Here is a 270,484-nt window from a genome sequence, read left to right as displayed (position 1 = left end):
TGGCTTCAGCTTTGAGCCGCTTACCGTCAACGGAAACATTCTTAGAGTTTGCTTTAAGTTCAAATAAGTAAGTATGTATACATATCTACAAACGTATATATATAAATTGAGGTATATATATATAGAACATACAAGTATTATATACATATATACTGGGGAATCACTTTGACCTACGGCTAACGAGTGCCAGACCAGAAAACAAACTTTAAAAAAAAAAAAGTCAGTCAACATGAAAAGATTTTTCAGTCGGCAGTCACAGAATCAGTGAGAGAGAAATGAACACAAACCCCAGAAACCAACACCACAAGGATAGTTAAATTATTTGACCATTTTTGTGTTTTTTGGGCAGAAGGAAGAGCAGAGAGAGAGAGTTTTCTTATTTGAAAAGTTTGAATATTGCACATCTTTTTTTTCGTTGTGTTCAATTTTTCATTTATTTCCTTCTGTCTTTGGCTTTTAATCTTATTGCATTTTTATCCATTCATTATTCATGCCATTTGCCATTTCGTCTTATGCTTTTTTCACTTTCGACTGATATCAATTTTTCACATAAACTGTTCAAATTGTCTAACGAGTAAATTTCATTATTATACCCTGTGTCCAACCGAAAGAGGAGCAAGGTCGACTTAATTGAAATAAAGTGAACATAAACTACGTCGATATTTATTTAGGTACTTTTGTTAGTGATTACATGCGCCCTTGGCCTTTAAGTGACGTCACTTAGTTTATAAATTTTATGATTTTAAGTGCTATTAAAATTCTAATTTGATTGGCTATTTATTTTAAGTGGAAAAAATAACTTTATTCAGAACTGAGGAAATAAGAATCGATATCGATTAGTCCATATTTTAGAAACAAAAAATTGGCCAAAGATAGTGCTTAGGGCTTTTCTTTCTTACGATAGAAAATTTAGACGGTTTTTATTTTAATACAATATTACAAGGCGTGTAAGTACAATTTGAATTTATCTGAGAATAACTGGTTATTTCTAGGGACTTAAATACTTCCAACTTGATATAGAGAAAGCCTAAGTCGTTGTCAAGCCTAGCATTTTCTGTCCATTTGTTTCTACTCTTTTTCAATGGATTCTTTGTCTTTCTTGCTTTTTGGTCTACTCGTTACAATCTTTTTTTGTGCCTTTCGAAAATGCTTGTCAGCGGAAAACGTAAACTAACGACATTTTCGTTTTCTTATTTACACAATCAATTTTCGGACGAAGTGGAAGACACATTCCCTGGCCAAAGTTTTCGCCCTCTCTCTCTCTCTTTACTTCTTTTCGTAGTTTCCATGGTTGCTGCTGTTGCTCCTGTTGTATCGTTAAGTTGCACTTGCATTCGGCGTGCGGTGTCTGTGCCGCGAGGGAAATTGTCGTCAAAGCGGAAAAAAAATGTCACATTGTTGTTTTAGCTGAAAGAAGCTGCAGGAGTTGAAAACGGAGTCGCAGATGAAATCGGAATTTAGAAGGAGGGAGGACATGTGTAAACGGGGGCATATATCCGTGTGCATGTTTAGCTGCTAGTAATAGTTCTAGTTTCCTTTATGTTGGTCTTCTTTTTTCCTTTTGCTACTTTTACGTTTTGATGCTGACCGCATTCGTTTCGTTGCTGTCGTTCTCTCCGAGTATTCTTCTCTTTTTTATGGTTTATTGTTTATGCAACTGTCAGCAGTTTTCCCCCATTGAAGATTTTCGCAACTTTACCTCTACCTCAACTCCCATTTCTATCACTCACCCTCCGTACATACATATATGTATCTACTCTCAGCTTGCTTCAAGTTCTGGATATCTGACAAATCTTTGTGTTACTTCATATTTGTTTGTCATTGCGAATTGTTTCAAACGACTTTTGACAGCTGAAAAGCTTTTGCTTACTGAGGGGTGCAGCACATGGCTATTGTCTAGCCAATGTTCCAATTAAAGGTCAGTTACGGTTGCTGCTTATGCCATCCATGGATTCTTTTCATTGTCTTGTCTTGATTTTAAATGAAAAATGTAAATTAGCTAAAAATGTAAACGAAAATACATATGTCCTTATTATGCAAAACAATTTATTGTGTTTCTTCTTTGTAGTCATTTAAATAAATGATGAGAACAATTAAAACAATAAATGCAATTCCAATTTCTAAATCTTCTAGTCGATTAACATGATCTTTAATTGTAAATCAAACCTTTTAATGAAATACCGCTTAGGCAAATTGTGTATTCGTGTCACTTTAATTGAACTTTGATTAAAAAAATAAATGACAACAAAAATTTCTCTCAAATTGTAAAATCAACAAAACAATCAATATTTTAATTGATAGTCTATGGACTTGATTGTGAACTAAAATTAAAATTAAACAACGTGACAAATGTCATGATATATGAAAAGGTTATCAGAAAATTTTTTTCCCCTTACCTCACCATTATAAATTTTGATTTTTGAGGAAGGTTTGTTAAACTTTCATGCTAACTAATTCCAAATACGATATATGCCTATATCTGTAGCTTTTAGTGCTGCCACTCGATAGTCATAAAGCGATTTCTATAAGCCACTCATAAACCAGCTTGAAACTTCAATATGCTGGCCAATCCAGGATATGGCGGCATGGCACGATACTGCAGGCGAAACGCCAAAATTGAATACGTGATATGAGAGTATCAAACAGGTTTTGCTTTCTACTCATCGCCTTAGCAACATCCATAGCAAAAATATGCGACATTTTGCTACAAAATTCCAATTAAAAAACATTTTTAAAGGCTTTTTTTCTTTTTGTTGGTTAGCTTCAAGTGCTCAGGCATCCAACCCGAAAGCGAAGAAAAACAATATTCCAAACGATTTGTGAGGGGATGAAGAAAAAATATGCCTTTACGTAAGTGTGTTCTATATATGTATATGTATGTGTGTGTAGAAGTGGGAGAGATAGTGGTTGTGAGGGTGTGTAGAGTTGTCGTTGGCCAGCAATTAGAGTTCTCTCAGTAGCTGAGAGACATAAAAAACACACAGAGACAATAGGAGAAAAAAAAATGTACAGCCAAATAGAAAATCGTACAATCAAAATGAAACTGCTGACCAGCATCGATCTATCTAGGAAAAGTCCGATTGGAAATGGCATTGAGAGTATGTGTGTGTGTGTGTGTGTGTGATTGTTCGAGCCATTAAAGTGTGGCTGTTGTCACATGCAAAGCCACAACCGACATGGTAAAAATTCATGTTTGCCAATGTGTCCTTCTCCCATTGCTGTGTCCTCTGTCTCATGTCCTGCCATCTCCCCTACTGTTTCGTCTCCTGTCTCCTTTCATGTGACCATGTGTGTGTGTGTGTGTGTGTGTCCTTCTAACTAGTTTCGTGTGTTGTCCTATTTATGTTGTCGTACTTCATGCATTTCAATCACCAAACACAAAACAATTTAAATATGCTGATTGGGTTTGAGCAAAACGACCAACAAATTTTTACCATAGCTGCAAGTCAAATATCATTTCTTTCAGTGTATTTAATTGGCCACTGGCAGTTGTCAAAAATTTATTTTTTATCACTTCAAATAGTATAATATATTACAACAATTTTCAAATTTAATACTCTTATTAGATTATAGATTATTTTGTACACCAAAACGCATAAATATAATCAAACATTGATATGAACTTAAATTATAAATTCATTTCTTTTGGCATGGTTAAAACATGTTTGTCATTTAATTCATCAAAAGGTGTTTCTTACTCTCACATTTTATTTTAAATAAGACATAACTGTGAAATAATCTTATCACAGTTCTTGAATCATAATGGCCAATTACATATAAATGAATATACAAATTTATACTTTATTGAACTTTGCTTGGGGCTGCTGCAGAGTTTATTAAATTCTGTGTTGGAAAAAGAAATTTAGATCTCTAGGTAGATCATGAGGACATAAGGTTTTAAAGCTGATATCTTTAAGATAGTGTCTAATGTCCCGTAGAACGAATGTTTTGCAAAATTCAAAAGAACTATTTTGAGCGTCACTTAATACCAACAACATGAAGTCATAAAGTGGAATTATTGGTTTTATTGTAGTCTTAAGACTCTGCTAGGAGCTATTTCTTCTTTTAGGTTTGTCAACTTTAGAAAACTACTTAAACTTAAATACTTTCATACATTTGTCAGAGTGATGATTTTTTGTCTTGTTTGTCTAACAAACAGTTGCCCAAACTAAAAATTTGTTTTCCAATTTTAAATATTAAAGACAGAAAACATAAAGTACTGATCATATTCAAAGTATTTAGCATGAAAATTGAACAGAGTAAACTCTTATCGACACTATTTGCATCGTGACTGTGGCGAGTGGCGAAGAGATGTTGCGGAGATTGCTGTCACACTTTTTGGCCACAGTGCAATTACCTATTTGTGTCACGTGCAACCCGACTGTAGGTGGGGCTGAAAAGGGGCTATGTGGTGAGGTCATGTGGCAGCAACAGCAGCAGCATCAGCAGCAGCGACATCGACAGCGGCAGCAAGGAGAAGTATTCACATAAACATTGAGTACATCAAAGTCATCGTGGCGTAACGTGGTTGCTGCTGTCGCTGCTGTTCCTGATTAGGGGTACTGAAGCAATTCACATCTCTCTGAGTTGCGTTCGAGTTGGCCTAGGACCATTGTCAAAATATATGCCACGCCCCCTTTGACGCCCATCTCAACGTGTGTGCGACGTGCCAATTGTGCGGGCACAGGCATCCAAATGTCTGTTTGTAGTTCTTGCTGCTACTTGCTTCTTCTCCTGCTTTCGTGCGCACTCTTCTGTCAGCTGCAGCAGCTGCAGAGGCTTCTATTTCCATAGCCCCTTGCGTTGTGCGTTCCATGTCTCTGGGTCCCCTCCATTATCATCATCTCCATCATCGTCATCATCGTCGTCATGATGATGCTTAAATCACGTTAAGATTTTCAACGCTACGACTTGGCATGTTTGCTCTCTCTCTATAGCTGTGAGTTTCTCATGCAACATGCAAACAAATCGCTTCACTCGGGAAATTCCAGCCCCCTGCCATGGTGTTCCCTTCCCTAGGTCACTACTTTCCGAATGGTGGCGCGCTTTTTGGTTGTGGCACTAAGCTCAGAGTGCAGAGCAACTGAAGGCGTGTCAGCAGACCCAGAATGTGACAATGATTTCTGGATGCTGTTCACCAAAGAGAAGAGGTGATGAAATGGGACGATGGTTTACTGAAATTGGCTACAATGGGGGCTAGTTAGAGTGATGAATTTCATTTGGATTAGATCCAAATATCCTCGAAACAAGAGAACAGCAAGCGAAGGATCTGCAACTGATAGTTCCGGCTGTTTACAACGTTAGCTGACACATATTAGGTGGCTCTAGCGTTTGCCTTTCACACTATTTATGCACACTCAGAGACTGAGTGCGAAGTCAACCAAATCAATTTAACAATTTCATGGCTGTTGCTGCTGTATCTTATCTCATATCTGAACACAATGGCATACGCGCACAGACACACTCACACACATATACAGACACCTGCCTATTTTCATTTCTGTACCAAAACTGTCGCTAGTTGCTGTTATCGGTTCAACACCTAACACCGCACCATTTGCCTGTAGTAACAAGGACAATACACAACTGCCCCTCTGTACCTTGTTCTGGGTCCCAACCAAACTTCATGCCCATGCGATTTGGATTTGTGTTAAACAATTTGTAGTTCATGTTTTGGTTGTAGCTGTAAGCGCATCGTGATTTAACTTATCGCGACGACCACGCGGCCAAGTCATGTGAAAACACAGCAACAGCAACAGCAACACGGCCAACAAGGATAACAAGGATACTGTAACACAGTTACAGTTTACACGATTTACAGAGTGAGTGGGAGAGTGTGTGTTTGTGTGTGCGACAGAGACAGGGCCAACAAAAGTCCTTCAACCGTTCACAAATATATATTTATGATAAATATTTGCTGTTTGAGCACAATATAAAATGAGTGAGCCATGGATTTTTGGTCGGTAAATTATTGAAATTGATAAAGATTCTTATTCCTTTTATTCATATTTCAAAAGCCGCTTATTTTCTTTTATGTTTGTTTATTTTTTACATTTTAAGTTTACTTTTAAATCATTTTCTCCATCCAGTCCATAGACAGAAAAATATATCAATGAAAGCTTGAAAATAGAACTTCTGAACCTTCCACTTGCGATTTCCATTCACGATATTATGCAAGCGCAATAACCATATTAATACATCTTCTTTTTATTTCCAAATTTCACTTGATCTTGACCTTCAAGCTTAAGCAACTTTTAGACAAAAAACCAAACCTTTTTACCTGACTTCTTACAGATTCCTTTTCTGGGTTAACATATTTGCGTCATTTTTTTTTCTTTCGTAATTTTTTTCTTTTCCATGACATTCATATATTAACATAAGACTTGGACATGAGTTGCCTGGTTTTTTTTACTGTTGTTGTGTCTGGTACACTATTAAGAGGAAAGCAAAAACGTAGAGCTAGTCCCTGGCCCATACCATGTCCAAAAGGAATTGTAGACACTTTTTGGCCATAAAACATAAATCTGCAAACAAAACGACAATAGCAACAACAACAACAACAACATGGGCAACAAAGTGCACTAAAAGTTCAAGAGCTCACAACTGGTCCGGATCTACAGCCATATATTTTTGTGTGTATCTCTGTATATGTCTACATCTGCCTCCCTTGACCTCTTCCTGTGTCTTCTAGCTTCTCTCACCCACAAACCCACTCCGCAAACGGATCCAAATGATGCCAAGTTATGTTGCCATGTGTTTTGTTTAGTTCTTTTTCTACACTCTGGCTGTTTTTTTAGGGTTTTTTTCTTTCATGTTTGCTAACTTGGTCGATAGTCATAAATTTTTTGGCACATATCTTACATAAAGTGAAAAGAAAATGTACACGAATTTTTTTCCTAGTTAGCTCTAAAAAAGGGAAGTATTAACTTACACAGGATGTTTTACCCTTTTCAGAAATAAAATGTACGTACACAATGACCTGTAATCCTTATAAAGTTTAAATTTCTATAAAACGGGGCACTTGAACTAAAACGAAAAACAGTTTCATAAAGTATTTGGTTACCATTCAAGTTTTCTTTACAGTTTTGGTAACAATTCAAGTTAAACTTTGTTGCTGTCTATATAAGCGGATTGTCTACCATTTGCCATTTATTCAATCGAATTCTTTCGAATTTTGTAAGACATTCGAACATTTGTAAGCGAATTTGAGCAAAGCAGATTAGTTTATATGTCAAATCAAACTTAGTCTAAAGCAATTATATGCGCAAGTTAACTTAAAGTTCAGTATTTAAAAAAGTTAAGAGTAATACAAGTGGGGCAAATCAAGTTTACTGGTTTTGATACACAAAATATTACAATATCCCCCATTAATTATTGTTAACTAAATCAATTTTCTAGCTGTAAGTATATACAAATCTTCGTTCTGATTTGGATTTTGGCATAAAAAGTTCATTTACCTCTGGAATCCATTGGTCTCCGGACCGGGCCATAAAACATGGAAACTCCAAAAATGGAAACGGAATGGCGGAAAAAAGAGAGATGAGAATTCTACTAATATTTTCTGGTCAAAAGCTGCCAAGACACGCCCACACAATTTTATCGCCTGCTTGAAAATAAACTAGAAATTGAAAAAGAATTGACCAAAGAAAAAAAAAGAGCACAGAGTAGGAAAGAGTCAATAAGCAGAATTCCTCCCAAAATATAACTAGAGCGTGACCACCGCTCGCCAAGAGATTTCCCAGGCCAGAATTGTAATGATAATTTTTTGATTTTCCTTTTTGTTTTTGTAGGTCGATGTTATTGGTAAAACAAGAAGACCGCAGACAAACTGAAGGCGTGGCAAAGAAGTTATCGTGCATCTTATTTTTCGTTTTTGCTTTATGAATTTTGTTTGGGTCTGCAACCGCTCAAATGGAAAATGTGCGAACCAGCACCAGAAACGAATGGTGAATGGTCTGTGGGGTCAACAGACTTGGCATATTTTACTTATTTTTTTTGCAGTCTTTTCACAAGTTTCTCCTATGGCCATTAAAAATCAACAACAATATTTTCTTCTTGTTGATTTAAGTTACTGTTGATTTTTGTGTCCCGACAATTTTTAATTGGCTTTGGGTTCATTTGCTTGTTTTATATATGAGTTTGTTTTATATTTATTGTTAACATTAATTAAATTAAATAATTCATTAAGAATGATGCACAGATGCTGTAAAATTGAATAAGTGCCCAGTATTAAATATGTTTAAAATTTGCTGCTAATTGTTTAAAGAGCTAAAGGCAATTGCCCAAAGAAGTATGCTACATTTATAATGGCCTTACTATTTACTAATTGTAAGCCTAAAGATAAATTTGATTAGTCAATTTACCATTTTGTAGAAATTTATAGTTATATTTTTGTGTGTTTAATTTGAACTCGATTGACATTGAAAACTATCCCCATAATCATAAGGACCTTAGACTTAATTTGAAGTCGGAATTGCTAAGTTAATCCAAATAGATGCATAATATAAATTCAAAAAGTAAAAGTAAATAGAAATTGTGAGAAATCTTTAGCCGAGTTGAAAGGGTTGAAAATGGCATCTTCTTTTTGGATTTTATTAAATTTGTCTTCTTATTTTATTTATTTGTTGTCAAATTTTTATGGAAATCTCTGCAAAACATTGAAAACAAAAAAAAAAACGGAAGATTTCATTCGCAAAGCAAGTGAAGTGAACTGCTTTCTCTGCTGGTGAAAAGAAATTCAACTCACGCGGCGCAATTATGGCGCTAATATGCACTTGACAATGTAATGACATTTATTGAGCTCCATTTTTCCCCATTGGCCGTGGTTATGGTGGCTATGGCTGTCATCAAGGACTTGGGACTTTGCTGCGGGAGTGCTTCCACTTCTTTCTTGCCGCTGATTGAAAGTGTCAGCGACAGCAGTAGTAGGAGACCTATGAGGGGGTTAAGTGTCAGCGTGAGGTAGAGAGGGAATGGGGAAAAAGAGTGGAAAACAGAATTTTCTTGGTTTCTGCAGGCCAGACAACATTTCAGTTCTCTTTTCTAGAGTATGTGAAGGAATTTTCATTCGTGGCGCCTCAGTCAAAGAGCTGAATAGGTTTAATTCCATGTTGCTGACACGGCAATTGACAAGTGTACTGAGGACTGTAACGAGGGCAAATAAGAAGTGTGTTGAACCTGTAATATTTGTTGAATGTGCCACAAAAGCGCGACATTTATTAATCAAGTCATGTGGAAGCCAATCAGTGTTGCAGAAAAGACTTTCCCTCTATCTTTCAATTTACGAGTCATCCGTATATTGCAGTTGTGTGTGCCCGAGATTTTCTCTTTCCATCCCCTGGCATTGAGAGCTACGCCCTTGGGGATTGAGTAAATATTTACAGATGTCTAATCAAATAATTTGCAGTTTCATGTTGCACATAAGAGTAACCTATCCATCCCCCTAATCACTGCCACACCCTCTTGGAAATGTCATCCACTGCCATGCAATTAAATTTGCGCTTTGAGAGAGTTTCTGACACAAAATTATTATTTATCAATATACTTGCATCAGACTGCATTACCCACACATAAACACACTCACACTTACACACACACACCCACTTACAAATATAAGTATATTCATGTTTATGTCTGCCTGTTAAAGTATGTGTATGGCAATTTCACTTGACGAAAATGGAAAAATAACATACTCACACACAACTCAGGAAATCCATGTGAATAGAGCAGGATGAGTTGAGCATGTGTTAAGAATAGTTACGAAACGAACTTCATCGACTAGATTATGCCAAAATCTTCGTTTCTACTGCAGCTTAAACATTATTTTATTCTAATTTTATTCTAATTTTTATTCTAATAAATTTTCTGGAATAAGTTTAGATTTATATCATAATACATATTTTGCTGAATATATTTAATAAATTTCACTAAGGCTTCTTCAAGAAGTCTTTTCTATATTTCTACGTAGACATTTTTAAATAAAGTAGACTAAGATCAAAATACCCTATATAAGGGTATAACTAAGAGTTTTAATTCCTCATTCTTTTTCTAATGGTTTTAGTTGTGGCTTAAATATGCTTAAGTATGTAACTATTTTTAAGCAGGAAACGTTTTAAGAGGTAAAAAAAAGAAACACTAAATTATCTTTAAGTCGTATCAAGTTTTAAGTGCTTCTGTAAAATTTATCGGGTATTTTATTTGTTTTTTGGTTTAACAAATGCTATAAACAATTGTCATATTTATCTTATACATCAATTACCATCTCATTGAAATAATGCCCTGTTGCTCCTTTTTTTCTGTACAAATCTTAAGCTTTGTTCTTTTCTTATTCTTCAAGCCATTTTACAACATACAACGCAAAGCCCTCAGCTTTGTATTTGACTTCAGTCAACCTTCTCTTTATATAAATTGTATGTATACATATACATTTTGTTTTTCAACGTTTTTTCCATTCATGTGTGTGGTTTTCTTCTGTTTGTTATTGACGTTGTTGTTGTTGTCACTTTCGTGCCTTGAAAAGCTACTTCCATTTAAATACGCATATCATTTGCTTCCCCATTACCAAATACGAACACCCAAAATGAAACCCGCAAAACCCATTCCAAGTTCCCTTTTCCCTTTGCTTTTGCCTTTTCCATTCCCATTGAGCTTAAGCTAACAAGGTTTGTGGATTTTTTAGCATTACAGCTTCTTCGTATGTAAACATAAATTGATGGGGATAAAAGGAGAAAGAGGTGAGTATTATATTCTAAGGCTACAGGGTAGCAGAATCGAAGCGATTAGCCCGTAAGAGAAGGAAAACTCATTTCCTGGGGTCAATAAAATGCAAAAAGTAGACATCAATTTTTTTCTATTCTTTCAGGTTAATTCTTCTTACCCTAAATTTTTTCGAAATTTCAGTAAGTGTCTACTATTAGCCAGTATCCCCATGAAAAGGGTAGAGTATTCCAAGGAAAGCTGGTTATCTGCCTGGATTTATGCCGAGACCTCCGCTTTTCACTTACTCTTTCTTTGATTTATATTCACTTCATGCATTCTTCTGCATCGTTTTCGATTATTTGTTTGACTTGAATGTGTTTATTGCTTTTTGCACATAATAAAATTTATTGCATTATAAAAAAATACAATAAACAACTCAAAATAAAAAAAAACCGGAGGAACCAAATACGCTATAATAATAATAATAATACATAATACAAATGCTCGTCGTAATCATTTTTCTAAGCCGTTTTTCAGTCATATCTTTAGTAGGGGTTTCCCTTTTCAATTTGCAAACAAGAAAAAAAATAAAATTAAAATAAAAATTTATAAAAGCAGTTACCTCATATATTCCCAGTTCCCCACTACCAATTCCTGTGCCCCTCACCCGCTCTTTCTCTCTCTCTCTCTCTCACTTTGGGTTTGATTTTATTGTTTATCGATATAAAGCTCATAAAATACCTGGGGAAAAGCAACTGTACAGACTATGCCAAAGACATGTGTACAAGTGTGAGTGTGCGTATATGTAAGTGTATGCTAAGGCATATAAAGGTTACCTTAGAGATGCGTCAATTCATTTATTGCAAAAGAAAATAAATAAACTGAATACTGTGACAGAGGGAAATTAAATGACATCAATTTTTTGGGCTTTTAAAAATATGCCTTAAATAATATTTAAAGTTTTATTTAACTGAAATAATTTGGAGAAATTTATTAAGAGAAGAAACTTTTGATAAAACTAACATTTGGGATAATTTTAATATAAGGGTAGCTTATTAAAATATTTTACAAATTTGGAAATTCGCTGTTGCTAGTATTTTTATTATGCTCTTAGAGGTTATAAATTCTTTGTAACACATTCATTAAAGGTGACAATTTACTCTGGACAAAGGCACATTTGCCTGCTAAATATATTCAAACAGATAAGAAACTGGGAAATAATCTCTGTGTGGGCTTAACTGCCAAAGAAAATTCAAATGCCAAATTGAGTAAATTGTCTTTACACTGGACGTTTCTTTTAATATATCACAAACTTAAACCATTTCATATTTCTACTTAAATTCCCGAAAAATTGAGTTAATGGATAAAACTATCGAAATGGTTTTGTGGCATACCAGCTTCACCCTTGTTAGATCGAAAATCAATATGATGATAAATAACTGATCACTTTAGTCACTAATGTTATGTCGTTATTTATTGAGATTGCATCTCTTATTCTTAGTCCGGACAGGTCTGCTTGCCGTAAAAGGCCTTCTGGTTGGTTGGCTTTTGCTTGTTTTGTGTTTGCATAATTGAAAAATTTCTAATGACTTTTCAAGGTTTATTGTGCAAACACGTCGACACGACACCCGACACAATCCACAATCCTCAACCCTCTATGCCAATGCTTGGCACTCGTTCCAGCAAACGAAGCGCACATATGTAAGTGTAATAAAACCAGCCACGCCTATTTAGCCTCTCCTCTCAACGCCCATGTCTAATGCTCATTTGGCATTGCCAGTGTGTCGTCTGGCTATGGTTTGGGTTATGGTTTTGGTTTGGGTTTTGGGTTGGGGTTGGGGTTTGGCTTGGCTTGCGGCTGACACATTTTGCTTTTAAAATATAGTTACACAAAATGTTGTTGCATACTTTTGCGGGCGCAAGGACGGATTCGAGAGCTGGAGTAAAAGAAGCTTATATGGGGGGCTGGTGGAGAAGAACCAATGGGTGTGTGTGTGTGTGTGTATGGGGGGCAGCCTGTGAGTGTGTGATATAATTCTAGTTTATGCCTGTGGGCGTCATTCACATAAAGTGCTTATGTGTCTATGTCGCTTTGTCATTTGTCTCCGCTCGTTCTACAATTCGCTCGTCTCTCTCTTTCACTCTGCTCTTCCTGCTCCTATTTCGCTTTCACTTGGTGTAAATAATATTAGCACTAAACAGACAGCAGCAACAGCAACAACAACAACAACAACAGCACCAAAAGCAACAAGATGAAATGTCCATGTTGCATATGCAGCAGCAACTCAGTCTCTACCAAGTATATGCCCAGGAGCAATAAACTTTTCATTAGCAAGTCAGTTTGTCCCTGTCCCACTCACTCTTTATCTTTCTCTGTGTGTATATATATATATATATGTCCTTAAGTGCAGGACTCTGCAAAAATTTGTCAAAGGTTTGCTCTTTATGTCGAGCAGCGGCGGGACTATAATTGTTTTATGCTTCTTCTTTTGTTGTTCCGTTTTTACTGTCGGTAAATAACTATTACCACAAAATGAAGTGTCCAAAGGGACAAAAGAGCAAAAGTATTAGGCGTGACTGTGGCCAAACAGCGAAAGTAAGACAAGGCACGGCGCATCACGAAGAGTTTTCATAATGTAGAGCAAACATTTGTCAAGAATAGCAAATGGTAAGAGGCAAACAAAATTCTTTAGGAAACCTTTAAAAATGTGACCAAGAATTTTAATATAATTTAACATTTCATTTTATTGCAATTTTAAAACAATTTTCAATTTAATGTTTGCCTATGTTTATGATCGTTTCCATTTTCCTTGTCAGTTGATTCTGAAATTAGAATTTTAGTTCTATTTCATTTGAGTTTAAATTCAAGTTCATTGTCAGTTTCATTTCACTTTAATTTCCTTTCAATATCATTTTAATTCCATTCAACATTAAATATTTTTTCCTAAATTTTATTAAACACGTTTTTTATAATAATTTCCTCGGTTCTTTTATGGTTAAAATAAAACCGCATGTTGTCTTCCCATCACTAATTACGTAAGGAGACCCTTTGAAGTGAAGAAACCATATATATTCTACCTCACTATCAGGGCAAAGCACTCTTCAGAACATTTGAATAAGCCCAGTCGGGGCAACCAAGTTGTGAACATTTGCAATGCTAACCCATCGAATACTCACATTCACAATAGACTCATACCTACATGCATACAAACCCACACACAGAAACCCACACAGATACTCATTCATTCTAAAGCCATGCAAATTCATATGCAAATAGAAGGCAAGGCGCACGCAGCTAGTTCCATTCAGTTCAATTTGATTTTTTGCCCTTTTTCCGCATTGTTCCACCAACAACATGTTTTTCATGTTGTTGCAACTTTTTGGGATGCCTTTTTCCCCCATCCCCCCCTCACAGAGTTCGATTAACTTTTCTTTCGTTTTGTGTGTGTGTTTTTTTTTCCTCCTCCAAGCTTCGGTTGTTTGCGCAAATATTATGGATTTTCACATGATGTTGTTCCATGTTATTATGTATGCTGGATGCTAGGATAAAAAAAGGGTTAGCTTAAGGATTCCAAGTAGCTTGCTGATGATGATTATAACAATGAGGATAATGATGCTGGTGAAAATGTCGATGATGATAGTTTAGTTGTTGTTTTCTGTTTCAGACTGCCTTTTTCAAGTTTTAGCTACTTTCGTTTCGATTAGCAGAAAATCCACTTGATTTACGCAATTCAAAATGTTCGACAGAAAAGTTTTTCAATTGGCATAATAAGCATTATGCATTTTTAGCTAATTAGCTTCAGTTTTCTTTACTGATTTTGGTATTTTTGTAAGGTAAATGGAAAGTTGAATTTTTGTATATTTATTTATGGCACAATCAAAGAATTCTTATGCTCTAGTCTTTTTTACTCATTTGTTATGCTGTAGCTGAACAATGTAATGATAGACTAACATTCATAGCCTAATAACTTTTTATTAAACTTTCTAAAGTGAATTGATTTTTCATTGAATTTCAAATAGTTTTCAATTGATTGTCAGGCCTGAAAGTATGCTCCTTTCTTGCACATTATTGGCAAATAGAGAACAGTTTTATGAGTTCAGATTGACTATGGCTGGCAGTGCAAAATGAATTCTGGACACCTGATGCCACTGTCAAGAGTCGACGACATTTATGGCATACCCACCTGTCCCACCTGTCCTACCTGTCGGTCCTCTCTTCCCCCCTGAAAGTGCCGTTCGCCAACCAGAAAGAGTAGACCTCGTTTCATTTTATGTCACACACACGCACACACACACATGGACGTTAATGCATATGCATATAAGGTGAGTGTGTGTGTGTGTGCGTCTGTGTGTGTATGGCATCTCATTGTTTTTGTTGTTGTTGCTGGTGCTTTGGTTGTGTTGTGCACTTGTCGCGTTGGCAAAAACAAAAAAATGGGTGAGTTTGCTTCTTCTATTTTTTTTTTTTTTTTTGGGACACATTCCAAAGCGGCAACGTCACGACTTCTACTTTTTCTTGTTCCTTCCAAGTGCCATTGCCATTTTATGAATAATTCATATCAACACATAGATGACGAGGCACACACACACACACACAGAGAGAGTGACGGCTGACGGAGAGAAGTGGGGAATGCCATGAGTAAGCCACATGCATACATTTTCATATTGACACTCGTCGTTTCGCAAAAGAAGGCAAGGAAAAAAAAAACAAAATTCACGAGCCTTTTGTCAAAAAATTCCTTTCGGTGGCAGCCTTTTGTCTACGCCTAGGACACGAGGCTTCTGCTTAAAGCCTTTGACGAAAAAACAAGCAGCATACTACAATGGCTTCATCATCATCTACTCTTCTCCTCCCTACCCATTGCCCTAACACACTTCATCGCATGGTAAAAATTTTTTCTCGCCATTTTTTGCCCGTTTCTCTCGTTGCACTTCCTTTCCTGTAAAATTGATGCTAATCGCCAATTGGCCACACCGACATTTTGTGGTTGTTCTTCTTGTCGCTGTTGCTGTTGCTGCTTTTGCTACTGTTGTTGGCCGTATCTTGTTGCCAAATACGCTGATTCACGTAATTTGCCGCGACAGGCTGCAGTGGCAACAACAGCAACAACCACATTGAACCATTAACTCGTTTTAGTCAGCCAAAAGCCAATGCCACGTTGTTGCCCTAGAACTGTGTTTACCCTAAATGATGGAAGTCTTCACATAGTCTAAAACTGTTTAGCTAAAATTTAAATCTTGAATTGTCAGATATAGTAATTTTGATCTTCAAAAAGGATTCCATATATTTTTAAGTCGAATGAATACTTTGCCTCATTTAAATCTTTTTTGGAATTAGCTCAACAAACTTCTAGTATAATTTCTAGAAACTAATAAGTATTATATCTTAAAATACTAACTTTAATGTTTTTATTATCTATTAATTTTTTTTGGGACCTTATGTTGCTAATAGTTTGAATTGGTGTTTAGTTAAAAATTGTGTCTTTGAAGAAATTTTTTAACTATATTTATAATTAAGTCAGATATTTATTCTGCCCAAGATTGATCTCGGCAAACTGTAATTTGCATTTTTTTTTTTTTGCATTCTCAACTTCTCAATTTTAGATAATTAAAATTCAATTAATATTCATTTTTTATTATTTCAAAATTAATAAAATTTTTGAGCCAAATTCTCTAAGTTTGGTATCATAATAAAGTGTACATTTAATTCGTTCATAAATAAGTTTCAACGATTCAAAACTGAAGTGAGGAAAGGCAAGGAGATTTATTAACTTTCGTTTTTTGCTAAAGATCCATTACTCAACATTTTTCATATAATGACAGTGCCAAAAATGTGAAATAGAAATTTGAAAGCAATCAAAGTCATAGACAAAGCCATTAATTTAAGATATTACTGATAATAGAATTTGTACAGGAAATTAGTAAATAGTATGGAAAATACATATATATATATTAGGAAATTGAATGATTTATTAGGGGCCTTTCCTTTGTTTTAGTTTGCTTTTAAGCCACATTACTGACCTATGCCTAAAAATTAACTTTAGTTTAAGTAAAGAGAAAGAAATGTTAAATACTCTTAACTGAACTTAACATTCCTCTGTTAACAAGCTAAAAGAGAACTTTACATACCTTCACTCTTAGTTGAATGGGAATTTGTCTCTTTGTGTGTTTACAGAGGACTGCTACGAGACTAACAGTTAAGAGCCATTATTTGGCCACGTTAATGGCCACAAAAACATAAATCACAAAACCAGTCGACGACAGCAACGGCAATGCAGTAGCGAAACGAAAACATTTTCCGCCCCCACCAAACACTCGCTGTGGCCCAAATGTGCATTCAAATTAGCATGGGAGTCACCAATGCCCTTCCGCTCTTCTTGGCCGCCGCCACCGCCGCCGCCCACTCACTTTGCCATGTCATTTCTATGCACAACGAACACATAAATCATTAACAAGCGCACATGGCCGCAAAAATAATAACAATAATGCTAAAAACTGCTACCAAATGTGTTGCCACAATGCCCAATGGGTCTACAGAAATCCGAATGCCCAACCAACTGCAGCAGCAACAGCAGCAGGAGTCCAGCCATCAGCCATTGGGGGCAACCAATTACAGACATTTCCGGCAATCAGTTTTTAACGCCGTAGTCCCAAGCAAAACGTTAGTTGTAATAATTTTACAACCACACCAACGGCTCTCCCACCTCAGGCAAAACAAGGCCCACAATTCAGGCTTTTGACAAAATTTCGTTTACAAATTCAATTCTCATTGAAATGTCGCCCGCAAAAGTATGCAGTAAAAATTTATGTTACCAGTCATAGATCATCCACACACACACACACCCACACACACACTCACACATAAATACAAATGAAGAATATTTCGAGTTTGGATTTGGATTTAGAATTAGATACGGATTTGTATGTCCCATGTGCTTGTGCTAGTGTGTATTTGTTGGCTATGTAAATTTCTCTGCAAATCAAATTTTCTGTGTAAATGTATTTGTGTGTACGTGTGTAGGGAGAAATCTCTTGGCTGTCCTTTCACTATAAATATTTTGTCATGTCAATTTATGTAGAGAACAGAAACGGATTCATTTTTAAAAATATTTTGCTGCTACTGCTTGAAAATGTTTTCTTTTTTTTGTTTTGAAAACTCATTCATAAAAAGCAAATTTAATTCATAGCAAATAGAATGGAAATTTTGAGCTTCGTTATCATTTTATACTTCCATTGACAATAAGGCTTATAGTTTAGGAATGCAAACTACCAAGTTTTTTAATTAGCAAGTTAAGCGAAAGTCTGCAGAATTCTACTTTTGTAAGTTTAAGCCTTTTTGGTCTTTTAGCCTTTCTATTGGAAGTGTATGTCTTTTTAGGTAGTATTTACTTCTTTGGTAATATACTTTTCTGAATTATTCAAGTTTAAATTAAGAGTTTGTATTTTATGAATATTATGTATATATTTTACGGGAACAAAACACTTTCCTAATGTGGAGTTAAAGGAATAAAAGTGAAGTGCGGGCATACCCACGCTTACGGGAAGGCATCAATCATTAAGTCAGCCAAAATTAGTTAATTCCCTCTCTTTCTGTTTATGTTTATATATCAGCCAAAGTATCTTAGTAATGGTCTCTCCTTCTTGAAACTAAAGCAAAAAAGTTCAATTGTCAGAGATCAGTGAGATCGTTAAGTTTAATGTGTTGCTTCAGTTGTTATCAAAGTTAAATCTATATATTTTTGTGCTACCTTTAAAATAATCTTTTTTTGTACATTGTAGTCGAACCGACTTAATTGTAGGGTTTGAGTTAAATTTTAACAAAGGTAGTTACCTAAACAGACAAATCTTTTTAATTTACTCACAGATATCTATAATTATTAAATTAAAATTTTATTAACTACGGTCAAACAAAATTAATATAATTTATGAACCTGCACAAATCATTTCTCCATGCGAATTTCCACGTCTATGTATCTAAATATTATATAAAGTTAGATTTTAAATGCACGTATGTAGCTCTAAAATTAAAACGCTGTTCAGTTAATTAGATAAATAGTCAGTTGTCAATATTCTTGTTTATTCATAATATTTGTAATAAATAAAAAAAAAACGAAAGACAAAAAAGATGTCTGAATTTGATTGCATTAAGAGCAAGCTTCAGTTTATAATAACCGTACCATATCCATGTCAATGTTATCCAAAATCCCATAATTGATAAATCACAAAAATTATGCATACAATGCAGAAATCATTGAAACATACCCAAACAGATATACAACACACATACACACACACACACACACACACTGATACACACGAAGAACGTATGCCAATTAGCCAGCATGATATTTTGAATATGATTTAAACTCTGTTTGAACTTTTTTTGTTGTCATATTTTTTGGTTTTTTGAACAGAAATCCAATTTAATATTTCATATTGTGCATATGCACATACATATACATATATATATATATATGTATATGGTTTAGTTATTGCAAAAGTCATTTAAAAATGCATTTATGTTTTGGTTCAATGATTCTGAAAGCAAAATTTAATTAAGTTGACAGAAAGGATTTCTATCAAAAAGAATTTAAATTGTTGCACAAGCAAGAAAAGGTTGCGTCAGACAAGAAAATGCCAAAGACCAATTTAATATGTACTAAACAAATGGAAAATGTTCACTTAATCAAATCAAATCAGTTAAAAATTGCCGCTCTTCCTAATTGAAAGCTGTTTCCAACTTCAACTCATCGTTTTCCTTGGAGTAATGCATTTTATATAAATTTCCCCCAGTAGCTATCACAAAGAAACAAAAGCAAAAAAAAAAAGGATCTTAGGACTTGGAAAAAGGTCAAATGGTTGTCGTCGAGTGAAGGCTTGACATCACTGACTGGCTCAAAATGTGCGTAAACAGCATTAAATTTGCTTCTTTTTCACTTCTTTAGTTCTTTGCGTTTTTTTTTCTTTCTTTTTAAATATTTGCTCTGGCAGCAAATGTAAATGACACAAAGTTTATTAAGAAAGCAAGACAAAAAATAGAAGAAAAAATACACAAAAATGTAAAGAAAACTGCAAAAGAAACAGAAGCAACAGCAAAAGGAGTAAATGGCAACTGGCCAAGTCTTTAAGATTTTTGCTTAAAGTAAAAGTTAAAGTAATTTTATCGGTTGCAGGAAATTGAATTTAAAAAGTTATTTCTTACTGGAGTAAAAGTTACAACAAAAATTTGGTCAGAGCTTTTGAGTCTATCTCCTTGGATTGACAATAATCTATTATTAATTTCCAGATTTATTATGGATGGTTTTTTATGGTTGCCTTAATTTCCTTCATGATGATGATTACAATTGAGCTTAATATGTTTTCCACTGCAGGCTTTATTGACAACTTTTTCTGTGCAACATCTGCCTTAGTGACTTTTGCTTTATCAGGCTGATGTCTGCAACCTCTAACCCTGCAATATTCACACAGTTTTATACATTTTCCGCAGAGGGTTTTTTTTTGTTATTTCATTTTTGCATTTTTTCTACGTTTTTTACTTTCAATAACTGTGAATAAAATGAATGAATGGCCCTGGGTAACCTTGCCGTTGGCTTTGGGGTTTGGATTTTGCTATTCTGCTTTATATGCGGTTTATTAAAATATATACATACATATATATAGACATATACATATTTACTTATGTATGTATTTTTTCATTTTTCTTGCCTTAGTTCATCTTCTTTCGTTTCAAATTTACTTTTTTTTGTTGGTTTTCTTTACTTTTTAGTCGGAATAAAAAAAGAAGAGCAGAGATGAATTTTCTGTTTAAACTAGCCTCGGGTCAAAATGTCAGCAGAAAGTGGACAATCTGCAATGTATATGTAAGGTATATACAAAATGTATTTAAATATTTTATTTGTCCATGATTTTGTTTTTTTTTTTTCGCCTTGGTCTCCCATTTTTATTCATTTCATTTTTGGTCTTTTGCATTTTTTATGCGCATTTGCATGTGTTTTACTTTTTTTTTGTCGAGATGGGGGAAGATTTATTTGTCAGATATGCTTTTCGCCATTTGATTTATGAAGCGAACTCTTGGGAATATGGCGCGACCTCGCGAACTCGTCCAGGAGCTTAGGGACCCAGACTAGGTCAGACCTCTGACCCGTAGCTAGTAAGGAAAAGACAGAGACTCAGTCACCAGAGCCAAGAGAATTGCTTTAAGCCTTAAGCTGCATCTGTGCCTACTAAGATCATAAATGATTACTAATTGTTATTAAAATTGTTTTAGGCACGTAATTAGAGCTGGCTTAAAAATTAACTTTAAACTGGTCAAACTCAATGTCCAATGATCCCTTTAAAATGAATTATCTTAAAGTTGTATGTTTAAGCATGAATTAAGATATTTAATCACTAAATATAAATATATTATAAAATGCCACTGAAATATAATGTAAATGTATAGAAATTTGTCATATGAGGTCAAATTTCAATGCCATATTCTTCATTGTATTTACCCGAAAAAATATGCTACCGAATTTTTAAAGCTGATATGTTTTGGTTGTTATATGTATATCAATTTAAAGATTCAAAATAGACTTTGCTAGCTTAATATTTCACTTTGTGGCATTGAATTTACTATATTTTCATGGTCCTAGGAAAATGGGAAAACTCTCCTGCAAATGATGTGTTTCCATTGGCAAAATACTTTGAATTTTGATTATGTTCAAATGGCCAACGACTTCCTCTGTTTTGTATATCAGGGCATCGGTAATGCAGCAAAAGGCAAAAGCAAAACTAAATTGAAAAGAGAAATGAAAATACCGGAAGCAAGTCCATTTCACACAGAGACAAGAACAGCAACAACAGCAACAACAAAAACAACTAACCGACCAACAGACCAACCGCCATTCTTCAGTGTCTGCCTTGAGCGTCTGCTCATTTTCACTTCTGACAGTTGAAGACAGATACAAAGAAGAGAGGGAGCACTATACAGAAAAGGCGTACTGCATGCGAGGATCTTTGCTCAAGTTGAGTGCTGCATTTCGGCTTCATTGCCTTTCACAAAATACACCAAAAGACAGAGATAAAGGCAGAGAATGAAAGGGAGGAGAAAGAGACAGAAACAGCATGCAAGAGGCCACAATAAATCCCTTTTTAAAGTAGTTGAATATATATTTTGCTAAAGTATTTCGTTTGCCTTTTGCCTGTCGCCGACATTGGCGTTGCCGTTGCCTTCATGACTTAAGTTTTCAACACGCACACACACACACATACAAGCAGACACATACAAACAGTCATTAAACTAAAATGTACACACACGCGCACGCATGCATGTGTGTGTATGCGTCTGCGAGAAGTCCTTTAAGGAAGCAAGAAGCTTGAAAGGCAGCATAAGTAGTAGAAAACGGCAGCATATTAATCTTACAAACAACAACAACAATAGGAACAACAACGACTATGTATAATAAGAACTGTTAAAAACAATGGAAGTCGTCTTTTCTGCAGCAGTCCTTGCACTCGTTTCTTTATGCTCCTATTTCCTTCCTTACATCCTTTACTCAACAAGAACAAAAACGAAAAAAAAAAAACACAAAAAAATGAACACAAAAAAGCATGCTGCAAACGGAACATGAAACTAAAGCGTTTTGTTTTTCACTTTTGTAGATATTTTTGCACAAAGTAAATGAAGTTCATTATAAATAAGAAATTCCTACTCCCTCTCTTTCTTCTTTTGGTTTGCGTTTTTTTGGCTCCTTTTATATTATGTCGAAGACAGAACAAGAAGGCCAAAGAGCATCCAAATATATCTTTAATACCGTAAATTTAACCTTTTTCAAGAAACTATGTCAGCTCCATTATATTATAATAATTAGCCATCTAATCACATTAAACTCTGTAACCTAACTCACTCATAAGCACAGAAATACACTCACTCTCTATATTCACACATGCCATTGCCATTAAGTCACTTATACAAATGGAAAATTGCTAATTAAAGATAAACAAAACACTTTAAGTTCATATGGAAAGAGGAAAAAGGGAAAATGATAAAGAAAATATTTGATTATAAAATAGAATAAATGCAAAGCTAGAGACATGAAGATGAAGAGACCTTTTAAAGACAAATATGTAAACCACCCTAATGCCATTATTTATACTTATTTATACTAAGACCTGGGCCGGAATCTCGTTGAGACTAAGTTATTAATAATTTGTTTGCAAAGACTCAGTTGGCCCAGTGAGGTTTATAGGTGCCATAAAATTAAAATGATCATATTCATTTCAGTTAATCTGCAAAAATTATCTTTAAGTCTCATTCTGAAACTTGGCAAAAACCTATAGAAATTTTAGGAAACAGAGAAAAGTTCTTAACGTTATTTAAATAGCTAAAAAAGTCTTTTAACGCAGTGAAAAATATTCAAATTTTAAGCAAAAAATAAAAAAATAAAATGCTTCTTAAAGTATGCAGTTTGCTGAAAAAGTGTTAATTATATGCAAACAATTTATAACTTTTAGTATGCCTTGTAATTTTAAAATTGTGTACAAACAATGTCTTTCATTGTCAGATTATTTCTAGACTTCTTTACCTGCATTAAAAAGCAAATTTCTTTAAGGTTTATTGCATACTTTTGGGAGCAAATCTCTCCCGCCTATATTCGCCTATGCCTGTCAAGTCAATTCATTAGATGGAATACTTATTATTTAATCACAATTGGGCTTTCCTAATGATTTCCTTTCACTTTCAAAGACATTCTTTAACCTCCTTTGCTTATTTTTAGTTAAGCCCTTCATCGACCTGTTAATCGTGTTTAGCATTAAATTTTAACAAACAATTTTTTTTCCTTTATTGATTTGTCTTGCTTAATTGACATTTTTGTGTAAGAAATTTGTATTGGGAATGTTTCCCATTTGAAAAAAATGAAATTTTCAACAAAGGCCTTGGGATTGTACGCCTGACGGACCAATTAGGCTAACGCTGTTGATTATGAATAAATTGCTGCAATAAAAAAGGGCCAAGAACCGCAAGAAGAATAAGAAAAGGAAAAGCTCTGAAAGAAAAGAAAGAAGAAGAAAAACAAACGCAAATCCGAGAAAGAGAGAGTCAGAAGAGAGCGAGAGCAAAGGGCGTCTAAACAATTTAAAACTCATCAATTTAACGCCAAAGCTGAGCTGTTGAAAACAATTGAGCAGTAAATGTTTGTTTGCTTAAGACAAAAACAAAAAACAGAAAGTAAAAGAAATAGAAGAAAAAGAAAAACAAAAACAATAGGCAAAATTCACAAAGAAATGTTGGAAGGCAGTTGAAAATGGCCAAAGAGAAACAAAGCCTCAAGTGAATTTCAAATTTGTGGCAACAAAAAAAATGAAGCAAAACCAAATCCATTTACGACCTTTCCTTTAAGAGCAACTTTTCATAATTGAAATAAATAGAGAAAATATCTGAGCTCACCAGGGAAATTCCGCACACAAAAAAAAAAAAACGAGAAAAAAATTCACAAAAAAGAAAAGTGAAATGAAAAAGTAAAGAAAATTCAATTCATGTTTGTGTATCAATGAAAACTCATTTAGACTTTTGCTGATATTTTATAAATAAGGCGGATTTCGTTTTAATGCCCGCCGGACTTGTGTGTGTGTGTGTGTTTGGACGGGAAATTTAATCAAGCTATCCCCGGACCAACTCCTGCCACTCCATCCTGGCTGGCAAATAATTTTGCACAAATTCATTTACGCATTTCTGTTTGCCCATCGTCTCTGCCCAGAGAGAAAGAGAAAAAGCGCCTAAAGGCATGCAAAACGTTTTTTAATCCCACCCCCTACCTTCTCATCCTCCTTCTTCCCGCCTCTGCCATCAACTGAGCCAATTTGTGGCAACAAAAAAGAAAAAAAAATCCAAGTAAAAGAAAAGCTGGGGAAAAAAAATTTGTGGTGAAGGTTGCCCCGGGGGCAGGCCGGCAGTCGGTCAGGCTAGGCCCGCCCCATTGACAAATGGAACGAGGCCACTGACCGGTTTACTTGTTCATCCATAAGTTTCTTTTTTTTTTTGCAGGCAGAGCAAAGTTTGCTCAATTTGAGGTGTCCTTGCCGAAAGGGATATCCTTCCTTTGAAATGATGAGTGTGACAATTTTTGAACAGCAAACCAAATCGTCTTTTTATGATTATTCATTCAGTTTAGAAAATGAATAGAAATTCCTCAATAAATGTTTTTAAACTTAACTTACGGAGTTATAATTTCATAATATGTCAGAAAGAAATCAGAAATGGGTTCAATATTTGTGTATTAAATCGGTTATTTCTATAGTTAACAAAATTCAACTGATAAAATAAAAATATAAATATTCCTCCAATAGTTTTTACAAGTTTGTTTTTCAAAACAAAAAGGTTTATTTCAAGTTCGCAATTAGTCTGAAGTATACTTAATTTGAACATCTGCTTCATTGTGAAACCATAAATGCATAGATTAAAAAGTCCGTTTAATGTCCCGTTAGACAAGTTTTTTAAATAATAGTTAACAGTTTGTAAGAAACCAAAAATAATACAATTGATTTAATAAAGTTTTTTAACGTAAAATTTTAATTGCAGCTTTCTTGGTGATGTCATCTTATCCACTGTCTAATTACAATTCTTTTGTATAATCATTGTCCATTGGCTTTTAGAACTCTCAAGGGCTAAGCCCAGAAATCGACAGGCTAATTAACATAGGTTGACAGGAGGGTCGACATACAGGGCGATGGCAGCGGTGGCGTCCTCAATGACAGTCTAGAATTGTGCATTAATAATGCAAAACCAAACAAGAGCTAGGCTCATTTGGTCACACATTCATGGGGCTTGGGAAGGAGAGCGTTGACAGAGGATGTGCCATTCGTACTCGCCGCTATTGTCAGCAACTGCAACTGCAAACAGAATGTTGCATACTTTTAGGTGCACAAATTATAATGCAATTGCCAAATGCACCCGGGGCCCCTCCCCGGGTCATTCTTTTTTCTCCTGTGTGTCTGTGAGTGTGTGTGTGTGTGTGTGTGTGCGTTTGGTTTGGGGACATCGAAAATTTATGTGCTGCATGTTTGGCTAGGCATTTCCTGCATTTCGCATTGACATTTACTTGGATTATTACCATTTGCAGCGGCCTCACAAATGGGCAAAACCTGCCGCTTCTGCTGCTGCTGCTGCCATTGCAACTGCAACTTGCAACTTGCAACTGCACCTCATTCTCATGGCCTCATGGTGGTGATGGTGGGTAGCTCGTTTTTGTGGTTTGGCATTTTTGCGCCAATTGTTTTCGGCAGGCTTTTCAACACTTTTGTTTGTTGAATTGTGCGGGTTGTTTTTGTTGCTGTTTTCCATGTTTTTGTTGTACTTTTTTTCTCCCCCTCTCGTTTCTGGTTTTTTGTTTTGCGGTCAACCGCGTTTCCGCTGGCCGTATTTCCCCGTATCCGCCAACAGCACCCCGTTCACTCGTACAGCTCAGCTCACTTTAATCTGCAAGTGTTTTCTTTGTTAGTTATTTATGCGGTTTTTTTCGTCCTTGCAAACAGTTCGTGAAAACTCTTTTCGGGTTATAGCCTTGGTTAAGTGCAGACAGTCAAGCAGTTGAACAAATGCTTGAATAATTTTGTTATGGAAATTTAAACTATAAGTTATGACAATTGCGAAACTAAGCTTATCTTATAACTACATGTCAACAATTATTTAATTTTACGTAATAATAAGTTTAAAATTGTGCCTTAAAGTTTCAAAGAGTTAAACTAAATTTTCATTTACTGCTCTTTATAAATTAATTTCCCCGTCTTTTCCTTTTTAGAATTTAAAGCATTTGCTATTAGTAAAAATCATCACTTTAATATGTAAAGTTTATTGACTTTATAATGGAATCTTGTATACAATGTGAATATTCCGAAATCTATCTAGAAACCAAACTTACTTGGCGCGTAATTTTCCAGGACTATTGATCATCTAAGAGCTCTCAGTCTAAATACTTACAAAATGTCGCTCGTACCTTGCATTTAAGTTTCACTTTTAGTAATAATGAAGTTGAATTATGAAGCAAGGTGTAAGATTTGGGTACATGTCATAACGCCCAGTGTCATAAGGCCCATGGGCTTTATGTCGCAAAAATGTGTGTCTTAGCGCCCATGGGCGCTAAGACACTTTTAAATGTGAACTAGCGCCCACTCCAAAAACGAAATAGCGCCCGAGGGCGCTACGACACAATTGAAGAATATTCAATAAAATATTTTAAAAATGTAATTGTTTGCCCTTTAATCGTGTCATAACGCCCATAAAAAAGTGAAATAAAGTCCGGCGTGCTTTATGTCACATTTAAAAGTGTCATTGCGCCCGTGGGCTTTATGTCGCAAAATGTGTGTCATAAGGCCCAAGGGCCTTATGACACTGGGCGTTATGACATGTACCCGTAAGATTTAATAATAAATAATGACTACGCACATTATGAAAGTATTTATATCGGTAGCTTTCATAATCATATCCTTAGAAAAAAATTAATCTAGAAAAAGATTTTGTATTTTTTTACTAGATAGAAGATTTTACGACTTTTTTGGGCAAAATCGTATAAATATTACATGATATGAACTTCACGAAAACAAATAGACAAGTTGACTTTACATATTACGAATATTGTTGCAATTGGATTATCTACATTATTTGTTCATAAACTTGAGAACATTTTCTTATGCATTTAAAGACGCAATACACACACACACACACCAAGATATACACACATGCACATCTATCTGCTCTAATATAAAACAAAGATTGCTCAAGTGCCTTTTGCAATTTTGGGAATTTACAGACCCAGACCAGCCGATGGCTTTTTCGAATAATTGTTGTTTGTTATACTTGACTATGTGTATGTGTGTGCATGTATGTGTGGTGTATAGATTTTAGTTAAAATCCAGCTTGAGAAATTGGAATATTCCCAAAAGCATTTAACAACTTGTTGCCTGTCTATCTTCAGTTAGTACGAGTATTTAGGGATACGAAAACTTTATCGTTTATATGAATTTCGATGAGTTTTCATTCAACATACTTACACATATACAGAGACACACGCACACATACACATTAACTAATACTATCACACTTAGCTGAACATAGAGCATAAAAGTCTATGTAACCGAACATAATTTCAATGCTTACACAAACTTTAATTAAAATGATTTTGCCTAAGCGATGTTAGACCGGGTGAAACACCATCAGATGGAGAGAGAGAGATAGAGTGATGGGAGAGGGTGATAGAAAGGGAAGCACTCAATGCCTGACGCTTGACATGATGCTCCTAATGAAGTGCATGAATACCACCTACCTCATAGTGTACTAGTATGTGTGTGTTTCTATGATATGTATGTATCTACGTGTGCGTGCTCATAATCATTTTGATGGGCACGTAAAATTCAAACTAAAATCACTCGAGCGTCTCGAAATACACAACACCACAGCTGGGACGGCTCCCTCTTCGCCTCTTCACGGCGAAGAGGCAAACCAAGGGCAGCTACAAAAATTTACTACCAAATAGCAGCAGCTGATGGGGGCAGGATGCTTAGGAAGAGCAAAAAGTAACTAATATACAGCATTTGCACGTGACTTTGATATTGAAAATGTGTCTGTGTGTTCTGTTTGGCGGAAGAAGTATCTACCCGTTGATAGACCAAACAAGAAGAAAAAAACAATAACAAACTCACATTTAAATATAACTGCTAGACTCTGTTTCATCTGCAACTCCTTCGCGATTTATGTAACTACCAATATGTAAAAACTTTTCGATTCCACACTTTATCATTTTTATATGCCAAAAGTTTGCCCAACTAATGTTCTAGGCAAATAAAATAAAATTCAAGCAATTTAATACAAGTAACGAACATTTTTTCAAGTTTTTCAAGATGAACAACAATTAATTGATAGTTTACGAAATCGAAAACTGCTAAGCCCTTCTAAGTTGGGGTCAAAAGTAAAAAATTTCTTTAATATTCTTTAATCAAAGTCGTAGCCAGGTATCGTATACCTCGTTTAGGAACTAAAAACTTAATTTAAGATCAAATTTTTGAAATTTTTGTTTTTAATAATTCATTTAAAGTTGAAGTTATGTTTTACATTTTCTAGAAAATGAAATCCAAAAGTAAGAAAAATATTAAAATAAGCTTAAAAATGGTTGCCTCCTCCCCAATTTGAATCCTGGCTAGACTTTTGTCTTAAATTTATAAATAATTTGAAGTCTTCAGAAAAACTTCTTGAACTAATGAGTATGTACACTGCGCGTCATCAGGTTAGCGCCCCTTTACACTCACCGTCAATGTTAAATAATTTCCAAACCGTTTGGAATAATTGACTGAAATTACACCATAATTCAGTGAATTCTCTTTAAAATAAGACAAATTTAAATATTGAAAGTTATGAGATTAATTTATTATAATTTTTCTTGAATGAAGTATGAAAAAAGGGTGTTGAAAATTTGTTCATCAGGTTAACGCTATCAGAGATACATAGGTCAAAAAATATAAATCTTAGTGAAATGTAGGACACTTTTTTTTAGTTTATAACTAAAATACTTGATATTTTAATCAAATTAATAATGGGTGGTGTATAAATTTAGTCCAATCGTTATTTGTTCCATATAATCTACCGATTTTTAATTCATCTAGCAAGTATGGCAGCTGTGAATTTATTAATTTACTTATAATTTTTCTGAAAACAAATATAAATATCACCTTTTGTAATTTATTAATGTAAAAATAGGTCAAGGCTTTTAAAATGCAAGCTCCAAATTATAAAATTGTGAAATTATGCAAGATTCTAGTGGGTATAGTTAGATTGTAATTAAAAGGCAACATCGAATTTGAAAAGTTTTCATGTTTTAGCATGCAAGTAGGAAAAGATAAAATTAAAACAACTATTGAAAATGCTTTTGTGGACAAAGGAAAGTCAATTAAGAGTCACCCCAAAATTATCTAATTGAAACCAAATATTTAAACCACATTTAGCTCTCGTCTTTTTGCTTAACATATAGGCAATCTCTTGTCATTTTATGGCTTTCATTAAAATGCATAAACAAAAACCTATTCATTTCTACACAAATTGATTGTGATTCTGTTTGCCATTTTAAAGAAAACTTTACTTAAACCTCAAGCGGCATGTTCGCATGTGTTTTTCACACAAGGAAGAAGGCAAACATGTATTTAGTGGATGTGTGTGTGTGAGTAATTGTGTTGTGTGTGACAAGCGGCGAGCATAAAAGTGCAATTTATATGCTTAAATGACTTTATGATGCTGCTGCGGCTGCTATTGCTCCTGTTCCTGCAACCAAGAAACAGACACAACAGACTGGGGAAGCCTTGGCAAAAAGTTGCCGCAACAAGAAAAAGTGAAAAAGATGGATAAAAACCAGTGGCAAAGTACGGAACAAAGAGAAGCTAAGTAGAAAACTACGGAAGAAGGGATGGATGAAAAAAGTTCACTCACAGCTTGCGAATTGTTTACACGTAATAGAGATTAATCCATCAAAGCTGTGAGAGGTTGCACAACATTTTCAACAGGATCAAAGAGAAAGCTTAATTAAAGCAAGAGTACAATCAACTACTCTTTATGGCATAGCTCTAACGTATTCACTTTTTATATTTACCAAATGTAAATATGAAGACCAACTATAAATATACATACTTAATCAAATTTAAATAATATGAAACAATTATAAAAAGTCAAAATTCAATAACAAATTTATAGACTGGATTCTTGTAAAATAATAGCAGAATAAACTAAGGAACAGAATTTGTTTGATATTTGAGATAATTATTTAAGTTAAAACAAAAAAACTATTTTTATGTACTCCAACAATTTATATGTTCTTCCGAAAAATTTTATATCGAAATGCATATGTCACTCTTTGTTTTTTAAAATAAATGATTAATGAATTTGAAGTTAAATATATGTTGAAAATTGTGTAATAATCAAATTCATACAAATTATTGTATAAAATAGTTCTTAATAATATTTAATATCTCAGCTGAAAAGACATAAATCTAAAAAAAATCTAAAATCATTTGGCAGTACTAGAATAAAATTTGTTTAAAAACTAATCACAAATGCAACCTAGGTTTCCCAGCATAATTTTTGCAATCAAAAATAAAATTATGCCTTAATAAGTATAATGTTTAGGAAATGAGATCAGCAAAAGTTTAAAAACCGTGCGGAATTTCCTCTGGATATTGTTTTGAAATCGACTTGGAAACGAGAACGGGCCTGTAAATTTGTTTAATTTAGGCTAAAACATTTTATTTTGTTCATTACAAAAGAACAAATTTAAACAAAAACTTAAAGAATTACATTATAAATTATTTTCATTATATTTAATTAGATGCTTTTCTTTTTCATAACCAAATTTAAGTTTGGTAACTATTTTATTTAAGTTTGCATACACTTATACGTTTCACTCATATATTATTGTTGTATGCCATGGATTTAGTTTTTAGTTTCTCTTGCATATTTACATATGTGAAAGATATGAGAGATGTTACAATTGTTGAGTTTTGTTCTGCAGCATTCTATGAATATGCAAGAGGGCCAAGATTTTTACTGAAATGTTAGAATTGTATGTCTAGGCACGGTCCAAACAATTTAACCACATAATTTACACTGACAAACGAGGTTAGACCCAAAAGCAAGCACAATTACACACACACACACACAAAACACAACCACAGAGAGGAAGAGATTACAACACAAAATTATCAGTCAGAGGTAGTTGGTAAAGGTGATTCACCTCAAGTTGGGGGGTCGGGCTCTTCTTCTGTTTGTAAGCAAATTAATCATTCAATTTATGTAATTTTTCTTACAATTTTGTGGCACTCATTTATTTTCAAACCGAGCCTTTGTCAGTGATTTGACCCCTTGATGACTATGTCTCTGTTTACTTATCACATCTGAGACGAATGAACCTCTTGTGCTTGTCCTCGTGCCCCATTGGCTTCATACTTGAGGTACCCTGCGACACAGACAAATGACAGCTGAGACTCAAGGCCTACACACTAGGCCCAACAATGAACCTGTGACTTTGGCCATAGTATTTTATGCAGGTGGTTTTTGGTAGGTCAAGCGTACATTTCCCCACCTCCAACGGTTCTATTGTTATGTGACCTGTAACCATAATCAACACACACACAGAATACCAACAGATGGGGATCCGTCACATATGTCCCATTATGTTGACAATCAATATGCGCAATTGAACGTCCATGATTCTTGTGATTTGACCGAGCTTCTGCCCATCTCATTCTCTATGGGCCCAAGACTAGACAGAATTTAATCAACTGTCACAGCAAGTGATTCTAAATATATTTAGATATACCTATTAATACAAAGAGATAGTAAAAATACAAATGAGAATATTTACCTTCATATATTGCTTTTTCGATTTCTGTCATGCAACATTTTATATGATTTTCATTTTCATATCTTTTTAAATATCCTTGCTTTGTTTTATAATTTAAATATTTGTTTTAAGTGGTAAATTATAATCAAAAATATTTAAATATTTAAATTTGTATTTCCACTTGAATTTAATTGTGTTTAATTTAATTTTATTTAAAGTCTTAACTCTTCAACGCATTGTCGCGGAAAACTCGTACATTGTGCGATATTAATCCATGAACTTGCCACCGGATTGTGTTTCGTGCACTCTGCCCTGGCACTCATATCGCATGCCCCGCAGTCTGTGCATCATCAGTGTCTCGAAAATGTTGCCAGCTTAATGATAAATGATCCCCAAGTAGCGTTTAATCTGCACGTCAACAAAACTTCTGACAAGTTACATATCACCAGGGCAACAGTTGGTTGAACTTGCCAGGAGATTGAAGACTTTTGTTTTAGCCGCATTACCCCATACACTGATGTTTGGCTTTAATATATAAGTGTTTTCTCAGCTTGATTTTAATTTAAAAAGCATTGAAATGGATTCTGTGTGTGTGTGTTTTGTTTTTCGGCCGGCTACTTGAACCACTTGACTGCTCTTAATACTAAAAGAAGCAGAAGGGTACGGCAAAAGCTAATTGAAGCACTATTTCAGGAGCCTTTTAACTTTCCAATGCATGAGCTTTTGCTTTTACTTTATACTTGGTTTTTTTTTTATTAAATTTACCGTAAGTCATTGTGGAAAATTTATAAAATTCTTTCATTTTTCTGAGGGTAAATATGCTTTTGTATTAACTAAGCCAAAAAAAAAAATATATATACATGCATGTTTGGCCTGGCTTGTAGAATGACTTGGCCGGAATGCATTGCAGTTCTGTCTATCGAATGCCAATCTACAGGACAGCCACAAACACACCCACATAAACACACACACACACACATTCTAGCATAACACACAGAGCACTAATGTTGCAAGTGGAGAAGAAGGCAAGTACATGGCACTTGGTAGCCTTCTATATGTGAGTTCCAAAACTCAAAAGCACTCTGGGCCAAACAGAAAGGACTGTGAAACAGTTTGGCAAATCAAAAATTGTTTTTTTTTAATCAACACTATTCTAGAGATAGTGTAGAACTGTAATCAACTTGATTAGTATTGCAACCAAAGGAAGGAAAAACTGAAAGAAAGGTAAGAGATGAAAAGACCTAACAGAGATGTACTCAGCCAACAGGATTGGATTAAACTCAAGCTATGCCCAAGCATGACCAGCTTATCTTGGTAATGGTGAAATTTAATTGTAAATAAAATACTTTTGAGTACATTTTATAAAACGATTTCTATAAGTATATGGTAAATTTGAAATGTATCCCATTGTTTGGGGCTTGCTAGTTCATTGCCTCACGCACACAATTCCTCTGTCAGCTAATACATTGTAGAAGTGAATTTTGTCTCAACACGTCCCTCATCCACTCATCCACTCACTCAGTCACCCGACGACTTGCAAAAATATTTTTCTATAATAGTTTTTCGAGTATCAAACTCCATCGAGTTAATGCGAAAAGTTTGCCCAACCAAGATTACAACAAAAGGCATCAAAGGCATGAATAGAATGTTGCAAGGCAACCCCTTGCCGAAGACCCGCTCTTTTGGCATCTCTTACACACTGCGTGCTCCATCTGGTCTCTGGTAAATCTAATGACAAGTTCTTTTACATATATTTCTTCTCCCTCCCTGTCTCTCTCTCTCTATATATATATATATATATATATATTCGTAGAACTTGTGTAAAGAGGCTGGGCAACTTTGTCTGTGGGTGAATGTGGGTATAGAAGTGGGTAAAACTGATTTGCATACCTTTAGGCGCTAAAAGCTTTTCCTTCAAGCCACAAACTCGAAGACATACAAACACCTGTTGGTATCACGGCCAACGCCACGGACCAGGAGTGGGACCAATTGCATTATTCAAATGCTCTGGCAAATGTCAAATAGGGAAAACTTTGCTGCCACTTTTAAAGTGCAACAAATTATTTTTTCCAAACGACTAGAAAAGAGGCGAAAGAGGATGAGAAACTTTAAACATTTATTCACTTAGTTAAGCGCATGCAATGCTGATATTGTTGTTGTTTTTTTGTCCCTCCGCATCGCCTTCTCGTAAATCAGTAAAATTTATTACAAAAGCTACTGCAAAAGGCGCGGCATGGCAGCATTGCACATGTTGTCCAATTTAATGTCTGGCAGCAAATTTTTGGCGGAAATTTCTACATATATCTACTATATATGTTTGTGTGTAGTAAAAACATATTTCAGTTTAGTTCTCGCTCACGTTTTTCTCTTCTTGTTGCAATTTATTTTGCAAATCTACCAAAAAGGGGCCCCAGCGTAGCGGGAAATTCTGTAAGTGAAACGTTTTTGGCATCAGATACGACGGAAGAGAAGAAGACATCGAGGAAACAACGAGGCAGAGGCAGAAGCACGGAGGATTGTTTGAAGTTAGAGTGAGAGATACACAACAAGTGAATTAGGAAATTGTTTTAAATTGAAATTAAATTGAGATGGTTGAGGGAAATTGAATTTTGAAGTGCTTGATAAGTGCTTGACCAATGAACAGACAAAACGATACATTTAACTTCATTTTGTTGAAGGTGTGAATCAATTAAAGCTGAAAAGGAAATGAAATTAAGTTTGAATGGTATTGAAATTAAATTTAAATAAGATGCAATGAAAAAAAAATCCTTAGTTTGGAATGTAAAACTACATATTATAAGGAATTGGATTATTTTCTTTAAAAATAAAAATTATTGCTCGAACTAGAAAATTTGCAAAAAAAAAAACTCGAGAGAATGTCTAACTAGTAAACAAAATTCGAAAAAATAATGTTAAATCAAAGTAATAAATATTGAATTATCTATTAACTGAAAATTCCAATTTGTTTAAATTCAAAATACAAATTTCATTTAAACTTTGCGCAAAGTCATGAAATTGTTTCTTCTATATATTTTGCTATTTTTAGCTTCAAAAATGTCTAAGCGCCAAAACCCAAAAACTTTGCTCAACTTTTCTTCCGCATCAAGTGCAGCCCTTTCAGTTTTGCCTTTTCCCCCAACAGCTCCGCCCCATTTGGTACACACACACACTCGCAGGCACATCTAAATTATAACACCATTTGGGTAATTACACTTTTTGAGTGTTTTGGCTTTAGCCGAAAAAGCGGTGAAAGCGGATATTACCAAGCCGAGGACAAAGTGTTTTCTCGGCGACAAAACAAATTAAAACTCCATAAAAGTGGATACATATTTTATGCCAATGTTGTTGCCATTGTTGCTCGTTATTTGAACAAATGTTTTTGCAATAAAATGCCAAAAACCAACAAACAAACAACCAAACGAAACAGTAACGAAAACAACGAACTTGCCTGCCTGCCAGCCATCTGAATGAGAGGCAAGTGTGTTATAATAATGCCTTGGCAAAAAGTTAATGCTCTTGCCCCAAAAACGACCAAATATCTAATAAAATTACTAACAACAGCAGCAACTAATAATGCTCCAGCAACAACAACAACAACAACAAGAGCAAGGAAACCAACATCAACACGAATTACAGAACAAGTGTTAAAATGTTTTAAATTAGTTTTGCTACCCCTGCAGCTTTACCTTACTCGCTGCCACAACAGGAATTAAAACCCAAAAATCCTGTTTAAATGTAAAAGTCTTGCCACAGTATGTTGTTGTGTCCTCCATAACTGTTTTGTCCCCCCCAAACTGCTGTGTGTTTGTGTGTGTGTGTGTGTGTGTGTGTGTAGCACAGTATGGAGTACACAAAACTAATTAAATTTATTATTAATTTATTGCCATATTTTGTCACATACATACATATATTGTTGCAACTGCTTGCGGCTCTGTTTGTTGTAGGTGGCGCAACAAAGAGGACAACTTTGCAACTGCAACTGATTTCATAAAATTGGTCATGCAAAATAATTAAGAACGGATTTTTTTTTTTTTTAATAACCAGAACTGCTTTAAAAAAGTTGAAAGAAATTTTAAATATTTTTCCCATTTTTCGAGCTCTTAACATCGAATTTTATTCACGGTTGTCATTAAAACTAACATGTAATTCTAGGTGTCGCTTAAGGTGCCGGATTGACATGCTGTGGTCCATCATGATTATGTCCCATGGGCATTTGTTAGCCTAGTGAGCTCATCAGCTACTCATAGAATACCTAGTGCGACGAGGATCTCTGTTTTCGATGTAAGGAGGTTACCATCGACACAATTCTCAGAGATTTCTTCTAAAAAAATTGGATCATAGTCCAACTAGATATCGAAGTAGTGCCTCAAATCCGTATTTCATAAGCCCTTATTGACTTGAAGAGTCTTTTATATAGTAGAACTTTTAAACCTAAGCCTAAGTGTGACTTGCCTCCCACGATCCAGAGCTATTTCATTTATCTTTTGCCTGTATTTCTATTTTCCATAATATGAGGTCCGCAGGTCACGACGTTCTTATGTTCTGACCCAGAGCTATGTTCACTACGTTAGCATGTAACGGTAATGTTTAAATTTAACATGAATAAACTTAGCTTGAAATTTGACAAAAATACATTTTATTATAGTGTGCGCTTAAAGGCTTTTTAGAATATTATTCATAAAAAGATATAAAAACTAAGCTTAGATAGAAACTTAATCAACCACAAATATTTTGTAATTTTCAGTTCAATGAAAAATAAATAGAAACTAGAATTTTTGAAGCCTTTTAAATAAAAAAAAATATGACATAACGAAAAGGTACATGAAATTATATTGTTATTGAAATGGATACCTATTCAATAAGATAATTCTTATTTACATTATTTTAGGCTAGTTACGAATATAAAGGGTTGAGAGGGGTTATCAAATTTCCGTTATATTTGTAAAGGTTCTTTTGCAATTTTTGGACATCCAAATTTTCAAAAGGTGGCTCCACCCACACAAAAGAGGAGGAAAATCTGGCCCGGTTGGACCTGTTCATTGTTGTCGACCTTTCACTAGCAGGAAACACGTGACATTTGTGCACAAAAGGAAATGCACAGAGTATTTTATTTATTTTTACTTTTTTTTGGGTGGCAATATAAAAATCACGTAAATTTCATTAACAATACTTTTGCACACAGAGAGAGAATAATGGAAGGGAAAAGATGAATAGAGAGTGGTAGTGAGAAAGAGAGAGATAACGACAGAGAGCGAGTCAGAGAGAGAAAGCAAAACACATAGGTAGAGAGATGGAGTCAAAACTGGAACTGCAACAGAAAATAATAATTGCAACGAGATTTAATTGCGCATGGCGAGGTTTTTTCTGTGCCAAAAAGATCCAGGAAGTCACATACACATACACATTCAGGCCCACACACAAACAGACACAGACAGTGTCACAAATGCTTTGGTAAAGGTGCATAAGGATATGCACCATGAAATCCATGTGCTTTTAATGTTGAAAAATGAGTTTGTGAGCACGTTGTAACTGACCCACGGCTACCCCTTAATTCTCCTACATCCCCTTCTCACATACCCTTTGGCGCCTTTAACTTCTGCCGCACCCTCCCCAACGATTCTCCACAATTTCGCCCCTTCGTGCCTTGCTTTGTGTGTGCAACGAAGCAATTTGGCGTATGAAACGGGTCAGGTCAGTAGAGGCATCGCCAAGCCCCTGTTCTCCTCATCAGCATCAGCATCCTGCTCCTCATCTCCATTCACATCCTTGGCGTAGTCGTAGTCGTCGTCGTCGTCGTTGACGTCGTACTCCACACACTCTGCAACATTCACAGCTGGAATTTATACTGCACTTTTTGAAAAAGTTGCTTTTTGGTTCGTTTCGTTGTTGTTGCGTTAGTTCAATATGTGCCAGCTCCTGCACTTTGCCAAGTCATTAAGTGTACGTGTGTGTGTATTGCCCACACACACACACACACACACAAGCTACATTTAATTGAAAGAAATTTCTTTTAAGTGACTTTAATGCCACATAAAATTAATGTACAAAGCACATCAAGCACTAGTATTTTAAATATTTTATCCAAGGCCAACCATTGATGACCTACAAAGAGGGAAACACTTTCCCTTCCATCAGCATTAAACACATTAAGAACGAGTTTAAAATTGAATTGAAATGAAATTGAAAGAAGCTTATAATGAAATTAAAGTAATGCAGAAATGGAATGACGTACAAAGCTAACTTGAATAAAATTAAACATACATCAAATGGGGACAAAATGTAACTAAAATTGAATCAAGTTGGAAATTGATTTCAAATGGAAATAAAACTAATGTAAAGATGTTAAAATGTTGCATATATTTGTAAAATACAATGTGGCATATGGCACGAACAAGTATGGAAGAATAATAAACTCTTAAACAAACTGTAAGCAATTACTCTCAACTACGGACAACGCCCTGCACAATTACATCCCTTTCTTCACCATTTAGGACAGGTGGTAAGCAAAAAGGACCTCTTTGGCGTCAAAGAGGCAAGCCGTAAGTCGAGAAAAACTTTTCTCCGAGTACTTTACCTGCTACTGCTGCTGCCGCTGCGGCTGCGTTTATTTCCGTTTCCGTAACTGCTGATGCTTCTTATTGATTTCTGGTGCTGGCGTTGCTGCTTCTGCTGTGGCTGTGGTTGGTTGCGGCTGCTGCTACTGGCACATGCTATGCGAATTGAAATAGTTATGACAAGGCACACACACACACAAATACAAATGTATACAGACATACACATATATATGTGTATATACATATAAACACACACACCCATACCCGTACACTACGGCGTATGCGTAACGAGTGGCAGTGTGCAAAAATTACCATATAAATGGATTACAGTCGCAAAAACAGGGTAAAGCAAACTGCGGGCTGGGGACTAGAAAATCGAAAAATCAGGCAACGGTAGCAAACCAGCAGCAGCCACAAACGTTTTTCCAATTTGCCAAACGGAAATCATTTTCTTATTAAAGTTGCAACGCAGCTTGCAATATGCTATAATAATCATCATTATCATCATCATTATCATCATCATTATCATCATTATCAATCCCCTCATTTCGGTCTCCGCATTCATCTTCAGTCACATCATTATTGAGTTTGGTTGCAATATCAAGGCACTTTTGCGGCTGATTAGCTTCTACTCGGCTTTGCCACATTAGCGGCACTTTCATGTGTCAACTGGAAAGAAATTATGGCTGTGTTCAGCAGAAGTTTGTCTTGGAAACTGGCGGAAATTGCTAGGAAAAGCTGACAAGCTATTTATTTATGTCATAAAGGGTTATGGAAAATGCTAAAGGATGGACAAAATAACAACATTTCAAAGAAAATTTAAGCAATGTTTAAGTTTAAAATTGATTATATGGTAAATTTAAACAATTTCAAGGACTTATTCAGAATCCCAATAGAATAAAGATAATGGAAATCAAATTTTGTAATTTTGCGCAATTTCTTAGTAATAGCTTACAGATTTTGAAACATAGTTTATTATACAGACTATTAATAATATAAAATTTGATTTTGGTCAATTAAGATTGTTTTTTCAATATTAAATCTTAGAGTTTTTTTTGGGTTGCGGTGCAGTTTGTCAATTTCACGAATTGGATAGTACTATCTCTACACTTTACTTGAGCCTTTGGATAGATGGATCGGCTACACCCAGTTCAGAATCTACCTATTAAATGTGATCTATAGTTTACCCTTTGCGCATTGCTCTGTAAAAATAATTCAATACTTGTTTACACTTAAAGCTTATCTCTTCCTATTTGTTTCTTCACTTCTCCTAGACCAAAAGTAATTATTATTTCTTTATGACCAAAGTGAGAAGAAGAAACAATGATTGCCCCTTTTAAATTATGACAATAAAAATGAAAATTAAACGAAGTAAAAATATAATGAAAAGGTTAATATGCGCATATAATTTCATACAGCAGCTATTAACTTTTGTTGGGCCAGCAATTCATTTACTGGGTCTGTCTACATAACCTTACACATAAACATACATACATATACATATGAGTATATATAGTTATACACAGATATACACCTATCCATATATAAGGATATTTATGTATATTTATACGTGTTCATACAGCTGCAGTTGAGGGCTGAAATTCTCTCTGGGTTTCGTGGGCTACTTTATGGAAATTAATCAGAGCAATTATGACTGGACGTAATGTAATTTACGAAATGAGAAATGGTATAAAACAGAAAGAATGTGAAAGCCAGGAAAAACAAAAATAGAGAGTAAGAGAAAGAGTGCAAAAGACAGTAGAACAAAAGTTGATTATCTCTGTAAAGTGATAAAAATTGATTTCTTATATCATTAATTTAAAATAATAATATTGACATAAACTATTGAAATATTTTATAAAATTTATCACAAATTCTTAAGAAAAAGAAAATTGAAAACGTTTGTCAATTTAATTCTATTTCTAAAACGACTATCAGAATATTTTTGAGATGTTTATAAATTTGTATATATATTTATGAACTGCATTCTGTATCTAAACCAAATGAACCACATTTTTAGAAAAAGGCATTTTGAAAGATTATTTGGGGAAAAACTTTTTCCACTTAATAAATTAAAAATGCAACAAAAGTAGATGTGATACAAACTTTCTCTCCTTGCTGGCATTCAAAAGTCTTAAAAAAACGATAGGAAATGAACAGTTTGAATATGTTTACCAAGTTTATGGAACTTCCCACAATTGGGCTTGAGATATTCTCTTGAAGCAATAGCGAAATGCTTTTGATTGTCTTGTTTATGTTGTCATTTTCCTCCACTGTTTCCTTGCCACTGGTAAGTTATCCTTTCTGCACCGCATCCATTTTAACATAAATATACAATGACAACTTTTGCACGCACACAAATGCATACATACAAAGAAAAAATGACAGAGAAAAGGCGAGACGGTACGAGAGGGGCATGGGAGTGGTAAGAGGATGGGGATAAAAGAAATGGAGTGAGACAGACAAACACTTGCAATTGGCTTCTCCTGTGGCTCCTCCTTCTTATTTGTGCTGCAAAATGAATTTTACACATTTTTTCATTTGACTGCAGTTGGTGGTCTTCTTCCTTTTCACATTCGAATCTCTCCCGCCCTCTTATTCCTGGTCATATGTCCAGGCATTTATTATGTCCTTTCAGCAGTTACGACCGTTCACATTCACATTCACATCAAAAGCAACGCCAAAGAGTTTATCAGTTTTGGGGCAATGTGAGCCATTTTCCCCAGAGCAACAGCTACAGCAACTGCAACTGCATCTGAAACTCTGGCCATGCTTAAGGCATATACCCAGGACACATGCAGAACTGCTTGCCACCTTTACTCGCTCTTTCATTAAAATTTGTTCGCCGTTGGCTTTTATTAAATGAATATCCATGTGCCGCACAGTCTCTTCCTTCCTTCCTACCGTGAAGAAAATCTCTGCCCCAAATGAAAAGCAATTGAGGAAATGTTACCGCATAATATAATATAAATTTAAATTGCTCAAAAGGAAAACTGCTTAAAATCGATGAAAAATTTAATGCAACAAGTTTTCCTATGCATCACTTGTCATTAATTTAATTAAATTTCTTGATAATGGTTGAGAATACCAAATGAATCCACTTTGTATTGGAATATTAACTGTCATTACCTTTAATGAAAATAGAACAAATCCAATTTTCTCCATTTGTACTCTTAATTGAACTGAATGCATTAACCATAATCTTTAATGGCATCGCCTAACACAAACTGAATATATACATATATAGCCAATCGAAGTGGAAAATGGCAATTGTTAGGCTGCACGTTGGCAATGAATACATTTAGCCTATTGGCTGAATTACGGCTTAAGTTAGTTAATCTGCTTGGCCGTAATGACCAAGCAATTCTGTTGATTTCTCTCCGGCCGAATTAAGTTCGAATTTAACAATCCCTACATGAAGTGTGAAAGAGTTTGAACATTAAAGAACCTTTTAAATAAATCTTGTACAAAGTACGACAGAGGTTTAATTTATGTTCTCTTTCATTTAAAATATTGATTGTAAAATAATAATTTCAAACTTATTTATTCGCGTTTAACTGATAAATAATGTAAAGAGATCTATAGTCAATTGATAAAACAACCATAATACCTAGATAAATTTTGATATTTCCCTGGCAAAAAATTTGTTATGGCATCTTAGTGGCTTTAAATTATGCCATATATTTGCTGTCTGGTAGACCTGTTGTGCACTTTAGTCGATATACTTAATTACAATTACAATGGAATTGAATATTTACAGTCAATTGATGGTTTAATTCCCATTGAAACTTAACCAACTATCTAACCAAATCAGCAAATTCAAATAAACGTTCAAGTGGCACACTTCATTCTTGACCAAAAAACAATGGCTTACATCAATTTAATTGAGTAAGGTCTCCAGGATACTAAACTCTTCATTCTCCTGCTGTGGCATACAGACAAAAGACACCAATTAATTTTACAAATCGCGGTTAACCACATGATATGCTTATATGTTGCATGCATAAATGAATCTCTGGGCTTAGATTAGAGAAGCTTTGCTTTCGTATGGTTCTCCGAGTGTCTCTTTCAGCTCAATTAAGTAGAGTTGGTTGGCAGGCGTGGGAAAGTAGTATTGGCATCAGGGTCAGCATAGAACGTGCTGTGAGCCAGAGTTTATGCAAATTCCTTTTACATATAACCAAAAAGTAATGAACATTTTTTGGCGCCCACTCAAGTGAAATTATTTGCATATGTCCTTTGTCTTTGTCCTTTTGTGTATTTGGCTGCCTCCCAGCATGGTCTTAGCCATTCAGCCTTTCATTAACCACAAAATTTAATATGTTTTGAACGAATCCCATTTGTCTAATGCTAAAAGATGTTAACCCTTTTTTATTCTTTGCTGGTCTTTACTTTTGCTGGTCGCTTAACCCTTGACCTCTGATTGACTGACAAGTTGACTTTAAACGAGGCAAAACAAAAAAAGAAAGGAAAAAAATTGGATAAAAATTGTTGGGACCGAAAGCAATCAAATCAAGTATGATTACGATTTAAATTGCTTAAATTTTTGCTACATTCGTGGGTTCGCTTTTAAGTATTTCCGTTTTCCCCTTCCTTCCTCTCATACAATTTGCTCGAAAATCTATCTATTTCAAGACATTTTTGCCTCAAGCTGACAGCCCACTGACTGTTACTCCGTCCTGGCTTTCGCTCAGCACATTTTCATGTGTTGATTTTTGCTCTTGGGGCACATAACATGTTACCCCCATTCTCTTGTTTTCGATTCCGTTTTTTGTTCTCCCTTTCATTTTTTCTGCTAGATTTTCCGGTGTTCTGAAGGATTTGCTATCTTTGCCTTTTCGCCTTCATTTTTTCCCCCCACTGTGATAGCGACAAATTGTGCGTGTTGACTAAAGGAAATGAATTGTGTTGTTGTTGTTGCCGTTGCCGTTGCCGTTGTCTGTGTGACATGTTGGCTAAATATTGAAACAAACTCAAGATAAATTCCATTTCATTTCCATTCTGCAATATTCCACACACATTCATAGCATACTTTTCCGGGTAAATTTGATTCAATTAAAATACATTAAATTTTTCTGGCCTTAAAGCCTACTTAAACGAAGAACAACTATTTGTATTTCGATTCACCTGAATTGTTAAGCAAAATCAATATGGATAAACTGCAGAATATTATGCAAATAAGAATGTCTCACATATTGTAATCTTTGATTATCTATAACCTAACAGAAAGGTCACTCTGAACTGTGTGATTCCTTTGTCTGTACATTTAATATTATCCAATGTCAATGTTGAAACAGACATAATAAACTATCCCCAGGGCAAACATATACCACACGCATCCACAGACAAACATAACCATACATATCCACACACGATAGAGTAGCTACATTATACATATATAAACGCTTATTTAGAATTTGGTTTTCCTTTTACTTTGTCCTTTTGCTTGAGTTGAGTAAGTAAATGCAAACACTTTTTGCCTCAAGAAATATACATTTATCAGATAGAATTTTTTTTTTCACTAAAGACCGTCTGATGACAAAACCAACTATTATAAAATAAGGTCCTTTTGGATATACACACATATGATTTCAACAAGCAATACAAAAAGAAAAAGATTCAAGTGTTCCAAAAATATTTTTTAAATCTTTTATAATATTTATATTGTCTTTAAAAGTTTCAAGTGAAATGGAAAACTTTTGAGGTAGCATTGTGTTTAGAACAATTTTCACAGTTTGCAAAACTTGGCATCAAATATACAATATTATGACTCCCTGTTGAACATTTGTCTAGATGCTGGTTGTTTTTTTTTTCTTGTTTGCTTTTCTTTGCACGTTTTAGCAATTGTTTAAGGACCAAGCCAACACGATACAACACAACAAATTGTGACTATTTTTAGCTTAAGAAAAAATCAACAAGAGTCAAGAAAAGCATACAACAAATTTGTTTGTTGGCGGTCTCCTTGCAGCTGTCGATTTATGGGTTAACTCTATCCCATTGCTCCTTTCCTATTCGATTTTGTTTGCCTTCGCTTGCTGGTCTTGGCTTCACTTTTTCTTCTCTTTTCTCTTTTAGCTCCATTGCCTGTTATTGATGTTTTCTTTGGTCGAGGAAATTTATGAATTTTCTCAGGCTCGTTTATCTTGGTCTAATAAGTTTCGCTTGTTGCTTTTGGTGGCCCACACTCGTCTCCACCGCCTACAGAGTCTACCACAGTTGCCCTCACTTTCCATTTCATTTGATTTTTGTGTTTCATTTGCAGTAAAAATTTCTAGTTATGACCGCTTTGTATTGATTTTGGATTTTTGCCCAGGCAGAAATTTTATATGCTTCGATCTTTTTTAGCTCCTCTTTTTCTCTTTTAGCCGCTATTTTTACAGCAGGTTGTTAAATGCAAACGTTTACACTTGCTTTTTCATTTATTTTGGTTCTTTCGGCGTTTTTTTCCGTTCTTTTTTTTGTGCAAACAAGGGAAATATGTATGGCATTTGGTTAGTTAAGTGCTGCCAGTTTATGAAATTGCCTTTTGGCTATTCATGACGGAATATTTTTCGTTTTCAGTGGAATTTAAAAATAGATTTTTAGCATGTTTTATTGAGGAATACTTACTTAAATCATGTTCGGTACACTAACTTTCATAAACTATTAATTAATAAAACACTAACTACCGCGCCTATATTGGCAAAGATAGCTGAAAGCATCCTTCGTTTTAAGCCAAATATCGCAAGAAAGGTCTAGCTTCATCTTTTTAAAGTCTATTCGATATTTTCAGGCTAAATTTGAAGTTATTAATTCGAGATTATTCCTCTGAAGAATGATATGTACTTCAGTAAATTTGGGGAAAATTCTTGTCTGTGTGTTAAATACGGTCTTTCGCGAATTAAAATCAATCTGACCTAAAATCAAAGACCTTTAAGCCTTTAAGCGAAAGATTAAACTCTTTCTTGTAGAAAATAAACATTTGAACCAAGTTTTGCAGATTTAGTTGCCTACTTTTGCGCGGCAGTTTGGTGACCAGCTCTGAATCCACTTTGAGTAATGCCAGTCATCTGATGAATAAAACAGCTATCACTTTACCCTTTGCAAGTGTCAGGCATTAGAAAATCAACGCACGATTTATGGTTATTGGTGTTAGACAGAAGCTGTTACTGAGGATATTCTAGATGTTTTAATTCGCTAATTATTGGAGAACTGTGTCTATACTTATCACTTATATTTATATACCTTCAGAAATGAAAAATATTTTTGTCTTGATTTGTTTTTCCATATAACGTTACAGATTCTTTATTTAGTTTTTTTCGTTTTTTTTTTTTGCTCACGTTTTCATTTTTTTATGTTTTCTTCTTTTGTTTTTTGGTTTTAATATAATTGCAGTTTGTTATGTTTCATGTGGTTGTATGTATGAGTGTGTGTAGGTGTATATGTGTGTTTTTGTGTGTTAATACATTGCCTTAACTAAGTATTCTTTCCATTTCCTTTTCCTTTCTTTTGAGTTTTTGTTTTGTGTGAGCCTAAAAACACTTTTTCAACTTTCGTTTCAACTCACCTCGGTCTATGAATTTTTTTGGGTTTTTTCTCTTTAATTTTTTGTAATTGGATTTTAGTATCGCACTCACACAATTTGTTGTATGTTTTTTTATGTTGTCTGTTCTTGTTGTTGTTGCTGCTGCTGTTGCATAATTTGTTAGTTTATTTTACTTGTAATTTATGCATAATTTCATCGTTTTTTGTTCTTTTTGTTGTTCTTGTTAATACTAGTTTCCGTTTAGATTTAAAGTGATTTTACATAATAATAATAATATATACTTATATTCAAATTTTTTCCTTTCAATTTTTCGTTTTTTTGTTGTATCTAAAAACTGCATTCAAATCGAGAGTTTTGGTTTAGTGTGATGTTAGTTTCGTTTTTTGTTTTTGTTTTTTTTTTTGCAGGGGCTTTGTTTTTGGTAAAAAAATGCCATACGTTATAAATACATAGTTATCAAATAGTACGATGTCTGTGTTCGTATGCGTGTGTATGTGTGTGTGTGTATGTTTTTGTGTCTATGTGTTAGTGTGTTGTGCATTTTATATATATATAAATGTATGCATGTATGTATAGTATAGTATATATGGATCTAACTTACAAATTACAAAATATATAACAAATATATCTGTGTGTGTGAGTGTGAGTGTGTATCTGTGATGTTAAATGAGTATATAATTTATTTATTGATTTATCCATTTCGGTTTCTACTAATTGTAAGATTTCGGTTTTCTATTTTGTTTGCGTTTGTCGTTTTGTCTTCGTATATAAATGCAAGAATTTGTTTGTAAAAGCCAAAAACAAAAAAAAAAAACAAAACAGTAAAAAGAAAGAAGCAAATTTTATATTTCGTTGAGTCAACTTTTCAAGTCTTTCGAAAAAAAGGTTTAATTAAGGTCTGACTACTCAGTGGACAGGGAAAAAAAGTTTAAAGTTTACACAAAAAATGCATCTCTATTTGTTTATAGCCTGGATTCGAGCCTAAATGGATTGGAATAAGATTGAAAAAATAAGATGTGAGATACATTGAACAAATATATATACAGTTCATTAGGAAAATATGGCCAGAAGGGATAAATCCGTTAAATTCAAATTTTCCAGTAAGTTGAAACCTTTTCGAAAAATCAAGTATCAAGACGAAGGCCAAATATGTTTCAAAGCAGTTTCTAAAGACTGACTACTGTGACATATAAGAAAAGTGAAAACCAATTTAAAGAGAAAATTAAAAAAAGATGCATATTTTCCAAATTCGATTTTTGGAAAAAAAGAATTCCAATTTGTAGGTTGTGTTCGCTGACATTAAGTAATCAGATCTTAATTGAACCTTTAGGGCAGTGTTTCAGTTTTATTTCACTCCATTCCTTTGCCTATATTTTTTTGTTTTCTGTGTGGGTCTTATGGTTATTTTTTTGTTTCGTTATTTGGAGGAAAAAGCCAAAAGCAAAAGAAACTATGGCAATCAATATATAGAAATAAAGTGTTCTATTTATATTGATGTAACAATTAATGCTTAGTGCTTTTTCATTAATATTATGATTTATTTTGTAATAAATTTCTAAGAATTTTTCCTCTCAAACAAGTACAGCGGAAAAATGTGTTATTGCATTTCTGTGAGTTATTCTTAAATTGTTTAAATATTTATTATCTTCGCTGTATGGCTTAACAATTTTTCTGTATGTGTTTTTTTTTTAAATCTTTATCGTTTTTTTTTTGTTGGATATTTTGTTTTATTTTTTGTTTAGTTTTTGCACTTTTCAATAGTCAACTTTTGTTGCAGTTTCTTTTTGTTTTGAAAATGAAAATATTTATCTTTCGTTTTGGTTTTGTTTTTTTTTTTTTGTATTTTAGTTAGGATTTTGTTCGGGCATTTCGTTTTTGTTATATGTATATCGTTTTGTGATGCCTGGAAAACTTCTATGATTTAGAGATATTTTATGCATTTATGTATATATATATATATATATAGACTATATATATACGTGTACTTACGATTTTCTATGAACTCATTGTGTGTGAATGTTTTGTGTTTGTGTTAGTGGCTGACTTTTTGTTGTTTGTGTATAAAAGAAGAAATCATAACGCAATAAATGTTTTCTGTTGATTTGTTGAAATGTTTTTCTTTATGTGTTTTTTATTTCTACCAATTGTTATGTTTTTTTTTTTTGTAGTTTTTAAATTTTTTAATTACCTGCTGGTGCTAAAACTAATAATATATACAAGGTAAAATATTTTCTGTGGTTTTTACTTTTTGTTTTTTTAATTATATCAATTGCGCTAAGTTCATCTAAAGGTAATTTTCTTTTTCTTTCTTACGATTTTCTGTTTTCATTACTTGGCTAGCTGCATTTTCATTTTCTTTTTGCTAGTATTTTCATTTGTTTCATGTAGATTTTCGTTTAGCTTAGATTCAGTTTTTCCTTTTTTTTTGTTTTTAGAATATCTTTAGGAGTATTTTGTTTTTTCTTCGTTTATTCTTATATTTTTTTCATTTGATGGCCTTCAATTTACCAATGTTTAAAATTGTTTATAATGATAATATATATATGTTTGTGTGTGTATGTGTATGTGTGTGTGGTGTTTGTAGTGTTTGTGATGTGTTTTTTTGTGTTGTATTTATATTTGTTTATGATGGAACGAAAACAGTCTTTGGGTATTCATTTTCTTTTTTTTGTGGCTTTTCTTCGTTTTTTTCTTTTTTGCTTTAGCTTAAAACAATAAATGAATTTAACAAATTAAAAAACTAAACTTTTACACTTAAAAAATAATTGAGTTTTGCCTTCTAAATGACTGGCTTAGAGTAAACTGAAAATTAATTACAAATTATTAAATGTAATTAAATTAATAAATTCATAAGCCTTTGCCTAAACTAAACTTTGGTATGCTTCTTCATCTCTTCTACTTTTACCTTTTCGTACCACTTTCTCTCTTTCTCTCTTTCACTAAATCCGTTTCTTAATCGTTCTTGAATATGCCTTAATAATTATTAAATATATATATTAAATTTAAATGCTGATGAAATATTTTTACAAATGTCATTTTCTCTCACGTGTCAATTAATATGTGTTTGATTTTTCCTTTTTCTCAATTTCTTGATGCTTGCATTTTCATCTTTGGTTGCTTCAATATTGGTTTCGTATTTGTATGTGGGTGTTTGTGTGTTCTTGTATATGTGTACTGTTTTGTTTTTCTCTTAATGTCTCTTCTGTTTTTTTTTTTTGTTTTAAATGCAACTCTCAGTTTTTAGTTTTCGCAACTTACAATTCTAGTTCGGTATTATGGGGATTGGGCGCTTCTGGCCCATACATATTGGCCAGCTTATCGAAACGTGGCCCCCAGGCCCCAAGATAGTCATATTCCTGTTGTTCATCATCGGTACCTAAAAAAACAAAACAAAAACAAATGCACAAAAGAAAGAGGAAAGTGTTAAATTTAGTTTTTGCTCTTCTTGCTCTTTTTTTTGCCTTTTTTACACCCAATATTCAGTTGTATTTGATATTTTTTGTTGGCCTGAAAATGTCACAAAAACAGAGTGTAAAAATCAAAAAATTGTTCTTGTTTTTTCATGTTTTGTACTATTTGCTCTACATTTCTGTGTAGCCTACTTTTTGGGGCAATCTGCAGTAGTTGTGGCATAATTTGTCTTTCATTTAGTTCTACATTCATTGAGTGCTCAATTATTCTGCATATTGGGTGCAAAATGGTCTATAAATGAGTTTCTATATATGTATGTTTCTGTATATGGAATGCTTACCCGATGCCAGAGAACTAAGCGAACCAGCTGTGCTACCGCCACCTTCATAGGCATAATTACGCAAATCATCGAATGGCGGTGCATTTGGATCGCCATCGGCCCGCTTTTTATGCTCTTCAATGAACATGCCCACATTGGGCTCTTGGCCAGGCATTAGTGTCATCACGGGGTCTATAAAGGAAAATGAAGAGTAAAAAATATAGATTGAAGAATGCTTTATAAAGGAAGTTAGCCAGGATAAGTCAATAAACAAGTTGTCGATACAGTGGAAATAGAATTTGACGTTTTAGACAAAAGTAATTATTAAAAATAGAAAATATATAAATTGTCTGTTTAGACTACGCTCTTTTTGAAATGTAAATCCAACATTGCGTTTAAGCTGGCTTGGTGTGAATTTTTAAAAGAAGAATGTTTCACAAAAAGGTGAAAATTGACTCTACGCAAGGTTTGGTTTATATATTTGTATCACTTATATTTCTGATTCTAATAATATGATAAAGAGATAGAGTGTTTATGATCTCCATAGATTTTTTCCGTTGATATTTCTAAACTAACTTGTATAAAAAAGATTTAATTCTACTTACACATAATTGGCATTTTCATTGGAGCCAATTCTGGTGGCATGGGACCACCGATGGGTATCTGCAGTGGTGTAATATCGAATGCGGTCATATCATCCTCACCGCCGCCCTCATCATCATAGTTGATAATGTTTTCGCGTACATCGTCATCGGGTCCAGGATACTTGATATGGGCTTCACGTCGCCGATTGTAGACGACAAATACAAGGACGAGTACTGAACAATGGGGAAAAATAACAAAAACCATAAATTAGACATATATTCTAGAGTATTCTATTTTTATACATATATATATATGCAACAACAATTCCAAGGACACTTAATAGGCAACAAAATTTACAACATATATTTATTATTTAACTATTTGTTTTAAAACAACAACAAAATATGCTTAATTAAATTCTTCAATAAAACAGATGGATGAAAAGAATTGGGAAATGAAAGAAAAAGAGAAAAGTAAACAAAAAGAGATGAGAGTAAACAAAATATTGCGCACATTGCCCCAGTTTCAGTAACGCAACACAAAATGGCTGCCAAATGGCAAATCAAGCTACAGACAGTACGAAAAAGCGACCGAAGGACACGGGACAGAGGTACTCTACGACAGGACAAAGTGTCCTTGCTGGTCTCCTGGTGATTTTTTTTTGTGCGCTTTTATCTTGCCAACTTGTTGTCTCGTTTCGTTTTCTAATTTTGTTTCGGAACGCACAGGAGAAAGATGCTGAAGCTAGATGTTGGGCGGTGGCAGGGAATAAGGGAATGAGTCCTGCCTGCATGGACAGCAGCATCTGTTGCACAAATAATAAAGCCTTAGAAATTGCCACCATACCACAAAACTGAAGTTGGAATTGGAGTTTCTGTTTTTTTGCTCATTCTTTTTTTTTGGGTATAATTTACTACGGGCGATTTCTTGCAAAAAGTTTGCTACACCCTACCAAAAAGCATTACGAACTTAGTTGGCATGTTTGTCTCTATAATGTTTATTAGAGCATTTAAAAATTCGGTGTGTAGCATTTTGGTTTTTTGGGTTTTCTTTGAGTCCATCTGAAGAATATTGAAGTAATTGGTAAATAAACATTCACCGCTTGTTGTTTAATTTCCATTTTACTTATGCAATCAATTCTCCTCCTTACTTATCTTTCTTTTATTTAATTCAATATACTTTAATTTATGTAATATGCACGGAAATGACATTTGATGTGTTTGGCTGCTGCTGCTGCTGCCGTTGCTGCTTTTCCGGTTGATGGAATTTTTCTGATTATATATATGCGATTTAATTAATTTTACAGCTCGACGTTTGCATAAATATTTAAATTGTCCATATGGACAAACTTTTGATTAAAGAAATCGAAACGAAATAAGAAATCAATGGGGAAAAATTAAATTGCCAACAATTAAAATATTCATGAGAATAAAGTTTTTCCTCTCTCTCTTCCGTTTTCCTTGCTTGTCCTTGAATATTGCAAATAGTTGTAAACAAGAAGTTATTTTATGCAAAAGTTCAACAAATTTCTATAATTTGTTGAAATAGTTTGCAGGTTATTAAGGTTGATATTAATTTTATAATTAATAAAGAGGAGATTGATTTAAATGAATTAAAGTTTGCAGCTAAAATCTCAAAGGGTAATTTTATAATAAATAATCTAATGAAAATAAAATTATCTTTGAATCAAACTAAAGTAAACTGGGTAAGATATTTATTACATACAAATTTAAATGCAACGCCAAATTAATAGTTAAATTTACTTTAAGAAAATAACTAACTTAAAACTTGACTTAAATAAGGTAGATAAATATATTTAATAATTTTGACAACAATTTGGCTTGTATGCCATAAGTCGTGAGTTTTATATAGCATAGTTAGATTTTGATTAAACAAATGAAAACTCATGCAGAATTATAGATTACTTACTTTCTTTGACCACATTCACTATCTATGTATGCACACATACATATGTACATGTATATTTATAAGCTACTTTCTGGCCAAGCCAACTTACGGTTTAATGCTATTTAACTAGTCCTTAACTTACTGTTATCTTTTCTCTTTTGCCAACTTTTTCTTGTTTTTTTTTCGTTTTGTGGCAGGTAAGAGACCCTTACCTTCACCTGATACATACTTGTAATGGATGGATGGTGGGATACTTACATATCAGTGTGCTCAAGCAAAGGGCCAGAGCAATAATAAAATCACGCGACGGCGTCAATACACCGGAGGCCAATAACTCCAGTTCACAATGCATGCCCGTGAAACCCATGGGACAATGGCATACGTATTTCTCGGGCGGATCATGATCACGACATCGACCGCCATTGCGGCAGGGAAATTGTAGACATTCGTTCTCGTTCACACAAGTGCTGCCAGAGCTTTTATAGCCCGCAGGACAACTGAAGGAGTCCGCGGTGAAAATAAAACCAATGCAAAAAACCAACGAAACGAAGAAAACGAAAAACCACACACACACATACAAAGTTCGAGTTGATGTGCATATGTAGTGTTTATGTGTGTGTATGTGTGTAGTTGGGTGGAGGAGGGGGAAAAAAAGAAAAGAAATTATTTAAAATTTGTTTTTCATCATGCATTTGAAAAACTTTTACAATTTTTTTTTTTTGATTTTTTTTTGCATCAAAAGTAGGTAACTTTTATTTTAGCTTATTCTTCCTCACTCGCAGTTATGAAAATTTCATTTTTTTGTTGTTTCTCTGTTACGTAGTGTTTCATGTATATATGCGTATGTGTGTGTATTTTGTAAATGTGTGCATGAAAGTGTGAAAAACTGTCAAAAAGTCTTATGAGAACGTTCGGTGGGGTAGACAAGTTTTAGTTTTTATTATTTCGTTATTTCCTTTATACCCTAATGGCAGAGCATTTCAATTCATGGCCTTGTTGTTTTTTAAAGAGGATTTAATAAAATTCTCATTTGGTATTGACTTTGTTTGCCTTCCTCTGATTCGATCATAAAATCACTATAAAATTATATACAACACAAACACTTGTTACGAAGGGTATAGAAGCTTCGTTAGAGTCCATGTTATCTACTGTATTATATATTCTTTTTATTTGCATAGATTGTTGTTATTATTTGACGCTTTTTCGGTGTAACAAACTTTTAGCATTTGCATTGGGCAAACATATTTTTTTCGTTTCTCCCGTTTTTCTATCTGTTTTTCCAACAACACGCATCTTAAATGCTCTTTGGTGCAATTTCTCTACCTTCTCTTTGCCATAGCTTTTCCTCGGTTTTTTTTTTATGATTATTATGCAGCTGTTTTTCTATGTTTCTTTCTCTTCATCTCTTGCATCGTTTTGCTGGGAATTGAATAAAGTTTTAGTTTCTGTCTTTTGGCCAAAAGTTGGGCTTTATACCCCAACTTGCTCCCTCTCTACCTCTATCGCTCACTAGTTGTGTGTTTTGCACTTAACTTTGTTTTGATTAGTTTTTTTTTTATTTTATTTTTTTTTTTTTTTTGTTTAGACCAACTTACACATTGACAGTGTGCAACCAGTGAAAGCAAAGGGAAAAGCTTTTCTGCCATGTCAGTTAAATTTCCAATGGAAATTGAGGTGTGAAATGAAACCTCCAAGGAAAAACCAAGAAAATTTGTAGAGATGGGTAGGAAAATGCGAAAAGATTTATTACACTTTTATGAAGAATATCTAAGGAAATTTTTCGCTTGATTGTTTTTTTCTTTTTTGATATTCAAACTCATGAATAGAATATACAGAAATCAAGAACTGGTTTTAATTGTTTGCTTTAATAAACTTTTAAGATATTTTCCTGGAAAAAATATTTCTTAAGTCCAATATTTTCCTTAATAGTTATATTAAATTTGGTATTGTGGTTTTTCCTGTCATTTTGTTTTCTTTTTTTTATTTTGATGCAAATGTGAAAATAATGACAAAATCAGTTTGCATGGCAGTTGGCGGTCTTTTCCATATTCTCCTTGCTCTACTTGTTCTCATTCCTCCTCTCTCCATCTTAAGCAGAGAAGAAAAGACAGCTTGAGCTTTAAGTTTTTGGCCAAAATCCATTCACTGACTATACTAAGTCAATTTTTTGCTGAACAATTTTTACCTTTTTCTTTTTGTTTGGGTTTTTTTTTTTTTTGATATATTGACAATGATTGGGTAAATGTTAAAAGCAATTCGCAAGCAAACATGCTTAAGATGGCCTAAAGAGAGAAGGAGAGAAACAGAAGTGTCTGCGGAGGATGGCCGAAAAGTAAATGCCTCAAAAGCAGCAGAGGGGCCACGAAAAAAAAACTTTCACACTAAATCAGAGCAAAATGAAAAGTTGAATAGTTTTCTTTTTTTTGTGTGCCTTCTTTCGATTGCTCCCAAGTGCGTAGTTTAAACCGATCAGAAAGTGAATGAGTGAGTGGAAGTACTTGATAATTTTTTTCACTTCTTTACTCGCTTTTGTCCATGGGTCCATGGGAGAGCAAACTTTGCCATATTTTACGTCATTAACTTTTAGTTTGAAGAAGTTGTTTTAACCTTATTTACACGAAATGTTCACATATAAATTTAACTCGAAAGCCTCGGCATCGGCAACGAAAAAGTGGAAAAAAAAAACCAAAAAGGAAAAACTTGCAAGTGACATTTGCCTTCGTTCAATGTGAGAGAAAAATCCTTGGCCAAAAAAAAAGGAACAAAAATTGAAGAAAAGGAATGAAAAACTGGCAGCTGTAGCTGCTTAGTGGCTGCTCCTCCTCTAGCAGATCCAGCTTCAGTTTCAGCTCCTTTGAGCTGTCCTGTCTCGAGCTGGTGAAGTGGATTTAGTGTGCATTGTGATTTCATTCTTTGGGTTTCGTTTTTTTTCTCTCTCTCGCTTTTTCTTAAGCTATTGCTTTAGTTGTTCTTTGTATCTTTGACTGCACATTTGTTAACTTACCTGAAAGGTATTTTCAGGTTTTTGTTTTATACTTAAACTTTGAAATGCGTCCAAAATGCTATGCATATATATAGATATATCTGTATAAGAACATGGGTTATGGGGGGAGGGCATTTATTCAAGAGTGTAGACTAAAGTGGCTCTAGAAATTTCTTTAAACATTGACCTTACCTTAGTAGACTTATAGTTATTTACACATAAAACGTTTACGTTGAACAAAACAAACAACATTGATAAGCAAAATATTTATATTGAATGAAAATGTGCAATAATTTGATGATCGGTGATTGGCTAAAGGTGCTAAGATGATGAATTTTTTTGTAATGGAAATTTTGATAGAGTTTGAATCATTTCTGATTTGGATGGATATGGACAGCTACTAAAGGCTAAGCAGGCAGGTTCTAATTGATATATATGTATGAATATAATATAGATCTGATATTTGTTGTTGCATATTTCTATATATGTATGTATGTATTTTTGATTTATCTATTGGTTTTTGCTCACTCAGTATGATCAATAGGCAAACCAATATGGCCGCCAAGGCTCCCATGCTCAGTTTAAGGGTCTGACCCTCTTGCACCAGTTCACAATTCTCGCCCCAAAAACCATCGGGACATATACAACGATAACGCAATCGCGGCTCAAGATTAATACAAGTGGCGCCATTCAAGCAGGGCAGATCTAGGCACTCATTACGATCCATGCAACCCTTCGAATCGGGTGACATGATCCTTCCTTCGCCACAACTGCCGAAGTTTTGGTTTATTTTTTATTTCGTTATATGAATATAATATGAGTGAGTGTGAGGAAATCGATAGTGTGTATATAGAAAGTTAACATTAATTAGTTCAATTGTATATTGAATAATTGAGGGCAACAGAAAAATGCAAAAGAAATTTTTATAATTAGATATGAGGCCAATGAAAATGTATGATTATATGTATTTTGGGTTTATTTATAGTCCAAGTTCATGGGAAACAGAAAAATATTCAGCGAATGATTAATAAGTTGATGAATATAGTTTGGCTTATGAATTTCATTATAAATATCGTTAAATGTCCTGTAGTTGTTTTTAGATTTATTGTGTAATGGAATAAAATAATTAAAACGAAATTAAAACTTTTCTAGAATTAACTCGCTAGATTTCCATTTGATTGGGGCTAACTTTGGCCGTGAAACTATATAAAATAATTTTTTGATTTTAAAAATATACTTTCTCAAAGCCAATGGGTCAGACAGTTGCTGTAAGCCATGGGCAACTTGTATTCAGCCAGAAAGTGTTCCTGTTTGTATTTTTCTTTCATTGATTTCTCAGACTCAGGCTTTAATTCAGGATTTATTTCCAGTAAGATCTTCAGGAGTTTTCTCAATCATTTTTTTTTTACTTTACAATGGCTATTTAGCAGCTTTCAGTTGATTCGAATTCATTTGCTTCTTGTTGGCTAAAGACTAGGTGAGGCTACTTGCTGCAAGACTATTTAAGGTAACACTCTTAAAGAACTATCTCAAACTCAATCTATTTACATATAATATATTACTTGCGCATTTTATTTATTGACTCTTGGGCAACATTGTAAATATTTCTGCCATGGCCCTCTCAACTCAAGGGTCTTTTACTTTTGTGACCTTTGTGAAATCTTCAAAACAAAAGAGCATAAATAAATAGAAGTCGTTTCCATACCATTTGAAACTCACTCAGCGATTTCGACTTGAAATCTAAATGATGAATAAGCCATTTCTATTGATTCTAAGAAATCACTTTTTCAATTGCCTTCGAGACTTCGAACTTAAAGTAACTGATAGCTCAAAGGAGGAAAAAAATACGTTAACCGAAATGGTAAAAAGGTAAAAGATGAAAAGTAAAACGTGTTTTGAGGGGTAAAACGCCACGTGTGGTTTTTCGGTGTATGCACAAAAAGAAGCTTGAGAGGGTGTGTTCATGTGTGTGTGCTACAGTGAGTTTTGGTACCTGTGCCAAGGTCTTTCACAAAAGCTTGTTAAACTCTCTGTAACTCTCAGTGTGTTTGTTTGTGTGTGTGTGTGTGTGATGAAACAAAGCGCTTGGTGAGTACTACATATGTACAGGCAGAATAGAACTGAGAAACAGAGAGTGAAAGAGAGGTGGAGAAGAACAGGGAGAAAGTCCAGTTTTAGGTAGCCGAAACAAATGGCCATCTTCTTCCCCCTTCTCTAATTCCTGAAAGCCTAAGCCGATTGATTTGTCACGCATCGTTTCATGGTAGAGAAAATGGTTGAGAAGGTACATGACTAACCGACTAACTGACTGGTTGACTCTGTTTCATTTGTATGGGTGCGTATCCTTTGATTGAACGAGTGTGTGTAGCTGTGTGTGTGTTTGACTCTATATCCCTTTCTTTTTGCCTTTAATTGATTAAGCCTATCAAATGTTGGTTTTTCTGCTGATTGTTTGATTTTCTCTCTCAATTTTCATTGTGTAAACTTCTGGTTACATTTTTGTATCGTCACACGTGGCGTGCAATTTTTCACATACGTTTTCTTATGTTGTTGGTGTCGTGTATATATAGGTGTAGGTCGTTCAGTTCGAGATAGTCAATTTTTCGTTTTTTGGTAAGGAAGCGATAATGCATGTCATGAAAATCAAAATGAAGGAAAAATGGAGGAAAAGAAACTTACGTGCACTCATAGACATTCCAAAGATCAACACACTCAAATGGATCTGGGCAAATGACATTCGAGCAGGGCTTATTCGATGGACAGCCCTTCTCCAGATTTCTAGCCATGGTAGCCTGACCCCATTGAGTGCCATTCATGGCTGGTGGTAGAGGTAAATGTTTGCCCTCGAGACTGAAATTATTTGACATCGAAATGAAGGTTGTGATGATGAAAATGCTTGGAGATATTTACTTACCGTATGTCATCAAGACAACTCTTCTGATAATCCGCATAGACCTCAAAAGTGCGCACTCCTGTATACTCTGCCTTGCCGCCAGCATAGACTCCTTCCTGCTTGTCGACCAACAGCCATTGATGACCCACAAACTCAAATGTTTCGTTGTAACGTCGTCCCTCACCGCCATCCAATTCCAGAGTGGCTGCAGAACCATAACGATTCACCCTAACAACATGCCATTGGCCATCGTTAACAGTGATAGCATTCAGCCAAAGGTCCTTCTCCTCAGTGCGCAATGAATTTAAATTGTAGCGGAAATGCAAATAACCATCCTTAATTTCCAATATTCCATATTCTCGATTATGCTGATCACTGACACGGAACAATTCACCGTATTCCTCACGGGTGCGGAAACGTAACTGCACTTGTGTACTAAAACGATCGGGTTCGAAACTCAAGGCATATTTCACATAACTCTGGGCCTTGAAGGTGGTTGGAATGGTGGGTATGTTGCAAGCGGGTCCAGTCCAACCTGGGCGGCAATGGCAACGGGCCTCGGACAAGGAGCCCACGCAATTTCCATGCTCCCAACAGCGGGCAGTGGTCTCTGTTTGAGCGCAAACTTCTTCGGTTTGAGGGCAGCCGGCCACACTGTTTCGCGATAGTCCAGGATGGGCCAGATCGTACAATTTGGAATTGTGGACCAAGTTCCTAATACAACCATCGAAACCCTTTGCCGTTGGCATGTAGTGCCAGAAGTACAGACTCTGATCAAACTGCTCACGATACAGACCACCAACTTGAAGCGGAGCATTCACATTCAAGTACTCATTGAAGGGTGGAATTTGTCCCCTAGCCTGGCAGGACATATCATCGAATTCTGGCGGAGTGCCATCTTCCATTTCACTAATCTCAGCTGATTTGCAGAAGTCAACCACCATTCGTATCGTCTCAGTATCCCAAAACAAATCGATGCGATGCCATTCGCCGTCATCCAAAGTCTTCTTGGTTTTTACGCGCAACTCCAAAGTCCCAGAGCCAAAATCAATCAATAATCTAGGATAACCACGTTCCAATTCCAGAGCAATAAAGTCCGATATCAACATCTCATCGCGTTCAGGTGGAACAATGGGTCCATTGTAGATAATCAGACCATCAGGTTTACGTGTAATGAACTCCAGACTTAAATGAGATTCATCGCACATTTCAAGCGGAGGATACCAAGCCCATCCATTGCCGCGGAAGCTGCGTGTTGTCTGTTGACATCTGGGTCCGGTATAACCCACCGGGCAAGAGCAATGCGGTCCAAAACGAGTGTCCATACAACGACCACCATTGTGACAAGGCGAAGAGCGACATGACTCGGGCTTGGTGAAGTTTCTGGCACCACAAGTACAATCCGCCAATGTGTCCACTCGGACACCAACCAAAGCCGTCTTATTGGCATTAACCATATAGGGTAAGCTGCTAATTTCCAAGGCATTGGTGCAGCTGCCCTCACACATTTGGTTTTCATAGAGACATTCATCAATGCCAACCATTGTGATATTGATGCCCACATCCTTCTCAATCTCCTCACGATGCATTAGCACAATGCCATTTAGACGCACGGGCTTATAATAAGGTGAACCATGAGCGGAAAACCTAACATCTGTGAGTGGGGGATGACGGCGTTTCAATTGGACGCTGAATATATCAACATTTTCACGTTCCGTATTTAAGAGATCGGCCAATTTGTCACGGAAACGATCCATTTTCGAGCGACTCATACTTTGAGTGCGGTAATTCCATACGCGTATGAAATCCTCATCTGAGATACCTGAGAGACGCACCGATCCCGAATTGATTACCGCCTCATGGGGAATTTCTCGTACTGTCACGGTAACATTAGCCGGAACATCGGTCTGAGTGTGCTTACGGTCATAGACCTTGAATCTCAAATGATAGCGACCCTCACGAGTGCCTGCTCGCATGGTAACCATGCCAGAGTCTTCATCCAAACGGAAACGAGGATGTTCAAGGGCTTCCCAATAGAATTTCTTATCAGGCAAATCCCAATCATCCAAATCATAGACATAGACCCGACCAATGGTTGTATCTGGCGACTGTCCTTGATAATTGTAGACAAATATTTCCTTGGAACCGGGCTGCATTTTATTATCATTCACATCACCAATGATCACAGTCAGAGTGCTGGTGCCTGTCATGGCTGGTGAGCCATGATCCTTGATAACAATTGGAATCATATACTCCTTTTGTTGCTCCCGATCAAAGGAACGCAGAGATGAAATGACGGCCATGCCATCGCCGTTCGCACCCTCTGTTAAATTAAAAGAAAGAATGGAGAAGTTTAGGGAATTACATGAGAAAGGATTAATTAAAATAGGTGGAAATTTTTCAGCCAGTTAGAGTTAATTGAAAAGACCTGTCCTTAATTCTGGTTCTGTAGTAACTTAATCAGCTTTCAACTTGTTACCCAATTATCAAAAGCCAAAAGACCAATTTTACAAATCCCCATAATGTGGCCAGTAGTTTTTCTAGTAGCTCTTAAAAGCATTTCCTAGTTACCTGTAAAGGAAAAACGCTCTAGTAGGTAATCTAAGCTCTTTTATTAGCCCTAAAACACACCAGGCATGCTGGCATACTGGCATACTCGGCAGACAAACATTTTCTGCCTGATTGCAGATGCAACTTTTGCAATGTTGGCCATTTGTTGTAATTACGCCTTTGAGCCAACAAGTGTTAAGTCTTGGCTAAAACATGCAGACAACGTATAGCACGAAGTCCTTACATACATAGAGACAGAAAGAAGAAGGCTTAATCCTCTAGCCAGTTAAGGGGTATGTATGATGGGTTAAGAAGAGAGTGAAGGGCAGACACACACACACACGCATACACACACACATAATACAAATGTATTTTTAAAGACACTCCATGGTGTGTTTTTAGGCAAATTGTATGCAAATACTGGCAGAGAGTCAAGCCACAGACAGAGACCGGAGACCAGAGGGCGGACTAGTTGGTGGTGTAGCATCGAAATTGGATTGCCACCCACGCAAATTGTGACTGGGACTCCAACTTCAATGCCAACTTGTTGTTGGACAATCCACATGGGGGTTTTCTTTTAGTTTTTCCTATTTTCTTTTTTTTTTTTTTTGAGGCATCATGTGCGTGTGAATGTGTGTGTGTCGAGTCGCTTTATTCCTTTACTCTTTTCTCACTAACAGACACAAATGTATGTAGTTTTTGGCTTTTGTGGCAGACGTTGGAGGTAATTTAATTGAAAACTTGTGCATTTGCCATTTTCCTTTTTTTCCGGAGGATACCGACACAAACCAAACGCAGTAGCATGGTCGTTTCGCAAGAGGGGAGCCAGGCAGGCGGACCTTGGAAAATTATAGGGGCATCAAGTGATTTTTATTGAAATTGTGGCTTAAGGACAACTATATAAATGAAGCTAACTAGGTCAGTAATTGAAAAGAAGCTACGCGAATATCCTTTACACGTGTTTAACGTAAAAGGTGGAAGTATCATAAACTAACACTCAACGAAGAGGAAGACTATCATTAACTATTTTCAAGATATGCAGCGCTTTGAATACTTCTCAAGAAGCTACGTTTTTCATAACTGTTGCTATAGGTTTATCTTATGATACTTTGAAGCTTATGTTTTTGTAAAAAAAAAACAACTTTTCAACTAACTTTTCAAATCTCTTCATAAAAGTATTTTATTAATGGGAATGACTACGTTTCCTAGTAGATAATTAAAGTGACGTATGTCAAAGTCTTTCCTAGAGAAATTTGGAATGTAAACAATTGCATTTTCGTATCCCTTTCGAAAGAGAAAATGCTGCCGCTACTTTGTCTCATCAGGCAGGTGGATATACCCATACATATATATGTATGTGTATAAGTATGCATGTAGATGTATGCATATGGCAAGAACTCAGTTTGCTTATATTATTTAAATTTTCATGTGGGTTGTGCGGTTTACTGTTTCCGTTTTATGACCAAAAAGCTGAATCGACTACCTTACCATGCCAGCCATTACCCTTCCATAGTTGCCTATTCATTTTTGGGGTTCAGTTTGTTGCTGTGTCTCGATTTTCCTGTTGTTTTTTCCCCAGTTTCATTTTTTTTTTTTGGATTTCGTTCTCCCCTGGCAGGGGTAATTGCATTTTTATGCTTTTGTTAGCATGCTGGCACATATTGTGACAATGGAATGTCCAAGCCAATAGTTGTCTAAGGATATATCCAATAGGAAAACTACAAACTGAAAATTGTTATGGTGGAAAGTTTTTGACCCAAATGTTTTTTGAGCACAAAAAAGTTTTTGCATTCCATTGGGAGGTCAAACCGATTCCCAAAGTCCAGCAATTGGCAAGTTGATAATTACAAGAATAATAAAAACGAAATGACAAAAAGTGCAGACAAACAGGAGTTTCTGTTCTATCAGCTTTAAAAGTTGCATTGCTGCATTTTGCAATAAACATAAAGTCAAATTGTGTCCCTCAAAGTTTGTTCAGCTATTTTTCAAAACTTGTGTGATCCAAATAATATAAAATGTATCGAGAAATATGATTACTTACTTTGATCTTGTTCGACTTTGAAGGAAGCTCGTATGATATCATCGGCACTGGGATCCAAACGGAATTGGAAGGGTGGTCCATTGCTCTTGGAACGATCATCATCATCGGTGGCCAGAATTTCAACAACTTTACGAGGTGGCACATGTTCGGGTAGAACAGGTCTATAGTCCTTAAGGAATTTGGGTGCATTATCATTGATATCCTGCACAATGACAGTCAAAGTAGCGGTGGCTGTTTTTGGTGGACTTCCATCGTCAATGGCCAAAATCTTCACTTGATGACGAGGGACTACCTCACGATCCAGAGAACGTTGTATAGTGACTGAACCATTCTGATTGATGGCAAATTGTCGCTGGCGATCCGATGAACGATCAATCGAATAGGAGACTTTACTCTTGCCACCCTGATCTGGATCGGTGGCCTTGAATTTCTCCAACTCAGTGCCCACTTTGGTGTCCTCAAATACTGAGACTTCCACATTGGCTCGTTCAAAGTGGGGCTTATTATCGTTGATGTCGCGTAGCTTGACCACCACCCATGAGTAGGCCACATGGTACTTATCGTTATCATTGTCCTCTCCCTTATCGTTCACTTGGATGCGGAAACGGAAGCCATTGCTTTGCAATTGATCCTCATAGTCCAGGGGTTGAACGATCTTCAGGGAACCTGTGCCATCATTATTCCTCACCATGGTAAATTTATCGGCGCCATAGCCACTGTTATCGATCACCTTATATTGGAACTTATTGGTCTCATCCTCATCATGCACTGTTACCGTTAATATAGGCATTTCGGGTAGAGCAGTGCCATCGGTTTCATCCACTTCGGTGAACCATTCATCTTTCGTGAACTGCGGCGGCATATCGTTGATATCCTTGACTCTAATAGAGGCCGTCCCCGTCCCTTTTAACCCTCCACCGTCCATTGCCACCACTTGAATCGAATAGTCCGGAGTCCTTTCACGGTCCAAGCAGCATACAGCGGTCTTAATTACTCCCGTATCTGGTTCAATTTCGAATATTGGTGAGCCAGTCTCCTCTTCAATCACATTCTTCTCAATCGAATAGACAAGCCGAGCATTCGAACCCTCATTGGGATCATCGTAGTCCACAGCTGTCATGGTCATTACCACCATACCGGCGGTGCCATTTTCGGTGACATTGCCAAAGTAAACGCCTTGCGGGAAAATGGGGGCATTGTCATTAATGTCCTTCAAATTGACCTGGACATCCGCATAGCCAACGAGACCCTCGCCACCCTCATCCTGGGCAAAGACGGTGAAACGCCACTGGGGACGTCCATTCGGTTGATCGCGATCCAGAGGCTACAAAAAAAATACAAAAAAAAAAGACAAGGTTAGTAAAAAGGGGGAACGATTTAATATGGCTTATGCTCAGGGTTTTGGTTATTGTATGTAATTTTAAGCTGTCATAACCGCAAAACCGATTAACATCATCAGGGGACACTCACCCTAAGCCCTAACCCCAATACCTATTCCAATCTCCATCCTCACCCACATCAAGTGAAACCCTGTGAAAATTATCCTTTCACAACAACAACAAAAAAAATATATGTAAAGAAAGAATCTTGTCGGTTGCCCCTTCTACGTTGATTTTGACTTTGATATGCATTCATTCTGGCAAAAGCCTGAGTGATGTGCAGGTGTTTTTCACAGCCCAAGTACCCGACCATCCCACACTTCCCCCTCATCATGGCATCTAAACTCACGAATAATAAAAAGCGCAAAAAAAGGGAGAACGATTTTAATCAGCACTTTGTATCTCTTGGCTCATGTCGTAACGCTTAAACCCTCATACTCGAGCCCTTATCCTCCCATACCTAACCATAACTCCCTCATATGACAACCGCAGCAGCAGCAGCAGCTTTTCATGGCGCTGACATTGGATTTGTCGTAAAAAATAAGCGACAACAATAATCGGAACTTTTCTCTTAGAAGGATACGACTAAGTTTCACCGTGGAAGTAAGTCTTAATTTAAGTTAAGAAAGATGATGACTCAGTACTTTGAGATTTCCAGAGATACTTAATTCTAGATATTCTTGCATATCTCTTATGTTTCCCTAGCGATATTATATTTGGAATATTGAAAGCTTTTCTAATAATTTTGCAATGGAAATAATATATACGTATCGATAGTACCAGGAAAAAATGGTTGCTTGAAATTTTTTTTTTTGGATTTGTATTAGATTTCTTCTTAAGTATACATATACCCGTTGTACACCCTTTAGCTACCGTTTATCAAAGGCGAAAAAATTCACTAGGGGCAAAAAATAGAGAAAGCATTTCTCTTGCATCGTCATCGCTTTAATTTGCATGACAAATTTGCCAGCCATTGTTATGACATATTCAATTTAAGGGAATTAGTTGTGTGAGTTGTTGTGGGTCACATGGATTGTGGTTTCTGTATTTCCAAGCTTTTCTTTGTTATCCCCCATGTGAGTGAATCCTTGTGACCAAAACAGAGAATTATTAAAGCAAACAGTTTTTTTTTTTCAATGGTAAATTTTTAACTAATAAATGAATAGTTGAAATTTTCAAGCTTTTTAATGCTTTGGGAATTCATTTTGGTTTGGATTGCCGACAATATTGGGTTAAAGAGAATGTTGAATATTTATATTAATAATGTGTTTCTCTCCTTTGACATTTTCAAGATAATACCACAATTTCTCTCATTAAAACTTAATGCAACATATTTAGAAAATTAGCTACTATTTGCCACTAATAGTCACCCTGTATTAAGTGCTTGCATTCTATTTGAATGGAATTTGCAAAGAAATTTGCAATTTTAGCTTCTTTAAATGCAATTAAATGGGGAACGAATTGAAATTGAATTTCAATGCAATAAAGACAGAAATACTCTATACAATAGTTTTTGCCAATTATATGCCCATATACCCCTCAGCAGCCCCGCCGTGATTTGTAGTTAATATTAAGCACACGTATTTGTATTGTAGAACGACTATTTTGTTGTTTGCCGGTCGGAGAGCCGACTATTGAAGTACGGGTACGGGCTTAAGTGCGTTGTGCATTGATGGGGCTTAATCAGCGAACACATTCCGCAATTCACAGTTGTGGCCTGAATGCGGAGCAATTTTATTTATTTATGCATTAAATATTTTTGCATTCAGTTGTTGTTTTTTTTTTTTTTTGTTTCTACCTCGCTCTCTTGTGGTTTGCGGCAATTTGTTAATGCTTAAATTGTATGAGTTTTCAGTTTTTTCCATTCACTTACCTTTAAAACGAAAATTTCACCAGTCGTGCGATTAATATCGAATTTACTATTAGCTGGATTATCAGGATCAATGCCTTGGCCAGTAAGGAAGTAGACAATATTCTGCGGACGATCCTTATCGCCATCGGTGGCGGTTACCTGTTACGAAAAATCAATTTTAATAATTTGATGGAAAATTTAAATATTTTTATATAGCTCTTCTTTACTACTTTTACTCGCATGCAAACGAAAAACTTTTATGTGATTTATTTATCAATATTTTTTTTTTTGTTGACCAAAAATAAATCTTTTGCCCGGTATTTAGTTTTCAAATATTTCACCAATATTTTGGTTCATGGCGAAAGTTGATTGAGGTTTGTTTTCTTTTGGTTTTTTTATGCTCTTACAAAAAGAAATTTAAGTTGGGGTAGTTAAATTTAAAAAAACACTTAAAATCTTTGACAGTGCAAGAATTTGTATCTTTTAAATCAGACTTAGAATCGAAAAGTACATTTATTACTATGAACTGAGCATTAATAAAATTTATATTTGTTTTATTGATATAATAGTCAACTCTAAGAAGATTGTAAGGGTATGAAATCTTCGGCATTGCCATAGTTATTCATCTCTGATTTCCATTCTATTTTTCGGCTTAGGGACTTATTGTGGCAAAAATATTTGATAAATCAACACAAAATAAAACGAATTAAAAAGCATGCAATTTTGTAAGCATATGTGCAAGTTCTCAGTTTAGGATTTTTTGAAAGTTTTTTTTGTTAGTGCTTTTAATACCAATTTAGTTTAGTTTTAAGCTGAAAATTAAATTAGTTAGCAGGCAGCTCGGAAACAAAAAACCACAATACAAAATCAAACTTGGACCATTAAACATTAAATATTTAATACCATCATTCGATTTAATTAGCAACAAATCGAAAAAGAGCAATTAAAAGTGATTAAAAATAAAAGGACTATACAATGTTAATGAAACATGCTGTATAAATCTAAGAACTCAAATTAATTTAAATTAAATAAATGTTAAAAAGATTGTTAACTTTTTTCTAGGTAAATTCGTCAAAATATTTGAATAATTGTTTTCTTGTTATAGAAAACTGTTAAATGACTTTTAAATCGTTTGTGATGTATACAAATATGAAACTGTTATACAAATCTGTTATACACAATCTGTTTCTATGGCAATTTAAGTTTGCATTTTGACGAATTTCCCAAAAGACTGTTTACCAATTATTATTACAATTTGACCCAATCACCAATTACCCATTGGTAATTCCCTTTTGGCAATTTACTCTATAATTATTCATTTTGGCTTTAAAACAATTCTTACACACATACACAAACCCCGTTATACACACACACACACACACACACACAATAGCGCACACCAAAGGGATTATTGTTTACTTATTGTTATTACTCAGTTTACAATGTAAAGTTCAAATGAGATATGAATACAATGAGAATTATTTTAATTGTTATATGAAAAGTGATGGTTTGTTTGTTTTTTTTCAGTTTTTCGTTTTAATTGTATTTCATATTCATATTGGATACGAGTATTACGAAAGAGTAAGTATCAATTGGTATTAATTAACGACCTGCATTATGGTAAAGGGTGTACGCATTTCCTCATCAAGTGAACGCTCATATGATGTCTGCGGGAATTTCGGAGGCAGATCGTTGACATCGCGTACATTAATCACGATTGTTGTTTGATTTTCATTTAAACTATCCGAGGCAACCAATTTCAGTTCGTACTATACATATATAAAAATAGGCATAAACAATCATAATTAAATTATACAAAAAATACAACAGAAAAAGGTAATAAATAAAAATATATGGTGCTTTTGGGAAGACAGAAAAAAGAAACACAAAAAGTCCATTGATTGGAATAATAAATTAAAGAAAAAATTATGAAAAATTGAATAATTTGTTTTTGTTGTAAATAATACAAATGATTTTCCTTGATTTGTCCATCAGAATGCTGGCACAATTTTAATCTTGTCAAAATATTTCTCTTAGTCAATTAGTCAATCAGTCATTTGGTCAATTTACATTTGCATTTTTCCGTACCATCTCTTCTTGTTTATTCATTAAAATGCAATAATTTAATCTACTTATTCAATTATGCATACAAAATGCAGTTTTGAGCACACGACTTAATCGACATATTTTGAAATTATCATAATCTCCTTTTTTTCTTTTACTCTCCATCGCATTTTTTTCAATCTGTTTGGCATTTTAATTGATGGTTAATCAATAATATGCCTAACCTTTCAGTAGGGTATTATGGCTGTTGTATTGTTACACTCGTAAAGTAAATTGTTACATTCTATGCCAAATGTAATTTTCAATAAGAAGTTCTTGGCGAAGATTTCAATTATTTAGTGGAAACTTGGAGTCAAAATTAAGGTTTCCAGTGACTACAAACTGAACGTCCTTTGAATGAATATCCTGTTCTCAATCAGTCAATAAAGCCATTTAACAAAAGGCACGAGACTTCTTAAAACGTTCCAAAGAAAGCAGAACGATAAGACTTAGAGCATTAAAAAAGTTTTGGGCAGACCACCACAAGATACACAGAATAAACAGGAAAAAGTATTTCCCTTCCTATAAATAAAAAAACAATTTTCCTATTCTTTAATCACTTTCAAACCAGTTAAAAAATATTTTAAAAGATTATATGGCATCAAGAGTATAACAAGCTCGGTGATAAAAATGTATTTTGCTAGCTTTTTTTCACCAATAAATTTGTAAAATGATTTTCCTTTGCCTTTATAAACACATTTGTGTTTTGTGGTTTAAATTTATATATAGTAAAAAAAAGGGAAACTGTAAAAACATTTCTTGTCATTATTTTTCGTTAAAAAATGTTTTTCCATAATGTTTTTGCAATTTAAGTCAAATTGTTTTCCAGTAATATAAACAACATGCAAATGGGTTGAAATATTTATGGTTTAAAATTGCGCTAAAAAAAAAATATATGAACAAAAAAATGGGAAAGAAAATATGCAATGTCTATTAATGTATTTTTATTGAGTGACAAATTGTAAAAAATCTATTAAAATGTGAGAAAAATATTTATTTTGTGTGAAATAATTTTCACCATATTTTTGTTTTTTCGTAATTATAAATATTTGCCTTAAATGTTATTTTGCAGCAAAGAAATTGATTTATTTTATAAACTCTTCACATAAGCGAAAACGCAACACATCAACAAATGAAATGAAACTCATGCAATTGATAAGCAACAAGAAAAAAAGCTCTACGAAATAAATAAAAAAGAAAATCGAATAAATTGCTAAGCTAAACCAAGCTAAGTGATCTTTAATCATTTGCTATAAAAATTTGATCTAATTTGTAGCTTTATTTTCGTGTTATTGACCTGCAACACTCGTTTGGGTAGATTTCGATCATCTTCTTCCGTAATCTGTGTACGATATGTTGGCCTCTCGAATACGGGCGGATTGTCATTAACATCTTTCACATGAATTATAACCGTAGTGTAGTTCTCCTTCAGATTATCGGAAGCAGCCAAACGCAATTCGTACTGCACACACGTAAGCATTGATTGATTATTTATTATGTATTGGAAAATAAATTATCATAAATAATTAATATTTTAATTTTGCATATTTATTTTGTTTTCATTTTTGGTTGAATTTCAAGAATTTGTCAAATATTTGCCAAAGACTTGAACAAGTCATACAATTTTTTGGCCAATTGTTTCAAATTGAAATTCAATTAATGTTTCGTCCTAGTTGTTCGTGTTGCTTTATTTGACTTTATTTGCTCTCTCTTTCTTTCTCACTGCATACGTGTGTATGTATTTTTTGACCGCAATTGTTGAACATGTACTAAAACGTAACTTGCTGAGGAAGTTTTCTTCAATATTTAACTAGCCTTGCGGTTGGCCAAACGCGAGTTGCAAATGAAAATCAAGTTGTGTTTCTTAATGAATTTTATAGTTAACTGGGGCAACAAAGGGCATAGGATTCTAGCTGAAAACTAAAGGGATTGTACTGAAGTCAAGTTAACCAACTAATTGAATATGAAAGTTTTCAAAGAATGGGGATCAATTGAAAGACTTTTGCATTGTCCCAGCCTGACAGTTTTAAAATCTTTAAAGAAATAATTGGCCAACTAATTGGCAAGGGAAAGTTTATAATTGACAAAATGGAAAAATTTTACTTCATTCGAATTAAATTTTTGATAAGTATTGCAACTATTTCCCAATTGACTGTAGGTTCTTTGGGTTGTCTTTAATTTATAGTTACATAAAAATATGTTTCAGCTTTAACTTGGAAACTCCTGTATATATTTTGTTCTTCATTTTCTCTTACTTTCCATTTTCATTTCCATTTATTTTGTTTTCCGAATGACATAAACAAATCTCACAGTTGACTAAACCCGCAACGCTTATGTCATAAATATAGTCTCCCCGACCCCTAAACAGCCACAGCAACAACAAAAACAACTGCTTGGAAAAAGAATGTTTGTCGATTACTGGTATACAAAATAAGAGCCAAGATAGACAGCTCCCTTGGTTGTTGGTTTGGTAGATATTCCTTAACTTACCCTGCGTCGTGTCTCATAATCCAATGCTCCGGCCACATAAATGGCCCCAGTCATATTTTTAACCGCAAAAGCGCCGCCAATGTTGCCGCTGGTAATTTCATAGCGTATACGTGAGGCTGTAATTGTGTATCAAATATTTGTATTACCCACATACACATAGATATACATATACACTCATATGCAAATATCTCCTTCTCTAAGGAAAAGTACTACTTACACTCATCGTGATCCTTAGCCGTTACAGTGAGCACTGTATGCTGAATATCCTCATTCTCATCCACTTCGGCTTCATACAGCGATTTGTCGAAATAGGGCGGATTATCGTTTTTATCGGCAATGCCAATGCGTATGAATTTGGTGACTATTTTAAAAGAGAGAGGAAGAGAAAGAAGGGAGAAAGAAGAGTTTCAGTTAAATGCCAGTTTAAAAGTTTCACCCAAAAGTCTCGCAATTATCACGTACTCTAGACAAATGAATGAAATTTCAGAGACAAAAAAGTTTGACGACGTCGACTCAACAATTTGACGCCTTTCTTATTGACATTTCCCTTTCCTCAATTCTTTTTACATTTTCTCTTTTGGCTTTTCTTTTAACACTGTGTGTGTGTATGTGTGTGTGTGGAAAATGATGTTGTTTTTGATGCTGCCTTCTGCATATTAAATAAGCCTTTGCAGGGAATGTATATATCTTCAATTTCCATTTTTCCAATCCATTTTGTGGAGATGATGTAATTTAGTTTCATATTTATAGATATTCAATTGCCCCAAATGCTAGATTTTTATGTTGTTAAAAAGATTTCAATGTAACAAAAAAAAAAAGATTTAGAGAATAATGTAAAGTAAAGGTGGGACTGTCTCTGAGTGTCTGTCTGTCTGTGAACCTCAACATCTATTTGTTATAGTTGAGAGAGTCTTAAGTTTTCTCACTGACAATTAGTCGAAAACTTTTAGGTCTAGAGTCTAGACTAACTAATGGTTATAAAATTAGCGACACTTTGTCAAAGAAAACAAAAGGTCCTTATAATGCGATAGTAATTATTTAATGTTTTCTTTTTTAACTGGACGTGTTTACTTTGTGCCTTTTCGGAACCGTACTCAAGTAAGCAGTCGTTGTGGAAAAGTTTACAGTTTGAGAGCATAGAGATTGCATAAATACTTGCTCAAATAACAGTCTTAAAAACAAGTTTTCGATAGGGCTTAGATATTAAATATCTATCTAAATATTCTTTGATAAAGCTGATTTTTGAAAAAATAAAGGAATTTTTTTATTTGGTAACAATAATCTTTGTGATAATTAAGTTGAAACTGATACAAAATTCCACAAGTCAATTCTTTATGCCAGCTTAATTTTCACCGCAAACTAAAATTTAATTACAGGCTGCTGATTTATTTTGAACGATATTGATAACAAAACAAAAACGATTTAATTTCAAAAGGAGTGAACAATTTAATACGTTGCTCGGTAATGCAACCCTCATTCTAATTAATTGATTTTGACTTACCTTAACAACAAATGAATATCACAATGACATGAGTCCTAGTATTCTATCTCCTAGTCGGAATTTCATTTCTATTTCCACTCCAACTGAGCTAACATACAAAATGTGAAGCATTGTGTTCTTGGAAAATTTCATAGGCAATTGCCAGCAAATAAACGAAAGGAAAATGACTAAGAACAACAATATAATTTTCACATTGGCAGGCAAGACAAGAGGAAAATGCAAATAGCTCAAACAGAGAAAAAGAGAGACAGAGAGAGACAGAGAGAGAAAGAGAGAGAGAGAGAGAGCAGTATAGAAAAGGAAGCTAACAATGGAACATATCATCAGTGGCTTTTGTTGTGTGGAAAGTAAATTACATATATCATTTATAATTGCAGCAAATATTGCACAACAACAATGGCTATAAACAAGGTTTAGCTTTAATTAAATATGTGCAAAATCGCAAAATCTTGGACGAAGCTAAAGATGTGACCAACAACAACAACAAATTTTCTAGCCACATGTCCAGGATGCAAGTGTTCTGTTTATCAATTTACTTATGTGTATCTCTGGCAAGAACTTTCACTTGGATTTACCATATACAACACACTGACACTCTGACTGTGTGTGTATGTTTATGTGTGTGTTGCAAAATTATGCACATTTAGTTCAGAAGCCTGACAACTACCAGAGTTCCGCATCTGTGTACCATTTGCATCTTCTCACCACTAAACACTTAAATTAGCAAACGTTTGAGACATTTTCTATGTGTGCGTCTGCCTTAAATTTATGGCAAAACATTGCTAATTGCCAACTCTTAGAAGGGGAACGAGAGAAAAAGATAGTTTCTAAAATGAGTTGCATTGGTCTCTGACAAAATCTTGCAAAATGTGACGACATTTTAATTAAAATTTGTGTATGAGAAAATGCAAATTATCTGAAAGTAAAGTTTCGCATTAAATTTATGCTCTATTTATTTACATACATTTAACTAGACGAAAATATCTTTGAAATTATCATGAAATTGTCAGTAATATTCATATAATATGAGTACAGGTTTTACAACTAATCGAATTAATTATTCTAAGATTAGGCAAAAGTAATGAATGAAGAATAACGGGAGTGAAAACTGCAGTATTCAGTACGTTTTCAATAGAAAAGATCCTTTACTTTAAAGAAAGTTTTCTAGAAACCTTGTGTAAAATAAAACTTGTTCATAATTTCTACATAATTTATTAATTAAAAATTTGTTTTCAAGCTTTTACCGACAGGTTGTTAAAACAAGACCATAGAACAAACCTTTAGCACTACGTCCATCATCTGTCAACTGAAATGGCGTACGGGGAAGGCATTCAATTAAAGTTTATTTAAAAATCAGAACAAATTGCTGTCATGAATCCATTTTACGCACTTTTTTCAAGAGAATTTTAATTATTTGTTTGTTGACTAACAAAAAAAAAAAGTTAAAATCAGGAATTCCATTAGCTAATTGCTTTAGTTTTATTTATCAGATTAATCTGGTGGTGCACAAGACTTAAGCTTTTAATGCATTTCCCTGTTATCTTTACGAAATGGGGGAAAAAAATTGTAAATTGATGGCCATGCGCTCTTTAATTAATCGCCTGCCTGTGTGTTTATATACATACATATATTATATAATGAATTAAAGGTCACGCCCATCGGTGAGAAAGCCAGCAGCATTTACATACATCTATTTATCTCTTTGTATGTATGTGTGTATATGAAGGTATTTCTCTGGGTAGATTTAAATTTTTTCGCCATTTTAATGCCATTTTTCTTCGCTGCATAATTTTCCGCATATTTTTCATTATAAAAAAATTTTTTCCTTGACTTTATTACATCAAAATGCAATATTTTCCCCTTGCCACATACCTACAATGTTTGTATGTTATGTATATATATATTATATATTTTTTTGCCCAATATTTATTGAAAGCTGACATTTAAGTTATGAAAATTTCTGCTTGCCTCATGCCTCACACGGATGATATTTGATGCGGATATTTATATTTTGCCACATGCCACAGCGAAACATGAAAGACTCACTGAAATGCTGTTATTGGAGGGTCGAATATTTTTTATTTATATATATGTATGTACATTATATTTGGTTAAACGTGGGGCAAAATATGCAAAATGAAAAAATTTATATATTTTGTAAATATGGGGGAAAAAAATCAAAGCTTAAGTCATTTCATTCTATTTGTTACATCCTTGATATTTTGTTTAATTTTAAATTGTTATATCAGTATCTTTGTATGAAAAGTGAAAATAATGTATACGCAGTGTGTAGCGCCTAGATTATGCGTTGATGAATAATATTTAGAACAAATATACATGATTATATACTGACATAATGACATAGCCTGTTTTAATGACCTTATTCATACATGTCTCAAAGCTAAAATTTCAAATTCTGAGATCGATAACTGATTTCGAAAAATATAAATATATTACACAATGACTGACTAGAGAGACTATTCTATACTAAGGAACTAAAGTGATGTACATATATTAGTTTTCTAAAAAATATTTAAAATAACATGGCACAATGTGGTCATTTGGTTGGCAAGGAAGAATATGGCAACTGAAAATCATACTCATACTCTTATTTAGAGCACTATCTGATTTATTTTAATAGTCTTTACCCTACTGTAAACAGTTTTTTAAACGTTTGCAAAGACTTTGCACACTAGAGTACACAAAAATTTGTCACACTCAAAATTTTTTGTGTGACCCTTTGGTACTTTTTTCTTTATTCTATTTTATCTATTTATCTAGCAGCAATTTTCATGGCTTTTATCTGGCAGCAAATCAAATATTGAGCTATTGAGCTTCTAAGCTTTGCCTCTTGCCTCTTCTTTGTCCTCAATTTTCTTTCGTACATTCTACATACATTTCTTTTTTCTTCATTTTTTTGACACTCCAAACACATTTGTTAAACGAATTTGAACCCTTGACAATGGCAAACCGAGCACTCCGGCCATATAAATTGACATTGGAGCAATTTTTTGGCTTAAAGATTGCTTTATCACTTTATTTGCAGCTAAAGTTTTGCCGATGATTTGAGACGAAGAATAAATAGTTATCCATATTTTGTCTTTGAGTTTTTCTTTCGTCTTTATTTCTTTGGCTTTTGTCGCCATCTTTAGTTGCCACGCTTTGTTGCACAAATTTCTAAGTTGAACTGAAGTGTCATAAATTTATATCTTATATACATATACATATATGTTTGTATATGTATAAGTAAGCTGAGAGATATTGTATATATGTATACACGCTGCGCCACACGCTGTCAAAATCAAAGAAGCCATATTTTCCCACCATTTCTTTTTCCCATCGTGCTCTCTCGTTTGGTGTGTGTTTTTTTTTTTGCTTTTGGCAAAAAGTTTATCGCCAAGTTTTGCACTTGAATGAATTTTAATGATATATAATAGGCGGGTCGCGACTCATAAATAAATACGTATATATTTATATATTAAAGTTGATTTTCTGGTTTTTTTTTTTCTTATCAATTTGTTCTATTTCATTTTCTCATTAATCATTTACCTGACTTTCAATTAATTTGTTGAGGGCAAATTTTCTGATAATAAATTTTGAGTGAAAAACGTGACTAAAATTTTCAAAGAGTTTTTCTTTTTTAGTTTACAGAGATGTAAAGAGACATTAGTTAAGAGTTTTCTCGTCGATTAAAGTAATTATAAAATATTCTGTAGATTTAAAACCAACTTTAATTTGAGTCTCGATAAGGTTTAGGGTAAAGTTTGTTTTCAATTCAATTGCGGTAAATATGGATGATATAAATGAATTTGTGATTAAATCTTGCAGAAAATAATCAGAGTCTAGCAAGCTCTATGTGCTTGTCTTCACTTAAAAATTGATTTTAATTAAGGTCAAGAAAATTCTACGTTTCATTCGAAAGTTTGCTTTAATTTCTATGTCAGTGACTTGAAATTCTTTGGAATCTAAATGTAAATGGATGAGGCCAACCGCAAACAAGAGAGACAAGAAAAAATACCAGCAAAGTAAAAGGAAACTATGACAAAGCAAAAAGAACCGCAACAACATTGTTGCACCTCATCGTACATATGTGGCATACATTTTGTGTTGTGTTGGTTAACAATTCCGAAGGACAACAGCTGCCATTCAGAGATACATGCATGCCATATAGAGACATAGCCTCCGCCCACAATCTGCACGGCAGAATCATAAAAAAAAAATCAAGCAAACCAGCCAAGTGACAAAATGCATTTCAACAATTTTTTACGACATTGCCCACAAACCAGCATCAAAAGGATCCTGCATCCGGGACAAGCAGTTTAAGAAATGCAATAAAATATTTTGCAACAATTTAGATGGTGGTTTCCTTTATCAAGCTATCGTTTCCACGTTCTGTTGGTCTTTCTCTCTCTGTCTTTGTCTGTTGTTGTCTTGACATTAGCCAGTTAGTTGGCTTGTCTTTATGACCAGCATTATATGAAGGCTCTATTAATGGCCAACACATTTCCTCCTCCCACTTGGCTTAACAACAATTTCGTGTGTTCTGATTTCTCGTTGCTTTTCGTTTTCCCTTACAGAACAAAAAGGAAATGAACACGAGTGGAGTAAAATCAATGGCCATTGGTTTTCCTCTGGATAATCACTCTCTTCTTTTTCTTTTTCTTTCCTCTTTTGCCAAAATGCAAACTGCAGTCTGCGGTTTTTGTGGTGAACATGTGCAAAATTTTGTTGCATCCAGGCCTCATTATTTCTGGCTTGCAGCAGCTGCATTAATGACTATTGACAATTTTCCTTATTTCTTGAGTTTAGACTTAAATTTAGTTAAGACTTGGCTTTTGTGAAACTTTGCCAAAGCCAATAGTCAAAATGTGCTATATCATTTTAGCTAACTGAAAACTTGGTCATACCAAGAGCGTAACACCTGCTGCCCTATGTCATAGTTTAAATTATGTGTGCAGAAAACTTTCTTTTGGCGTAAAACTTTTAATAGCATCTAACCTACCCTATACATCCTCGATCTCATGGCACGGTAAACATGTCCAGGAAGCCAGGCATATGTTCATTGATTGCTTACACTATCCATTAGAAAAAGGTAACCGGGTAACTGGAATTGCCAACAACAAGCAACAAGAAGTTTGTTGCGTGTCTTGCATTGAAGATTTAAGTTAGCATTCAAAGCGAACCAAATGGCCAAATGAGTTTTAGCCCTCTCAATTCCCCCCAGAATGGCACTCAACCATTAAATTGTATCTTTCAACGCAACCAACGGGGGAACGAAAACTTTCCACAAACAAGGACAAAACTTAACATGGCTATATTTCGACAGGTGAACAGCAAGAGCGTAACTCTTCAACCTGCAAGGGGAAAAATGGCAAACGCTCACAAAATTGTTGAAAATTTAACAAAGTCCTCACACGAAGAGAAAGGAAAGTTAATAAGGTAATGAAGGGGCGTGTCTTACCACGGTGCACTTTGTCAAAAGATGGTTACCGTGGCTTAGAAAGGGCATCATCTTTGACATCACAAAATGGTCACCGACATGACTTATCTATTGAGTTAAAGAGGCTAAGAAGCATGAAGAACTAGGTCTTTAATAAATAAGCTATTGAAAATAATCTGATAGAATGTCTTTTCGTCTAAATTGAGTGATTTATGGTTAATTACTTTTCGCAGTTTTACTATTCTCGATTCCTTTAGTATTCCTTAAATACAATTCTCTGACTGGACCTAAGGCAATAAACGATTTTTCCCCTTCTTATTGCCGTTTTCTTTGATAATGAAGAAAAACTGGCTTACAAATTAGAATGCTATTAATAAAAATTACTTGTTTCTCTTTTACACATTTTCTTGGTATCTCTTTTTTTTTTTTGCGTTGTATACTGTTGATGTTTGGTCTGGTTTTTGCTTCTTCACTCGACCTTGACTTGAATACAGAGTCGGAAGGATGAGATGTGTGTGAATAAATTTCTATAATTATTGTGCCATTTGGGCAATTTGGAGTATCACATTAATTATATTGATTTATGCACTCACGCGTGCTCGCAGCATCGTCACGCGTGATGAGAGAGATAGAAGCAGAACGGGAAACAGAGCACAGACCACAAGAAGAAGACGAAGACATCAATCAATAATTTGTGGCAATTTATCAAACTATTACGTAGACGATATCATTAAAATGGCTAGGCCTAGTTTGCGGCGGCACGCCCTTAGCAAAACAAAAAAAAAAAAAGAATTTCCCATTGCTTTTATTTGTTAAGTTTTGCGATTTCCTTCTTTACTTTTTGTTTTGATTTGTTTGTATTTTTTTTCTTTTTGTGCGACAAAATCACTTCAAGCATGTCAGTCGCATGTTTTGTCAATAATATTTTCCATTTGATTGATGTTGTTAGTGGCGCTACTGCTGCCTGGCCATAAAAACCATTGAAATGTGCTTCAAATAACATAGAGAAAGATAGATATATAAAAAGCCCAGATAGATAGAGGCACAGATAGAGGGAGAGAGAGGTCGAGAGGGAGTTTGCGAAACCGCAACATGTATCTATCGTAGCCGCAGGTTAATAAAAGTCTTTGGGCCATGTGGTTTCGTCCTTCTTGGCGCAACCGCCAGCTGGTGTTTGGCGGCTCATACAATGTTTTTTTTTCCCTGCCATTTATTGCCGCAAATTCATCGCTGTTATTGTCACAATACTATGTTGAGGGTATATGCAATACTTATAGAGAGTATATGTAGTAATATAAAACCAACTATAAAATAGTGTGGTGACTGTTAAATGATTTAATTCCAATAGTATAAAAACTGCAAATGTAATGTAATGAGCTTATGTCTTCCAAATAAACGTGTTTATATTATTAATTTCATTAAAATTTAGAATTTTAACTATATAAATCGACTTTTAATCCTTTAACAGAGGAAACATATTAGCTTAAGGATACTCAAAATTACTTAAGCAGTGAAATTCACGTTCCATAGCCATGAGTTTAAGAACAATGCCATCAATGAGATTAAATTTGCGTCTGTATATTCAATTTGTATAGCTCGTATCATAAATTCTAGCTGACTTCAATGAGTATGGCTATTATTACCTTTGGCCAAGTTTATGCATTTAGTTTCCGTCTATAAAATAATATTGGTCATCAGCATTAAAATGGCAAAAATTTTCATTTCTAAATGGATATGCAATATTGAAAATGGTTTGTATAGCAATATGAATATTGCAATAGCATTCAAACGGAACGGGTTTATCAATTGAATATTTGTGTGAATAGAGTGCAACTATTATTGTAGAAGTGGACAAACCAGAAGAAGAGAGAAGGAGCCGGAGGTGTGGTTTGTGGGAATTTGTATGAAATGTTAGATATGATTTTCCGTTTTGGCCTCGGACCTTGTGGGTAAGTGTATGTGTGTGTGTGCGTGTGTGTTATACGAGTGCAGAGAAAACTATAAAGTGCCTGACTAAAAATTTTTTGTTTTCCCCTTGTTTGTTATCACTTGCCATCTGAGATTCGGTCTCCTCTCTAACATTTGTTTCCTTTTTGGTTTCACGTTTTCCTCTTTACAACTTTTTTTTTTGTAAGCGGCTTAAAGTTTCTTTTTTTTTCTGCACTCTTTTACAGAGACCCAGTTAGACTTAACTGCATTGAACTTTAGCGTCAAAGTAATTAAAGTTTCCATTTTTTGTGTTGGGTTGTCTACTATTTTGTTTAGAGTTAAACCAAAAGCTGGAAAATTTCTAAAAAGTCAACAAACCTGACCCCAGACCACATTACTTTTCAGGAGGATTGTATACAGGGTTTTTTTTTCCAGCAAAGAGCAACAAAATATTTAATTTACCTGTAACGAAATAAAAAGAGAAAATTCAAATGAAGGCGTTTAATTCGAGTCTTTGATTATTTAATTTAAGTTGTAATTTAGGTGTATATATCAATTTATTTGCTTGAAAATAAATGGTGCCTTGGGCATGTTGATTTGATGAATTCAGATTAATTTGACTTTCACCTCCTTCAATTAAGTTCTGGCTTTGAAATGTTGTAATTATAGACATATTTAAAATACTGCTCAAGGCATATCCAAATCAAAGAGCGTTACATGATGATGTCTCATTAAAATGTTTACCTATTTAGTAATTTGTTAGACTTTCTTTAGAAAGTATAGTGATAAGGCTACATGATACTAAAGTAGGAAAGTTTTCTAGCTAAAAGACCTTAAAAACGTGTATATATTTAATGCTGCAGTTGACTTCCGCAATATTTTAATTTCATTTTCTTTATAGCATTGTGTTATTGTAAATCTTTCTAGAATGTGACACATTTAATTTCTTTCTTGTTTAGCATAATTATTCAGAAAAGGAAACAAAATGAGTTGTGTACAAGTGTAACTGAAGTTGACATAAACCAAAACGTAGAGAGAAAAATACAAGAAAAGGTGACAAATACAAATAAGTGACAAAGGAATGAAATCTAAGTTAACAAAGAAAAGAAACAAAACGAAAATCGTAAGGGAAAAAATGCTTTGTAATCAGCTTACGGGAAAAGCAAAAGAAAAAAACAAATCGTTTTTGGCTGACCAATTTCATCAGTTATATAAATAGCTTTGTTAAACGTAATCTTTGACCATTCAATTGACATTTGTTGTTGGGTGGCGTTGGGGTGGGTGGGTAGGTGTAAGGGGATAACATGTTTTTACGTCAAAATAGATACTGTGTATTTTTACTTTTTTTTGCTGGTTTTTATGTTTATTTTTTCTGTGTTTAATTAACTTTAATTAGTTTTAATTAAAAAGGAAAAACTGGGAGAAAAAAAACATTGCTCTAATGTTTCTAGTGCTCATTTACTTTAACTAAATTGCCCGGGCAACGCGAAATGTCCTCGCATACACACACACACACACACACACACACACACACACACACCAGTGTGTACCGACAAAATGGAAAAGCTGGTAGGAGTGAAAACGAGATAGACTAAGCTTTTGGCTTGATCCTAAGCAAAACAACAAAAAACAACGAAAAAAGACAGCAAACCCGAGTGCAAAATAACATAAAATATTGTAAAACAGCTTTGGCTCTTTCTCTCACTGTTGCATTTTAATTACATTTGCATAAGATGCAGCTTATCTGCTCTATGCCATGCCTCTGAGTTGCACCATCGTAACGAAAAAAGAGAAGCAGGAATAAAACCTTTCAATATTTTACATATTTAAATTTGCTGTTATTTTTCAAAAGTTCACAAAGTTTAAAGATTATAACAGCTACAAAACAAATAGAGACTTTGTTATGCTGGTTATTGCATGTTGTACACGTTTCTGGGATTAACACGATAACATTTTAGCTCTTTAAATCGTGTAAGAGAGCATAAATGAAACTCATCATGCAAGTTAAAAAATGTTTTAATAAACATCTCTTTATATGTTTTTTTTTTGCGTAAAGTCCAATAACTATCTTTACAAAAACTTCAATACAAAAAAAGGGAACTGTGATTTCAAATCAAAAGTCATGTCTTCAACTAATAAGATTAAATTCTTGACACTAAATAAAAAAATGTTTAAAGTTTTTGAATTACATAGTTAATCACCTAGAACTAAATAATATACATTAATAACTGCAAAAGAAATAGATATGATTTTTTCTAAGAAAAACATCAGATTTATGGTCTGTCTGTTTTTTTTAAATTGAATTGATTGGCATCTGTCACCATTTGACAAAAGAAAAACTTGTAACCTTGTGCAAATTATGTCACACAATAAAAACTTTCAATTTCATAATGCGAACTTCACAAGAAGTGGCTTTTAAATGGTATTTTTAACAATATATATGTATAGATAAATATATTGTGTAAATATTTTTTGTTCGTTCTTCACTTAATTACTTTGCACAAAAGTGTCACCAAGTGTTGCCTGACATTTTCCACACTCTCTACCCCCATCTTCATCATCATCATCATCGACGTCACTTAGTGACACTTTTTTCTTGTTTGAACAAATTGCACAAAAAGAAAAAACATGAACAAATTGTGAAACTGACTATTTAACAAACGGCCAAGCAATGCAAAAAGTAAAAAAAAAAGTTCTTGTGGGGTATAAGCTTGGTCATACCGAAGTTTAGATACACTAGTTACATTTGAAAACTGGTTATTCTTTTGGTGACATCAGTCTGACAACTTTTTAGCTCCAAAAAACTTCAAAAAAGTTTTTGATCTAAATGACTAGTTTATGCAGTTTCAATTGCATCAATTAAGTCAGTTGCCTTTTCGTTTTACGTGACATATGGCACATAAATATTAGAATACCAGGGAATACAAATAGTTAAGGTAGATAAAAAGCAAAAAAAATAAAAATAAAAATAACGCAAAAAAATCGCCAAGCACTTGAACAATCTGGCAACACGTTGCAAGTGGCTCGGCATTGTTATCTCTTTTGCTATTTTGTTGCTGTATTGTGGCTGTTGGCCATAATTTCTGGTGCGTGCTTGTGTAACTATCCTGAAATAAAGGGCGTGGCACGTGCCGCTGATTAATTGCAAGTAGTTTTTGGTGGACCACATAAAAAAAAACACATCCAAAAAAAAAATAGAATAAAAAAGCAAACACAACCAAAGTTGTAAAATGTTTTAAAGTGTTCACAAAGTCAGTTTGTAATGGGCCTGCTTTGTGTTTTGAAAGCTGAGAGAAGGAGATTTGGTTGTTCGGTATTAACTTGGCTTATAGCATTGCTTTCATCTATTTATTTACCTGACGTGTTCAGTTTTAGTTCATTCTGTTTGTTTAGCTTTCATTTCGAACAGTTGTTGTTGTTGTTCTTGCCGTTTTGTGTGGCTTATTTCATTATACGAAAAACTGGGCACTTTTCTGCTGATGGAGCAGAGTCGAATGTGGCGATAAGGGAAATTGAGGAAGGGGAAAAGCGAAAGAGAGGGCAAACCGAATCTTAGGTTGGCTTTAGGTCTTGACTTGGCATTTGATTGCGTGTATTTGCTCACTGGACTGACCTGGTTTTATTTTATCCGCCTTTCCTCATCCCTTCATTCGTTTCTATTCTCTTGCTTGGTGGTTTTTTTTTAGTTTCTTTTCCATTTTCTTGTAGCAATCAGTGAAGAATATTTAGTATATGGGTGAAGCCAGTTCAATAAAATATACACGTAAATGTTTGCCTCATTTTCTGCCTTTCACAAATTCATTTAGCCTGTTTGTAATCTAGCAGAACACCTTGCAATCTGATCAGGACCATCTGTTCCCTGACAAGCCCCAGAAAGTATGCTATATTTTAATTATTTGAATTGTTCTGGATTAAACTATACAAGGTTTAGATCCGAATTGATGAATGAATTTCATTCCTTAGAGTCATAATTCTGAAATTAAGATGAACCCTCCAACAAGGTTCTTATTTATTTTAGCTGTCCTTTGGCGTCTAAGCTTCTTCTAACTTTGTTCGGGTGTTTCGTTAATTAATCAAGTTTCGAGGACTTCATTTCCAGCATCTTCTTTCTCTTCCACTTGCAGTTCAATTTTTGATTGCACAAAACTAAATTAGTTGCTGCTTTCCTTTTTTTTCTTTTTTTTGATTAGAAACTTTTGTGAATTATGCCACACACCAAAACCTAAAAAAAAAGTCACAAAACCGACAGGAAAAAAAACTAATAATATTGTCCACTTGAGGACAAAAGCTGGGCCAAGACCAGCTAAGAAGTCAACCAAAAGCTAAACTCAAGTCGAGAGATAAAATGTTGGAACAATTGCACTTTTCATTCTTTCTTTTCTCTTCCTGCTGCTTGCCTTGCCTTTCTCCGCCTTATGGTACGAGTTGGCTTACTTATATTGTGGTTGGTCCAGAACAATAAGCATTTTGGTCTATCATAATAAGAATAATAGGAATAGAAGAAAAGTAAGCAAAAATGAAGCTTTACCGAGGGAATAAAGAAAGTTTACAGCAATTTTCTTTGTGTGTGCGAAAAATGTTATTAAAGTTGACTTGAAAATTGCTAAAGATGATTTTGTGGACAAAACTTTTGACTTATAGACTTAGCTTAGTTTTATCATTAAGTCAAGATTATTAAATAAAGTAGCATAGTAGTAAAGTGAGGCTCAAAATGGTTAGAAACTTATGGAAAATTAAATGTCAAGGGCGACAAAAAGCATAAAAAACTGTTGAATTTAGAAACATATTTAAAAAATTGTATTTATTAATAGCTTTCAAATAATACAAACTTGAAAAATATGAATGAAGCTTTATGTAAATTCAGTCTTCAGCTTTTACAATTTCAAAATGTTATGTGAGTTATACATATATTTTCAATTAAGTTGTTGAAAAGAAAACTTTTTAATATTTATTTTTATGTGTTTTATGTCTGCTGACTGAGAAGAAACAGCAGGAGCACAAGAATTGTCCCAAACATTTCTACCCTCCTTTTGCCAGTGAACAACACTTGAGCTCAATTGTCCAAGCGTTGACAATGCGAATTATTGTTAAAGTCAGAAGAGCGGAGGAAACGAAGAGAGGGTGGTGAAGGTGGCGGTAAACAAACAATAAAAGTAGCCACAGAAACAACACCAGCAATTCCCTTTTCCTGCTTAGAACTTTAAGGTGAAACACAATTGCCAAACAATTAAAACATCAAGAATGAAGGCCAGAAAAAAGTTTTATCAATAAAATAAGCAGAGGAATACGAGAAAGTTCGATAAGATTCAAGTCCACAAACATAAAATGCCAAAAACTAAACCAAAACAAATAGACAAACAAACTAGTTTCTTTAGCCAAAAATAAAAGTTGCCCATTTTATGGCACAATTTTTGTTGCTTCTTTATTTTTCGTTTACTGTGGTACACGGATTGGTTTATTTACTAAGTTATTTTATCGTTTTATTATTGATTTTTTTTTTGGTTGTTGTTTAGCTTTTACTAAATTAAGCTCGAGACCCAGGATAAGCAAATAATTGCCTTTCTCTTTTTGAGTTTGGTTAAGGTGAAATTGTCTTGACAAAATTTGTTTAAACAATTTTAATTAGTTTTCTTTTTTTGTGAAAACGAACAACTATTTCACTTCCGACTCAAACACACACCCACACACACAATTGCATAAGGACTTAATTAAAGTTTGTCTTTTTAAAATGATGATGATAATTAATGCAAAATCTTTAACACGCCCAAACAATTCCAACAAGTTTGACGGCGCAGAAAATCATCATCATCGCCATCTCCAACTGTAAAAACTTAGCGGAAACTGAAGTTGTGCAAAAAGTTTTCTCTCGGAAAAACCTAGGAAAATAATCATAATGCATGGCAAAATGCATGTTAATGAGAGCTTGCGTTGAGGTAGTTCAGCCATCATTGGGCAAACGAGATGTGCTCATTAAATAACGATATATGAGTGGGGTTAATTCGTTGAAAGTGGTTAAACCGCTTGATTTTCTCCCGTATTAAAGGGTGATCCACATGAAGCTTGCTTAAACTGTAGTGAAATATTATTAATTTAAAAAGGAGATTATAAATAAAGGAGATTTTATAAAGCGCCTTTTGGACCATTATTTGAAAATAAGTAACTAGAATTTTCTAAAGGGATATATTAATAGCTTTGTCATTGTGTAAAAAAACAAAATAGTTGGCAAAAACAAAGTGAATTGTAAAATATTTTTTCTTTTCTTATTTTAAGCAAATGCTTGAGGAAGAAGTGAGAGCTAATACTACATAAACAAATTTCGTATCCTAGTAGCCACATTTTGCACCATTTGGAGTTTGAGTTTTCTTTGGAAAAAATTTGTCCATTTTCTTGTAAGCGGCTTTAAGTTGGCGTGAAAATTGCTTAGGCAACATTCATGCTTTGATCAATTGAAGACAAAAATAAGAAAAATACGAAAGTAAGAGAAAGGTTAGTAGCTACTGACATGATAATGAAATTCTACCGAAATTGTGATAAAGGTTAGCAGCATCTGGACTCAAGTCAATAAAGTTTCGCAACAGATTGCGATAACAGTTGGAGGGTGGGTTGACTTGTTTTTCCTTCTTTTTTTTCTGGGACACTTCTTTTCACATGTTATCAAAACATTTTATATAATCATCTTGAGTTACCTATATAAAATGACCCTTGTCTGGGTCAGACATTTGCTTTTGTTAAGCGAACTTTTCAGCATGTGATAATTGTCAAATTATTGAACAAACAGCAGACAGAATCTCTTGCCATGGACAGTAAAAGAGATAGAGAGAGACAGAGAGTAGCCAAGAGGGGCAAAAATAAATGAAGGACTTTTGCCCAGTGGCGTCAACTAATTGTAATGAATTTTTCAATTTAGCCGCACAGCTGGATAGATTGGCATGAGAAGGATGAGGAAGATGGCGGGAAATGGGCTATGGTTGGTCTGATGAATGATGCACACACACACACTCGTACACTCGCATCACGCACACTCGCGTATTCGCTGGCTGTCATTCATCACAGCTGACTCGGCATCCGTCCATGGACAGGGATGGCATGGTAACGCGTTTTCTGCGGTCAAAGTTAGACACTGAATTTGGGGGTAAAAGAGAATGAAAACGAGATGGATATAGTCAGAGAGTGCGTGTATGTATATGCCATGGCATGAAAAATTGTTTGGGAAAGAGAAAGATGATGGCCAAATGGCAAATAGTAATGGAAATTTAGCCACTGGCTTAACACACATTCTCTTTAGACAAACACGATATTTGATATTGGTAAAGTGCACTGTAATGATATGCTCTCTCATATTAGCACATAGTTCTACAAACCAAATCAAACAAGAAATCAATCACATTACCACAAGTTACACATTGATCAGAAAACTAATCTTAGTTTTGCATTTAGTTTCTCTGTTAACACGATCAACATGAGTATTAGTAGTTTAAAAAACAAAACAATTTTATAGTATAGATGATGTGATTAAAAATACATTAATTTTTTTAACAAATGTGATAGTCTTAGTGCTTTAACGCTTGAATGATTTGCTATAAATAAAAGTGATCAAATATTTCGTTTAAACTGACCATTTATATAAAGCCGAAGCGTTTAGAACATTTAGAAGCGAAAATGTCTTTGAAATATTCGTTTCTAGTTGGAGGTATACTCGCAGCATTTCATGTGGTTCATGTAGGTAATAAGCTGACTTCATACATTTGGATCATGAAATAATAATCCTTTAACCTGTTTGAAGATCTCTTCACGAGTTGAACTTACAAATGTCAAGTGCATTGCAGTCGATGAAAGTTTTGTCGGTTTCGAATTTTGTCGGATAAAAGCAGTTAATCGAACTTACAAGTATTTAAATGTGAAAGCAAATCTTTTTAAAGTTCCCGTCACAAATGGTGCGGTATGTTCTATTTATTTAGATAAATGCAAACAAATCTTTCAAATTATTTTTTAGGTTAATGTAGCAGTTCTCAAACGATTCAATGGGTATAAGCCATTCTTATATAATACCACCATTGATGGTTGCAAATGCCTGGCATCGCAGAAGAAAAACATTTTACATAATTTCTTTTACAGTTTTATTAGTCAAGTTTCCAATTTGAATCATTCTTGTCCATATGACGTAAGTATTTGCAGTAGTAAACTATAAAATTGCTAATCTTTCACAAATTTTTTTACAGCATGATATTATTCTGGATAAGTTGACCATTGAGTTTCTAAATTATCAGCTTGTAGACGTTTTGCCAGCTCCTGAAGGAGATTATGCAGTCTTCACTAATTGGTATTCCAGCGGCAATAGCCGGGCCGAAATTCAAGTCTATGGTACACTCTCATAGGTAACTACAATATGTAAAACTTAAAGGGTCATCAATTAAATATCCAGTAATTTATTGGCAAGGGCTTAAGCCGGAATGACTTTGAAACTATTTGACAAGGGTATTTGATTTTGGGTCAAGTTTTGTCTTTTAAAAGTTTTTGCTTACACAGCAACGTGTATTGTCCTGTTATTTGATCAACTGTCGTTTTTGGTATTGGTATTGGCCTTGTTGTATAGTTAATTTCAATCACATTTGAGCCACTCGTTCATTGTATTTCGCTTGGCCATCTAATTAGAAACTGATTTGCTCCAATTACACATGGACATGCACATTGGCCTCTAAAAACAAATTGAAAATTGGTTTTGTTTCTCCAAGCTAATCGATGATAAAGAGCAATAGGAGAATAATAGAATGTGAGGGGCCACAGAGAGAAAGAGAGAACGAGAACAGAAAACAATCATGAATTTTCATTGGGTTAGTTGATGAACAAAAACTGAAACCCATTCGTGTGGAACTATATAAAACGGTTCGCTCATTAAAGTAGTCAAGCAGAAATGCTTCCATTAAATATTAAATTTTCATATAAATGTAAAATACATATTTTTAACACCCACCACAAACCCGAAAAGGAAAATGCAATTATTAATTACATTTTCTATACATTTTCTGCGATTTATTGAGGGAAATTCCGTTTGATTTATGTGTAAGAGACCCCCGCAACCAATTTTCTAAATGAATAACTCAGTATTGTTTGCAATTCTCTCAACTCCTTTATCCTTCTCTATACATATCTCATTCTTATTCTGGTTCTGCTTCTTCTTCTACTTATTATTATGATTATTATTATGAACTTTATTTTTTTGTTTCTTGTATTTGTGTTGTTGTGTTTCTTGCCATTTCCCAAAAACTATAAATCATTTGTTTGTTCCATTTCGTCTTTTGTCTCTGTGGCAATGTCCCAATGGACATTATTGTTCAAAAAACGAAGAAGAATGAGATGAAAATATTATTGTGACATATTCTTAAAATACGAGAAATGAAGATGAGAGAAAGGGTTATGTAAGAAAAAGAGAGAGAGAGAGAGAGAGCCAGAGAGGATAGATGGTTAGACAGGAAGCCAAAAGAGATTGGATGAACATCGGAAGTGAGGTAACAGACACTGACAATGATCCCTCCACACTTGAGAGCTGAGAAAAGTTACTTGAAAGATTACAAAAAGAAATAAAAACATTTGAAAAATCAATAAATACATCTACGTTGAGATACTTGGTTGCTTAATATTAAATGGAGAACTGGCTGAATCTATAAATCTTACTTTTCAGTTAGTCCCAACATACCCCTCCATACAAAATAAATACAGAGTACGACCACTAAACTTAGCACTAAAGTTTGTTAACTAGAAATATCAGCAAAGCAAAAATCACATTTTAGTTTTCTCGTAATTACATTTCTTTCACAGACACGTTCGCCGCCTCAAGTGAAAGAGGAAAAACAAAGTTGCTTTTACCTTTGCAGACAATACAACTTTTTGTGTCCAAGTGTTACAAAAATAATTTCTTAATTTTCATTTAAAAACAAAAAAAAAAGAGGTAAACAAAAAAGAATAAGAAGGCAAAGGGAAAAATGTGTGTCTGAACACGATTTTCACTTACAGCTTACATTTGTCTACGTAATTAATTTATAGCGGATGGCAGGCGGGAATAGCAGAAGGAGTAAATGGAAAAGAAGGCGGACAGCAAATCAGCAAAACATGGACAAGATGGAAAATTTTTACTTTGCGTTTTTTTCCAGCTGAATACGCATAAATTCACATCCGGCGACAAGATGGCGTCGCGCTTTTCGTTTCGTCTTTTTTTTTATAAATTTTTTTGTTTTTTTTTTTGTCTGTTGGATTGCAATACCTCGGCATAAAAATTGTCAACGTTGCAAGTTTCTCTAGATTTCTGGCTTACTTCGTCTTTGCCTCAGTGTTTCTCTGTTTGGCAACATGGCGTATGCGGCACTTCCGCTAAAAAACGAAAGACAGAAAGAATCAGCAAGCGAGTGAGAGGGCGAGGAAAATGCGGGAATGTGCAAATGAGAGACGCCGTGAATATCTTAAGTCCGACCCCTTTCGATTTCCCCCCACACCTCCAACCAGTGACTGCATCATTGCAATTATTTGCTGTTGCTGTCGCTGTAAGATGACAAGGCAGCGCGAAAAAGGTTTCATTTTCCATCAGTAGCAGCAGCCATTTTCCTCATTTTTCTGTAGCTTTTCCTCTTTTGTTTTTGTTATTTCGCTTAATTGGAAAACTATACAGTAAGAGGCGAAAAATGCTGAGCACGGCCAATATGCATCTGGTTTGGCGATTGCCTGATGGTATGAGAGAAGAGCTGGTTCGAGGCGGGTTAGCCAAATGAATTGCTTCGTCTCTTTCCCTTTTTATCCCCATCTTTCTCTCTCACTTACCCTCTCTCGCTCTTTTTCTCTCTCTCTGGTTAAATGATTGGCATTGCAAATTAGAACTGCAAGTGTTGTTGCTTTTTCATTTTGTTTGGTAGCGGTTGGCCAGGCCAACTGTTTGATGGCCAGCAAAGTGAAATTTTCGAAAATTGAATTCAAATGAAAGATAAGCTTAACATGCGAATGGAATTAGAGAAAGCAAAAGTTCTAGAAATTAAAAATTATATAACTTTCCCTTTCTGTAACTAATTGGAAAAGCGAATTAGCCAGGATTTCGCTGAATGGAATAATTACTCAATCAAACTTCTGACCTGCAATTATAGAAACAGTAGAAAAGTAATGCAGTTTAATGAAGCAAATCCTTTATAATTTAATAAATGGAAAAATTGAATTGAAATGTTTTACTTCATAATTGAGTTTTCATGTATTCTTTTGTGAAATAAAAATGAATGAATATGGCAACACCAACACCTTTCACAAACACCTGCATGAACATATTGCTCGTGGATATTTTCGTGTATTTTTGGCAAACTAATAAATCGTTGGAAATTCGCTGATTTGTTACCTGCCTTTGAGTTTGCCTGACTGCCTGCCCGCCTGCTAGTTCGTCATCTATTCAATGAAATCAAAACTCAATTGACTGCATTATATATTCACACACACACACATACAGCCTTATCGTGTGTGTGTGTTTTGGGGGAAACATGGCAAACAAATCCAAAATACTTTTTCACATTGTGCAGGTGTTTTTTCCTCCCTTCTCTTTCCTTCCATTGTGATTTGATTCTGATTTGGCGATTTTCGTGGATCTTTTACGTATTTCTCGTATTTTTCAGATTTCCAGCATACGGATTCGAAATATAGGGATTCTGATTGCAAATGCAAAAGCAAATAAATATACGTGTGCAGCTCAAAGGCTCAACAAATGCCAATTGAACATTGACTGACAAATGTGTTTGTTCATTTGACAACAGAAACAACAACGACTGGTGTAGATAGAGAGTAAAATGTTAAAGTGTATTGGCTTCTTTGATCCAACTCACACACTTATTCACTCATTAAAACTCTTAACTATAGTTGAACAATTTGTTTGTTTGGTTTTGCTCTTAATGACTTTTTAAACTGTTCATAATTTTACTCTAACGAGTTTCCACTTTGCTGCGACCTTCAACCTCCATTACAGACAGTCGACGGAATTAAGCTACAGCCAGGATTTTAGAATTACAGGGACAAAGGAAACAAAGAAAAACAGCAGTAAATACAATTCTTTTAGGTTTAGAGCATAAGTATAACTAAGAATCAGTCTGCGAGAAAAGAGAAACATTTAAGCAAAATCAAAAATCAAATCAAAGTAAGAGAGTAAAAAGAAGAAACAGAAAAGGAATTCCGGTCAACTGTTGTACTCAGACGTTTGCCATAACTTCAGCTATAATTTGTTAAACAAAAATATTAGGTGCGTTTGCAGTTGGGAATTTTAAGAATTTCTTTTGCTTTTGAAACTTATTTTTCGACTTTCGAAATTTCTAGCTACGTGTCAAATAACAAAAATGTTCTTTTTTATAGCAAAAATACGTTTTTATATTTTGCCAAGCTTTTCGATGTTAAATTTTAGCTTTTGTAATCGGTTCCTTATTCGAATTGGCAGCTTAGCTCATTTATATTTCATAGTAAAATATTTTCCTTTTCGCACTAACATGGACTTACACTTTATTAACAAAATATAAGTACGTTTTTTGCTATAGTAGTAGAGTAAGTACCATAAGTATTTTATGGTATATATTTAATCCGCTATAGTTATCAATACATTCTGGCATCTGTTTCTATCTTTATTCACTTTTGGGAGTCACAAAAAAGTATATTATTCGTCCGTTTCGAATGGGGTTTGCTCTAGTTAAAGCTTTTGAACTTTCAGTGATTACTTTCACATATTTGTATAAGACTTTTACTTCCACTATTTTACTTTCTAATCTTCCGACATGCGTATCTTCGAAAAAATCTCATATATTCTATACCGAATAGCGTCAACGTCTTATACAAGTTTCTTATATGCAAAATAGAAGAGAAACTGTATAAATTTCGACCTTATATTCAGTCGGTGTGCTTTATTCAATTTTATCCTTGTACTGTATAAGCCAAATATTCCATGTCATCTTATATAGCAAAAAAAGCTTTGAACTTTAGGAGTATAAGTTAACACAACGAATCCGCTTTTATAGCAAAGTTTTCTTTTTGGAGAATTTTACAGATATAGACATATATTATATGGAAAGAAGTTTATATAAATTAAAAATTATTGTTGAAGTTTAAATGATTTTTAAATATTACAGAATGCTAATTAAAAATATGAGCTTCTAATGTCAAAAATAGTTGCTTGATTAAGTGAATTGGGCAAACATCCAAGTTTGTTTGTACTTCTCTTATACTGCGAATGTTTTTGCTGCTTTGTACAAATATTTTGACAATTTGTATGCTAATTAGATAATAAATATTTTATATGTTTTCATTTATTTAACTTATTCACTACTCGAAGACAACATTGCTATATCTAGCCATAACTAAGATAATCTCAAGTTATGGCACTAAAATTTTTTGATAACAAAAACTTCATCTAATCTGCATATGCACTATAAAGAAGGAGAAGAAAAAATGGCAGAAAACCAGAACTTTATTAGCAACAAACTTGGTGAGAAGAAATATTTCTGTGCTCATTAAGTTAGCTGGCAAAACCTGGCAACCGAAACGATTTCCTCTATTATATGTCTTCAGCTGCTGTTGCTGGTGGTGTGTAAAATGTTCCTCAATGTTCTTTACATTGTTAGATGCAAAAATCTGTTTTCAGTTTTTTATGACACTTAAATGCAGAGTTTTTTAGATGCTGCTGCTGCTACTTATTGATGATGAAATTGTCAAGTTTCTTTTTTTTCTCGTCTCCCTTTAGAACATCTAAACACTCGAGCTGTGAAATGTTTATAAGCATGATAGAATCATAAAAAAAAGAAAAGCATCGATATATTTCAGAGGGAAAAGTGAAGTGAGGTTGGCTTATTAAATAGCCAAATGAAATGGTAAGCAAAACCTTTGCAAAAATTTTGTGGAAACATAGGACTATGAAAGACAAGCAGGCTAAAAATAAAATAGGTCGAAGTTTTTATAACCAGTTGGATCATTGAGAGGATATAGTCCATCTTTTTCAATTGAGTTGTTTAGTACATAATCTTTTTTTACTCTTAGTATATCGATTTTGGCTTCGATATAAGAAGATTTACTCAGTAAGAAATGAATATGATAAGAAATGTGTTAAAATAGCTTGTTAAATCAATTCCGATTCTGGTCATTTCAGTTAAATTAAGTTATTTTTCATTGAGCAATATAAAAGTGAAGTTAAAATAACTCATCGACCAAAGAGCCTACAAAAAAGCCGACAATACCAAAGATACAAAAAAGACAAAAATATAACTAAGATGCAGACAAAATATATATATTTGGACCAAGCCAAGTATAGTTAACTTTTCTAATGATCCTTGAAACAAAATCCCTCGCATAAATTTATACGAAATATTTGTTATCTTTTGCAAATTTTAAGTCCCTTTGAAAGGGGTAAACAAATGCTTTAAAAACTTTCCTTTTTAAGCGCTTTAAATTTTCTTTTGTATTGCATGCATGTGTAATACACATGTGTGTGCTTGTGTGGCAATAAACAATCCGAATTACATGCACCTGCCAAAAGCAACAAATATTTAAATAAATTCTCTTTGTCAAAAAAACATAATTTCAAGTAGATTTTAAATCAATCGCCAAACTGCCAAACCAGACACGCCCCTCAGCGTTCTCTATCTGTCTCAGTCAGCGCTGTTGACGTTGAAGAGGGTGGGTAGAGGGGGTAGGGGACTTGGGGTTTTGGGGAATCGACAACGACGGCAACCACTTGCTTGTTCAATATTTATGACAAATATGAGCCATGGTCAGGGGTTTGTAGAAGAGTGTTGGGTTTGGGGACTGCCGAGGGCTGCCACGAGTGTTCAAGATTAATGGCGCGTCTCGAAATGCTTCTTCACGTGCGAAAAAAAATCTATAAAACTGACGCCAACAAACCCACACCCACACAGAGAAGGCGTGGCTCATTCTTCTGCTTTGTATGTGTATGATGGGTGAGTGTTTGTGTATGTGTATATGTGTGTGTGTGTGTGTGTATGCGCGTGTTTTTGACACTTTAACTGCGCTTTCACTTTGGAGAGCATAAACTTGCGTCACAATTGTTGTTGTTATTGCAGCTTGTTGGCTGTCATTTTGCGTTTATTTTAGCCAGGTTGTAAATGGCTGTGCTTGCCATTGTTTCAGGTAAGAGCTACACCCCTCGTTTCACTCTATTCCCTTTCGTCCAACATCATGCTAAGTGCCCAACAACAACAGCAACAACACCAACGTCTTGTTATATGCATTCAATTTTAGCTTGCCAGGGCTTATCCTTAACAATATACACATATATATTTACAGTTATATATAGCACAAATATAATAATCCTATATATGCATATATGTACGCTTTCATGATGGGTATATTCAATTCCTTAGAAACTGTCTTAGAAAGGTCTTCTAGTAGTCCCGACTAACAGAATTGCATCCAATAAGTTATGTTCATAAATCATAGCATACTTTTTAGGGTCTAGTTTTTTGAAAAGCCAAATGGCTACAATTCATTTTTATTTAAAGGGGAAAACCATTTAAATTAATAAAATTCAATACGGTGCAGCTATGAAATGATATGTGAAAACAATTTTCTGTTTTCCACATGCCTTTTTATATGCTGACAGTTAATTGTGTATCAAATGGCACGCAAAATGAATAACAGAAAATTTAAAGTCTTTTCGTAATACAAAACAATTTCACGAAATATTTTTTCCAAAAGGCTGAGCTGAGTTTATTAAGCTGTAAATTATGCCGAACTTGGAACACATTTGAGCAATTAAAAAATCTTTAGTAATTTGAAGTTTATTTTGGGTTTTTATTTTGCTTCTACTTTGATTGTCTAATGCTTCTGTTACTGAAATAGTTTAATACGAATGTTTCGTAAAAATATTAGAATTGACCAAACTAATTTTGTAGGGTATTATAAGCGTCTATATGTTACAGAAATCTCTTGACTTGCTTTTATTTATTCATTTTGATTTTATAACCAAATAATTTTTGTAATTGGATACATAAATTGGTAGTGATTGGGCGAGATTAAATTTTGTTTCCTCATTGTCATGAGTTTTTTTGTTTTTTGGTTTGTTTATTTTGAATCTGCTAATAAATGAAATGCTTGAAGCTGAACGATATTAATTTTCCCTGGAAAATCGATTTTTTCCAAAATATGTAGGAAATATTTTTAATTTAACTCACTGCAATAAGTAACTTTAAACTGTCTACTTACAATCAATTCAGTGACATTGTAAAATCAGATCAAAATGTTTACATACCTGTAAATATATAGAAAAGAAATGTTTGATTAATTTCCAATTTGCCGATTCAATTTTCACTTTTTGTTTAGCTCGGAGGTAAATAGTTCTTTAGTTAACAAGCTTGACATAAAAGCCTTGCTCTCTAGTAACTTTCTCTTCGTTGCTTCGTGTCCTTCTTACAGTTCACTAAGTCCCAGTATAGCCTGAGGACATTTATTGAGTCAATGGCAGAAAACCTGGCAGCACCATTTTGAGCTAAGCCAATAAGCGTTTGAGAAAAAAGCCAGCATACAGCGAGCATTCGAGTGCAAAGAATATTACAGAGTACCTAGCCCAATGAAAGAGGAAGAAGTAAAAGATGGAGGAGATGGAAAATGCCAAGCCTTGCATTACCTACATCCTTTGCGCTTACACACGGACGTACCTACATATAGCTTGTTGCACTTTCTCCAAGCTCTTTTGCGAATTTATTCGAAGTCGGCGAAGGCGGCCTTCATCTGTCGTCACGTTTTAGCGCTTTAGTAGCTGCAATTTGTCGGTGCACAAAGTGCACACATGCATAAGCAAATAACTTGTTACGGTTAAGGCAAATGAATGCCAATTTACGAGACATTCACTGAAAATGTGAACAGGCGCAAATGCAGCTGGCAAATAATGCTGAATGAAACAAGTTTGGGTTAACTTTTTTCGACACCCCGCCCGAAATTGCATTAGTCAGAGCCAATTTCATCACTGATGAGGTGTGAACATTCAATAGAATACTTTCACCCCAATGGAATGCCTAAAGCAGTCGGAGTTGAAACGATGTTGAAATCGAGTCATTAAAATGTAATTGATACGTAAATGGATTAGCATTCAACAATTACTTTGGAAATCAAAAATAATTGAAATAAATAAAGTTGTGTGCTGTTGTAATAAAATTTAAAACAAATCAGCCTTGAATTCAATAGAATTCATCAACAATTTGGATGAATCCTTGAGCTAAAACAAATCTTGCAGATCGATGGTTATTAAAAAAAAGGAATTTTTTACATTTTTTAATTTTTTAAAAACCCAATAGTCAAGAGTCTTATTTTTAACTATTTAAGTAGTAAAGTGTTGAGGAATGCCGCAATTAAATGAATATTGATGAGAAAAAAGTTCATGCCGAAAACAATTTAATTTTAAAAATATGCAACAGCTTTTAGTTTGCCTTCCGTCCCGACTAGAAGTATGAGAGTTGGGGAATGAGAAACAAAAAGAACAATGGAAAAGCCAATAACAAATGCCTTTTAGTTTTTTCCCCCAAAATTGCTACAGTACAGCGAAGCAGCAGGTGCAATAGTGGAAACAGGAAAGTTTTTCATAACACCATTTTTCTCGCTGTTGTCTGGACCCTGTGAAACGAAAGCAACAATTAGCACAGCTTCAATTTGAAAGCTTTTCCAAGAGGGCCAAAGAACTACACACACAAAAAAAAAAACCCCAAAAAAAAACAATTGTGGAAAATATTTCGAACCTTTTGTCATGTGACTTTTGACCGGGCCAATATATTGAGCTTAGGCAAAATGAACAATAAACATTTTTAGGGCTTTTGTTTGCTTTTGAGTGGGAGAAGGCTAGCAATTCCAAAGAAATAGTAGAGACAGAAAGACCTAAATGGAACGAACGTGTGAGAGGGTCGGCGCATTATAAAACAATTTGTTTTGCTGACACCCCGAGCAACAGAAAATTCAACGACTGACCACAGTAAGAACAGCAGTGGCATCAGCAGAACCCACACTGACCCCAAATGCTGACCCCCACCTGAACCCTTTTGGCCTGACCATTTGGCCATTGTTTGCTCATTGTGTGAGGACAGAGGCAGGATTTCATTTTACTTCCGTTTTGTGTTCGCTCTGCTATTTGTTTTAGGGCTTTACTTTGACGAACCAAATGAACAAAGCACTTAAATTTCCTACTGTCAGAATTATGGTAGAACATTTGAAAAATGCGAATGAAACGAAGTAAAATTTTACTCTTCTTTCAGTCCCAAGATTATATATTTGCCACCTGTCACATTTGTCATTATTATTGTTTCTGATAGGTAACAAACAATCGAGATATAGACTGATGAGACTTTAGAGGAAGGCAATTCGAAAAACTCTTATAAAGAAGTATATTTTGGACAATTTTGGTTTTAATAAATATGTATGGACAAAATATTTTTCTATCACTTGTATGTAAAAAAGTTGCTGATGTTCAAATGAATCAACAACGAAAACTTATGGAAATCGAATTGCAGAACCTTATAGCAAGAGTAATATAGGTTAATATAAAGTAAGAATAATTTTCTAGTTTTAAGAGAGAAAATCATTAAGAATAGGGTGGATCATAAAGTAAACAAACTATACCTAAAGACAATGTTTTAGTTCATGTGTTTTATTCGGCCTTTGCAGCAGTTAAACACTCAGATAATTTTCTTCGTAAGGGTAAACTTGAATCATCTAAGACGCAATGTTAGAAAAGTGAGATGTGCACTTCAATAATATTAAACACATCAAAAAGTGTCAGATTAAGTGAAATATCAAGTTAAGTGTCCACATTGTGTTATCTTATAACTCAAATAATGTGTGATTTCTTAATTGGGAACATCAGTGTGCACTTTTGACAGCTTAGCGTACTGCACTAGTAAACAGGAGTGATCTGGTTGTGTTTATTCCATTAGTGAATGACAAGTTAATGCAGCAAGCCTCTCTTAGGTTGAAACTATTCCATTTTAGGAACTTAATTAAAGCTTTAATTGAGGTCACACTTAACAATTAGTTTGACCAATTTCAGTTAACTGATTGATTGCTTAATGTCTGACCCTTGCATGTGGTGAAGTTAAAAGGATTTTGGAGCACTTGCAACTCGTTTGCATTCATTTCGTTTTTCCTATATCAATCTAGAAAAACTTAAAATGTATGCAATAAATTAGAAAGTTTTGGCCGAGATTATTTTGTTTACTTTGTTGCTATTAGATAAAGTAAACTTTTTCTGACATTTTCCGGCATTTTGCCTGCATTGCATATGTAAATGAAGTTGGGTAAAATGTTAAGCTGAAAATGATTTTCATTAAAAGTTCTTAATCTGAAAGTTAGTCTCAAGTATTTTCATATGCACATGCCACGCCTCTTACTGTTGCAATACAACGCTCAACGCCCACATAACATGCAAACATTGTTATTATTAAGTAATTTTTTTCACATTTTTAAGAGTGCACTCTTACCCCACTCTTGCCCCAACCGTTGCCTTGGCTCTCTCTCCACTTGCACTTGAAATGTTGCTGCGGTTTTAGACGACAACATGTCGCACAATTTCAGGTTGCATGCAACAGAAGGCATGCAGGAGGAAATGAGAGAGTAGCGTCATTCTTTTGCCTTCTTCCTTTTGCTGTCTAGCTGTCTCATTTTGTCCTTTCAACAGCTCAACACTTTTGACTTTTAATATGCAAAACCTCCCACGAAATTATTTTGTTGAGTGTTGCTTTGTTTGACGAGCCACGCCTTGAAACGCCCCCACCATTTGCTTTCACTATAAATTTGCCTTCTTTCTCTCTCAACGAGAGGGAACATTTTATTAAAGTTCCTTTTTTTTTGTTTTATTTTGTTTTTGTTCTTTACATATATGATTTTCTCCCCTGTTGTCTGTTGCTACTACTTCAGCTCCATTTTGGCTACCCACTTCTATGTGGGGGCTTCTGCTCTGGCAATTTTTCATATGCAACAAAATTTGCATAAAAAATAAAACATCAGCAGCCATGCCGAAAAATTGTTGCGTTGCTGTTTTTCTTTTTTCCATCACCCTCCGCCCTCGCCTTCCTTATCTAGTGTATGATGGTTGGGTCAGGATTCTGGTTCTGCTGGTTGCCTGGGTTAACCCTTTCTTGTTGTGTTGCCCCTTTTCGCTCCTTCTTGGTAGAGATATGTATGCAAATTTTGTTCTAGTTTCTTTTCGAGTGTTTTTTTTTTTTTTTTTTTTTGTATGAGTAGCCTTAATCATCTGCCACTCAATCTATGTATGCATACTCATAGATGCGGCTAATTTTCATTTAGATTTTAATACGAATATGCGAAATAAACACGAGTATGATAGGCGAAAAGAATCTAGAATTGTTGCTATTTTTAGAAATATTTCCAGAGCATTTAATCAATACATTGAATCTTTCTTAAAAATGAACAATAAATAGACAGATAAGCTCAGATTAGCTCCCATCTATTGATAACTACATTCTTTCCTTAAAATATTTTTAGCTAACGATCAGGTCGTTAGTAAGGCGTATTTTCGTATTTGTTTTTGTGTTTTTTTTTACATTGCTCGTTGATAACTATTTTTTGGTAAAAAATATTTTCCACTTTCTCTTTTTGCATCTAAAATATCACTGGCCCACGGCATGGCTTCAGGTTGAAGCTTTTGAAAGATTTTCGAGAAAATTGCCAAACACAAAAACCAAAAGCAAAAATCCTTCATGATGACGCCTCGCCCTGGGTCTGAGCTGCCTCTCCCTGGAGCGATAAATGTGCGAAATATGTGCACAGTTTGGCAATATTTTTGCGTTTACCGCGACAAAGGTGAAACACACACACTGAAAAACATCCCACCGAATGGGAGTTAGGTGAAAGGCAAAAGAACAGGTCCAAAAGTTAGCTGTGGTCTCATGATAAAGTTGACACTTTATGCGTTTTGGCATTGCCCAAAACGTAGAGTCCAGTTGCCCCATGGGTAACAAAAACACAGCTAAAGACTGTGAGCAGGAATGCCAGTTGGCGAGAATATTAAACTCATATGTGAAGTTTATGACATTGACACTATGCTTTGAATCTTTACACTTTTGAACTTTTCAAATGAAATAGTGGAAATTCAATATTTAATCAATTTTTTGTTTAAGCTAACATAAGAGCTTAGGGTAAAACAAGAGCAAAGCGAAAAATATCTTAATTGCGAACAAATATCCTGAAGTTTTACAGAAAAAAACTTAATGATACAAGGATGTGCATAAAAGAGGCTAAAAGGCAAGTGGAAGGGAATTCTAAGAAAAGGTTTTAGCAATGAAGACTTATAGCAAGCAACCATACTAAGCAATATAAAGCTACAGAGTCACTCACTTGGCTTAAGAAACACAACTTGTAGTCAAAAATATTTCTTACGAATTTCATTTTTTTCGCTTATTTTATTGTAAGCATAAAAATTTACTCCCGCTCCTTGCCTACATTATGAAAATGTGTAACTTTTGCTTGTTTCTTTTAAAGAACAACAACAAACCAACTGGTTGAGTTATTCTTCTCATTTTATTTTGTTTTTTTCCCGCACCGCTAATTAGTAATGAAATTGTGGATTTAATTACATGCCATAATTAACTCTAATGAATTCGGAATTGTTTCCATTGTGCATTGTTGTTCCTGCGGCTGGTTTTGTTTTCCTCTCCTTTTTTACATAATTTTAATTGAATCAAAGACCATGTGACAACTGATGCGGGTGAAAATGTACAATTATGAAACGATTATTAAATAATTTTTCCTTTCGAAATCAAAGTGAAAATATAATATTTAAATGAACAGGAAAAAAAAAATTTGTGTTCCAAAGGTCATAAAATTGACTTTGTTGTACTTCGTTATTTTGGCATACGAATTCAGGTCACAGGCTAAATAAAACTGTCTACATAATTCATAAGTTTTCCACCTCTCTTTTTCCCTATTGCCTTCTTTCAATTTAACTCGAAATTCAAGTTTTGCCCTAGAACTCAGACAAGAGCCAAGACAAAATAGGAGAGGAATGAGAGAAAAACAAGTACTCAAGGCAATTACCAATTAGAAGTTTCAAGTATTTTTATGCGTCTTTGTTTTTTTTTTCCCTCTCTTTTGCCATTGTTGGAATCTCTGATTTATATGAATGGAAAATTTACAAAATTTGTATCGGTGAAAATAAATCAAAAGCATTTCCTTTGTTTTATTTGGCCCATTCGCACACACACACACACACACACACACACACAAAATGTAAATTTCATTTGCATCAAAGTTTAAGTTCTCAGTTTATACAAAGTTCCCTTTTTTATCATATTAGTGGACGTTTTTTTTTACAATTTTGAAGGAAAAAAATTGATGATATCAGATTTTTAAAATTGTTTAATTTGTTAATTGATTTAACAAATTTCGTAGCATATTTCGCAATAATTCCTATAACCAAAAGCCATTTTTAATCGAATGCATCATCATGAACCTTCAATATGTTTCAATAACTTTTTTCCATCAAATTCTTCTTAATGTACAAAACAAAAAACGTCGTTCGTTAAAAAAAAACTATACTCAACTTACAGCAAATTCATTTCATTTTTGTGTTTTTTTGTTCGTTTCTTCATTTTTCTCGAATGTTGAACAAAGGCCACGAAATTGCAGACCAAAAAATGCAATTCTCCACGTTTTATTTTTTTCTTTTGCATAAAAATTGAACATGTTTGCAAAAGGCTTGTTTGATTTTTTTTTCCTTTGGTTTTTGGCCTATCCTTTGGCTTATCCCGCGTGTGCACTCCGCGTCAGTGAGCTTTAGTTGAAAACCCCATTTGAATAGGGTTCATGTTTCGCTCCCCTTAGCTCAGCTCTGGTCCTATGTAGGTTATATTTATTTAAAGTTTTGTCCTGCATTTCTTACGAAAAAGTTTTGCTCCCTTCTTAGGGAAAAACTTGCACTTTTGACTAATTGAAAATGTATGTGTAAGTGTGTGCTAAATGAGAGAAAATAATTTCCATAATTTGCTTGAACTTTCTGTAAAAGTTCAGTAATGGAAAACAGAAGAAAAAAAATAAATATCAAAGGGATCTGAAGAGGTAAAGAATTTCTTTACAATAAACTTCAAATACTCTAAAATAAAATTATTTAAGATCATTAGAGCAAATTCGTGAATTTCCAGGAACATCTCAGAGATTTTCTGCTTCATTTCTTTGATTTGAATGCAATAATTATATGTACATTACATCAATACGATTAAAACTACATGTTTACAAATTGACATTAAAGTAAAAAGCAAGTTTTATGAAGGTGGTCTGACACAATTAGATAAAATCAGCTTTACAACCGGAAGTTCTATCTTAACAAAATGTCTAGATTCCCCCCCAAAAAAAACAGAGTATTAAAATGGAAACGAAAAATTAATTAAAAAAGGGCTAATCATGATTTGGATTGTTGTTGCTGTTGTTGGGGCTCTCCCTCTAATTGAGTTTATCAACAAAAATTGTATTTTTATTTCCACCGTCACTAACATGACTGTGTGTGTGTGTGTGTATGAAATTGTGTGAGTGGGCGTATGTGTATTTAATATGCTTAGGTACCCGCCCAGTTTTATGCGGCTTAAAAATAACTTAAATTTTCCCATTGTCGTTGTTGTAATCCATTGCGCTTAGTCGCGTTGGGACACGCAGGACACATACACACACATACATACATACATATACAAAACCAAAAACACCTACATACAAAATCCCTTAAAAGTATGCCATACAATTATGTGGCTAAAGCTTAAAGTAAGCAACAAAAATTTACCAAAACACAAAGAAGCAAACAATAAAAATGAGGACGAAAGGCAAGCAAGGACTCAGCTTAAGCTTATAAATTTCGTGGAAAAGATTAAACATTCAAAAACATTGAAACAAAAAACAAAAACAAAAAAAATTGAATAATTTAAATAACTAAAGATGAAATGGATTTAGGCTGTTAAGTTCAGAAAAGAATCATAATTTAAAAGTATTTTTAGTAAAATCATGTCAAATCATTTTGCATCCTTGTGTCCGTAACAACCAATAACCGGAAGAACCAATACGGAATATTCAATGCATTCTAATAGTTGCCACTTTACATGCAGTTGCCATGAAGTATTTGTTCAAATAAAACAACTATGTCTGCCATTCAACCAACATTCTATCCATTCTGTCAATTTGCATTGCCCCCGACACAATTTTCACATTTCAACTGAACTGACTAAAAAAAAAAAACATAAAACAAATTTTTACAAGAAAATTCACATATTTTTGTTACATAGACAAAAAAAATCTAACAATTTAATTAAAAACTTTATGCCAACATGTCGTTTCGTTTCGTTCTTTCGTTGGTTGGAAAGAAAATACATTTTGGCCACATTTCGACGAGGATGAAGAAAGGCAAAAAAAAAAAAAATGAAGCAAAATAACACAAGAAAATACTTCAAAACTTCTGTGGCTGACAATTGTGGCTAAAGCACAAGAAATAGGAAAAATCGGAGGAAAGAGATGGCAAGTGGGAAAAAATTGGCAAGACAAACAAGTTGAAAATATTCTCATGTAACCAATAAAAGCATAAAGTAGACAAAGTTGTTTGATGGAGCTGCTAGCTTTTGTCTACCCTGTAAATATATGTCAAAGAAGGGTATATTAAGCCCCTCCTCGTGAAAGAAGCTGACCGTTTTGCATTGCATACAAATAGAGTATAGACTACAAAAGTATGCAGATGACAAATTTTTGTGGCTTATTAAAGTTTAGGTAAAGGATAACTTCCAGTCTACTCTTGATTTCCACCACAGAATACTTTTTGTTTCTTTTTGGGTTTTTTATGCAATGATATATTGTCATAAACGTTGACGAAAGGCAAACATACAAAAGAATCACAAGCTGGAAAATTATGAAAAACAAAAAGCTAGACTGAGAGAGAAAGAGAGTGTGAGAGATAGAGAAAACGAGCCTGCCAATGACAGAGGGAAAATCACATGAAAACAACATGTCGCTGACATATTTTTCCCGCTAGAAAAGAGATAGAGAGTGTTTTTTATTTTTTTGGAGAGAGTGTGTCTGCCTATATCCACTTTAGAGAAGCTTGTAAAAAGTTTACTACACAAACTTTTCTTATATTCATTCTACTTACTTACAATTAATAATACAATTGTTTGGCAGTAGACCAAAAGTGAAGTTACGAGACAATTGTGCGTAGTATGGGGGAGCAAATAATTTATGATTTTTCACAGCGGCAACATGGCATAAATTATGAAAATCCACTTAAACTTCTTCAAACCAACAACAGGCAGTAGATGAAAATGGAAGAGAAGGAAAAAAAAGAGAAAAAACTGCTGACAGGAAGTTAAAGCAAGAAACGGCGCAGACTTGACTAACGAAGTAGCAAAAAAAAAAGGAGGAGAAACAAAAGTCGCTAACATGGTTAGTCTAATTGTTGTTTACTGTACTGATTTTTATTATTATTTTTTTTCGCTGAGTTGCCATCATAATGATGGCATATACGATTAAAGACCCAACAAAATACGTAATGTTCTTTCAATTTTTTCGAATGCCTTTATTTAAATAAAAAGAAAAATAAAAAACGCAACCCTAAAGCTGACGAGTAAATTCAATTGAAATTGAATTGAATTAAAGTGCATGATTGAATGCTTGAATGGCGGTCTGTCTGTCTGTCTGACTATCTGTCTGCTGACTGACTGCCTTGATTGAGTTGCGTGTAACACACACATACACTCAAAATGAAGGGCGTGGCCCTACAGCATTTTTTGACCCATTTTCCCGTTTTTTTTTTGCCTGCACTTTTTTCTAGCAACAATCGCAACGCCTTTCAATCAAACGCTGACTCCACACACACACACACATTCTCCACTATGTCTGCTCATCCTCCAGCAACCGCTGAGTGTCACTGCACGTGACAAATGCCGACAAACGACGAATTCTACACACACACACACATTCCTATCTATTCTACTTACAGAGGCGGCGAGTGAATAAGTTCCATTTGGAGGAGGATCTCTAGTTGACTTTATTTGATATTGATAAGTTTGAATATTTTTGAAACAGTTTTAATTTTTAATTAATGACAAATTGTTGGAATAATTTTTCTCTTATTAAACTTTTGTTAATATTTAATTCGTTTCACAAGTCTTAACCAAGTTTAGTTCTTGATCCTTGAAAAAAGTTATATTTTTATTAAATTTTAAAGCTTTATCAATCTTTATCATTAGAAACAAATGTAATACAAAAAGGGAAATTATTATGCCGTTTAAGCTAGGAGACATTTGTATATTTTGCTGCCCCTTCAATGATTATCTTTTCTAGACCATGATTTTGGTTTCATCGCTTTTCGTTGTGTTTCCATTCAATATTGCAGCCCAAGGGCAGGGCAAATCCACCTGAATTTTTGGTTTTAGCTTTGGCTTTGTGATAGCACAGGAACTTCCTATACGTTCCACCGACGACGCATAACCTCCCTCCACCACCTTCCTGTATTTCGTGGCACACTAATTTGCCTGTTTCACTTGCATTTACTTCCGCCTAGTAGTTTTTTTTTTCAGTTGTAACAAAGGCCAAAACTATCATTAGATATGCAGACGAAATTTTTGCCTTTGTGGATTTATGATGAGTCAGGCTGGCAGTCAGTCACTCAGTTGAACCTTCACGCTGATTAATTTATGTAAATGCTCACCTTACCTCCAGCCCACCCAACCCGAGACCAGCTCGGCCCCCTTCCCCCACGCTCACGCATACATACAAAGAGAAATGGCAGCTCAAGTGGCCAAACAACAACGCAATCATCTCCATTGTAATCATTGCTTATCATCGTCCTTGTTGGGGCGCCAACAAGTAGATTTCCATCAAAGAAGGAAAAGCAAGAAAAAGTTTTTCTTTTTTTTTTCTTGGGTGTATGTGTTTCTGTTTCTTAGCCCCAAAATCGCTGTCATTAATCATTTGGGTACGGACCAGGAACGAAAAAAGGTGTCAAGCACATCTCGTGGGCGACGTTAATCTTAGGTCAAGGCATAAAATAAGCGAAAAAGCAAAAATTACCGTGGAAATTTCACAGATATTTCAAAATGCTCTTTCAAAGCAACACAAGGTGAGAATGAAGTTAAGATATAGAATAAAATAGACGAGAAAAAGTGAATGAATTTTGGCTAAGTAAGAGTAAACTCTGAAGAGATTGTACTAAAGTCATAGGATAAGTAAGATAAGTGACTAAGGGGGATATCTTACTTACTCTATGATTTCAGTGACTAAGGGTGATATAGAACAGAAAATAAATAAATCTCAGATCGTCAAATATAGAAACAAAATGAAAGACTATCGCACTTTTTCATTATAAATGTAAGTGAAATTAAGTGGTCTTAGAATAGATCACAAAGCTTCATATACAGAGGTAAGTTAAGTGTTGCTTTCTGTTTATAGAAGGCAGTTAAGGAAAATAAAGTCATTTCTTCATAGTAATTCAAATATACCCCTATTCCCGATAGAGTATGCAAATTAGATTCTGTTTTTTTTACAAGACCGTCCAGGTAAACAATTAAAGGTGTCTACGTGGGCGTCGACTAACTTTTGACATAACGTCACGAGTGTCAAACTGTATTAGAGTGACTGATGCAGAGGTACCCATAGCATTCATAGTTGCGGTCAAATTAAGATGATACAGAATAACACTGTGAAATACCTTTGCATTGTAGCCTAAGGCAGTCAATTAAAATTGTTTTCCTAGGAGAATTTAATAAGCAATTGAAATAATTGTTTGCAATTCGATTTGCATTTAGGTTAATCAAAAATCGCTTAGGCCATACCGTTTTCAAACCAAATGAGGCCAAGTTTTGTAGTTGTTCTTCGAGGAACTGGAACGTAAATCTGTTTGTCTGGGTGTGTGTGTGTGTTGGGGCGGTAATTTATGTGCCTTTTGAAAGCAAAAAGATGCATCAAAAGAGGAATGGATGCGGTGCTACTGAATGGACGAGGATAACAGACTAGAGTGTGGACCAGCAAAAACTTATAAATCACTACGAATGGTGAGAGAAGAAAAGATATTGCCGGTGGCCGCGGCAACCACAGAGTAAGCAGTTTATTGAAAAGTGGTCAATGTGTTGGGGGAACCATAAACCATGGCCACAGAAGGTCGAGACCAACTAAGCAGTTTCTTTAGTGGCGAAAGTTTAAAGTTGTTTCTACATTCTCTCTTCTTCTCTCTCTCTCTCTGTCTCTCTATCTCTTTTGCTTTCAAGGTCAGCTTGTGGTGATTATTGGACTATCCATTATAATTTTTGATTATATTACTTAACTTTCCTTTCATTTCCAACATTCACACACGAAATTCGTTTTCCTTTTATTACTTGTTTTTATTCCTTTTTTTATTTGTATTTTGTTGTCGTTGTTGTTGTTGTTTTCATTGCATTTCGTTGCATTTCGCCTCGATGGACTCTCAACAATTTTCAACAAGCTTGGCACTTGAAAAACGCCATGAACACGACGCACACACACACACACACATGCCCATCGAGTGGGTGGATAAAGAAATGGATAGGGGCGGAGAGTATGCATCCAAGCGGTGTACAAGAGGGCTCCTCTATTCACACAAACACACACGCATCCTGCATACAAACACTCACACACACACATACACTTTGACAAGTTCAAAGACCTGTCGAAAGCCGGCTTTTTATTGGCACTGTTAACTAGTTAGCCAACGAAATGTAAGTAACATAGTATCCACAACACTTTAAACTCTGTTAGGTTCGATGCAGGATACTCGTGCATGTTAGGGACATTCGAAATGCAGCCACAGAATGTTAAATACGATTCTCCTTAGTCATTTAATTGACCTAAGACTCTAGAAATTATTTGGTTATTATTTACAAGTATACATATAATTCCACATTTTTTATAGAATTATAACTTTTAAATATCTTACTATACGATTAAGCATTTTGGTAACAAAAGAATGTTTTTCCTGCAGAAAATATCTTTTAAAAAATTAGGTAATTATAATAACATTTATTGAATGATTTTTCATATTTTTGTGTTTTCGTAATTCTTTTGTTTTCTTAGCTGTTTGTTTAATACTCCACCAAAATATCTAACGTATTTAGATGGAAACGCAGCTCTGTTAAGCACTTTCCCCTCTTTTGATTTTACTATGGTAGACCAGAGTCAAAGGAGACGTTCGAAAATTTAACAGTCGAAGTTTCCCCCACTTTAAGATCTGTTAAGTTAATAGGAAGCTCGAAAAGATACGACTGATTGAAGGAGACAGTTGCTGTTCTGCCACAGAAGGGAGCTTCTGCAGTTCTGCTGAACATCCTTTTTCCCGTTATGAGCCTAACAGTTGTTCGAATTTGAACACATTCCACAACTATTTGGCCACTCTCTTGAATGCTCTCTCACTGTGTCAGAGACGAACTGTTGTGCAAGTTCGGACGAGTAATTAACGAAGTGTTTTTGTTCAAAAACTCGTGTGGATTTTAACCTCGTTTCGACGAAGTGGTAAAACTAAATTTAACCATTGTCTCCGAGAGTTGCTTCACTTCTTGTTACTGCGACGAGACTCCCGACTGTGACACCGACTCTCACACTGGCTGTGGGTCTGCCTCCGAATCTGATTCTGTATACAATTTCATTTTGTTTGACAACTTTTTGTTTGCTTATTTTGTTCTATTTTGGCTATCTTGGCTCTCTCTCTTTTGGTGTTGGCCAAAATAAAACCTAAGAAGGAAAAAAGTTGTTGACAGGCAACTCAAGGCAACAGAGCTCAGCTTGAAAATAGTTTGCCATGAAATTCAAATAATCTCAAAGATTTATAGCTACTTAGTACATCAGCTAACAGAGAGTGAGAGAGACGGATGCAAGGACTCCACACATACACATACTTATATACATTTTTGGGCCAGTGAAAAACCTCTTTAAATAAGTTAAGGAAATTTTATGGGATTCCTCATGTTTAAATTGTGTAACACAAATTGCCTCAAGGACCCCTGAAGAGCTTTGTTTAATGGTCGAAAAGTCTATATTTGCCTTTACTTAAAGGAGGTCCCACACCCCCCTGCTCCCTTCACTGCCATTCCTACGAGGCTGAAAGCCTCTGCTTTTGCCTCTGCAATGGCAACATTTCTCAAGTCTCAACGAAGACTTGTAAATGCAGCTGCCACTTTAGTCAACTTGTTGACTTGTAGCCAAGCTCAAGCAAAATAGAAAAACGAAGAGGAAATGAAGTTGGCAATGCGGAAATGCCATTTTTCATGATTTGGGGACCAAGACCATGGAAGAAGTGCGCAAAGAACATTGTTTTTTCCTTTATATCTCTCTATCTCTCTAGGTTCGAGTTACTGCTTCCTTCTTAAGGTTTGTGTTTGACAAATTGTTTTTTCGTAAAATATTTAAGTATGGACTCACTCAATCACACTTGCCGAGAAGCTGAACAATTTTTATTTTCTATCGCTTTTTTACATACCTGGAAAAAAGAAAAGAAAGACAATGGGTTAGTTTAAAGTTTTTTTTTTAAACCAAATCAAAGTTAAGATTCAATCAATCATAAGTCGAGCCATCAAGATAAATGACCCACACAAAGCGGATGAAATTTGCTTTCAATTTATGGGCTTTTCCTTTTCCATCGCTCTCTCTCTCGTTCTTTCTTATTCTTTCTCTCTACTCAACTCAAAGGAAAACTATTTACAAATAGTTTTTCCGACCGAAAAAAAAGCGGCAAAGGAAAACATTATCGAAAAATATTTTATGAATCGTTCGATGCTGATATTGTTATTGTTTCTCTGCTTATTTCTTTCTCGATGGTTTTTTATGCTCAACATTTTTTACGACCCAGCACTTATTTCCGCCCCAGGAATTAGAAAGGATACGCCTCCGCAAAACGCCCACTTCTCGCACACAATATCCTAATAACTTTCTGGCAAAAGAGTTAAACCGAGAAGAGAGCCTTGGGGGTGATTTTCCGCTTCTTCTAGGAATTTATGATGTGTGTAACAATTGGGCTTTATTTTTGGCCTCTTGTATTTTTTGGGCATGGCACATGCAAATGTTGCTTATTTCATTTAATGCTCCGTTTTATGAGAGGCAATTTCGATGGTGGGCTAAAGCTATCATTTACCTTTTAGCAGTGGCTAATAAAGCGTTTTGTCAAGGTGGGAATATCGCTGGAGATAATGAAGTGAAACAATCTTAACAAGGTCGGCCACAGTTTCTTAAAGAATTTGCTTTATCTTTTCACATTCGAAATATATAAAAATCCATGTACACATATTTAAGATATGTGTGATTTTGCGAAATTTACTTGAAACTTTTTCAAAAATTCTGTAAAACGTTATTTACTTTTAGTTCTGCCATCTATTTAAAATTTACTAGGATATATAGGCATATGGAACAATATATCGTATGTATATGCCAACAATATATATATTTTTTTTATCCCATATCCTTAGTCGTGTTTGCTTTTTGTTGAGTTCGTTTTGCCCGTTGGCGCAATTTATGCGAAAACAGAGAGCGACAGAGAAAGAGTTTGTGTGTGGTGGGGAAACCAAAACCTTGACTATACGTGCAGGACGAAAGTCTAAACCTAAAAGTATGCATAACTAAAAAGAGCACGTTCTGTAGATAACAAAACAAAAACAGCGAAAAAACCCAACAAAAAAAAATGAGACCAAAAGGCATGTACAACTTGCCTATTGATAGCCCGTATGATTTTTGGGTTGATCTTTGGCCTAAACAAAATGCAATGAAGCGAAAATCGCTTCAACAAAAAGGATGGCAGGATTAGATGTCCAGCCGAATGCAGCTGTGACCAGGAGATATAATAAGAAGAAACATTTTCTTTTTTAGGTCACAAGTCTCATAAATTAAAAGCGTTTCTTACGCAAATTTAAATAAAATTGAGAGTGGAATTCTGTTTTCCTTTTATAATATTTTTTTCTCTCATTGCACAAAGAGAAAACGAAATGAATTGAGGAAACCACAGAAGAGAGCACATACAATGCCAACTCAAGGATACACTAGGTGAAAGCTAAAAAGTGAAGGAAAATTGCAAACGTAAATGCAGACAGTCACTCAGTCAGTCAGTCAAAAGTCCGTTGTGAAAATATACAATATCTCAAGGTAAGTACAAGTAAGAAAATAGAAAAAAATAAAAGGTAAAAAAAAAATAAAAAGGAAGTCGAGCAGACAAACAGCAAAAGCTCTAAGAGAATGCCAATACCATCATGCTAGAGAGATAACAATTTTCCCTAGTTGGGAAAAAAGGCAGAAAATATGAATCAACAGGAGCAAAAACAACAACAACAAAAATAAGAAAAAGCCACAGGAAAATGTGAATATAAATTAAATAAACATTTGGTTAAACAATAAAGCAAACAACAATGCCAACCGAGGTAATGTCTAAAACAAAGCCAGAAGGATAAAAAGGAATTGCCAAGAAAATTGTTAAGCAGAAATTGTGTTTTCAAATGCATGAATAGGTATTTCTTACACCTTCTCAAAAGGACTATAAAAGATTTTTGTCATTCATTTAGTATTCCTAACGAAGGATTTTCTCCTGCAAGACATGTAATACTTAATTACAAGAGAAAGTCTTTAAAAACTCAAACCTAATTGGAAGAGAAATGAATTTTTTAAAGAAAATAGAGAAACATAAAATTGAAAAGTCCAAAATATTTGTTAAATAAAACTTTTTGCAACCTTTGCTAAATTAAACTTCTTTAATTTTATTGGCAAACAATATGATACCTCACAAATATTTTGAATTTCATTTTGTAGGCGTTAGAAAACAATGAAATGAATATTACAAATTTCGCAACACAACCAAAATAATCAATTGGCAAAGAAATAAATTGAAAAATTCTGGCTTACTGTTTGTGTTTTGCCCATATCTATATCCATAACGAAGCGAATGGCCTACATTTTGGCCACAATCTACACAACTAGTTTATAGCCAGTTTTTGTTTTTGTTTTTTTCTAAACAACAAAAGTAACCAAGTGAAAATACGTGCTTCTCTAGTTGAGTTTTTGTTGATTTTGCTTCAAAATGGGAAAAATAGAAAAAGTGAAAAGCCAAAATCAACGAACCAAGTTTGCATCGTCTAGAATGAATATCAATATTTGTAAGCCATCCCCGTTTAGGCCAACAACTGTTGTAATTTACATGTTTCGCCCCGCCCCAACAACATGGAAACTTTTTAATTTTCGTTCTCCATTTTCATGGCCAGGCGGCAAAGCCTCTCGCACATCATTTTCAATTTTTGTTTGTTTGTTTTTTTGTTCTCACCATTCTCCCCATTTGCCATTCATGGTAGCTTATATGCGGCTCAGCAATGTATTAAACAATTGAAAAGCATTTCGAGTGGAATCAGACAGCAGTAGAAAATAGCGAAAAATATATACCACGAGTATAAGCGAGGGTGGTCTGACTACTAAAGGGTTCATTTATTCATTCTTAGATTGTGAATAATATTCAGAATACTTAGCTGCAGTTTTCAGTATAGAACATTGTCTAAAAACAAACTGTATTTAAGTTGACACTTAGAATGATATAATAGTTTAAGAAAATAATTGACAGAAGGTCAGGAAGGCTGACATTTGTGACCTTACGTAGGGTAATCATTGTATGCTTACTTATTGTGTGACCCTCGCATGAAAGCAGAAAAATCACTGTTCACCACTTAAACAAAAAATGAAAACAGCAAAACAAAAAAAAAAAGAAACAACAAGAGCGAAAGCAACAAATTCCAACCAAATTGATTGCCATTTCAGGGGCAACATTTTTAATGAACAGCAAATAACACAATGAGAGAGCGACACATGACCATGCTCATGCCACAGCTTACTTATTGAAAAGAACCAAAAAACATTGTCAAGTTTATATACCAGGAAAATGTATAGATATATGTATATATGTATGTACATTTTGTCTGACATGAATTTAATTATTTAGTTTTTGTTGACAAATCGCTGAGAGCGGTTTCTACTGACAAAAAAAAATTGTATTTGTATTTCTGGTTTTATTGTGGCAAGTTAGAAATTTTACTCGTTTTTGTGGCCATTTATTTAATTTAATAAGAAATTGTCGCCCATTGCGAAATGTCAATTTAAAATGATACAAAATGTTAGCTTTAGAATTTAATATTTAATTTGATAAAGTCAAAAAAACATTAAAAGAATTTCTACAAGCGTAAATATGGGTTTGGCTTCATTTATTAGTGTAAAAAGTCATTAATTAATTTTTCTAAACCGTTGAGTTAAGTTTGCAAGAATTCATAATATTGTGAATTTATAGCTCATGAATCGTTGAGTTTTTAGTTTTGGTTTCTAAATTTTTAAAGAGAATCCCTTTAAGAAAAGTAGCAATACTTTGAACTTCAAATTACATTCAAGTACTTTTAATGAAACTGCGAAGAGTACCTCAAATTTTAAAGTAATAACAAGGCAGCCATTACTTGCATGTATCTGGTTGCATTTTTCACCTTAAGTAAATTTAATTCATTTTGAATTAAAAAATATTGAAATCCTTTTATTCCTTACGTACAGATTTTTAAATTAATTCGCTTTTGTTTCAGATTGGGTTGTCCATAAAATAAATAAAGCTTCCTGTCATTTTCAAATAAAGTGAAGCGAATAAGGCAAGTTAAAAACCTCTTTTCACTATTGTGCTTAACAGCAAATACATTTCAGATCGGGAAACCCATTTCTCTGACCCATTAAATGGTAGCAGCTTTGATTTGTTTCGACATCGCTCTGACTACTTAACATCAGTTTCACTCTGCTCTCTCCTTCTATTTTTTGTGGCATTTCATGTGGCATAGGAAATGAGAGTAGAACAATCGCCTGCTGGTTGAACAAATATTTTGCTCGACTCTAATACACACACACACACAAATTGAACGCGATGAAGAGGCTTTGCCATGGGGCATAAAAATGCGTGTTGAATGTGTTTTGTGTGTTCGATGTACGCACATTTATTTTGCCGCAGCCAGATGAATGTGGCAAATGCGTGGCCAACATGCCGCATAAATAAAAGCCGAAAATGCACTTGCCTAAGCACACAAGAGGAGTGTGGAAGTGGGGCAACCGCCGCATGCAAAAGGGGAAAGTCGCCACTCTATGTGGCTTATTGGGTCGCTTTTCCATGTGGTCAAATATTTATTCATCGCTCTCTACATTGAATTTGTATTTGCAGTTAACAAACTCTATTGGCGACAAAAGTTTTTTTTGCACTTTTCCACTTTTCACTTACCTGAATTGGGTCCATTGCTATTCGGACGAGCCGAGGGTGCACCATCTCGAGCTTCCACTTCCAAGGCATAGGCGCCCTTTTTCTCACGATCGAAAACGGTCTTGGTGAAAATTTCACCGCTTTGTAAATTAATTTCGAAAAACTCTTTGCCCTCATTACGTGGCGAGTCGACAATGTAGTAATAGACCTAGAAAACATAAGAGAAGCATAAAAAGGATGAGTAAATGGAATTTAGATATTAAAGCAAATACGATAATGCTAATCAAAACCCATCTCCCACCCAATCACAAGAACCATTTTCAAATTACTAATTAGCTGGGACATGCAAATTAACTTGGCTAGAGGACGGCATTCTAACCAAAAAAAAAAGGGAAAAAAAAAACAAAATGAAAACCTGGCATGAGACTATGCAGACCATATTATTATAATCGCCACACTGTGGCTTAAGGCTTCTTGTCACTCAGCCAAGCCCCATCCAAACCCAAGTCCATATTCTGCTCACTCTCGCCCTTTTTTTTCATACAAAAGAGTTACGTTGCGTCGCTTGAGGACTTTTCAGCATATTTTCTCGCATTAGTTTCTACTACTCGTCCTTGGGGCCGTTAGCTCTTTGACATTTATTAGCCAGTTGGCCAGATGATGAGAAAAAAAAAACAAATGAAGGCAAGAAGCAGAAAAAACAATTATAAAGGCGTGAAAAAAGGGTTAAAGGGAAGCATAGTTAAAGGGAAAAACTGCGTTACAGAGCAGAGCCAGAGAAATGAGACTGATTAAGTCAGCAGAAGGGTCACGAGACAAAGGAAAATTGCCAATTTGGACGACTTTTATATACCCATTGAACTTTTACACTGGAAAATGTAGATATATGTTAGTTGGTTGTGGTTTAATGTGGTCAAGTTTTCAATGGGTCTGATATTGTTATATTGTATGTATATAAAATGATGGGTTGACTTTTTGTTTCCATAAATTCTAGGCAGTTTGAAGTCCTAAGATTTTTGAAAGAAGCTTGACTGATTTTTCTTTTTTTAAAGTCTGAATTGGTTCTGTATTTTGTTCCACATTCCATATTGAATTAAAATTATAAGTACACATAAGAAAATCTATTTACTCAAAAGGCATTTTACTGATTTTAATTTCCTCTTGAACTCTCTTGAAATTCAATTAATCCGCTTTGCAATGTGTTTATCCACTCAAATTATGCTTTAAATTGATTTCGCATTGCGCTGTCAATCCCTTGTTACCCTTTCGTTTACTACTCATTCTCATTTTTCTCATAGGTATTTTCGTCCCGAATCGTTTTTGTGACTTAATTTTTGCCTGTCACAGTCATTAATTTGCTGAAAAAGGAGGCATGCATATAGAAAGAAAGAGTGCGAGCGAGCTACAACAGCAATGGCTATCGTCTGGCATTTCCGTTCACTCAATTTCGTTCAATTCCAGCCATCAGTTTTGTTCACTTATTGCTCACCTGATTATTCGGGAATGTGCCATCCTTGTCAATGGCATTCACTTGTGTCACTTTGGTACCAATTGGTTCGCCCTCGAGCACCGTTTCCTGTTCCCGTTCGGTGAATAAAGGTATTTCGTCATTAACATCCTCGAGCATTATATAAACGGTAGCTTCCGATGCCAATTGTTGGGCTCCATTATTCTGTAAAACGATATAAAAAAAAGAACGGGTGTAAAAATTGATTTCTTAATTTACTTGAAAATATATAGGCAGAGCAGAGACAGAGATGGAGTGAGTAAGGTTTCTTCTAATTTTGCCTCTGTCATATTGCTGATTGATTAATACGAAATATTCGACCATCAATCAAATAAAACGCAATGCATGTTGATTACCTATAACTCCCTATATATCTATCTCATTCTCAATTCAAATCTCTTTCTCACTCACTCACTCACTCACTCATGCTCTTTACATCTTTCTGACTGCTAATAATCCTTCCGAATGTATGTTTGCTCAATTTTCGTAATATTAATCAATCTGTGTGTCTGTGTATTTGTGTCTAACACATGTTTACACTATAACTATGACATGAATTGGTTTGAAGACACACGCATACATACACAAATTATATGTTTATATGGATACATATATAGCTTGTTAAACTTATCTAGAGCTGGGGCCAAAATGAGATATTGAAATGAATTATTTATTTTGTGGTTATGCCATATTCATGTTCAAATATCAACGCAAACAGAAATGGGAGACAATTTGGCTAGTTTCGTAATTGGAGAAAATGTTTGGTTACATTTACTCTTAACTTGGCTCAAACTTTTACTGTTTGTCCATGAAAATTATATGAACGACAAATAGTATTTAACTGAACTCGATAAAATGCATAAACAGAAATTTCACTAATACGACATGTTGATGCTCTTATTCATCGAAACTTAAACATTACTGGTTGCTTTTTGGTAGAACTTGGACTAACAACCTTACTTATTTACCTATGTGAGTCCCAGACTTTGCAAACTGATAAAAACATGAGACATGTGAACACTGAATTAACCTAATATTGACTATAGTCCATGGATATTTTAGTACGTTAGTGTATTTTAACGTATTTGAGTTTACAGCCATTATGCAAATTTTCTAATAAATAAATTTTAAATATTTTCACTAACCAAAAACCGCAACAATTAAAAAAAATAAACAAAATAAATACTAATAATAATAAAAGGGAGTAAAATACATTTTCCTCTATATATGTTTGTACCTATGTAAAATCCATTAGCATCGAAAAGAGTGATTTGCATGATATAGTCTCATGATATTTAATTACCTGCATTTACTGTGCAAGTGAAAATGCATGGCCCCAAAAGTAATTTAATTTTCATTAACATTTTCTATGCGGTCTCATTAATATTTCATTCGCATTTTGTTTTCAATCGCTCTGCTAATGAGGGCAAAACACAAAACGCACACAAAAAGATATAGAAAAACAGAAGCCGTAGACTAAGCCGAAGGCGAGGCAGACGCCAAGGCAGACTTGACATTGATTGGAAAGCAATTGAAGCTGTCAGTCAGTCAATCAGATGGAAACCCTTTCAGCCACTGCCAGTGGCCGTGGAGAGAAGTGGCAAAACTTTTGCCGGCAAAGTAATTAAAACTTTTCAAATCAAATACTTGCTAAGATTTGTTTGAAATTGAAAATTTAGCATGTAGTTTTTTTTGGTTACACTTACCTCGACACGTATGGTTAGATTATATTCCTTGATACTTTCATAGTCCAGCGGATGATTGACTTTTATGTCGGCCCAGGTGTCACCATTATCCGGTCTTTGTTGTAAATAGAATGTATGAAATTTGTTCGTTTGCGCCGTTGACCCAGGCATTAACCTATAGAATACTGTCGGATTGCCTTCAATGCCCGAGCTAAAGGCAGACGATGTTGACAAATGGCCAATGAACAGGAGGAAAAGCAATATATTAGTGAAATTTATAAAACATATGGAAAAACGATTAGATCAAAAAACAAGTTAATTAACTACATGAAATAATGGTTATATATATAACAAAAAAATCACACACACAAAAAAATCTTAACAGATTTTTAAAACACAAAAATCAAACTTAAATTAAGCTGAAGAAGTCTCTCAAAATTGTTGAACTTTTCAACTTTTTTTTAAATTGTTGATTGAATTTCACATTCATTCACTCATTCGAAGCATGCCTTAAAACGAAAGTATTTTCAAAAATGCCAAAATACAAAAATTGACTTTAACTGGCAGTTGCCAATTGGGAAAAAAACAAACAACACAAAGCGAAAATGTTCACTCTAATTGCCATTTGAGTGTAGGAAAAGGGAAACGAAAAAGTTTGCCTAATGAAAAAGAAATTAAAATGCAAACCATAGACAACATTTGCAGCTGACAGATGCAAAAAAAAAAAAGAAAAGTAGAAACCAAATCTTAAGATCGAAGTCTTAAGCAAAAAATTTTAAAACCGGCCTAGCCGACGTTTTTATACTCTCACACATTTCTGAACTTGTTTTTTTTTTATTTTATTTATTTAACTAAATTTTTTTCAATTATTTTCTAAATATTTTTTCGCATTCTTTTCTTTTAATTTTTTACTATGCTTCTTTTTCTTGTTTTGAACTTTAAATTTTTGACAGAGCTCTAAATCCATTTTTGAGAAGGAGTTCATCTAATAAAAATGTTTGATTTGATATCAGCATAAATGGTATAAAAGATATTGAAATGAAATATATAAACTAGGGTTTACACAATGAAGTAACCTAAAGTTAAATAAAATTTGTAGAGGAAAAAGAAGAGCAGACAGACATAAATATAGATAACTCTGACTATATTAAATATATTAAATATTTCTTCTTTTGAATGAAAAAAGCCCTTTTTTGTAGGAGTATTAAAATTACAAAAAAAAAAAATTATACATTTTTGCAATAAAATCTGTCAGTATATGAAAAAATCAAATTGTTGCTTGTGGAAAACATTATTGTGGATAAAAATGATTAACAATATCCAATATTGGAGACATGTGTCTGGGGCAGGGTGGGTTTTTGTGTGTTCGTAAAGGTGGGTGTGGATGAAAATTCATTGGGTTTTCTTTTGTGGGAGAGAGGAGAAATGTGTTGATTTATTGGTTGATGGATGGTATGAAGTTTTTGGTGGATATATTCCTATTTTGGTGTTGTGGATGTTGGTTGTAAATGTAATTTTGAAATTAAAAAAGGAAAGAAAAATTTCGACTTATCAATGTTGTTATAAAATGTACAGGGTGATGATGTTGTTAATCTTGTTGCAGTTGAGGCCGAGAAAGTTGCTCTAATATATGTACTCGAAAAATCGTGTTCAGTGTCCTAAAGCTTTGCCTAGTTCTTTTTTTTTTACTTTTTTCTTTGTAAGAATCTAATTGTAAGTATTTACACGCATATATCAGGTTTTCTATAGTTTGTATATATGTATATAATATATATATTTATATAATTTTTTGTGCTGGGACAAGAAAAAACATTAAATGAGAAAACGCAAAAACAAGGAATAGTGAAAATGAAATCAAGAAAGATAAACACAAAACACAAATGGTTTTCCAAGTAATTCGCCTTCGTAATTTTTTCTTCAGGTCGAGTGGTTAGAAATGTACTTAAGGTTAGACATTAGACTAACTTTTAGTTAAATAGACTAGGAGAAAAGCAGGTGCAATATGTGCTTAACCTTGGTTTTAGTTTCAGGTTTTTCTATTTTTCCGTTAAGTGCATTTGCTTTTAGTGCCGTGGAACAAAACGAAAAAAAAACGAAAGGAAGGTAAAGAGCAAGAACGTGGCAAGGGGCAGGAGTTAGGGGGCGGTTAGAACTAACTCGAACTGACGCATAATTAAAATGTCAGAGCCATGTGGCTGGGATCTCTTCTTCTGTTTTTGCCATATCCCGCAAAGATATAGGGAAAAAAATGCCAAAAGTCATTTAAAAACTTTGCTTCAAGTTTCGCGTTCTGTGCTTGTCTTTTTTTTTGTATTTTAATTTATTTTTTAATGCAAAAACAAAAGCAAAACAAAAAACGTAGATAGTAAAAATCCTTCGCCTAGTTTTCCATAGTTGGAGGAATTATGCGGAAAATATTTCACAAAATAGCCACAGGGTGGACACTAAAGTGGCTCTGGCAGATGGCAGCAGGTGGTAATTGAAACTGACTAACCAGCCAGCCAACCAAACACCAGAAAGGTCATTCAAAACTTGCTTCTCATATAACTTTATTCGACTCTATATACATTTATATATATATATATATATATAAGTATAGGTATATACATATATATAGTTTATAAACTTTTAAGTTAGCATATGTCAGTCTAGATAAAAAAAGGGAACAACTAAATGAAAAACGTAACTGAAAAAAAATATAGATATAGTTGTGCAGTTTTCTTCTTTTTTTTTTAGTGTGCTTTGTGCTGGACTTTTTAAGTAGCTTTATTAAGTGTGTGCTGGGATGAGACGGTAAGAGGTGAGTGCTGTTTGGTGAAGGGGGACAAAGTGATTGTATATAATCTAGGGAACTGTGAGGAATATGGTTAAGGGAGCCACAGGCAATATAATGACTGAAATGAAAATGAAAAGTGTCATTATGAAAGTTCAAATGGGAGTGGATAATAAAGATTATCATACATATATATATCTGTATATATTTTAGACTTTAAGATGACTTCTATTTAACCACTAGTTTTTCTTTTCTACTTACTTCCTTTTCTTATTACTCGGCATCTCTCTCAAACTAATTACTATTTTTTGCCTGACACAAGCTTTTAATAAATGCTTTCTGATCTTTTTCAAAGGGTTTTTTTTATGAAAATTGAAGAAAATTAACTATGTGATATGATTACCATATTTAGGAAAAACTAGAAATGAATCTCACAATTTTTTTTTTTTTTGGCTACAAAGTTACATAAAAACTCATTTCCACACCTTTTTTGAATGCAAACAGATCGAAAATATTTATACTTAATCACTAACATTGATTAAAAACTACCCAAAAATCACTCAAAACTTTATAATGTTGAAGGATATATGATCATATGATAAATTTGGTTTAAGAGTTTTCAAATAGACTAAATACAAAGCAAGTCCTTAAGGTTTCCTAAATAATGCCATTCTTTTTTCTAACCTTCATAATGACACTTTTCTTATGATATAGATATATACTATATATTATATAAGTATATTTGATTATATAGACGAGGCTACTAATCTACACATCAATAGGTGCAATTGAATATCACTAATTAACAAGCATTCCAACAAACACACTTAAAGAATATATAAAAAGAAAAATATTTGGAAAACCGAATGAAACCCAAAATGTAATAGAAGAGATCCATAAAAATGAAGAGGAAAAATAAACTCACACCAATAAAGAAAATCTCTATATAATATATGGCGAAAATATATCTAAACAAAATATAGATATTTTTCGATATTTTTTTTTTTTTTTGTGAGATCTTTTCCAGTAAAATCAAATCAACAACAGACCTGGCTTTGATCGAGACGACTTTGCCGCCCACGGCCATATTTTCCTTGACATAGATGGGCCCGTATACGGTATGATCCCAAACGGGCGGATTATTTGCCCGATCGACCACGTCGATTTGTACCTCGACAGTACGAGATAATGGCGGATAGCCTTTGTCTTGGGCCATTGCCTCTAATTTGTATGTCTCGCGCTGTATATATCATTTGCGGTTTATTATATACATTTTTTTTTGTTTTCAAAAATTCAGTTTTTCAAAATCGAGCAAGGCATTTGTTTTTTTTTTTTTTTTGGTTTTCGTACGTTTGGTTTTTTTTTGTATTGTTTTGGTTGAGAAAAAAGGCAAAAAACAAAAATTATATATGGTATAAATTTATTTATTGTATTAGGCGGTGAAAGATTTATTTCAGTTTTTCAAAAATGAAGTGGAAAAAAACCAACACCTTAGGGGGAATACAAAAGATTGAACAAAAAGGAATAAAAAAAGTGGTAAGTAAGTTTTTTATTTTAGCAAAAAAAATTATTTTCTCCTTCAAATTTTTTGAATGCAGTGCAAATTATTTTTACTTTTGTATTTTTTGTCTCGACCTTAGCCTTCAAAATAGTTCTCGAGGAATATATAAAATATATATAGGTATTATTTTAAATGAAAAAGTAAGTTTCTTGAAATTAAGTTTAAATAAACCAAAAATCAGATATTACTAAGGGTTTTGTGCATATTTTTTGTCGTATAAATACATTTTTTTCATAGCATACTTTTTTGGGAGTCTGCTAAATGATTCGTTTTTCATTTTGAACGGTTGTTTTTTCTCTATTGCTTTTTAACATTTTTGAACAATTGTGTATGTGTGTTTGTGTGTGAATGTGTTGAAAGAGTATACTTTTTTCCTGCACGAGGTGTGGTTAATCAGTTATAAGACTGATGATTTCAAATGTTTTGGGTACCAATTTCAAAAAGCTTTAGCATTATTTTCAGAATAAAGCAAACCGTCTTTTTTTAGCCCACACCTCGCATGAGAATTCTTAAGATCTAAACTGCAACCTGTTATCAATAAAAAACAACCAACACCAAAAAAAAATTCATCACAGAGAGTCTTATTGTCTTTCGAAAGGGGTAAAAGGGGATTGAGGAAGCAAATCCAATGGTTTCAGAGTGTGTTTTTCTTTTATCTTAGACTTAGGATTAATGCTTCAAAATTCAAAAAGGTTCATTGGGTTTTTTTCGGAAGCATTTGAAACCCTTAACCGTTAGCTTCATTTGATTAGAGAAATGAAGTGCGATAACGAGCTTTCAAAAATGAAATAACCAACAAGCTTTACACCAATCTTTCAAATTTCCCGTGAATTTTGTAAATCCTTTACTGTTGGTTAATTTGCAAATATGTTCATTGGCTGCCACAAAAAAGTTGCCTTAAAGCTTTTACGATATATGTATCATACAAAAACGAAAAAGCTCATCCATATCGTAATGCTTAACATTATGTTAGAAATATTTAAGAAGAAAGTTAGACAGAGACAGATGCGACAGTACAGTACAATTTCTCTGGTTAGGCTTAAGGCTAAAATGTTAGCGACAAAAAATTCAAATTGCTGTTAATTTTGTTCATTATTTATAGTTTTTATGTAGATATATATATATGCAAAAATCTAAATTCTCAGCTGTTAGAGTAGTAGTTAAGTTTACTTGAAGGTTAATCTGGGTAGTTGGTGTTGTTGTTGTTGTTGTGATTATTACAAACCTTGCCTTAACCGATGTTACAACCGTACCCACAGTGACATTCTCACGTACATAAATAGGCCCGTATACACTCTTATCCCAAATGGGTGGCTTATTATTTCGATCGACGACATCTAATTCAACATCAACGTCCGCATATGAAGGCGGTTCGCCCTTATCCGAGGCGCGTACACGCAGACGATAGCGATCGCGCTGTTTTAAATAGGTTTTTCATTCAATTGTAATTGGTTTGCCATTTAAAATAATCTTACAGCGAAATGTTAGCACTTAACATACGGGCAAATGGCATTAGGGTTGTTGTCTTTGCTTAGGTTAGCTGTGTTAGCAGATGACCAAACCGCAAATTTTCTGATTTCTGTTATACATTTGGTTGGGTTTGTGTATGAACTAAAGAGTCTAGTGGCTGGCAAAAGTACTCGGAATCGAATTTAATTTTTAATATTGGAAAAAACGTTCCTTCTATTTTGAAATCTCAAATATTATGTTTGTGCTTTTGCTCACATTCTATTCATTTATGTTCTTTGAAATTTTTTTTCGTTAGGTCGAATAAAATTTGTGGAAATTAAGGAATTCAAATGTATTCAAACGATTTCGATGAATTGTCTAATTTCATTTATGACAGCTTGCTTCTATCCATAAACTTATGCCAGCCAGTTTACATACTTAGTGGGTTATTACGCAAACGATTACGAATTTAGTAGCATCGTTGTACGTTGTATTCAATTTATGTATTAAATATGAAACATAAAGCAAAATGATGTATATATACAAATCAAATGACGTAGAAAGTAAGGGTTATAAAAGGATTATTAGTAGGCAGATGTGGGTAGTGGATTTAAGAAAGATCATCAATATTTTTTGGGGAAATAGGAGAAGTCACATAAATGGAGTGAATTTTTCTTCTTGATTTTTGACGAGACTATACCCTAGAAATCAATTTGATTGAAGTGCAGAGTCTGTAAGGCTCAATTTGAATTTTTTTTCAACATTTTTTGATGATTACAATTTGATTAATTTGAGTTAGAGATTAGCTTACAAAACTGTGAAAATAGTATCTTGCTTTTGGGTTAGCACAGGAATTAGAGAGCAAACGAATAATGAGACACTTCAGTTTCTTACTTACAGGATAACAACCCTAATCGTGTTTCAGATCGATTTATCGTTTTTTTTTTTAATATTTTTTCCAAAATATATATTTATGAAAATAAGAAAACAAAAATCAATCATATTAAAGTTTGCCTCCTCTAATAGAAAGTAATTTAACATAAAAACGAAAATCATTAGTTAAAAGGTGCATTGGAAATAAAAATTAAAATAAATGAAATTTATAATCGAGCCTTGATATCATTTTGAGCATTTCAAAAATATACTTTAGGAAAAATTTTCATATATTTTTATGTAGAGTATATAGTGGATGGTATTTCTCAGTTCAAAAGAGACCTTCAAAAAATGCATAGTCTCGGCAAAAAGTTCTCATATGTGGATAATTATATTGGGTTAAAATAAAAAGTATTTGTCTAAAAGGTTTCAAAATAAAATTGGAACTACAGAGTAAAATCAAATTTTAGAAATTTTTATCGATTGGCATTCAAAAATATATTTTTTTTTAGATGGAATATATACAACGATGCTCAAAAATATGCGTGATCGTTTTGGAATATATTTTGTAGCTTTTGTATTTTTCTGGGGGGTTTTACCTTTTTACAATGACTTAAGACTACCCAACCCGGAGTTTTTTTCTTTTGTAAGTATTGACTTGTTTCAAAAAATGTTAAAAATCAATTTCGATTTTCATTTCTTAGATTTATGTATATGGTTTTTTTTTTGTTGTCTTTTTGTTTCTTTTTTTGATTTTAGCCAATTTTTACGCACTATAAACTAAACAAAAAACGAAAAACTTGAACTTAAATTGTAACTAAATGGAAAATGAATAATTTGTTATATGGATTTTCTGGTTTGATGTGGCAAAAAAACTTGCACTGCGTTTTACATCAATTTCTAAAATACCTAAAATCTGGGCTTGTTCAAAATTATTATTATTTTTTTTTTTTTAAATTGAAAACGAATCAAAATGAAATTCAAGACGAAAAAGGTGCAGTTGGTAAAGAAAACTTGAAAACTGAAAGCGAAATTTTTTAAATACAAGCCTTTTAGTCTTTTAGATCTGTTCTTTCTTCTAGCATTGATTCGTTAGTAGAAATCATAAATTTTTAAAATTAAAATTTAAGAAATTTGGTTAGTTTAAAAAGAGGGTTTTTTTCTTTTTTTAGAATGGTAGGTAGAGAAAAGAAGGGGACTTAAGGGTGGTAGTTAATTGCGGTAATGAAAAGCAAACACTTACGTCAAGGGGCTTCTTCAGTACAATCCATCCTGATTCCGCTTGTATATCGAAATATTCCAAATCATTGGGATTAAATGGAGCACTTAGACTATAGACAATGGCACCATTATTATCGGCATCCTCGTCGGAAGCGGAGACACGTAAGATATTTGTACCAATGCTGGCATCTTGTTTCACATTTTCTACATATTTCTACAAATTATTGTTCAAGAAATTAAATTATTATTCTGAAGGCATTCAAAACGAAATGCAAAACTTACCTGACGATCGAATAGTGGTGGATTATCATTCACATCCGTTATCTCTACAGTGAATGAGCAAACTCCTTCCAGGCTAGGATCACCCTGATCAGTTGCTTTCACTGTCACGGATACAAATTTTCCATCATCACCTTCACGATCGAATACTTTGTTGGTAGACACTTCGCCTGTCTCCTCATCGACAGTGAATTTGGTGCCCTTTTGATTCGGTTGCTGAACTATGGAGTATTTCACCTGCAACCAGAGAGAGACAGAGAGAGAGAAAAATTCAATTAAAAGTGATTGACACAAATTGTTAAAAGGCGTCGCCCATCACCCAGCACACAACATGCAATCCTTTCAAGTGCATTGAACTTGTGGGGGGGGAGCTAAAAAGGGCAAACAAGGAATGGCAAATCTTGTCATGAAATCTCTTGACACAACACGCGGCTAATGCCAATTAGGCTGTAATCGTGTTATGAGTGGCCTAAAAAAACATGCATCAAATAAACCATAATTAATTGCAAAATCTAATGCATTTTAAATTACAACAAAAGAAAATTGTATAGCATAGTTTAAGGGGGAACCAAGAGACTTTAGACTATCTAAAGAGCTTTACAGGTGATATTAAAACACTGAGTTTAAAATTCCCAATTAGTTGGATTCTTGCTTACCTGTCCATTAACACCTTTATCATCATCGGTGGCCACAACTTTAATCACCGGACTGCCATTAGGAGCTCCCTCCTCAACTTTGGGATAGTAAGTGCCGCAATCCTTAAATACTGGCTTATTGTCGTTGACATCGGTAATGAAAACCACAACGACAGCTGTGGAGGTGTGTATAGTTTGATCGCCATTCACACAACACGAGCCATCATCCATGGCAGTGACATTCAGTTCATATTTATCGCGATCCAAAGATATAGCCTTATTATGCAGACGTATGACACCCGTAATATCCTCGATGACGAATTGTCCCGAGGAAGTGCCGCCGCCAACGAAACCAAAGCGTACATTGTCACCATCTTTATCGGAGGCCACAACAGTGGTCACCAAAGTATTCGGTCCAGCATTCTCATCTACATTTGGGGTGTAGACTTGTTGCGAGAATTTCGGTTCCTCATCGTTTTTGTTTTTAGTATAGACACGAACTGTGGCTGTGCCCGATTTGGCTGGTTCTCCTTTATCCTTTGCCGTCACAATGAACTCGTAGTAGGCATTATTGTTATCGGCATCGAGTTGTTTGTTATTCACGATTATGCCATTGGAATCCACAGCAAAATGATCATCCGAGACAAGGTATTCAATTTCAGCATTGGCCCCTGAATCGGCATCCGTTGCTTTGACTCGTAAAATACTTGTTCCCAATGGAATATCCTCATCGACATTATGGGCCTGATAGTCGGGCAATTCAAATTTCGGTGCATTATCATTGACATCCGTGACACGAATTGTGAGCTGTTGAGAAGATGGTAAATGGTTAAAGATAAGTTTTAAAAAATCTAAGAACTTCGTGTTTGCTATTTCTACTTACCTCAACAGATGTCGAAAAACCACCAGAATCCTCTGTGGCTGTCACAATCAATGAGTAGACATGTGGCTGACGTAAATCCTCGAAATCCAATTCCTTGGCCAGTTTGACAATACCCGACGTGGGTCCAATATTAAATGTGCCCTGTCCCTGACCCTGAGCCTTTAATGTGTAGCGTATCTCGCGGTCAGCAAACGATTTGGCTTTAACCGAAATAATGCTGAAAAACAAAAGCAACAGAAAAGAAAAATTGCCATAAAGAGAAATGTGAAAATTTGCATATAACTTTCCATCTGCTTGACTGCCTTTTGACAGTTGTTTTTCCAACAAGAGCTTTTCTTTTTGCATTTTGCTCTCCTTTTTTTTGGGTTTGTTTTCTTTTGGTTTAGAATTTCAATGAGCAGCTAGACTAATTCTCATCCACATACTTATACCACATTTGTATTTGTATGCAAAAGTTTTATTGGTAAATTTGCATTTGTTCACTTACTCGGAGTCCTTTTTCTGATTCTCTGGTATTTCAGCTTCGTAGCTGGGCATATAGAACTGTGGAGCCCGCTTGCCACCGACTATCGATAGCCGCTCCTCGGGAGTGCTCTGAAAGCGACGATCATCGACTTTGCCATTCTGATCCTCTGCCTTGACATATAGCACATATTCCATATCCAATTGAAATAGATCGGTGCCACGAGTACGCACCACACCTGACCGTTCATCGACCTCAAAACGTCCACCGGTTCGATCACGTACAATGAAATAGTGTATATTATGATCAGTGTCAGGATCACGTGCCTGTAGTGTAAAGACTGGCGTATTTGGTGGGGCATTCAATTGCACCACAGCCTGCATGGGCAAAGGTCTATTAATGAAATATGGTGGCTCATCGTTAACATCCTTGACGAGAATTATGACACGCTGATTATCCGTATACTTGATGCCAGCTGCAAGAGAAAGAGACGGAAATTCAAATGATTAGATATTTTGTCTGTTTATTTTTGCAAGGGTTGTTAAATAATATCGTGTAATTTAAAGCTCTCAAATTTCAGTTAAACCCTTCAAATGCATTCACCCGGAAAAGCAATACCACTAGGGGCCAAAGTTAAACATTGTTAGTAACTGAAACTAATTAAATAGCTTTCAAGTAAATTCATTTTCAACGAAAATCACCAAAAAGAAAAATCAAGGCCATTGGTTTCCAAACATTCTTCGAAAAATGCTATAAAAATTAAACCTTTACTTAAGTAAAATAAAAAAAAAAATCAATAAAAAAGCCGCCGCCTGCCAAGGGTCAGAGAAAAGAAGGGGCTGAAGGAACGTAAAATGCAAGGGTCGCTAAAGCCACCTTACTTCTTTTTTTTATACACATACACACACATATATAATCTTTTTGTTGTAGCTTAACAAAATGTCTGCACCGGAATATACCAATCATGTTGTTGTTGCTACTGCTGCTGGAGTAGGATATATATACAGGCCTCTTGCTTATTAGGAAAACCTGTGTGGGTGCAGGGTGTCGAGGGCTAGCTGAAGTAGTCAACAAATAAGACAGACGATTTACTTGCCCTTAGCTGGCTTTTTTTTGCGTTCTTTATTTTACCCCAAAATGGGGGAAGTTGCTACACAAAGGCATACAGAAATTCGAGCGTGATAAAAAAGAAACAGGGGGACTGCATTTCGAATTCAGCAAAGACGAAGTTTTCTTACCCTAAGATCTTATATAATCATTGAGGCACTTAAAAGTAGTTTTCAATATTTAAGCACTATCTGTTAAATTAAATTAGCTTAGCGTTTTATGCGTTTTTCACTTCGATTTCAAATATCAAAAAAAAAAAAAATAGAGCATTAGCAGGTTCCTAACTACAAATAACCAAACGAAATCTTATCCACAGTATACATTTTTGGAACAGAAAATACAAGAATTTGTAATATATACTGAACATTTGGGGAGCTCCTTTTAAAGAACTTATTTTTGTCATCTAAATGTTATTTTTTCTTCACAAGAATCGGAAATGGTTTCGAAGATACTTAATTTGCTTATTGCACAAAGTCCACAAAAAACAAAAGCTTTTGCCTTACAGAAGAAACTATCAAACGTTGAATACGGTTTTGCTCGATTACTTCGTACTCCTTTGTAATTCTATGCACATATTTTAAAATGAACAAAAATTAAGTTTTATAAATGCTTTTAATAATAACTTTTGCATTGTTTATAGCATCAAAGTCAGAAACTCTGAAAAAATATACCTTTCAGTCATCTTTTTCAAAGTGTATGGCATGAAAAAACAGTGACTGAGTGGATAGACCAGAAGGACTACATGTGTAATTTCTGAAGAGTGCAGCAAAGGGAATTGTAAATACAGAAAATAAAGGAAAACAGAATTTGGCTACATTTTTGTTCAACAGATTGCAATTGCAACAAAGATGCAACAAAGTTTTTTAGCCAAAAACATAAACCATATAAAAATAGGGACTAAGAGAGAGAGAGTGGAGAGAGAAAAAGTAGAGAACGCTGATTCCTTTGCCAACTTTTGTAACGATTTTGTATGGCTTATTGTACCAAGTGCCAAAACAGGTAAAATAAATGCAAGAAATGGCAAAAAAAAAATGAAATATACAAATGAAAGAGAGAGAGAAAGAGTGAGACAAAGAGAGAGAGTGGGAGAAATGGATAACATAGAGAAAAAGCGAGAAAGAGAAAGAAGGAAATAATGTGCATAGAAAATCAGCAGCCAACATGGCGGATATCCGTGGCGACAATGCACACGTTGGGGTTGTGGGATGTGGATGAATACGGAGTGAGTCCATCTATGACTGGCAGTGCCTTTTGTTGTCGCAGAAAATATAAAAAAAAATACAGAAAATATAAAAGATTTTCATTCCGCAGTCATGAATTTGTAGAGAGAAAAATAACAAGTGCTACTTCTTGCTAGATGAAACTATTTAAAGTAGGTACTTTAAGAATGTTAAAGTCAAAAGTTTGCAAACACTAGAAAGCCAACTGAATCAAAAACTAAACACATGAAATGAGACTTAAATCAAGTTCAAGTTTGTCAGCACCGCGAAAATCAGTAACTTGAAAAATAAATGTAGATGTATCTAGACATAAAAGGTAAATAAAACAAATACTCAATAATTACATCTAGCCCAAAATAGAAAATAAGCGTACTTATTATCTTTAAAAACTATTTATCATACCTAAGTCTTTTAATTTAAAAAGAAATAATTCATTTACTCTATGTGGCTTAAGATTATTTTCTTCCAAATTAAAAACATTTTCTTCACGCTTTTGTTTAATAGTTAAGCTCTCAGTTGGCGGTTCACCCTCAAGTTATTTCCCTTATGGGTATAATACCCTGCGGCCATCTGCTTAGTGGCTTTATTAGTTGCGGCAACTGCACTGCATACGAACATTGCATTCCAAGTAGTAGGTATCATTTTTTAGTTATTGAGATAAATGAGTTTATAATTAAAGTAATAAAACTAATAAAACTATTGACAAAAAACTCTTAGGCAACATTTTGAAATCTTGTCTTTGAATAACCCAAATCTATTGGGCAGATGTTTTATATTAGATCTGCCAACATTTTTTTAAGTAAGCTTATGTTGTTATAACTATTTTCTGTCTTTGATTGGATGATAGCCTAATAGGTATAGCGTAAACCCACTATATGATTTACTTTTTGTCCTCTAAGCACTCTCTCTCTCTCTAGCTCTCTCGTTGCCTTTGATTTCCTGAAGCGGAAAAAATTTACCACCACAAGATTTAAGTGACAGTTACTGCTCGTAGTCCTAGAGATTGCACAGGACTCTTAAGGAGTCAAAACCATGCAGCTAGTAGCATAGAAATACTTGGTAATCACTGCCAAGGGAAGTGTTCGTTCCCTTTGAAAATGCCATTGTCATCATATGCTTGGGGTTTTCGTTTACCCATTTCATCCTTCTGCTTCTTTTTCTTTTTTTTTTTTTGAGTGCTGGGGTTAGCACTAAATGCAGTATCAAACAAAGAGCAAGAACACATTCAGAAAGATGATGACGTTTGGTGGCATTCGAGGAGAGTCCAAAATAGAGAGAGAGAGAGTGAGAAGAAGAAAGTCGCCAAGGGATTTGCTGCACCTAGTGCAGCTTTTGCAATGTTTTTTCGTTGCTTTTTGTGATGAAAAGTGCGCGGAGGACTTTTGTCATGTTGTTGTCGTCGTCAGCGTCATGCGATGGGTGGTAGACAAACAAAGCAGCTTATTGTTTCAATGGATTAAGTGGAAAACCAATGGGGAGTGTAAAGACAAAACAAGACTGAGAGGCAAAAAGAGAGAGAGAGAGAGAGAGAGAGACTCTCCAGACGAACGTACGTGTCTTCGTCAAGTGGGTGCCAGCTTGAAGTTCTCCTTTTTTTTTGCCCCTTTCCTTTTTACTTTGTGCTACGAGGAAGTGTCACTACTGTATCCCCGAGTGTAATGCATGAGTGTGGCATAGAGAAGAAATTGAATTTGTTATAAGAAAATTGACAAGAGAAACTTGTGTTGAACATAATTTATTTATTCTGCACGTTTTGTAAATTTATGTTGAAATGATTTGTCTCATTTAAGGGTAAACAAAGTTAATAGAACTTTGTTAGCACATGGAAAGTTCACTTCGAAATGAAGTTAGCTTTTAAGACTTTTAAATTCATTATATAAATGACCCGTAATTGAGGGATAAAATGGAATGTAATAGAATTTGTGTTTTTGCTTTCATGGTAATGTCAAAACTGCATCTGTTACTAACTTTAAAAAGACCAAAAGAATCGTTTTAAGAGTTTAAAAATATAATGCCAAACTTTACTTTAAATTCTCAATGAAAATGCTCCCATAAAATATCAAGACTTTGGACTTTGATTTGAAAATGGTTGGTAAATACTTGAGTGAATCCAATCAACTTTAAGTGAATTCCAGAAGGAACTATTTTTATATATATTTTCATTATAATTTATCAAGTTTTATTTGCGCAAAAAATTATTATAACATTGCCAACGAAATTGCACTCCACAAAAATCTTTTCATTCAAGAAGTTTTTTCGCAAATTTTTCTGTGCAAATTTAACGGCAACTTAACTTTTTCCCTCTTCTCCAGCAATTGACACCCCCCAAAACATAATCAAGGTGCATTAGATGAAGGTATATTGGTCTTGGTTTGGTTTGGTTCGGTTCGCTTCTTTCCTTCTTGATTAAAATGCAGTCAAGTCGAAAGTTTTCTTGGCTTTTTGGCATTCAGCAGGTACTGGGAGCAGAAACTTGCCTCGCCAAATGAATTTCCACCATTTGCTGCAGCGGTATAAATACGTGCCAGAAATATAAGTACAAAGCTGAGAAGTTTTCCCTCAATAGCTTTGCTACCCCGGGCCAGAGAAGGAAAAACAACCATTTTATGACTCGAGTAATATTTTCCCCTACCTATGTAGGATAAAGATATGTGGGGGATGGGGGTGAGTGGGCATAGTAAAGCCGAAAAGATGATTCTTTTCCTTTATTTTTTTTGATGGGCTATTTGCGCCATGGATTTAATGAAGCTGTTAACAATGGCACAAAAGAATGTGGCAAAGGCTGAAACCAAATATTGAAAAAACATATTGATGAAATGGAAAGGATACATATACACAAACACACACAAACAAACAAAGAAAGCAAGCAAAGAAATGTATCAAGGGGATGGCTGGGTGGAAAGTCATGAAAAACTAACAAAAGGACATGCCAACGACAAAAGTGAAAAGAGCATAAGAAAACATTCCACACGGAAATGTATGGCAAGCACAAATATTGAAGTTACCATCTGCATTACCTTTTAGTAATTACCATTTAGAAAATAAAAGCTTTGCGACTATTACTTGAGGTATATAACCAGTATTTTAGCAGTTCATAAGAAAGGCTGTACCTAGTCTTGTTAACAATTTCCTGTTTGCGTAAATATTTTCAAGCTTTTATTAAACTAGTAGCAAACAACTTAAGTAATAAATGTCAAAATAAGTGCAAATATAATCAATGCTGTAATCATAATCGCTATCTACTTTTTTCTTAGTTTTTTATTCGTTGAAATGTAAAATTAAATTAAGTTCTGTTTGTGGAAAAAGCGGAAAGTAAAAAGTGAAAGAATATTTGATTGAACAATTTAAGATAAACGCATAAGGTTTATAAATATGTAAACGATTTAATTCTGCATACAACAAAATGTTCTAAGAAATTTCATAAAGAAGCCAAAAAGAAGAGAAGAAGAAATTTCAACTGGTTGTCTCTGTGAACAGCAGCTGGTTGCAACTTAATGAAAACATTTGATGGCATTAAAAATTTGTCATTGCAAATCAGAGACAGAAGTTGCCAACGAGACTAGCTAAATGTCATTCATATGGAAAGATGCAGGCAGATGTCAGCCAGTGAGTCGACGCTTTCACAGCGTGAAGTCCTCAGTTTGAGTTGCCGTTTATTGAGTCACTTAACTGCCAGGCAAATGAGTTAACACCTAGTAGACGATGCAGTCGAAACTCGTTTATGCTACTGCTGCCCCTGTGCCACTAGCCACTTGTCTCGAATGAAAGAAAAACGAAACGAAGGAACCAACGAACACACCAAGGAGAAGTCAACATTTCGCCTGCTTTTGAATGCAAAGTTATGCGACAAAAACAGAAGAAGATGAAGAGATGAACAGAAACACTGAGCCTCCGCCTTCGACTCCTTGTCTTATCTGCCATGCCTTGGTATGTTGGTTGCCATGGCAGGGCAACAAATTGGCAGTTGCAGATAAATATAAAGATAAGCAATCGACGGCCCATAAAGTCGTTCATTTTAGTAGGTGTCACATTTCTCACGGACTTCTTACGACAATAAATACGCATACTGTAAACGGCGTGAAAAGCATTTCAGGCATTCGACGATAAAACAAATGGCCATCGTTTTAAACTCAAATCAGTAAAAAACACACACAAACAGTTTAATTTGATCTTGATAATTGTTAACTGCATACAACTAATTAAAATTAACCACGATTTATGCAGAAACATCAACACAATGACAGCAAGTGGGAAATAGACTACAATAGGATTCAACCAAGGCGAAAACTTAATTACAATCAAGCGATTTTAACAGGATTCAGGTTTAATTTTCAAACCAAACCTTGTTAGATTGAAATTAATTCAATAAGGTGTAAAGACAATTGATGATAGCTGAAAACAGTTGAATTTTGTTAGTTTTAGATAGAATTTTTATAGAGTCTTTTGAAAAAACTCAACAGATGTAAATAAAATGATATATTCAGCAAAACAGACAAATTGGATAATATCAGATATAAAAATTTGATATTTAAATTCGGAATTTAATGTAAAAACTACCTAGCAATGATTTTTGCTTTGTTTTCTTTCCTACTTTCGATTCATTTAAAAATTAATCCTCAATTCGAATGGATTTATCCTTATCATAAGTCTAAAATTGCTTTCGTTTAGTTTCTTTCTCTGGTTTTGTTCTATTTAAGTTAGATTTTCTTTACAAAAAGAGAATAGAACCTCCAATCAGAATTATTACCAGCTCCTTTAAACAAATTTTGAAATGATTGTTACGATAATTCAAGAGGACTATTCTATGTTTGAATCACTTTCACTCTTTACTTTACTATCATGCCCTTCGTCTCAAATTTTGGCAGAGCCAAGACATTTTTGACCTCAGTTGCAGTGTATACTCGTAAATTGCATAGAACATCATGCAATTTTATCACAATCCGTTTGCACTTCAGTGCATTCTCATGGGCAAACAGGTCAAATGGGCTAACTAACGAGTAAAGTAAAATTTATGCACTGCATTTCGGGTAGTTAAACCAATTTCAAATGGGAGGGAAAAAAGAAACAAACTTTAAGCTTTATGTGCCCTCAACTACCACCTAATAGTTGCTCATCAATCAAAAGCCTAAGCTCACTTCAAGAAAGTAGAAAAAAAAGAAATGTCTCCTCTGGCAGTGCCAGAGGGTAACTTTGCTTGGCACCTGCTGCTCATGATTGGTATGCAGGTGGCAGACGTAACTGCCACTGGGAGCTGGCAGTTGTGGGCCAGGTAGGAAGCAGGCAGGCAGGATGCCTCTGGCCATCTCATCTTCTGGCTGTAGAGGCAGAGAAATTGCAATCAAGTCAGCGCGCACAATCGCCATCAAACTCAATCAAGCTACACGACACTATGGATAACAGAGTGAAGAAAATTGAGGAAAAAGAATTGGGCAGAGCGTTGGTTCGGGTTGACGGGCTCATAACTGCTGCTACTAGGTGTAAAAATGAAAGCGAAGAAGAAAAAAATTACATTAATTTTCGCTTAATGTCTGCCATGTGTACAAAGTTCATTTCATGTCTGCGAAATTTGATTGTTGAAATGAAAGAAAACTCCTCAAAATGGCAGACTCTGATGAAAAGAACGTTAATGAGTCTATGTAGAAGAATTCTCTATAACCTCTCCAAATTCAGGAATAAAATTTACTCAGATTATTCACATAAATTATAGAAAATTTTTTGAACTATCAAACCTAGAAAATGATAAAGCTATTCCCTGATTTTTTTTTCGAATTAATTTGTTTGTCCCCAAATTTTTTATTTCCTAAATCAATCCACATGAGATGTAAGCAAAGATTGGTTACAAAAAATCAAAGCTCAGCACAAACAAAAAATAAATTTGTACATGTTGTCAAAAATTTTATATTCCCCCCGAAATTAATTTTGTTTTTCTCTGCTTTTTCATTTCTTTGCTCTTTCAGTTTTCTGTTAACTTAAGCATTTTTCTTGGCTAGTTATTATGCCATTTGTCGATTTTAGTTTTCCCTCTTTTTAGAGTTTTATATAAAAGTCGCCTTCCTGTTTTGACTGCAAACAACGGCAGTGCGGCAAAAAAAAAAGGAAAAGAAATAACAAAAAACTGGAAGAAAGAATGAGAACTGACGGGATAGGAAAGAGAAGTTGCTGGACTAACTTCATCTGTCTGCTGCCATGGCAACATTGTGTGTTGGGGCAATAGACGCCATTTTGTTGCCACATCTTTTTAGTGGAAATAACTGTAACTGTATGTGTAAGGCATGTGTATAAGTGTATGTGTGTGTGTGTATGTATTGCCCTTAGGCGGTTTGGCTTGGCTGACTCTGTCGCTGTCTCTGACTGCGGCCATTTAATTCATTCTTGCCTCTTGCCCTCTCGCCTCATCTTGTGTCTACTCCGATTATTTTCTGGTTATGGCCAAAAAAACTTCTCCCCATCTCTCTGGCAATGACAGCTCTACTCTCTTTGCGTTTTTTCCCTTTCTCTCTTTCTATTTTACTTCGATATTGTATATATATATATATGTGTATATATGGTTTATTGAACTTTTTGTTGATATCAATTTGACTCATTTGTGTTGGCTTTTCTCTTTCTCATGGTGACATAATGTGCAGGTAGGTTGCCTAATTGATTGATTGAATAATAATTTAAATATTTAAATTGAATTAAAGTCTCTCCGACTATAATTGAATGACAACATAAAACAATTTTAACCGGCAAAAATGGCTCAAAGAGTTAAATGGCTAAAGTGCACATAAAGTTTTACGATAAATGGAGTAAAAGTTGGCTAAACCGAAAAGGACATTTAGAAATGCATTACAAAATCAACTTTTGGTAGTCTTCTTCAACTTTCGATAGTCCTTTTTACTTATTTGTAATACAAGTGTATTGAAAATTATGAATGATTTATTACAAATTCTTTTCGGCAATTCAAATTGCATAACACGCCACAATCGCATTAGTCTTCCGATGTTGGGTCTTTAATTAGCGAGGCATATCATCGGATTAAAAACATATTTATTGTTGTGTTTAGGTGTTTATACATAAGTACTTTAAAATCAGAATAAATGCTGACCCGACTTAAACAATGGTTTAAATTTAAAACAGGAATGTACCAAGCGAACTTCTATCTAAACAATCTAACAAACTCAACTTACAACAATTTTAGCATACTTTTATGTATATTTCAACTAATATATGGATTTTCAATTGTATTTTTAAAACTTTTACACGAAAAAAATACACACAAGCATCATACACAACATCATATAATAAATATACATTTTCCAACTAACAAACAATGTTTGCTTTAAACCTTCACCCATGCAACTGTTGTATCGCCTCTTCATTTAAAATCTATAATTTTTATTTTCCCGTACAACATTTATTATGGATTTATTTATTTACGAGAAATTTTGACGCCCCAGCATCGTAGTAAAACACAAGAGAGCAGCAGCCTCAACTATCTACCTATGTGTATAGTACCCCCACTTACTCATGCCGCCCCCTATTTGGAAGTTTATATGTAGCATTTCGCATCAGTTCTATTTACCGAGCCTCTTCCCTGCCCACCTTCCATCTTACCGACTACAGAAATTTCTAAGCAAAAGTGTTTTGGCCTAAATTTGAAGAGGCAAGTTGGAGAAAAAATTCGCGCAGCAGCCGCAGCAACACAAGTTTTTGCAACATAAATTCTCTACGATGCAGGAAAGGGAGGAGATTCTGTGACAGTTGAGTTAAGTTTTGTTGTTTAGTTTAGTTTTACGCTACATAAAATGTTTTACCATATACATAAAAACACATACATATGTATGTATGTACCTATGCAAATGCAAAGAGAAAGGACAACTTATGGGTACTCTCATGTCTACCTAGAATAACAAACTGTTTTAAATCTATTTCAAGATTTCATTAAAAACGCAAATCTTATCTGATTGTTGAAATTGGCATTTCAATTTCTGCGGTCTAGCCTTGAAATTGTCAAAATCAATATGTATCTATAGTAAATCAGATAAAAAGGTCAATTATTTCTCTAAATGCATCATTGACAGTTAAATGTTAACAAAAGTGCTTGAATATCTAAACAAGAAAAATTACTCATGTATGCAAAAAGAAAACTCTGTTTGTTGCTTGCTCTCACTCACTTCTTTCTGTCTCTCTCTCCCTCTATTTCCATTCAATATATCTTTTTCTATTGATTTGTATTTGAAACATGTCTACACTTGGGAAATACGAAATGTTCGCACTTAATGATGTTGTACACTCCATGCGGATAGATAGGAAGAAAATAAAATGAAATAAAAAAACAAGCTGGCAAAAAAGAAAATATTCTTTGTTGGCTGACAGTAAAATGTATGCAGAAGGAAAAATACATGTATTTTCATATCCACTCGGATGACACAATTCTAGTTTCATTTTCAAATTCAATGACAGTCTCTTATGAAATGATCGATTGCATAGCTTATGCAGTTGAAAGCTATCAAATGGAAAGTCAGAAAAGTTTATGAATTTCCAGACGACTTTCTAAAGTCCAAATAGAGAGAAAATTTGATAATTATCAAATAATAATAGACTTAAAGTTTATTCAACATCTTGAGATATAATCCTAATCTAGTCTCAAAATATGAATTAATTCAAACCGTATTTTTTTTTGCAAGCATTGTTATGGATTGTTATATAGCCAATTTATGGCTAAAAAATACTTCAATTCATATTATAAAAGAAGCATTTACTGTTTATTCAGTGCTTGACCTTTTCATAGAAGGCCTACAAGATGTTGTTATTAGCAGCCAGAAACCTACACAAAGTGCGAAACTGTTTCTGCCTATGCCCAAATACGTTTTAATTTATATCTCAAGGCTATACATTTTCAACAAAAAATAACCTTTATATAATTTCACTTAAAACTCGTATAATTTTGTCATAATTAGTTTAATTTAGTTTGCTGGCAAAGCTTTTCTTTGATTATTTCTCATTATTAATGCGTCATTGATTTTCGTCTCTCTGCCATTTTTTTTTTTTGACTCTCTGGCAAGTTTGTGTATATACTTATGTATATATAAAATAAGTATGTATAAAAACGCAATTTATGCCAATCAGTAAAGCTCCCCCAAGTAGCTATAGTAACTTTGTTGCCTTCTTACTTACTAACCTAACCACCATTCATTCATTCGCTTACTCAAGGGGCATATAAATCAACTTCTTCACTTCATTAAGGGCTACTTACTTTAGCCCTTGGCAAAGAAATAACGAAAGGAGGGCCACAAAAATATTATAGTTTGGCCAACCTACTGACTCCTTTCCCCTATCCGTCTCGCCATACTCCCATATACCAACCATTAGCCACAATATTTAATATGCATTTTTTATGTTCTTCTCATGCACGCAAGCACACATAAGTATGCTATAAAAATCGTTTGTATTGGTTTTATTCAAAGGAGGAAAATCATGATAAATCGGCTGGTCGGTGGTCGATGGTTGGTCAACTCAACTCGAATTCAAATTGTTCAAATTAAAAATAATTTCGGTAAATGTTTCATTTAACCATTAAGCCATGTAAATTTGTTGTTATTGTCACTTTACGCACTTTCCATTCAATGAAACACGCAGAAACAATCGCGCACACACACAGTGAACTTTTCCTGCCTATCAGGACAGACCAACTCAGTTGGCATGTTGTCATTAAGAGTTCAGATTCAGACCAGAAGTGACCCACGTGACATGGTCCAAGTGGACGTTTTGTGTTACTCTTTTTTGTTGTATTTGAGGGGTATATTCGTTCTACAATTGAGCTTTTATCTACTTAAAACAGCTTAGAATTTAAATTGTTTAAGTCTTTAGAGAGGACTTTTGCCCCTTTTACACAGTATCAGCACTTCTACTGGGACCTTTTTTTTGAACCATTTCGCAGAATTGCACTATTATGCCAGCCATGTTTTGGCATGAAACCAAAATGCACAGCAGCAGAAGCAGAAACTGAACAGAGGCTCCACAAGCGCGAGCATTTTGCATTTTAATGAGTCAACACTGTGTGAAAGAGTGTGCGCTACAGCGAAAGTGCTGTAGTTAGGGATAAAAGGGGAGCTCTGAGCTGGACGCCCCATGGCGTTAAAGAGGCGTGCTAACAGGGGGGGCTGCCTGCCAGATAGAGGGTGTGAATACCGCAACGCTGCATGTGCAAAAAGTGATTGGCCAACAAGAACACTGGCAACGGAGCCAACATGGCCAACAGTGGTGACCAGTTCCAAAAAAGAAAAAAATAATGAACGATGAGAAATAAAAAAAGTATAAAGAAAAGCAGAAAACCAAACAAATTTTCCAGCCATAGTTTTACTTTTTCTCTTTTGTTCTCTCTCCTTCTCTGTAGGGTTGGATAGCGAACAATTTGTATTTGCAATGTGAAAACAAAATGGTTATAGGTAACACACCCGAACATTCCCCTCACTCCCTCTCATACCATCTTGTCAAACCATTGGCACACTCAGCCTGATGGCACACCTGCTGTTTGATTTGTGGGTGCAAAAGTATAGCAAAAACAAAGGCAACCAAATTGGCAACTGAAATATATTGGCCAAATGGACAAAAGCCGTTAAATAAAAATGTATGCTAAATGTTGTTTGGTCTACAAATACATTTGTAATATATTTGCTGTATGGCCAAATAAATTTATCCCCAAAAAACAATTTCTCATAAGAAAGTTGACAGGCAAAAACAATAAAAATTCATAATGATGGAAAAAGTTTGCCTTTAAGAGCCACTCCATTTTTTTTTTTTTTGGCATACGGCAAAAACAGAATTTATTTGCATTCAAATAAGAAGGAAATAAGTAGTAAGTCTTCCCAATTCTTAAAACAAAAACAAAGTCCTTCAATATATTGAGTCCTTTAAGGGTTGCCGCTCTTAAGAGCCACTCAACAAGCCAACTCTTTAATTAAACTATGGATAGGTTGAAAAGTGTTTTAATTAGACATTTATTTTAGTTATTAATTAATATATATGAAAAATGACCTTACATTGCAGATATATATATATATATAAATTTCTGATTGATTTCATTGTGTTTTTTTCAAAGTGATTGATTTATCTACGATTTTTGCATCTAATTTTATTTGAAGCAATAAATTTGAAAATCAAAACCCATTGACATGTGAAATTTTATGCATCAATTCACTGTAAGAGATAGACATAGACTAGAGAAAGAGATAGATGTAGATTCGGTCGATAGATAGTCACGCACATGCATCAAATGTATCAAATCGAGTGTAAAAATTTTGTGCGTTAACTTTTCAACCTAACTGTGTGTGTGTGTTGTATCTGTGTGCCAACAACTTCATTTCTCTGCTAATTAGACCATGACGTGTTTACGATGCCGATGCGAATGCCACCTACCCCACACCTACGCCCCTGGCACTGCCACTGACATTGCCTGACGCCTATCCCTCCTCCCCCTCATCGCACAAATCACCAACGCATTCAGCATTGTTGTCGAGAGTCAGAGAAAACTGTGATAAATAACTACCGCAAGGAAAACAGTCAAGCTAAAATTGCCAAAGGGTAAAACGCACTGCCATGCCATGCCATGGCATGCCACGCCTCGTTCAATCCTTTTTTGCAATGCAAATCATGTTGGGATTGTCCGATGGTCATGCCGCTCTAGTGGTAACCCTGAGTTCTGGTTACTCGGTTCCTCGGTTCTTGTGTTCCCTTCGCTATATTGTTGTAATAAACGCAATTTGTATCATGAGTTATTACTGCAGATGTGTGCGAGGATAGCAGTAAAATCAGAGCGAAAAAAAGCACAGGAAGGCAAACTGGAAAGTGTAACAGGATTTTTAAACAAATCCCGGAATTCACGCAGAATAAAAAGCAAATAATAGCAAAAGAGCGTGTGGAAATTGCCATTTAATTTACTGTTCTTCCTATGTTTTCATTTTGTTTATTTTTCCTGCTTCTCTCTTCTTTTTTTTTAAATTTACATCGCAAAATTTTCTATTTTGTTTCTCTTACAGTTTTTATTATTCAGCACAAAAATATGCTATACTTTTTCATTGTTGTATCTGTATCTTTTGGAGCAAAGTTAATCAAATTTTGTTTTGCTACAGAGCCTTGGCTTTCAATTTAAATATTTTGCAACAAAAAAAAATTCAAAATAGTTGGCCCAAGAATCGATTGGATAAAATTGAAGCAGAACTAACAAAACAATGAAAAATAAAAAATACAATTATAACCTAAAAAAAGAAAGCAATAAATATTATTTATGCTTGGATTCTTATTGGATTTTCTGGGCTTAATAATTATTTAGAAATTTATCTTGTATCAATTTTTAGAGATTAATTTGCAAAAGTTGTATATCCCAAAATGCAATTGGAAAGCATATAAAATTGAAATACTATTAGAAGCTTTAATTTCGATAAAATTAAATTAAATTGTAAGAATAAACAATATAATTTAAATTTTTAGAACCGTTTTTTTTTTCTCCAGATAATTTTTCACTAAAAGTAGCATAAACTTTGTTGAATTTATTTTGATCCAAAAAAGTTTATGCAAACTAATTTTTGTTACATTGTATTTTTTTCAGGTGAAATATTTTTCATGCGGTTGATAAAATAAGAGTAAAGTTTTTTATAACTTTTCTAAAAATTTGTTTTATCATTTGCGATCCTAAAAAATAAAATGTAGGGGGGAAAAAAATTCATTTGAAACTATTTGCAGTCATCAGTAAATAATTAAAGTCTGTTTTGTTAATATTATTAAATTGGTTGAAAATTGAATCTAATTTAATCTATTTGAAACATGTGGTTAAAGCTTTTGTTAAGCATTAAAAGTGAGTAAAATGGTAAAGTCCTAAATACGCAGCAAATTTTCTTCGAAATTGCAGCTACAACTCGGTCTGAGACTGCATTTTAACGAATTTAAGCAAGTTTGTTGTAATGTGTTCTTAAAAGACTTTCACTTGCTTCATGCTAATCAAATTTTAACACATTAACTCTTTGGTTTCAGCTGCTTTGAGAACTTATGGCAAATGAAATCGGAATTTTAATAATTTGCATAAGTTAAAACATAGTTTGTCTGTCCCGAAGAACACACACACAAACGCACACGTGCACACACATAGGGCGGATGGGCTGACATGCATATAAAACATGAAATTAATGCTTAATTAAGCAAGTTTCGCTACAAACTCCAAAGCCAAGAAGGATATTCTACCTTGACTCGAATGTTGAAAGGTTGGTGAAGGGCGTTAGAGTAGGAAAATGGGAATGGAAACTTAAATTCACATTTTCATAATTTATGCTTACATTTTACAGAGGGCCCGAAGCCCTTCTAGAAGTTATGCAACATAAGACGAAAAATTGTGTGCAATAAAAATTTTTGCATTCTTCAGAATGGGAGGACAAATAAAAGGGAAAGAAAACGGAAACTAAGAAGCTGCTGCATTTTATGTTACTGAAACTTTTATGTCCTGATATTAGCTTCGACATTTCTAGATTTTTGCACTGAGCCAAGCCAACAAAGTTTATTTTTTATCGCAAACTCAGTTTCCTGAACAAATAAATTTTACATAGTACCAGGCAGCAAGAAAGTGTGACAGTGGATACAAAAGAAGTGGTGAGGTAAATGAGGAGAAAGGAAGAAAACGAGTCATATGTCATGTTGCATATCTGGTTTTCCCTTTTCACCTGGGAATGTTGCAACCAGTATAACTTTTCCTTTATGTCTTTTTATGCCCTCTAACAACTTAGCAAAGGGCTACATTAAGAGCCACAAAATGTCCAAAAGGGGACAGTAAAATGAGCTGATTACATATTTAAAAAAATATATATATCTGAGCTAATGTTTTTGCAACTAGTAAGCTGCAAAGAGTAAAGCTTTAACCAAGAGGATTGAGCCTTAGACCAACACTATCCAGCAGTAGTTTACATATATGTATGTAGGGGAAATGAGTTTAGTCTAATTATGAATTTTATTTTAGTTTCTACTAAGCAAAGCTTTTAATTGAAGTATTTGAAGTTACTGGCATTCACATCTTTAAAGTTAAAACACTTAAGTCTTACAAAATCCATTGCAAAATGTGGAAACGGGAGTTATTTCTAAAACAAACATCGAAATCGTTAAGTAAAGCTCTAACTCAGGTATGCCCAAAAGACACCCTTTGTACCCCTCTATTACCCTGTTTCACTTTCTCTCAATCTATGCAAATTTTTTAAGCAAATGGTATGTATTTTATGCTCATGTCGTTTGAGTCTTTTTTTTTCTAATTTTTACGAGCATTTTCCTGTGGCTCAAACACAACCCCTATCTATGGCACTTTTCTTTCAATCTCCGCTCTCTCTCTCTCGCTTTCTGTCTCTTTTTCTCTGTGCGCAGTCTCATTGATTTTATTTCATTTTCCAGCATTCCTTTTACTCTTTTCGCCTGTTTTCTTGTGTTGCTCTCCTTCTCATTCTCCCTGCATTTTAAATGAATGAAAAATATTGTCGTAAATTTTCTTGTTCATTTTCTTTGCCCTCTTCTACTGAGTTTTTAGCTACTTCTTCCTTTGCGTCTGCCTCATGCATCTGCATCAAGTGCATTGCTTTGTTAAGTGTTTTACATAGTTTGCTTATTATTAAGGAATTTTCTTCTAGGTTCCACTAAATGTTTGTGCTTATCTCACTTGTGTATGTGACTATGTGTGTGTGTGTGTATGTGTCTATAAGTGTGTGTACTGAGTCCTGTTCTGTAAGTAGAGTAAATAGATAATAAATTATCTTAAAGGAAGCGTAAAGACCATTTGAAATTCTAGTATTTCAATTGATTTTTAGATTATGAAAAAGAAGAAATGTCATCAAGTGGTTTCTTTTCTTTAAACGAGCCCTGAAAACTGCAAGAATAACTGCTGTTTCAAGATAACTGAAGTGCAATGCATTTAAAATTTTAAGCTTACACAGAAAAATACCTAGCTACCTATTGGATAGATTTTGAAGTAGGTACAATGAAATAGCAGCAACCCGTCAAGCTGACTTCAAATTACAATTAACATTGTAATTAAATTAACAAATATTTTAAACTCCGTTTGATAAACTTCACAAGCGGTTTCCATCATAAAATATTTTGTAAATTTCATCAGTTTTATGTAGAACCAATAACATTCAAGTAGTCATAGTCAAATTAATGTAGTATTTTAATACAACACACTCAGTAATTTTTCACCATTTTAACAATTCGTTTTTTTTATTATTTTTTTTGCAATAACAATATTTACCATTAATTAATTGAAATAACAATGTAGTCAGACACTCAAAAGGGATGAGAGAGGCGATGAGATAAAATCATTATATCAAAAGACTGTTAAATATGTGTAAACATTTTCCAATATGTTTTATGTAAATACCCTGTAGTTACTGCGACGAAAGGGTACATTTTGTGTTATGGAAAGTAGCTTTACATTTTTAAGCTTCAGTTAAAAAATATTTATTCAGCACAACAACAAATAAAAAACTATGAGCGAATCCCTAATACGAGGTATTGAAATTTCATTTTCAGCAAAAAAAAACATTTTTATCTCTAACCTATACAGGGTATCTTTAAGTCACTGTTTTGATATAAGCAAATATAAGCTGTTTTTTCTCTATCGCATATAATTGAAAGTCGGTTTTACCCTACTGAACATATCATACCATATTGTTGCCTAAGTAGGAATGGAAATTGTGTGATTATATTTGTCTGGTTAATTGTTATTGGTTTTGTGAGCGTCTGTCTGGCTTAATCATTATCCTCCCCATGCTCATTATTATCATCAATGACGGCAGAATATGGCGAATACATCATAAATGAGCCATTTGATATGGTCTGCAACTTGGCTTCATTATGGAAATGGGAAACTGTTTTGGGTTAATTTACTCTTGCCAAAGGGATAAAGACAATTCCAAAAGGACTAATTGATCTGAGGAGCAAGTAATAGAATGTGTTTTCGATTTATGTATGTATGTACATATGTATGTTTGAAATGGCCAATAAATTGATAGACGAGTACCCCTAATGCACATTGAAGCATTGCTTTCCTTGACAATTAAATTGCAAATAAAAAGTTGCATTCTACAGAAACAATACAGAAAAAAATTCCTATTCAAATATTTGTCTATTGTCCATTGGGTTGGGAAAATGTAATTAAAGCTTGTCCTTTGCTTCTCCACTGTCAACAATTTTCATTTTCCGTTTTGTTTTCTTTGTTATTTCAAGCGTAGCTCAATAAGCAAATATTGAAGAGAAAACCAAACCAAACCAAACCAAAGCTGAGTAAAATGAATGGCAAAGGATAGTTCATGAAATTTCCATCTTAAATATTTCGTTTTAAATTAAATTGCATTTTTCCTTCACATGATAAATGCTGAGGTCATTGGTTGGAATTGGCTCTCCGTCGTCGACCAATTTTGTGGACTGGACAACTTGGACTCGAACTGGATGCAAACTGCATGCGAACAGATCTCGAACATTGTTCATCTGTCAGTCAATTAAAAAGTTTCCATAAATGCATTCATGTTGCGAATGTCGCAACTGTCGCATTGTTGCCTTTTTCACTCATCCTTTCCACCCACACTTCCTCTCCCCTTTTTGCTGGATCTAGCGATTTTCATTAAATTTTTTATCGTTTTCTTTTCCTCAACCCATCTGCCGTACATCGTTCGTTTTCTGAATTCCCCTTTGATTGGTAGTGACACTTCCAGGAAAACTTATTAAACATGTATGCCTTAAGTGCTGCCATGTGAAAATTGCGTTTGCCTGAGATTAAACAATTGCCAAAGGATTTACTACGAAAGAGTAAACTATGCCTGAAACTCTCTATATTAAAGTTTACGATAATGAAAAAAGCATGACAGTTTATGATGAAAATAAGAAAAAATAGTTTAGAAACTGTAGGATTAAGAACTAAATATAGAGAAGCTTCTCTTGATGAAGGCATTTCGTAAATCCTAATCGAATATCTTTGAAAAGGCGATATCAAGTATGTTTCTTATGAGACTAGAATATACATAAAACAGTTTTTAAAATTTAAGAATAAATTTTCGATCTTGTCACTTACCATTGTGTCCCATGTTGGTGATGATAACCCAAAAATCGATAGTTTTCTCTGGACCCAATTCCTCATAGTCCCACTTCTTTTTCACGCGAACAGCGCCATTTGTTTCCACTGTAACCCAAGGATTGTCATCGCGAATTTTAAATGTTTCTTTATCCGTTTCCTTCTCCAACTGGAAAACACTCTTGCCCTCGGTATCGCCATCGGCTTCAGTGAATTCAATGCGTTTGGTGGGTCTTACTGCTCTAGTCACTCGTCGTTTCTCACGATGATGGGAGTGCTCATTCACCTCATCATGCTCCAAGTGCTGCATTATGAAGGACACTGGTTCGGGTGCCAGGAACTCCAATAGAACTTTAGCCGGTTGAGCACTTAGTAGGCTAGGATATCTTAGATCATGGGCCAGGACCTCTAAAAGCATTTCATTTGAGGTTGGCTCGCCGGCCAACATAATTTCACCAGTCTGAGGTACCATAATAACAACATTGTTGGGTGTCTTGAGGCGATAGGCAATTTTATCCCCATCTAAATCGGTGGCCTCTACACGACCCATAATGGCAAAGCGTTGATAGGTCACGGCATTGGAAGTATTTGAATCAATGTTTGTTGCTTTCTGGCCAGCCAAAGCAAATTTATAGTCCAGAGACTTAAAGATGGGACGATTATCATTCTCATCCAGAATAGTTATGGCAATTTTGGAAACTGTCTTGTCCAAACCATCCAAATCAGATGCCTCCACTGAGAGATCATAGTGTGAGCGTTCCTCTCTATCCAACGGACGATTTGTGACAAGCCAAACACCGGACTCCTCTTCATTGTCTGGACTGTTTGAGTTGCCATCAATGACCAAAGTTTTGGCATCCTGCTGATTTGAGTTACGCTCCTGCAGGGCAAATGCCTCATTGACATTGCCATCGATTATTGTGTACTTGATTTTCTTGGGTTTGGCGGACTCCTCTTCCGAAACGGAGCCGCTGAATGCCTGCATTAGAGGTACTCCACGCACACGAGTGCCAGATGGTTGATTCTCACGCACTTCACCACTGGCATCGAGTAGAGAACCCGAAAATCTCAACATGTCATTTCGATGCATGACAAACAATTGCAAATTATGTGTATTCGTTGCATTGGGAGTCTCTTCGACCACGACCAATTGGACAGGACGATTTACCAATGGTGAAATATCTGAGGTGGTCATTACAACACCATCTTCCAATACAGTAAAATATTTGGAATAATCCGAATCCAGCATATGATATGCAGCCGATGATGATGCATTCATCTTAACTGGATGAGTTTTAAACTTCTTAATACTGAAGCCAGGATAAGTGTCATGCGGCAGCACCAATGACATCTCACTATGATGCTGATGATGCGAGGGCGAGAAGGACGACGATGTGGCTGATGACAGGGATTCACTTGGACTTCCGGCCAACATTCGCGCAGCATTTTCTGCTGTGAGACCTGTGAAACCTGTCGACGAGTGAAGGTCCTCCGCTTGACTCAGTCGGAGGGTCAGGCATATGAAGAGTAGGCAGGCAGCAACTTGAATTCCTTTGAGTCTTTGAGGACTGAACCTCAAGCCACGTCGTGCCGCCTCCATGTTGTCGGGGCACGCGTTGGCTTTTGATTTTATTTTTGGTTTTATTTTAATCTGATTTGTTCTCTTTGTCTTTAAGGTTTTCCCTTCTTTCCTCCGTTTCCTCAGTAAACTTCTTCAATTCTAGGTTTAACTCTTAGCACTTTTAGAGGGCATCAGGGAAACTTTTAATCCGAACTTTTCAATTTCATTTTAGATTCGATTCGTTGTTTTTGCTGCAATGGTAAAAGAAAAATACAATAATTTGTGGTTAGTTTGGGCTGTGCAGATTGTCATGAAAATATCATAAACTTTGGTTTTTTTTTTGTTTCTTTGCTGTATTTATGGCTTTTGGGTCAATCCATGTGAATTATTCATAGTTCATAAAAGAAATGAGTTTCCATTGGCTTTACCCATAAATAAATTATAGTTTCGCTGGGAATTTCAAACAGCTAAAATATGTATGTAATAGTTATGTAATCGAAACCCTTAAACTTTATGGCAAAAAACCTGTCCATTTTTATGAGTTCACTTCAAAATGGAAAACTCTGCAATAAATTCTGACCAAGAAGGAACTATGTCAGGCTGTGTCAGGCTATGTCAGGAACTTTGGCTGACTTTTCAAAATCACGGTGGAGACCTACTCAATCTATTCAACTGTCGTTCTCAATCTTGAACCTCGACATAGGTCGAGTTTCCTCCCCGATGTAGCAATACTGAAAGGTTGTTCCATCGGTGATAATGGAAAGGATCGCGGATTAACCGAAAGATACCTTTTTCCAAATAAAATACACTGTCTTTGAAAACAAAATTCCAATTTTGTGTGAATTCAAATCGGAAAATATTATTTAATAAACAAATGTGTCAATTCAGTAAGTGAAACATCAAAAAAAAAAATTAACAAAATATTCTAAGTTTCTGCAGCTTATCAATATTTTGGTGTTGTTTTACTTTGTTATATCTCATCTGTTAAATTGGTAACGGAATTAAAAAATACTCGAATGGAAACTGTCTTTTTAGAATATCCAAAGGGTTGCAGAAAGTTTCTGTCAGAGCTGGTCCCAGGATCTTGTGAGGCTATGAACCTAGGGACACTTTCAGGGATTACCTAGCTATATCAGTTAGTTGAACAACTAAAAGCCTTTAAATTACAACATCAAAGTCTAGTGGTGCATTGTTTGTATCTCCACATGAATTGAAATTGGAGAGTGTTCCATAAACTCGAAATGGCCAATAAAAGTGCTTTCCTTCTACACTTTGTATGAGTCATGATCAATCATTTTGTTAGACACCAGCATAAATACATATTAAAATGGAATTTAAACTGGTTTTAACTATTCATTTATGCACAAAAATGTTGTGCTGTATGCATATACACTATCATAAAAATAAAAGAGTAGACTTTGCTTTATCTCTAGCTTTAATTAAAAGCTACTAAAAAGAGACACAAAAAAGTGGCTTTTGCTATTGATTAATCGCAAAAGTCAGGCATTTTTACACTCGGCAGCAGCTGCGGCAACACGAGAAGAAGAAAAAAAACGCCAATCAAATTAGTGAAAACAAAGAAATAATTTAGTGGAAAACCTATGGAATAATGTAGCTTCCGATGATTTATAAGCACCAAAGAAATCTTCAAGCTTGTTAGCCTCCTCCAACTCGTAAGCAGGTTATGCAAATTTAAACATTTCGATAATTTGTATTTGGATTTTTGTTTCTGTTTTTTGTGACTGTGTAGTAACTGATTAGCAGATGGCATAGATATAGGCTTGAAGTTAACCGTTTTATGGCGCAAACGGCAGGAGAGAGAGACATTTTCATAGCTAATTGCAATTAAGATGTTCAGCTTCGAGATAAGCAAATAAGGTGACAAATAAATATATGAGCAAAGACCAAGACTATCAAGACCCAAGACGATGACAGTGACGGGCTATGAGGGCGAGAGTGAGGGTGCAAAAGAAGTCATTAAACAGTCAAATTGTCACATAGAGCGAGGAACACACATTTTTTGAATGGGTTTCCAATTAGTTACTGGAGTCGAATTGGATAACTGTCTCCAATTCGGTTGCAGAAAGTAGTTAAATATATCACGGGAATCGTAAATGGACAAATATTCACGATTGAAATCTATTCCAGCTGCTAGTTTCGGACTTTCCCTTTTTAATAGAGGAAATTAAGGTTTAAAAAAGTAATGGCAATACTTGTGGACAAGTATCAGAAAGTGATACCAAATTAAATGTATTCTAAAATCGTTCAAATATAAATTTGGTTTCACTTTTAGATTAATTCAAACTGATTATAGTATAGATTCTTATATTAGTATCAGGAAATGTTTCTTGTGTGTTTTAATTTTGGCAGCTGCCAAGTTTCAGTTCTTTTATATTACTTTTAGTTGGTGTTGTTTATTTCGATGTCATTTCCAGTTTAAGCTTAAATTTTTTTTTAATGGTTTACAAATTAATTTAAAATTATTTTTCACTCAACTTTAAACAAAAGTTATTTAAACTCATTTCAGCATATTTTAAATTTCCTTTTTTTTTACTTTTTTTATGTACTAATTAAACTTTTTCTCATACACAACCACAGAGTGAGAGAAAATTATTTGGTTCAAAAAATTGTCAACTCAAAGAACAACAAAAAAAAAAGTCAACCGAACTTTTTAATGATATCAGCAAAATAAAAAATTTGAATTTACGAATTTGCAAATTCAAAGAGAAGAGCATAAAGTGGTGTGTATGTGTATGTGTGTGTGTGTCAAGGACTTCTGACACAGGATATGTGGGTTATTCTGCCGACGTGCTCTACATAAGCAACGCGGCTTAAATAGGCTTAGGTTGTTTTGTTTTTTTTTTTTTTTGTGTCTTTCTACCCTCTATGCTACCTAGGCAAAATGTGTGCCACACATGGCTGGCCGCCCTTGAAAATTTCATTGTGAAAAATTATTTTTAATTACCCTATGGCTAATGTGGACAAGGCACAGAAGTAGAAGCAGAGGAGGGGCAGTGTTGGTGGCATGTCGACGAGGCACGAACCCTCTGAGGCATACAAGGGGACAACAGGAAAAAAACAAAGTGAAGGTTTATACCCAACAACAGCTGCGCAGGCGCCGTTGACTTTCTCCCTTCACAGTTCCTCGTTTCACTGGCGACTTTTTATGACCTAACATACAAAGTGTTGACAATAATTTTATTTGGTTTTCACTATATGTGTGTGCATAGGATTTCTGGTCGAACACTTGGGTAATTGGAGGAGAGCAGGGGAAATGTGATCAAGCCAATTTTCTATCATTATTAATGATCCGCCAACGAGAGAGACCTGAAGCTGATTATAGGCTTTGGCCGTTGGCAAAAGGCACAAAAGACACGTGTTCCGGATAGCTAATTTGATGAGAAGACAATTGAGTGAGCGGAAAATGTGGAAATATGAGGAAGTACAGTAATGAAAGTAGTTGAGTGTTTTTCTATGTACAGGAGAAGTTGGGTTACACGTTCACAGTTAACTTAAATGAATATGCATTTAAACGGTAATAAAAACACTAGACAAAATATTTTTATATTAATATGGTAATCCAGCCGTATCGTGTATAATATAAACACTAATATGAAATTCGTTGAAAATTAAAATAGCTGAAGCCTTTTTTCTTCGATTCTAGAATTCATTTTAGTTGCCTATGGGAGAGAAAATATTTTCACTTTATTTTCAGTCATTTAAAATCGATTAAAAATCAACGCCTAAGACCACCTGCTGTGAGTTAAACCAAACCTCTGGCTAGATTTGGGTTTTATCTGTTTTTATATTTCAAGGCGTTGGCCAACAGTTCGAATTGTTTACGAGTGTTTTAATGTTAAACAACATTTGAACCAGTTTCGGTAGCCGGAGCAAAACGCGTGCCATAAATATTCGTTTATTGAATGAATATTTCAGTGCCAGAAAACAAAAACAAATATAGAACCAAATGAATCGCAACTATTTTTTCTAAACGAAACTTTAATTACATTCATATTGATTTCTTTTTTTTTTTTTTGAATAATATCAACAAAATTCCAAGCCCGCAGAGCAAAAACAAATCAAACTCAATTTGCTACATTCCCAAAGGGCGTAGATGGACTTGACTAGAGCAATAAATTAAATAAGCTTACAAAATGCAGCTTTCCTTCTGGAAACTCATAGAATTTGTTTTTCAATTACAAGTGTTTAATGAAATTTTATTGCATTTTTTAGTACTGTGCGTAAGCTAACGTAATAACATTTTAAGGATATGAAACTTAAAGGTCACACATTTTCCCTGCCAAATGGAAAAACTTTCTAGTCACATTTGTATTCATCTCCCTTGCGCTACGTCCATGAAATCAATCAACAGTCAATATGTGTGACGATTTCTTTGATGCTTTTTATGGCCACATATTGAATGCTGAATATGAACTTTATTATTTTGTCATTTTGTCATTTTATGTTTTTGTTTTTCATGAGTTTCGTTTTCTTGGTTAATTAAGCATCAAATGAAAAAGTTTACTGCGAACGCAATAAATATTTTTAGATAAAATGTTTGACTTGTAAATTAAATTCCTGGAATTCTGCTAGTTTACCCCTACGTAAAAGGTCAAACAACTATTTCAATTAAGAGAAAATGTAGGAAAAACAAGAACTGATTATTAATATGTTGATACCAAGAACTGCGGGCAACCCCTAAAAATTAAAAATTATATGCAAATTAAAACTATTTAAGGGAGTTTAACCCAAAAAAAAAAAAACACAAAAACCCGAGAGACAGGCACTCCATCAAAGGCGTTTCCTCTAGCGCGTGGCACTCCAGACAACAATGGGAATCCCCATAGTAAATAATCAAAAAAGGTAACACACGCTAAATCTCCACACATTTCATTTCGAATGATGCAGGTAAAAATTTATAGAAATCGAAATAGACCAACAAACAAACACACACACACATTGAACTCATATTCACAGAAGGAGGCAGGCTATTTCCTGGGGAGTGACAATGACAGGCAGCACAGCCTCATCAAAAATGAAATAGAGGATAGGATCCAGCGACCCTAACAAAAATCATTGAGACAGAGACAGAGAGGTGGAGAGGTAAAAAACTGTCATCCAGCACAATGAAAAATTAACTAGGACAATGATTAATTGAGTTTGCATTTTGCATGAGGAATCTCAACCAAAAAAAATTGTAAAAATATAATCAAAAACAACAAAAAATGGAAAGAAAATTCCAACGAAATATCATTAATGCTATATGCTTATTTATGACCTGTCAACACGTATTCAAAAACCGGGCAAAGAGAAAAGCAAATACGCAAAGGACCCAAACGTAAAATGACTTTACCATGCAAATCCAAAAGCGGCTTGAGGCCATTGTCTGCCACTTGTTTGGCTCTCGAGTTGGTTAGCGGCACGATGGATGGGAGGGAAAGCCATAAATAAAGTCATTACACAGACGCCAAAAGGATTGAAAATTTGCAAGACAATATTTGCATATGAAGAAAGGCAAAAAAAAAAAACTAAAAAAGCGACGCGAACGAAGCCTTTGAATGGGTAAACACAGTAGTCAAAGGCGGCAAGGTAAACCAATATCTTGACTCTGCTGCTTCGTCTTCTTCCACTCCTTTCAGGTAGCTACAAATTATGTGTTAACATGGGTAACAATTTTGATGACACGCCCCCAGGCAAATGCGGGCCCAAGAAAAACAAAAAAAGTGACTGGATATGGCATGTGTTCAGCAGACTGCAGACGATACATTAATGAATAACCCAGAACCCAAAAGCCAGATACAGTTTACCAGATGATCAGTACATTGGGAAAATGAAGGCGTATATAGCCAATATATAGACAGGGTTACAAAAAAGTGAGACAAGCATTTATCAAAAAAATGGTTAAGAAAAGAAGAAAATTTCAATCGTTTAAAAAAGGATTTTGAGTGGTTTTTAGTATATAGGTATATAGTATAGTATATAGTATACTTGAAAACTTATTTCTTAGGCTTGGCATTAAAAAAAATATTTAATCAATCTTTAGTTGTATGTTGTCTCTGGCTTTCTAATCCATGATTTAAGTTGAAATTTGGTCAACTTGTTTTGTTGTACAAATAATGTGATTAAAGTTGTTCATGATTTATCTCACAATTTCCGAGAATTTGCTATATAATTGGCCGTCTATTTGTCCATGTTTCCCTTTCCCTGGTCGCATTGAACATTAAACAATTGGCCATTATAATGTCATTAAGGTGGAAAAGGCAGTGAAAAAGAGAAGTGTCGGTTGACCTACCAGTCTGCCCGATCCATTCTAGGAGGAGGGCAACAACAAAATTCTCTTTTATATATACATACCATGTAATAACAATTTCATTGAACAAAAGTGGCCCGGCTCAGTCGGGCTCGTCTCATATAGCTCTAAAGCTTTTAAGCAATTAAATGTAGGACCTGCAGACAGCAGACCCTTCCTCCAACTTGCCCTTTCTGTGTATCAGTTCTTTGTTATGTGCCGGCTTTGGTAAACTTGTTTCCAGGAAAACGTTTTGTAGAAATTAACTTTTTTTTTCGTACTTTTGCCATAGTCTTTGCTCTCCCTCTCTTATTGCCCCCTTTCTGCTGCTGCTGCTCAGGTTTCTTTTCATCGCACGCCCTTAGGGAGAAGGTGTTGAATAGAGGCAACACCTTAATTAAATTTGCAACACACACACACATACACACACAATAAAGACGAAGAAGCAACTGAAAGAAGTGCCAGAATAAATATTTTGCGTGCATTCGATTGGTATTATTAATGACTGGCAAAATAATCATGTAACTTAGGGCCGAATTGTTGATTACTTTTGGGCGATTAAGCAATTCTTCTTTTTCTGGCTTTAATGCTTTTCATGCTGGATTATTGCTGATGTATTTATTTTATTTTCCAGTGGCATGCAACATATATGAAACCTGTGTGTGCAGCACATGAAGCTAAGAATAAAATGTTTTCATTTCCAGTGTTAAAAGTAGACAATATTCATGTTAAAGCATCGAAAAATCTTAAGATAAACGGATAAGTTTTTGAATGAAAATAATTGAAAAAATTTTTACATTTTCTTTAGCTCTGTATTTTGAATTTAATGTTTAGGTCATTGTAAAATTTTATTATTTTTTTTACACAATGAGTATGTGAGGCTTGAAATCAATAGAAATACTTTTTGATGACGATTATATACCAAAACTTTGAATTATTTGCCACCCAAAAGATATCACGAATCGCCTAAGAACAAGCTTAATATCATGTATAAAAGAATTTAAAAAAAAAAACATTTCGATATGGCAACCAAAAAAAGGCAATATTGAAACAATGGGCGCTGTCACTGAGAGACTTCTTGCTCACCAAAAGAGGACTACCTCACCAAAAAAAAAAAAAGTCATGCAACAATTGCAGCGAAATTCTGCTGTTGGCAGAGAGCCCAAAAAAACAAAAAGAAAAAACAACGAGGAACGAATAAGCAAAGCAAATAAATACAGCAACATGGAGAGAAGCTATGACTATGACTACTGTCGGCAACTGTCTGGGCGAGAAGGGTAAGCCCTGGGTGCAACCTTTTGCGTTCCCTTCACCCCCCACACACACACACACATCTTCCGTTGCACTTCCGGCGTCAACGTCATCGCCAGCGCAAAAAGTGCAATACACTAAAATTGAATTTAAACAAAAAGCAAAAGAAAGAAAAAACTAGAACATAGCATTCTATGGCAATGCAATCGATGAATGGAAAGGTGGAAAAAAGAAGAGAAAGAGGAGGGTCGAAAGGTAGGGTGAGTATCAGAATCAATGCACCCCCCGATAAGTGTGAGTGTATGTGCTGTGCTGACCGTCATAAGTAAAAGGCCATTCAACCCTCGATTTGTGGCATGCCGAGATGAAGGTGCAGAAGGGGAAGCACATGCAGGGATGGCAACGCGTTGCATTCTTTTTCCTTTTATAGGCGCACACATATGTATATGAAAAGTAGCATCAAGGTTAAATATTTTCATTTTATTTTTTTCGTGTCGTTTGCCACACAACATTTAATAGTTATTTGCATTTGTTGCATGTTGCATGTGCTTTTGTCTCTGTTTCTCGCTATTTGCACTCATGTTTAAATGGCAAATGGTGTTTATTTTATTTTATCGCATCGCATTACATCGATCGCCCGAGTTCCCTATTGAATGTAATTCCCAAAAACAAAAGGCGTCTGTTTGACTAATTAAATTGCCCCGATACAAGAGCAATTGTAACCGACAGGAAAAACTGGGGTGGCGAATAAATTGGAAAAACCTTTTTTGAAAATTGAGAAATTAAATAAATAGAAAATGTTATAAGGGAAAAATGTTGTAACAAAAGAATTTGTTAGTTTTAGCATTGAATGAGTAAAAGCTAAATCAATAAAAGTTAAACTAATAGCTTAAAAGGTTGATGAATGGAAAGTTGGTTGGGCGATGGTTAATATGATAAAGACTTTTAAGGCACGCTTTAAGCAATATGAATTACTTTTAAAAACAATTTCTAACTCATTACTAGCACAAATCATTTGTTTTTCATTACTCGAACTAATAAGATATGTAAAATAATATTAATTGTATTATAATGAAACCACTAGTTATGTCGACTTGTCGTTGTTAGTAACTGTCACTTAGGGTAATATTTCGGCTATTTTTGACAAATGAAGCAACTAGAACAAAACAATTAGTTCAACATATTCCTCTTTAATAAAAAACATGATTATTTAACAATGCTAACTGACTGTTATATGCCTAATATCTAATGGTTTGTTACGAAGCTTAAATAAGATACATATATGTATATAGAAACAACAGGGAGTATCCATTTTAGGAAAATCGTACTGTATAATAAAATACAAACAAAAATTCGTAATTTACAAAATTGTATCAAAACAAAGGGGGTTCTAGAAAATAGTCAAATCAATATACGATTCTGTAATATGTAATATTTCGATTCCATTGATATCAACTATTGTATCTGTGGAGTAGTTTTAAGTACCTTTTTTGGCTATATCAGGCAATTCATGGATTGTCTGGCATTGTAGTCTTTACACCAGCCATCTCTCTTTCGGGACAGGTCTAGCCACCTTACTCTACGTTTCTCCCCTTCTATATAGACACACACACACACAGATTTCCTTTGTCCTTTGACGTTATTTTTTTATGCGCAGTCACGTTGCGGCTGTCGCGTTTTTTTGTTATATTTGCTGCCTGCCTGCTGAATGAATTTTACATTTTTATAGCGCCTGTTTCTCAGTTTTACCCGCCCCTCTCCATGTGCATACCCTCCACCCTGCACACTATATATATATATATATATATATATATATATACATATATGGTTCATACAGATTTGTCACAAGTATTTGTCGTCACCCACCCCAATGAGATGTTGTTGCCTCCTTCAACTGCCGCCTGCCTTTCCTGCTTTTGGTTCCTGCCTTTTGTGTCTGTGTAAGCAATAAAAAGGATGCGATGCGCGAGCGCACATAAATATCATCATATAGTGCATGTGTATGTGTGTGTGTGGCAAATTCTCGTTGTCAAGGAAGCTGGTGTGTGTTAGAGGCAGGCATAGAACCGGCAAAGAGGGCAATCAACCCGACGACACTCACTCACTCACTCGCTAACTCACTCATTCACATCACACATGGACCCAAGCATTGCCTGCGATTTTTCTTTCTTTCTTTTTTTTCTTTCCTTAGGGTTGCAATTTTCCCATTGATTTTCCATTGTTTTTCATGTGTGTTGCACTGCGACATTTCTGTCTGTTTTTTCTCCGCAAATTGGCAAAAATCAACTTGATTGAAGTTTGGTGTGTGCCCGCATTATCAGAGACGAGACGAGACGAGAAGAGAAGAGTGCACAGTGCATTCACATTGTGCGTGCCTCCATTTGACACAGTATGCAGATTAGCTGGATTGCGGTTTGGATTGGCTTCGCATGGCTTGCCCTGACTTGGCCTCCCACAGCTTCTTGCCACTTAAGTTTGATTGATTGTCAAGTGGTTGGCTAAGGGTCTAAGCAGATGCAAATGCAATTTGTAATATGAATTTATGTTTGTGTTTGCTAATTATTGTGGACGAAATGTAGTTACAATAATTCTTCCTACATAAACGAAATGCACTGAGAGAAATAAAGGCTTTAGAAGTCTAGAATTTATATAAAGATTTTAAAGAACTTGACTTTATTGAATAATATTATCCAATAATTTAATCTAAAAAACTATTTTCTACTTGTATATCATATTTATCCAATTATTCTAAGATAATTTTTTATAAATTTAGAAAATGGTTTTAATATTCTTTGTTACGATAAGATAATGTTAGGCCGAATTCAGTTCAAAGTGATGAATTTTAGCTGGTAAAAGCTAATCAAAATTCAGTTCAGAGACTCATATTTTAAAGCATAAACTTTATAATCTTTCAATACTCAATATATTTATGTAAGGAGCCCCATTATTTTTGTTTACTCATTTTCAAGAATACTAATACTATCTATTTAACTAAAGTTTGTATTAGTAATTCTCTTAAAATTGCGTAACAAATTTAAGATTAGTTTAGAAATATCTGTTAAGACTACTGAAAAGATAATGCTCTTACAAACAATTCAATAAAAAATATATAAGTCATTAGTAGGAAGAAAAAGTAGGCATCAAGCAGGATTAAATTTGTACTATAGAAAATGCATTTTTCAATATATTGCAATTATTTTCAACATAAAATATGAGTTTTTGCATTTGCTTGTTTCTAGTTATTGAAAACTTATGAATTTCGAAAAAAGGACACAATACAAAGAGCGGCTTGTCATATCTTAATCAAAAATTTTTAACAAATCGTTGCAGGTTACATGGTTTTCAAAAAAAAGGTTGTGAAGGCGAAAAGTTTTTTAAATTTCTTCTGCTTATCTTTTTAACATTCTGATGTAATTTTTGACAACTTTTAATCATTTGTCGCCGCATATTGCATTGGTCACACCAAATGCAATTCACTTTTATGCTCTTTAAAAAAACTAAAATCTCTCACTCTTTGGTTCTTGGGGTATTTTAATTGCTGTTGCCAGCTAATAAATTTTAATTGTGATCAATTAGCAACGGAATGCTGTACAAGAAGGAGACGAAACAGAAGGAGGCAGAGAAGAAGGAGGGAGGAGGATATAACGACCATTCAAATTAGGGTTGAGGCCTTCGGTCGCATTTAAAAAGCAAATGTGCTGCCCAAAGCGGAAGTTGACTGCAAAATTTTATACATGCACTGTGAAATTCCATTAGAAATTGTCATAGCACTTCGAACATATGCTGCTCATATGTGCCACAGCATTGCCTTCAAACAACATACTCCGGGGCAGAGTTGTTTGTTCTTTGTGTCTGCTTCTGGCATAACATGAGATTTCAAGAATTTTTATTTAAATGAATAAAAAATTAAAGTTATTCAAAAAATTTAAATAAAATTTGCCACACACGAAATACAGCAATTCGCTTTGCAAAAACGAACAGAAACATGGAAAATTAAAATAATTGCTCATATCGAATTTGTAGAAGGCAAAAAGACGTGCGTGGAGGAGCAGTAGAATCTGTTGTAGGATGCAACATGGTTTTGGTCTTGGGTTAAGGTTCAAATAAATTGCTTTTCGGAATTGTCGCTTGAGTGGAAAATTGTTGAAAATTTTCATATTGAAAGTTTTTTTCTCGTTTTTGTTTTTTGCTGTGTAGGTAGTCGAAAAGGAAGTTGGCAATTTGGTTTTTATTTATATTACTCTTATTTTGCATATTTCTCCCTCTTCAATTGCACCGCAAAGAAGGACAAGAAAAAACCAATCAATAGTTAACTATTTGGTCTGGGCCACCAATATTTCACGTGTTTGGATCAATGAAACAAATTTCCCCCAATCCCCTTCTCCTTCTTAACCGCAATAAGTCAAACACAAGGCCAGCGAGCTTTATTATAAACTAAACCGCAAGAAGACTCAAATCTGAGCAGAGGTTGTGGCAAGAGAGGAAAACCTCTTCAGACCAATAAGTCAATTATATTGACTTGGCCCATAGCCGTGCAAGATGAAGCCAAAACTGAAGAAGATGGAGTGCAAGTGGAAGTGGTGTGAGGGAAAAAAATACAGACACTAGCTGTAGCTTCTTTTGAGGTGATGCCTCTCCGAAGTTCCCACAGTTGAGTTAGCTGTGTGAGTCAACCAAAAAGGCGATAACATCAATGCGGCGGCGGCGACTGTCAATGGCAAAAAAAAAAAGAAACAAAAAATTACGAGTACTACACGAGAATCCACAGTGAAGCTAATGCACTCGAAAAATTCAAGAAATCTTTAAGATAATTAAAGCTTAAAAACTTATTATTGAATTAAACGATAAAATTTAGCAATTTTATATCTCTCAGTTTAATTTGACAAGGGCAGTTCAGAGCTTTGGCAGGCTTTCCTTTTGAGATCGGTATTTTATTGATTATTTCAAAGTAATAATTGTTATCGAAACTGGAGTTCGATTATTAAAAATATTTGTTAGAAATCACGTTGATTTAAAGCATGATTTAGAAAATATGAAACCAAAATTAAGGGACATTTTTTTAAGAACTTTTAATTATGTAGCTTCCTATATTTCAGAAATAATAAATCCTTCTAAAAAGGAATGGAATCAAATAAACATTTTTTATTTATTTTATTTTTATTTATAGAAAACTTTATACTATTTCATCATACCTTTAGTCCCTAAAGGAATTGTGTCGAAAAGGTTTTTCTAGAGGTTCCATTCTTAGATCAAAGCGTAAAACGGATTGTATTAAAAAGGATAACATGTTTTGTTTCAGTTTTATTCCTTCAACTTCCTTTTAGAAGATTCGAAAATATAACTGTTGTTTGACCACTGTCGCTGTGTAGATTGGTCCAAACAACTTTGCCACACTTTGCTCGCAACGTTCAAAATGCTGGCCAACTTCGCAGACAGACAGCCAGACAGAGAGACCAGAGAGGACAGCTGGCCAGCTGGACAGCGGGTTTATTATTATTTCCCTGACTGGCACGTAGATTTATGCTTATATTTAGTTTTTGTTGTGTTTTTTTGAAGCATCTCCGAAACGCTTTTAGCTGGGGGTCTTCTCTGTGAATGTCTTTGGTTTGCTTGTTGGTGTTGGTTTTTTTTTGGATGTAATTTACTGATTATATTATGGGCTTGAAAATTGCTAGATATTGTATTTTGCTGTTATTATGAACTGACAAATTATAGGTATTAGTTCTGTGAATAAATCGAGTGAAACCAGAGACAATTTGCAGCTTAAAAAATGGAGTGAAGAATGTAGGTAAAGTTTCCTAATAACGAATAAAACTTTTGCTCTTCCTCTCTCTTCCAATTGTCCCTATGCCCATATAATTGGTCTACAGACATGAAAGGAAACAAGAAAGCAAACAACAGAAAACCGGCAAGCAGAAATGTCAAGTCAAAGCAAAAATGCTAAAAGAAACAAGTGCAGAAGTTGTGCACATGTCCTGTTGATGGCTCTCTCACTCTCTGACACACACACACACTCTTTCTCTCTGCACTTTTCTCCACCAGTTATTCACTCTCTCTAAAGTCGGTCTCTCTTTCTGTTTCTGTATCTGCAAAAGTTCTGCAAGCCACCCCCCACGTACACACACACACACACACACACACATTTTGGCAAAAAAAAAAACCTGGCAAAGTCGCATAGTACTACGCGTAGAGTATTTTTGCGCTGATAAGCACAAACAGCCGCTAGAGACTGAGAAAGATGAGGAATGAATGAGTGAGAGAGAGAGAGAACAAGTGAGAGAGAGAAAATGAGAGAAAGCGAGGGGGTGCTAGGCGGCTGGTACATAATTGTAGAGCCAGACCAGACCAAACGGCGGCCTCAAAGACAGGCTGGGGGCAGGGGAAACAAAATTCGATCGATTTTTCAAAAAGAAGAAAAAATTTCATTGCATACGCATAGGAGCAAAAGCCAAAAGGAGGCGGCTTTCTCGTTGGACTGGTGGGGCCCAGCAAAAGAGCGAGAAAGAGAGAGAGAAAGAGCTCCACTCTGTGTTTGTGTGTATATGTCTAAGGTGTGTTAACCTCATCTAAAAGCTTAAAACTCGTACAAAAGGCAAACTTCTCTAAAAGAATTTGTTCATATTTTGACACAAAATTTAAATAACAATAATTTTCATAAATTTTCCCTAAACATTTTCTTTGCGAATTCTATTTCCTTGCATTTAGTGATTTGAAAAACTTTATAGAAATTTTCATTTTGCTTACTTTGTTTGGTTGTTTCTTTTGTCCTTTTTTGTTAAAAGATTTTCCGCTCTGGTTGTCCGTATTTGTTTAATCCAATTTATTGATTTTCATACAGGTTTTCTTTTGATGTTTTCCATTTAATTTTTCACTTAACACTCGCACAAAATTTTTCCTCCTCCTACTTATTTTTCTTTTATATATTGGTATCGGGGTATGGGGGGAGGGTAAGAGGTTTGCACTTTTCTTATTCCTTTTGCTAAAATTTTGCAAATTTTGTAAATTTTCTGGCTAAACAAGGGATACGACGAGGGGCTAGCCAGTTTAGAGAGGGGGCTGCAAAGGGCGGTATCCTTTGGCGCGGACCAAACCGGGACCGTAACGTGGTGCTGTGTTGCACGGTTATCCTGACTAGAAACAAACTTAAACAATTTTGCTGGATTTGTTCACTCGCACACACAGACACAGAGACACACACATACAGACAATGGAGTAAAGCACGCACAGACACACAAACACACTACAACGCGCGCGTGTAGTTTGTCGTCGTTCCGTGTTGGTCCTAACACGAGCAACTCAATCGACACAATGAGCACATAGCACATTTACATTGGAAAAGTCCTCCTAGGGCCAAACACAAATTTCCCACCACCAAAAATTTTCATCTAAATGTGCAGCGAGAGAAACCCACAGACTGAGAGGCACATAAAGGGAGAAAGAGAGAGAGAGAGTGAGCATCTGTTAGATTGAGTGGGCGCAGAGAGCATTTCTCCTTAATCATATGGTCTGCTTTTTGGTATTTCCTCTGTTCCTTTTTTTTTTGTAATTCTCCTGTTGGCTTTGGGTTTGATCTCATCTCAACCGCAGATGAATTTACCTCACTTCCTACGTTTCATTTATAGTTGGACCATTTCCCTGTGGGTTCGCCCCTCCCAACATCCCTGCCATCCACACTACTTGTTTGAGGTGTCCTTATCTTTGGACTCATATTTGTATGTAATATCCTGGTGCAGTTTCCATGTGTTTCCGTTGCTCACATGTGCCAAAGTGAAGAGTTTGCTGGTTAGCCATAAGATGAACAATATTTTTCCTCACATTTTGTGAGTATTCTAGCAAAAGTTTTGGAGTACCAAAATATTTGTAGATATTATTTCAAGTTAACCATGGCTAATTAAGTAATTTGAATACATTAAGCTAATGAAATGTTTTTCGAATTAAAAATTTTTATTGCTTTTAAAATTTTTAAATGAAACGTTTAGTTAGTTAGCCCATCGGCCAATTATCTAAGTAACGCTTGCCCTTTTAACTATGAGTCTAAACTCTAGACTTTAGAAGTTTTTCTTTCCACATCTAGGCATCGAATCAAAACTAGGGATTCAAGGATTCAAGTAGGCATTACATCATTTTTGGAATATAGAGTTGTATCACAAGTAACTATACGAGACTTTGTTTTCTTATCCTTTGAATTTACCTAAAATAAAATCTTGTAGAGGAAGAAAGTTTTGTTCAAAGAGGCATCAGATAGGCCAAGGAAATGGCAAAAAGAATTAAGTTATAATTGATGACAAATTAGTTTTTGAATTGGGTATATGAGCTATAGACTAAACTTATTGAAGTTTAAGATATTTTTATATAAAATTAAATTCCTGGTGCTTATACTATCGTTGATTTATTCGGTAGTTTGTGTTTTATAGAGTTTTTCATATTTAATTACATTCGCTCTTTTTCTATACCAGTTGCCAGTCAGAAGTCGAAAGAATTGCCCAAACTCATAAATACTCATTTCGCATGAATGAGAGCACATAAAATGAAATTTGCATTCGACTGAACATGCGGCGACTTCAACGATGTCGATGCCCCTTCCCAACTCGATGCCCCTTATCCGCTCTCTAGCTAAAACCGATGCCATGGCCCCAACATCGCTGCAGACGATGGCGATGAAATTATTTGCCACAATATACAGTTATTTAAGGTTGCAGTTATGCACACAATCAACACAAAGACCAAGACGACAACGAAAACGGCGACGACGGCGTAGTTGCCACACATAAAGTTGGCAAATTTTAGCATACAACAAGAAAAAAAATAAAAATCTAGCAACACGGACACCGGAAGTTAGGGGAAGGAAGCACGCAAAATGCGCGCCATATGATCAAGTAAACAAAAAAATAAAAGAACTAAAAAACAAGAAGTTATTTTTTTTTTTTTTGTATTTTGAAGGCAGCGAAATGGGAGCACAACGAGTGGTAAAGGCAAGAAAAAGAAAACTCACTCTCACACACACACACAAACACACACACACACGGAGCAGGGAGGGTGTGGAGGAGTCTGCGTTGTTGTTTACACAGTTGAAAATAAAGCGCAACGGTTTTTTTTTTATTCTTTACATAGGTTTTCCAATAGGACACGCGAAATACTACGCAAAGCCGTTGAAGGAGCACCGCACGCGACGCCAGCGAACGGTATTCTGAGTGAAAAGGTGAGCAAACCGAAAGGAGCGGTCGTTGGTGAAACGAAATGGCAATGAAACGAAAAATTCCACTCAAAGAGCCACCGCCGCCGCACTGAAACCATTTTGGTGAAATGCAATTACTTCATGATGGCAGAGGGAGGGGTGGGTAGTGCGTAGGGGTAACTGGGAAAGGTAGTTTTAATTTCAAATTCTAAAGAAAGCCCAATTAATTTAACCAAAAGAGTTGGATTTCAAATGAGCGTTGGAGGTGTTGGAAATGGCGACGTTCCTCATGATGATGATGATGATGATGATGGCAATGACGATGACGAGAAGTAGATGCCGTTGACAGCTTCTGGTGGAAGGTGTGAAGAAAAGTTATCCCGCTTACATAGAAATGCGCTTTAAAACTTTTCTTTTGAAAAGTGGTTTGCGCTAGAAAAAGTTACGGAAATTGAAAATAGGCAATGGATTGGAAATTTATGCTTAATGAACATTAATTGCATAAATAATATAAAACCTTGACACATAACTGAGTACTGAACTCATTTATGGACTCTAATTCAGAAGGGATATCGATATAACATAGCGTAACTAAACATACCAAGTTCCATGTACCTTTAGAATTTATTCGTTGTACTATTAGCGCTTTTGTTTTAGAAACTTTACTTAAGAAAGGATGCTTGAATCATTTAGCGCCTCAGGCGGCTACAATTTTTATGGCTCAATTCTGAAAACCTTTTCAAATCAGTCTATTTATCGAGAACTCCTAGATACAGGTTATATTATCCTCAAATATGCTGCTGCTTTGATTGCTTTCGTTTCTTTAAAATATTTTGAATATCAAAATTATATCCTGTAAACAAAAGCAGCTAAAATTATCAGTGATGTTTTTGTTATTTATAAAAGCCAAACAAAATCGATAAAATAAACTAAGTTCCGAAAGTATTCATAAGGTTTTAATATTTGAATTTAAAAGTGGATATAGAAAACTTTTCTATTTTGATTTCAACATTTGGTTCTCAATTTACTCGAGTCTGTCAGGCATTAGCTTGACTACTCAATTTATTTTAGTTTTCAGACTCATTTAAACGATCCTTATGAGACTGAATGTCTCAAATGTCGATTTGAATACATTCATGCAGATCTTTAATATAACATAAATAGGGTTCTGTATATATCTTTTATTTTCTGAACTTTTTGTAGTTATTTTATATCTTTTTCTTAGTATTTAACACAATCAAAGATTAAGGGTGATTTTCTAATTTGAATTTTGTTTTTGAAGTTCTATGTAGTTCTGATCAGAACTACCATTCCCATAAGATTTGCGCCTTCATTTCCATCAATCACTCTGGAAATATTAGAAGAGTTTCTATTGAAAAACATGACTTTGAACTTTATAAATATAGAAACCCCATGAAAACGTTTAGTTAAAGGCAAAAACGAACTATCTTTAGTTTAATAGTCATTGGTTTATTGATGATTCACGTGTGGAATAAGCACCCTTATTTTTGTTTCAATTTCAATTTGTTTTAAATTTATCCCACGCTTTGTGTAATAGTTTACCCTTAGGTAACATAAGGTGTCGATACTCCAACTTATTTATATGTATATTGTTGGCACATAAATTAGTGTTAAATTCGATAGATATGAGTAGAGTTTTTAGGATCATATCATATAACACACCCTCAAGCATTAGCACAAGGCGAATGAGTCCTTCAGATGACTAATGAAGCGCTGACAAATGAAATTGTCACAATATAGCGACAAATGAAGGGCACTAAATGAAACCGTTGACATTAAAATGCACTAAAAAAACATACACAAAGACAAAGGAAACGAGAACAGACAAAAAAGACAGAGAAAAAGAGACAGAGAGTGAAAAAGAAAAAATTAAACGCATGCAACATTGAAGCAGCAGCTGTTGATGTCTTCCCTATCTTAAAATGTCTGAGTTTTGACTTTCGATTGTGCCCCCTGTAATTATTATGATGATGATGATGATTCGGATGAGGCTGATCAAGGGTCGGTTGATGTGCGGCTTTGGCCACAAGCCACAAATGATGCTGGTCCACATAAAGTCAAGAGTGTCATCCCACATAAACAGAAGATATCCAAGCGACCCAAAACCAAGTCGCTGGCATTAAGCGATGGGATAAGCACATGCGTGATAAAGTCAAAATAATAAAAAATAATGTGAACCTCCGCCATGCACATCGGTCAGAGGGCATGCTATTTTATTGAACAATTTTTAAATGACGAAAATTTGAACCTTTCATAAGGGCGAACCCATAGCAAATGCGAGCACTGAACAGGCATTTGCATTTGGCTTCCCTTTTTGTTTTAAAATCCAAATGAAATTCATAAACAAAACATGTGCTGGCAATATGTGCGCAAATGTTCGAAGAATTGGAGAGAGTGAGAGTTAATGAGGGGGTGAAATGAGAGAGAGTGAACGAGTGAAACAGGAAAGAGAGTCTAAACCTGAATCAGATAATAAGAAGCAATATTTTTGCCATGCCTACAAAAAACGTTTATGAATACGCCAATCTCAAGTGGCAACAATATCTACTATGGAATATATATTCCAGATCAGTTTAATAGTTCAAATATTTAAAAACATTTACTTACACAAAGTAAAGCTTTACTTTTGCTCGGATGAAATACTTTTAACGAAGGTCGTAATATCGATTGAAGAGGGTCTAAAGTTTAATAATACCGAAGAAAATGCTACTAAAATATTATTTCACTAAGAAAACAAAGGCTTTTAAAGCGCCCGCGTTAAAACTTTAAGTGATTTTCATTATGAAGAAATCCTTTTAGCTTAATTTTCTTAAATTTATATCGACTTGTATTCAAATATCAAGAATAAATATATTTATGTAATTAATTCCTTTAAGTGGATGACAATATAGGGCCAAAATAATGTGGATTACGAATTCGGGAATTTACAATTAGAGAAAGACATTGTAAGGCTTAAATTTAGTAACTATAATATTTCCAATTTAATTTACATTTTCATATGCATAATGGAGAAGTATAAAGTAGAGAATATAAAATTATATTGAATGCATCGAATTTGAATCGGTCTAATTATAAATTTTTTTTCGCTCTAATCACTAACTTAAAGTCATTTTTATCAACAAACCAACAACAAAAAAAACTGGTAAGGGTATAGAAAAATCGTTTTTGATAAAGTCGAACGACTTTTTAATTAATCTTCTACTTGAGTTTTGAGGTGTTGAACTTATCGACATTTTTGATAAAAAAAAAAAAAGAAACCAAAATGTAATTATATTTCTTATGGAATTTTAATGAGGCAACAAAATTTGGGGCAAAAGGCAAAAGAAAACGAGACAAAAAATAAAAAAAAGCTCTGTTTAATGTAAACATTTTTGTATTTTGTTTTTTGATTTTTTGGGCTTTTCTTATTGTTTGTTTTTGGTTTTTCTGCTGCTTGTAATAAAAGGAGGAAAACGCTCTATGAATACGAAATTTCGTGTTCAAACGTACAATATGAACGCCTGAAGGGAACGCAATGATTCATAAATATGAAAATTGGTTAAGGGAGAACCTCAAAGCGAAATAGAAAGGCAGAGGGAGACTAAAGAGAAACATTCCAACAGTTTGATAGATTTATAAAGGATGTGTAAGGATTTAAAAGCGTATAAAAAGTGTCTAGACGAGGATTAGTTTAAAAATCTATTTAAAAATTTACCACCATACAAAAAGGTGGCATTCAACATCAAATATTATATTCCATTTAACTTTTTTTTTTTTTTTGAAAAAAGAATTTTGAAATCCGACAACTTGTACAAATTGCATTTATTTTTATTTTATTCGTCTTAGGAACATTCGTTTGGGTTATTATATACATATGTACATATGCTTAGTTCGTTACGGTTAAGGTAATTTGTGATGTTTTTTTTACTATCTAAATAAATATACATAATACATTTGGTGATCCCAGTTTGTCTAGTTGATTGTCAGAGCTTCTGAATTCATTTACATTGCACTTTTTCTGCATCCTAATGTCATTTGAACTTTTCTCACTAGTTCGTAATCTTTTTATGTGATTCTAAAATATAAATGTATATAAAAGTAGCCAACTTCTTTTATCTCCACATGTCACTCTGCTTTGCAGAGTTCCATTTTGGCACATGCTACACAATCAACTCGCTGCAACAGAGAGGAGAAAATTTCCAACTTTGCATTAAAACATTTATCTTCATTTTTCACAAAAACACACACACACACAAACAGTGAGACAAAACACACAGTCACAATTTTTCCTATGGTCATGTTAGAATGGATGGGCCGGTCCTTACCCATCCAGCTCGCCCGCTCAGTTAGACCGAGAGCCGAGAATGACAGACAGAATGAAGGCGTTGTATATGCTCAATGCTAAAGAGCTAGAGAACAGTAGTAGAAAGAGGCGCGCTCTTTAAACACCACAGGCATCAGCGGCAGCATCATCATCAGCTGTAACAGACACACACAACTCGGAGTGGGAGTGGAGAAAAAAAAAACCAATGCGTGTCCTGTGTCTTGACATCCTGGGCTTGCCTGTGTACTCCTGTGGTTTTACACTTGAATCGAGTCACGTACATGTCGGACTATCTACCTACCCGCCCTCATGTGAGAGTATATGGTAGGTACTTCTACATTTGCCATTCGATGGCACAATTTCGTTACTTATTTATTTATTTTTCTATACGTTGAAGTGTTCGGTTTTAAGAGTTTTCTCTAAATCGAAATGCTCATTAGCTGTCCATAAAAATCCATAAGGGAAAAATGTGACATGCTACAAGTAACACACATTAAAAAGAATCATCAATAGACGAAGCATTGATGCTCTCTACTTCTTTATTCAAAAAAGTGAAGCAAATCTAGTATCAATCAATTCAAAAATATCATAATTTAATTCAATATTCTTTAATAAATTCAATAATGTGAATGTTTAGAAAATAATATGGCAGGTTTTAGGTAGGACACGAACTTTATTTGCATAAAATAAAACCTTGGACGGTTGACACCAAAGAGAAGAATTTCAAAAATAAGTTAATATTAGTTTCCATTAGATAATCACTGTCCAAAAGGAAATCAAGACTAGCGCTTGATGTACCGAAGCCGAAATAAATGTTGGAAAGCAAAATTCTTTTACGACATTTTTTTAGATAATCAATATTTTTTTTTGGTCTTTGTCTGATAAGTAGTTACTTTCTATATATTGTATAAAAATCTTCAGACAAATATTTTCAAACGAACCCATTTTCTAAATAAAAAAAGCTCATATCTTCTTGGTTTAAAAATATAAACATTCTCTATAAATTATCAAAATTTATGACTTAGTTTTGTGACTCCGACATGAATAAAGGGTGAATTTTAAAATGGAAAAATAAGACGAAAATGATATCATAAAAAATATATTTATCGAAATTTTTCTCTCTCATTTCCAGCTGTCTCGTTTCTCAGCTTGTCTGTTAAATTTTTCGCAAATGCCAAAGTTTACACGCATCAGCAAAAAGAAGCATCCTTAAGCATGGATGAGGAAGGAAAGAAGAAGAAAAAATATAAAAAAAAAACTTTAAAATAAAACCAAATAAAAGCAATGCAATAATAAAAGTTTTCCTATCACTTTTTTCTTGCTTTGCTTTTCTTTTGCAGGGTTCAAGTTCAGACTTTTAGGAGCCATTTGAAAAAGTGTTTGGTTTAGTATGCCATTAAAACTGACACTAACAAATAATGACAATTGATATGTCTTTGGCATTGATGTACGAATGGGAATTATATATAAACTACACACACACACACACACATTCACAAGTATTTGAACTTACCCCTAAAGCTCAAGTAACTGCTGAAGCTGCAATGAAAGAGAATTATTTGTTTAGAAATTAATTTTGAATATTTTCACAATTGAGATAACTTTGTTAATTAAAATTTTCAAAGCTTTAGAAACAGAGAGAACAGAAACCATTTATTGTTCAAGAGGTGTGTGTTCTTATACCCTTCTAAAGGATAAGCTTAATTTAAAGTTAAAAGTAGCAACGCATAGTCATCATAATGGGAACCGACAAATTATTTGAGAGATTGGCATTAAGATCTCTTTTGCCGGGGGCCAAGGAAAATGATTAGCCATGTTAATTATAAGTCTATGTAAAAATTTAAAATATATTTGATTACAAAATGCTTCTAACACAATATGAAATTTATTCTAATGGTATTTGTTATTTTCAATTTTTTTATAATTTTGTTTTTATTAGTTAATTTTCAAATAATTAATTGCCATTTGTAGGGTATTAAGATTTTGATGCAAATTCTATTTGTGAGTATGTGTTTTTTGCAATTCTAAATCCAAAAAAAACCAAAACGACATCTCATAAAGTCGAAACTCAAGTGCAAGTTTTCTACTTTTCTTCTTTGTAGGAATCACCAACTGCTGTTGCTTGCATTGTGGCAGAAAACTTTCTTAATAGATTTTTGCGATAAACTTTTTCTTTACCACTTTTCTTTCCCATTCCACTATCATTCTATTACAAACCAACAAGCCACCAAAATCTCATCCCTTACACACAGACAAAGACACACAGACACAATCAAAGAATCTAGTCAGAAATCGTATTGTGGCCATCATTCAGTTTTAGTTATAGAAATTGATTTTCATTTGTTTTGGCATCTTGAGTTTTAGTTTTGCTTTTTTGGGCGGAAGGAAAGTTTTTGTTTTCATACTTAATGCTTGGCTAACACTCTCGAATCCCCTCACCAGAGTCGCTTGATAAATAAGATTACATTATGGTTACGGTTATGTACATATACATAGATACGTACACACTACACAATAGATGACACTCATTTTATTGGTTGGTTGAAAGAAAAGTGTCCATCGGAAGCCGTATGGCCATCGTCCTAGACGATCCATCTGCGGGTCACGGTTGGGATTAAAGGTGGATATGTTGCGACTCTTACTGACACCATCCAACATCTCTTAACAGCTGATTTTACAGATGTACATGTTGCAAAATTTATTAAAAATTTTTTCTTTCTTCTTCTGTTTGCCAGTTTAATTTTTAGTGTTGCATTTAGAAAATATCGATAACAAGGTCAATCGAACCACCAGGGATAGGAACGTTGTTTTTTAGTGTTGAGAAAAACAAATCATCGACGGATTGGCAGATGTTCGAGTTGGCATCCAATGTGCCATGGTCGCCACTTTCGCTCAATGTTTGGCAAAGATGGGTTTTTTTGGTTGTTACTTTGGTTATATACTTTAATAGGTTTTTTTTTAAATTTGGATAATTAATTAAAAAATTTATTTAACTTATTTTTAACACTAAAAGCTTAAATTTTGGATTTTTGATTAGTATCAAAACAGGGATAGCTCTGACGGGTTTGGCCTTTTTAACTATTCACATTTCAAAGTCTTTGTGTTTCTTAAAAAATTTAATGATACAACGTAGAATTTTTGTCATATTCAATGATCTGATCCTAAACACAATCGGCTTTGTCTTTGACGTATAGTTTTTGTATTTTTCTCTCGACCATGTTAAACACCTCAGGTTCCTAAATATGATTCATTTTCCTTAGCACCATGAAAGCAATGTGGTTAAATTGGTTAGGTAGTTCCATTAGTTTTTGATAATTCTTAAGGTATTTGTCCAGAAGTAAGTTCAATTTTGGAATAAGCTGGTTTCTGAATATGATTGCTGTTTCGTTAGCGCCTTGAGGTTATCGATTTGGGGCAAAATTTAATATTTCGTTGAAATTGTCTACATTGAAAAGAATGAAGTTTAAGTAATCTTCCACATTCATTTTCGCTGCCTAGTTACTCCTTCATCTGTGTGCTAGTGACGGTAAGGTGCCATTGAAGCTTCGTTAAGCTCTCCTTGTCTTTGCACATACACACACTAGTAACAGTTAATCTTCATTTTGCTGTACGTGAACGGCCTTCTTCTATTAAAATGCCATGTATCAAACCGAAATGACAAGTCTGAATGGATAACTGAGTGACTGGTTGGAAATCCGAAGCTACTGACTACAGTTTTTCATAACCCCTTCAACTGACAGCCTTCTCGGCTGTCACAGAGAGGCAAACTCAATTAGAATGAATGACCTGCACCCACATGCAGATGAAGTTGGCGTTGAACTCTGTTCCCCTTGCAGTCCTGACGACTCATAATTATGGGATAGGGAGATTACAAAAAAGAAAAAGGCAAATGGAAACGGAAACCGGGCTGTGGTTTCTCTGTATTTCCCATTTGCATACCCTTGCAAAAAAGAGTTATTCCTTTAGTCTGGATCTTAAAACACTTTGCTTAAAAGATCATTTAATCCTTACATGTATTGGAAATCTATTCTTTAAAAACTCTTAAGTGATTGTTAGTTTTATGGCACTATAAAGCATTAAACGGGACATATAGCATCGTGAATCTAAAGAGTATTTAATCTTCGTTAGATCCTTAACTTTGTCTGGTCTGCTCTTTGCATTTAGGGTTGAGTTGCTGCAGTTTTTGATTAGGCAGGAAAATAAGTTGTTATCGTATGTTTATTTTTATTTTCCGCAATTTGTTTAATAAATTTAAGTCCTGTGGGAAAAACCAACAGCTCGACTTCAGAGAATAGCCAATTTGGTATGCGACGGAAATGAGTTCTTGATGACCTCTCGAGGACCACCCAGTTATAACCATCAACCAGCACCAGAATACAAAACTTTCAAGTGTCGACTCTGCTAATTAAGCTTTGTTTCCCGTTTCAGTTCCACTTTCTGTGTGCTGCATGCAAAAACCTCATTCGAGCCAAAATAAATTAGAGTTGTGCCCCTCTTTGGGGGAGGGATCCTCCCTCTCCCTCTCGTTTTGCACAACTTTTTTGCTGTTTTCAATGTCAGACAATGCCCAGTATACAGTTTGCCTGTTGAAAATTTATGTGTCTGCCACACAAATTTTTTATTCTTCCATCTTTCTCTTTCTCCAAATGGTTTTGTTTTGTTTTTGCAGCAAAAAAATAATAATATATGCAATATTGTCCAATAAATTTGTTGCACTCAATTCACAGCAGCAAATTGTTTATAAAAACCATACTCTCTGCTACATATGCAGACGATTAAGCCGAAACGAGAACATTTTAATTAACTTTGTTATATTATTCTGAGCAAAAAATATTTTAATAAATTACAGATTTTAAAAAAGAAACAAGAAAACATCTGGATCAATTAACAGTTTATTTTGTGAAAGAAATATATTTCGCTATAGAAATTGGGTTGAAAGTTATTTACCACAAGTTTAAGTTTTATGGTTAAAAGTTTATAAAGTCCTTCTTGCCACAAAAAGAACGCTTTGCTATTGTATATTTTGTATTCCGGAAATACGGTTTTGCTGTGCAGAAGTTTCACCATCCAATATTTTCCGAATGCAGCATAGAAAATTTGTCATTCACTGAAAAAAATGTACTTAGCAAAGCGAAAATGTAATCAATAAATGGCAAAAAAAAAAAACAAACAGAAAGAAACAAAATGGTAAGGCAAAATCCCAGTGGGAATCGTTAATCCCAACCGTTCCCCGCAGTTTGATTTTGTGGGAATCGGCTGGACTATTTGAGCGTATTAATTATTTGTGGTCTACGAAGAACTAGAAGAAATATTTATTCATATATTCATGGTGGCAAAGTTCCACAAGGTAGGGTATTGTGATATAAAAAAGGTCTTATCGAATACTTTGAGTATGTTAAACATCCCAATAAGTCTACATTTTTGTTTAACCATGACAATGTTGTGAAATTGGAACAATTTTATGTAAAGTGGGAACGTTGGAACATTGCCTTTAAAAGCGGGAATTTCGGAACCGATGGTCACCCTAATGGAAACATATATGTAAGTCTAACCTAGAGCTGAGAAATCCATCGAGGGGGGAGACTATCGATGGACTCCCAGCTCTAGTCCAACCAAGTTATTTGATTTGCCTAGGTTCAAGTGCCAAAACAATGATCTATCATTTTCAAATTAATGCAAACTAAACTTCAGCTAATTACGACACCGTTAAATGTACAATGAAATTATTATCCTTGGGAAAAACATTTTGGATATAATAAATAACCTTATATTGAAGTCCGTTAAAGCTCTTTTTATAATTGAAAACTTATTAGTTTTGCAATAAGTAGCCGAAAGTATAACCAATACTTTTATAGAATCCATCTGATATTGGGGAATTATTTCCCCAAGTCGTTATCATAAACTTAAATTCAGTTATTATATGTATTTCCTTATACGGCATGAGAACTCATCATATTTCAGCTATTTGTATTAACAAATAACTTCATAGAAGGGAGAAATGGTTTCATTTTTTTCCAACTACTTGTGGGTAAGTATAGTAATAATAATAATATTTGTCTGATATGTTCACCGCCCCGCTTCCAGAGTAATGATTATGGTCTGGGCCAATTTTCTCATAAAAAATTCAAGCGGCAGCTCCAACACCATGAAGCTGGAGATGCTGATAATAATGGAGATGATGATGATGATGCTGATGGAGCTTGATGATGTCAAAACAAGCAACAAATTAGAGCTAGCAAACACTTGTTTCTCTTTGCTCTCTTCTCTCATTCCCGTATGAAGCATGAATTGAATCATTGATAAACAAGAACAAGAGGAACACAATTCAACCCGTCGGGTCTTCTGAATATTTGCTTTGATTACCGACCAGGCCACATCATAATCATTAGATTTTATTATATAAACATAAGACAACCCCGCACACACACTCACACGCACACACACCACAGGCACTTCGCATACACACACTCATACAAGTAACTAAACATTCTGAACTTTTTGGCAACTTTTCGACGTTTTGTTTTTATCAAACCTCCAGCTTCAATAACAAAAGCCGTAACGGAGAACCCCAAAAAAGCAAAATATACATTAAAGAAGGCAATTGAAGTATTTTTTAATACCCTTTAGAAAATGGGTGTTTTTTGATATTCGTACAAATAGCCTAACTGTGGTTCTTAAACCGTTTTTAATAATTGAACAATTCCGCTAAAAATTAAGTGTTATTTAAGATACTTTATTTTTATTTTATTTGCTCGTTTAAGATAAAGCTTTAAAACTTGAACTAAAATATCAAAAAAAAAAAACTGTTTTTGAGTGTACTAATTAAATTTTCAAGATAAGGATTAATTAAAGACCTGCAACTAAAAAAATTAAGAATAAACTTTATTTCGAAAATATTAGAATAACAGACGAACTCAAAAATGTATTTAAAGAGTACGTCAACATAATAAAATATATAATGATATCAATTCTTAGTTTTACTTTGATTTTGGTATGTTTATTCAGCTACTTATCTTGGGCGGCATAACTAAGAATAGAGAAGGAGGCCACTTTCTATTGGAAAATATTCTACATTTAAACTGAAAAATATTAACAAGCCATAAAATATAAAAAATATATAGAAAATTTGAGTATAACTCTAAAAAAGTCACTGCGAAATAACTTTAAAACTAACATTATTTCTTAATAAAAATCTACAGGGTGAAAAGGATTCGATGACAAGCAATTGGCATCTGATTTCAGTTTGTATTTTGCTGTTTGTTTTCCTGGCATTTAAGCCAATCCAAGTCAAAGTGAGCTTAACTTTCATCTCTTTCGAAATGCGATGCCTTTACTTAAGTTCTCCTCATTCCACCTTCCCTTATTGCTTTGTTAATTAAATGAGGGACAATCATTTATTTTATTAAATTAATTAAAGCTCAGCAGCAGAGAAATGTATATGTACATACATACTTCCAACATTAATCCTGAACCCTTTCCCAATAAGTAAAGAACAAAAGCACACAAATCAAAGTTGAGAATAAATAAATAAAGAGCATATTAAATATCTCACAAATATCATGAATAACACTCTATAGATCTCGATCAGGGACGGTGATCTGAGCTTAGAGCCTACATTCAAATTCAAATCAATGCCACAGAGACTTGTGAATATTAGGGAGCACATGACTCGTTCCTTGGGGCATACACAAGTCTCGCCCTTCTTTAGCCAGTTCAGTTGCTCAGTCAGACTTATGTTCAGATTATAACTCGCATGTGGATAATAGTAGCAGACAACTGCTAAGCCATTGAACATGATTGCTGCACCACAACCCAGAAATTCCAATTCCGGCCACATCAACTGAGTAAAATTGAATATCTGACCCTCCAACAGTTGCTTTTGAAAATACTCCATTTGTACCTTGTAATTTTTAATAAGACCTGACCCGATTTCCAAATACCATTTTCGTACAGCGCGTCCTTCCCAAAATTCCAGACCTTTGGCTGTATGATTTAAGGCCATAAATAACATATTTTGACCCACACGAACTCCATTATAGCCGATAGTGAGACAAGTGTCTGGTATATAGGGACGACACAGACGTAAATATGACTCGGCCATAAACTGCAAATACACATTCCAATAGGCCAAATTCATTTTCGCTAATCTCATGTCGTAGGACAGCTTATTACGCAAACCATTATGAGTGTGCAACAAATTGCGGCGTACATCTCGCGTCATCAGTAGCGGTTTGAATCGTTTGCAATTCGATGACAATTTGAATAGATCCTCATTGCAAAGGAAATTGAATGAACCATCCAGACAGGTGCCATTTTGGGGACAAATCGTTTCCGAGCTGCCGAAATCATTATAAAATGGATTATCGTGCTCACTGAATTGACTATGTCTCATCCAGATTTGCCTGATGTCAAGAATGGACAGAAAAATTAGCAAATTAAATTTGCTATAAGTAGACAACATTTCCATTTATATATCTAACTAAATTTCAAATGGAAACGTTTTTCATTGCCAACTAAATATTTAAAAAAACTATTTTTCCTAAATATATTTCCCTGGAAACCCTGTTTTTTCTTCAAATTTTTTTTAAAGAAGGAGGTAATATAGTTGCAATTTAAAAATTGGTTATTCCAAACAAATATCATTTGTGTTGAAATGACCAAACATAAAGAGTACAAGAAATAAAATTGAATTCAATTTGTGTTAAACAAGGCAATATATATCCCAGAATTTATATACACTTAGTTGTGTGTGTGTGTGTGTGTTCAGTAGTTTATTGATTTTTCAGCATTCAAGGAACTAACAAACAGCCAAAATACACAGCAAACAAACAAACCGACAAACAAAGAAACAAACATTGGCAACACATTTGGCAAATGGGCAGCGAAAGATGGAGGAGGAAAGCATAACAGAGACTGGACTTGTGCTTAAGACTTCTGTCAAATGGCTTGAAGATCAAATATCCTGCGGTTAAAATGCGATTCAGTGATAAATGTGTCACGCATACACATACACAGAGGGAGAGAAAGACTCACCCCAAGCAGAGGGTCGTTACGCCATTGAATGCATAGCAAAAGTCATCAATATATACATAAGGCTGGGAATATTCTAACCCCCCCAAAGAAAAGCTCCAGCACGTCTTCCCATTAGTTTTCTCCGAGTTCTAAGTTTCTGCATGGGGGTACACTTACGAGGGGTGTGTGGCGTGTGTGTTTGTGGTTTTTTGAAATTAAATTGCAATTTCAAAACTTCCTTTTTCGAAGCATTTTTATTTTTATGGGATTTACGTTGCATCTCTTCCTCCCTTATACTCTCTTTCTCTTTTTCTTTCTATTACTTTTTCAACTGCAGCTACGTGCAAATGTGCAACCTGGAATATGAACTAAAACAAAAAACTAAAACCATACAAAAATAAAGGCAAAAGGGAAGTCAAAAGAAAAGCTAGGATAATTGTTAAATAAAAAGGTAGATATTTGAGTAAGTATTCTCAGTTACCGTTGCGCTTAATGCATTTGATTTTGCACTCAGTCAAAAAGAGTTCGTTCACGTCCTCAAATCTCACCCTCGCCCCGCATACGAATTTACAGATCAACTGAAAAGTCCATTGTCATCAACAGAGAAAGCAATGTTGGATGAAAATCATAGGGTATTAGGGTGAACGATGGGTATATGCAACAGGACAAGGACTAAAGTTAAACTGCTTTTGGGATAGATAACTAACGATGTTTATTGCTCATATCAAGAAATTTAATGTAAATAATATTTTTGTTTAGTTGTAAAAACCTTTATATAGTTATCAGTTTTTTCTTTGAATTCCTTTCTTTTATCTTATTTTAATTTTGCTTTTAGAGCATTTGATATTCGTTATGCTAGGAATACAAAAAATGTTGCCGTTTTTTGCAATTTTGTAACTTAACTAAGGTTCATTCATTTAGCAATGTCAACAGTTGGCTGACCAGAGAGGAGGCTCCTTTTGTTCGCACTGAATGACCAAACGAATGAATGAATGAATGGAGGGCGGCTTCCGTCTGACTTGTCTCCCGTTTGGCTTGTCTCCCTGACTTCTTCCTTCCTCTTTTTGGTTTCGTGTTTTGTGTCTTGTGTCTTTCACGTTGTCGCCGCAAGATGTTGTTTCTTTATTTTTCATGCTGCTTTTTTTTTTTTGTTTTTGTGGGTCGTGTCAAGTGTCGCGAAGAAATCCAAAACCAAACACTGAATGACAGAAAACTCTATCTGTCTGTTCGACTAACTGACTAAACTGAAACTGTAATGCTTATGGAAAGGGGCGTGTGAAATCTGTGCCGTCTGTTGACCACTAAACCCTAACCCAAAGCAAAGTGCTGCAAGAAAAATGATATGCCCAGGCAGTTAGTCAGATAGTCGGCCAGTCAGACAATCAGCCAGTTAGACGGTGCTGCAAATTGATAAATGAAGCAAAAGTTTTACTTGGCCAAGTTTTATCAATTGAGTTGGTATGATCAAGTCCACATAAATAATTATTAAAACAACTTCTGGAATTCAAGAATAATTCATGAACTTTGACTCGGGCCCAACATTCAACAACCAACAATCAACATTCAACATCCAATGTCTGCAATTAATTTCACTTTCAATTTAGTTTTCCCTCCCAGTGCTTTTTCATCTGAATCTATCTCTCTCCCTCCCTTGGGGCTGCTGCATTTAACGGCAAATTTGCTGCCATTGATGTAAAAAAAGGGTAAAAAAAGGGGCGAGGCAATGTAAATTAATTTTAATTGCCACAATTTAGATAATCAAATGACTTTCGATGCGAATTAAATGAGGCAAGTGAAACAAAGACCCAAACCAACGATGTGAAAGAGTTTAATAAAAAGACAAAGAACTTGAAATCAAATATAATATTTAGATATTCTTAAAAGAGGATATTATTATTTTATTTTAAAGTTTTTTTTATCCATATTTAATTCTTTATCATTAATTCCTAAGTGTAATTTGTGGTAATTTTCCATTTTTTCACCATTTATCCCACTTTGGAACAAGTACATCTATATTTTCAATTGAGTACTTAAAGCTTAATCATTAATACCCATAAAAGTACCATTTATTTTGTCATAAGACTCGAGCCTTGTCTATACATAACAATGATCAAGAAATTATTGCTACCATTTACTAACTGACAGAGTCGTTAGTGTTATTTTTATTGAGTCGTTTGCCATTATGCAAAACTAATTGCAATTAAAATTCCATAAAAGTTTTAAATCAGTTTCAGCATTTAATTTCGATTTATTTATCATATAATGAGATGAATTTGCTTTTGGTTTTCAATTCAAATGGAATTTAGAACTTTTGCAACTTCTAAGGCGCAGACACGAGAAAACTTACTTAAATAAATCCCCTGAAAAGGCAAAGCCTAGCTCGCTGTCGTTACCAGTATGGTTAGCCAGGGACGGATTTTTGTGACTTGCGGGCCAAAAGAAGCGATTGTATCAACTCTTTCCTCACTAAGTGCCAAAGGTTATATCTAGGTTTTGAATAGCCTTTTCTTAACTATCTATATATCAGTTCAATGTTGCCTTGGACTAAACCTATTTTTGCTTGCTTAAGATTCCGGCACTGAAAATTGTCGTTTTTTTAAGCAAGGGATATTGTTAAGCTTTGCCAAAAACTTTTTGCGCTAACTTTTTGTTTCGGCCCGCCAAGTTAAATTCACATTTGTTTTATTTGAGGCGTATATATTGACTGGCTGGATGATCTGGCCGTCTGCCAACTTATTAATAAATTATCTCTATTTTTCCAGTAAAATAAAACAAATGCAAAAAAAAAAAGAAAAGAAAAGTTATACTGGGAGTTTTTGTCTTTAAATTCAAGCGTCCACATACATAGTTGTGTGCCAACGACCTTGGTCTTAGCCCTGACTTCTTCCTTGTTATTCTATCGCATGTCCATGGCTATCCTGGTTAATTCCGATTATTGTCATTTTGTTGCTGTTGCTATTCTGCCAATTTTAATCTTCTGCCCAGTTGACTTCTTTGAACTTTGATATTCTTGTACTCAGTGTAAGCTATACATCAAGGGATATACTCGAATCAGTCAAACTGTATATTTAAATAGTTTAAAATTCAAATATGAAATTGTTACCGAGAGATTTAACAAAATTGCATAATTTAGGTAATCTTTCATTATATTACTAGGATATTAATCAGTCGGTAGTAATATATATTAACGAAGTAATAACTAATCGACCTTTGATCCCCTTAGGGACAGTTTAATTTGTTGAATTTGATGAGCTTTGAATAACATCGATATATGGTATAAGATTTATATATTTCCAAAATTCATTCTTATTCTTAGAAATTGGTTTGATGCAAAATTTAGAAGAATTTTTTTAATGTTAGGTCCAATTTACATTTACTTTCAATAGTTCAATTTAGTTCAATAGCTTCTCACAGTTGAGACAATTATCCTTAATATGAAATTTCGGAGGACAATAAATCAAATTATTTAAAGGTAAGCCCAAATTTTTTCATAGGGTATCTAATTGTTTATTATCAAACGCATTGTATCGATTGGTTTTACTATTTTTTGACTTTTGGCCTTTTCGATTGCACTTAACCACCTTCTTTCTCTTTCTTTCTCTCTCTCTCTCTGACTTTTTGTCTAGGGTCATGATAGTCCTTGACATTTGAAATGTTTTTAATGAAATTTTCTACAAAACAATTGTGAATTGGTTCAATTTATTAAGTTAATTATTTAACGACTGCCAAATAATTTTCAGATACAATGATAATTCAAAAAAAAAGAGAGAAGGAAAACAGCAGTTTAAATAACAAAATGATTCTTTTTTTTTTGGCTTAAGTAGTTGAAAGTCAAAACATTTTATTCCTTGTCTTGTCAGAAGCTGTGATAAATGATATGCCAATGATGGTCGAATGGAGAATCTTTTTTACTTCAAACGGAAGTCGATGGAGCAAACATATACCCATACGTTAAAAAAAAGTGCCGACATCATCGCACATCATTTACCCATAAACGGCGGCAGCAGCAGCAGCACAACAAGGAGAAGGAGTTCTTTTTGTTCTTTCTAAATGGTTTTTGGCACACAGAGAATGAATAAAATGAAAAAGCAAAAGATTATAATTTATGATTATTTATTTTTTTTCTTTTGACTCTAAAACGCAGCTGGATGGATAATTTCTTCGAGTTCTCTAATCATTAAGAGTTTGACTCTTCTTGCCCCATTCCTTTTCTTAATTCTTGTTATTTATTTTTACAACAAAATTCGTTGTTTATTATTTTTATTCTTTGTGCTGCTGTTGCTGCTCTTCTACTTACACTTAAGTGGATGGAAATTGGGACAAGGCACCAGTTGGCTAGGGGGTATTCTCTCATTCTTATATGATAAATGATGATATACGCAAATTTGTTTCGTTTAATGGCAAACGGAGGCGATGCGGGGTCAGAATGGAAAAAAAATGAAACTTAGAGCTTTATGATATTCATGTAATTTGTTTTCTTTTTAAACAGCTGTGAACATTTAACAGAATATATTCACTTGAGAATGAATTACTCTTGAGTATTGAAATTAAACCATCACAAATAAACATAAGCTAAACAGCTTACTCCAAAGAGTAAGCATTATGACACATGTTAATCGACTATTTTTAAAAAAAACCATCTTAAAAGCAAAGGAAATTTTTGTAAAGTTTTAAAATAGTTGTTATATTAAAATAAGAATTGTTCTTTAAATATACATTTTCTTTTCCACTGAATTTCCATTAAAGTTTTCCAACTAAATTTTAGTTAAAGTTTAACCTGTAAACTCGGCAAAGTCGTTAAAAAATTGGCATTTTTATGGCGCTTAATAAAATCAACGCTAATGACCCAGTTTTGGTTAGGCAAATTAAGCCGCAGGATTTATGTCGATTTACACAAACACACAAACACACAACCATAAAAAACAAGCGGGTAAAACTAGGCTCATAAAAATCTGTCCCCAATCAACCCACTGCCACGCCCCCAAGGGACAACATGTACATACATATGTACATACATATGTACATACATATATGTATAAACAATCTAAATAAATTCAAGAAGCAGAAATAAATCAATATTGAAATTTGATTAGCCAACGGGGCGATTGTTGTAATGAATTGTTAATGACCAACATAAATATATGTTGCGCGCGAAAGAGAGAGAGTGAGGGGGGGATAGAGAGAAAAGACATATAATTTGCTGGACAAATATTATCATTTAGTTTTCCACACATCACCGCCAAAAGGTAAATTTAATTGTAAGCATAATTAAAACCAAAACTTAGCCACATTAATCATTCGACAAATGTATTCAAGGGCTTGGTATACTCTCAAAAATTCTATCGCTTAACATATTAATTAATAAAGTCCAATGGCGATTTGTAATTTAACCCACCCAACGCAAAGCAAAGATATAAAACGACCTCACCCAGAAATCGCTGAAAGAAGTAGAAAATTTTTATTGCCTGGGCGCGAAAGTTTGTTAACCCTTTTATATTTCCTATATTTTTTTTTGCGCGCTTCACTTTCAACCGGAAGTCGTGTTCGTTTTGAGCATTCGGGGCTTGGCCAAGAAAACCATTTTAATTTAATTCATTTTTTAGTTGTCTACACGAAATCCAAACCCATTTTTCATACACTTGCAAAAGGGCATATTGATTTCGTTTCAAAGTTCGCAAGAATCCTCACTGACTCAATGGGGTAAAAGGGTATAGTAAAGTCGCCAATTATATAGTAAACTTCTGGGTTTATTTTCGCTGTGATTCTTCTTCTCTTAAACCAAAAACGGTGTTAAGACTTTCATTGCTTGTTGCGATTCGGGTTACATATGTAGATTAGTCAGATTAAACAGATTTATGCTGATTTCATTTGACTTCTTGTTGTGGCATTTACTACATCTTCATGCATATTTTGTGCTATCAGTTTCAATTTCTAGAGCATCTTCTCGGATGGAATTTTTTTTGGTTGTTTTAACTATAATTAAATACAAATGATGCCATAATTTTCATCTTAAAATACTGTTTAATCCCTCTTCTGAAATCCACTTCAATTTCTAGCTAATTTGTTCATCACTTGACCAAAAACACTTCATTTCCATACAAACGCATGAAAGAAGAATGAAAACTAACCAAATAAATAATAATTTGATAGTTTTTGGTTGATATGGGTTCAGATCGCGTGTGCACTCGATGAAGGTCCCCACAACAACAACAAAAAAAAGCCCTAAAGCAACGACAACACGCAAATACAAAGACAAAGAAGTGGACTTAATGCGTTAAGTAACGACAATGTGATACCCTTTAAAAACTAATAATATGTGTACCATATTTTCAAACACTTTAGTTTTAAAGCTTTTAAAACATTAATTTCTCTAATACAAAGGATTACTGATATTTCAAATGGTTCTATAAATCCACATAGACTTTATTAGACTTCTGTTAGTATAAAACTTTAAGAAAATGATTATGATTATTCATTTTATAAATTAAATTATGATTAATCAATTACTAAAGTTTCCCAAAAGTTTTTTTCAGAAATTTAAAAATACATTGATAGTTAATAGTTGATAGTTTAAGCTTTACATGTGTATAATCTTTTTCAAAGTATTTTTAATTTACAAAGTTTGCCAATAAATTACCTAATAAATATAAGAAGTCATATTTTTCCAAATATATAAATATATGTATGTATATTATACATTGCAAATGAAAATATAATTAAAATTATAAGGTTAGCAATATTAAAGCCAATTCACTAAATATTATAGAAATATACACTTTAAGAGTTCACCAATTTGGCATGTCATTGATATAAAACGAAATTGTTATTGGTAGGAGTTAGTTACAGTATTGTCGCTATATACAAACCCAAACAGATTACTCTAGCTAAATAAATTTCGCCAATATTTCTTCCATTGCGTTGCAAACATCCCAATCGAACTGAAAAGACCTCCCCATCAAGGGTAATAAAACAAAAAACCACAACAAAAATTTGAAAGAAAATTTGGCGCCGCTGCGTGCGGACACGAAACATATTTAGAAAATTTATACAAAACGCATTTTGGGTTTTTGTATTTTTTTCTTTTGGTCTAAAATCGAACAAAACGCAGACAACAAATAAAGGCAAAAAAGAAAAAAAAACTATAATGATACGATACGAAATTTATGAAAGACAACAATGGAACGGCAGCCGTGAAAATGTTTTGCGGCCTATTGCCAAACAGCCATATGGAAAGGCAGATACAGATACCACAGATATTTGTATATAAAGGTAGAGTGGCCAAGAGTGAGAGCATTGTATCTATGTTAATTAATTAACAATTAATTAAGCCAAACACAACAACAACAGGCACAGCAGCAGCAGCAACAAAAGTGGCAGTGGCAACATTAGATATAGGAAAATGTGATATTGGTTGGACATCGGTTGGCTGGTGAACCCTTCATCGATGACGTTGCTAATGGTTAATGATGACTTTTTTGGGTTTGGCTCTGGCCCCATTTTCCTTACGGTTAGCGTGTCTAAACCAAATGTTTGTTCCAACAGAAGAAGCCGCTCATTCTCTCTCACTCCCTTTTTTCCATTTCAGATATAGTGCGGGTGACCAGTTTTCAGTTTTCTTTCTTTTTTTATCGGCCACGGCAATCCATTCCCCACAACACTATCTGTCTCACTCTCTCGGGATTTTCTGTTCTGAAGCATATAAAATTGATTAATACAGCATGATAAATATTTTCCAATGTGTATTTTCTATTAATTTCTGAAAAAAAAAAAAACGAATAAAAAAATCGTATTTGTCTTTTATCCATATCTTTTTGAGCTCTTGTTGACCATTAAGCTTTTGATCTATGGTTTTTCGATAAAACTTATATAGAAAAAGGCGGGCAAAGAAACCATAGCAAAAACAATTTTTGATAGCAGAAGAAAGTTTCTTGTAATCGAAAAAAAAATGAATTTTATCTATGTAGAAAATTGATTACAAAATTTAAGAAAACATTTCTTTACTTTATCTTAAACTTAGATTAATTAAATAAAAGGGCAACTCCGAGAAAATAGAAAGCTTACCACCAAGAATTCCCAATTGGAAACTAACACCAACAGAAAATTGTTACAAATACCACAAAAAGGAGAACTCAAAAATTAAGAGAAAGGGTCAACAAATTAAACTTACTTAGATCTTAAACAACACAAATGTGCGATTATTTGTTTAACAATTTTCTAAGACAAATTGTTTACTTTAAGTAGCAAACGCTTGACTTTTAAGATATTATATAGCATGATAAAGCAAATTGCAATGGACTCTAGTGTGTCTTACAGATGTCTTCAAAAGAGCGTTTTGCACGAATAAGTACTTAAAAAAAAGTAGAAAATGGTTTTATCCAATTCTCAAGTTCTATTTTAATAAACATGGCAGATGCATCATCTAAAGTTTGAATGGAGCACGATAAATAATATTATTATCTCAGAGCTATAGGCATTTATGTGCCAAAACAAACGACGGCAAGAGTCATATAGAGATTTCTAATTATTCAAAAAAAAAAACCGAATTCACATTGAATACCATCATCAGACTCTAATATTATATACCGACTAATTGCACAATTTCCCAACACCTGGCCAATATGAAAGAGACAACATCCAAAATGAGGCCGACTCATGACCAATCTCTCGTAGAGTTTTTCCAACCATTTACTACACGCAAAATTCAAATCAAGTCACAGTCAACCACAAATGAAAATCGAAAACAACAAAAACAACACAAAAAAAAGAAGAAACCAGTTACCATATAACTGAACTATAACTTGACTGGGCTAGCGACACAAAGCGCCATCATCATCATCATCGTCATCATCGCCACTATCCGCTGTGATGACGATGATGATACTCGCAACCAAAGAGCCATCGTCTGGCCACAATCTATCTAGTTATTATTGAAATTAAATTACCCCTAATTGAATCCGAAATGGTCAATAAAATTGCATGCCGACACAAAACTATTTGAATTTTTCTGGCCTGCCGCTTGCCGCCCTCTGTGACTCTCTTTCACAGTTTGTTTGGCTTTTCAATTTGCATACGGATAGCAAAAAGCAAAAGGGGGAAAAAAATAACAAAAATAAACCAAAGCAAACTAAATAAACAAATTTTCTTCGGTGGCTTGTTTGTTTAAACAAAATGCAAATTGTTTAAATTGTTGTTATTTCTCTTCTTTTTTTTGTTGTTGTTTTTGTTTCTTTCCACTTTTTGAGATCGTTTATCGTTGCCTAATGTAGCCAATTTGTCTTGGTCTCTAGATAGAAATCAGTTTGTTTTCCTCAAAAATTGCGATAAAGCTTTATTCAAAAACTTGTTTTCAAATAAAAAATTGATTTCCGATAAGGGTCTCATTTGTTATCATTTTGAATTAACGAAATGATGACTAGGGCTTTGCTTGAAAGTTGCGTATGCGATTCACGTCGGGGTCACCATATTTATAAAGCTTTCGCTTCTAGTCAAAAAATATAAACTTACCGATTTTGAAATGTAACAATTCTTGTAAGAGGATTTCTCTTAGCCAACATAGCTTTTAACAACTGTTTCCCATTCTAAGAAACTTTTACATATATTCCCAAGAAAACTCATAGTTTATGCCAGATTGGTTTATTCAGAAATCGAAGCTAAGCAAAGTAATTCACTTGCGTTTTTTCCATTCACTCGAGTAGAGACTACTACTTTGTTCTCCATTTCATTTTGATAAATTCATCATCACCTTGGGCATTCTCCCACAATGGATATGAATGCGAGTATCATTTGCATGGCATGCCTCTTCATTGCGATGCATTCTCACCCAAGATAAACACATTTCGGCTACCACTTAATTTACCATTTTGCCTACTCCGCACTGCCCACCTTGAGGCTGTGCACGTTCTTTTAGCCTAGAAATCAAAAAGCCAGAGAGCCAAGAAAACAGAGTGAAAAAAGAAGCAATAACTTAAGCTCAGTCGCTTGAGATGTTTTGTCAACCAATTTGGGCGAGGAAAAAAAAACCGCTAAGAGAGGTTAAAACTCGTGAGAACAAAAAACCAAAAGAGATAGAGAGAGACAAAAAAAAAAACAAAGTCACGCTCACAATCATGGCCCGAAGAGTTAAAGAGTGGAAAGAAGACCTGGCTTGGAAGTCATGGGTGAGGGCGGTGGTGCAAATAAATCTTGAAACGGGCCAAGGCTAGAAGATGCATCGATGGAAGAGACACAAAGAGCAAGTGTTGCTGCCAAATGACCTTTTATGGGGAAAGACAAAGAGGGGCGATGACTGGGAATGCAGACTATGAGAAATTTATGGTCATACAGAAACAGACGGACAACTCTGCAAGTCAAAGTCGTTCATATAGGTCTTTCCATGGAACTGCTGAAACTATGTTCAACTGTCATCAACTTGTTTTGACTTTTGCGTTGTATATGTTAGTATACGACCATTGCAGTAGATCACACAGATCACTACTGATTACCGATCGCTGATCAGTGCTCACAAATCGTTAGCGTCAAAGATCCAAGTTTTCGTTGTCTTGGCATGTTTTATGCACAGGTTCGCATGTAATCTATTTTTCCATTGATGATCGTTGAACGTTGTTGAACGGTTTGATCGTTGATCTCTCTTCTGTCCATTTTCTTGTTCTCAATTTGGTTTGGATTTCTGTGCAATTTCTAGTTAATTAGCTTTTGACTTGTCGCTGATTTGATTTTAGCTTTGATTTAATGATGATCTTCTTCTTCTTTTTCTACTTGGCATCTGTGAATGTCGATCACTTTTGTGGCACGTCAATTGTTCATGAGAAAAACGTGAAGCGATCTGTAAGTGCTTAAATGGAAATTGAAGTGGAGAATTAGTTGGTTAACAAGCTGGCAATTATAGAAAAAAAAAGAATTACACAAATGCAATAATATAAGGAAAGCAAGAAAAACAAGATCAATTAGATGGACCGAAGATCGATGGTAAGACATAAGGTGAAGGTTGAAGAATTTCATAGTTCTTGGAAAAGATACCAGCAAGGCACATTTTGCTCTCCCCCTCATAAAAGCATTTCAACTTTTGGGCGGCAACTTCAACATGCCTAATGAACTCGAAAAACAAACACAAACATCCTCTTTTCAAGAGTCCAAGTCGGGGACATGATTCTTTTAAATTCTGCCAACCCCTTATCCGATGCAAAAATTATGAAGACCGTTGATTTATACCTAAAGTATGTATGTTAGGGATATAAACTGAAGAGAAGTGGACCGACCAGGCGGCTTCACAACTGACAATCGGCGACAATTTCTCATTTTAAGCAAGAATTGAGAGAAGTGCAGTGATGAGACTCAACGTGATGAGCAATTGTGCAGAAAAAAAGGGGGAAAACGAAACAGACATTGACTTCACTTGCCGGCTAATCGACAGTGCAAAAAATAAAAAACGAAACCTACATACGGGTATTGAAGTGTCCCAAGAGGGGCGAGAGAGATAGAGAGATCTCGTGAGGTCTACAAGGCAACCCATTTGTTGTTTTCACTTGGTGTGCACCCATTTCATAGACGGACAGCCAGACATACAGACGAACAGGCACTTCACTTATGGGGAGTTGGGGACTATAAGATTTTGAATACATTTTTCTTATTTAGAAGAAGCTTAAGCCAGAATTTATCATCCAATACGAGTCTTTTATACACTTTCCAATGATATCAACAAACATCACAAGTAATAAAAAAATTAGTAAATTGAATAAAAAAAAAATTAAAATAGATGTCTTGTTTATAATCTAATGATAATTTTTTTCCTCTGAGTTGTAAAATATAATCATTGCTTTAGAAATACTTAATATCAAACTCATGAATTTTATTTATGCGAATGTGTACCATAAATTTCAAATAAATCCACCATATTTATAAAGGACCTAGGATAATGTCTTTAGGAAAAAACTCTGATATTTTTTTTATATTTTTATGTTCTACTATAAAAAAATGTCAACTTAATAAACTATGCAAATTAATATTTTCCTTTTTCATTCGTAAAGCCGATATTAGTTTTTTTATATGAAACATAAAAAAATTTGTTTCTAGAGTTGAGAGTAAAATACCTAAAACCCAATCTACCTTACTTTTAAATAAATTTGTTTTCAAATGTACACTTCGAAAAAGATTCGATGAAGTGTTGGAAAACAACCTAAAAGTCAAATTGGATAACGTTTTACGCAGTGTTAAATAGTAATAAAAAAGTGAACTACTACGTTAATAGCAACTTTCTAAATAATTTAAAAAAGCAGACACAAATCATAAACTTAACTTGACTATTCTTATTCTCAGTCAATAACTTGACAAAGACAACTTCTTAACAACCTGAAAAATAACTTTACTTAAGATGGTTTTCCATATTTTTTTGTCTAACAATAAGTGTGGGTGACTAACCTAGTTTGAGTGTGCTTTTTGCTGTTTAAAGTTGTTGGTGACTTTTTTACACACCCTTCCGGAACTAAGCCAACGAATTGCGAGTTTGTCTTTAAACAAATTTTGTTTCATTTTTGATATGTCTAGTTGAATTGAGAGTATCATAAACTTCGTTTAGTTGTAGTTAATTCCTTTAGATTTGCTATTTCAGTGTCTCTTGTCTCTGTTCAACATGTTTACCGCCTTCAAATAGAACATTAAACGTGCATGTAAGGCAATAACTACTATTAGACCAGGCTACCTACAACTAACACTGGAAAGAGAAAAGAGAGAGCGATAGGGAGAGATAGATAGAGTGAGAGAGAGATGGATAGAAAGGAGAAGTTGTTCAACTTTTTGCGGCAGCTTCCTGCAACTTGCTGCTGCTAACGATGTATTTATGCCAAGCGACAAACTGTGGGAACAAATAAAAATTTAGCGAAATGTTCAAGAGTGGGTGAGGGAGAAAAAGAAAGAAAGACAGAGAGAGAGAGAGAAAGAGAGATGGAACTCGATTGTAGGTCGTTGTAGTTGAACTGGAAAAACTTTTGAAAAGAATTTTCCTTCCTTCGACTTTTTGTGTAGCACTTTTCTCCACTATCATTAATGTCAAAAATATCAAACTGACAATATTGCAAAGCTATCGATAATACATACAACAAGCGCAACAAACTAAAATGAGAACAAAACTCCAAGCAGCAAGTTGGAAATTTTTAAGTTGTCAGACAGGCTAAAACATTGACATTTTGGATTGCAACAAGCGAACGAGGGTGGAAGTGAAACTTGAGATACAAATTTCTCACTGTCATTCTCTTGTAAGTTTTGTGGCACATCGAGCGAGGGGAATCGCGCACTGAGTCGAGGAGGACTGGGAATGTTGTTGTGGGTTTTAGGTACGTCACGATTTTCGCGCGCATCTTTATCTCAGACGACGAGGCAGTTGTCTCCCGTTTTTTGGCTATAGCTTTAACTGGGAGTAAATTTGGGTCCCATTCGCCACATTCACCGTTTTGTGCTTTGTTATTTTTTTTTTGTATTTTTTTCATTGTTTTTTTTCTCTTCTTTCTGTCCCGTCAATTTTACGTTCAAGTCGAAGGGGCATTTAAATCAAGTTTTGTTTATTCGATATGGGAATGCCCTTGTAAACTTTATAATAAGTAGAAAACAGTTGAAGTTTCCTTGGAAATGGTAAATGGTTGCTCAAACCTGTGCAAATCTAGTTTTCTTATCCAATGGCAAATCAATTTTTCCTATGACTTTCCATTATGAAAATCCCATTGTAGATATTTATATAATTTCATACTTGATATGATTTATCATTTAAATTCTTAGAAGATATAGGAGAGTACCGCATTTTGTTTAATTAAAAAATGTTTAATATGGATTAAATTTTAAATATTAAGTTTCCCTTTTTTTAATTTGACTCATAAAAGCTTATGAATCGTTCCACATTTATATGTAGCTATACTCTCACTACCAATACCACATTTGAATAAGTGTGTCACTAAATGAAATAGGTGAGACTAATATAATAGTCCTAATTTTTAATATTTTTGGATTCAGCCATAGGTCTTAGAGTGAGTCCTAGCCCTACTTTTTAATCGCTTTAGATTAGTATTTAGATTAATATCACAAAAAGATAGAGTCACGAAACTGTAACATTTTAGAATGTTCATAAAGGATCTTCAAAAAGGAATACTTCATATAGCCTCCAAAATTATAGTCCTATATATCCGATCCAATCCGTGGTGATTAAACCAGTTGAGTAGTTTAATTTGGGTTTTAGATTATTCGTCTTTAAAGTCTGCAATCTGACTAATTCGCTGCTTGAGCTCTGATTGGGCACACTGAACTTCTTATGGCGAAAAGCTAATAATAACGAGCACTTCTGGTCACTATCACTGGTTGATGACTGATTTTTAGATAAATTAACTAAATAAGTTTTAACGATTTTATAAATTTGGAAGGCAACATGTTAAATTTTCCTTGCATTTGTAAAAATTTCAAAAGTTTTTTTGAACTAATTTCCACTTTAAACTCACCATAGAAAGACTATACCGAACCGAACCATATTTAAGTAGAGTGAAAAGGGTTTTCCCATTAAATATTACACTTTCTCGTAGCAAATTTCATGGTGCAGGCAATATATTTTGAGCCCTTAAACTTTCGATATGGTATTCAAAACTATAACTATAACGAAAATTTGTTAAACAATTTTAAAAGTAATGTACATTTTTATGTTCAAGTTGCAAAGGTAAAACTTTTTAAAGCACATTTTATAACTTGGCACTGATGCTGTGCATAACTAAGTGCCCACTAAAATTCTTTGCTCTGTCACTTGGTATGCAGAGTAAGTTAAGTGAGTTTAAGCAAACACACGATTTCTTCTTTCGGCCAATACGAAAAGGTTAGACATTCTTTGCTTTAAACTCTTTGGTAAATAAGCCAAATCGCTTTTCATTTTATGAGTTGCTCTCCTCCTCCGTTGCAGCCTTCTCCTAAAGATTTGCACATAAAAACAAATTGCAGCAATTGGCATTCATCATTAGAGGTTGTTTTTTTGGCTGCGGCAAGGTGCACTCTGGAACGAAGCAACTCTTAACCCATACTCATCTCCACTCGCTAAACATATAAATGAGGTTTTTATGGAACCAGTTCACATACTTGCGAATTTACGGTCTTTGTTTTGGCTTTTTGAGTTTGTGATTTGTTGCAGTTATCAGCATTTTTCATTTTCTTTTGCCTTTTGGCATTTTCTTGACTCTTGTGTGCGAATGAGAAAGAGCCTGCTTGAGAGACACACACACACATCATCAACAACAAGAGGGGAATCACCTACCTATTTCCATTGCACTAGCCCCTCCTCTATGTCGGGTTTTGAGTGGGTGTGTGTCATAAGTCAGATTTATGTGTGCAAAATAGTTATCCGAGTGCCATATGTATATGGTAAGAAGCTTTTCAACACAAAGGAGGGCGTGGCAGACAGACTTGATTTTATTATTTTCTTGTTGGATAATTTGATTTGTTGGCTTATGTTTAGACAAAAATGTCTGCAAATATCATACGGTAAATCTTAGTTAGGTGTCAACAAACAGATTATCAATTCTAACGGAAATGAAAATGATAATGATATATCTTGCTATTCTATTATATATATATCAAAATGATATTTCTGGTTTGTTTTTCAGGTTTTTGCCGGGGATTAACAAAAAAAAGGGACATGCGAAAAGCCTTTTGTACTTTCATTAATCTGTTCAATTTTAGTAAGACTCTTTAATACTGTTTTGACAAGCAGAAAGCCTATTAAAGAACCCGTTGAGAATTGTAACCAAAAAATATCGGCTTAAATAACACAATACAGAAAATTTTCCCCGTAACATTCATATAAAATATTTGACTAACAAGCAACTTCCACTTTGAAGGGAACTGCTAACTAAATATTCGAAGCAATGTCACATCAATTAATCTATTTCTAATGATACAAGTTATAGATGTTTACAAACTTCCCAACTATTAATGACGTTATTATAAATTCATTTTTAAGCAGGACATTCTATAGCAATGTGGCTTATGCAAAGGATTGGCAAACCCCGCAAAACGAATCAAACATTTCGATTTTTGAACTGACAACCTGCTGAGTTGTGATTGTTGAAGAAAACATAGATGCAATAGTAATAAAACTTTGCAATGGTGATTCATAAAGATATATGTAACTCCTAAGTCCAAATTGAAGTTTAAGCCGCAAAAGAACACCAAATTATTTGGAAGAAAATACAGAGCTTAGTTTTATCAATGATTAAATAGAAAACTACATACTTAGGTAAAAGATATACATAAGCCTTCAAAGATATAATCTAATCAGCTGCTGGAATGTTAATGTGTAACCTCTGGCTAGACTTTTAGTCGAGATTTAAAAATTTAAACCATTTGGAAAAAAAATAGTTTGCTGATCGTTTCAACTGCTGAGAATTATTTTCTATATAAAAATGACCTGTTAATTTAGGCACATAAAACATTTAGAGAAAATTACTTAAATTATCTAAAAGGCATCGCGTCTTCAACTTCAACGGTTCATCCTCAACTCTGGACTTAATCTCTTTTTCGCAATCTCACAAATTATAGTTTGTATAGCCATTAAATTGATCATTTTTCATCACAACCAAAAAAAAAACCAAGGCATTTCTGCCTTATACAGATTGAGAGAGAGAAAATCATTTTACAATAAGAACATAAATCACAATTTGTCGGCTATCAGATAAATATAAATTTTCGTTTCTTTTCTTTCGGCTTACCCAAGCGGTTAGCTTCAGCTAAATCCAAATGTTTTTGATTGCGATTGAGAAATAATTTTTGTATATTCACATAAATTAAAAACACTCGACTTTTACTTTTACATCAATAACGATTTTCCTTTTTTTTCGAAACACTTCACTCTCATTCTCTGGCACTCTTTTTCGAGATGCGGCTTCCTCTTGCTTTATTTCTCAATCTCGCAATTGGTATATTCCTCGGTTGCTTAAAATAAACACTTCATTATTAGAAACACATGCTTCTTCTTGCTTGGATTATGCATTTTCTTCTTCTTCTTTCTCGTGCACTATGGCAGGGGAGGCCCAAATGGCCATCATGTTGTTGAAAGGGTTAAAAATAACTTTAAAAATTTCCATATATTCGTTTACTTTTCAACTTCTTGCTCAAATTCACTTTTCACTTTCGATTTTGGACTTTATTTTGCACTCCGTGGCAACGGAAATGTAAAATGCAAATGTACCGTAAAGAAACTCCAGAAATAACTTCAATCCACAACGATTTTGCAGTAGGGGGCGGCAATGGCAAAAAAAATAGAAGCAAAATTTCGTAATTTATTCCCGATTTTTCTCTATCCCCATTAATGCATGCTGATGCGTCAATTCTATTGGCACACAACACACACAATTTCCTTTATAAGTAAACACTTTTTCACGCTCAACTAGAAAGAACGTATTTTACGATCGATGGTCGATATCTTTTTGCCGTTTCGTTCACATGCAATTCGCTGTATGTCCGCGTCCTACCGAAGTTCAAATTGAACTGATGATGCTGAATCTTGTTGTTGCTGCGTCTTCCTCGATCCAATCCAAACACACAGAGAGAAAAACAGAGAGACAAACAGGCAGAGAACTTGTTCTCTCTCTCTCGCACGTCGATGACCCCTTCAACACAAAATGCTGAGAGCTCTACCCTATGCTAGAGGTATATTAGTTTATGGGCTATCGAGTGGTCTTAAACGTTAAAAATGTTCAAAAATTGAGTGCAGATAAAGTGTTTTAAAAACATAAAAACATATCGGACTATCCCTATTGTGATATTTATATAAATCTAAATTTTTTAAATTTAATATATGACAGAATGAACAAGTTATTAAAAAATTTCAGCTTAGGAATAAAAGACATTTTTACGAACTTTTTAAAATTTAAATTTAAAACAAGAATTAGGAGATAAGTAATTCGTAAAACGCAAATTTCCAAACGTTGAATTCAAAACTTGCTACATATTTTTTGTATAATTTACATGTATTTTCCTTATTAAAGAAATCCTAATTCCAAAAGGTTTTACTGATAGGTATATGATAATAAAAACGTAAATTCCAATCTCCAAGAGTTCCTCAGAGCTCGTCAAAATTAATATTTAAACATGGAAAACATTTCGAAATTCAAAAAAAAAGTAAGAAAAATACAACCCAATTTTGTACATCTTCTCTTTTAATCGAAAAAACCTAAGTTTTTAGAATATTTAGCATCAACTAAAGGATATCTTCTTGTCGATATTGTGGTTCAAGTATGGCTTTCTCCACGTGCTGTTGATCGTGAGAGAGCTGCAGCAGCGTTCATTCCAAACAAAAAGCCGGTAAAATGAGAGCGGATTGTTTATGTTTTGAATGAACTCTGGGTTTTGCACTTGGTCGTAGTATTAAATTGATAACTTGTGTTAAGTTAAAACAGCAATTAATGTTTGACTTCGTTGTGCCTTACTTTGAATTGAATAAATCTTTTCCTAAGCCAAATATCCTTTTTGAGTGGGTATACAATTGTTGGACAAATATTTGTACATAATCCGTCAACAAGCAAAGTGGAAAATCAAGTAAACTGCAACTGTGATTAAGGCCAGCAAAAAAAGTGTCGAGAAATACCATTGAATAGAGTGAGAGGAAATTGAAATCCAATGAAAAACCGAAAAGAAAAAAAATTATTCAATAGGCAATTGCCTTAAGCGCGTGTCTCGAGTGGCCATTGGAATCGGATTGGATTGGATTCGATTGGATTTGATTTGGATTTGGATTGCTTTGCTTTTTGGTTTGGAAATGCATTTTAGCTGTTTGCCCACGAAAATGTTGACTTGGCGTCGTCGTCGTCGTCGTCGAAGTAGACTTAGCCACTCTCAAGATTTACATAAATAAAGTGCGCACCACCACCAAAAATGGGCGGAAAAATCAATGTGAAGACGGTCTGTTGGTCGACATCATCCATGGATTTTTTATGCATATAAAATCTATTTGATTTGACCAATTTAATGGAGGAATTTTGAAGTTGACCGCAACGAATTGTCTTCGGTTTTATCGGAGATTTAATTAAAAGCTGCCACAGCAGATGAGCTTTAATAAACTGGTTTTCGGTTTCATCTTGTGGGAGGGGAATATCATATCTATGAAATTTATGACTACATAAATATGTCTAATTATTTAGATTGAAGCGGTCTTTCTTTCTTTTTTTTTCGAAATTATTCGACATTTTTGGTGATACATATTCTCTTCTGTCTCGTTTAAGTTCACTTAACATCCGGTAGCTCATTGGGCCTGTATGTTTTGACCATTTACCTCTCTCAACGACTTCCGTTACGCTTGAGCGAAGAAGATGTACTCTGTATTGTGTTTCGCATTCTTTTTTTTGTGTTTTTGTCAGACAATATTTCTAAGAGATGATTATCTAAGCGAACCTCAAGCTTCTGTCTGTTTTCATAGCTATTGTTCATAACCTGACGACCATCAATATCGACTCAGTCGATCGTATTCATAATTGTCACACATCTTTTGTGATAGCTTTGCAATGAAACTGGTTCCTCCTTAGCTTTGTGTGTGTGTGTGTATATAGTTTTCTCTGGGTCAAGTCTCTGTCTTGTTGTCATTAAACGCATATTTAGTTCACTTGCATTGCCGCCAAATGAGAACGCATTTCTTGGTCATCGTTTCTCGGCAAATTTTCGCTTTATCATGCCACTAATGACCAAATCTGTCAACACAAAATAGTATCAAGGTTGTATATGTACATATATACCGTTAAAGAACCAAGTCCAAGAGGCTATCGTGGGAACTGAACTTTAGCAATGCTATCAAAACTGCTCATAGGAATCAAAATTGTTGTCTGAAAATTGCCAAACTTATCAATTACAGCCGTACAATACATTTGTGTGTGAGAGATAACAAAATGTCGTTGCTCTGAAATTGAATTTTTAATTTTTCGCAATGTGTATTTATATAAATTTTTAATTTGATATTGTTGGGTGCACCAACGATTATTTTTCCTCCAACAAAGCGAAGTCAAAACAAGTCCAAGTGTTTCGATTCGATTCAGGGAACTTACTAGAATCATAGCATCGTTTATATCAATTAGGATATTGACTAGAGAAACAGCGAAAAATTGCTTGGAATATACTAAAAAAAAACTTATGAGAACTTCTTCAAGGTTCATTGAAAAAAAAAAAAAATTAGAGTCGCAATTGTACTTCTTACCAACAAAATGCTTTGCAAATTATGAATAAATCTAGGTTTCTTATTTAAGACTAACTTAAATAAATTCCAAATGCCACGGCATTAAAATTAAATTTATTTCTGACCCAATTTACTAAGCAAAGTTCTCCAAATTAAGACAAGGAAACCTTAGTTATTGCTAAGTTATTGCAACTGACACTTTTTTCATGGCAAAAATGCAGGATGAAAAATAAGAAAAGCAAAATATACAATACACAAAGTTTTAGGTTTTGAAAGCGGACGCCCATCATATTTAATGACTGACGGATGAAGAGGAACTGACAAACGCACATCGAATTCCAAAGCCATAGTCAGACCCCAGACCCAAACCCAAAACCCAATGTCAGACGCAGGCAAAGTTCTCCAAAACACACCTTACGCACGTCTTTCTAACTAATTTCTGCGCTTCTCAACTTTCCCGAAAAAGCTAAGCTGAAACGCCAAGCAGACAAAGAAGAAGTTTCTGGCGCTGGCAGAAGTTTATTAACTCTAACCATACCGTGCCTTTGCATCACTGCGACACCGTGCCATAACCCAAAGACCACAAGCGATTCTAAACGGCACTCATTCACAATTTCGGTGGGGAAGCAGAAGAAGGAACTACATCCCAAAGACCAGAGTGTGGGGGCCAACTTGGGAGCATTTTGAGAAGCGTAGCAATGTGGCAGATTGCTGCGGTTGTCTTGGCCACGAGAGCCGCTGGGTATGTATGGTACCTACACACATACATACCAACAACTAGGAATCGACGGGACGGGGGGAAACTCTTGCGTCTGGCGGGTTTGGCTTTGGTTTTTCTCTTGCTTACTCGCCGGGGTTTCGGGTATGCGTTAATTCATCATTCGCTTAAATGGGTGTTACCTGTTAAGTGCGTTTATCACGTGCTGGCTTCGGCGTTTTTATGAGTTTTTTCCCCATGTTGCTTTCAGTTTTGTTTCGTTTCTGTGGTCTCTGGCCTGCATTTTGGCGCTACTTAAATTCTGTTTTTAAGTGGCAAACAATCTCGTTTTAAAGTCAATATATTTTTGATTATTTCAATAAAAATAAATAACGTGCATGGGTTTTAATTAAAGCTGTCTTCTTTTTTTTTTTTGGGTTTTTTTGTAGGCTTAATACGTGAGCCATTAAAAAAAATATAGCAATTTTTTTTTTAATTTTAAATATTAATTTTTTTTAAAGTTTCGAATAGAGGATTTTTAAATATCTTACAAAGATTATTTAAGTGTGTTCTTTTCCGGAACACGACCCAAGGGATTACTAGGGAGTGCTTCTTTCCAGAACTCAAACCAACAACCCTTCGGTTATCTCAAATTTTAAAGTGTCAAAGTATAAAGAACTTCTATGGACTTCATTAGACTTTATTAGCACTAACTGGAAACCGCATAGTCAGAGCCCTACATCGGGGTAAGAGGCTTACAAAAAATATCCAAAAAATACGCTGCTTTATTATGAAGAGAGTTATTAAATTTGTACTTTATCATTAGTGGTCATTTTAATAAATGCCTATAATTAATCTTTGTTTAATTAGCATGGTCGAAGCTGTCACTACTCTCTTCGGTAGTCGTTTTACCATCAAACTTCTTTGTTTAGCTGGATTATCTTTCTATGTGTAGGTCCTAGGCTCTAGGATCAAACCATCAATAACTCTGAAAAGTTTTCCAGATTGTTCAGGTCACTGATAAAATAAGAGGATACAATTCAGATATACAACTACTTCTTATAAATGTTTGATAAAGAATTTATAGTAAACACATGCTCAATGTGTTGTTCGTACCTTTATATTTCATAACTATTAAACGCCTTATATATTTTACTCAAATTATATGTGCCTTAATCCGTTAAGTAGACAATTTCAATGCCTCTTCTTGCTTTGTATTTTCCAATCATATCAGTTGAATTAAATTCCAACTAATTTACATGACCATTGACATTTCATCGGGTAGCTAATCAGCGCTTTTCATTTTTCGACTAAAAAAAATAAAACACATTTAGCTTTAGAGAAATTTCTCACGCCCAAAACGCACCGCTAACAACACGTGGAACAATGGGAAAAAGCTTCCCAGTAAGTAGTTTTACGCCCCACCGAGAGCCCCAATGTGCTGCTAATGTGAATAATCTGAGAGGGGGTCTGGCGAATGGCACAGAGCGGGGGTTAATGCGGGATGCCGGACCACACGTTGTGTTAAACAATCAATCAAACAATTATTAATTTGGCATTTCGTTTTCTTTAATTTTTCCCCTTTTTTAAGGTAGTTAACTAAACAGAAATTTCAAGTTATCAAATTGAAATTTCATTTCAATTAATAGAACATTAAATTTGATTAGTGTGGCTAAATGAGTTTCTAGTTAACTGAATCTCGCACACTGATGACAGAAATAAAAACTAAATTATATATATAAAACAAAACAAAATTAAGATACTACTCAATCCAAATTTCAAACCGATATGAATATACCCTCAAAATTATTTGGCTAGCAGTTAAATGAGGAGTTTTAATTACCAGAAATGTTGAAACTAATGTGTAGAACATCCTATGAGAAGATCAAAAATATATCTTAGTCTTAGACCTACAAGAACCAGAACCACAAATAACTCTGACAAAGATTTCAAAAAATCTTTATTTATATTTTTTACTATTTATTTTTACAAAGCAAACGTTTAATTTCCTAATACACCATTGGCAAGAGTATATAACTAGAAAAAGTTTTAAACAACTTGCAAACAAACAAATTCTCACAGACTGTTGAGTGTTAAAAAATTCATTTTTAATGACAAATGAAAGCGTCGTTAATATGTCAAAGGGTCTGCGAAATATGCCAGAAAGAGAGCGAAAAAGCAACAAATGTCGGCAGATATTTAATTAATCATGTGTTTTTGTTGTTGTTTTTCTACCTATCATTTGTTGTTGATTTAATAATTTACACACAATTTGTTATATATCAAAAACAAAAATATTGACAGCCAAATTGTAGTTAATCTACAAATTATTAAACAACATGTTTTCTTTTGCATATTAAAATATTGTTACTTCAGATACCTTGCAAATTTGAGGTATATTGGGATTGTAATCGTTTGGGATACTATACATTACATTTCAAGTTTTATCTAACACAAAAAAGTCTAACAAATAAAGGATATTCGAAATAAACGAAGGAAAAGAGAAATCAACTTGAAATTTAATGTGAAATTACATTTGGATAATGTACAGGATTAAATTAAATAAAATGAAGGGTAACTTTAAGTCAATGACTTGGTCTATGGAATTTCTGTTAATGCTTTAGTAAGCCGCCTTTGACCTTTTTGCCTTTGAAAAACTTGTTGTTAAGTGGATAAGAAATTTTTTTTTTCTGTCGCTTTTGTTTTCTATTCAAGCCTGGAAGCCAACAAATTTCTGGCTAATGATTTTTACTTAAAGCTTTCAGTGAGTTTAATTAGTAACAACAATTAATGTTTAAATTTGGGGTTAGAGATAATTGCAAATTCTATTAATTGATTCAGAAATTTAATTAACTTTATCTGTGTAGTAGAAACCAGATAAAAGATAAAAACCAGAGGGCCGGGGCTAACTTCGACCGCGTCAAAGTTTGTATACCCTTGCAACATTTTTGGTAACTCTTTCCTTACCTATAGCCATCAAAAGTGGAAAAACGTTTAAGCTAAAAAGGCTAATGTTTGCGAAAGAACGGCCTACATAGGAAATAACGGAGTTATTGATCAAAGTCACTGTTTTCCACCGATCGTTCCTATGGGAGCTATATGATATAGTTTCCCGATCCTTATCAAATTTGGCACAATCATTAATAGATATATTAAACTAACAAATGTTTAATTTGAAAGCAATCGCGTCAAAAGTAACGAAGTTATTCACCAAAGTCACTGTTTTCGAAAGATCGTTCCTATGGGAGCTATATGATATAGTCACCCGATCTTGATCAAATTTGGCATAGTCGTTTATATGTGTAATTAACTCACCAATATTAAAATTCACGACAATCGCTCAGAAAATAACGAAGTTATTAAGAAAAGCCACTGTTCGTGACTTTGCCATTTGTATGGGAGCTATATGATATAGTGATCCGATCCGGCTGAATCCGAGATATACAACGCCTGCAGTATATACAAGCCTACATGCAAAATTTCAGCTCTTTAGCTCTTACGGTCTAGGAGGAGTTTGCGTTGATCCAGACGGACGGACGGACGGACGGACGGACGGACGGACATGGCTATTTGAACTCGTCTCGTCGTGCTGATCAAGAATATATATACTTCATATGGTCGGAATGCTTCCTTCTATGCGTTGCACACTTTTGACCAAAATTAATATACCCTTTTTGCAAGGGTATAAAGATAAAATAATTGCATTAAAATAACAGCATGCAGTCCAAAATTACGTCTTAATACCCTTTAAACATAATGTGAATTAATTTTTAATATTTTTACTAGATGCTGAGCAAAAAACTTGTAGAATATTCACAAAAAACTTACAAAAGAAGGAAAACTAAAATAATAGCTAATTGATATAATTTCTCTTGTTCATCAGAATCATTATCTTGATTATCTTTCTTTATGAGAGGCTTATCTGGTATGCCACCGGAAAATGCCGTAGAGCAACTTACGCAAAAAAGGTAAAGTTACTGAACTGCACCAGATCTAAAAATGAATGTTATCTTACGCTCCAGAAATGTTGCAACACCTCCTATGCGAATGTCCAGCCTTGGTAGGCATAGAAACCTGGGAGTCTAACCATAGAAATCCGTCCAGGACTAAAACTAATTCTGTTTGGGGTCCAACTTTCAGTTACATGTTCCTATAAGAAGGAAGTGGACTTAATCTTCGTGGTAATAAAAAAAAATTGTAAATGCCAAGCAAAAAGAAGGAAAGAGATCGTTTTTTTTTTTTATTTACAGTACTATGCTTAAGTGCATTCATTTAATTTTCATTTGTAAGTATTCAGATAAGTGAGCTTAACGCTAAAACTAATTGCGAATCACAAAAAAAAAATGGAAAGACAGACATCGTTTTATAGATCAAGCGATCTAATACCCATTTTAGATTTAAGTGATTTTGTATTGGGATTCTTGAGTGGTTAAAATTTGGTGTGTTTCATAACCTTGCCCAATCCAAAGTTTTATTCAAAGAAATTATATTCCAAAGCCTTTAATTGAGTCAAATATTTAGGTAAAGTAGTTTTACTTTCATTTGCCTTTTTAATTAATAAGAGTCTATATGCATAAGCCTCATATCATTTTTAATAACATTGCGGGAAAATTGTATTTTATTCATTTAAGTCATTCATGTAATGGCAAAAATAAAAAATGGCCAAATTATGATTTTCGCCGTTTCCGGTTATTCGCCGTTCTTGTTCTGTTCTTCGCTGTCTGTTAACTAACATTCTGTTAAGTAACATTGGGACAGCTACTCAAATTGAGCTAACATGTAAGCGCGAAATTTAAATTTGTCCCACGTTAAAAAGCTTGCCAAAGCTTTTGGTTACGTCTTAACAAAAATAAAATTTAAATTGTACTTGGAAATTAAACCAAATGGTTTTTCAGATCTAAGTTTTTAATTTATAATTTATTTTATAATTTTTCTAATCTCCAGTAAGCAAGTTTAAACATAACAAACTGAACTGAAAATATATTTTAACTTGCCATATTAATTAATTGAAAATTTTTGTTGCACTTTTTAGAAAAGTATTTAGCAATCTACTTTAGGATATAAAATATTATTTTTGCGTAAAATTCGGTTACCCCGATTTTAATGCTGCAACTAATATTGACCTGGTTTGAATTGCCCATCGTAAGCGATTTCTACAGTTAATCCTAATATCCATTTTCCATTTTCAGTTTTCATATTTCCAATTTCCCATAGCCATGTCTAATTAAGTTTAATGCTAATGCAAAAATTTATTGAAAAATGTTGATCAATTTTTGTTGGTCATTTTCAGTAGTTTAGTTTTAATGCCTCTGGCATTTTCAATCGAATGGCCAGCATTTTCTTTTTATGCATTTTCATTCCGCCTCCCCTGAAAATCAATTAGAAATAATAACAATCAGTGTTTAGAAAAGGACAGAGAGAGAAGGAAAAAGAGAGAGAGAGGGGCGTCCAAGTAATATTCGTTGGGCAAAACGGCAACTGGCAAATAGCACAAATTGTAGGCCATATAAAACACTTACTAATTAAATAAATTGCATGATTTTTAATAATTTATCTATGTAGTTGAGAAAAAGGGCCAAAGGGGAGCTATACAAACAAAATATGCAGCAAATCAGGCGAAAATCTGTGGTAAGGTAATTAGCATAAATTTTTGTTTGCGCTAGTAAATGATTTCCCAAAATATTCAAAATGAAATTGAGACAAATGTGGCAACTAAATAGATATTGCAGCCCATTAATAAAATAGGACACGCTAGTAAGGATGATAGGCTTCAACGTCGGCTTAGTTACTTAAAAGGTAAAACTTTCAAACTATATTCTAGGCGTAAAGGATTATTAACTAGGAGGCAGAACTAACATACAGCTCAGCCTGAAAGTGAAGTTAAATCATTACTTATCAAATATTGTAGCTTGACAATGTCTTACAAAATATATTAAATATATTAAAGTTTAAAAGACCTGCAAATTTTTTTGTGAAAGAGCCTGCTTAGTTGTAACTTTATCTCCTGTTTAACGTATACTTCAAGTCAAAACAAAAGAACTCTGTGCATTATAGTTGACGACTTCGACAATACCCAATTATCTTTTAAGTACAGTGTGTGATTAAAAAAAAAACTATAGACTTAACGAACTACCAACAAATCAGCGCTAATTAGTGGACCTAATGTCAACTCTGTCTAAATGTCATGTCAGGCTTTAATAAGGTAAATGAACATGCGGTTCGAGCTCCATCGAGTTCATAGTTATTAATTATTTGCCCTTTATATGTAGTCAACTTTAAATCATAGCCAATAGGAACGAAAGCGCTAGGAACTGCGAGAAAGTCGATAATTGGCTGCCACGTGGAAATTGTTCATTTTCAATTATTTTCTATTTTGCCTTGGGGGTGTCGACTCGATTCCTCTGTAGTCCAGAAAGAGAAAAAGACAGAGTTAAAAAAAGGAAAAGAAAACTCAAAAGCTACAAATGCAGAAATAGAAAAGTGTATTAAACAAAATTAGAAATTGTAGCAGAAAAAATAACCGGCCAATAAAGTTGAACTAACGGCAACAATGTCGGAATTGTCAAGCATTTTATAATAGTACAGTACTATATAGTTTTGGTATACCTGTGAAAAGATCTCTGTTTCTATACTACTTATGTTATCTCCTTTAAAAACATCGACATACAATGCTTTAGACAAGGAACAAAGTGTTTTAAAATAGTATTAGTTTTTTAGTACCTTATTTGAAAAGGTAACTAAAAGGTTTCACGTGGTACTCCTCCTGCAAGATAAAAATATTTGTTGGGATTAACTATTCAAAAGTTTGAAATTCTTTTTAGATATGTAAAGGGTAAGAAATATAGCTAGGTAGCTATTAAAACTGGATAGAGTATCGAACATTAAGATTAACAAAAACACATGTGTCTGTGTCTGGCAACATGTTCCACGTCCTCTAATGCTCCACCTTTACTCCCTGCGAATTCTGATCATTTTTCAAATCGCTAACAGACGCATGTTCAACCATATTTTATATTGATAGCTGTGAAAGCACTTGGCTCCTCATTTATAACATCCATTTTGAAAAATGTTGGTAAACGCAAATCACATTTGGCCAGGTCTCTGGCAAAAATTCCGCGACAAGATTGAAGATGACAAATTGAAAAAAAAGTAAAAATAAAATTTAAGGTCAGTAGACATTTTTTCCCAAGTATTTTATTAGCAATGGTTATATCCATTTTGGTATTCATTTCATTGGTAATAAAACTTTTAAAATTATTAACATTTTTGATTATTATTTGTTACCTTCTTTTAATTATTGAAAATTTTTGGTAACTCTTATTTTACTCATCAAAGTAGGAGTTTTATATTGGGAAAAGTGTTTAAGGATTAATAATCCTTAAATCCTAACAAGGAACTAAGGGCGGTTTTTGAACAAATAGGGTTAACCATATTCAACTCCGATATTTCAATCATTTTTAATTTATAGGACTCAGTTTTGATATACAATGTTTTATGTAGATAACTCTGTCTGAAATACCACTAAATTGAATCCGGACTGATCTCTTGAATGAAAGTTTCAAAAAATTTTAATCTCGTCAAATGTGTTGAAGAAAATTAACTTTTAAGCAATTAAAGTTAAAGCATTTTGAAAGCGGTCGTTGGTTATAACTTTTAAATTTTCAAAAAAATCAATACTTCAAAAAACGAAATTAAAATAGAGCTTATTTTATCAGAACTTAAAAATTAAATTTTTTTACTGAAATGAATTGGAATACAAACTCAGAATTAACGTTTCAGTAGAAATTTAATGATTTACTTTACGAAGTTTAAAAGAATAACAAATACCTTTAATTTTAAAAATCTGAAATTGCTCTAAGTTTCATCAGAGACTTTTATTCATTTAAAATTTTTTTCTTTTCCAGGGTATGAAGAGTGCATTCAGCTTAAATTCTAGGTAATTTTTTTTGCGATATTTGGATGGCTCTTTGGGTGAGGAGGAAAAAAGGCAATGCATGTTGAACTGTCAAATGCTTCGTTGAGTTTTGGGAAAGTTGGCGGATCTCGGTTTTTTTTTCACAGTTTTCGCTTTTCTTTTTATTTTCCTTTCTGACACCTTCTCATTTTTTGTTTTTAAACTCACTTTTTTTGTGTGACCTTCCTAGGGTGAAATTTAAGTCCTTAAAGTTGGTGGTGCCTGAAAGTCTGGCCAGGAAAATCCTGCTATAACATGGTTCATTAAGCAGAGCCGGGGAATAGATTGAAGGGGGAAAGGCAGCGGCTGTTATAGTTTTTCATAACTGTTATTTATTGTTTTTTGATTTTTAAAAAATTATGCTTAAATTCTAACTACTAACAAATTGTCCATTAACTAACGTAAATGTAATTAACTCTTTTTCATTGTTTCTTCATTATCATTAGTTTAATATTATTATTATTGTAATTAAATTTGTGTATTGGTATTATTTCTGTGTATTTTCCTAGTAAATGCAGAAATATGAAGTTTGATTTTTCTTTTGTTTATTTTTTATATGTGGATCAACTTTTTTTTGTTTTTAGTACGTTTTTGCTTTTTTATGCTCTGTAATTAATTATAATTGTAGTCAATTAGTACTAGTAGTTGTTTTTCCATTACTTTGTTTGTTGGTTTTTGTTATAATTTAATTGCATTTAATGTAATATTAATATTACAAGATTTTAAATTCCTATATATGTACGTTAAATTTATATATGTAAGTATATACAAAATTATGTTACAGTAGTTCGAGTGGAGTTTTAAATTTCACCGGAAAGTTGTAAACTTTTTTTGTGTGGTAGGTAGATCCACGTGAAGAGGAGTGAAGGGGCTTAATGGATGGGGTGGGGACTTGCAGAGTAAGAAGAAAGGTATGTATGCATTTTCAGGTGGCAATCGGACACGTCTCTTTCTGTTGGTGGCAACATTAAACATTTTTGCTCCATTTTTTGTCTGCTCTTAATTTTTTTGGCTTCTCTTTTTTTGTTTTTTTTTGCTTGTTTCAGTTAGTTAGTTTAGCGGGGAAGGAAGGGGAATAGGATGGGTACATTTTTTAGTTTAGTTTAACTTACGTGCTAAAGTTAATGTCATATTTATACAGGGTGGCTCTTGTTTTTTCTTTTTTTTGTTTAAGTGTAGCAAGTTTTATAAACTCTTTTTTTTCTTCAATTTTTTTTTACTTTAGTAACTTAAATTTTATATATCGCATATACACATATATATATTCGTTTGTATGTATATAGTTTTATACGATTTATGTTAATTCTTTTTATTTGATTTTTATAGTTGGTTCAGTTTGACAAATTTTTTAGTTTGTTTCAGGGAAAAGTTTGTTTGAAAAGTCTGTTAAACAAAATTAAGTAGAAAATAAGAAAAACTCTTTTGAGCAATTATTAGAGATGACAAAATTCACTACTGAATAAATAAATGGAACTTCCTTTGCTCATGGAATAAGAATAAGAAAACACATTGAGAACTGAGAAACTGAGCATCTGTTTGAAAATTTGATAAAAATTTCTTTTTTTATTAAAAAATTTTTTTTGTAATTATTTTAATGAAATATTTAAATTAAATTAAGGTAATGAAATTATAGTGAAGTGAAATCGCTAAAACAAATTAATTTTAAATTAAAAAAATTAATGAAACAAACAAAAATAAATTAAAAGAAAGGAAATTTTGACTAAATATATGTAATATTTTCTCAATTCAAATTTATATTATAGATATAGCAAATATATTTTCACAAAAACAAAATATAAGAAAATGATTTTTTTTTCAAATTTCAGAATTTTGTTTACCGTGGTAAAAAATATATTCAAAAATTTCTAAACCCTCTTCAGTTAAGCGACTTGGTGCCTTGCATGAGGTGTTTCAAAATCATTTCAATAGACAAAAGCAACTTAACACAGGGTCTAAGTTCCTAAGAAACACCGTGTCAATGGAATCCTCGATAAACGAGACAGCGTTACATACCAAATAAGGGGTTACGTCCATAGACTTCTGGAGATGCTAAGGAAAACATATTATTGGTAGAATAAGATGAATTAGGCAATTATAAGTTCTGTGTGAATTTATCACTCTATTGCCAAAAACTCGGGCATAGCTCTTTCTTCCTTGTATTCGTTTGCCTGATATTCGAACCCTTCAACAGTAACTAAATGAACGGATGGTCGTATATCATAGTGTTCCCGGAGTGCCAATTGCCTTTTAAGGAGCAAGGATAACCAAAATGGGTTGAAAATTGAATTCAACCAAAACCGATATATTCAATCGTGCAGATTGAGAATATGGGACTGTTAAAAGAAAATCGTGTTTGGCGATGTTCATTAATACTCTATTTCGGAGATGCATATAAGAACAGATATCATTACGTTCGAATCTAAATCACAATTAACGCATAGTAAAACAAAATGTAGAATGTTTAGACCAAATCATAAATATTAAAAACGTAAGTTTTCTCAAACAACAAAATTGATAGTTATAATTAAATTGTAAAAAAAATTTTAAATATGCCACTTATTTTTACCATTTCCATTTTCAGAGTAGAGAAATATCTTGCGAACAAGATGAAGCTCAAGAAGTATTTGAGGAAATGTAAAATGATAACTCTATATTATAGAGTTATTATTCAAAAAGTATGTAATACTATAGCTGAAAGTTACGGGAAGAGGAACTTAGTAAAATGGTTTAGATATATTTTATAGAATACTTTTGATGTTGCATCAGGGGAAAAGATTCGCTAGTTCTTACAACGATAACTTAATACTAAATTGGCTCTATTTAAGTCATTGTTTAAACACTAAAAACTCACACACAGACATACATTATTACGATATAATATACTTACATACATTGGGTTGGAGAAATGCACATTTAAATTACATACACATTATAATTTTTTTTTTTTTAAACTACAACTTAGGTCAACTATTTTTTTTTTTTTGAGTTTCTTATGTTTCTTATAATACAAGTTTAGTTTCATCTAGTTTTTCAGATGTTCTGACACCACCTCCACCACCACCGGGCCCAGCACCACTGCCCATCGCCACCACAGAAAGGACATTGTCTGAGGATGTTGAAGCTGCCCCTATTGCTGCTGCTCCGGATCCTGCTGCGGCTGCATCCTGCTGCTGCTGTTTGACTTTCGTCTTATCCTGCACGTACATCGCGGCCAAAGCATTGAAACGTGGACCCCAATTTTGTAAATAGTTAAAGTCTTGATTCTCATCATCGGTGCCTGTTGCAATTGAGAACTTTGTATTAGTAAAAGGGGCTAATCTAAAGGAAACGAAAACGATATTCGTTCATTAACCCACCTGATGCCAATGAGCTGAGCGATTCGGCTATGCTGCCGCTGCCCTCAAAGGTGAAGTTTCTTAGGTCATCGAAGGGCGGAGCATTCACATCTTTATCCATGCGCACTTTACGCTCCTCCATCAGATAGGCCACATTCAACTCTTGACCCGGTGGCAGCAATGTCATCACAGGGTCTACAATTAAAGTTGGAATTAACATAATTTTCAATTTCATCGATAGACTTGACTCACAAATAATGGGCATCTTGCAAGTGGCTATATCGGGTGGCATGGATCCACCACCTTGTGCACTGATTGGTATTTGTAATGGGGTTATGTCGAATGCAGTCATATCATCTTCACCGCCACCCTCATCCTCATAGCTGATGACAGTTTCACGTACATCCTTCTCGGGACCGGAGCGTTTCTTCTTTTTGGTCGTTTTGCGTTTGCGATTGTACAGAACAAAAATCAGGGCAAGGACTGCAACAAAAAATATAAACAAATGCAATTTAGTGTTAGTGTGACCTTTTAGACTTGGTGTGATAAATTGATAACTAGGTTAATTTTAAAGCTATACATTTTCGAAGAAAAACTCAAAACATATAATCTACAAATTTAGGTACTTCTGGTATTGCAGATCATCACAGTAGTTTATCATATTCTACAGCTCGGATATATTCTACAGGACTTTAATGATTGCTAAGTGCTATAAGGGCAAATTTTTCAATTGACTCATAACCCATTCTTGACACTTTCTATCCCTTCTTGTAGTCATAGTACTCACAAAGCAATTTCTTTTGAAGGAAATAACTTTTGTTATTTTCAATTTCATTGCCTGGAATATCATTTAGCTAGTCATTCTCGAATTTCCATTTGGATAATTTCATCTAATTTGCCTTGAACCATTGTTACAATAGATATGGCCAACCACTCCACTCCAGCTTCAACCACTTAAACGCTAATGGAAGCCAACACGAGCCTATTAAACTGAACCTGTGCACTGCGCTCCTTAAAAACAAAACAAAACAAAAAAGAACAACGTACAAAAAAAATTGCGTAAATAAATATCTATGGATAGGGGGAGGAGAAGAAGCCGAAAGAGCCACTGTACCAAGTGCGGAGCCCTGAAGTCTGTTAACTGTCAGAGAAGGAGCTCTGTAACAACAGCAGTTGAAACAAAAACAGAAACAACTCCATTTACATTTAATGAAGGTAATTAAATAAAAAGAAAAATGTTTTTAGGCCAAGAAAACTGAGAAGAATAAGAAGAAAGAGAAAAGAGGAGCAAGAGAACAGCGATCAAGTTACCTAAAACAAAATATTTAAGTTAATAATAGACAAGGAAACTTCACTTGCATTTTATTAATGAACTTAACTAGACCAAAAGGCAATGTTGAGTGAAAGCTAGCCCCCCTTCCCCCATGACTCCTTCAGGCAGGCAGCTGGCATTTATAGAAACTAATGAATCCGCTTAAGCCAAAAAACCAAACCAACATAAAAAAAAAACAGAAAAAAAGACTCGCAGAGAGAACTTAAAAGCCAAAGTCATTTGCAGCAACTGTGAGACAGAAGAGTTTTAATTATTTTTACTTAGCAATGTTTGCTAGGGCCAAAGTTAATATTCCTGTCAACTGAAGCGCAAATGATAAAATGCAAGTCTACTTCCTGTTTTTTTTCTCATCTTTTTCTTTGGCTCAACTTGTTTACACGAAAAACAGAAGGAGAAAGAGAGAGAGAGAGACTGACTAAAAGTAAAAGAGGGAGAGACCAAGTGAAAGCCCCCAGAATATGTTGGAAAAGCATAAAACTTATTAATAACTTTATGCTACTTAAGTAAACTAAAGTCCTCGGCAAAAAGGGCTACAAAAAGAAAAGAAATAGAGAGAGAGAGAGAGAGTCAAAGAAAGAGAACAAAATTCTCAAGTCGAAGTCGAACAAGCAACTGAAACTTGACAACTTTTACGACTAGACAACACTTGAAATGCACATTTCGAATAGGGCAGAGAACCAGACTAGAAACGGCTATGTGAATGTGGCCTGGTCTCTGTTTTTGGTCTCGGGTAATCCGCTTACTTCCTCATCGTCTCCCTTTTTGTGACTCACACTGAATGTTTTTCTTATGTAAGTATCTATGTATGTGTCTCCATGGCCACTTCAACTTCTCCTACACTGTGCGTCTCAATTCTTGTTGGGAAACTTTAATGCAACAATTACAAAACTACAAAAACACAGAAAAAAAAAAACTATAACTACTACTAACTACACCGAGACGTGGTTGTAACAAAGTAAAGTTCTATCTATTTGCCTTCAGCCGTCCGCCAACGGGTAATAGAAACAAAACCAAACCCAAAAATACTTCATTATCAGTTCTTTTTGCCCGCATCCCGCCCTTTGAGACACAACGAGGTTAACCCCGGACACATTGTAAAGTGCATTAAATTTGTCTCTTGCAGGCCAAACGAAAAGTTTTTAAATTATCCTTGGCCACAAGGTTTCTTTTTGTTGTTTTGTTTGGTTGCTCGTTTTATTAATGGGCCAAAAGTATTTCGTTTGTTCTGGCCCAACAAGTGCAAATTAAAAGTACAAAATTACAACAATTTCAAACAAATATTTAGAAACCTGATGTTAACGATAATAAAAATGATGAGAACTTATCCAAAGAGACCAAATGTACAGAAAATAGTAGTAAATTATTTCATCTAGGTATTAAAAACTTTTCTACGCAATTTTTACCTTCTTTTTATAAGTCTTATTCAGTTTCTCTTATGCTCTTTTATATAAAAGTTAACAAGTTTTATGGAATTTAAAAATACATTTTTTTTCTTTAAATTAAACTAGGATTTTTCTTGCCATGGCCATTTTTGCTATTCATCCATCAATCTTTAATCAACATGGCCCTAAGTGAGTATGTACAAAAAACTCATACCCCCAGCCCCCCGTCCCCATTATTCTTCACCCTCCTCGGCTGCTGGATATTTGCAGGAGGGGGCCAGCATGATGCTTTCTTTCTCGTTTTTTTTTTGTTTTTATTTTCTTAACTAACCTACATATTACCAAACAACTACAAAAATTTTCTGGTAGCAAGAACAAAAGCCATGGTCCTTTTAGTTAGCTTTTGTTTACACTTAACTATAAACTTGACTATTTTTTTTCTTGCTTTTTTTGAGACTCGTGTTGTTTTTTGTTCTTTGCTGCTTACTGAACTTGATGACCGAAGAGGTCAGGTCAGTAGATGAGGAGAAGCAGGGGAAGAAAAAAAGAAGTTTTCAGTGCTATTTTTGTTTGTATGTATATATATGTACATATTTTTGTGTTTTTTGTTGTTGATGTACCACTTGAAATTTTATGCTAAAATACAGTTCAGCGATTCTAAGATTACAAAGGCAACGAAATGAGCGGGAGAGATAGAGAGAGAGTGGGAGGCAAAAGCGTTGACTGTAAATAATGTTAGATAATTATTTAGTTTCATTTTTTTGTTAGCTGCTGCTGCTTTTGTTGTTGTTGCCTCTTTAAGGCCACAACAGTTCCTGTCAGATTTTATGTTTTGTCTGCTGTGCAAACAGAACAAAAAAGATAACTGTGAGATTTTGATAGAACGACGCTTAGATATCCTTGCAATTGTGCCTATTGCATACTATATTTATCTTCCTTTAAAACTAATTATGGCATTTTGACAAACCTCTTAGAGCAAGTTTTAATCTAGTTAAGTCAAGAATCTCAATTTTAGTGGAAAAGCGTTTCGTTTTTAATCTTTTAGTCTCGAAAAGAGAAAATGATTTGATAATCCTGCTAACAGTTTTCTTATGATTTTGAATTTAAACAAATTATTGTAATATTAATATATGATAGAAATTTGACCAATTTCTGTGGAAGATATTGTTTATCAGTCAAATAAATTGAAGTGCACCTTGGCTAGTCATGGTATTATAGCCTAAACATTGCTGTTAAATTTAAATTCTAAGCAGTTTTTGGTTCCTTCTAATGCTTCATATGCGTCGTGGTAATTTTTAGGAGATTTTTTGCCCTTTCACTTGTTGACACTTGGTGATTGCCTTCTCTCTGCGGTATAAATAAGGGGAATACCTTTTAAAAATTAAAACATGCGACTTCGATTACTACGCCACTTTTACTTGGTTATTGCTCATATTCCTGTTTGTATATCAAAATGATTAACATCTGAGTTTTTATTAGTTATATTGGTAGTCCTTATAAAAACATTAAAGAAGAAGGTGTTCCTATTACATTTAGCAGTCCTTTTCAAAGCTTACAGTTAAAGAGCTTTTTAAGTGAAATAGAATATAACAAGAAAGTATTGTAAGAATTAGAAAAAAAAGATGATTACAAACATCTTCTCCTAATTGGACAACTCTGCAAATAATCTACCCTTAATCCAGGGTATAGATATGGTTCTTTCACTTCATAAAATGGAAAAGAAGAATTGTCTGTGGTTTTATTTATTGCGCCTATTTTGCGGTTTAGCAATTTTATGTGCATTTTCTGCTGCCTTTGTTTTCCTTCTTTCCTCTTATTGCCACATCTCATTCCACATCTGTGCCGTTTGCCAGAGGCAACTGTGTGTAATTAGCTAGCTTAACAGCGACTAATTAGCTTAAGGTTTACTTTTTACTTAGGCAACTTTAAGCCAACATTCGCGTTTTTCGACACATTTTTTTCTTTTTTATAGATAAATCAACGTCCAAAAATAAATTGCCTAAAAATGAAAGTGACAAAAGGAAAAAAAAATTTCAAAATGGTTTGCGCTAATTGAAAATCCTTTCAAAATCCTCTAGACTAAAGTGCGTGTGGTACATACAACACGAGATAAGAGAGAGAGAGAGTAAGAGAATCGAAACTAGGGAGCGAGAGAAAGAGAGCAAAACGCATTTGCATTGAACAACAAAAAGAAATATGTATCTATCCAAATGGCCAAAGCCACTTAACAACTCGTTTGGGTAAAATCCATTAAGTGGCCCCTCTGAAAATTTCTGTCCAACGCGAAATAGTTGAAAATGCATGAAAAGTCTTCGTTGAGTTTTCTTTTTTTTTTTGCCAATTTTTTCCTCTCCGCATTTCTATTTGCCTTCTTGTCAAATGGTGGACAGTTTTGTTTAGATTTAGCCATATTAAATGGGCATGACATAAATCTTTTAGAGAATTTCGGCTTTATTTAAAGAAGCGGTTTCATGGTTAAGTGGTTTTGAGCCATTTTTCTCTAGAAATAATGGAAAATATTCAATTGGAATCTTAGAATTGAAACAACCAAGTAATCTATGTAATTTCGGTGTAATTTTTAAATAACCGACGAATATTGTGATGTACTTAAGTACTATCTTTTCTTACTACACTAGCATTTGATAAACATTTAGAGTTTTAGCACTAACCATAGAACACATAGATGGGACAAACTCATGATTTTTTGATTGCAAACGCTAGCCTAGTCATGGAACCCCAGAGAACTTCGGGAAAACCCGAACGCTCTCACTCTCAATGAGAGCGTAAAATGGGGAGAGGGCAAAGCAGCTACGAAAAAATTTCAGTCTAGCACAGACTACCGAACGACGAAGGCAGGCCTACGTCGCTTGTGATTTCGTTCTGTCTATGTATGTGTACACTCGTCGGTACATGCTCAGGCTTCGTAGTGTGTGTGTGACGTGAAGTTGTACAACATCGCATTTCAATAGCTCGCTCGACCAAAATTTTTCATTTTCGACAAAACAGCGGCAATGCGAATAGGATATGCCCCTGTCGAAAGAATATCAAGAAATATTGGCATCAGCTACGTATGTATCCCGGTGGCTGTGCCGATAGAGTGTATTCTTTCGACAGGGGCATATCCTATTCGCATTGCCGCTGTTTTGTCGAAAATGAAAAATTTTGGTCGAGCGAGCTATTGAAATGCGATGTTGTACAACTTCACGTCACACACACACTACGAAGCCTGAGCATGTACCGACGAGTGTACACATACATAGACAGAACGAAATCACAAGCGACGTAGGCCTGCCTTCGTCGTTCGGTAGTCTGTGCTAGACTGAAATTTTTTCGTAGCTGCTTTGCCCTCTCCCCATTTTACGCTCTCATTGAGAGTGAGAGCGTTCGGGTTTTCCCGAAGTTCTCTGGGGTTCCATGACTAGGCTAGCGTTTGCAATCAAAAAATCATGAGTTTGTCCCATCTATGTGTTCTATGGTTAGTGGTTTTAGATAGAAAAATGTATTTATAATGTTTTAAATAAATAATGAAGAGGGAGAATTTGTAAATAAATACTTGTGCACTGTGAAAGCCATTACCAGTATGTTGGAGGAAGAGTAGAGGGAATGCCTTCGAAGCCTCAGATTATAATAATAAATAAATACTTTTTCCTGCTCTAGTATCAGCAGTAGTTCATCCTATTCCATATAAGAAATATTTCTTTCTTATTTCTGTACCTATAAATTTTTCTTTAAACATATGCAAAAATGAATTGTGATAAATTGTTTAATTCTCGGGCACTTATTTTTTTTTGTTGTTGTTGCATGTTTTACCATTTGCGCCATTTTCAACAAATTGGCCTTGTCTGGGTGTGAAAAACAAGAAGCAAGCAAAACAAACAAAGAAGAATTGTATCCACTTTATGTTGTTCAAAATTCATGTGAGAGCCCGGAACACCGAATGGCATAGTGGACCGCGGAACGAGCCACCACTAACTCTTACATAGTTATATATGCATGTGTGTGTATGTTGTGTCTGGGCGGTGGGGGTGGTACCTACTGTAAATTGCATTTACATGTAAAAACAGTTGGCGAAAACATGGTGAAAACGTGGTGAAAGAAAAGAATTTGTGCGCTTTGAGCTTAAGCCGCTTAATGGACACATACACACACACATAGACAATAGATGTAGCTATCTATGTTGTACTCACTCAATATGATAATCAGGCAAACGAATATTGCTCCAAGTGCACCCATGCTTAGCTTCAAACGTTGGCCCTCCTGGACTAGCTCACAGTTTTCGCCCCAGTAGCCCTCGGGGCAAATGCAACGATAACGTAACCGCGGCTCCAGATTGATGCATGTGGCCCCATTCAGGCATGGCATATCCAGACATTCATTCCGATCGACACATCCCTTGGAATCTGTTGACATAATACGTCCTTCGCTGCAACTGTAATGAGGTGGATGAACGAGAGAAAACTTGTTAGTTGTCATTTTCATCACATTTGCTAGCATTTGCCGTTTAATTTTTTTCAACTCAAAATGAATGAAGTTAAACGGTAAAAGGAAAACCCTAGAATGATGTTCAGAAATAAAGTAAAGTTATTAAGATTTAGTAATGTCACGTCGATACGACTTCAAAGTATTATAAGTGCTTCACCCCCGAAAACGGAATCCATTATTTTGTTAAAATCATTATTGGTCTGTTATCTCTCTTATATATCTATAATGGTAGCTATAAAAGATTTAAGAGTCTTAAAATTTGGTAAACTCCAATGTCGGCTAATGGTAGATTGAAATTTGTGGAGTTTTCTATAAAGATAAATGTTTTATCATAAAAAGTAACAATACTTTTTAATTTGCATCGGTAATCTTAGTTGATCTCAACGACGCGATTACTCAAATATTTTGCAAAAGAATGAATGAAAAAATATAAAACTATTTAGATTATTGAGTAAGCAGCAAAATATCATATTTATTAATCATTATAGTTGCGGACACTTTCATGTAAATAGATTCCATCATCAGCTTTGATTATTCAATCTCGTTTAATCGTTTAATCTCGTTGACCTCGACATGGTAACATTTCTGCCTTTAGTCGATTGATTTATCAGTTCGATTCATTATTTTCTAATTTTCCGGTTCCTGTTACGTCTTTAATGCGTTTAAAATAAAGGGAAAAAGGTAAATGTGCAAACATACTTTTCCTATTCACCTTCATTCATATTTGGGTCAATATTCGTATTCGAATTGAGTCGACGCCAAGTGACACAAATTCCAGAAGCCCGTCAGCAGCTTCTTCATCTTCTACTTATAATAAAATTCAAATTGAGGCTAAAGTAAGCATAATTTATGACACGTCGACACCTGAAGGAGGGTTTGGGTAGACCGGGAGCAGGACAGAGGAGAAGAAGGAGCAGCAGAATATCTGTGTCACTATTTAAATTTATAAAAAATAAAATGGAAAAAAAAATAATACGAACGAAAAGAAAACCAACGACTCTCGAACACGTGTTACCAGGAGGTAAAAGAGAAATGACAGAACCAAGCTAACCTGCCCACTCGTTCCACCCATTTTGCTTTATAATGGCTCTAGCAAATGGAGCGAGAAGCACCTCACAGTGTGGGGGCTTCTGGTACCTAGATGACATGATGCAGAGATTGGGTGTCCTGCTGCTCCTGATGCTGCTTCTGCTCCTGTCGTCTGTGGCTCAAATGGAGTCACTTGGCAAAACTAATGATGTGGAAAATGTGTCTGAGTGTGAGTAAGTGTAGATATGTGGAGGTATGTAGTGCAAATGGCACCAGCAGAAACTGTGTCTAGGATCAAGAGTCATGGATGACAATTGATATTATTTGTTTTGCATTTCCCTCATTTTCCTCCCTACTCTATCGGTACTCGCCATCTTTGCATAGTCAATTTGTTGATGTCCACGAAGTCACTTTACCATCGTTGTGTATGGCATTATTTTGTTTTGAAAAAAAAAATATATATACATGTTGTGCTTTCCACTTACGTGCACTCATATTCATTCCATAAATCAACACAATCGAACGGATCCGGACAGATGACATTGGAGCATGGCCTATTCGATGGACAATTACGCTCCAAATTTCTAGCCATTGTGGCCTGACCCCATTGGGTGCCATTCATGGCCGGCGGTAAAGGCAAATGTTTGCCATCCAATCTGAAAATGTTCAATAGAAAAGTGATTACATTTAAAGCGAGCATTTAAAGGATAAAAGCAAAATTATGGAGAATAGCAAAGAAGATAATTATTACCCGAAAAAACCACTTTGTGACATAAAGGAAAAAAAAGTTTTTTTCAACTATTGTTAAATAGCTTAAACATCTATGACTCAAGAAATATTAAATGCAACTACTAAGAGATCCATTATAAATTTAATAAAACCTCGGTTGCTTTCTCATTGCTTACCTGATATCGTCGAGACAGCTTTTTTGGAAATCCGATTGCACCTCAAACGTTTTGACGCCCGTATATTCTGCCTTGCCTCCAGCATAGACGCCCTCCTGCTTATCAATGCTCAACCATTGATGGCCTACGTAGTGAAAGGATTCATTGTAACGACGTGACTCGCCTCCATCGAGCTCCATAAGAGCAGCTGAACCATAGCGACTAATGCGTATCACGTGCCATTGCCCATCATTGACAGAAATGGATGTCAAGCCCAGAAGTTGCTCTTCATTTCTCAACGAATTTAGATTATAACGAAACTGCAGATGGCCGCGTCTAAGCTCCAATATGGCATATTCCCGTTGATGTTGATCGCTGACGCGAAATAGTTCACCACTCTGTTCGCGGGTACGAAAACGTAGCTGAAGCTGAGTACTAAATCGATCCGGTTCGAAGCTTAGAGCAAATTTCACATAGCTCTGTGGCTTGAAAGTGGTTGGAATGGTGGGAACGTTGCAACCTGGACCCATCCAGCCGGGTTGACAATGACATTTGGCTTGCACCATACTTGCCACACAATTGCCGTGCTCCCAACAGCGTGCCGTGTGTTCGGTTTTCAGGCAGACCTCGTCCGTTTGCGGACACGAGGGATAGCTGTTTCGGGCTAGGGCAGGAAAGGCCAAATCATAATGCTCTGAATTGTGTATCAAGTTTCGAATGCATCCGTCGAAACCTTTGGAAGTGAAGGCGTACTGCCAATTGTATAAAGTCTGATCGAAATATTGTCTATACAAGCCGCCCAATTGCAATGGTTGATTCACATTCAAAGTCTCTGCAAATGGTGGTATCTGACCACGTGCCTGACAGGCATTGTCATCGAATTCTGGGGAACTGCCATCTTCCATTTCGGAGATCATGGCCGAGCGGCAAAAGTCCACAACCATGCGAACATTTTCTGTATCCCAAAAAATATCCAAACGATGCCAGACACCATCGTCTAGAGTTTTCTTCGTCTTCACACGCAACTCCAAAGTACCAGATCCAAAATCGATCAGTAATCTGGGATAACCCTGTTCTAATTCAATGGCTATAAAGTCACTCACTATTGAATCTTTTATTTTGGGTGGCACAATGGGACCATTGTACAAGATCAACCCATCAGCCTGTCGAGTGATAAACTCAAGACTTAAATGGGATTCGGTACAGAGTTCCAGTGGAGGATACCAGGCCCATCCATTGCCGCGAAAACTACGCGTCGACTGCTGACACCGTGGACCATTGTAACCCACGGGGCAAGCAACACATTTGGGACCATTTCGAGTCTCCACACAGCGACCTCCATTGTAGCAATAGTGTGTACGACAATTGTAGGAGTTATTGTCTTGAGTTGTTGTGAAATTTCTCGCGCGACATGTGCACTGGGCACTGATCTCGATGCGAACACCCACCAGAGCGGTGCGATTCACACTCACCGTGTATGGACGTTTGCCCAATTCACTGCGAGAAGTGCAAGAGCTCAAACCGCATTTACCTTTTCCCTCCTGTAGGCATTCGTTGATATTGACCATGGTTATATTGAGGCCCACATCCTGTTCAATCTCCTCGCGATGCATTTGCACTATGCCATTCAGTCGCACTGCCTTAAAGTAGGGCTGCTGATGGGCAGATCTTGCCGCAAAATGAACATCAGTTATCGGATGGGGTAAGTCTTTGTTCAACTGCACACTAAATACATCAACATTTTCGCGATCGGTGTACAATAGCTCGGCCAGTTTATTTCGAAACCTTTCAAGTTTCGAAAGTTCCACTTCTCCTTTTAAGGCATTCCATGTTCTCACGAAATCCTCATCGGTTATGTGAGCCAAACGCATGGAACCAGCTTGCTGCACTGCCTCAGCAGTAATATCTCTTACCGTGACACTCAAATTGGCTGGTATATCTTCCTGATCGTGTTCACGATCATAGACCTTAAATCTCAATTTGTAATTTCCACGCCGTGTGCCAGCTCGCATTGTTAGTATACCCGTATCCGTATCTAGTTTGAAACGTTGATGCTCCTGAGCCTCCCAATAATATTTCTTATCAGGGACATCCCAATCATCAGGATCATTCACATATACTCTCCCTATGGGAGTATCCTGCGATTGTCCTTGATAGTTGTAGACCAAAACCGATTTGCTACCCGCCTGCATTTTATTATCATTCACATCGCCAATGGTTAGTATTAGAGTACTTGTTCCCGTCATAGCTGGAGCACCATTATCCTTGATTTCAATGGGTATAGCAAAGGTTTTCTTGACCTCACGATCAAAGGATCGCAGTGATGATATAATAGCCACACCATTGCCACTGTCACCTCCTGTAAGAACATCGATAAAGAATGTATTCAATGATTAATATAAGTACCATAATCTAATTAAATATTCACTAAATTTAAGCATATTAAACTACAGACTGGTTTTTGAATTGTCGACTGTGACCATTTATGACTTTTTTTAACAAAAGGATTATTTTTTTATCATTGCACATGGTCAAAATAAATAAAAGATTTTTGCCACTAAATTATTCTTTGTTCTTGCTGATTTTTCAATAAAAACCCCTTTATGAATATTCTATTTTATCAATTAATATATATTAGGTATTAATAAATGCTTCATTCTGTTTTAATCAAAGCAAATTTAATTGCTACTTTATGCTTTACAACATAATAGACACGCATATTGAAGCACTTTTTTTGCTGTGGCTAATTTTGATACCCTTTATCTAGAGCAAAAGGGGATATTTAACTTCATATTGCATTAGATGAGTATGCCATCTGCTCAAAATCGCATCATTTATGTTTATTTTAAGCATATAGAGATTTATTTATATAGATCTCTATTTATATATAGAGATCTATTACACTAAGAATCCTTCTACTTCTGAAGGCACTTCAGTTTTCAAATGCGATCAGTATCTTCTGATACTGATACTTCCTTCCGATCTTCCTTACCAAAGAGAATATTAAGCTTCGTTAGAAAAAGGCGACAGTTGAATAAAATAGATCAAAAAATTAAGAAAATTTTCAAAATATATACCTACTATTACTAAAGAATTCTTAATGCGTGATGATATTTGTTTGTTTTTAGGGTCTGACCAAAACTAATAACAGATATTATCAAGAATTTCATGGTCTCATGGAAAGGATCTAAACAACGATTTGTTAAAGGATATCTTGCCATCGACTCTCCGTCTTTTTAAATACGACAAGTGCACTCTTTCACATAATTAATCATCGAATGGGTAATTTCAAAGCCAACTGCATAACATATACCTACATATAAATAAATGTATGTACATGTACATCCATCTTATTGCCGCCTAGGGCAAAATAGACAAAAAAGCAACGAGAACAACTGGAAAAGTGCATTTGAATATTATAGCGATATATGTGAATATGAATGTGAATAGTAGCATTAAGTGTAGCAGCACATTAAATGCATTAGCTTGATTAAAAATTTATCTTTTATAGTGCATTAAATGACAAACAGCCTCGAATGCGTGCTGCGGATAATGCTAAAATGTTTTTTAAATACTAATTACGCATATCATTTAAGTAATTATGCAAATTAATATCGTTCATTTTGTATCATTATGTAGATTTTTCATTTTTTGTTGTCGCTTTGGCATTCGTGTATTATTTATTTAGATACCAGAAAAATAATTTAATCGGCTTTTTTTTTTTTTTGTTCTCAAATCAATTATTTGTTTCGCACCCAGGCAAAGGCATTTAGCAAATATTCCTTTTTATGTCCTTTCGATACTTGAAACCAAAAGCACGCGCCATAAGAAAAACAACAATGAAAACGAAGGAGAAAATCGAAAAAAAAGAAAAACAAATCAATGAGCAAAAAATGTGCCCTGAAATTCAAACAGGCTAAGCATTGAAAATTGAAAAAAGTGAGAAATATTGAATTCAAGCCAACGATTTCTAAATGCCCTTTATTGACTTGGAATTTTATATTTATATGAATAATAAATATATTTCCGTAGAAGAATTTTTCTTATTTTTACTTTAAGAATTGAGTTTGCCATTTTGATTTGAAAGTATCTCCCAGTTTCTGCTTGCCATTTCGACTAAAATTTATATCCCATTACCAGTCAGGCTCCCTATATGACTTACTACAGTTTGAAAGAACTTTTTAGATAACTATTGAACAGTACTCTCTTTTATTACTCTGTATCAATAACTTAGAGACCGATTATAATCAAATTAGAAATATAGTATTTTATTTTCCTTCAACGACTACATAGCAAACGTCTTTTCATTTGAAGTGAAGTATATAAACGAGTCCTACGACATTTAGATATTTAGTAATATGAAAACTATTATATTCTGAAACTGATAGACTTGGAGATATTTGTAGCAATCTTTTAGCTTCTAAATTCACAAATTTCTAATCCTATTAGAAAGGATTACCTAAATGTTTGTTAAACAAATGTCTGCCCCGATTGAAATATTAAGCCCAAGAAGAACAAAAAATACATATTTTTTATTAAAGAATAATTGCAGCTTAATTTTTTAATAATATATCTTGTGTGTTACAAACATTTAGCAAACTTGATTATACCCGATTATCCTATAGGACAGAAAGTATAATAAAAAGTAAAAAAATAGAGAAGGGGAAACAAACTCTCCTGTCAATGTCAGTCGATGGCATTCAAGTGACACCTCGAATTTTCTTTCATTTACTAGGGGATAATTTTTTTTGCTCAGAATCTCTTTTATCCAATTTTTTTTCGTCTGTTTGGGTACGTTTCAAATAACTTTCATGGAATGGCTACAAAAAAGATGGTAGGGAACCTGGACTGATGAAGAGGAAAGCACAAAAATCGCCAGAGCAAAATGAAAACAAAAGGCCCAAAAGATGGTCAGACTCGATTGTTCTATGGTTTGCTGTTGGGTTTCATTTGTTTTTTTTTTCCTTTTTTGGGAGTGAGTAACTAACCAACTCTGTGGCACAAACAATGCTGATGATGCTGATTGTCTGGGAAGCATAATTCAATCACCATTACTATGCAAACATCGCTTTGGTTTCGGTTTTAGCGTTTGATTTTGATTGTGCGGCATTTGCGTTGACTGAATGAATGAAATGGTTGAGTTAGTGGCTGAAAGTTACGAGAAAACGGTTCATCACTTTTTGCTGGCTTTAGTAGGAAATTTGCGCAAGTTGCGTTTCGGCTTGGTTGGCTAACAAAATTGCACTAGATTAGTTGACAAGTTGTTGTTGGTGTTTGCCATGTAACTAAGCAGACTTCTAGTTATGAATGCAAATTGCCTTTCATAAAATCATGGAAAAAAAGGAAAAACAAAAATAGTTATCGACAGTCAAAGTTCAATGGAAAAGTTTGCTATCAAGTGCAGATTTCTTCTTTACTAGGTGAATTTAGGCAGACTTTTTGACAATTACCCTGGGTAAATTCAGTTGAAGGTAAAACTAAAGCTATTATCAAGCAAGAATGCAAACACTCAACTTAGACAGAACTGCCAAGTATTGATGCAAAGCTGATTATGTTGTCTATCTAGGCATTCAATTTGCAAAAAGGCACTTGTAACGTAGGCACATGGAAGTCCATACAGTCCTATTCAGTATTACCTATTGCCAATTGGGTTTTGAGTTGCAACTCAATCAAAAAAATGCATCAAAGCTGAGAGATAAAATCGGCACCAAGTTTCAGTTCTTAATGAATAATTGGGAAAAGAAAGAGTAATTGACATTGGAAACCGATTGTTAGCTTGGTGAAAGGTATAAAAGATATATTGTGTAGTTTTACCAATGAATTTTGAACTTTCTTCTAATAGAATGGTTAAAATAGATATTTTATTTGTCAGTTTAAGAGCAATCTTTCGTATCTTAATTATTTTAAAGCTTGGCGGCATTTTTTGTTTCAGTTCAAAACTAGTTTAATGTATAAAAAGGAGAGGTATTGATAACAAATCCTTGACAAAGTATGTGCATTTAATTTAATACTTTTCAATTTTGACTTACTTCGATCGTAATCCACTTTAAAACCAGTTCGTATCTCTTCGCTTGCTAGAGGATCTAATCGAAATGTGAATGGGCCAGCATTGCCCCGCTGTCGATCATCCAAATCTTTGGCTGCAATTTCAATTATTTTTCTCCCCTCAACGTTCTCGGGCAAAGTGGGTCGATAATCCTGGGCAAATGTCGGAGCATTATCATTCACATCCTTGACAATGACAGTTAGAGTGGCCGTTGCTGTGCGTGCCACTGGATTGCCATCATCGATGGCCAATATTTGCACATGATGGCGATCCAAAGTTTCTCGATCCAATGGCCTTTGAATGCTCACAGCTCCCTTATTACTAATGGCGAATTGCCGTTGGCGATTTGTGGCACGAACAATTTTATAGTTGACCTTGGAGTGACCACCTTGATCGGCATCTGTGGCACGAAATTGTTCCAGAATTGTGCCAACTTTGGTGTCCTCATAGATGGAGACTTCGATGTGATCACGCTCAAAGCGTGGAACATTATCGTTGATATCTCTCACTTTGACAACCACCCAGGAGTAGGCCACATGATATTTGTCACTACTATCATCTTCCCCCTTATCGTTTACTTGAATGCGAAAACGAAAACCACTGCTTTGCAATGGATCCTCGTAATCGAGTGGCTGGATGATCTTCAGTGAGCCGGTGCCATCGGCATTGCGGACCATGGCAAATTTATCGGCCCCGAAACCACTATTTGGCACAACTTTATATTGAAATGTATTCGTCTCATCCTCATCTTGAACTGTTACAGTCAAAATGGGTGTCTCGGGTATAAAAGTGCCATTCGTTTCATCCACCTCGGTGAACCACTCATCTTTGGTGAATTGTGGTGGCATATCGTTGAGATCCCTCACTCGTATGGAGGCGGTACCAGTACCTGAAAAAGAAATTGTCAATGTTTAGTTTTGCCTATCAACTTTGTTGCTATTTATTCACTCACCCTTTAGTCCACCACCATCCATGGCCACCACCTGAATGGAGTAGTCCGGGGTACGCTCTCTATCCAAACAGCAAACAGCCGTCTTAATGATACCCGTTTCGGGCTCAATTTCAAAGATGGGCGCACCCGTCTCCTCTTCGATGACATTCTTCTCAATGGAATAGATTAGTTTCGCATTGGTGCTCTCGTTGGGATCGTCATAGTCGATGGCCGACATTGTCATCACTGGACTGCCGGCGGTGCCATTCTCGGTGACATTACCAAAGTAAATGCCCTGCGGAAACTGTGGGGCATTGTCATTGATGTCCTTGAGATTAACTTGAATGTCTGCATAGCCGACAAGTCCTTCACCGCCCTCATCCTGGGCGAATACGGTAAAACGCCATTGCGGTCGTCCATTCGGTTGATCACGGTCCAAGGGCTAAAGGAGCAAACGGAACAAAGAGAGAGAGAGGTTGTTGGTAAGGCGTTGCTTGATTTGCAAATTATTTGTTACAGGAAACTGTAACTGGCTTTTGCTGATTGGCCCTTCTGCTGTATATAAGAGTCTAATATTACATGCCACACAAATAAAAGCCATCAATTGCAATGTGTTTTGCTTGTGGGCTGAAAATTATCTTGAATTATGACCCAGACTGCTTTGTATTCTCCTTTTGTAAACTGATGTCAAGGCAATAAAGTAATAAGGTATGCAAAACTTTTCATTTCAATAAAATGTCATTAAAATTATCTCTTTGTAACATTTCTTTTCATTTTTGGTTATAATAAACTACCTTATTCAATAAGGACTCAATATTGGAATTGGCTTTGCTCTAACAAGTTTATTTTTTATATTGTACTTATTCTACTTATCACAGCAAATAAGTAAAAAGTAAAAATTCCTTTAAATTTTCAATATTATCATTAAGACTGTTTCCATTTTATCTTAAAACTTCCTGCAATTTTGGACAAAGGTGAATATTTTGGAAACTTGAATATGACTGCTTTAAATATGGCACATGAAGGCTTCAAAGAAAGATTTTGCTATTTATATTTGATCCCTTTTTCAGCCGTCTAAAACAAAATTTTGACATTCATTGATATTTGAAATATTGCTATTTAGCAATCTAAAGTTTTTATAATATTTAATGGCTTAAAAAATTTGGTTTGGTTTGTATTTTCAACGGGAACAAGAAGTGGTTCTCAGTTCTCTTAATCAATCGAAGTTTTACATGTTGTCTTTAAATGGAAACACCCGTTCTTCGAACTTTGTGTCTAACTATGTATATTTAAAACAAGTAACGAATTATTATAATTTTATGTATAAATGTCCCTTGGCTGGCTGTCCTGTCTATTTAGAGTTCTTCTTAAAATTTTTCGTAAGTATTCATAAAATTGAGAAATTTTTCCTTTTTTCAATAAGAAAAATTTAAATAGTTTTCAAATGGAAAAACTGTGACTCTTTTGCATGGTTGTTATAATCTTCTTTACGTGATTTATAGTAAATTATTCAATGTATCTCTTACTCTTTTCTTAAGTAGAAAAGTTGTTAAGGATATACCTCAGTTATCATGGCTAGTAAAAAGATTAAGCGTTGATCCGTGTTACCACTTTTATTTAAACATTCAGTTTGATTACCTTGACCAGAAATGTAATTGCAATGCTGCACATAAACATACACACATACGCATACACACACTGTGATATACTTTTGCCGTTTCAACCGCATTTCAATTCGATTGCTGAAATTCGTTCAACTTGAAATGGCATTCGCTCAATTAAAGGCAAAAAAAAAAACACGAGGAAACCGGAAAAAATTGATGGTAGAAAAATCATTTTGCTGCCACGTGACACGCAAAGCAATTGCAATTACAAAATTAAATACCATTCTCTAACTAAAACTAACTAAACTAAAACAACAACAAATTTTAACTCTTTATCCTTCCCCAACCATCCGATACCTTCCCACTCGTGCCCACATTTTTCTATCGTATCATGGCTTCCTTTCAATTTTATGCGAACGGACCAACCACGCGCCCAAAAACGAACGACGAATGTCATTTACATGTGGTTGGTCGGTTGTAGAGCGTCAAAACCACAAATGCCACATGCTGCCACACCCACACACACTCCCACAACCCGTTCCACCGCCCATTTTCCTGTTCTGACAATAATAAAACAAATAAAGCAAGCCACCAGCAGCAGAAGCAGCAGCGTTAGCGGTAGGGATTCGGGGGAAGCAACATTTGAACATTTTATGCAGAATGCGGCGCCAGGGCTACCACTTTGACTCCGCGTTGTTTTTATGGACTTTGTCTGAAATTAATTGGAGTCTATGTAGCTGACATTCCAACGGTGACAGCAGCTTGTATATGCTGTGTATTTCTCGCTCCTCGTTTTTTTTTTTTATCTGCATCTAAATGTCGTTCGCCTGTGTGTGGTTTGACACAGTTTTAAATTAATCATACGCCACCGAAAAATGCCAGCGAAAAGCTTTACACAATTGACACAAAACACCCAAGAGGAAGGACACTTGCCCCCCACACCACTCATTCCTTTAACTGCCTTGTCCACCAGCGAGCAATCAAAAATATTCATCGAGTGTTAAAATATTGAAAACATTTTTCCAAGCTTCTCCGGTTTATGGTGGGAAAACGAAAAAAAAAAAAAAAAATGAAAATACGTGAGCAACTGTGATGTTTCATGTAAAAATATTTCTCTTTCAAAAATTGCTTATTCGGCTCGATAAGAAAAAACTCTACACAATGTATACTAAAAAAGTTACAATGAAAGATATATAATTTCATGGAATATGCTACATTTTGAATACAAAAGTTAATTCAACAATTTGAATCGAGTAGTTTATTAGGCAAAGTAATATTACGTAGATAGTGCCAATATCTTCTACTTGAGTCTAATCAATTTATGAAAAAGATCTCAAAAGGTGATTAAGAATGCAATCAAAAGGTTTTTGATAAAAATTTAAAAGATATGTAACTTCAATGTATCAGATAGATAAACTTTTGCGAAAGGGCTGGAAAAGAATTCTTAACTTTTTATAGAGCTTATTACCAGTTTCAATAAAATAATTTGATATAAATGATCAGTTTTTATAATAGATATGGAGAGAAGGATAGTGGGAGTATAAAATCAAATACAAATGTGTTAATTTTGCCTCAAAATTTGTGAAAAAACTCCTTTATTTGACTTTAGAAATTTTTTGGTCTTAATTTCAGGTTTTTTATTCGTTGTTGTTGACATACATAAAAACTGACTTTAAATATCATAATTTCGGGCAGCTAAAGTTGGCTTTTTTGATATTTTATTTTTTATTTCTTCATTACAAAGTGCATTAAAATTGGAGAAATGATTCAATTATATGTTTGGATGTAAAACTAAAAAGTTAAAGATTCAGTTATTTATTTGTGGTAATTATAATAATTTGCTTTATGTTTGTATTTATAAAAAGAACAGGAAATCTAAGTTCTAATTGTTCAAAGAACTCATTCGATTATTCTTAAAACAAAGATAACTCTTAACTTACAAATCATAAGAAACTGAATGTTTCTAAACCCTTTATAGGTAGTTCTAATTAAATGTTTGTGAAATCTAATTTACCTCAGATATAAGCCCATACACAAACCTTTTTTACAAAACAAAGCTAATATGGGACATATGCTAAGCTAATAATTCAATAAGGACATAAAAAAGTCTCTTTATCCCTTTTACAAATAGTTACTAGACCACAACTCTTATACTTCAGACTGGGGCAACTCTATGACCATTCCATTAAAATCATAAAGTATCTGACAGAGTGCAAGAACTCTTCAGCCATCAGACTTCCCCAACGAGGTATTCCTGTCATCGTTTTCATCTTTTTTTTATGTGTGTGTTTTTTTTTTTTTTTGTAGCTGTTCGCTCGTCACACAGTATAAACTGCGCCATTGTGTGCATAAACTGTGGCTCAATTGTAAACTGACAACGTTTACCCCCCATTGGCAATCATCTCTGTACCCAGCATTCTCACCCCCCTCGACAGGCGCTCTAACAGCAAAAAAAAAAAAAAAAGAGGAATTACTCTGCATTTATTTGTGCCCCATTCTCCTCTCTTCACCTTCATGATGTCAAGCCATTTGCACGCTCACCTTTGGGGGCCATGTCAGCATCAGAATTTAACTTTTTTCTCCACAGTTTTCTTTTTTTTTTTCTTTAATGGCATTCATTACGCTTTTGCCCATTTTATGGCAAACAAAAAAATAAGGGAAAACAGATGAGAATAATATCAAGTTTGAATAAAAAACTTACCTTCAGTACAAAAATATCGCCCGTGGTGCGATTTATATCAAATTTACTATTTGCTGGATTATCTGGGTCAATACCCTGACCAGTAAGGAAATATACAATATTTATTGGTCTATCTACATCGCCATCAGTGGCAGTAACCTGAAAGAAAAATACAGAGAGAGAGAGTGAGAGAAGAAAAACAAAATGTTACCAAAATATCAAAAATACCACAAACCAAAAAAAAAAAATGCAAGAAGTTTCCTTTCTTGGCCATGAACAAACCTTTAGCTTATACAGTCCAAAGAGTCTATAAATCAAATATGGAAATGAGCCAGATGAGAGAAGAGAGCACAGCCAACAACAAAAAAAAGCTTTAAATGTCCAATAAAAGGCAAGTTGAATGGTTGAAAAATAGCAACGAAAAAACAGAGAGGAGGAGGCCAACGGAGTCTGTAGAGTGTTGTATAGGTCGCAAATCTGGACAATGGGCGTGGCATCTTTTTGTGGTTTGTGTTGTAAATTTATTCTTTGATTTTTGTATTTTCGTTCTCTGCTCTTGCCAACAACAATCAGAATCAGAGTTTTAAGTCTGCCTTAAAGCCTCGACTGTGGAATTACCTATGTCGAATTTTATAGTTGGATAAAGTTAAATGATACGCTTATTATTATATCAACATTAGAACTAAACTTCTTGTTGAACAAAGCTTTTTGTCACTAATATATTTGGCTTTTATGTTTTCTGTTACTTAAATGGTTTCTGAGAATTCTTTAGCCGAATGGACATGGATTAGATTCTCTACACAGAAAGAAATGTTTTCTGTACTTTTACAGAAAGGGATTAACTTTCTTTCATTTTACGATTCCATTGACCAATGCTTCTTTTACTAACTATCCTTATAGACTCTGCACTTTTTTTCCATGTCTACAGGGTATTAAAAGAGAAATGCTAATATAACTGAGATTTATGTAATTATTCAATCGGATTTGGGTTCTTTATTTTTATTTTGTTGTTTCTCATTTTATTTGGTTTTTTTTTGCGGTCGGAAAATTAAATCTGTATTTAGGGCGAAATTCTTGTAAGGTTATTTCTTTTTTTTTCGTTTGGCATATTTTATTTTGGGTAGAACAATAAGCAAATTGGTGGCTAGTTTTTATTTTTGTTTGTTTAAGAAAATACGAAATTCAGAAGGACTATCAAAATAATGCCATTGAAATTGAATTTAAATGTAAATTGATATATCTGAATAAAGTGGACACAAAATTAATTTTTGAAATTGGAAAACCTAAATGGAATTATATTAAATTGAGAAGTACAATAATTGAAAGAAAATGGGCAAATAGTATGCTACCTAATATCATTTAATTTTTGTATTATTTTTCTTGAAGACTTGAACCTTTTTAAGTACAAGTCTTCAATATTTTTCCAATTTTTCATTTGACTATTGTTTCAAGTTCTATTTGGTTCCATTATTCACTGCATAAAACCTTTGTGCATAGTAAATAAGCTTACTATTGTATGCTTACATTTGCGATGGCCACAATTCCCCAGGAAGATCATGATGATGACAATGATGATGACGATGTTGATACAAGAAGTAGGTATCATCGACAAAACTTTTGTTCATACATGATGAGACATAAGTCTCTTCCTTCTAGCGAGTTCCTTTCCCTTCAGTCCGTTTACAATGTATGGCAAAAATAATCTTCTTTTAACAAGTGCAACGAAATGTAGACTATGCAAATTCTGTTTCTACAATCTGATGGAATAGACAAACAGAACGAGTCATCAAACACTTGTCGTGCCAATTAAAAGCAATTATTGCATTGTATACTTTATCTACCCCTTGTGCTCATCCTTTTTTTTCCAATTTGTATTCCTCTTTAGATTTGTGTCTCAACTCTGCGTGTTTTTTTTTTCTTCCTTTTTCGTTTCTGTGTGTCATGACAAACTGAATAAACAGAAAAGCTGGAGGGACAGCACTCCCGATTTCTATACCCACATTTATGTATATTTCCTTGTTGAACAAAAGTTTAGTCGACAATTACATTGCATGCAAACCCAGTGATGGGCGATTTCCTTGATGGCTCCTCCCATCCCATTCCCCACAGTAACGTCATGTGTTAAGTGCCTGCCATCGCGACTCCTCCCCCGCACTCGTTCACAATGCAACAATTTACGTTAAATGTTCAACACAATTTGATATGACAAAAGAGTTGTCTACGTGCCGTCATTGCGGGCCATTATTATTGCCCCGGTTTTTCGTGGGAAGGACTCACTCACTGCAAGCCATTGTCCTTTCAATAGCGGCTCACACGCATACTAATGCACACAAGCACACAAGCACACAGACACACACACACAGTACAGTTAACAATTTAAAAGCCTTTTTGGCTTTATCTCCATCATTTTTTTCTCACCCATTTTATGGTTAGCAAAAATATTTGCATTTCATTTTGGTGAGTAAGAAGAAAGAAGAAAATTAACAAAAAAAAAATTGAATTTTCCACACCCCTTGCCAGGGAAGCGATAAAAAAGGTGTCCAAGACAGACGATTCTCGATTATTGGTAAAACGCAATGGCAATAAAAGGATCTTGGCGCCTGCCGTCTCCACAATGGAAATATATGTATGTATATCTTCTTACTTGAGCATAAATGTGTAATTAAAAATTCAGCGATTGTTGTTGCTCTCCTTTCGTGGCGCAGGTTCCAACACCCGTTGAGCTGTGCAATTTTAATTTATATTGCACAACAGCAACAAAGCAAACACAACACAAGAAAAAAAAAAACAAGTTGGTAGAACAAAACTTTCGCATACTCTAAATAAAGAGAGGGCCTATTCGAACTCTTAAAGTAAATATATGTAAATCAAATCAGAGTTAAATGAGTTGAAATTGGATTTAACCACAAGGACTTTCTTTATAAACGTGGCAAATTTTTGCAACTAATGAAAGGTAATTCGAGATTTGACCCTCATACAATTGGCCACACAAATGTTTTCTAATAAACTGAGATAGTTTTATTTCATTCAAAAACTTTATTGAAGACCGTAAATAGAACAGAACATCGATCTATTAGTATTATTATAAATATTATTATTATAGGATATAGTTGTAAACTCTCAATCTAATTATTTTTCCCGGGCACTCGGATCCTGGTTTTTTAAAGGTTTAATTTCTCTTATCTTTATAATTTGATGCTTCGTTATTCCTTTTCCAACTTTGGTCTAAAGTCACTTATTTCTTGCCTTTTAACTTCTGTAGAGTCAAAAGAGTATTACCATATTTTCTTTTCGTAAAAATATTTGCCCATTTTTCCTCTTCTCTTCTTTTATGGTTAATAAATTATGGCTTTAAATAAAACTCAATATAGTAGTAAGTCTATGTGAATATGTATGTATTCGAATCGAACATATCTCTGCACATATATACCGATATATATCGATATGCATGTATGTGGATGCAGTTCGTCCTTGCCCCGACTATCACGTTATTAATAATGAATGAGTATTTATTTTGTATTTACGCCTGAATTGTTCGACTTGCTGAACTTTTCTGCATAAATCGTAGGCATCGCACAATAAGGGCTGAACGCTTTCTTCGTGTTTTTCATATACATGAAATATATGTAAATATTTATAGACGTATGTGCATGTAAAGTGTGTAAATATATATTGGTTTTTAATGCAAATTTTAAATTGCAACTTGTTGTTCTTTTTTTTCTTTATGATATTGTTGCTGTGGCTGTCAAGATTTTAAATTGTCCAAGAGTCAGAGATAATGAATGTTCAGATCATCGTAAAATTGAGTAGGCGGGAAAGTAAGGCTTACCTGTAAAATGCGTTTGGGCAAGTTCCGATCGTCTTCCTCAGTGATTTGTGTGCGATATGTTTGACGATCGAATACCGGTGGATTATCGTTAACATCGCGTACATTGATCACAACGGTGGTGTAGTTATTTTTACGATTTCGCGTTGCCTCCAAGCGTAACTCGTACTGTAAACAAAAGATCGGATTACAAAGGTCAATAATTTATTAAGGAATATATCATTATGCACATAAAGGGCGGCTTGAGCTTACAATCGATTTTGTACTTTGTCTCAAGATCTCAAGCTCTTAACTCTTTTGCGACATGATTGTAGTGAAAAAATTAATTAGTTTTTTTCGAAGTGGATGAGATGGATTTTTAGGCCTAAATAAAATATCTTACAATGACGTATTTGCTTTCAGCTACTTTACGACATATAACCTTTTTTACCCATTTGAATTTTCGTAAATTCAATGGAAACTAACAGATTTTTGCGACTTTATGGCTTTGACATTTCAAGCATATTTAATTCAGTTGCCGTTTAGAGCAGTTACAGAAGGCGAACCAGAAAAAACAAAAGCTAAATCGCATGAATGGAGGCCAAAAAGTTTTTCCAACGTATATACATATACTTATTCATATATATATATATATATTCTGGTTACTTTTTTTCATGTTTTCGTTTTTTTTTTGTTTTTGTTCGTATTTTGTTGTTGCTCTGTGGCAACACATGTTTTTTCATGCTGTGGTTAGGTATTTGTTGCATGTTGTTTGTGGGTGGGGGCAGCTTGACAGGCAGACAACACGGATTTCCAACGGACTGTCAGCAGCTCCTAAAAGGGGGGGGACACAGGGCGAAGGTCCTGGGCTTGATGGGTGGGTGTCTGGGGAGGAAGAGGGTTAAGGGGAGAGAGATAGAGAGGGAGCTATATGTCTATTTTGTGCGTGTGCAGCAATCACGTTAAAAATGCGCAATGGGAAATGTAACGACAGCTGTAGCTCAGCTCACATGGTGGATTTTCTTTCTCTCAGTTTCTTGTTCTGAATTTTTTGATTAATTTTTTTTTTTTTTGTCTTTTTTTCGTTGTTTGTCTGTCAAAAGTTTTTGTGTTTTGAGAGAAAAGTTTTGCATAGTTTTGCATATATAAATTATGCAGGCAACAAACAAAATGTAGAAGAAAAAAGAACCTAATGCAACTCAAGCTAAGGCTAGTTTTGCTATGTATAACAATGTGGGATGTTCTTTTTTTTTACTTACCCTTGGCCGCGTTTCATAGTCTAGTGGTTGGGCCACATAGATAATGCCGGTTGTATTCTGTACGCCAAAGGCATTTCCTATGTTACCGCCTGTGATCTGGTATCGAATATTCGTCGCTGTAAGTCAGAAGGAAAAAAATAACAAGGATTAATGAAAAATGTTCCAAGAAATTAAGAAAATTGAAATAAATGTTTACATTTTTGTAGAATTTTTTGAACAAAAGGGGTCATTTTTTTTTCAAATGTCTATAGGATGTCCAATGTACATTATTCCAAAGATAGGTAGAGTTTTAACCTAAATATTTATTTTGTTAATAATTTAATGATTTGGATTCCTTATTACTATAGTCTATTATATAAACCCCTTTACAAAGTTTACGATTTGAAAAACCATTTTCTTTAATGCATTCTATTTTGTTCCATAGAATATGATTACTCACACAAGATCAAATGATTTAAAAGTTCATATATGAAAATTAAAGTCAAAGGGAGAAGGCAACATCATTAACTTCATTAAAATTAAATTTTTTCCATTCAAAAGAGTGAAAAGTAGTCTAAAAGCCAGGGCGTGGCCTATGTCGTTCTTATATAATTTACTTATGCGAAAAAAAAAAAAAATGTTTAAATTTCCTTTTATGTAAAAGTGTTAAGAGTGTATAGAAGAGACAGTACACAGAAGAATGGTGAGAAGGGCAATCCCTTTCACATGTGGGCCCATTATGTGGGAGGATGGTAGCAGCTGATGCTGATAAAATGAAGTAAAAGGGAGTCTTGAAATGATGTTGCTGTTTTTCTTAGTGTTGTTGCTTTTGTGTTTGTGTTTGGTGCATTTGTGCGGAAATGTGAAAAGACAAACATTAGCGTAAATTAGCGGGGCGTAAATCGCTTAACCTGCTCAACGCAGCTCAACTCATTCACAGAAGTCACGAAATTACGTGAAATGTGTGTGTATGAGTGTGTGTGTGAGTGTGTTAACTTTACAGCTTTCTGCTCAATTAACAGAAGGGAAGGCTAAAATCAAAAGTTTATAAAAGATTTAAAGAGGTATACTTAGTCAAATGCCCCCAAGGATAACAGAAAAGTTAAGCTAGGCTACGCAGTTAATTGAATTGAATAGGTTACCAACTGAAAGCAGAGATTTAAGTTAAAAAATAAAAAAAAATAAAAAAGATAAGTTTTCAATCAAAAAAATACCTATTAAACATATGCGTCGTATGGTAGTTTCAGTATGGTCAGGAAATTTTGGCTGCCTTTGTTAGCTGAGAGCTATTAATTTTGGTGAGTTTGATGTGAATGCGAATCGTTGAATTCTCCCAATGTTTTAGCAAACATCTTTTCTATAAACTAACTGGAAACTTCATTCAATCCCATTATTTTAAGCATTATAATGGCAGAAATTAAACTTTTGTATCGTATAACTTTTGTGCTCTTCTCTGCTTGTATGGTGGGGTGTGTTAAATGGTCCCAATAGTCTTTCTCATTCCTTGCTCTGTCTTTCGACAATGATATTTATAATTTACGATGTCATGACGCCATTTTTAAATCACTGATAATGATAATAAATTAATATACAAACACCATGGGGAACTCTGGGTAGGAGAGCATCCTAAGAGACCTCTAAATGAACACACACATGGGACTAAAAGCCAGAGCAGTAAACATTTTCTCTTCTCCCACTCTCACTCACTCCCATTGTTTTTTGCCTAGATGATGTTTTTCCTTATGTACTTATTTAGCATGAAAAGTCAGTTTAAAAGTGAAATAAAACCATGGAGAAGGAAAAGAAGAAACAACAACAACAAAAAAACAAAGAAAAGAAAACAAAAACGTTTTTCCCTAGCTTTAAGTGTTTTTGTTGTAGGCAAAAAGGTTTCACTTATTGTTGTTCTGCTATAAGGTTATAAAATTAATCTATAAATGAAGAAATGAGGTGGAATGCATATGAAACTCATTAGATGATGAGTTAAGCTTTAGGTTAGACTAATTTATGATGGACATTTTTACATAAATCAACATGTTTTTAAGTTGTTTGTTTATTTTAAGAAATTACAATTTTTCTACACTCAAATTTTATAACATTACTAGGCCAATAATTTAGGCTTCGGGTAAGTTTTTCTATACATAGGTTGGTATATGAAAATGTTTAATAAAATGAATTTTCAATATGAAACTTTATCACTTCATTTTCATCATACTAACAACATTTTATAGATCTTATTTTATTGTTAGTCTTAATTGTGTGGGGTCTTTCAAATTGGTAATCAGTTATGACTGATTGGTAGATTCTATGACTTTTTCTGGTTGAAATATACATACATACATATCCGAACAGGGTATTCAAAACTTTAGGTACCAAAAATGATTGCCTGCTTTTAGGCTTCCACTCTGCAAAGCAATCTTTCTTGGAAAATGTTTAAAACCATCATTTGTCGCACACATGGCGACCGTGACAAGAGCGACAACAACAAAGTACGCACACACTGGCATACACATATCGTACATAAATAATTTTTTTTTCTCATAAATTTGAAATGTAGAAAAAGTTTTTACAGCATTTCTCTCTCAATTCCAAGCCATTTGCTTCAAAAGATGAAGAAAGTATGGAGGGAATACGGAAAAACAAAATCACATAAAAAAGATTGTGTCTCCTGACCCTCGACGATGCCTGCGAAAGAGACTTCAATTCATATTCGATGTGCATTTCATTCTGTTTGTATCTTTCGTTTCGTTTCCTTTTTGGTTTTGCCTTCCTCTCCAATTCGGGTTAATGCTCATTTCTAGTCGTCGCGACGGCGTCAACAAGGAGCTTTCAGTCGTCGTCATTCCTCCTCTGTCATCCTTCAAAGGAGCTGTTGCTATTTTGCCTATACTGATGAGCAGGGGAAAGACGAGTCCTGGAGAAATTTGTTAAACGTTTTCAATGAGATTTTGAATGTTGCCCGTTTTGCTTTGTAGTTTTTCTGTTCCCCTCTTCATTGCCAATGTCTCAACCTCTCCTTATCCTCTTTATATTAACAATAATAATTTTTGCTCTTCTTTGGGGAATCAATACTAAACGAAATGTTGCTGCTCGTTTTGCTTGTGTTTGTCTTTGTATTTTATGGATTTATTCATAGAGCCTTTATTTGTTAATATTTCGTAAATATTTGCCCTACATGGCCCATATGCGTAATAATATTTGACAGAGAGGCAGATATAAACAGACAGGCAGAAAGAAAAAGAGAGAGAGAGAGAGAGAGAGAGACAGTCAGAGAGACAGACAGATAGAGCATTAAAATAAATAAACGTTTATTATGGCCAACAACGAAGAAAAACGAAAAGAATTACACACAATATGTATATATACTTATTCGATCCATGTTTTTAATATTTATATAGGCATAAATTCCACATATATAAGGAAATTGCCAAAACCAATTTACAAAATGTTTATGTTTTGACATTGTGTGTGTGGTGCGCGAATATCTGCGGAGTATTCGCATATCAAAAAGTCATTGATGGAAACATTTCTATATTTCGCTTGACTTGTCCTCCATTCCATTGGAATGATTTGTCAAAAATTACAATTGCTATAAATGTATATATTATATACCTATATATTTTTCAATCCTGTGTTCATTTATTCCATTTATTACTTTCGATATATGAATAAATTCCCAACTATTGTGTAAGTAAACGACAACAAATCATCATCCCTCAAACAAAATAAAACCAACAAATATATTTGATATAATCTGCATTCAGTTGAGATCCAAAGAAATGTTTCTTAAGTCACTTATCTCTGAGGTGTAAAGTGAAATGCTTTCGTTTCTCTAATATTTACTATGTATGATGTCATTTCTGTTTTCTTCTTTGAAACTTTGATTTTTATGCCTGATGCATAGTATAACATTTTTAGTTTAGCTACTTTCTGAAAGTAAAGTACTCAGACAATCAACTGATAAAAATAAGTCCTCCAAAATAAGTCCGCTTTTAATTTATTATTATGAAATCATATTCAATCGTATCTTAAAATCTTTTGTATGGAAAATTATAAAATTATTTTAAAGCAGATAAAGCTTTTACTTCACACACAAATTTTGTAGCTTTAAATTATGGTGAAGGATAAAATATTACTTGAGTTTTCGTAGATCATTTACCTGCAGATTTAAGAGTCGAACAATACATTATTGATGGTGCCCTTTAAATTCGCAACCGTAACCATCCTGCTGCCTCAAAGAGATACTTTATTGCCATTCTTTGCCCAGCAGATGGGAAAAATATTTATATCTTTGAAATGTTAATCGCTAGAACGTTGAGCGCCATAACTAAGCCTCATCAAACACAGATGCTTTGCAGCTTCATTCTGGGCCATTTGACTACATTCCCATCCCTAACTGTGTATTCATCCCTCCCATGGGGAATTACAATTAAAGACACACTCAATTAAATCAATTGCCAAATTATGCCAATATAGATAAATCGCATTTGAATTGTTCCATTCCGACAAAGAATATAAATTGGCTTTAATCGCTGGACATATTGTATGATTCAGTTTTATTGTCAATGATGTTTGAATGAAAGTTTGTGTTTTTTGGTTTGGTTTAGTTTCTACTCACACTCATTGTGATCCTTGGCGTTGACAGTGAGCACGGATGTTTGCAAATCGGCACTTTCATCGATTTCAGTCTCGTATAGAAATCTATCGAAATATGGCGGTGAATCGTTTTTGTCAGCAATACCAATGCGTACAAATTTTGTAACTGCAAATAAAAACAAATCAAGCAAAAATACATTTAGATATATATATATATATATATATATATATGTACATATGTGTATACATTGAGTAAATGAAATACCCATAAGCAGGCATTAATTATACGAAAATTTATTGATTGACAAATTGGCTGCGTGCCACCATTCCCAGCGCTTGCGAGTCATAAATTTTTCCTTTTTTTATGCCCAAAACGTGGTAAGCATATAAAACATTTCACAAGTATCCTGCAAATATCCCCATTCACTCTCTCTAATGAGCATAATTAAATTGTCAAAAAAGGAGAGAAAAAAACAACAAATAAACACTTAAAAAAAGTTTTTATTGGTGCAAGCAAACACAAGTTTTACCAACTAGAAACTGAAATCTGAGACCTGAACACTGCAAGTGAAGTTTGAGATTTTGGTTTGGTTTTGCACTTTAGTCCTGCTAATGTCTTCGGTAAAACAAAAACTTTTCTTTGCTTAGAGTTGTGCAACAAAACCCAAAACGAAAACAAAAACTATAGAACGTGAGTTAATGAACAAATTTCAAGGTAAATATGAAACTTTGAGTAATGTTCATGAAATGGAAGCAGGTGGAATATTGAGTTGATGAAGTTTAGAAACTAGGTGAGAAAAATCGATTATGCAACTTTTTTGTAAAATATTAAAAGAAAAATTTCAAAGTAAACTTAAACATACTTTTCTAATTAATCACATAAAAACTGAACACTTTTAAAAATAGATTACAATAGGAAACTGACCAAATTTAAATTTTCATGCAACATTTTCTTTTCAAAACGGGTGATTTACATTTCTGTCGTTTTTTTTAAATGTTGTACTTAAAAGCATTTTAAGACTAATAATTTTGTTGCTTCTTTTTTCCATTTATATTTTAAATTTTTCTCTCACATATTCCAATCCTCAACCCTGGAGAATTTTTTGGTGCAAAACAAAAATTGTTTCCTTTGAATTTCAGTCAAGCCGACATGGAGAAGCAATAATCTGTTTTCCCTTCATATTATAATATGCAGACGCAAAAAAAAAGGAAGGAAGCAAAATATTCTCTGACACAACGAACTTTAAACACACTAAGATGGACTAGATATGACTATAGCTATAGCTTCTCTTTTTAAATATCAGTGAATGAATTTTTATTAAAATATATACAAATAGATCTGAGGGGACTTTCTCAAGTATACTTCTAGTTACAGCATCTCACAAATTTCATTTTACCCTTTGCTAGTGTATTAAAATGTTGTAAAAATGTCTGGCACTCACATGACGTATACATAATATTTTATTTGATGGCAACAGTTTGCCAGTTTTTGCGCATATAAAGTACAACAAGGGGCGAAAAAAAAGAAGAAAGGCATTATTGAATGCATTTTGGCCCCCTTCTTCTACCATTTCGTTTTCTGTCTTCCACTTGCGCACTCTCTTCTTTTAACCAACATTTTTAATGCAATTTTGCTAAAGTTTCTTTTTAGATTTCACATCACTTCACTTGCTGGTTTTATTATTTATTTATGCCATTTAATAAAAACACAAAATATGTTGTGAAAATTGTCAAGGGTTCTCGATTCGGCTGACTCTGCAGGCATCCATGCAAGCAACCAGCCAGATGGTTAGGAAACCAGCAATCTGCACTTTAACAACTATTTTCAAATGTTTGCTTGTTTGGTCATCAAAAAAGTTATTTTTTGATTGACTTTTGGTGATGTAATCAAACTTTGTATATATGCGAGGGTCAATCGGTATGTAAAATATGTATGTAAAATTAAATTTATCAGGTCCATTTATCCACTTTCTTAAGGCAAAATGGTTAGGGAAATGTGTACTCTATTTTCAAGCGCTCGTAACAAATTTTTTTAAATTGGATTCAAAAGCTCCTCAATTCTATTAAATTTAAAAGCTAATATCAATATATACAAGTTTAGTATATTTTACTTTAACAGAACTCTATTGTTTAACAATTAAAGCTTTAAAAGCAGCAAAAAAATGAGAAAAAAAAACAACAATTAGTGAATAAATAAAAAAATTGAACAATCAAATTTTTAACAAAACTAAAATTAAAATCGTGTCAACTGATAATAACGTCCTTATGTTAGCTTTGCTATTTATGAAACAACCCTTGTTTATGGGAAACGAATGAAATGTTTTATAATCAACTCGTTAGTTAGTTAAGACAAACTTAAAATCTTTTTTGTTCGACTTTTTATAAATGCTTCATGATAAAAATAGAAAGCGAATAGCAAAAAAAAGGGGGTGAAATCATTTCCTTTTATTTTCAATTTAGTCTTAACTAAACAGGCCTGCAAAGAAAATGAGCAGAGAAGGAAAAATAAAAATAAATAAATACTTAACAGCAGTAAACACACTCACACACACACTCGTCTTTGCTTTTCAACCGTTTGCTCATGCTTCTTTTGCTGGCGTTTTTTTTTTTTGTCTTTCAAGTTGGTCCTTCTGCTGGCAAGGTCCTTTACTTTACTCCTACTTACACAAGTATGTGTAGCTCTACAATATACTAAATAAATACGCAGCAGGTAAACTTACAGCGGGCAAACAGCAAGTGAAATTGCATTTTTCCTCCTTTTCTTTTCCACCCCATTTTATTCCTTTTATTTTTTTGTGGGAGGATACAAGTGGATGATGGGGGTTTGATGTTTTTTTTTTTTTTTTGGTTTTTTTGGCCTCTTTAGCAGTAACTTGACTTAATTTTTGGCACTCTGGCAGGGAAATACCAAGAGAAATGTACAGGAGACGACTATTTGGATACCTTAAAGTTGGTATAAGAAAATTAAGTTATGTGGGAAAAACATGTCTTCAACCAGAGTAGTACAGATGGTTTTCTAAATACCACAGAAATTTTAAAAGAATGGAGTTATTCCTTAATATATCAGTCCCCATTTATTATCTTTAAAAAACTATTAATCACTTTTCATCGTTTTTGGTTCTAGGACGCGCTAAGAGCGCTCAGCTTGACTGACGATTAACTTGAAACAATAGCAAATATTAACTTCTTGAAGTTTGGTTTGTTTCTAGTCATAGCAACCTTGTCGATATCAACTCTCATACACATATCCCCAACTTGTCTTGAAAACATAAATGTTGAGATCTTCAGCCTCGCTGGTTGGTTAAAGTGGCCTTCTGCTTGTACGTGTAGTTTTGCGCTCTCTATCCTTTTATATTTTTTCTTCTTGCTCTGTTTTTGTTGGTGTTAAATTGAGCGGGAAATGAACAGCAGCCGCCAGTCATCAGGCAGCGAGCATCTTCAGTTGAGTCAAAAGGGCTCACTTTAAACTATTAAATATATAAAGGTGAAACTGACAGAGAGTAAGCTAGAGAAAGAGAGAAAAAGGCAGAGCCGTCAGCTATTTATGGCCGCATAACTAGAACACTAACAGGGCATCTCATACCCGCCGCCCCAATGCCATCAACAAGCAGCACTCATATGTCAGTCTATGAATGACTGGCACTAGCTTTTCCCCTTTGCAGGGGACCATCCACTTTTCAACTATTCCTTCTCCTTTTTTTTTAGTTTTTGTTTGTTTTCTTTTTCTTTTTTTTTTTGTGTGTGTGTGTTTTTGGGTCTCTGTTTGGTTTTCTATTTTGGCTGATTTTTTTTTTGCCTTTTGAAATGTGTGCAAAGTGGCGTCAAATGTCAGAGCTGCTTAAATCAGCCATAGGAAAATGTATGTACAAAGCAGTGAGACAGAAGCCGTCCGTTGCGGGTGCCACATACATAGTTGGGTGAAAAGTCAAAAGAAACACACATACACACACATAGAAGCACTAAGAGATATTCAGTCAGTTGGAGAGACGGAAGTAGCATTTTCAAAAAAGCAACAAAGCGCAGCACATTAAATGTGACAAGGGGAAAATGGGGGGTAAAAAAAAAGTTGAAGAAAAAACTGAGGGGAACCAAAGAAAACGAGCAGCAGTGATGAAGGATTCCAAAATGACATATGTTTGCTTCTGTAGGTAAGGCTACTTATGATAATTTCAAGAAAATTTCAGGCAAAGTGAAGAATTTATTTACTTTGATGTGTTCAACTTACAATAAGTACATACATATGTAAAGCGTTTAATCCCTTCTATCCTTAACTAAAACGATAGTTTCATAGAAATCCCTGTATAGTAAAATAGACATAAGTTTTAGTGTCCATTAAAAAGAATCTCAACACACATCATGCAAAAAGGAAATTTCAATTAAAAATTTCATTCGAAGAAGGTAAACTTTGTGCATATGTCAGTAACAGTTGCTGTCATAATATCAAAGTGAGCATAGACCACAGCAATAAATTAAAATGAAAACTAATTATAAAGCACACCACCGTAGTAACAAAAGTTCAAAAACTCCTCAACCCTATACACGCACACACATGCACACGGACACATTAATTTACATTTACTTATAGAAATTTTATAGAAATAACCTTAAACACTTATGCAGTTTGAACCTTTTCAAAATTGCTAAATACATCAACATTAGAAAAAAAACTGTCAGAGGCAGTTAAAAACTTTCTCTTTTCGACTCCCTTTTCCCTGGCTCATTCAATTTTTGTGACATATCACGCATACGCCCAGTGAACCCTTAAAAATTTAACTTCCCTTTCGAATGACACGTGCCCTGACCCTGCCCATTAAGCTAATAATAAATGTCACAAGCATAAACACACACACACACACACACACGGAAAAGATGGCTTGTATGTGTATTAGTTTTGTTTTGCTTTTTTTACATATGTAAACATAAATGTTTAGAGATTATCAGAAAGTTTTTTCTAGTTGGTTTTTTTTCAGATTTATATAAATTTATTACCCAATGTTTTGTTTATTTCTCTATCTCTATATCACTTCTCGTAATGGGGATTAAGTTCATACACACACACACATACACAAATACCCGAAAAACTATGCCATTTATTTATTTATTTGCTTGTTTTATTTGTTTGTTGTTTCTGTGTTGGCGCCCATGAAAAACTAAAACTAATTAGTAAATTAAAAGTTGTAATTTATATAAAAAAACTAAAAAGGATAAGTTGACATAGATTTTTAAGAGACACGCCTAAAGTCATGAAATTGAATTTAAATTGGCAAGCAAAAGTTTATCTAAATTATGCTAATTGCTTAAGATAGAAATGGAAAAATTAACTGACTTAACGAAGTCAAAGAAAATTAAGGTCTAGATAGCTTCAACATAAGGCAATAAGTTAGAAAATCATCTTCACTTTATTCTACCTCTGACAGTCAATGAATCTTTTGGATTTTAATAAATTTCTTTAAAATTTTATTATTTGTATTTTGCTTTGTATATATCTAGTGTAGGCTCTTTCCCCTGATATAAGATTGTGCATTTGTGTTCTACCTCTTTTATCCTATATAACAATAAAATAATGAATGAAGAACATTAGTTTAACATTTCAAAATTAATTAAATAGAATCTAAGACTCCAAGAGCAAGCATAATGGAACGCTGTTGTCGCATCAAATAGAATACAAAGTCTTTAAATTTCACCTAGCATTAAATAGACTACACAAAGAAAATATTTTAGATAAGCATTTCTAAATTGATTGTAACTTTCAACAGTGCTAATAACATTTTTTGATTTATGATATGCCGGCTCGAGGTCAATTTGTTGGATAAATAAAAAACAGTTGCTTTTATTTTACTTTAAATAACCAATCGCTAAAATCAACAATTTTTCGATTTATTCAGAATTCGGAACCATAAAAGTATGCTACACTTTTTCCACAATGATTCGAACTTATAATGCTGAAGTTTCTAATACCACGCGAGATATATAAAAGACAACCATTGTGGCATACTTACAATTAATTATGGAACTCCCGATTTTAAATTCAATTTAAACATTTCTTATCTATTGCTTTATTTACAAACACTTTTTGTTGTACTTGTATTTATTTGTAATCTATCCTAACGGGACTAAAAGCAAATTTCATAAAAATGAAATTGAAAAAGTTTCAATTTTTCTTATTGCTTAATTTACATTTGCAGTTAACATTCAACAAAAGATAATTTCAAAGCTGATTCAGCATTAATTCCAAACAAAAAATGTACGAAAAAAAGAGAAAACCTTTTTACTATAATCCGGAAAAAATTACAATTAAATCCATTTAATAAACTCGTTGAATATCAGTCCGTTAGCCATTGACTTTTGGGGGGTCAAAAGGAGAAAAAAAAAACGCAAATAATGCCCTTGGGGGTCAACCTCATTAACTTTGATGCTTTGAGACCGAGTGGCACGTTTTTTTTCCAGTTGAATGTGAGAAATGATGATGATGATTTCACAAATTTTCAATTAAAACTCCCAAAGACCAAAAGAGGAGAGGCCTTTGTGAATATTTGTATTCATTAGCCATCAACACCAAACATCCGTTGATAGAGATGATGACGATGCGGAGGCGCAGAGGGATGATGACGCTGATAATGAAGCCGGAAGTGACCTGCACTTCAACTTTTTCGGTTCGCAGTGCAATCCGCAAAATAAAACAGAAACCCAACACACACAAACACACACACACACACAAAGTGATGGTTAATTAAACTTATAAAATGCTTAGAAAAGCAAGGCGTTGATTTTTTTGTTTCTGTGTGTTGTTCAACAACAAAATCCGGCGACTAATTAAAAAGTGTGCGCGGCCGAAAGCAGCACAAAACAAAAATGGCTTCCAAATATAAAAGAAGAAAAAAACACAACATAAAATATGGCACCTCACTAAGAATGGTATTGTGGACGGGGGCGGACCATGCGGTACTGTGATGCAGGTAGGGTGGGCAACAGGGTGAGGGGATGGCAACGATGACGGCGACAATGTTGATGAGTTGACAAATATTTTGTCAGCCCATAATGAGTTCACAAGCCCAGGGCCGAGGCAAGGTGGACGCTGTTCATTAACAAAAATCCTTGAGAGGACCCTTCATCTGTTGGGGGGCCTTCAACAGAAAGAGCGGAGAATTTGGAAAAGGGGACGTGGATTGGATTGTAAAAGCTTGACCAGCTGCGTGTTAATTACAATTCAACATTCCCTTCTGAATGTTAACCGCAAAGGCAAAACTTTTTCAGTTAATTCAGATTAATTTTGAAATATTACGTATACGACATGTGTAGGGAAAAAGAAAATACATTTTTTAATATTCATAAAATTCATGTAGTCAATATCCTTGAGAACTTTGCCTTTAATCTGGAGTTTTTCACCTGGAACATGAAAATTCAACGAGTCTCATTTGTCGAATTTCTAGCATAATGATTTATAAAGATAAAACCCATAAAAATTTTTTACCAATTTTTATTTACTACACAATTTTTATAATAATATTTTAACTTGTGATTGAAGTTAAAGATCATCTGTTTCGTTTTGCCTATTTACATTGCCTATTTTAGTATAACTTTTTCCCACCTTTTCAATATCCAAAAAAAACCTCAAGAAATCATCAAGAAATGTGCCATATTCCAGAATTTCCCAAAGCATTTTTAAGGAAATTTGTATTCATCATGAAGGGTTTTTTTCAAGGATTTTTGGACTAAGTTTTTATATATTTATGTACTCTACGCGATTGTTGACTTATTTTAATTTATAATCTTATCTTAAATCGAGCCTAGCACGCACATTTATCATATACCATAACAAAATATTTAATTACTTTTCATAAATTCTTCTTCTTTTTAATATTTCTAAGTTTCACTATCGACTAAAAAAGCAAAATTGTTATACTTATGAATATATATTCCTTTTAAAATCGTTTCAAAATATTATAATTAAAAGCCTCAAATTTTATTTCTTTAATTATTCCTTTAACATACACATAAAAATTTTTAATTATTTTTACTATTAACTTTGGATGAAAGATCTCTTTTGTAGTAAATCAAAGTCTAGAACCAGTCACTCTCAATATATGTTCCTTTATATGAGAAAAGCTTTCAAGCTATTACGTTTCAGTCGTTTCAGCCATTAAGTCATTAAAACCAAATATACGCATATAGAATATATATAGAGATATTCCTGCTTAAGTAAAGAGGCACTCGCAGCACAATATATACATATAAGTATTTGTATATGTATGTATGTGTATAATATGAATGCATATTTAAAAACCTGTGTGAAAAGATAACAACAAACTCAAAGGTGTCGTTTGCTAAGAAACAAACTACGGGGCTTGTGAGTGGGAGAGAGAATGGTGGCACGTGCTGTTGATGTTGATGTTCATGTTGTCTCTTTCTCTGTTGGGAGGTAGCAAGAATACATATACAAATTACATTTCATGAAATATGCAGAAACTGGAATAACCAAAGACAAACAAAGTAAAGTAAATAATCATATGCACATTTAACTACACACGCTCACGTACTCACATATACTCACGCATACACACACACACACACACACACACACACACAGTAAGGTGGCTTAGAACACTTACCCAAATAGGTGCTATTTGTCAAAACCCAAAAGATTTTTAATGGATCGACCATAACTACGCAGGCATAAAATATTCCACTTGATCCAGAGGAAACACCTTCAATTTGTTATTTTCTATTGTAATTAATTTATTATTATTTTGTTGCCGATGTATACACTTCTCCTCCTCGTCTTGTGCTTGTGGTAATAGTTAAAATAGCAATTTGGCCATATCCAGTTAATTAGTTTCCGTTTGCTTTAGTTGTAAGAATTTTGTTGCATTTGTGTTTCTTTTGTGATAATTTTGTTGGCATGATTTGATAGCTTTTAATGTTGCTTAATAGACTTTGCATAATCGTTTATTTAGGATTTTCTTTGGCACTTTTCCATTACCTTTTACACTGACTGTACACATAAACAAATTAAACGTTTAGAGTCAAAACTATTGAAAACTTTTGTTTCAATTAGCAGGGCTTTGCATATTACAGTTTTCTCTTAGCAATTCTCAAATGTTCTTCAAACAAGTTTGCCGGCCATTAGCCATAAGCCAAAGTAACAAACAAAAGGCCCAACAGTACAAACACACACACACACCAAAGCCATGCCAATTAACGTTTAGGCAAATGGGCCTAAGGAGTTTATCCTTGCCACTAAAGCCTTGACCTTATTCCTTAGGCTAAAAGCAAGCTGCTACTAGCTTTTGCCGTTGTTGTTCTTTTGAATATTTTATTACCACTAACCATTTGCTTGAAGATTTTTTAATGCTAAAGTTTTTGTTAACAAAAAGTAATTAGTGACTCAATTGCTTATCAAATGGAGCAGCTTACTGTTAGCGGTTTCACTTAAATTGGTTATATTTATGAAAGAAATTAGCTCTTAACGCCAAGTCCATACCAGTCCAGTCAGTCAGCCATCTTCTCTTTAGTCTCGTTGTGTCTTGTCAAACAATTTGCCATGCAAATTTATACAAATTTCGTTCACTTTTTTGAGCAGCTGCTGTAATTTAAAGAGCGAGACTCACAGAAGGAAGTTTTTTTACTTCTTTTTCAAATTGCATTTTTCCGTCCAAGCAAAAAGTAGGAATGAGAGCAAACAAAAAAAATGGAGGAAAGTCAAGCTTTGCCGGAAATACAAAAGCATAAACTTTCCGGCCCACAAAAACTAACCGCAAGGACTCAAGAGAAAGACCATGGAGCCAAGCTGAAAAAAGTGTGACAGAGTGAGGGAGAGAGAGAGAGAGAGTGGGACAGAACATAGAGTTAGTGAAAGTCCCAGTGCGGCAATTTGGTGAAATGTCTAAAATATAAGGCGCAAAATTTGGCGGAAGTTTAATGAATATAAACTTGTCTGATTACAAAACCAACCGAAATGCGAAAAAATAAAAAATCGAAAAGCAAAGGAAATAAGTCAAGTAAATTAATTTTGAAACTTGGCCATTTACTTAATCTGCTCGATTTAATCTTTTAGCCTAAACATACGAGTTCCAATCTTTTTACAGACTTTGATCTAAACTAACTTCAATTGATTTAAATCTACTAGATTTATTTTCCATAAAGATCACTTTTGTCTCGAAAAGGAATATTCCCAATAATTATCTTCTTTTTGGCTGGAAACTATATTCTTACTTTACGAATAACTTTGGCAATTATAATTTAATCTTCATTCAGGTTTATTACTTTTTGGAAGCCGTTTCATTTTAATATCCATTCTCTTATGGTCACTTCTAAATTATGATTCTTGTCTCGGTTCGTAGTCTGTATTTCTTTTGCTCGAAATTTCATAAATTACCATTTTTGCCATTGAGTATAAAATTCTGTACACTCTGGGCAACACTTTGGGAGCAACTGCAGGGTGTACTCTCCTCTGTCGCCCCAGAAGCATCTACTTTCTATTTCCCAGTTGTATAACAGACATTTGCTAGATGTTGTTGTTTTTGTTACTCTTTATGTTGAGCAAATGGTAAAAGTTTTTTTTACATCTGTGTTTTTACTTTGTTTTCACAATTGTTGACGTACAACACAATTCAAATGAGCGAAGTGACTGACCCAGAGAAAGAGAGGGAGAGAGAGATAGATAGAGAACGACAGAGAAAAACCATGTTGAAAACTTAAACTTCAACATCAGCAACAACTTCAACTCGCAACTGCAACGGCAACTTCAACTTGAGGCAGTCATGGAACATATGCAAAAAGCAACAATGTGAGAAGCAATTATAACCAGAATTTTCCTCAAAGGGAAACACAGAGTGAGAGCGAGCGAGAGAGAAAGAATGAGGAAAAAAAAACATACCCAAACTAACAAGTTTTAGCTGCTACCGAGTTTTCAAATGGGGGCGGCCAGAACGTGCTCATCAGTAAGCTCTGCGGCATCAGAGAATATATGTATATGGTATATCCTATATAGAATCTACAACAATATGCATCTTAACAACTTAGCAACGCATCAAATGCGCTTAACTATTCAATTAGTTGGAAGACAAGTGAAACGAATAGAACGGGATAAAAGATGGGAGATTACCACAAGCCACAAGGCGGTGAGACAGATGTGGGCGTGGCGTGGTTGAGAAGCTCTGGAAATAGAACGAGAGAGGGATAAAGTGGCATTGGCAACTTTTCGCCAAAAACTTTCTTTGCTAAAAACAAAGTAAACAAAATGCGGCAAGCGCCGAAATATGCACACGAAATAATCAATCGACTCATTCTCTTTCTATCTCTCTCTCTCTCTCTCTCTCTCTATCTTAGTCCCACTCAGTTTCTAGTACGCAATGGCAACTTAAATAAAATGTAATTAATTAGTTTCTTTTTTGGGCTTTTTTGGTCTGTGTTTGTTTGCCCAAAGTGTTTACCGAAAAGTTGTGTTAAGTAAACCAAAGACAAGTCAGTTGGAAATTGAAGGCGTAGTTCTGGATTATGCCTTCTTGCATTAATTCGATAAATATAGTACACAGAGAGGGGAGTCCCCCTTTCATTCATTGAACGATTTCAAGCATAAATAATTCGACAGAAGCTTAAAAGATTTAGCTAAAGTTTTTCACTTAATGTCCAGGAAGAATTTGCAAACACAACAAATAATTTACACAAAATTCATATTAAACATCAGCTTACAAATAGAAAATTTAGGAAAACGACACATTTTATAAACGGCAGGTAGAGATTTAGTTGATTTTTTGTCCATTTAGCTAAATTAAAGTTAATGTCAAACAGAAGGGAAATGTGTATTATGGGATTGTCCTTAAAGCCTTTAGTATTACATAGTCCCTTAAAAACTAAGTCCATCCATTCAGTAGATAAATTTAATAATATATTGATTTGTATACTGTGAGATATGCATTACACAATTAGTGCAAATGAGAAATCCATTACATTTTTTGTTATGGGGTAATCTTTGTCGAAACTGTTTAATGAAGTTTATATATATTTGTGAATAATAGCAACATCGAATAGTCGTAGTCATCTCTGACTTCAATGTTACCAAATTTTTGCTCTTTACTAGTCGTTTTTCTTTTATACACTTTAAAAGTTTATTTGTAATACGTTAGGGATCACAGGATTTGTTGAAATTCGCTTTCGATTGGTATTTATTTATTTGCAAATTTTCATAGACATGCACTTAAGCCCCGTGTTATTTGTTTACAGTAGGTAAAAAAGAAAATATATAAAAATGGAATGTGGAAATGGTTTTCAGCTTGGAACTGCTAAGCTTGGTCAAACAGCGTTTGGTCAGACAAATACAGTTAAAACGGCTACTACTACATCGGTATTCGGAACTTTCTCGCACGCAGCTTCAGGCACTGCCGGAACCAAATATGAGATCTTAATATCCACCGAGGCTCCAATAGAGAAAGAAGATCCAATTAGTCTTGATGTTAAAATGCACAGCATTACAGCCATAAAGGAATATGTAGGAATGTCAACGGATGAATTGCGCTGGGAGGACTATCAAGCTGGGCGAAAGGGTCCAGAAACAATAAGTGCACTTGGAAATGGTTTTCTCTTGAGCACGCCAGGCGAGGATATCGAAATGAGGGATATTTCAGAAAGAAATGTTTATGGACAGCCTGCTACCATTGGCTTTGGGAATTTTGTATTCCAATCAGCAACCCCTCCACAAAACTCATTCTTTGGCGCGAAACAAGAACCCAATAATTTCATATTGACATCGGCTACAGCTGGGGCGGTTTTTACACAGACAATTGGTGGATTCTCTAGCACAAGTGGTGCTCAGACGGGATTTAACACTGGAACCACTGGAGCTTTACCGACTGCAAGCTTGTTAAATTCCACCTTAATTCAGCCGCCTTCATTCTTCTCAGAAGGCCTGCAAAATACAAATGAATCACTTTTTGGTAACAGTTCATTTGGAGGCGTTTTAGGGGGAAATGGACTTGGTAATTTTACAGCATTCCAGCCCATTACTAACTCATCCATTTCAAATAGTCTTATACGGGAAGTGGCTGATGCATCAACCCAATACGTAACTCCTTTAGGTTCTCAGACAAAATTCGAAATTTCTACCAATTCTACTGCAAGCCAAGCAAATATTACCTCTGGCGCTGACAGCTGCGTGGAAAAACTTAACCAGCTGAGGCTCTACAATGACTTAAAAGAGATCGAAGTCCCCGACAATGAATTCAAGCTTACACGACCGCCCAAACGATTGATTTTAAAGCCAATTGATAAATCTCCACCAAGGGTAACTTTTGATTTGGATCCGATTGTCGTTGATGAAGCTCGTAAACAAAATTCTTGGTTGCCTAAGAACACTTGCGAGCATCGAGAAGAGCAACACATTAAACAACCGCATCCAACTGGCATAGTGCTCCAACGAGTTGATTACTATACCATACCTTCGTTGAATGATCTTTTATCTTATTTGGCGAAGGATGGTTCCTGTGTGGTACCAAATTTCACTGTCGGCAGAGAGGATTATGGAAATGCCTATTTTGGCGAGGAAATCGATGTAGCTGGCTTGAATCTAGATGAGATAGTCCATTTTAACAGAAGGGAAATATGCATGTATCCGAATGACGCTAATAAACCACCCGTCGGCCAAGGGCTTAATCGCAGTTGTCAGGTTACCCTGGATGGAATTTGGCCACGCTGTAAAAATAGTCATTTGGATATCAAAGATCCACGCCGCATAATCGAAATGAACTTTGAGCGAAGGCTACGTCGTTGTAATGCAGAAAGTGATGCGCGTTTTCTTGAATATCGCCCGGAAACAGGAAGCTGGGTATTTCAGGTCAAACATTTCTCTCAATATAGCCTCAATGAGAGTGATGAATCGAATGAAATTGAAGTATCCGCCAAGTAGATCCCAATGCTATATATAAATCCAGTAATTAGTATATTTGTCTACAGTCTTTACATGTTTCAGATTTTATTATCCACTTGTAGCAAACCAAAATGGAGTTGCCTAATTCTATTATATTTCAATAACTAGTCAAAATTAAATGTTAAAGTAAAAAAATTCTTGTTATCTATTTCTATCTGCAAAGCAATCGGAATAGCCTTTTGTAGCAAGCGGTTTCTTTCTGTTTCTAGGGTCGTACAACTGGAGATCTTCGTTCAAAGTAGGATTCACTCAGTTGATCAAGTAGCTTTAGCAGATTAAAATCCTGAAGTGAGGAAAACTTAGGTCTTCCTATTCTACCTGACATCCTTTAGAGGATTACTTAAGGTGTTTTCAAGAGAATATTTCTTTTCACAATATTAGCTTAAACATTTTTTTTAGTGAATTATTTATCAGTGAGGAGTAATTTGTAAAACTTGTTAAAGCTTTCGGGCGAACTTTTCTTTTACAAAACTTTAAAACTTCTACTTCAACGATCTTAATACTGCAAATTGAAAAGCTTCCGTGACTTTATGAGAGTAGCATTTGAAATACCTAAAAATTTTCGCCAATTTTTAAAGCACACAGTTTTCTGTCATATTTAATAAACTTATTAAATTGATGTGTGCTAGTTGGATATTTGACAGGTTGTGGCATAGCAACAGGCGAGACAATTATTGTATCTGAACGTTGATATGGTAACCTATATAATCGTATTATAACAGAAATATCTCATTGTCATTGTGAAGAAAAGAAACGTGCAAGAGTGAGATTCGTTTTTGGTCCTAAAATGCTATTTAATATAATCTAATCGAATAGAGAGAAAAAAAGACACAATCGAAGAAGAAAGAAATGTAAAGAATTGGATTGGGACGAATCAGGATGAAGTGGGATGGCGCTCCTTTACAGGAAGCGGCGTTAAACACTTGAGCAACGACCAAATAACTAACCGCAAGTGGAGGGCACACACACACCACAGACAACACGGACATAGCGGGAGACATGTTGGCCAGAGCATTTCAGAGCTCACAAAGTCCTCGAAGGAAGTGAGAAAATAACATTTTAGCTTTTTCCGGTGCGATGAGAGAGGGTGTGATGGTGAATGGGTGGTGTGAAGGCGGGGCATGTCCCTTTTTGACTTGGCGAAATCCTAAATGCCAGGCTGGTAGCCTGCCATGCCTGTTCGTTAGTTGTCACTCAGCGTCTGTCTTGTTGCTTTTTGGTTAGTCTGACGGTCGGTCCGATGTTTGGTCGTTTGGTTTTATTTTATTTGATTTTGCCTCCCTCCCTATGGCGTTCTCTTTGGTACTCTGTGTGTTTCTCCTTATGCAACGTGTCGAGTTGAATTTGGAGTATTTATCGTGCTTTTATTTTGTCAACATTTTTGTTTCTCTTTCTTTTTTCTTCGTTGCCCGAAAATGAAAATAAATTCAAATGATTTATTTACGAGCATTTGATTTATTTGATTTTCAGCATTTTCCTCTCTCAGTCTCATTTCCCCTTCTCCAAATTTCTATATGTGTGAGTGTATGTGTGTCTGTGTGTCGTATTGCAGCAATTTCCTCACCTACCTACCTCGGTCCCCTTTAAATCCGTCAGCCAGCTAACATTATCCCATCGCAGCATGAAAATTGTATTGTATTTGCTCAACTCGGTTGAGTTCAATTCAGTTGAGTTGGTGATACTCTGGCAACATTGGAAAATTTATTTTATGCGCAATGTTTATTTGATTTTTTCCTCCACTCACTTTTTTAGTCAATAAAAATTCCTGCACTAAATACAATAAAGAAATATATACGCATATATGTATATATGTATCTATATGTCACACATGTGTGGAAATTATATATGGCCGTGTGGGGGAGCCCTGATGGAATGCCCTTTTTTTGAGCTTCAACTGTCGATGGAAATTAAAAACCTGTATTAAATTATTAAACAAGAGGAGAAGATGCTGTGATTCAGCTAACGGTAAAAATTTGAAATAATTAATTTCATTAATATTACAATTTCTTCTCAAAGTCAATCTGCATGCTCTAAAAATAAAATTGAGCCTTCACTTTCTAATTTGATTACAAACTTCTCGAAAAAAAGCGTTTTAATCGGCCCCTTAAAAAGAAACCACATGTTCGACCTGCCACTCTTCTTCTCACAGACCTCTCACCACCCACATTCCTGTATTATCTACTTTTTCTTTGTTCAAACTAATCATATCTTTGCAATAGTCAAAGCAATTATGCTATCTGCTAATTATTTGTGTAAGAGAGATTGCAGAAGCAAGTGCTCTCTAATAAAAAAGTGGAAAACACTTATAATTTTAATCGATTTGTTTAGTTCATTATGACCTTATAAACTCAACCCGCCCTTTCCCCTTTATAACCGAATCATAGACTTACTCGAAACATACCTGATAGTCTTATCAAAATAGTCATAAAGAAACAAATCTAAACTTGATTATGTCAATAGGAATACCACTGCCACAAAAATTCTTCTTAAATTTCAGTAAATTGTAAGGAAGGAAAAAAAATACTTCAATATTTTAGTAAAGACAATAAAAAATACGATTGAAATACGAATGAGTATTGAATATTATAGATATCAGTTTTCATTAATGGATCATTAAAGCATTCTTCTTATTGATTCTTATTGATTTATCTTGATACAATTGAATTGATAAACTGTTTGTTCTTTTATTGACTGATTAAAATTCCCTTGAAAGACAAACAAATTAAAAACTTTTACCAAAGTCGAAATAGAAACAAAGTGTAAATCTCATCAATTTTACTCGACATTATTGGCTTTATTTATTTGTTTGTGAACATTTTCTACTAAAGAAGGGGCCGAACGGAAAAGACACAACTGCACAATCTGACACATGCCAGAGGCGAACGAAAAAATTGTGGCAAAGTTTATTTTTTGGCTTTGTTTTTTTGTTTGTTTGTGTCTCTAATGGCGTACAGAAATCGTTTTTTATATATAGTAATATGCACACATATATAATTGTTTGTAGGTATAAGTATTTTCCTTGTCTGGTTTAGTTAGCACAAGTGTTTATGATATTTTGATTTTATTGCAGAATAAACTTTTTCTTATTCTATATGGCCAAAAGAAGTTTCTTAAGTTTGTGTGAAAAAAGGCGTAAGTGTAGAGATTGTTTTGGTGTCGTACTGATGAGACTACGAATACAGGGTCACCAATCAATCAGTGTCAGAAGCGCTAATATGGTATTGAAAATGAAATACACTTACTCAGAATATACACTCTCTGATATACTAAAGATACTTTAAAAGCCTTTATATTACTCTTACACAATTAAATGTAATTCCAAATTCAAGTAACCAAAAATTAAACTTTTAATTTTTGCTTTACATTTAAATTTAAAAGATCATAACTTAATCAAAGCTTAGTTATTTTTAACAAATTTAAATTCAACTAAATGACAATGACTCATTACATTAAACTGCACAACAAACATTTGAAAAAACTAAAAGTCTTTTCCGTAGTTAATGGCTCTTAAAAAGAACAATTAACGTTAATAAGCGGAAGACAATAGAAGACTTAACCCATTCAACATTGAAGCCAAAAAACCAAATGAACAAAATGAAAATGTTAAGAAGTTAAAAGAGAGGCCACTAAATTACATATATTTTAGTCAATTAGATGAAAGGATAATATTTTGTATAATAAGAATAGAGGAAGAGCACCCTGTACACAACTTGTGGCCCAAATATTTTCTGCCATGTGACATAAGCATTTTGCTTGGCAGAAAAAAAAAACAAAATGTCGAAAAAAAAAATTCTTTTATTAAGATTAAAAATAACAAAAGCGCAGTTTGTGCTCAACTTGGAGCAGAAGATGGAAGAAAAACTTACATTTTTGGCGGCCTGCTGATAAGCTAAAACCAGACACACTTGGCCCCCTTTTATTTTGCCATTGCCATTTGCCATTCCCTTTTTCCCCATTCTCCCAAATCCGCATTCCCACATTGTGCCATTCTGTTTTGGTGTTGTATATTCCGTATTCAAGTGGGTGTCACGCATAAATTTCATAAATATAAGTGTCATTATTTCTGCCTTGCCATTTTTGTGGCCAAACATTTTTTGCCGCTTTCGTTTTGAGCGAGACAAAGTCTCATCAGACACAGACGCGGCCACACCCCATGACCTACGCTTCTCCACTCCACTCCACTCCATCCTCTATCATTCTCCATCCTCTTTTAGCGCCACTATGCCCTTGCCCTTTGTCACGTGCCAAAACTTTTGCCCATATACACAAAACTCATCTAAATGGCGCAATTGTGCACAAAGCTCACATGAAATTATATTTTCCCCATTCCCCCACACTCCACTTAGAGATGAGATCGTGATGCGAAAGATTACAAAAAGTAAGTGTTCTAAAAAGCAAGCAGTATACATTTTCATCAAGACGTTACATAATAATTGGATATATTTTAGCTCAAAATGTCAACTGTTTTTAATTATTAATTGAAATTTTATAATTTGTCAACTATCCTTTTGAGCTGACTAAGTTCAAGGAAACAGGAGTTCCGGCGAGTGAGATATCTTTAGATCTCTTTGATTGCAGGGCCAGTTAAAAAGTTTTTTCCTTAATAGATTTTAGTTAAATAATCTTAAATCAAAAATGACAACAGAACAAATACACTCATGATCCCCTTTTACAACAGTCAGTAAATGAGATAACAGTTCGCTTTATCGGAATTTACTAATACGTTTTTTTCTGTTTCAAATCAGTCATTTAAGATCTAGGCATTCCATGTCCTGATTCAATAAACACACATTATGATAATTCAGTCCACTTTGTGATATTACTATTAGATATTTATGCATGGGCACATTCGAGAAAAGTTTAATAAGGTCTAAAGGGTATCTTTTCAGATTTGTTAATACCAAATCAAAAGCAAATATCAATCTGATTATCAGAGAGGACAATTGAATATAAAAATTAGCTGAAGCACTTATTCGAGAAAACAAACTCCTCCTAAACAACTTTTCGATGATAATGATCAGAGAATGTAATCTCAGATAGTAATCAACAAAGGAAACATTTGGATTGAGAAATATCTCTTATATATTTTAAAAATATCTCTGGTAGTTTTTTATAACTTTTCTTTTTTTTCTTGCCATTGAGTCACGCTGTCAGCCATGGTCGTTTGAGGCAATCGGTTATCATCGCTGTCAAAGCGGCAAAGTTGAATGCCTTTTACGAAACTGGGATGAGTTTGCCAACTGCTGCTACTGCTACCACTGCTGATGCTATGCTGTAACTGTTGGTGGTGGTGTTGCTGCTGCCAGTTAAAGTGACATCAATCAATGGGCGAGGACAACACCCACTTACACACACACACGCATACGCACACTTGCCTTATCAGCAGTGAAGCATGTAATACCCATGGCTCTCGTCGATTGTGTTTGGCTCGTTATATGGGTGGGAATAAGGACCACGTGGCATATGAGTGTTGGCAACGCCAATTGATGACAGAATGGAAGTAAATCAATTATTATAGAACAGCAACAACAACAACAACAACAACAACAATAACAACAACCACATTAAATATGTAAAAAGTTCAACAATAAAATGTATGTACATATATCGTTTGACAAATTGTTGTTGTCATTAAAACGTAAAGAAAAGAAGCAAGAAAAGTTGTCATCACAAAGGACTTGTGATTTGGTTTCTTTTTTTTATAATTTTCGATGCTTATCGTGGATAAAAAGGAAAACATAATAAATTTGTTCGGCAATATAAATACAGAGTAAAGAGTGAGCTCAGAGAGGGAGAGAACGGGTGCTAGATCAATAAACCCGATAAGCCGAAAGGGAACTTTAGTCAAAATACTTTTTATGACCAACCTTATTTACAGTTTAACATTAATTTTCTCAAGATTTATTTGCTCTGATTTCTAGCAATAAATATGCAAATTTTCTTTTGCCAAAATACGAAAAAAAACAGCAAAAAAAATATGAGCAACAAAGAAAGGAAAACTGCAAAAAAGAACAACATGTAAGAAAGAACTCATAAAAAATGCATTATGAAAGGACTTTACTTCACAAGAAAGGAGAAACGAACGTAAAGGGAAAAGGGTAAATCCTAGGCAAACAGAAATCGAAAAAGCCATAAAACTGCACAAAAAGTCGCCACAAACTAAAACAAAAGAACATTTTTTCCACAAGGGTTCGTTTTGCCTTAAAGTTTTTACCAAAAGAAAAAAAATAACCTTAGGTAAGACGACATTTTCCAACAAACAACAATGTTAAGTGGAGCAAGTGAAAATATTCACAGAAAGTTCTTTAATATGCTCAAAGTAAAAATAGTTTTGTCCCAAGGAAATTTTAAAAAAAAATATTAAAAAAAAAAAAATAATGATGATGTAAGACTATTTTCACACCTGTTTCAAATACGACGAAAATGATTTTGCCATATAATTAAGAACTGATTAAAAAACAGAACAAAATGGGGCCATTTATGTTCGGAAATTGAGCTCATTTATGAATTTTTTATTTGAAAAAGGATTCACAAAAAATATAGGAATAATATTCAGAAACTTTATTAAGTGCTTTGTGGGTATCAAACCCATAAATACAATTAAATACCTACTATTTATTGAAGAAATTCGTAATATAATATTTTGGAAAAACTTGAGTAGAGTTTTTAATTCCTTTTATCCCACAAGAAACATAATGTGTTAATAATCTACTTAGAGAAATTAAAGTAGGACTTAAATATATAAAATTGCTATATATTTGAGAATTTTAATGTTGTTAAAAGGTGAAACGAGCTTCTTTATCATACCTACAGCTTGAAGAAGCTTTCTATCATACCTACATATGATATACATTAAATGAAGTTTGTTAAATTAAGTAAAGACTGAAAACTCAATGCTTTCAATAATAAAGTATTAAAGCCAAGCTAAAACTTTTAAATCTATCTATTAATAAAATTATACATAAAGTCCAACATAGATTTTATGATGAAAACATTTTCTATTTACAAATTTCTTTCTTAAATTCATGTAGATTTAAAAATGTTTCCAGAAATAATTAATAAGTGTGATGGCAAAGAGTTTTTATATTTTATGACAATTTTTTTTCTCACTTTATTTCCATTATCAACTGGAATACTTAATAAGAATACTTAAGCTTTATTTAAGCCAATTCTCTTATTTTGCTTGCCGTAGTTACACTTTGACTTTTCACTCATAATGTAGCCGACTTATGCACACTCAGTATTTTTGGGTAACTTTAAACCAGCTTTAACAAGTTTGGTTTGCATCCCTAAAAGAGTTAGGCCAAAAGAAGCGTTGAAGGTGGCCAATGAAATTTGCCAACTTATGGCTTTTCAACTTTTCACTTGCTTCTACGTCTTCTTTTACCCACTTCCTTGCAGCATATAAAAATCCCCAGTTAAAATGTCTGTTTGTATGTGTGTCCTAGAAAAACTCGTTCATCAAATCATTTTATGGTAACTACCTAACAGATTTTTGTGTGCGAGAAAGAGAACGAGTGATGTAGAGAAATCCTGCCAATGCAATGTCTCATATGCAGCAGCGGCGACAACAACAACAACAGCAACAATGAGTAGTTGCATCTAGAGGAGCGACTTGGCTAAATGGGTCACACGGTTGAGTGCATTTTTCGGGCGGCATCAAAAGATGTCGAAGAAGTTGATCCCCACTCACCCACTTCACCCCCTTAAGTGTCCCCTTTAGTCGTTTGCCTATGAAATATGCTAATGATCAACTTGAGACATGTTGAAATTATTGTTAGGCAGCAACCTTCAATAGTCAAAGATTCTCTGACTATAAATTTCAGCACTTAAAAGATGAAAAATATATGCTTAAATTTAATGCATGATACCCAGTACGAAAATTGAAAAAACATCTTTGACATAACTACTGCTTTCAAGCAGCTTTCTTCAGAAAACATCTTCGAGCATATAAAGTATATATATTCTTGATCAGCCAAACGAGATGGGGTTATTTTTCTATAACACTCCAACTGTAAATCCTACCCTATTAAAGCTACAACCATTTGGATATAAAGTTCTATATACTACAGGGATTATCTGTATATTATAGCCAAAAGTAGACCGACCTTCTGTTTAAAATATTATTTTGAACTTGAAGCCAAATAATAAAAAGTTTTGATAAATGTCGATAGGGTCAAAAAATTTTGTTGAAAAGTTAAATTCTTATTCTTATAAGAGTTTTTATATTTGAACCAGGCTATACCATCATTCTCTTGCTCTCTCTAGGCTGATTAAGCGTTTGAGGCTTTGCGAAAATTTTAGGCATTGATAGACGATCTCTGAATTAGCCCGCGATGACGATTTAAGTAGGTAAGTTTTGCAGTAGCAAGTCAAGACACCGGCTTGTATATACCCTTTTATTTTTATTATTACTATTATTATTATAAGTATAAAATATATTTGCAAACCATCAACCTAACTATATTTTACAAGCACTGGCAACTAAGGCCTTCGGCCTGGGACTTGAACCCGGATCCTCGTTGTTAAGTTGCCTAAATGACTGTGCCACTTAGACAACTCATCTACCGATTCATATTTTCCCTGACTTGAATAAAAAATCGCTAAGCTTTCAGATCGAATCGAAGCCAAATTTATTTTTTCTAGTTTTATAAGTTTTTTGAACTGCATCAAAAGTGTATACTGGCCTAGCTATTGAATATATATCTTAGCCAAGTGGTAGTGTTGTTTTTGCTTAATTATTCAATTAAAACTTTCGACAATCATTAAAAAAATATATATTTAATAGAAGTATTATTTCTGCTGCAGAGAATCTAAGGTTTAACATCTGGAATTTTAAGTTCAAACAGTTCCCTGCTACATACATTTCGATGACTCAAATATGTATACCCACTTTGTGAGTATATGCTCTCAGCATATATGCATAAGGCCAAGTTTTTATGAAGTGTTTTGTGTCTGGGTCGAACGGAAAAAGTTTCCCCTTTTTCTGCTGTTCTTTGATGCCTGCTAATTAATTCCATTGGCGCTTTACTTCATTACGGGAGTCATATGATTTTTTGTGTTCCTTACGAACATTTTACATAATTTTTGCTCTTCTTTTTTCGACTTTTTAACTGTTGCCGATGGCAACATTTTCACGCTTTTTCTGATGGATGGGTGAATAAGAAGTAAATTAATTCTCATAAATTTCATTAGCTACACTGTTATAATATATGTACTTATGTTAAGTGTATAAGTCTGGGACAAAAATTGTTATCTTGTCTGGGGGATTAAAAGGTGGTAATGTTAAGGTAATACAATTCATAGCAATTTTAGCTAAATTCTCATATAGAATATTTTCATAGAGGACTTATTCACAGAAGGTGAATATTTGTACATTTGCAAATTTAAAGCAAATACCATAAATAATTTTTGATGTATTATATCAATGATAGTATTTTTGTTAATGTGGTTTAATAATTGTTTATTATTTGTATTAAAATTTAAAACTTTTAATTGGTTTTCTGCTTTTGTGGCAAATAAATCGTTAGCGTATGTAGAATTATTTAATGGCCTAAAGATACGAGACGAGAATTGTCGAAGTCTGTCAATCATGAAGATGTTGATGAAGTCTTGTCAGTTTTATTGCCTTTAACTAAACGTAGTTTTTATTATTATGATATTTATTTGACTTGGTATTCAGTGTTTGAGTCGTTTTTTTTTTTTCCTTCGTTTTATGACCGAGTAACTACATGAAACGTGCTTTTGGCTTTGGCTAATATAACAAAAGGAATTTGTCTTGAGGACATTAGAAGGAGCAGCAGGAGCAAGAGAATCAGGAGAAGCATCTTTATTGGAACCAATGATTACATTATGCGATAATGTTGCCTCATAAAGAGCCCTGCTGGAGGGTGACAAACCATGAACAGGAAAATGACGATGGTTGGGTGAGAGAGGACATAGAGGAGAGTTAGGTATAAGAAGGGACACGATATGGCAACTATTCTCCTTACCGTAATAAGCTGTAAAAGTGAGGCACACGCACACAAACATACAGTTGACCTGATTTTGTCGGCACATTCTTTGTGAGGATTTCTTTTGGTGGCCGCATCCCCTTTGCACCCCATGCTTTCTATCTCAGTCCTGGCCAACTTAATTCAAGTTTAAAATTATAAACTAACGATTCGCCAAGCATGCCACAGAGCAGCGCAAGGATTAAGTTTGAAGCACTGAACCATGCCACAGAGAATCCAACTATCCTGTGCATTCGTCCTTGCATTTGCTCCAACAGCAACAGCAACAACTACACACAACAGAACACAACAAGAGACACATACACACATACAACAACTGCCAACACCCACACTCAGCAAGTGGCAAATGGGGAAAATGTGACTATATATGTATGGAGTTTCTTCTTCTAGTTTTTTTCTACTGCTGGAAAACGTGGCACGGTTTCCCCTGTAGTTAGCTGGCTGAGGGGGGGCAAAAAAAAGAAACAGAAAATTCGAAAAGGATAAAAGCTCACACGTACAAATGTGCAGCTCGAACGGCAACAACATTGCAATTAAAACGAGTAGCAAAAGTAGCAAAATCCAAGCGTGAGAATGAGAGATACCCAGAGAATGGAAAACACAGCTAGAGAGGGGAGAGCCAAAGTGAATGAGGGAGAAAATGCGGAATATTTGTTGACTAAATTCAGGCAGTAGGTGTGACTAAGCTTATTGTCATGGGGCTGCAAAAGTTGAATCACTTAATACGCTATGCCACAAAAATGGCTAGAATAACTGCTATGCAGAATCGATGAAATTGTTGGTCAAAAGTATCTAACGATATCTCTATATAAAGATCGAATATTAGAATGTTTGAGTAATTGAAAAAATGTTTTAACCCTATAATTAGAAATTCGTTGATAAGTTATCTCTGAAACTATAAAGGAAGTTCATTAAAATTCAATACAGTTCATGTATCATGTATGCATCTATGTATATCAAAAACCAATATGAACATTGATTTAGATCTCGTGCTCGGTTTATTGCCTAATTCAAATTAAATTTGCTAAACCGCCATGGGTGAAAAACCTTGACAAATAAACAGCAACAATTTAATCAACAACAACAAAAACAACAACAACAACAACAGCGACTTAATTAAATTTCCACACCCTTCACATTTAAGTATACTTGAAGCGTAACATTGCCACGCTCCCACCACAGGACTCTCTGTCTATTACGGCAAGACTGAGCAACTTTTTAACTTTTGCTAACTTTTTCTATTCCTTCCTCTTCATTCCTTTGCTTTCTACGTGTTTTGTATCTCTTTTGTTAGAAGCGAATATTAAAAGAAAAGGGCAGAAATATGTTTTTAATTTGCGTTTGCGTTTTAATCACAGTAATTAGATTTTTTTTGTATCCAAATTAATTGGTCGTACCCATTCCATTGAATGTCTAACTGTCTATCCGCCCGTTTTGGCCTGTCTTTCCATCATTTTGTCTGTTTGTTGAACTGTCAAGAAGCTGTCTGTTTAGCTGTCAACTGTCTGTAGCCCTTGACAACCATTTTGGGTTAGGTGGAAAATTAGCATGAAAGGGAGCAGGTAGCATCTAATTAGTTTAAGCCAACAGCCAAAAACACAAAAAAATCTGTTAAATTAAACACATACACACACACAACAACAACAGCGACATTTATGCACCTGAGGACGGTATGCACAAAAAAATTGGGTCAATAAAATGCAAGTAATGCATAAAAATGGGCACACAGTTTCCCATATAAGCTACAACAACAGAAAGAGTCAGTAACGAAATGCAGATAATTTCAAAGACGAGGCTTCTATACTCTCTCGGCTTATTGGAAAGACCGTTCAAAATATAAAATTATTTCATGTCATGGAAAATTAAGTTATAGTGATAAAGAGTGCAAGGGATTATGAAGCAGTATCGGATGGATTATGACAAAAAGGTACAAAGTATTTGCTCTGAGAGATATGAACTTTTGCATGCGACTTGTCCAATTGCATATGCCTTGGTAAGGGTATACAAAAAACCGTCGAAAATAAAATAAATAAAAAATTTAATTGGTTTGTTTCCCATTCCCACTGCCCATCTCTTTCCCCAGATCCTCTTTGGACAGCTGAGCAAACTGTTCCCCCAAAAAGTATGCTACATCTTTATACATATGCATGAAAGTGGGAGTACGTGGCGGGAAAGGGGTGTGGCAATGGAACCTGAAAACACTTTTATTAACATGCCAAATAAAAATATTACATCAAAATGAAGTGTCTCAGTCCAGAGTGCCCAATCGGTTGAATGTGTTGGGGGACATTTGTTTGCCAACTGTGTCCACGAGGTTTCAGATAAAGGTGGTATGGATGAAAAGGCAGACAGAGAGAGGGCGAGACGGGGAAAGAGAGAGTAAGAGAGAGCATATGAGGATGCCAGTGGCAGTGCCGGAGAGACCACAGCAAAGCAAATAAAACGTGATGTGCTTTATTAAGTTCATAGGCCAGGCCCAAATCAACGGGAAGGCAAATAGCTGGCTAAGATGTTTCATTTTTGTAGCGCAACGTGAGAGATTTACATAAAATCTGCCCCACTAGGCTAAATATAGAAAAAAATTTAGCCCAAATTGAGATGTTAAAGAACTAAAGTATTGGCCAAAAAGAAATACATAATTTCAATGGGTCGACAATTTAATAAAAATACGTTTCTTCATAAATAGTACAATTTTAAGAATTTTACAAGCTTTAAATATTTATTTAATTTGTTTAAGGGTTTTTGAGGTAATTTATAAATATGTAGATATTTAATACATTGGCATGAATGCTTTAATACTTCGAAATTCAGGTTCAGGTTCAGTGATCTTTTAAAGAGGCCGTTTCTCCAAAATATGTACTAGATATAATAAAACAAAAATTTTAAGAGAAACTTCATTTCAATATAAAAGAAGTGTCTTGTTTTGGTGTTTTATTCGATAAAAACATATTTTCAACTTGATTTGAAATGAAAACTGTAAAAAGTAGGAGCTTTTTCTCTTAGATTTTTCAAAGTGATATTAATCAATATTAGAAAGATTTAAACCACTGACTGAAAATGTGTGCAAGCGTTTGACGGTTTATTAAAGATTCATATCAGATTCATTTTTGGACAAAATGCAAGTACTTTATAATAAAAATTGCATCAGCAACATGAAACTTGCAACTTTTATCTGTTAGGTCAACATTTACGACACCTGTCCAAATGGCCCCAAATGAAAGAAGCTTTTCCAGTTTTTCTCCCTCCTTCTTTCTTTCAATCGCTTACCTTATGCTGCTTGAGGATTGCTTCAACCTAGACAGACACACACACACACATCCCTCTGCCATGTAAATTCCATGTTTCAAAGCCATTTTATTTTTGCTTTTTCCCATTTCAGTTTTTCCCCACCCAATCCCTTTTATTTTAAAGCACTTTACACTGGACTGGTAAGATTACAGTTTTCAGTCCCTGCTTATGGCCTTTGATGTGGGGCCAAGAACTTTGCTTCTACTTTAATACAACCAGAGAAAGAAAGATAGAGCGAAAAAGAGAGAGGGAGAACAAATATTGTTTAAGCATTGTTTCGATAAATTCATTACACTTAACTACCGCAAATATCTACAGCCAATTACATGGCCATGGGGCATATGGAGCAACATTTCTCGCATGTCAACAAATCTTAAACCGCAATAGAAGAGGCTCAAAAGGAACGGCAATCAGCCATGTGAGCAATATTTGTGGCCAAAGGCCAAAATTTAGCAGCGAAATTCTCTCATAGACCCGCAGCACCAACCACAGAGAAGGGAGATAAGCATTCCTGTGATTTATAGCATCTAATTGCTCACGACTAGACCAATTCGCTTTACGTGCCCCAATAACTTTTGGCTAGAGGTTGGCTGATTGGTTGGGTGGCTTTTTGGTAGCGAATTGGGTGGCTGCAATAGGCGGTTAGGCAGTTCACACCTCAGCAAATTTCGTTTGATATGAGTGAGCATTATGCTGGCTTCTACTGGCTCCTAGGCTGTCTGGCTGCCTGGCTGCCTCGCCACCGTAAACTGTCGATGGAATCAATTTTCAATACATTTGCGGTTATCCAAGCTGCTGCCGCCAATCAATTTTAAAGCCATCGCACGACAACCATCGCGGCCTTTTACCCCCGAGCCGCTCTGTTATCATGCTTCATTAAAAACAATTTGTTGTTGGCTGGCAAATTGCTTGCCAAAAAAAACAAAACCAACAAACTATCTCTAGTTGGTTTTTGGTTGGTTATCAATTTGATTTATGTGAACACATACGAAACGGAAAGGTGAAAATATCAATAATAAATATTTTATTTCGCATATAAATCAAACTAAGTGGTTTTAAGTGAATGACATTTTATTTTTATTTATTTTAAAAGAGTTTTGTTTTGGTTGGCTTTTTGCTGCTTCATGAATAAAAATTCTACTTTTTTTTTAAACAATTGATTCAATAAATTTTTAATAATTACCCATATATGATTACATTGACTGACTTGTGTTTCATTTTAGATCAAAAAACTAAAAAAATGTAACCTGAAATAATATGGAAAAAGTTTTTTGTGCTGTTAGTTTAAGTTTTTCTTTACTTCTGTGAAAGGCACCTTTCTTAGGGAACTGAAACTGAATTTTACTGAATTTTGATTTAAGAAAACATTTCTTTTTGTTCTGGTTGATGAATAATTTTTTTCTGAATGTAATAAAAGTTTTATCATATAAACAATAGTAATATAAGACGAGCATTGCATTTACTCTTTTTTTGCAACAACTGTTCAAGTTTTATGCTTTTAATAATGTGGTATAAGGTAGTTCATATACGATTTTTTGTAATTTTAAGAAATTGTTCTACGTTTAAACAATTCATACTGAATGTCCAATCTATAGGTAAATTTCAATTTCACACACTTGTGAGTTCAAAACGTTACTAAATGATGCTCTCAATGACTAAACAAAAGCAGAGATAATTCATTTTGATATTGCTTATACAATTGCTTAAAACAGGAGAAGCGGCTAAATGTAGGCAAGTTACTTATATAGTTAGGCCCAATTGAGCATGTTTTGGAATTAATATGAATTTGGCTTTAAAACGTATATTCATTCCTACAAAAATTAGATTTTTATAAAAAGCAATTTATTTCCTTGTTAACACAATTGTGAAAATTGTTTTATTAAAATATAAAGTAAATATATACTTTTTTTTTGATTAGACCAAATAGCTCCTTGGCATTGATTAAAGAGAAAATGCCTTCCAAATTTGTTTCTTTTAAGTCTTCTTTTGGCAAATATTTTAAAAGGG

At 34.4% G+C, this 270,484-nt stretch overlaps 3 protein-coding genes and 1 long non-coding RNA gene across 14 annotated transcripts; 2 read left to right on the top strand and 2 right to left on the bottom strand.

Annotated features, from left to right (window-relative positions):
* Nucleotides 1-49,344: 49,344 nt before the first annotated feature.
* Nucleotides 49,345-149,272, bottom strand: LOC6643591 (neural-cadherin). Of its 9 annotated transcripts, XM_047011075.1 has the most exons (22): nt 147,472-149,272; nt 128,095-128,545; nt 127,608-127,824; nt 126,746-127,531; nt 126,093-126,326; nt 125,833-126,024; nt 121,756-121,946; nt 117,955-118,144; nt 116,231-116,413; nt 114,763-114,949; nt 70,865-71,008; nt 70,648-70,763; nt 69,455-69,619; nt 67,665-67,823; nt 66,076-66,213; nt 62,824-64,147; nt 58,254-60,555; nt 58,019-58,189; nt 55,868-56,109; nt 50,469-50,681; nt 49,885-50,055; nt 49,345-49,509 (listed from the first exon to the last, which is right to left on the bottom strand). In XM_047011075.1, the coding sequence occupies exons 1-22, from the start codon at nt 149,069-149,071 to the stop codon at nt 49,388-49,390; spliced, it is 9,498 nt and encodes a 3,165-aa protein (XP_046867031.1). In that variant the 5' UTR covers nt 149,072-149,272; the 3' UTR covers nt 49,345-49,387. The 9 variants fall into 9 exon arrangements, with proteins under 9 accessions (XP_046867031.1, XP_023032142.1, XP_023032144.1 ...); XM_023176374.2 differs by lacking the exons at nt 67,665-67,823; nt 121,756-121,946 and adding an exon at nt 123,493-123,683; XM_023176376.2 differs by lacking the exons at nt 55,868-56,109; nt 67,665-67,823; nt 121,756-121,946 and adding exons at nt 52,615-52,853; nt 123,493-123,683.
* LOC124460409 lies at nt 125,477-126,600 on the top strand. Of its 3 annotated transcripts, none has more exons than XR_006954322.1 (3): nt 125,477-125,592; nt 125,762-125,972; nt 126,044-126,600. It is a non-coding gene; the product is annotated as an uncharacterized LOC124460409 (long non-coding RNA). The 3 variants fall into 3 exon arrangements; XR_006954321.1 differs by having other exon boundaries at nt 125,477-125,680; XR_006954323.1 differs by having other exon boundaries at nt 125,563-125,583.
* A 61,335-nt stretch (nt 149,273-210,607) lies between the features above and the next one.
* Nucleotides 210,608-241,524, bottom strand: LOC6643590 (putative neural-cadherin 2). Its single transcript, XM_047011036.1, has 13 exons — nt 241,521-241,524; nt 241,278-241,421; nt 236,681-236,796; nt 235,446-235,610; nt 231,638-231,775; nt 227,354-227,774; nt 226,385-227,290; nt 220,377-222,714; nt 219,957-220,127; nt 218,148-218,389; nt 211,498-211,728; nt 211,267-211,440; nt 210,608-211,187 (listed from the first exon to the last, which is right to left on the bottom strand). Exons 1-13 carry the CDS (start codon nt 241,522-241,524, stop codon nt 210,910-210,912), a joined length of 5,328 nt encoding a protein of 1,775 aa, XP_046866992.1. The 3' UTR covers nt 210,608-210,909.
* An 11,767-nt stretch (nt 241,525-253,291) lies between these two features.
* On the top strand, nt 253,292-255,189 carry LOC124460408 (nuclear pore complex protein Nup98-Nup96-like). The gene is made up of 2 exons (XM_047011081.1): nt 253,292-253,415; nt 253,478-255,189. The coding sequence occupies exon 2, from the start codon at nt 253,503-253,505 to the stop codon at nt 255,153-255,155; it is 1,653 nt and encodes a 550-aa protein (XP_046867037.1). The 5' UTR covers nt 253,292-253,415; nt 253,478-253,502; the 3' UTR covers nt 255,156-255,189.
* Nucleotides 255,190-270,484: the final 15,295 nt, after the last annotated feature.

The sequence above is a fragment of the Drosophila willistoni genome, assembly GCF_018902025.1.
Source record: "Drosophila willistoni isolate 14030-0811.24 chromosome 2R unlocalized genomic scaffold, UCI_dwil_1.1 Seg200, whole genome shotgun sequence".
NCBI classification, from domain to species: domain Eukaryota; kingdom Metazoa; phylum Arthropoda; class Insecta; order Diptera; family Drosophilidae; genus Drosophila; species Drosophila willistoni.
This window is presented reverse-complemented; position numbering and strand designations above follow the sequence as displayed.

Coding starts and splice junctions, on each gene's coding strand:
- LOC6643591 (XM_047011075.1), bottom strand. CDS start 149,071: ATGGAGGCGGCACGACGTGGCTTGAGGTTCAGTCCTCAAAGACTCAAA. Junction 121,947..125,832: donor TACTGAAGAAGCCCCTTGAC/GTAAGTGTTTGC, acceptor TGATATATACAG/CGCGAGACATACAAATTAGA. Junction 64,148..66,075: donor GTGAAATTTTCGTTTTAAAG/GTAAGTGAATGG, acceptor TTTTTTTTGTAG/CCTCTGGATCGCGATCAACC.
- LOC6643590 (XM_047011036.1), bottom strand. Junction 235,611..236,680: donor ACTATGAAACGCGGCCAAGG/GTAAGTAAAAAA, acceptor TTTTGTTTACAG/TACGAGTTACGCTTGGAGGC. Junction 227,291..227,353: donor GGATGGTGGTGGACTAAAGG/GTGAGTGAATAA, acceptor TTTCTTTTTCAG/GTACTGGTACCGCCTCCATA.
- LOC124460408 (XM_047011081.1), top strand. CDS start 253,503: ATGGAATGTGGAAATGGTTTTCAGCTTGGAACTGCTAAGCTTGGTCAA.